Below are 203,157 nucleotides of genomic sequence, written 5' to 3' on the forward strand. Positions count from 1 at the left end.
ATCCTCACCTGGAAAACCTATCTTTCGACAGGGTCTGGACAAGATAAAGCCAATCCTGGCTAGTGCCAGATTTCCAAACTCCTCATTTCTTCCTGTGGCAGCCAGACCTTTGATTCTGAAATAACACAGGTGATGCAATGCTTTGCATTCCCTCAAATGCTCTGGGGAAGCATTTGAGGGAAGTGGGGGACAAGAATGTGACATCCTTGTAACCTTGTTGATACCTGGTAGCTTCCTTGCAGCTACCAGAGTCTACATGTCTATAATCTGGAAAACGTGTGTGTGGTGTGTGTCCAGACACTACTATTCAGGAGTTTGGTTGATTCTGTATTTTAGTTTTCAATTTCTTGCCTCTATCTTCTGATAAATGGTACTTTGAGGGTGGGGGGGGCAAGCTTTTCTTAGGTAATATCCTGGTTCTGCTTTCATAAGGCCAATTTCCCAGTGCCTTCTAGAAATTAGTCAAACTTCTCTAGAACAGACCACTGCTTTTCTTTTTCCTTTCCTTTAACCAGAATAATAAAAGGGATATTGATTTTTATCTTGGCTTTGGGGGTTTACTAATAACTGTTCTAAACTTTGTGGTATCTTAAAATTGGCAGACTTAAAAGTGGTCTCTTAAAAGTGGAGATTTATAGATGAAACCACGTGTCTCCGGAATCCTGGAAGGGCACTCTGCGCATCACATATGGCATTGCTTTTCCTAGTGAGAGAAGAAATGGGACAGAAATTGTGTGGTTAGATCTTATTACTGGCTTAGGAGTTTTGTGGCGTTATTTAGCCTGGGCCATTGAGAAATGTCCTGTCATCTCCATCCATGGTCAGTAACTTCATACACTTAGTCACCTAATTCAATATATATGGATCAATATATTGTTCCCCAAGCTAATTTAACAAAGCTTACTTCTTGTCGTTTATATTATATGGCTTTCACTTAAAAAATCTAAGATTACACGGGAGGGAGGTATATTTCCCACCACAGGGGATATTCAAAAGCCCCATGAGAGGCCCAGAACAAAGTCCCAGAATGGGGAGAACAGCCACACAAAATTTACCGGCCAAGACTGTGGAAGTGAACTTCAGTTGTACTCTTCATTTCAGCATCCAAAGAGGTGCCACATGATTGTGCATCTCGGCCTGACATATGCAGCCTGATGTCAAACCCCTATGTCTCAAGACACAGAAGAAAGGCAGCGAACACTTTTGTTTAGTCCCCCTGTGATATTTTACAGGAGAAAATATTCTAAGTCTTACACTAACTAAATGAAATTTTCGTGGAATGGGAGTTAATGTATTAAGTCTCACTGTTTGCTCTAAGAACTCAGCTGATACCAAGTGATGACAGCTACGATCCTTAATTATATCAGTGACAAAGGTCCTAAAACACTGAATAGCAACTCAGTTGCATCTCTATGGATTACCCATGTAAATGGGGGTTGAGGGTGTAGGGCCATTAGCATGTATCAAACATATTATGTGACAGAGTCTCTGCTAAATGCATCATATACATTTTCTCATTTAATATTTACAGCAATCTCAAGGGGTAAGATTTATCACCATTTCACAGAAGATTAAACCAGGGCCTAGATTACTGGCAAGGGTCACAAAGCTGGTAAGAGACCAGAGCTGTGTGTGTTTAGGTGTGTGGTAAGAGACCATTCACTTAAATACCCGCAAAGGGAAGATTCTAATACACCTGCAAAGGTTGCTGGTCCACTGCCAGAGTATAAGCCAACCCCGTTTCCTCACACTGTTTTGAAGAATGGGATGGGTTTTAAATAGAAGGCCTTGTATCCAGGGGGCTCACCAGAATTTGTTCAAAAACAGTCATTTTCCAGAGCTGATAACACCATTCCTCTGTACATGAGTATACTTGGGGCAAGATAAAAAACATGTGGGGGCCCCTATTCAGGGGGCACTAACTCTTCCAAACAAATCTCTCTTTTTCTAAGGAGTGGTGTGGTTAGGTATTTTTTTTTAGAGAGGATCTGATCTCTTTATTTGGCAAAATACATCAAACCACAAATATCACTTAGTGTAAAATAGTTTGGCCCCAAAATAACATGTAGACTCCATGTGTGATACTTTTAATCATCTCTTAAATGCTTCCAACAAAAGGGGCATTCAACAGCCATTTAATGACAAATTATTATTCTGGAGTTTGAAAAAGAAAGGCACTGTAAAATTCAGGGAGAAAAAAATGCTGCTAGAGCGGAAGTGATTAATGGTTAGGTATTTTTATCCCATGTTGCCAGAGGAGAAAACTCTTCTGAATTAGTTTGGCCAGGTATGAGAAACATTTAAAAAAAATTTATTGGGGTGACAGTGGTTCGTAAAATTATAGGTTTCAGGTGTACAATTCTGTAACACATCATCTATACATCACATTGTGTGCTCACTATCCAGAGTCAGTTCTCCTTCCATCACCATATATTTGACCCCATTTACCCTCAACGACCACCCCCCACCCCCCTTACCCTCTGGTAACCACTAAACTGTTGTCTGTGTCTAGGAGTTTTTATTTTTCCTTCTTGTTCCTGTGTTGCTTTCAGTTTTATAAGCATTTTGATGAGATACTGTCTCAGCGGGACGGAGGGAGCTGCCCGTTCCTTTGTTGTCTATCACACACTAGTGGTTCCACCAGCAGACGCCTGTCATGGCTCAGGTTCCACGCAGCACTGTGCCAACCCTTTAACGAGCTCTGAATACAGCCATTTACAGTTTATAGGCACATTTCAGAGGGCAGATTGGTCCTTCAATGAAGCGAAGTCACCGTCGGCTTGTGATAAGACTATCTCCCATTACAGCAATTTCTACCAAATTCTACCTTCCCTTTCATCTCACTCATCACATATGGGTACACTATTCATAATGACAGTGAATTTCAGCCTTATCATCCCTACTGATTACCATGAAGAATTAGGTTACTTTTCCTCAAGCCCTGCTTTTTCAATCTGGGATCTAAACACAGTTTTGGAAACAATAATCTGTGTACAATCTGAATCAACCGACCACATCTCCACCTACCCACACCCATCCCAGCAAGTGAGACAAAAGAACAGATAAAGAAAAAGGCGGGGAAGAAAGAATGATGGAAATGTTTATTGAGACTGAAATGGAACCTTATTCTCTTCCATGAGTTAACAGCACAGTGTGTTAAGAGGCTGGTTACAAACTGACTCCAAAATCAGGATGACCTACAGTTCATGTACAGATCTGCCAATGCTCGTGCCTCAAATCAGAGAAACCTGCCGAGGGGGACAACCATTCAGCCCAAGACACATTTCTTGATTCAACTGCCTTTATACTTAGATTTACTTCCTATAAACAACACCATTATTTGCATTTTACAACATTGAATTACTGGTCCATATTAATGATGTTTACATGCCAATTCAGTATCATTCTCTTGTAGATTTCAGGTGCAGGTTGTCAATACTGAGCATTTATTTACTTTTCCATGATCTTTGGCACAATTTCTGGTTTTTTAAATAGAAAAGCACAGGCTTAAATTGGCTACTCAAAACGGCAGAAACGTGAGTATTCTGGATCTCAATGCCAACACAAATTTATGTTAAGCGTTATTTACAAGATGTGAGCTGAAGCACAAATTTAATAAGCTATCTTCATAAATTAGGAGAATGACAAGCAATGGATTTCAATGAGCAGGGCCAAGATGACTGACTTAATCGTTGGAACAATCCTCTTTGGAGGAGGAGACAGTGCCATACAATGGAATTTGCCAAGCCCACTGATACCAGTGTCTCATGTGGGGCAATTTACTCTGCAAGAATCCAGGGTAAGGATAGCGTTTTTCTGGTCAGTGTGGCTGGCTTGTTCAACCCATCAACTCTGTATTAAAATACAACCGTTGTACTCTGATGGGTACAAAAAGGCAACGTATTGTCATTTTTAAGTGGGTATAACTAACCTTGGAAGGATGAAGCTTTCCAGTTGGATAAAAACACATAGAGCCTTATGTGAGTGACCCCTTCGTATATAATCTTATATAGAGCTAATATGGATTCCCTCCCAGCAGTAGAATCTGGAAGTTGTAATGAATGACAACGCCACCTCGGGATATCACCATAATGTATCTCTGCTTTGGGGCTGATACAGACATGAGATGATTGAACAACATGATTTCTCATTCCAGTGCTCCTGAGTGAGTTCTTATAAGCCCCAAAGCAGATCTGGATTGGAATCATAGTTATTATTCAAGTATAAGGAGAGCTTTTTATTTCACATTGACAGTTCAATTCTGTTCTCTATCTGGCAAGTTATATGAAGATAACACACACACACACACACACACACACACACACACACTCACACACACACACACACACACACACACACACCCTAACTCTATACTGAACACTGAGTTAATAGTTACCAGTGTCCCAGTACAGTACAATGAAAAGAGAACACTTCTCCTTTTCCCCCAAACCTGACATCCATCTTAAAATTGTTATTGCAGAACTGTGTAGTCTGTTTTCTTTCAAAGACATTTCTTTGAAATTGGCTGGAGATGAGTTCAAAATAGACAATTTGGCACATTAACTGGGGGAGGAGGGTGGTTTAGATGCATTACAATCTATAAAAACATGAGACATCAAAGGAAATCCACGCCAATAGAAATCCTGAGTAAAAATTTGTAGTCAGTGACAGAATATTTTTTTAAAAAACCCCAAACATGGGTCTGTGCATGAGAGAGCAACTTCTCTTTCACCTCTGTTACCTATTTCCAACAGTTGCTACTTGATACTTTCAAACTTTGTCTCTCATAGAATTTTAAAACTCCAGATAATACAGCTTTCATTTTAATCAATTTCCTTTTATCTTACCCCCACCCCAAATCCCAGAACTTGGAGAGTGAAAGCTGTGAATCCAAATATAGAAAATAATCTGGAGGTCTGTATATGAGGTCAAATGTACAATTGGCCGTTAGTGTTTTTCTTTCCCATAATGTTTGAATAAACGCTAAGTGATGTACTTCATCACTCCCAGGCACCTGTAGTCAGCAGCTCTAGAACTGTGAGGTCTGGGTGAACGAGATGCTGTCAGATTTGTCGACGGCAAAGCCTCCGTTGACATAGGACTTCTTGGAGTCTGAGTCTTCGTTATCAAGTATCGTGGATTCCACAGCAAAGGGGTTTACGAAGTTGACTTCAGATGAAACATGCATCTGCTCCAGCTCCTTCTTAGAGAGCTTCTCCACAATACCTGTTCCATATGCATCACCCAGCACGTTCACCATGGTCCTGAATCGGTCCCTGGGGAAGGGAGAAGCTAGTCAGACAGGAGGCCCAGATTTCATTTTCCTTTGCCATTGGAGCGAGAAAAGGACCTGAAGCGTTCAGTTATAAGTTTAGCAAATGCAGCAAGTGCTGTCCTCCTGGCTGGCTGAGCAGAAGCTCCTCTCGTCACAGGCCTGGGGCAGGAGGCGGTGCATAAAGGGACAGAATGGGCAAACAGGCTCCCAATAGGTCACAATGACTCCCCTAAATTCAGCACCAGTCTCCCTAAACTCCCTCGTTTCCTCCCAAAGAAATGTGAAGTCTTCAAAGATATTTTTGGGGAGCTGAGGGTCAAAATTCAGCAAGTCTTTCACCCCTAACCTCTGTCTGGTGTGGGCATTTCCAGGCTATCTTTTGGCTAAAGTGTGAGAACTTGGATGTTGTGTGGTTGGTGTATGTGCCGTGTGTGTGTGTGTGTGTGTGTGTGTGTGTGTGTGTGTGTGTGTGTATCCCTGGTGTACTGGTTTCTTTACTACTAGGTCACCCTATGAGCAAGCCAGCAGGGACGTCGCAGAGCACAGGGTCAGAAAACACGTCTGCCTGGGAATGGCTTTCTCCTTCGGGCACCCCCCACCAGTCTTAACTCCCAGACAGCTTGAAGAAGAGGCTGGAGGCAGGAAGATGTGTAGGTAGAGAAGGCATCCTGGAGAGAGGACGCTGGGGCGTTGCTGGTAGGAACCATGTACATGAATATTCTTGTGCAAACTACACCTGCAGGACAGAAAAGGTGGACAACGCTTACACATGTCCATTCTGGATGCCCCTGTATTTAGCACAAGGCTATGGATTGAACTGGACCTTAGTATGAACCAGCTAGTGTCCTTATCCCATGGAACAGACTGGGCCTTTGATTTCTGTGGTTATCTTGGAAGTGAAGGTCACTGATTCCAGGACGCACGAGAGAAAGGAGAGAAGTGCAAATCCACCACCACCACTAGGAAGAACATTTGAAGCACTTTGCCTCAATGGTTGGGTAACTTTGCAAGAAAGGTGTCCCCTTGGTTGGGCCTTGTAGAACCAGCTCGCTACTGAGGGGCCCCAGGTATGGGAGCTTCTGCCTTCTGGGAATGGCTGTATCTTCAAACCCACAAGCAATGTTTCTGCTTCCCTTCCATCCATCTCAGGTGCCACTTACAAACTACATAGCAATGGACTCCCCAGTAAGCCTGGGCTGCTTCTGAGTGCAGGCTCACTATGGAGCTACACTCACCCCTGATGGCCAGGGGACAGGGCCAGACCTAGATGCGGGAAGACCAGTGCACAAACAGTATCAATCAAGGACAGAGCTGGGAACCAGGCTCGTTCTAGCTTTAACCTTGGGGGTCCCCAAAGGCACGTTCTTACCCTTACCCAGAATATACCACAGATGTTCTGCTGTGTTCCTTAGCTGCGTGTATGTGTGCGTGAGAGCGAGAAGTAGACTTGATGGTTGAGGCCTGAATGGTCCCCCTCATTCTAGTTATAATAAAACTTGCCTTTAATTGAACAATACTGCCTGCCAGCCACCCTCCCATATTAGCTCACTCAGTCCTCACACCAATCTATTGAGATAGACAGAATCTTTCCACCTCACAGATAATGCAACCGGATCTCAGAGAGTTAGGAACTTACTCAAGGTCAAAAGCCAGTAAGAGGACACTGAATGGGGATTCACACCCAAGTCAGTCTTAAGCAAAGCCTTTGCTCCGGCAACTGCCCCGATGGTCTGATGTTTGGGAGGACAGGCTGGTTGGGAACCAGGTGGTTCTGCACCCAGGCTGCTGCTCCAGCGCTGGGACAGGCTCGGGCGGCTTGTGGGGTCGGGAGTGTCTGGGGCCTTGCCTGGCTTCTTCACCGTATGATTTTATGTTTATCTTGTCCCTTACCCAGTTCCTAACCTTGAGCGTTACCAGGAGTCTAATGAGCTGACAGAGATCACTTGCTTTTTAAAATCACTGCTCGAAGTTACGAGGAGTTAATTTTTAAGCACGTTATCAGATGGGCTGGCCAGAGGGAAATTAAAGCAGCAACAGATGGCTCATGAGGCAGTATGAGGAGAGAATGATGACAGACTGCAGAGCATGGCTGGGAAGCCCGCCTTCCCATTGGGCCGAGGCAGCGCGATTATTCCAACTCACAGGAGCCAGTCCACGGCGATGATCAGGGTGACATCCTCAGTGGGCAGGCCCACGGCACTCAGCACGATCACCATGGTCACCAGGCCGGCCTGGGGCACCCCGGCAGCTCCGATGCTGGCGGCTGTGGCCGTGACACTGTAGCCAAAACATACCAGTGCGAAAGGACTTAAATACCCTTTCTTCCTTCAAGGCCCCTGGCCTGAAACGGTTAGTCCCGATGGCTGTTACTACTGTGTCCCCCAGTCGGCCAGTCAGAATCTGTTATCTGCCGAGCACCAGCTCCGCCTCATGAGAGGGCTGTGGGAGACTGGGGGCGGAGTGTGATCTCCTTACAGGGGCAGATATGGCAAATCACTCTAATGCAAGGAAGCACTGCACGAGTGGCACACAGAAAATGAGCAAGAGAGATGTTCAAGAGGCATGGAGGAGTTTTATCACCTGTGGTGTTTATGGAAGGCTTTATCTACCCACACATCCTAAACAAGTGCCAAATACTTCTCCACCTGTTTTATTCCTTCCTTCTTCCATCTGCTCACCCAGCCAATCATTTACTGAACATCTAATTACGTGCCAGGAATTTATGTTCCCTGGAAGGACGGTTGAGGGATAATGGTAGGGGTGGATGGGCAAAGGTATTTCAGGGAAAGACAAACCTTGCAGGGTTCAAGCAGGTTTTATTCACCTTCTTGACATCACAAGACTCTGGATCTCTCTCGGAGCTGCCCTTTAGGGCACTGAATTGAGAAATAGCTCTGACTCCTGTCCAAGGTACAAGCATTTATTCCTGACTGCTCCTTTTTGCCAGTTAATGCACTTTGTGCAAAAGGAATGAGATCTGGAGTCCAGGAGAGGCAGCCAAGTGTACTTCATTACTATGTATTTCAAAAGATCCCTCTTGGGCAGATAAAACGTAGCAGTAGGGATTTTTCTCTTTGGAATGTGCAGGTTTTCATCAGCATTCCCCTTACTTAAATCTGGTCATTTTGGAGGAAACAAGGACTCTCCATGTCCTGAAAAGTTCCCTGATTTGAGTCAGCTTGAGGGGACAGCCACCATATTTTCTGGACACATGTCCTCACCCTGGGCCAAGGCCTGAACTGCCTCCAGGATGCCACCGAGTTCAAAGGTGAAGATGTAGAAACTGCCAATTCCAAATAGAAGAAACCCTGATTCTATCCACAAATCCATGTTCCCAGGGGCTCCTAAAGCCTCAGAGATCTTCGGAAGCTGGTTCTAGTGCCCAGTCATCTGCCTAGTGACGTGTCCCAGATGGTGTTCGAGGGATAGTGAAACTCAGGCCGGAGAAGACAAGTATGTCTTCTTCTTCACTAGCTGTGGCCACCAAATCACAGTAAATGAGAGATTTCTCGGGCTGTCCCAATTCCTCTCAAAGTTTTAGATCTGTTCTGACTTAAGCACTCTGGAAAACCCAAGTTTATTTCAATGCTGATTGAAACTGAAGGCACTGATGGGTTTTCTTTGTCAGAAGTGATTTGTGCCCCTGCCCCCTGATCTCTCTTGGAACCCCCAACACATCACTGTTAAACACCTGGTCCCTATAGCCTGAGGCTGGGCTGGAAACTCAAAATCAATTTAGTGAAAAAACCTCTGCCCTTGATCTTGACCTTGCTTACCAAACTTCAGCCATCTGACTGGCTTATGTCTGAAGTATAAATCTTCAGATAGGGGAAAAATTTTACTAACAGCCTGTCCTTACGCAAGTTACCTCTCTGAAATCTCAATTTCTCGCCTCTGAGATGGCAAGTGTTTGCTTTGCAGGGCTGCTGTGAAGATTAAATGAGGTAATATACCACATGTAAGGCATCCAGTGTAGCACCTGGATATAGTAGATGCTTAAAAAAATCATGCCATTTCTGCTCCTTCGGCAGCTGCTACCACTATTGCTAGTATTACTACTACTAGCAAAATGACAACTACTATTTCTATTATGGCTACTTTATTCCTCCAAGCTCTTTCTAGGTCCCCAATCCTATAATTACCTTCCATTATAAGAAAACGTATCCTATTTTTTTTTCAATCAATTGTAACCCCTAGTAAGTGAATGCTATGGAAAAAAACACAAAAAGGTATATTTTGGGTGGATGGTGCCTACATTTCTTTGATGTCCAGTCCAAAGGACCACAGAAAGAGATGTACTATATGTCCAAAAATCTCTTTAACCATTAACCGCATGAGCCACAACTGTAAGTTGTCAATTTAAAAATAACTTTTATTATTTCATTCTTTTCCGGGTAGAGTCAGAGGGGATTTTTTATTTTAAGTCAATGATTACTCCAGGCCTGGAAATTGTTATTGGCTCCGGACCAGTAGTTATCAGCCAAGTCTGATACAAGAATACATGAAAGAAGGTGAGAGATTTTTATGTACAATGGTTGTTTAGCCTCAAGGCCCAAAGTTTACTCCTTCCAACAGTCAAGTTAAAAAAAAAAAAAAAATGGTTAGAAAGATCTAGGAAACTTATGACTGAGGAAGAGGTAAGGAGAGAATTCATCACCACGTGGCAAATATCCGAAACAAGTGGCCCCTCATATAACCCCTGAAAGCAGTTCAGTGCAGACAGGGTTCCACCACCTGAGGTGAGGAAGGTGGGAAAAGGCACTTGGGAGTATGAAAATATAATACGGGGAACTTCCTCAGCCATGATTCAAGGTTTCAATTTTAACATACTTGCTTCTGTTCAAAGTACAGGATTCTACTCAAGCTCTTTTGGCACAGGCTTCTTTAGCCACTAACACTTTTTACAGATCATGCAGCACCAGTATAGTTTCCCAGCTGATGGGCCAAATGGTCTAGTTTTCACCTGTCTTCAGTTAATTTCAAGCAAACTGCAATAAATACTTTATGACTTAGCGTTGGAGAAGACTTACAAAAAATGTACTGTGTGAGGACCCTGTTAGAACTTACTTTCTGTGTGTGCCAAGTGCTGGGGATGTAACAGTGAATTAACTCTGAAAGGTTCAGATTCAACCTGGTGTAAGCTCAGGGGTCCAGTTTTGGGGATGCACTTCCACTCTAAACTGAACTACAGTCTCTGATCAACTCTAATCACAATCCACTCTTTAAATCACTGTCCAGTAGAACTTCCTATAATGACAGAACTTATGACAGCACCTATTTCTAGAATGATAGAACCTTGTATGTCTGTCTCTGTCCAATTTGTGTGTTGGCTAATGGCTACCATATTGAACAGTGCTGTTCCAGAGAAACAGTTTTGGCAAAATGCACTGTTGACATTTTTACCATCTACTTGAACAGACAATTTCAGTCTTCCCTTGACTAGGATTCTCTGTAGTATTTGACTTCATTGACCACTTCATCCTTGAAAATCTCTTGTCTAGGTTTCCATGACACCAAGTTTTCAAAGGTCTCTTCCCACCTTTCTTTTCTCCTCATTCTTCCTCTTGGGTTCACCCCTCTCAGCCTTCCTCTAACATTAGGATTTTCTAGGGCTCAGTCCTTCATCCTTTTCACTACAAACTCTCCCCATGTGATGTCATCCACTCCCAATATTAACTGAGTGCTCACTGTGCAGTCATGATCCTAAACATTTTATATGCATCATCTGACTTAATCATCACTACTTGCATAAAATGTAGATACTATTATTATCCTCCTTTTACAGGTAAGAAAACCGAAGTTTAGAAAATTCAAGTAACTTGGCCAAGATCACTGCTAATTATGGTGAAGCTCAGATTCAAACACAGATAACTGACTCACCATCAAGTTGATGACCCTGACTTCTGTACCTGCAGTCGAGACCAATTTCTCACTGTTATTTCCACCGGGATGTCTTAAAGGCATTTCGAATTCAATGTGTCAAAAAGTATAAACTCTTTATCCTCCTACCTATATGTGCTTCTCTTACACTAGGCCCTGTTCTGGTAAGTACCGTCCACCAATCCAGAACCATTCACCAACCTGGGAGTCATGCTAGCCTTTCTCCGTTCCTCACTCTGAATCTAATTGATGCCTCTTGAATGCATTAGCTCTTCTCCATTCCCTGTGTCAGTGCCTTGATGTAGGCCTTTTCGTACCTTACCTGGACTTTTGCAATAGTCTCCTAACTGGTCTTCTATCTTATGGTTTCCGCCCGCATCAAGTCCACTCACCATGTTGCCAGTTACCTTTCTAAAATAAAAATCTGTCCATAATAGGAAAGATTGTCTAAGACTCTTCCATGAGCTCCCCATACAAAGCCTTTTATGATACAATCCCTGAATTCATTTCTTTATGCCAGCCATACCAAATAATCTGTACTCTGTAACTAGGCCATGGTTACGTCGTAAGTTTCCATACATGCTATTCCTTTTATCTAAAATGATCTTAGCTTCCTTCTTCTCCCATGAAATTCTTATTCGTCTTCTAAAACTTAGCTCAAATTGCCCCTCCTCAAGGAAGACTTTCCTCACCTTCCCAGGTAGAGCCAACCCTTCCTTCCCTGGCACCCTCTGTGCCTCCCATTCAAACTTCTATTATAACCCTCATCATACCAGTCAGCATCTATCCAGGTATCTGTGTTACCTACCTACCTACTGGGAACCCCTTGAAAGTAGGGCCTGGCCCTCATTCAACCTTGAGTCCTTGGTACCTACTCTGTGCCTAGCACCCAGTGGGTGCACTGAACTAAGAACAGAGTGATGCTTTTGGCTATCTAGACCCTGAAGTGGAGTCTTGTGTACCATGAGTCTACTACTTAGTCTTGGGAAGGACCTTCGTAGACCAAGAAAATCAGTCTACTACTGGACCGTTCTTCCTTTGCAGATGATTTTCACTAGAGTCCATTCTAATAACGGAGATGAAAATGAATGTGGCACCATGCCCCACCTGATAGTGATGATCTGCCCAATGCCCAATTCCAAGCCATTCAACTGGGCAATAAACACAGCTGCCACGGCTTCGTAGAGTGCGGTTCCGTCCATGTTGATTGTAGCACCCACGGGTAAAACAAATCTAGTGATCCTTTTGTCCACCTGGTTCTTTTCTTCAGCACAGCGGAAAGTGACAGGCAGTGTGGCTGAACTGTGTGATAAAGAGAGAAAGGAACTTATGGTCTAGGAATGCGGGTCCCTAGTCCCTGCCTGACGAGACACCTCTATTCCAAAAACTAAAACAAGAGCCCAAAGTATGCTGGCACTTTTGTCAGGTGCAGGAATCAGAAGGTGCTGTGCTTGCCACTGCTCCAAGTTACACCATAACCCCTTTCTGGGCTGCAGGCCATGCCAAGAGAGGAGGGAATATCTAATAGGCTGAAAAACTATGTTCAAGGACATAGGCAGAGAATATGGAGATTATTTCCTGAATTAAAGGCAGCTACAAAACCCACAACCTGCAGCCAGTGCTTCATAAAGTGAGATGAGGGTTGATAAGACTTGGCTCCGAGACTTCCCCTAGGTGGCCCTCTTCTATTTACCTGGAAGAGATCATGAGAGCGGTCAGGAGAGCCTGGGCCATTCCCATGGCGAATCGGAAAGGGTTCTTCCGTACAACTATGAAATATATCAGCGGGAGAATTACAATGGAGTGGATTGCAAGCCTGTAAATAAGAGAAACAGGTTCATAGATGATAACACCGCTTTATATTAAGCTGTTTTTTCAAATAGCTGTTTTATTCATAATATCATTCAACTTTCATACTGACCCAATGAGAAAATGAGAAGTAGGGTGAGAATATATCTCCATTCCACATATGAGGATATGACTCACTCAGCAAATGAAGTACGTATCTTGTCAAAGTTAGTGGCAAAGCCAGTAGCTGAAGCCACATTTCATAGCTCAAAAAACAGCTCTATCACGCTGCCAAGCCCTATACGTGCTATTCATGCTACACGCACAAAAATGCTTTCACTGCCTTCTGCTGCCTTTCACTGGATTCTTGTTCCTCCACTAAGACTCTGTGAAACTTCCCCTTTCTCCGGGAAGTCTGCCTTCACCTTCCCAGGTCGAGCTGACCCTTCTCTCCTTGGTGACTCTGGCCCCATTACAAACCACTCTCACAGCCCCCAGCCCTTTGTTCCCTGGACCACAGGCCACTATCTTGCTGGGTGGCGCCCACCATCTTAGAGGGGAGTCAGGATTGAAGGAGGAGGAAGTCCCCGCTCTCCTAAAGTCATACTTCAGGACTGACCCTCTTTTCTTTATTATGCCTGCCTTCCAAAGTGATTCCTTGTTTCCCATGGAAATATACAGGTTACACAAAACAGGGGCTTAACAAATGAGACCGCGTCAGCAGATGCCATGTAAGTGGTGACTGAAGAGTTTACAGATCAGTTATGCGAAACTGAAATAATAAGAAATGGTCATTGAAAATACAGATCCTGGGGGTCTAGAAAGAGAGTTTTCTAGATAGAGTGCCTAGCTTGTGTGTAACAACTCTGAGGAACTAACTTTTAGTTTTCCGTTAGAAACCTAGACAGGGAGAGAGAAGAGATACCAGCAGAAGCCCGTTACGAAATGGCTCAGCATAACGAACGTCAGCCACATCACGGCCTGGACACAGCCCCTGTCCTCTAGTGAGCAGATGGTCCCACCTTCCTTACTGGGGCTCTGGGAGTTTACCAGCCGTCATACTGTAGGAACCCAGGCTTCTCCTCCCTTGGCTGTCAGGACTGTGCTTTTGGTAAACACCGTGCAGCGGAAACTCCGCAATGCAGTCAGTGTTTGGGGGCACTGATCCATAGGAATCAATTTGCTGATGCTTACTCATTCTCTTGGTCCATATTTCTCAGCACATGTGATGGATCCTACCCCCGGCTACATATCCAGGGGCACCATTTATAACCTATCCCACCACATCTCCCTTGAAGGAACCAATAACTGGGCTGTAATAAATATGCAAATGACCTCTCTCCTGCTGCCTGCCTGCTTTACACAATTTCTACCAGCCTGATTTTCCTAGCATGCTCTCTGGCCCTCTGATGATGCATGGGTGACCGTGGTCACCAGCCCCACCAACATGGTTAGAGCGAACCAGCCATGACGTTCCTACTTGCTCTAGTCTGATTTCATTTAGGCCCTGACTAATTTCTTTCAGACTCTGGGTCCATGGGGGTTATTCTTACTTGCTTGGTTAATTTCTATCCTTAAGGAAGTGAAGGCCAGGAAAAAGCCAAGAGAGGATACCAGTGGGTTTTGCTCTTCTTTTAAAAAAATTTTTGAACACAACTAATAAAGGCAGTGACAAAGCCTGGTCCAGGCTGTTCTGCCAAGATCTGGCAATTAACACAGTGTGATCCACCTCCAGTACAGCTGGTAAAGGGCAGCCCTCCTCCCACTCCCCACACCCCCCTCTCTTGTTGCTGAACCCCATCTTTCCCTGCGCGTAGGAGAGAAGCCGATTTTCACCAACTGAAATCCAGCCTCTCAGCAGCAATCCATTGGCTCAAATGAGGTTTCTCTTTCTTGAGTGTGACATACCCAATCAGGACAGTGGCCATGTAAAGGCCTAGCTTGCGGAATATTTCCCAGTCTTCAACTTCTATGATCTTCCCGGCAATCAGGAACAAAATACCGAGTGGCATGTAACTAGAAAGTAAGCACAACGACGTCAGCAGGTGTTTTCTCAGGGTGGGAATGCTGGGGAAGAGACAAGCTGGGGCATGTACCGTGGCTTGGCACTCACTTGCAGCTGGAGGAGCCCAGGGTCCGTGTGAAGTGAAGGCCTCGGCGTCAGGCCCTGCTGGACCACCTGGCTCTGTGTGCACTCTCAGTTCTACCCACCTAAGCTACCACAATGGGACAGACTTGGCAGGAAGTTGTGGTTAAACCGGTGACATACTCCTCGACATACAGGCGTTCTGCTGATTGTCACATGTGGGATCTCACTGTAGCCTGCTCCAAATATGGTCCCGAAGCTCTTCCCAGCCCCGGTCATCTTGTTTCCCAGGTAGTGGGATCAAAAACAGTTAGCAGTGCAAATGGTCCTCACAGTCTGTCTGTGAAGCTCTCAGTACATTTGTTTGTGGAGACTTGTGTTGGGTTAAGTATTTTACAGGCATCAGTTTACTTAGTGCGTTTCTTCCAACCTTACGAGTAGATTTTATGCTTTTTCATAGATGATGAAGCTGAGGGTCAGTGGGATTAAGTGACTAAAATAACTGAATCATTCATGTCACCTTTGATGTCTACACTTTGGAATAAATAATGGTAAAACAACTCAATAGGAGATAAGCGGGGCAGAGGTCTCCTAGGAAAGGTGGACTTTTTGGTATCTCCAGGGACAAGGCAGATACGTAAGTGATACCACTGCCATGCTCACCCAACGGCAGCTTTCATATGGATGCGTTAGCGATCAGGCGATGTATCAGTTATAAGTATTTTGAATATCACTTCTGCCTGGGGCCTAATAAGGAAAGCACTGTGTATTCTGATGTGCAGGGAACAGCTTCACACTATTCCTCCAATAGTTACTTCTTACATGAATGCTGGCTGCGTACGAGATGATCAAGGGCTTCGGTAGAAAAGACAATGGCTGATAGGTAGACCTTTGGGAAAGTGAGTGAACCAGAGGAGGATGTGGAATGATTTAATACTCTAGTGTCCTGATAGTCAGCGTGTACCCTCTCGAGGGTGAGCCGGTGGAAAAACTCAGGACTCTTGGTTCTAACTTTGAGGGGACAGTTGGCAGGGGAAGCAAGCTGGCATTAACGGGTGTCTGCTTACCACATAATGATCTGAACGATTTTCATGGTTGCGTCACTCAGAGCACTGAAGAAATCCACCAGAATCTGTCCCCTTTCTCCCATTTTCCCAATGACAAGTCCAAAGACGAGGCAAAAGACAATCAAGCCCAGGACATTTATGCCATCTAAATACATGCCAACGACTTTGTACTCCTTTGTTTCGTTCTGTGGATCAAAAATCAAGAAAATATATTGATGCGTGATTATCATCTTGTTAGGATACATAGGCATTGAAATGAAAAGATACAATAACCAAACATAATAAACCAGTGATCTACCAGAGTCAACTTGGGGAAATAGAAAAAAACCAAAACAAAACCCACCTACACATGTAACACATTTTTACTGCGCCCACCCTCTGCCATTAAAGTTTAAAGTGTTTTTTTTTGCTTTTTCTCTCTCAATAAATCAATATTTGAACATTTCTTTTGAAGATTTCTTATTCTGGGATGTTTTACATTTTTAATAAACAGTTTAAGATTGCCATGGGGATACAAAAGACAGTTTGAGGAATATAATCAATAATGCTGTAAAGATTTTGTAGGGTACAGAGGGACACTTGTCTTATTAGGGAGACCACTTGATGTAGATGCCTCATCGCTGTGCTGTACACTGAAGCTGAAGCTGAATAATACTGAATGTCAACTGTAATTTAATATATATATAGTCACAGGACGTGGAGTACAGCGTAGGGAATAGAGTCAATGGAATTGTAACAGCTGTATACGATGTCAGAGGGGTAGCAGCTTGGAGGAGGGGAGTTATCACTTTGTGAGGGGTATTAATCAGATACTAATATAATAAGTGTTTTATTTAATGTTTTATTAACTAGTATTTAACTAGTACATTGTTTTGTACACCTGAAACTAATAAAAAAAAATAATAAAAACTTTAGAATCAAGGAAATTTTCAAGGTTATTTTAACTATATTTGGAGGCTGTGTAAAAAAGACAGGAATTAACAATACAGGAAACACAAAATATTTACCAGTGTGGACATTTTTACTGTTTTATCCTGACAATGAAGCACAGGAACATTCTTTACTGCCTATGATCTTGAATGACCAACAGGATTTTGGAGACACGAAGTTAATCAGATTCCTATTACTGTGAACCATTTCTTTGCTTTATCCTGGGTAAGAACAGCATGTGATTTACCGAGCGATTATTTATTCTGAGTAGTGCAGCATGAGACTCACCGAGAGATTTCATAAGGAGATAACGTAACTTGATGAACCCCTGGGGTACGAGTCATTTAATTATGATCTGATATGGTCAAAAAAATATTTACCAAGCAGCTGTAGCCAACTGCTCTGGCTACAGCATAAGGTCTTAAAGTGCAGCCGAAAGACAAAACTAACTATGAGAAACGCGAGCCAAGATGGTGTGTAATTAACTGCACAGGCAAGCTATGGTTTATAGGCATCATATGGAGACTGGGGACACGACTGAGGGCCGTGAGGTTAGGAAAAGCTAGACCTGAGGAGTAGGCAGCCAGGAGATGCAAACATACTCCCCCCAAAATGGTAAGCAAAGGCAAAAGTCATCATACTCTGGACCTCCGTACCCTGCTTGGATAATTCTTACCCATCCTTTCTTCCCTATTGTAATATGCAACACTCTTCACAGGAGGGCATCTGTCTTTTCACTATTGTAACCCCAATGCTCAGCAGGGCCTCGCTTAGGGAGGTGCTCAGAAAATCTTTATGAAACCACATCAAAAGGCAGGAATAAGGAGTAATGGCGGAGGCGGGTCTGGATAGAATAGAGGGGGCCACTGGGAAGTGAGCATGGAAACTAGGGAGGAGCCAGGGCATGGAGGGCCACTGGACCTGTCAGGGGAGGTAGGCTCTCTGCAGGAGGCAGCAGGGGGCCACCTGTGGCCTATGTAATTTGAATTCTTAATTCTACTGAATATTGCTCTTTTCCTTCAATCTTTCCTTCCTGTGAAGGTTAGGAGACAGAGAACACTCAGGAGAAATCTACTACAGGACTACAGATGTCTTACTTAAGAACCATACACTCTAGTCTTCAATGCTGAAATCCCCAAAGCTCTCAAAACCCATTGATTTTATCAATGAATTTATGGGAAACTCTTGGTGGCAAAACCTATCCTGAACTGAGACGAGACTACTTGTTGTCTACTTCTCTTACTTGGCAGAATATTCGTAAGTTTGTTGCAGAAATACTGATGTGCTTAGTTCCTAAGTGTTGTTGCCAAGCCCACTTATGGATGGTGTGTAACATGAATACACACCTCCTGGCCCATCGAAAACTCTGGACTCTGAACCACATCTGGGCAGAGTTGTTTTCTTTTTTTATAGTTTCAGGTGTACAAAACAATGCAATAGTTAGACATTTCACCCCACACAAAGTGTAACTCCCCACCCCCAATCTATTATCCTTATGACATCGTATATGTCTATTACGATTCCATTGGCTCTATTCCCTATGCTGTACTCCACATCCCGTGACTATACATATATTAAATTATAGTTGACATACAATATTAGTCAGCTTCAGCCTCAGGTGTACAGCGCAGTGGTCAGGCATCTACACCGTCCATGAAGTGGTCTCCCTAATAAGACATTTGCCCATCTGACACCCTACAGATGTTGTAAATAACATTTACAACATTATTAATTATATTCCCCAAACTGTCTTTCATATCCCCGTGGCAATATTGTAGTCACCAATTTATGCTGTCTAATCCCTTTGGGCAGAGAGTTTTGAATAAGAAATTGTGGGCCTGCATTCTGTGTTCATGTAATCCTACAAATCTAAAGCAGTTCCTGGGGTGCCCAACTCAACTCTCAGGGGTGGCAGAGCTATACAGGCAACAGGGCTCCTTCTTTTCTCTACGTGGTTCAGTTGCTTCTCATTATTCTCGGTAGTTATGTTATTTAGTGTTTAGTGGACACCAACACTAAATTAGCGAATATTGAATCATTGTTTCTAGGGCAAGTGTATGATTAAATACCTGGGAACCATTGTTCACAACATTTTTGTCAATATAACCTGCTTTATGCATGTTTCTGTTCAAAGACACCTTGTTTAATATATATTGTTGTGTCATTAACACTGAACTCACAACCAACATACTATATAACTCATGCCTGAATGAAGCTTATGTAACAAACATATATTCTCCTTAAGGCACATCACAGTCTTCTTGCACTTAGGAACCACAGATGTAGTACTGAAGTCCGTGCCAGAGCAATCAGGCAAGAGAAGAAAGAAAAGCCATCCAAATTGGGAATGAAGAAGTTCAACTGTCACTTTTTGCATATAACATGATTCTTTATATACAAGACCCTAAAGACTCTGCCAAAAAGCTATTAGAAACATTAAACAAATACAGTAAAGTTATAGGATACAAAATCAATGTACAAAAATCCATTGTGTTCCTATATACTAACACAGGAATTTCAGAAAAAGAAATGAAAAAAAACAATTCCTTTTGCAATCGCAACAAAAAGAATAAAATAGGAATAAACTTAACAAAGGAAGTGAAGGACCTATACATTGAAAACTATAAGACATTATTAAAAGAAATTGAAGAAGACACAAAGAATGGAAAGATAGTCTGTGTTCATGGATTGGAAAAATCAACATAGTTAAAATGACCATGTTACGCAAAGCAATATACAAATTTAATACAATCCTCATCAAAATCCCAATGGCATTTTTCAAAGAAATAGAACAACAACAACAAAAAATCATCAGATTTGTGTGGAATCACAAAAGACCCTGAATACCCAAAGCAATTCTAAGAGGAAAGAACAAAGCTAGAGGTATCACACTCCCTGACTTCAATTTATAGTACAAAGCGACAGTAATCAAAACAGCAGGGTATTGGCAGAAAAACAGACACATACACCAATGGAACTGAATTGAGAACTCAGAAATAAACTGACACATATATGGGCAGATAATTTTCAACAAAGGAGCCAGAAACATACAACAAAGAAAAGACAGCCTCTTCAATAAATGATGCTGGGAAAACTGGAAAGACACATGCAAAAGAATGAAACTAGACTGCTATCTGTCACCATGTACTAAAATTAACTTAAAGACCTAAACATAAGACCTGAAACAATAAATTGTGTAGAAGAAAACATAGGTACTAAACTTATGGACCTTGGTTGGGTTCAGAGAGGATTTTATGAATTTGACCTCAAAGGCAAGGGAAGTAAAAGCAAAAATAAATGAATGGGGACTATATCAAACTAAAAAGCTTATGCACAGCAAAAGAAACCATCAACAAAACAAAGGCAGCCAACCAAATGGGAAAAGATATTTGTGAACAACAATTGTGATAAGGGGCTAATATCCAAAATATATAATGAACTCATAAAACTCAACAACAAAAAACAAACAATCCAATTAAAATATGGGCAGAGGACCTGAACAGACACTTCTCCCAAGAAGACTTACAAATGGCCAACAGATATATGAAAAAATGCTCAACTTCACTAGCTATTAGGGAAATGCAAATTAAAACCATAATGAGATACCACCTCATACCTGTTAGAATGGCTATTATCAATAAGACAAGTAATAAGTGTTGGAGAGGCTCTGGAGAAAAAGGAACCCTCATACACCGCTGGTGGGAATGTAAATTGGTGCAGCCACTATGGAAAACAGTATGGAGATTCCTCACAAACTTAAGAATAGAATTACCATATGACCCAGCAATCCCTCTTCTGGGTATCTACCCAAAAAATCTGAAAACATTTATCCATAAAGATAAATGTACCCCTATGTTCATTGCAGCATTATTCATGGTGGCCAGGACATGGAAACAACCAAAGTGTCCTTCGATAGATGATTGGAGAAAGAAGATGTGGTACCTATATATAATGGAATACTACTCAGCCATAAGACTATTTCTCCAATAGTGCCATTTGCAACAACATGGATGGATCTTGAGATTATCATGCTAAGAGAAATAAGTCAGATAGAAAAAGTCGAGAACCATATGACTTCACTCATATGTGGGACACAAAACTAAAAGCAACAAAGGAACAAGACAAACAAAGAAACAAAATCTCATCGACAGAGACAACAATTTAGTGGTTACCAGAGAGTAAGGAACAGGGGAGGTAGAAGAGGGTATAGGCGATCAAATATATGGTGATAGAAAGAAATTTGACTTTGGGTGCTAAAACACACAATGCAATATACAGATGATGTATTAGAGAATTGTACACTTGAAAAGAAAGAAATCTGACTGTGGGTGGTAAACACACAATGCAATATATAGATGATGTATTAGAGAATTGTACACTTGAAACCTATATATATATTTTTTTTAGGGGGGGGTGCAACCCACTATCCCATGCAGGAGTCGAACCGGCAACCTTGTTGTTAAGAGCACGTGTTGTATAATCAACTGAGCCATCCAGCCGCCCTCCGGGGGCTGAGCAGCAGCTCATTGTCTTCAATCTAGTTGCAGAGGGCACAGCTCACTGGCCCCTGTGGGAATCGAACCGGCAACCCTGTTTTCAGAGCTTGCGCTCTAACCAACTGAGTCATCTGGCTGCCCGAAACCTATAATTTTACTAACTAATATCACCCTAATAAATTTAATAAAAATTAAAAAAATATAAACAGCAAAATCACCATGAAAAAGCACAAAAATGTGAAAACTGTGGCATAAACACACAACAAAAAGGATATTTGTATATAGTATGAGAGCTGAAGCAAGAAGGCAGAGCTCTGCTTTGTTCAGCCTCAGCTGGGAACATGTGCACGGGCTGACTTAACATTTTCACTGCTCTTTGCGTGTCTACAAAGGACACAAACGGGCCTTGCGTGTTGACTCTAAGGTTGCCAATACATTTTAGCGTGTAGGTGAATTCACAAATGTGGAACACACGAGTGATGAGGGCTGACTGTACTCCAACTCCTGCTCACGACTCACGACTCAGCCTCTGCCGACTGGGGAAGGAGCATGGATGAGAAGGAAGGAAATGGTACCTTGGAAATAGCAGTTGTCATGGCAGGAGTGACAGATGCTTCTGTTATGTTCATCCCTGGCTCACTGGGAGGCTTCACTTCTTCACGCCTGGTTTTATACTGCAAGTTGGAGGGGGAAAAAAAGGACAAAGAAATAAACGAAGGAAGAGTTTGCTGAGCACCTGAGGCTAACCCACAGGAATACGTTACTTGGACCAAACAAGGGCCCCTGCAGGGTTCTACTTCAGAGGGCTCTGTTGGCTCCAGGTTTTGACAGTACCTTTTATGAGGCTTTGGAACCAAAAGTGGAATTGAGAAATCCAAACCGCTTACTCCCACAGCCACCATTTAATGATGTCAAAATGTCCTCTCACGTCCATAATAAAGGACACATGAATGGAGCAATAATGTGAAAAGAAAGTATAGGTTTTATTTGTAGGTGCGTCAACAGACAGACTCTACAGGGATCCTGTCAATCATTTTTTTGTTTCTATTTATTTATTCATTTACTATTTGTAGTCTGGAAGAAACACCTCATCACTTTGATAAATGTAGTCACTGTGACTTTAATAAACATCAACAACCATATGGTTATTCCAAAATCAACATTCCCTTTAGGGCTATTCCATGAGATTTCTGTTGAATCCCCTTCCTTCAGCCCTTTCTGGTTCTGCACAGATTCAGTCGAGAGATTAAGAAAGAGCTAGTATACATGACTCCAGGCATAAATGTCATTCCTACGAGGCTCTGCCAACACCAAGAACCTGACAAGTGACCACTGTGGCTGAAATGCAAAGGCACCCCTGAAATAGAGGTGGTTCTGTGCTGCTTGGAGGTCGGCAGGGAGCCGTTTAATTGCCATTTTGTTGGTACACACAGAGGTCTCTGTTCATGTAATTTATGTAAATGAATTCAGCAGTGTGTGATAGACTCAGCTGTCTGAGTGCATAGATAAATGAGAGAAAAAGGCTTGAAGGAAATGGAGGGAAGAGATTGTTAAATCTTCCTAGAGAAAAAATCACGGCTTTGTTACATTACTCTGTAGAGTGCCAGCAATGGGGAGAGAATGATGAAGGAAAAGACCAAATCCCAGGAACACTAACCACGCATGCGAGTCAGACACTGATTTCCCCACAAGGGAAAGGAAAGAGAAGATGGAGGACTACTTTTATTTTTTAACTGCATGGCACCTGCAGACAGTCTAAGTTTCTTCACAAATATAATGTGGTTCTCCAAAGATCGGTACTAGGAACCACATTTTAAAACACTCATTTGTTTGACAAGTTCCTTACTTGCTCCATTTGAGCTCTTTGGGGGGAAAAACAGCTTAATGAAAAAGGGAGCAGGACAAGTTACAACAGGGACTTCACTGTGGCTGGAATGACCAGGGATATGGAACAGAGGAGTCACCCGAAATCCCTCCACTCACAGGTGCATTTCCTGCCATTTTTGATGGGCTAATTCCATTCATTGGGTCAGACCAGGAAAAGAAAATCTTAATTGGTCATGGGAAGAGGGGAGCAATTTGCGGGCAAAAGTCAGAATTACCTGCTGAAAACAGGCTTGGATAAGGTTCTCAGGGAACATGTTCCTGTTGGAGACATGAAAAGCAGTGTTATGTGAAGGCAAAAGTGTTTTGTTTGTCATAACCAACACATTGGTACAATGGTGGAAATAAGTGTAATACAGAATTAGTTCTCCGGTTTCTCTTCTGGCTTCTCCTTTGCATAATACTTCTTGGTATTAAGATTTATTTTTCCCAGTTAAGTTTCAACCAAGTATAGAACGCTCAGCAACATCACTTAACTGATTCACTGAGTAACCGATACGCTTGCTGTCCTTGGTGAAACACTGTACTGGCAGGTGGACACTCACAGTTAGAGACCACTTTCAGATTCTGCATATTTCTATTTTCATTGACGAGAATGTATGCTTACCAAGAGTCCATTACATTTCTTGCCAAATTCTTTATGCCAATTGCAATTATCATCGTAATTATGGAATTGAAAATTATATAAATCAATGAAATGTAAGTGTGAAATGGAAGGTATGGTTTCTATAAAAACTAAGCTGAGTGCCTGGAAACTCAATCAAGACAAATGACTAACATTTCTGTGGTTAAATTAGGTGTGGGAAGACAACTGAAATAAAAACTGGAAGGATTCAGCAGTCAGCTTTCTTTGCAAGTTGCCTGCTCTATTTCATGGAAACTGAATCTGGAAATTGTAGATGATGCATTTATAAGGGAAGCATATGCAACAGAAATATTATAAAATTACAATCAACTGACACACTCAAAAAACTTGACCCTACATTAAAAAATTGGCAAATAAATGCCTTTAAGTTTTAAGTGTAAACAAAATATGTAATGCATATCTGTCATTATTTTGTGATTCTCTGCTTTAATTGCTATCTATTAACTTAACCAATTTCCAGCTTCGAATGCTTCAGATAAGAGGGTTTTTCCTGTACAATTAAAACATTTATTTCTTCAAGTGTGCTTCAGAACTGACCGTGCAACCCAACCTAACATCTTAATGCAACAAGTATACTTTCTGCATCTCTGTCCATCCTGAATCCTGAGAGAGGAGCCTGTTCCTTCTGTTCCCTGTTGGAACCACAACCTGGCAAGTAGGACTGACTCTGTAATTTGCAGGGTCCAGGGCAAAATGAAAATGCACAATTAAAAATTATTAAAAATTTCAAGACAATGACAGCTGAGCATTAAACCAAACACGGGGGCCTGTGTGACCACACAGGTCACATGCCTATGAAGCCACCCTGCTGGCAAGACACTCACCTGATCAGGTCTAACATGGCATCCACTGTGCTGACATCAGGGCTGCTGCCTGTCCTGTCAATTTCATCCACTTTCTGGGTGACGCCAGGCTGGATGGTCACCACCAGCACAATACCTGTGACCAAGGACAGCACCCACAAGCATTAAGACCCTTCCAGGGCACCTGGCACCCCTAGTGCATCCTTCTTAGAACCAGTGGGCACAGTGGTACCAGGCAATCCTGGGATGGGGACCCGGAGGGCCAACCAAAATGCTCAGTCTCAGCTGGGACCTCAGCCGCAGCCTTACTTTTCCATTTAAATGAAGCAGAAGAACTCTTCCTGTGTTTTTCTTTAAAAAGGAAGGGGTTACATTCCAGAATTGGTTCTGGAAACACCTGCTGATGAAAATTTTCTTTTTTTCTTTAGCTTTAGCCTAGGCTATGACGTCAGCCTAGGCAGGGGGTGAGGGTGATTTATTTTCCAACTCGAGGCACTCGTTCAATATCTTTCTGCAACTCTTACCCACAGATGCTGGTTATTTTCCTGAGGGTCACACAGATCAAGCCTTCTTTTCCTTCCATACCACAAGCCTTCAAATATCCAGAAAGCTGTTGTGTAACTCAAAACAGGTTAGGATTGGGAAAAGTTGTTGTTCCGTGTGACTTTCAGGGGGTGGAACGAAGAAAAAAAATAGGAGTTACGGGGACATAGTTCTTACTGTAAGGAAGAACTGTCCAAATGGAGAGCACCTGAAAGTGCCATTTTGGCCTTTGACGTAATGGGTTGTGGTCACTTGAGGTGTCTGAGCAGAGGTGGGAGGTTGTAGGAGATCAAGGCTTCGGAGGTTGTTACGAGAGGAATGAAGAAGACAAAAGTCCCCATGCCCTTTATTGCGCTTCCTAAGGGGGAAAGCCAATCCAAGCGGGTAGCACTTCCAGGATGCTGAATGGGTCAGTTTTGCTAGTAGGAGTCGTCACTGGGCCGTGGAAGGGCCATGAGTGGACGTGGTCCGCTCTTCTTTCTCAGGGTTACAGAAAGTATATATACCCAGCTTTTTCCTTTGTGTTGGCCTCCCTCAGGAACCTTGTGAGGAGATATGGCTTTAGTTTAAGGCAGGATCCAGGCCTTCCTAGGTCCCCTGGCCTAGTAACTCTAAAACCTCCCCGCGTCTTCTCAGTTCCTTAAAGCAGAGCTGAGAGGGTTAAGCTGGCTGCATCTGAGTACATTTCGCTCTTCTCACTGTGGGCGTCCTTCTTAAAATGTCACACTAGGTCACAAAGGATGGACCATACGTTCTTCACAAAAGAATGCCAAAGGTATCAGAGCAGCTATATTCCCTTTTCAGAACTTCCTCCCTTTCTTCATATGGAATTTACACTCGGCGAGACTCGGTTAGCCATTAGCTTTCAGTACTATGTGAAATTTGAAATGAACTCAAATGCCATCTTTCTGGAAATCTTGTATAATGACTCAATTCCACTATTATTGACTAACAAGTTTAAAGACTGTATAAGCTCTCAGCTTCACTTCCCTCTACCCCGGGATCCTGATAAGGCATACACCGTCACGCTCATTCTGTTTCTTACTGGAGACATTAGTGAAAAGTATTGTGGCTGAAATTCAGTCAGTATTCTGTTTTCTTCATATAAAAGGGGCTGTGTAGACTTCAAGCCAAAAAGCTTCATGATCGGGTGACAATACTACTTTCTGATTTTTAAAAAATTGTACATTTAAAAAAGTCCAACTACTTTTAAATGAAAAGTCACAATTATGCAGAGGAAAAGGGATTCAGAAATAAACTTTACCTAGAATTACAGCAATGATAGTGGTACAGAAATAATATACGACAGCACGCAGACCAATTTTTCCAGATACGTTGGAATCCAGTGCAGCAACACCTAAAAGGGGGAAGAGGGGAGATGTCAAATTACATTGCTTTGGAAGAGACTGATTTCCAGGACTGGTGGTGATTCGATCCTTCAGGTGTGAAATACAGAGCTGAGAGCTATCTCTGGATCTGCTAGGCTTATCTCACACATTTGTTTGGGTAAGATGCGAAGGGCAAAAGAAGCACTTCAAAAATTCCAAACAGTTCTCCTTCCATCACCATATATTTCTGGGTGATGAACACACAACATGATATATAGATGATGTACTATAGACTTGTACACTTGAAATCTATGTAACTTTACTAATAATTGTCACCCCAATAAACTTTAATTAAAAAAGAATTCCAAACAGCATTGAGAGATGGGAGCCTAGTGAGTGACCATTCCCCATCTGGTGAACCCTCACTGCCTCAACCCATAGCGAGCGCCACGCCTTTGGCTCCTCTGGGGGGGAGTCATAAGACATAGTCAGAAGGAGCCCTCCTCCATCTACATTTGCTCTAAGAACTTGATCAAGATTTGTACAGCGCTCAACATCCTTTTGGAATTCAGTATGAAGGAAAAGTTTATCCTGAAGAACTGAGAAATTATTTCATCACACAATGAAAACTGTGTAACTCATGATTGTTTCCCCTTCTGCCTTTTCTGTCAGGAAGCTCAGAGTCAACTTAAAAGATAACTTTACATGTGATTATAAAAGTAACATATGTTCATTATAATTATCTGAAAAACGAATAAAAGAAAACAAAAATCAAGAAAAGAAAAAAATCAGGAAACAAAATCACTTCACCTCATCAGACATACTTATGCTAATATCTGGTGAATTTTCTTCCAGTATTTTTTCTCAACATTTTGTAAACAGAGCTGAGATGGTATAGTTTTTAATCCTTTTTCTCTTTTTAATACTATATTATATAAGCATTTTTTATTATTATTATAAATTCACCCTGATGGTAATTTTAAAGGCTACGTAATCTTCTGTCATGTGGCTGTACCATATCGTATTTAATCACCCACTTATTGCTGGATCTTTAGATAGTCTCAGGGCCAAATTCAATAATAAATCACAGTAATTTCATCAACCATTCTGGCGAGCATGTTTCCTTCTTCTTTTCATGATTTTCAAATTGCTTCTGTGTTAACAATTTTACTGTGTATTGCTCTGACGGTGACATACCTTAAAATTTCCATTTTAAAGAGGCAGGATATAAATAAAAAGTTCTGAGGGCACAGGTGACTTAAGAGATTTATGGCCACATTATTAGATCTAGTTTCAAATGGTCTTTGGCTGCCATAAAATGAATATTGCCCGGACTTGCAAGAGTTATGCCAAGGATAGCTGTAGAGGTGGAAGGCATACATCCCTCCTTGCTAGAAAGCCTTGCCTTTCATCAAAGATGCTTGTAGAAGTGGAGTTAATGATGCAGCTTTCTCTAAATGGGCTATTTCTATGTGGGACACGGGGCAAGCTGAGAAGCCACCAAACCATCTTTCAGCAAGCTGTCATTTGGAGGTTTCAGACTACCCTGCCTGATTTCCAAAAAGAGAATTACATTCTAAATCAAATAATCACCGAAAATGATTTTTTGAGTCTGCAGCACACGTGAGTTGTCCCATAACTATTTGCAAAAACCTGAAATACAAGGTAGTAGGAAAAATGAACAGGTTGTCATGAAGCAACCCCAAGAAAAAGGCAGTAAACCTGTAGTCTCGAGTAGCTTTTATATTCGCTCCTCACACTATAAAAGGCCTACCTATTTTTTTAAGTGAAGGGAGGATTATGCTCCTCACATATAATGAAACAGCTTATGTATGAGAAAAATCTATAAGGAAGCTCTCATCATGATGATGACAGAACAAGTCATCTCTCAGTCTAAACACATCATCCCTCTGGCTGTTGATTGCTCCTTTGGAAGTTAATGTTTTGAGAGAAGGGCCTCTGGCCTCTAGCAGCCACCCGGGGATGTTATTCAGGGCCCATTCACCAACCTGCTGGACAAGACTGTGCAATTACCATATACAGAGGGCGCCAAAAAATGTATACACATTTTAAGAAAGGAAAAAACTGTTTTAAAATTGTAATACTCAATATATACCGATAACAAAAGATGAATACAAGTCACGTGTATACATTGTTTTGGCACCCCCAGTATATATATGATGGGTATATTGCAACAGTCACATCCTTCAGTAACCTTGATGATAGATTCTATTCTCTTCCTTTGGGAAAAATACAGTTTGCTGAAAAGGCTTTCTTTTCCTAATGGGAAGACAATTAAAAATAAAAATTCTGCAACAAACAATAACAACAACAACAACAAAATCAAGAGACACTGAAAGCCGTAATTCAGAAACAAATGGAGTATCTCATATTCGATTTTGGTCTCTTAAAAAAAAGCTAACAATAATGCATATTTATAAGTTTTCTAAGCATATTATATGATTATAAAATGTGTCTATTCCATTTTAGAGCTCTGTGCATTATTTTGATAAACAATTATAATCATTATTTATAACAATATGCTAGTTTAAAAGAAAAACAAGGAAATGAAGAGAACTCTTGAGTAACTGTCTAAGCACCTGTGTCCCTGACCTAGTAGAGGATGTATTTTCAGATATACAAGTCTTTGGTAGATAGATGTCCAATTTAAGCAGCTCCCTGTCCCTAGGTGCTGATAAGTGACAGGCTCACAGGGTGGCTGCAGAACTGGTCTCCGGTATGTGTTTTATGTCCTCTCAGGGTTTTCTTCCAGCAGTGAAACAAATTAAATCTATGTGGGTAATTGTTTCCAGCATATGTTAACATGTCTTAATTTGTCTGAATGATTTCGCCATGGGCACTTTCTATTCCAGGACCCAGCTTCCAATAAAAGTCTTCATAATAATAAGATTCTTGGTGGAAATATCTTCAACAAATACATGTGTCAGAGTCTAGAAACTCATCAGGTAGTCTCCTTAGAAACCACGTGTACAGGGCAGTTTGGTTCGGTTTCCAGGGTGACCACCCATGACAGACCTCCACGTGAGAACACATTTACTATCTTAGTGTCTCTCTACCATTTTTTTCCCATTAGTATGTACTCCACTCCATGACTACCCCCAGCCTTTTTTCCCTAATGGCCACTCCCATGAAATTTTAATGTCATAGACAAACTTTATATCTGTTTATGTACTAACTGTATACATGTGCTTTTCACATAAAAAGCGTAAGTTTCTCTCCCTTACTCCCCAAAACCAGCTTTTGTTGCCTTGGGGTCGCTATTTCTCCTGTGGAGAATGTGTGCTTTAGCTCAATGGATATGTCGTGTGAATGGTACCTTAGTCTAGATGTTGGACTCTGAAGAGCGTGCCTCTCCATCAGTTTCTCAGTCACACTAGGCACATGCAGCTTGCGGCTACTGCAATGGACAGCACCAATAAAGAACATTTCCATCATCACAGGAAGTTCCATTGGGTAGTGCAGGTCTAGACTGTATAGCATGTGGATAGAGCCAGTATGACACAGTGCTTAAAAATATGACCCCATCCCTTACTGGGGGAGGACACATGACACACCCATTTTTGTCCTAAAAACAGGTGAAATATCACCGTGCTTTATCCTGGAGCTTTACTCTCAATAGCCACCTGGCTTCCTTGCTTTCAGGCCATGGCTTGTGTCCTGTGAAGTCTAGAGGACAATCTCTCTTTACAGTCCACTCCCAGAAGTCACTTCTTCTGGGACTGGATACCTCCCCTCTGGGAGTTGAAGGAGAAGGGACTGTGCACGGATACATTACAGAGCAGGTGTGACGAGATCTCCACAGAAATCAAAGGTGTTTAAAATCATTTATGGCAATTGGACAATGCTTTTTATATCTGTTGACTGTAATAACCAAAAATACGGCTAGCATTTTGTATGTCTTTGTTTTGTATATCTTTTTCCAGTAATTCATTTTATTATAGTTTACAAAGATTATTGATCTGCGACAGATTGGAAACTTAAAAAAACGGCATCTTTTCCATCCAGTCTAAAAACTGGATGCTTTGCAAAGCACAGGTGCTGCGAGCTCTCAGAGGAGCCAGAGGTGCCACCTGGCTGAGGTGACCAGGAGCAGCTTGCAGCAGGTAGCACTTGCATTGGCCAGAAAAAGAGGAGCAGGATTCTGACAAACGTTCTTTGCTTGACCACACATTAGTCTGTCTTATGGACCTTCTCTGAGGCCCATCTGTGTACTTCCTTACAAACTCCAGTTCTGGCAAGAAACCTGCTGAGTCAGTTTAACCAGAAGCCCCCACCCTGATATCTGATCACCCTTGGTATCTGATCACTCTGGGTATCTGATCAGCTTATCAGATGTTGTCCTCCATGACCCCCCCAGGTGATGTCTGATCACACTGGCCTATCTTCAACAAGAAGCAGGTTAGGTCAGTTTAGCCAAAATCCCCCTTACCCAGGATGTTTCCTCTAGTAATTTTCCATCCCCTGACCCACGACCCTGCTCTTGGCCATCAGTTCCCACTTGCCCATGCTATAATCCGAGTTGAGCCCAATCTCTCTCCTCCACTGCAAAATCCCATTGTCACGGGCCCTACTTGTATCTTGATGGTCCTGAATGAAGTCTGCTTTATTATCTTTAACAAGTGTCACTGGCTTTTTTTTTTTCTTTATCAAATCCAGTTACCAGTGAGCCCAAGGTTGTGCTTTAAAACCAGGGACAATTCTGAGGCTGGGCTGTGACCTAGAAACAGCGATACAAACCAAAGTTGTCCTTAGAAGTTAGGGGCACCTGCTACTTCTTTGTGTTAAGAAACCACACTTGGTTTTTCACCTCATCAGAAGAGGCTCTGATGAGCTGGGGTGCTGGCTCATGGCCAACACAGTAATAATCTATTTGAACTTTTTATAAAAACACTACAAAGGAAGCCGTTGCCGTTTGCTAAACAATAGCATGTTTTAAAAATAAACACCCGAGAGCAAAAGACTCCTTTTGAGAGCTCTCTGATGAAGCTGCCACCCCCTGGAAAATAAAGTTTGTGTGACCATCTCTCCACCTAGTGATTAAGGTGTCAGAATTAACTTCGTTATTGGAAGTTTTTGTTTAGTCTGGCATTTGATGGTGCATCACAATTGTGAATGTACACCACATCCAAGGAACACACTGTTGCACCTGGGTATTGGGATGATTCTGTCTTTCTGTCAGCAGCAGAGAAGCCATCGGCATGGAGAGAGAAAAGCACGGGCTCTGAGGGGACAGACTGGGCCCAAGTCCCAGCTTTCTCCTCCCAGATTTAGTTTCCCTATCTATCAGATGAAGGTTTTAAAAATGCCTCTACCTCTTACAGGGTAATTGTGAGGAGTACACAGCTTGCACAGCTGTTAGGAGGATGAGACATATCTAACACACACCTAGTCCAGTGCCTAGAACTTAATTTGTACTTAGCACGCAGCCTCCATTATTATTGAATGAAATGCTCAATGTGAAGTATGTCACCGAACAAACGGAAGGCGCTTAAGTGTTAACTCATTCATTCCCTCACTCCTTCTTCCACAATCCCTCTGTATTTCTTCATCGCATGGTCCCTAAAGAGATCTTCTAAAAACATAAATCAGGCCATTTCACATGCAGGTATAAGCCTCCGATGGCACTTCAGGTAACACAGAAAATCCTTGCTCCAGCTAACGAGACTCTGCAGGAAGGGTGCTTGCCTGCCTCCCAGTCCCAATTTGTGCCACCTTCCCTTGGCCTCACCCTCCTCCCGCCCTCTTCTGGAGCAGACCAAGCGCCTGCCCATTTCAAGGATGTACAAAGACTCTTCCCTCTAGTGGACCACTTTTCCCTACCCTTGGCTACTTTCGAGTTCTTTCCTCAGAGTCCTTCCCCGAGTCGCCATGCTGAATCAGGCTCTCCAGTTGTCCTCACTTGGCATCCTGTTCATGTCATGTTTCATATTTTTTTATCAACGGGTACATTGAACATCTGTCTTTCTCACTAGACTATCAGCTCCTTGATGGCAGACCTAGAATCTGCCTGTTCACAGTACGTCCTCAGTGCCCAGCACATAACAGGAGCTCTGTAAATGTGTGGATTGAAGGAACAACCTAGTTATTTATGTACGGCTGTCTTCCTCAGGCCATTCTTTCCAGGCTCTGGTCCCTGGGCACAGTCCCTGGAACAGAATATTCCAGAAACCTGACACTCTGTGTCAGTCCCAGGTGCTACCCTTAGGAGCTGTGTGATCTTGGAAAAGCGGCTTAATCTCTCTTCAACTTCCTGTTTCCTCATCTCTAAAGATAGAGGTAAGGTCCCACCTACTGTACTCCTTTTATCGGGTTGCTATGAGGATTAAATTCACAAATTCATTCCCAGGGAAAACAAGGCTAGATACCATCTCACTTTGTTCACCCAGGGCACAGAAAAATCTCTGCAGCTTGGATTAATGCCCCTCGTACGTTAAAAGGGAAGAGGAAAGGCAGAGGGGGGAACATGCAAAATACATTTCTGTGCACGTGTCAACCAGGACATCTATTTTTCTTAGAGATTTTAATACAAAGAACTCCCTTAAAATAGGTTCTATCACCACTGTAGACTATTCTGTGAAGTTAACGAAATAACCTGGTTCTCAGGCAGAACCAACTAAAGGTCACTTTGCAGCCTCTGTCAGCAGGTTCACATTTGATGTTCAAAAAGTGTCAAGAAGCAGTGGGCTGGTCTCCTGCTTCCTCAGCAGTCCGGAAAGCTGTTTTAACACATTTTTTATACCACAAAGGGTGGTGGTATTTGTACTGGGACCAATTTCTTAGAAGACCCCATGAGCTTTCCTAGGAGGCTTATTGTCTAATAAAAGCATTAAACACACCTCAGAGGATCTGAGGCCTCATCCATTCCCTTCAAAGCCCGCATCAGCGCTTCGACCTCAGGAGAGCTAAGAGCTCAGTGAAACTTTTCTGGTTTTCTACCACAGCCTGATTGTTACCGGGCTCTGTCTTTGCTTCTCCTTATCCTATAAAGTTGGCAGCTCCAGCTTCTGGGTAGAAGCTACTGGTACGCTGGTGAACTTCATACACCAGGGGCAGAGCAAGTCTTTTTATATTGTTTTCCTTTCTAGAATGAATGCATTGTATGTACTCCCATGTGTGTGGCTCAATTCTCACAGTGGCCCTGCAGGTTCTGATGCCAATGCAGGCTTTCTAGACATTTCTGTGAATGAAAAAGGGGTTCTACAGAAAGTACCCTCACAGGGTGATCTGATCATAAATTCCTCACTGGGCAGGTCATGGGGGATAGTCAGGCCCCAGGCCTATAACTTCTTAGTAAAAGGCTCATCTTTGCCGTAAGCAAGCCCTGTCCATTGTTTCTGCGCATCTAGGGTAATACACCTTGGAAATAAGCATAACTATCCACAGGAGAGAAACTGCCCAACTGTCACTCCCTGAAGCATTTGAGACCTTGCTTCCTGGCATATGTTGTCAGTTTTGGCTCCAATAAGCTCTTAAAGAAATTCTCTACAGGTTTGGATGTTTCTTAACATCGACACTTCTGACAATATTAGACAAAAGAATAAATGAAACAAATGACCTAGCACTTTAAATGCACCATGAACAGGATTATTATTTCCCTATGTTACAGTTGAGGACAAGTTAAATCACTTGTTCAAAGTGTCACAGCTAGTAAATAGCAAAGCCAGGACTCAAACCTGCGCAGGCTGATTCCTGCATCTGTGCTTTTCACCACTAGACTCTTGTCCCTCTCTATCTAGTGACACTAACGAAGATTTTTTGCTTGACCAAACTTTAGTCCGGCTCCTGCAACTTCTCCTAGGCCCACGTATATACTTCCTTGTAAAATCTAGTTTTAGCACGAACCGTGCTAAGTGAATTTAACCAGAAACCCACCCCCACCCTGTATCCATATTAATATCTAATTAGGTTGCTTATCCTCCACCATCCACCTTGAAGTCTGATTACCCTGGCCCACCTACACCAATAATCCCCTGTACCCCTGATGTTTCCTCTTAGTCATTTTCCATCCACTGACCGCCCCCCCAACCCTGCTCCTCGCCATCAGTTCCCACTTGCTCCTGTTGTACTCATTCAGAGTTCAGCCCAATCTGTATCCCCCATGGCAAAAATCGCACTACAGGGGGTCCTACCCGTCACAATGCGCCTGGATAAAGCCCGCCTTACCATCTTTAACAAGTGTTATTGAGTTTTTTTCTTGTACAATACTTGCCCACCTGAATTTCGTTCAGGGTGGCCCTTCGGGGAGAAGGTGCAGGGAGGAGTCACTGCTGTAACTTGCTTCCCCAGGCTCACAGGCTCAATCCAGAGCCCTCAGGAAGGCACACGACCCCAGGACGCCACATGCTCCCCCTTGCATTCCCATTCCTTGTCCCTAGGTCTCTAGCATTCCAAAGTCTCACTGTCCTCCAAGATGCCACGCCTTCTGCTACTTCCTTCTGCCTACAACGCCCACCCGACTTCATCTGATTGCTATCTTTTCCTTAAAACTCCACCCCGGTGTCCCCTCCGCTGTCCTCATTCCCACAAAGCACTTATCACACAGCATTGCAATGTTCTCTCTTTCTTGCGGGATAGGGCTTCTTTTTGTATCTGAGTGCTCACCAAGAGCCTGAGACATTGAAGATGGAATCAATGAGTGAATGAATAAATGGTGCCTACATTCAACACATAAGAGGTTCCTTAGAATCCCCCCGTGGTTTCGCACTGCTTTTTTTTTTTCTTTTTTAGGAGACAAAACCAAGTTAACTCATAGTGAAATAGAGCCATGAACCTGTCTTGTACCAGTTTAGGCAGAAGGAAAGCTCATTCTCCAGGCTTCAGTAGCTGTGTTCTAACTCAACACAAATTTCCTGATGGTCTTAGGGAAATGTTTATAGTTCATTTGTGCAAAACTGCTACGCCATCTTATATTCTTGGTTCCCATACAAGGCTGCGGAAAGAGAAAGGAGGTAGGTACTCCTTGAAATGCAGGCAAAGCCCAGTGGTTTCAGATGCTGCAAATGAGGCAAGACGTTCATTCTCAGCTTGTATAATCTTATGCTCCAGCATGGAGTTTTAAGTTTGTAAATCACTTTGAAATGGCAATCTTCATAGAGACGTAACTATATAAAATCACCAATGTTTCAAGAAAAGCATGCATACTTCCCCCCACAGCTGAAGTGGACACTGAATGCTCTTAGCTACCTAACAGTGAGCCGTACAACCAACTGACATGTGTATCATGAACTCTTATGCCTTCTTGTCAACAAGGGACCTCGTGCACCTGACTATCAGAAAACCTGGGGCCTATGATTAGGTGAGTGGTAGGAACCCCACCCTCTTAATAGGTGCTTTTCTGTTAAGTGTTTTCACACAGTTGGGGTTAAAAATGTTTGTTGAATTAAACTGAACCCCATTGTAGGGAGACGCATGGCACAGTTCTTTCCATTGGGGGAATGTGGGATAGTTTCCTGGCACACAGCTGCTTATGAGTAAATGAATACTTATCCTTAAAAAAAATTCCTTCCCAAGCTCAAATGATCCAAGTGTGTCACGCCTGCAAAGCTTGCATTTAAAAATAGAAGTCTCCCAAAACCTTGACTGACTTCACTGTATCCTGCTCCATCCTCCACTTTTCAGGGTCTCTTCAGGGCCTTTACACTCATTGTTTGGTAGGAGTGTGTTTGGTATGTTGGTTTATTTTGTCACCTGGATTCCACCATAACTAGACTGTATCTTGAGAGTCAGAATCTAATCTTTCATCTCAGAAGGAGTCACCTGCCAGCTGGCCTCCTGTTTTTTGTAAATAAATATTTTATTGGCACACGGCCAAGCCCAACATTTACATATTGTCTACGGCTGCTTTTCTGTGACAACTAGTTGGGTAGTTGGAGAGACTCCACAGGCTGAAAGGCCTAAAATATTCACTATCTGGCTCTTTACAAAAAAAGCTTACAGACCCCTGCTTGAAAAGAAACTGACTCACGTATATATTCTACACCTGGCTGTTTAATTGTTTGTATCTAAGCCTTTGTTAAAAAGTAGTGGAAAACTTATGCCCTAAGAGGTGAGATCGAGACCTAAGAAATGTGAAATCCTGATGTAGAAGTTGGAGTAAGAACCATGTAAAGTTTGGAACAATTTTTTTTTTTTTTTAAATCTTCCAAGGGTGGAGTCTTAAATTTATCTTTGGAGAAGCTCCCCACATATATAAATCCATTACCCAGCCAGTGCTCTTGTGGAAACTGGAAAGTCTTCCACAAACAGATCACAAAGGTTTTCCACTGAAGTCTTCAGTACTAGGACCCAGGGACTCTGTGGCTTGGGGTGGAGGGAAAGGAGGGAATTTTCTTGGCTTGGTATAAACTTGGAGTGCATGGAGCTGCAAACGGGTGTTGCTTCTTGAGGAGCCAGCATTTGTAGGAAATCCTAAGTAAGGTGCCACAGGAGTGGGTAGGAATGGACATGTTGCTCTGGAGAGGGAACTGCATGGGAGCTGGCATGGACTTGGCATCGTCCAACCTGGACAGACTCTGAGTCCTGCAAGCTGGGTGGTCATGCCACCACCCAGCAGGTACTAATGGTATCCTTTGTAGTGCGAGCCTGTAGTGTGTGGGGGGGTTTCCTCTGACGTGGGTATTCCACAGTGGCAAGCATCCCAGGAGGCGGTTGCTCTGGGGCCAGGACAGGAGGACCTGTGTGATAAACTTCTTAGAATAGTGTCGGGTGGTGAGGTGCAGGGTGCGGCAATGCCTGGAACATCTTCATATGGAGGGATAAAGCAGCCCCAGCTTCCTGGAGGCAGGATGGCAGCTAAGCAGAGGGACAGTTCTCTTATGGGACCCTGGGCTCTCAGAAGAGCCCCTTCAGGGAGCAGCTAGATGTCACCATTGGTGTTCCATTTGCTTTGATCCCCCAGCCTTTCATAAAACTTTGTCCCAAGGAGCCTGCTCTCAGGTGCGCTATGAAGAATTAAGTTCTCATTCCTATCTTAGGAGGGAGGAACAAAGGGGGAAGCTCCCTAGGATCAGAGGGGTGGCAGCAGCCAGAGGAGACACCAGGGTTGGCAGCTGTGCCCAGCAGAGCACTTCTGGCCCAGGTGGTCGTGGCAAAGAGGCAGGAGCGGAAGAGGTGGGGACTGCCTCCTGAGCACAACTGAGACAGTGTCCTGGAAAGACGCTCAGGGAACCTCTGGGAGCGGGAGCCCAGGGGCTGTTCCATTTCTGTGCTGCTCCTATGGAGGAGGCTCACATCATCACAATTTGTGTATGAAAGAAAATGTGACCCCAATTTAAACTCACTGGCTAGTGAGACCTGGGCCAGGATTTTGCAGAGCTACCATTTTCAGGCAGGCTCAGAAGCCATTGATTTCCCTTGTTATTTCTCTCATGGTCTGATATAAATACAGCTTTCAGACCTAAATGTTAACAGGGCTCAAGCAGAGACATTCTGTCTATGGCACAAGTGTGACCCTCAGGATGCGAATTATGGGTAGAATTCTGTTAGTGCCTACAGCCTCTGAAAATGCCTGGAGATCATGTCTCTGTGCCTTCTCTTTCTCTCTCTTTTTGGTTTTAAAGCAAATTCCAGACATTGTCATTTCATCCCTACATAAACCCATTAAATCCCTACATTAATCCCTATATTAAAAGATAAGAATATTTTCTTATGTAACTAAATGCCATTTGCACCACTAACAAAATTATCAACAATTTCTTGATACCATCTAATAGGCAGTCAATATTTAAATTTCTCTGATTAATATGACATCTTACCCTCACCATCACACGAAGAGGGATTCTTCCTGGTTTTTTCTTTCTTTTTTTTTTTTTTAAATATCTATACAAGTAAGTATTTTTATGTCAGCAGAGGCTTTGACGGCAGAGGGTTTTTTCCCTACTTGTTAATCTGGCAAGAGAGTTTCCTTTATGCCGAAGCACCGATTATTAGTCTTCTTCGGTCTCAGTTTTTGCAGTGTCTTTATCTCTAATTTATGTATCTTTCAGGCTCATTCAATCCTGCGCAGCCTCCAATATGCATCCTCCATTGGCCTAAGTCTTGGATAAAATAAGCTATTGATCTGCTGGCGTTTAAAATGGGAGAGCTCCTGGGGGTTCCTGAGCATTTTCTAACTTCTGCTTTAGCCTCCTGCCTGCAGTTGGGTGGGGGAGGCTGAGCGCCACTGCAGGGGGGTGGGTGGGTGAAAGGCGGGGCTGAGCTGCACGGACACCTAGCAGGGCTGGGGAGGAGAAAAGTGGGGACCCCCAGAAGCAAGGCTGGAGGAACACAGGGCACAATCCATTCCACTTTTTTCTTTTTTTAAACAAACAAACATAAAGATTTTAAAAAAAGAAAGAAAATACAAAATAGAAACAAATAAAAGTAACGTGTTTTCCTTAAAAATGTAAAGAAAACCCAAGGAATCACATTTTCTTACTATCCAGATCTAACCATTGTTAACCATTTGGTTTTGGTCCCAACTTTTAAAATGTACATAAATTCTAATAAAATGTGGATTGCAAATAACATCCTGTTATATAATGGAACGCTCTTACTTTATACCATAATAGGAACATTTCCACATGTTATTAAATGTTTCCAAAACACGGTTTTTAATAGTTGCATGGAATCCTAATTTATGCATAAAATACACATTTAGATGGCTCATAATTTATCACCATTATAAAAAAAATCCTATCATGAACATTCTTGTACCTAAGTCTTTGAACATATCTCTGATTGCTTCTTTATGACAAATTCTAAGAAGCAGTATTACTAAACGGGTAGATCCGAGCATTTTCCAAACTGCCCCCCAGAAAGTTTATTACAATTTATACAGTAACCAACAATGTATGATTGAGCCCATTTCCCCACAGCCTTGCCAAAACTAGTTATTACTTTTTCCTTTTTATCTGACAATTTAAAACATGAATATGGAATCACTGTCCCCATCCTGCTTTGTTCATGTCCCTTAAATCTTTGACCGATTTTTTTGTTCTATGTCAAAAGCATGGGTAGTTGTTCTGCTCTGTAACTCCTATTAATAGTAGGGGTTTGGTGAAGGAAAAATGTAGCAATTTCCAGACCTGTGCTACAGCTTCAAAAAACAGCTGGGTCACGCAAGTGGAATGCTGAGGGTTGCAAATTATTTTCCTAGATTAAGTGCAAGGCTGAAATAGCACCCAAAACAGCCAGACTGCAAAAATCTCACCAGTTATAGACTGCCAAGAGCTGTACATATTTCCAAACGTCGAATATCATACAACTAGTATACTGAGGCATGCATTTACCTTTTCTTCTAAAACCTGGCTTACTGCACGAGTTTTGAATTTGCTGCCTAATTTGGATCAACCTTCCATACCTTTCTCCATAGATACAAGATTTAAATAGCATCGGTCACCAGGTGGTTTATGAACCTGTGCAACTGCATGCAAAATACAGTATATACTCTGTGCACCTGTGAACATTTTTCTCGGGAGAGAGTCCAAAGCTTCCATTACGTTCTCAAAGGAGCCTAAGCAAAGATTAAGAATCTTTGATATGGAGAAAATTCTACGGGGTTGTAGCGGTAATGCCTGCAGTGGCCAGTAGGTAAGGTAAATCAATGAAGTGGATGAGGTATTAGGCAACAGGCATTTGGGGGGACAGCGGTGCCCTCAAATGCACTGGCCCTAACTAAACAGAGTAGCTGTCTCTCGGCTCCAGACCACAGTTGGTGTGTGGGTAAATGGGTTCATATTTCTTGATCTTTATTGTTTTCAGAGAAAGCCAGAAATCTATACACTTACATAAAATCTTCCAAATTTTAAATGCTTACAATAACGTCAAGCTAAAGAAACAAACATTCTATGGTACAAACAACTAGTCTGCTGATTTAGCCCTCAGGCTGCAGGGAGTAAAAGAAGCCAGGCACTTCAAAACATAATTAAATTCATAAATAAAAGTAATTAAATGCTCTCTTTAAGTTTGTAATAAGCCCAGAACACCAAGGCCAGTTAAGAACAAGGCTCCTAAGGGATTCTAGTCAGACTGGTTTGGCATTTGAAAAGTTCAATGGCTAAATCTACAGCCCTTCAAGCAACGCCACTGCTGAATGCAGCAGATCCTGACATCCCTCTCCCTTCCCCAGCCAATGTCCACTATTCTACGTAGATCAGTCCCAGGTCTCTTTAGCGGCAGTGGAGAGAAAAATGTTCTAGAAGAGGATATGAAGATTGGACCATTAAGTTCATCTAAGTGCACAGTGGCAAGTTAGCGAGCTTTATTGTCTGACCTTTTCGTATGTCAATAATCTTAATTGCATGGCCATATAAAACCCTGATTTTCAAGCTGGCAACACTAGTGACTGTCATGCCACAATTTTGCCTATTGCCAGAATTAAGGTAAGTACAAGAAACTAAGAAATGCACAGAGAAGCTTGCCATACCCAGACAAATGATAATTTTGTAAACCAAATTAATCTCCATGTACGTACGGGAGCTTGCCCTTTAAAGGGAACCTGCAATATAATGATCAATAAGGGAAAAATCATTTCTGAAATCAACTGTGTCACAGGTTCAGATTTAAAAATACTAGGCATTTAAAATATGGTGCAAACCTATAATTAAACCTTTCCCACAGGATGTGGCTGCTGGTCCCATGGGCAAAGTTCCAGGGCAGGTTTATAACCAGTTCTGAGTTCTGTGGAGGAGTGAAGTGGGTGAAGAGAATGGGACAGGACCCAAAGGCAGCTGCTGAGAGGGCAGGAGGCAGGACAGCTGCAGCTGGGAAACAGATGAGTGAACTACTGAAAATGTGATCAAAACTGACAACCACATTTTCCCAGAGAATACTGGCTGACATTTCAGTGACCAGAGTGGCTTTTTTATTTTTTTATTTTTTTTAAATTCTGTGCCCTGGAAAGTTTTATTTATAATATGTTTGAAAATGGCATCTTCCTCACAGGATATCATATTCTGGTCAAAATGAAGACTTGAGCTGTGGTGGACAGTACTGTAGGCAGAGAAATGCCACTTTGTGAATTATGAAATATTTCCACTCAAGCAAATACACACTTTCCAAGTAAGGAATGTGTGTATATGAGTGTGTGTGTGTGTGTTGGATACACTAAATACATTCTTCTGATTTTTTCCATAATTAGAAAAGAACAATTTAAGTGGTAACTCCTTAAAAAAATCATAGAGAACATCAGTTTTCTCAAGGTACCTGTAATCATGCTCGATACAATTAATGGCAAAATGATGAGTTTCAGCATCCTCATTAGGATTTCTCCAGGAAAGGCAAAGTAGAACTTCTCCAGATTAGACAGCTTGGTGTACTCTCGAACCAAGACTCCTATGGCAATCCCTAAGAAACAGGATTGGAAAGAAGAAAAGAACACTGTTGAGTTCTCCTGTAATAAATTTCTATGGAAAAATTCCCCCCAAAGCACAAACTTTAATGGCAAAAAAACCAGTTTAGATAATCTCCTATATGAGTCTGTAAATTTTAGGCTTCAAAAACAAATCACATTTTAATGAGGAGAAAGTGAAATTTGGTAAATCTGTAAAAAATATTGTTCATGTGAAAAATTTATTTTCATTTCTTCTCCTTCAATATTTACGATGACAAAACATCACAAAATACTGTGAGAAAGAAAAGAAATTAGTTCTCTGGTCAACCCAATATAACTATTCTGTTTTTACATACCACCCTTATTCTTTGTCTAGCTTAGATATCTTACGTATTTTATAGTTTACATGTAAGTTTTAATTTTTCTCATATTTTTATCATAAATACTCTGTTTACACAACTTTTATAATTTTAATAGAACATGAGATTCTGTTGGTTTGATACATTTACCACATTGTTGAACAATTATGTTCTCTAATGCTCTGCATTCTTTTCAGTTCTTTGTAAATAATGATGTGTTCAAGTTTGTTTGATCTAGAGGCTTTTTACAAAGTTTCTGATCCTGAATACCTTAGACATTTAGGCGTATAATTATGTGAGTAGGGAAATAGTCAATATCAAGAAATGTTACACATTCTCTGAAAGCTTGCCTTAATAAGAGATCTTTATGAAATCTACCTGTTGTGATAACTAAAAATCACAAATTTTAAATATTTTTTCTTTATCCTCTTCCAAATGGTTCTAGTAATATCTAACTGTCCTATGCCATCCCACTCTCCATTTACCCCCTTCACACCCGTCCATTTTTTAACTAAGAAATAAAATGAGCTGGGATTACTCCCACATCTTTTTTCCTTCATCAACCTCTGAGGATGACATGTTAATTAGAAGTAACATGATTAAAGGGCGGGAATATTCAAGGAGGGCATCACTGGATATGCTAAATCACAAATGTGAAAATTTAGAGTTGTTTGGGCACAGTTAAGAAGTCTAGGACAATGAAAAGAAGTGTGCATTATGCTCAATACTAGAATTTTTATTTAAATTTAGGCATACTTCCTGTGTCCACTAGTAGACCAAATAGATGAATCTCACAGGATACATCTGTGTCGTAACTTATTCTTAGCTTAATTTTATTTTCCTATATATTTTACTTTTGCCTTGATCTCTTTGTTTTGTGCATACATTACTGTATTTCTGATCACCCATTTTAAATTATATTTGGAACAAACATATACACATAAATGTTTTTCAAATTGTACCATGACAGTGAAAAAACCCCTCTACTATCAATTCTGTTTGGTTCATATTTCAAAACCTAGTGTTAAGAGACTCCTGAATGGTTACGAACACCAAGGATTCAAAATATTTGAAGTGAATTTAAAAAGTATGTTGTGCTTACTCCCTACTTATGGAATTGCCTACATTCAGGTGTTCTATATGGAACATACTCATATGACGCGGTAAGGATACTCTGTAATGCTCAATGTTTTTTAAAAAAATAACTCAACCCAACAGACATTCTCTCTCATGCTATTTAGGTTGCTTCAAGCAAATTTTGGGTTTGTATGTCAAAGAAAGCTCTGTATGTAAAAATAAAGGAGATGCGTCTGCGCTCAACAACCAGCCACAGAAGCACTCTGTTGAGTAGCAAAATAACCCTAAGTGCTCTGGTCTTAGGGTTTATATTACTAACAATTAACTGCGCTTCTAAGCACCTCCATTCCAAATGAATGCAGGGCATTTAGAAAGAAACGTACTTGCTCTTTTTCAGCGTTTAGCCACATGATATGGGTTTTCGTGGGACAGATAAGCGTCATCACCAGGAGTCGTTTGAAAGCAATCAAAGGTGGCAAGCATTATAAATAGGTTACTGTATTTAGTAATGAAAGCCTTCTCTCAAGCTTGTTCTTGGAGTATCACAAATTATATTGTAGTATGTCTTTTGTTACTAGAAAGAAGAATATAATATAAATAGAAACCAAGGCCTGGAAAAGCAGTTGGGGGGTTCACCCTGGGTCAGAGATGTCATCCTGAGACACTTAAGTACAAATGGCTGGTGAATGACCTCAGCCAGGAGTTCCACCTTGGAAATGGGTGTACTTTATCTTGGCCTCAAACAAGTTCGGAAAAATTAGATGCAGGGTAAGAAAAATCACTAGAAGATTTTCCAGGTTCCAATATAAGGTGAGGATTTCACAGGGCACAATCCCTCCTTTATCCTTTTCTAGAGACAGAACCTTGGACTGGATTCAAGAGAGGATGGAGAGAGCTCCAAAGCCACAGGCTGCTGGGAGTAAGTGCCCACCTGGGGGTACACAGGTCAGACCCACCTGTTAAGGCGACTCCCAAAACTAGGGAAGAAGATAAAGCACCTCCCTGGAAGGTAGCTGTAAGAAGGCCTTCACAGTAGGGCCAACAAGAAGTCCAAAGGAAAAATTGTTTCCTGGACCTCTGTAGCCCCAGAAATGACCAGGAACTGATTGCTGGGCTGCCTTCCCCCCACGGGCAAGTGGATCTCAAGCAGGTACTGAGGCAGCTTGGGAAGAAGACAGTGACAGGAAAGCAGGCTCAAGTTCTGGTTCCACCACTTACAGTAGGGTGTGACTTGGGCCATAACTTTAACCTCTCCCATTGTCAAGGGGTGGGATTAGAGGTAGGGGCAAAAGGGTTGGATTAGATTAGACCTTCAAAGGTCCCTCCTAATGCCCACGATGCTCTGATCATCTCTGAGCCTTGGTGTCCTCATCTTTAAAATGGGATCATATGACCAGCTCATTAGCTCCTAGAGAGCTAGCAGGCATTCTCCAGTTTCTATGCTAGATGTTAACTATATTGGTAAAACAGGAAAAGGGGAAACTAGGGAGGAAATCAATGAACTCAGCTAGAGATTTCCTCTTCAAGTTCATGTACAAAAATTTAAACTTAAAGAGGAGAGAGATGTCACCTCTTCATGTCCATGCAGTCTCAAACAACAATTGCCAGTCCAATAGCCCTATCTTGAAGGTAATGGGGTGATTTTTCCCCCCATTAAGTTTACAAAGAATTCTTGTTCAAGAAATAATTCTGAAAATCAAAGTAAAGAAAAAGGGCCCATGTAAGTAATTACACAAACCTATCCACTCCTTTATCCTCCATTTCCCACGCCCTACCTGGCCTTTGTTTTCAGTATGTGTGTTTTTTATAGTTATAAAAATTTAATCTGGGGATAGTTGTTAAAACTGCATTTGATTTAGATTTATAAAAAACAGCATTGTTCCTGCTTTAGGATATTTGCAGAAAAGAGATTAAAATCTAATGTGGTTTTTAATCAAAGCCCCAGAATAGTCCTCTGATGCACAGATTGACTTTGGCTTGATTAAATAAGAATTATTGGCAGAGGAAAATATATTTTTAATTATCACTGAAATAGTTATCTAGCCATGCCATCATGCTAGGCACTATATTAAACATTAATAATATTCCTTTTTACCCTCTGGAGCTAATCTAATAGAATGAATTGTTATTAATAAATGACTATGTGCATATATGCTGAATAGGTGGGAGGATGGTTTCTCTGTCCTGTCCTTCCACTGAAATACACCTACCCCCTTTTTTCATCTTTTCCTTTAGAGCTGAGTAGCTCCACTAATGCAAGCTCTTACATGAACTTTGGCTCAAAAACACATGTCTCTGAGTCAGCACAGCTTTTATTTTTAAACCCCTAAAAACATATTTACTGCACAGGCAATATTATCACAGCCCTACTGGATATAATAATTGCAAAAATTCACCCACAACCTTACCAACTCAAATATACGCAAAGTGAAATTGTTTCATTTTTCCATATACTGTTGCAGTTAATCATAATAAAATGGTTCACAATTACTGAGTATATACGGTGTCAGATTGTGCTAAGCACTTCAAATGAATTTTTTCTTGTATATTATCTCTTGTTATTTTTAATGGCTATATAATTATAGGATTTTTTGGGGCAATTATTCATTGTGATAAAATTGACATAACATAAAACTTACCATTTTTAAAGTGTACAATCAGTGGTTTTTAGTATATTCACAATGTTGTACAACCATCACCACTATGTAATTCCAGAACATTTCCATCACCTCAAAAGAAATGATCTGTTATCAGTCACTCCCCTTTTCTTCCTCTCCTCAGCTTCCGGCAACCAATAATCTGCTTTCTGTCCCTATGGATTTGCCTATTCTGGACATTTCATCTAAATGGAATCATACAATAATGAGGCTGTGATGGTTAGTCTCGTGTGTCAATTTGGCTAGGCTACAGTACCAGTTATTCAATAAAATACTTTTTGAGATGTTTTTCATTATGTCTTTGGGATTTATTCATATTAATTCAGGTAGATCCATTCTAAATGCTGTTCAGTATTCTATACCATAGTCTTGATATTGTTTTTGTTTTCTATATAATTAAATTCTGCCCTTATCTAATGATTTTTCCTTTTTTTATATTTTTAAGATTTGCCCTTTTTCTAATTTTGAATTGATTGCCTAGCACATTAGCTTGTTTTTTTTCAATATATTTACTTAAGAGAATACATTGCCTTCTGAGTTCTGTGTTTGTGTCTTATAAATTATTAGTATTTTCACTGTTTAGTTCTAAATTGTCTTATAATTTCTACTTTGAACTGTAAATTCTTTAAAAATATGCATTTCAGTACCTAAATATATGGAGATTTGTGGTCCTTTTATATTCCTTATTTTTATTTCTCTGTGATGCATTTTCTCAGAACTGCCTTCCAATGTACCAATACTTACTTCAGTTTTATTTATTAGATATTGAATTCATCCCTTGAGTTTTAAATTCCACTGTCTTGAACTTTCATTTCTGGAAGTTCTAGTAGCCTTTTCCCTCTATCATTTTTCTATTTTTATTCCATATGTTTTTCTTTAATCATTTAAAACATATTTAGTATGTATTCTTTCAGATTGTTATATCGTCTTCAGTTTTGGGAACATGTATTTTCTTGCCTGTGTCATTTCCTTGTGTTGTTGTTTTTTTTGTTTGTTTGTTTTTTACTGTTATCTCGTCGTTTGGGGAGAAATGGCTTTTTTTTCTGCGAGTTGTGAAACTCTCCCTATAGGATACTTGTTTTTCTTGGGGATTTAGGAGTTTCAAGGCATCCAAAACTGTTTTTATATTAAGTTTTTCAGTTTACAAAGTCTCAACATTATGTGGTGGTGTAAGTTTATATCAAACACCCAGGTATGTATAAGTCTGGGTTGTAATTTTCTCATAGTTGCCCTCTTTCCCTCTTACTCTTAGCTATGGTCAGGTGGAAAGCTTTCTCAAGGTTTTCCCAAGTCACTGACTGGGTAGAACTTTTCTGGTCTTCTTTTCCAAGGATTGGGCCAAAATTTGAGGTTCTAGCCTTTATGCAGAGGTCTGATTCTAGCTCCTTCACTCATATGGGCCAAGATTATATCTTGTCTCCCCATGTGGATATTAAAACCCCTGTCTCCCATTATTAAGGCCTATAATTTGGTCTAGAACTTAGCATCAGCTTTGGTTTACACTCTGGCTTTGAGTTTCCTTTTTATTTCTTGTACATGGGGATTTTTATTTCTTCTGAGTTTGGGTCTGGCAATGTATTAATTCACAGCGGGCTGTTCTATTTCTATGTACTTGAGATGGCAGGGAAACCCATCCGTGTTAGCTCAACTACTGTATTACTGGATGTTACAGCATCATCAGTTATCTAGTCCTTACTGTTTCCAGTATGTCCATTTTAAGTTGGTTAAGGGAGTCAGTATATATTAAAGTTGAGAACCCAAAAATATATAGGAAAGATCTTGCTTTACTAAGGACTTGCTATATTAAAATAATCACTGCTTTTTCAAGTACTCCCAAGTAATCTCATGGAATCAATTAGCCAATGCTCATTTACAGACCACCTAATTCTTGCAACACATTGGCCAATGAGGCAATATAGATAGAACTAATATTAATACATAATCAAGGGGCCTTAAATCTACATGATGGAATAGGCGTATTAAATCACATGAGACATTTTGAGGGAAGAAACTAATTCATCACCAGTTCTTCAGGAGGCAGGCTCTATAGTCAGACTGTGTTCAAATCCTTGCTTCACCATTTTATTAGCTGGGCAAAATAGTTATCCTGCTGTCTGTGCTTCAGTTTCCTCATCTGTAACAATGGGCATACTAAAATATCAACCTCATAGAGTCATTGGGAGATTTAAAAATGAGACTGTACATGAAGAAAATGAGACTATACATGAAGAGTGGAAAGTACCTAGCTCACATAATAAGTAGGTACTAAATAAATGTTAGCTATTAGTACATGCGATATACTCTTCATAAATTTTTCTCATGAAATCCTCAATACAGTTGTGACTCTTACAGGTGAGTTATGGTCACAGAGCTCAAAAGCAATAGAATCAGGAGTTGAGGGGGAAAGTTCAAGTAAATTATTTTCAGTGTAACTAAATTTACAAAATTATTCCTTTAGTCATCTATATTTATTTTGGTAGAGAAATATTTCCTTTCATCCTATAAATGAAAAAATAATTCAGGGTTAAAATGATGACACATACAGGACCCATGAAATGTAAAGAATGTAATGTTTGTTAATCTCTATACTACTTGATATCACTGAAATAAAGGCCTCAGAATCTTAATGGTATCAGAAGAAAAGGCATTAGAAATATTTTGGTGTCTTTTAAAATTTTTCATTGTGATTCAATAATCTAATTCAAAACACAAGTAGATAACTACTGCAGGATTTCTTCAGGGAAATGCCAATTGTTTTTCCTCATCCAGTAATGAGAGGATATTGCAGCCAGTACTAGCTGTCATCAACACCACACCAGGCCAAATCCATGGAGGCCAGGAAAAGAAAGCGGAAGATTGTTCAGACAGATATAAACAAACATAAAATAACATGTATTGACAAAGATTTGGAGAAACTGGAACCCTCATGCACTGTATGTGTGTAAAATGGTGCATCCCTTGTAGAAAACTATTTGGCAGTTCCTCAAAAACTTAAACATGGAGTTGCCATATGACCTAGCAATCCCACTCCTTCTTAAAATTTTTATTTCATTTTATTTTTTATTATATTAGTTTCAAAACAACATAATGATAAGACATTTACACCCCTCACAGAGTGATAACTCCCCCAAGTCTGTTACCCCTCTGATATCGTATGTAGCTGTTACAATACCATTGGCTATATTCCCTATGCTGTACTTTATATCCCATGACTATATATGTAACACACACACACACACACACACACACACACACACACACATTTATAGTTGACATTCAACATTATTCTACTTCAGCTTCAGGTGTACAGCACAGTGGTCAGGCATCTACACAGTCTATGAAGTGATGCCCAATAAGTCCAGTGCCCATCTGGTACCCTACATGACCTCTCCAACATTATTGATTATATTCCCTGTACTGTATTTCACATTCCCATAACTATTCTGACTACCAATTTGTACTTTCTAATCCCTTCCCATTCCTTCTCGTATTCTCAAGGGAATTGAAGGTATATCGTGACACACAAATTTGTACAAGAATGTGCATAGCAACACCGATCATAACAGCCAGGGAGTGAAACACAATAAATGTCTATTAACTTATTATCGGATGAACAAAATATGGTCTATCCATACGATGGAACATTATCCGGCTACAAAAAAGAATGAAGCACTGATACATGCTACAGCATGGATAAACCTTGAAAACTTTATGCTTAGTGAAAGAAGCCAGATGCAAAATGCCGTCTATTACATGATTCCACTCTTACGAAATGTCCAGAATAGGCAAACCATAGAGACAGAAAGTAGATTAGTGGCTGCCACAAGATGGAGGACTGAGCACTGACAGGTTTCTGTTAGGGGCATGAGTGGAAATGTTCTGAAATTAGATAGTGGTGATGGTTACACAACACAGTGAATATACTAAAAACCACGAAATCGTACATCTTAACATAGTGAATTTTATGTTGTGTGAATTGTATCTTAACTTTAGGAAGCCCATACATACTCTCAAATAAACTAAACTGATTTATAAAACAGAAAAAGAGTAACGCAGATTAATAATAATAATAATAATGATAATATTTAATGTGATTAATTTTTATTTGATTGGTTGTCAGTTTGAGAACTTTTTCCTGGGTGGGAGAGAAGACAAAAATATAGGGAAACTTTTCTTTTTTCTTTTAATTATACCAGCAGCCCAAAGATTGCCAAAGATGAGGCATTTTGTTCAAGCTTCCACTTAGTAGGATAGGTATGAGCTTATCAGATCTGAAAGCCTCGCCATCTGAAAATAACAATTTGAAAATCCAAGTGAAGCCAGACATGTTTATTAAAAACTCAAAAGAAGATGATCAAGCAGATGTTTGAGAGCTTAATTTTCAATTACAGGATATACAAACCAATCAAAACAACCTACAAAAAAACCAGATTATTCTGAGAATAGTATGACCTGAAAATCCCTGCAGGAAAAGAAAAATCAAACTGAAAAAATCAGCTGTCATTAATGAATGACTTGCATCCTTGCTGCATTTTTGCTAAGCTCTATGGAGGATATACTCATTGTTCTGGTCCTCATGCGGCTGACAGTCTAGGTGAAGATAAAAGCCATATCTGAAATTCCATGTGTCACCCAGATCTGGAGTTGAGTCAGTTCTAACAGTTACTAGTGGTGTGACCCTGTGTAAGCTACTTAACCCAGTTAAGTTGCAGTATCCTTATCAAAGAAGGATCATAACAGTAGCTATGCCAAGTAGCTATGTGATTTAGTGTCAAGGAGAATAATGAATGCAAAGGATTCAGCCCCATCCCTGGCCCACTTTACAATAAGTGTTAGCTACGACTAAATAACAATGGATGAAAATAGCAGCAGCAAAAGTGGAGAGAACACAGCTTCCAAAATTAACGTACACCCTACTGATAGTAAACACCAAGCAAGAGCGTGTCCTGGAAAGAGGAGCCAGGCATCTAGATTCTACCACATAACTTAGCTGCCACTCATGCCTTTGCTTTTTGGTGGCTTCATCTAAAAACTTCGATAAAGGTACCTCAGAAATGTTGTGAGATGCCAATGAGAAAATGCATCTAAGAAGCACTTTGTGATCTAACCAATGTCATGTACTGTTCTTATTTTACAATGTATTTATTTATTATTCTTATTTGTTTCTATTTTCATGAAGACCGTTCAAAATATTGACTGGTTAATGGTGGAAAATTTGGAGGCCTTAAGACACATTCCCAGTGGAGGGATCAACAGGAACTTCTATTTTTTTTTATTTTTTATTTTTTTTAGTTTCAGGTGTATAAAACAATGTAATAGTTAGACATTTATCATATATACCCCTCACACAGTGGTAACTCCCCTCCCCCAATCTACTGCCCCTCTGACATCGCATACAGCCGTTTCATTTCCACTGTCTCTTTTTCTAATGCTGTACTCCGCTTCTTGTGACTGTATACATATGTGTGTGTGTGTATATATATATATACATATATGTATATATGTAAAATTATAGTTGACATGCATTATTATTCAGCTTCAGCTTTAGGTGTACAGTGCAGTGATCAGGCATCTACACCATCCCTGAAGTGGTCTCCCTAATAAGACAAGTGCCCCTCTGACACTCTACAAAATCTTTACAACATTATTGATTATATTCCCCAAACTGACTTTTGAAACTTCTATTTAAAGTAAGTAGAAGCTCAAGTGAACTGTCTTCAAACGAATAAACACTTATACACACACCAGTCTTAGAAATATGGTGGGAAGGGGCTGAATCCTAAGCAGACAGAATAGGGAGAACATGACCAAGTTGGATACAGTTGGGCCCTTAACTGTGCTCCTCTGTCTTAACTCTGGGACAGACGGTCAACAATAGCCTACGGTACCTTTGTCACCAGTCAAGAAGGAATGTTACCTAACTCAGAGACTTGGCGTAAAGATCAATGTGATAAAGTATAAAGGACGAAAATTCTCTTCCTCATCCTCCTTCTCCCTTCAGGGAGGGTGGACCTTCCCAGTCACTTCTGCTTTTCCCTTCGGGGAGGGGAGCAGAATTACTAGTGTTGAAAGGTGACTGTGGAAGCACAGTAATCTGACATTTTTTACTCTTCCCTGAGGGGCGGAATGGGACTGATGGCTCCTCCATCTGCAAGAAGCCACAGACACTGCATTGACAGGTGGTTGGCACTGGAACAGGGTTTAGGGCCTCCATCACCAGATTCTAAACAAAAGAAAGAAGTCTGCAGACGGAGAGCACAAAGACATTTAAAAAACATACAGAACAGAAGAAAAACCTTTTCACCACTGGGTATAACAACTCCTTGGTCACCTATCCTAAAATCAAAAGGAGGAACTACTCTGATCCTAAATATGAATTCTAAATACATTATAATGATTTTCACAGTTTACATCAAAGATTGCAAACATCCAAGGCTAAGGGTCAGAGTGGAAGTGAGAGAACCCGGCCTGTGGGGTCTGTACTGGTCCTTGCTGTTCCAGCCAAGCACTGTCACATGGACATGAGGGTCAAAGGTGGCCTCATTGTCTGAATTTTTTAAAGATAAACTAAAAATCTGGGTCTTTGGGTGAAATCACTCAATTTTTAAATATTAAAAGCTTAAAAAACCATTATTAAACTATGTGCAGTCATACCAAATGCCTCTGCGAAGTTAACTTCCTTTTGAGCTGTCATCTTTTATTCTGATTTTCACACTGAAGATGGTACAGGAACATGATAAATCAAGAGGGAAGGCCGCCATGTTCAAACGAAAGCACGTCTCACAGCGATCGGGAAATGAGTCCAATGGCCTCATGAAGCCCCGTGGGGTCTTGCGTAAATCCTACAAGTGTTCTCTGTTGAACTCATCTGCACAGCACCCCAGGAAACACTACCGTGTTTTCCCGAAAAAAAGACCTAATTGGAAAAGAAGCCCTAGCGTGATTTTTCAGGACAACATCCCCTGCGCATAAGCCTTACTGTGTCTTTTGGAGCACATCTTAATATAAGACCCGGTCTTATTTTCAGGGAAACACGGTATGTGCTGAGACCAAAGAGAGGCTGCTTGCTCCTGCCACTCAAAACGTACACAAAGATATGAGACGAGAGATGTTGCTAGTATACAGGAAAGGGCACCCCAAAGTTGTAGGAACTCGAGGCTACCTTGAAATTCCCATTCGGTTACATTTAGAAAGGCAGAAATTTAGATGTCCCTTGCCTGTAAGAATAGGAATTCAACAGTTGGGGACTAGTGAGGAGGAAGGAGAATGGGGGCAAAAAACCCAACACAAAGGGGTTTGGGGGAAGAAGAAACTAACCTTCATCAAGTGACTCTGTCCTAAGCAATTTTATAATATATTACTTTATTTAATCGTCTAATCTAACAAACCTGTACTTTACATATGAAACAGGTAACAAAGTAAGGTTAGGAAACCTGCCCAAGGTCACATGACCAGCCTCAAGAACCAGGTCTGCCTGACTCCAAAGTGCTGTTCCTTTCATAATGAGGTGACAGTAGCGTGTTTAGTCACAGGTTTGGCTGGTGCTTGAGGGTTAGTTTAGAGAGTTAAGACTGGAAATATAAATTGGAGCATACCATGAAAGAGGAAAATTTATACTTCTCTGACCCTCAGGTCTCTTCCTATAAGTTGGGTCACCGTGTATACTGTATCCAAACGTCCGGGCGAGAGTTTACACTGGCATTTCTGGAGGGGTGCCTGGGGTGAAGGGCCCTGCTCTGAAGTCAGACACACCTGATTTGGAAGCTGGCTTTTCCAGACTTGAGGTCACTTTCTCTTTCCCTGTGGCTACTTACAAAAGAGGAACCAGGCCAGTTCTAGTATCAGTGCCGATCTCTGAAAAGATCTGGAACTAAAGGCAAATTACAAGGAAGTGGCTTAAATTCAGGACATTTTGAGGTGGTTGAAAGAAGGAACTGTCCTAACAACTTATTCAGGTATTCCGTTTTCTTCAGAAAACACCTGCCTGGGAGGAAGGTGGAGGATCTGATTCCTTGTCCCACACTGGACACGTACAGGACAGAAGCAATCAGAACCCAGGGTTCCCTGCATGGCCTGCAGAGAGGGCAGGGCTCTCTGACAATCAGCAGCCTTGGGGGAGATGTGGGAGGAGATGCCCAAAAGGGCCACCGAGGGTCCAGTCTGGCTTGAAAGATAACTCTTCTGCCAAGAGTATGCTGGGACCCAGAGAAAGAATTCTCAGACTGCAACGTCCTAGGGGTAAAACCAGATGACTGTCTGGAGGAACCCAGTCAGGCTGAGGAAGCTCTCCATCTTCCCACCTCTGGATGTTCCCTTCCTCATTGATGTTGGTATTTCCCAGGGAGTCTGTACTCCAACCTCTTCTTAGGCTGCACTCTCCCAGCGTGATCCTGTCTGCTCTTACAGATTCAATTTCCACTTCTATGTCTTGCCTCATTCTACTCAATATACAACTGCCTTCAGGGAATCTCTACCTGGATATGTACCTCAAAATGGGACCCAACGTGGGAAAAAAAACACCTTGCTTTCCTTTTCCCAGAAAACCTGACTTTTCCTCCTGAGTTACTCTGGTGGTTTTAAAACAGGTCCACAAATTATGTAACACTCCTCGGATCAGGCGATGAAGCCTCTGTCCCTTCCCCTTACACCTGGGTAGGCCTTTGCGACGGCCTTGACAAAGAGAATGCAACGTAAGTGAGGTTGAGTGGAGTCCAAGGCTAGGTTACAAAGGGCCATCTTCTGATGGTTTCTCTTCTTGGGACACTCACTTTGAAGCCCTGAAGTAGCATGTAATGAGTCCAGCTACCCTGAAGCTGCCATACTGGAGAGACCACATAGGAAAATCAGAGAGTCCTAATTGTTTGAATCTTCCAGGTAGTAGACAGCCTTTGCTTATTTTCAATTTTTATTAAATTTCTTGAGGTGACATTGATTAGTAAAATTATATAGGTTTCAAGTGTACGATTCTGTAATACATCATTTACATATTGCATTGTGTGTTCAAATCTTCCATCACCACATATTTAACCCCCTTTACCATCTCCTACCATCCCCCTGCCCCTTACTCTCTGGTAACCACTAAACTGTTATCTGTGTCTGTGAGTTTTTGTTTCTCTTGTTTGTTTGTTGCTTTTAGTTTTATGTCCCACATATGAGTGAAGTCATATGGTTCTCGACTTTTTCTGTATGACTTATTTCGTTTAACATGATAATTTCAAGATCCATCCATGTTGTCACAAATGACAGTATTTCATCTTTTCTTACAGCAGAGTAGTATTCCATTGTGTATATGTACCATATTTTCTTTCTCCAATCATCTGTTGAAGGACACTTTGGTTGTTTCTATGTCTTGGCCACCATAAATGCTGCTGCAATGAACAAAGGGGTACATATATCTTTATGGATGTTTTCAGATTTTTTTTTGGTAGATACCCAGAAGAGGGATTGCTGGGTCATATGGTAATTCTATTCTTAAGTTTTTGAGGAACTTCCATATTGTTTTCCATAGTGGTTGTACCAATTTACAGTCCCACCAAAAGTGTATGAGGGTTCCTCTTTCTCCACAGCCTCTCCAACACTTATGACTTGTCTTGCTGATAATAGCCATTCTAACAGGTGTGAAGTGGTATCTCATTGTGGTTTTGATTTGCATTTCCCTAATATCGTGTTTCCCTGAAAATAAGACCTAATCGGGAAATAAGCACTAGCGTGATTTTTCAGGATACTCATAATATAAAATAAGCCCTAATGTGTCTTTTGGAGCAAAAATTAATATAAGACCTAGTCTTATTTTGGGGAAAATAAGGTAGGGCTTATTTTATATTACGAGCATCCTGAAAAATCATGCTAGGGTTTATTTTCCAGTTAGGTCTTATTTTCGGGGAAACATGGTAGCTAGTGAAGTTGAGCATTTTTTCATGTATCTGTTAGCCATTTATGTTCTTGGGAGAAGTGTCTGCTCAGGTCCTCTGCCCATTTTCCAATTGGATTGTTTGGTTTTTTATTGAGTTATATGAGTTCTTTATATATTTTGGATATTTGCCCTTATCGAAGGTGTTGTTTGCAAACATCTTCCTACCATTTGGTTGGCTGCTTCTTTGTTTTGTTGATGGTTTCTTTTGCTGTGCAGAAGCTTTTCAATTTGTTATTGTCCCATTCATTTATTTATGCTTTTACTTCCCTTGCCTTTGAGGTCAAATTCATAAAATCCTTTCTAAGACCAATGTGGATAAGTTTAGTATCTATGTTATCTTCTATGCAATTTGTTGTTTCAGGTCTTATGTTTAGGTCTTTGATCCATTTTGAGTTAATTTTGGTACTTGATGACAGCATTCTAGTTTCACTCTTCTGCACATGACTTTCCAATTTTCCCAGCACCATTTGTTGAAGAGGTTTTCTTTTCTTCATTGTGTGTTTTTGACTCCTTTGTTGAAAATTATCTGCCCATATACATGTGAGTTTCTTTCTTGGTTCCCAATTCTATTCCATTGGTCTGTGTGTCCATCACCACTCACAGACCAATGGTAATGAGCCTTAGTTGATTCCAGCCCCAGCAGCCATCTCGCTGCAATCGCAAAAGGAAACCCAAGGGAGAATTGCCTAGCTGAGCCAGTCAACTCTCAGAACCCAAGGGAAAGTAATATGATCGTTCTTATTTTAAGCCACTAAGCTTGACAGTGATTAGTTATACAGAAATAGATATCTGGCAGAGTTCCTTATCTCCCTAAATTGTGTGTTGTAAACGTTTTTTGAGGGCTGTTTGTGTCAGGTACTGATCTAAGCACAGTTAACTCTGATTTTCACAACTCTATGCAGTAACTTCATTTTCTGGTAAGAAACTCAGGTACAAGGAAGTGAGGTAACTTGCCTGAGAGCCCACAGGAAACAAGTTACACAGCAGTCTACGTACAAAGTGGTACATTTGGGAACATTTTAAATGACTCCATGTCCTGTCCCAGGTCCACAACTTTGAACAATCACCACATCCCACTGAGTCTACTGATTCAACAACTCTCAAAGCTGTCTCTCTCCCTTCCATCCTATTGACACTGCCTTTTTTCAGGTCGATCTCGTTTCTCACCAAGACTATTTCATCAACTTCCTAATGCTCTTCCTGCTTCCAGTCTTGTCTCCTCCGATTCATCCTCACAACCAAAGCCAGCACAATCTTTCCAAGATGCAAATCTGCTCGAATCACTTTCCTGCTTAAATGCTTCTCAGTGCTTCCCCATCACAGGGTGGCACCTAAGCTCCTTGGACTAACCCCACCCTGCCACACTGTTTCAATTCTGCCCAGAACCCAGGTCTCTGAGCCTCTGCACATTGCTCCCTCTGCTTTCCCACTTTACGTGCTTACCACTTTAACAACTTTAAAACTCAGCTTAAGGGTGTTTGGAAAGCCTTCCCAACCTCCTCCATGATTCATGTGAAACATGTGCATCCCTGGGCCAGATAAACAAGGCAGGCCCTGGCTGGCCCTGCAGATGTGGAGTTAAGGAACTTCCCTTACCTTCCATGCCCAACAGTACTAAAAGATTAGGTCATATAGATTCGATATCCTCTGTGGGACCTGGGGCAACGTCAGGCCACTGGAGGTTTTGCTCTTCACAGGGAAGAGAACACATCAGAGCGCAGAAATTCCTCACCATTAAACATAGACCATCTCTTGGAAATGCTAGATGTGTCTGCACCATCCTAATTCTTTAGGTGTGTGTGTGTGTGTGTGTGTGTGTGTGTGTGTAAGTGTATTTGTCATATAGTAAAACTGACTTTTTTAGTGTACAATCTTATGACTTTTACCATGTGTTAAAATTCTTACAACTACCATCACAATTAGGGTATAGATATAGAACCGTTCCATCATCCCAAAGAACTCCCTAATGCTATAACTTTATAGACCCACACATACCCACACATACCCCTTCCCCCACCCTGGTCCCTAACCTCTGGCAAACACTCATTTCTTCTCTATCACTATGGTTTTACCTTTTTGAGAATTTCACGTAAACAGAATCATATTCTATGGAATCTTTAAGACTGCCTGCTTTCACTGAGTATAATGCTTTTTCCATTTCCAATTGTACATTGTTAGTGTACAGAAAGAACAAATAACTTATTGTGTGTGCTAATCTTGTATCTTGCAACCTTGCTAAATCATTTATTAGTCTTAGGAGTTAGTTTGTAAATTCCTGGGGATCTCCTACGTAGAAAACCATGTCAACTGTAAATAAGGACACTTTTTTCTTTCCAATCTACGCCCTTTATTTCTTTTTCTTGCCCTGTTGCCCTGGCTCAGGCTTCCACTGAGATACTGAATACAAATGGTGACAGTGGACATCACTGCCTTATTCCTGACTTTAGGTGGAAAGCATTCAGACTTTCACCATTAACTATGATATTAACTGTAGGGTTTTTTGGTAGAATTCTTAAGAGTTTAAAGCAAAAACTCAATTGTGGTCCTTTTTAAATTATTCTTCCCCTCTTTCAGGATTCAAAGTGGTTTCTGTCTAAATTGAATCAATTTCAAAGTATCTGGTTAATATCTAAACAACTTCAAATGTTTCTACAGCACTATGGATTCAGTGAATATGTATGGATCATATTCAGGAAATAGGTCAGGAAAACAGACAAAAGCAGGACATTTGTTATACTTGCCACCCATTATCCATTGTTTCTGCTGTAACAGCACACCTTTCAACTAACTCTCAATCTGTCTCAGGTAGAGCTGAACCTCTAATTAGTTCAGAAGTTGTGGAAGCAGGGTGGGATGAGAGAATGGCTTTGGCCTCGCCCATCAGATAATCACATTCCCTTAGTCCTAAAACTGATTAAGGAATGGGTATGTGACCCAACTAGGGCTGAGTGAGGCTCAAGCTAAGGCCCAGGAGTCTTTGAATCTATAGGGATCAGAAACATACTCTTTTCTGCTGGTTGTGGTCCAGGGAAATGGAAACTTTGAGCTGTGCTGGCAGCTATCTCACCACCAACGGGAGTTTTGTCTGAGAGTACAAACAACACAGGAATGCAGAGCCTTTCTGGAAAGCAAGAAAAGGTCAGGATGCTATTGTTTGAACCCCTGAATCCAGCTATACCTGAAGCTGGTTACTATTTTTGAGCTCTTAAGCTATCTGAGCCATCAAGGGTATGCCTCATCCCCCCATTTTTCCGGCTTAAGCCTTTTTGACCTGGATTTTCTGTCACTTCCAATGAGAAGAGTCCTACATGATAGGTGGGGAGAGAGGGGTCACTGGTATTCCGTTGCCTCCTCCATCAACCACACCAGCTCTCTCTGCATGGAAGAAAGGCTGGCAGGTGTTGAGCAGGGCCCTCTAGATGTGGAGGCCACGGGGGCAGGCCTGTGGGACAGGGCAGTGTCATGCTGGTATATAGTTACAGAGGTGGCAGGAGCCATCACATTATTTGCCATCATGCCCATAAGCAGCAGCCACCAGTACCACCAGACATCACACTAACTTCTGGGCCGTCACTCATAGAACTTGTATCTTTCCAACACTTCTTTTTGATAATAGTGTCCCAAGAAAATCTTTTAACATGGCGTTCAATGGCCATGGTTAGTCTCCATCTGCCCTTCAGCTTTCCCTCTTGTCCTTTGCCCTGTTTTGTGTCCCGGGAGGCTGAGCTCTACAAAGTATGTAACCCAGGGTTCTGCGCTTTCTGACTTTGGCTGGCTTTAGCCAAGGACAGGCACTAGCAGGAGATCTTACAGACGGAAAGAGAGAGACGTTGGGGTATTTACTGCCTGTACATCCTCCCTGACTTGCCCCTGTCCTCGCAGTGGCTGCATTCCTCTGTGGCCATAAACGTCCTGTCACGTGGCCCCCAACACAGCCCTACCCCTCACTGGACTACGGGAATACTGTCCGCCTCCTCTAGCTTGTTCAGGCACAGGTGAGCTAAGAACTTCTCACAGTTATTACGTAGTTCTGGGTGCTTGAGCACCCTTCGTTGGTTTCCTTAATTCTGCCTAACTCTGTAATTAGTCCCTTGAGTGGATTCTGTTCAGTTAAACACTTGTAAGCGAGTGGATCGTATTTCCTGCCAGGTACATAACTGATGCAGGCCTGCACGACCTCACCACTCTCAGCTCATCACATCCAGTCACAACCAAACTCCTTGTTATGTCTGAAATATGCTCCCTGCTTCTGTGCCCTTGTTCACACAGACGCCCTTTAGAAGAAAAACCCTTTGCCACTATCTTTGCCTAGTGAACTCCTACTCACCCCTCACAGCCTAGTTAAAATGTCACCTTCTCCAGAAAGCCTTTCCCAGGCTCTCTTCACAGGTGAAGTCTCTTTTCTGGGTCCTGCTGACCTTCCTCTGCATTTATTATCTTCTCTTATAGACCTCTGTCTCTATGTTCCTTCACCCCCCAACTCAAGCTCCTGAGCATAAGCATTGTATGCTCACTTCTGTACCCCTCATGGTCCCAGGCACTGAGCCTCACATTCTATAGGTATTTGATTAATACCTGCTGCATTCAACTGACCAACGAATGCCTCATAATTGCTATTTAAGTCATGTACCCAGGAAGCCACTGCATTGTCTACATTTCCTCTTTTGTAATCATCAGACCTGATTACACAAGGCAGGAGAAAATAGCTGAAAAATGATGCCATTAGCAGAGCGTGAAAAGTGGGCCGTAAGAATGTGAGTACAAATTCTGCCACATTGTCCCATGGCCATCAAACTCAGAGGGGCATCGTAACTACGGCCTCTCCAGTGACTCCTGACTCCTGAACTTATCCTCCTTTGACAGTGGCTATGGTAATGAGCCCATGAGAAGTTGGGTGCCTGGTTCCTATGCCTTAGGACTTCTCCCTGGTTTCTGGGGCTCCTGAAGTCCAAAGAGCCCCTTGGGTTCAAGTGCGGATGAGGTAAGACCAGCCCACAGGAATCCAGTCTCTCCAACAAGCATCAAACGGGCTTAGAGGCCCAGCATGTGAGTGAACCCTTCAATTTAGAACAACCAGACTCTTCCTCTCCCCCAAAGGTGTGTTAGCCCCACACATGTGTGGTTGGGTTATTTCCTGAGATACATATCTGTGATGTGGCTCGTGGGTTCTAAAATCTCCTATTTTTCTACCCCTGGTCTATTTATTTTACTTCTTTCTTTCCCCTCTTAAAATAGTTCATATCTGATAATCTCATGGGTGATTCTACCTATCAGTTTGCTTCATGCATTCTTGTGAAAGACCTTTACCTACTTTGTGGTCGCACTCTACTCTCTTTCCTCTTTGTTTGGTCTCCAAGTCACTGAAGGAATTATAAGTCCCCTCACCCAGACATATACGGTTTAGAGAAGCTCTGGAATCCTTTGCTTTCTGAGGGACACACCTTTTCCTCAGGTTGAACACCAGATGTCTGAGAACACTGTGTCTTTATAATAACCAGTTTTACAACTCCTGTAAACACCTTGGTTGATTACACAATCTAAAGAAGCCTTCTCCCTACCTAGAAATGAAATCTTACCATCTCCTCCCCAGTGGGTTTTAGTCAGGAGCAATTTGGGAGCAGAGAAACAAATCCACCTCTGGGAGAAAGAAGGTAGCCAGTCATCCTTCTTGTCCCACTTGTCACAAGCCTGGAATTCCCAGTTTGATGAACCCTGCATTCAGAATGCTAAATCTAAGTCACAGGTACTCCCTGACTTTCCTCAGCCTATTCCTCACCTCTGCTTCAAAAACTTGTGTCACCTTGAACTCTATTCTCTGTGATTCCTAGCCATGCAGCCTGCCTGCCTGCCAACTGTTTCCCTTTCTGTCCTAACTTCTGTGGAGCTATAACTCTGACCTCTCCTTCCACAATCCAAGAAGGACTACAGAAATGTTTACCCCTCTCTTCAAATAGTTAAGACATATTAGAAGAATTTCATGATATTTCTGAAATTAAAATGAAACGGGTCTCCAGTGTCGAAAGGCTGGGTCAGGAATCTCTGTCTGCAAATACCTTGGATGCTTCTCTTAATCCTCACTGGAAGAACAAAGGCAAAGACAGCTCAGCATGTCTGATGATTATTTGTGGAAAGAAAGAACACTCATGTATAGAATGTTAAAAATGTCATATAGTCTCCAAAAGGGGCGCATGTGTCTTTTCACATAGGATGAGAATAGGGCCCCAGAAAACACACAAAGATGACATTGTATAGTTAAGGTCTTCAAACATAGTAAGTACAATCTTTTCACAGTAACACTTAACGATTTTTTATTCTTAGAATCTCAGAAGGTTTTGTTTAGGAGGATCTTCAGCCCCCTTTCTCAGCATTGCCCTCCCAGACAACAGATGTTCCCTGGGGCATGAGCAGAGGCTGTGGAGCGGAGAGAATCAGTCTAGAGAAAGAGTGGGAGAGAGGGAGAAAAAGAGAGAGGGAGGGAATCTAAGCAAAAAGTCACAGCCTCAAACTTCACCTACTGCCATTTGCCAACCCTTTTCCCTGGAGCACTGAGCACTGAGCAGGATTCCCAGAGCCTATAAAGCTCAGTGATGAGCACTTCAGGTCATTTCAAGGTTCTAGGTCTTAGATTCAGTAAGTCCGATCTTCTATGTTATTCACTTGAGGTTAAAAAAGTAATCAAACCTTACTCGGTCATTTCCACTTCAACAACAGTAGATGCAAACTTTAATTTTTTTCCCCAAAATAAACAAGCCAGTTGGGAGATTACTGGAAAATACTTATATTCAAGGCAGGTGGCTGACCAGTTTCAGAGGAGGTCTGGGTATGTTTCACAGGATCTGTGGCTTCTGAACTGGCAACAAGATCACAATCTTCATTACTCTGTGAAACTCAGGGTCTCCACGCAATGACACCTCAGGATATCCTTCAGGTGTAAGAAAGGAATCAATGAAGAGGAAGCAGAAATGGGGCAAACCTGTTATGGCTACTGGTTGACAATTCACTTTTGCTACTAAAAAGGTAAAAACCCATCTTCAGACTCTTGAATGACCAAATGTGGTGTTTATCCAAGCAGTTCAAGCTCAAGGTCTATTGAAACAGGCCGCACAGACAGGCTAATTACTGATCATAGAAATAACCTCCAGACAGGGAGAAAAATGGGCAGAATTTGGACAAGGATGTGAAAGGATGAGTGGAGGGGGAAAACCTAAAAATAAATTCACTAAAAGACATGGGAGTTGCTCACAGGGATATAGAGTCCAGTACAGGGAATACAGTCAATAATATCATAGTACCTATTCACGGTGTCCGATGGGCACCAGACTTATTGGGGTGACACTTTGGAAGTTATATAAATGTCTCATCACTATGTTGTACACCTGAAATGTAATATTGTATGTCAGCTGGAACTGAAGAAAAAGACAATAGGAGTCGCTAAATACCACAACCAAAAAGACTCTACCACCCAAGGCTGTTTCAGCTCCAGGTTATGGCCCAACTTGAGGAAACCAGATAAATCTTCCATTTTTTTCTAGTCCAGTGAAGACTCTCAAGATCAGCCTGGTTCTGGTGCTGGTTTCCTGAGAAGGTCAGATCTTCCTCAGGGTAGAGAGATGCCCTCCAGGCAGGGAGTTTGAGGGCCATGCTAAGCTCAGATTAAAATGGCGGGGACCTCCCATACTAGGAGTAAAATATATTTGGGATGACTTGGCTTAGATAAGAGTTCCCCAGGGTCTTCATTCAAAAAAACATACAAATGAGTGGGGAACTAGCAGATTAATTGGATAGGCTCAGAAAGGATTTACCTCTTCTTCAATGAAGAGGGTTTTGTAATCAGTCAAACTTATCTTGGGGCATCTCCTATCAAGGAGGTGCAATGCTAGATGCTATGAATGTGACAGACGCATGTAAGACAGCATTTTTTATCCTCAGGAAATTGAGGTAAGAAATAGAAAACATAAGAATACGTGTATTAATTAGTAGTTTCATACAATACTGAAATTGGACATACGAATAAGATAGGATAAAGGACTCTGTACTTGTATCATGATCTCTACCTGGGCTTGTAATCGTTTCAATCTTCTGCTCAAGGACGTTCCTGGTCTCCTCTAGGGCTCTTTCTCAATTCCACCTCTCTTCGGTGAAGGCCCTACTAGGTACCTTATAACTTCTTTGCAGCACTTAACACTTAGGCTCACAGTTAGTGATATCTGTGCATGTACTGCCTCCGACAGACTAACACAAGAGACAGACTTCAACTCTGCATCTCTTACCAGTAACATCAGTATTTGTTCAATTTAATTTGAATTCCTCATTGATTGCTAAATGAATAGATTTTCTCAGCAACTGATCACAATTTCCATCCATCTTACATGCTAATTCCCTTTGATTAACAGTGGCTGCCTGAAGGATAGTTATGGGGATTCTGAGGCCATAACAAAGCTTGAGGTAAAGAGGACTGCAATCGATTCGTGATGTCTGCCACCGGGTAGGATTGGCAGTGGTGGTGCAAATGCAGTAGTGTAATTTGGGAATATAAATTAAGGATTTTAAGAGCACAGTGAAGGAAGGTTATCTCTGACGGAGCAGTCAGAGAAGTCTACATGATAAAAGTGGGAATTAGACCCATCTTCAAGGATGGGTGGAATATCAGTGGGTAAAAACACAGGAGAAGAAATTTTAGGGTAGGAAAGTACAAGACATCCTGAGAAAGCAACTATGAGACAAGTTCAAATAGAAAGTTTACAAGATGTGATCACCAAATACAGTGAATGTTTAAATTAAAAATAAAATGTATTACGATAAAAAACATTTTGCCATTAATCCCCCTCAAAATACTCCCTCTCACTTCAAACACACTTATCCCATCATTCTTGCCACTTTCTGAAGCAGTTCTGGAAGTCCTCTTTCATGGGTGTCTTTAGTTGCACCATTGCTTTTGCTTCGATGTTCTGAATTGATTCAAAACATTACCTATCATGGTCATTTTGACTTTGGGGAAGAGCCAGAACTTACACGGTGCCAGATCTGGTGAATAAGGTGAATGAGGATATGCCATGTTTTATCTGACAGAAATTGCCGTATACCAGAAGTGATGTGTGACATGGAGTGTTGTCATGATGGAGGATGAAGACACTCACAAAACAGGACTTCTAGGCTGCTTCAGAAAGTGGCAAGAACAATGGGAGAAGGGAGAGGGAATATTGAAGTGAGAGGGAATATTGTGAAGAGGATTAATGACACTGTCTTTTACTATAATAAATATTTTTAAATTTAAACATTGACTGTATTGTTTGCTCACACCTCATATGTAGGAGAATAGGGGAAAGGGCTAAACACTGTCGAATGCTCCAAGTTAAGGGACAAAATAAAGAAGAGACAAGAGACAGAGGGAATGGAGCAAAAGGAAAGATAATAAGCTTTATTTAGCTACTGTCCAAGAGTGAAGTCTGCAATGATTTAAACTATTATTAGGTGTACGGAGGTGCTAGGAAGGAAGTAGCCTTGCCTAACGGTTAATAACCACAGTTTTGGAGTTGCCCAGTCTGGGTAACTTTGGTTTCGGAGTCCCAGCTCTAACTGAACTCAGCCCCTGACCTAAGCCTTGTAAATTTCAGTCCTCTCATTTGTAAAATGAGTCAACTTCCTACCTCATTGTGCTAAGGGTCAAATGGGAAAGAAATGTGCATAAAACTCACAGTAAGCCCTCAATAAATATTAGCTATCAGGTTTGGTTAACCAAGAGGTAGAATTTTTCGAAAAAGAAAATTTGTCTCCCTCATCATCTCATAATTTGGGGAATCTCATATGAAACCTATAAAGTGGTTAAGTGGCTCGGAAAACAATTAAGTGTACGAAATATGCAGAGAAAATCCATTCATTTTCCAGTAATGAGAAGAGGCTTAGAGATTAGGCTTTCTGAAGTTAGGCATTTCTGGAGATAGTGCATTTTTTTTGTTGATTTAATTCTTTACTGAATTATATAAGTAACCCAGTAACTCGTAAGCAATAGAACAGAAGGGGAAAAATAATTTTACCATCTCACTCAACACTGTCTCCTCCAGAGGTTTCCCCCTTAGTCGAGTAACTAAATGTAGTTTTAACCATGTGAGAGCACTGAACCCAAACAGTTGTCTCAAGCGCAGTTATAAGAATAAACACACAGTGCAGAGGCCCTTTGAGGTGCTTTCTGAATTGAAGTTCTGGTACCAAAGGTCACCTCTATGCTTCAACATGCAGACCTAGCTAAGTCACATGATGCTGGTTTCAGGACCCTTCCTGGACACGTGAAGATCTGCTGTGACAACTGTTCTATCTGTGGACACAGTTAGGGACTCTGCAACTAAGAAGGGCCCTGGGAACAGAGCCGTTAGCCTGAGCGTGGAGCGATGGGTGGTAGGGTCTCATCGCCTTAGTCGGTTCTCGGTCTTGAGGTGGAAAAGGAGGCACTGCGTGCTCCCCGTCCTGACTGAGTGGGGAACCACTGCCCTGAGCTCACACAGCTGGGGTTGGGCCTGGGAGAGGGATGAACCAGGACACACAGCGTGAAGTGTCTGCGAGCCGACACAGGGTCCATCCATCCCGGAAAGTGCAGGAGTGTTTGCTGGAAAGGAAATATTCTACCTCTGGTAATGGAACATGCAGTCCAAAGGTAGGGTAGTAACATTTCTGACAACCAGTGAGTCACCAAAACACTTCCCTTCCATTAACAGAGGTGTTACTGTGGAACTTACTAATTGCAACAGAGCACACTTTGTTGCAATGTAGGGCTGTTTCCTCAGCAAGTATAATGAATTAGCTCCTTCTCAATCTAGCCATGAGCTCGGAAGTGAATTACTAGATTAATAGTAAGTGTCTCCAACATTGTCTTCTTCTAGATGTATGTTTAACATTCAAAATAGGAAAGGCCACTGAAAACACTTGATACTTTCATAGACATGGCTGCAGGGGGAGTTTAAAGGCACCACTCACTCCATGTCATCTAAAATGTGTTCATTTTCTAGGAGTGCTTGAGTCCCCACTGTATCCGTGACCGCAGATCCCCCAGCGCCAGGGAGATCTGCAATTACTCCGGAGAACAAATCTTCCCTGGCACCAGGCCAGTGTGTCACTGACTCCCTACAGGACAGTCATTTTCAGTCTCAGCTCTGTGAAAGGTAATCACAATTTCTCACAAGTAATTAATGTGGAAAGCTTTCTCTTTACAAGCAAGTGCTCACACAAGCATTAAGTATGCTCTCCAATAGCTAATTCCTAATCCCATTTGTTTACATCCTCTCTGATGAGCCCAGGGTTTTTACCCACCCCAGGTACTACATGAGCTCTACCACATCCTGATTTAGCACACAATAATTTTCTACATCTTGTGTCTTCATTTGAAGCTTCCTTGATTTCTTATGCCCACTGCTCAAATGTTTGATAGGTGGATAAATTGGATTCTGTGGTTTTATTGTACTGAATAAAACAGTATATCTCAGATTAAGCAACGCTTAACAAGATATTGAATATTTATCGATCATTTTCTCCTTCCTGAGAATTAAAGCTGAACAGACAGAGACATATATATACACACCCTTTTCCTCTTCTCTGTACTTTAGGAATTTACATTAAAAGTCCTCCCAATAGGGGGCCGGCCCAGTGGCTCAGGCGGTTAGAAATTCATGCTCCTAACTCCTAAGGTTGCCGGTTCGATTCCCACATGGGCCAGTAGGCTCTCAACCACAAGGCTGCCAGTTCAATTCCTCGAGTCCCGCAAGGGATGGTGGGCTGCACCCCCTACAACTAGCAACAGCAACTTAACCTGGAGCTGAGCTGCTCCCTCCACAACTAAGATTGAAAGGACAACTTGACTTGGAAAAAAGTCCTGGAAGTACACACTGTTCCCCAATAAAGTCCTGTTCCCCTTGCCCAATAAAATCTTTAAAAAAAAAATAGTCCTCCCAATAAATGGCATTAAGAATGCATATACCAACTCTGGTGTACAGAGTCTGACACTTAGAAATAATTATTTTAAGATTAATTTTATAATTTTGTGTTTGGATAATTTTGTGTGAAGTTTTGAGGTTGCATAGAGCAACCAAGTATCAGAATCTTTTCAGTGGTTTTTCTAAAACTGGTGTGTTGATTTGGTTTCAAAAATGAAAGCACCAGGCAGGCATAGGCATTCAAAGCCCAAAATTCTTTGCCTGATTCTTCTATATGTGGAACTGGAGCCAAGTCAGCTAAAGGACCTCTTTTTCTAAGGTACTTCAGCAGATACATGCAAGATACACACACACACACACACACACACACACACACAGGGAAGCAGGCACGCGTGAGCACACGTGCGCACACACAGAAACATTGTTTGTTGGAACTCATAATACTGCTGTAATGAATAATCTAATACTGACATAGAACATAATCTCGGTAACAGCCCCATACACAATATACATTTTTGTCCTCAAGTCACTGATCAAGCAGTTCAAATGCAGAACAACTCACTCAACATTAAGGTCATTTGTCCTCCAGTAATGACCTTTAACCCTCCAAGTTCTCTATGGAAGAGTTCCTCTGGCTCCTAGCAATGAACTGAGGAATGACTATACGTACAATCACAGAGCTAAAGGATCTTAGAGCTAAAAGGAACCTCGAGACTTTCTAACCCTGGGTCAGTAAGTATGCAGCACACATGCCACTGCTCCTTATTCCTCAGCCTTTGGCAGACATCAGCAATTGATTTCAGAACTTTTGTTTCCAATCCTTTCTCAACGAACATATCACTCCAAATAGTCCACTATGTTTAAGTGGGAGTTGGCACATGAATGGAATCCTCTTTGCTCTTCCAGCTAATCCAAACCCCTCTTCTTTCTGGTAAGAAATAAAAGCCCAGAGAGTTTAAGTATCTGATACATTTTATTACATAGCTTTTAGGAGCCTCATTACTTTAAGGTTTCATTTCATTTTCCAGTGCCTGCTATGGGTAACAGGAGTACTTTTGCCCTCAAGGGGTCTATATTCTTGTTCTGAGGAAGAAAAGATTAACATGCTTGATATGCAGAATGTCAGACAATTAAGTTCCGATCTTTCGTATATGTAGATTAAGTGTCAATCTGTCTTAATGACGCAGATCAGAGGAGGCTGAAATGAATTTATGGTGGAAATGGAGAAGAACTTATGGCAGAAATAGAGGTGGAGCTAAGCTTTGGACTCATTTATTCACTGAACAAACAAGGACAGGATTTCACTAACGCTCTGGGTTATAAATGACTCAACAAGAGCAAATGTATGGAGCCTATCAGGCATTGTGACAGTACTGTGGGTACAGAGAGGGGCAACACAGAATATCTTCCCTCAAGTGCTTATGGCTCAGTGCGAGAGGCAGAAAAATTGTAGAATACCGTGTTTCCCTGAACATAAGACCGGATCTTATATTAATTTTTGCTCCATTAGGGCTTATTTTCAGGGGATGTCTTAACAACAATCTACATTTATTCAAATACAGTCATGTCATCTTCTGGAACATTGTCATAATGTACTAAATGTGTCCATCTGGATGACGATCTTAACTGGGGCTTATTTTCGGGGTAGGTCTTATTTTCAGGGGAAACACGGTATATTCTAACTATAGAGCAATAACTGCTAAGTAGATATTGGTTCTGTACAGTGGGAGAGCAAAATAGTTCTTTTTAAGCTGGTGCCCCTTCCAGGACTCGATCTTCTGCCAGAAATCACCACCTCCGTCTCCTGGGGACCAAACCCAGTCAAGCTTCATCAGTTTAACCCATTGCAGACTTCGCACAGCTGTCCTTTCCTTTCCACTCCACTGCTGCTGCCCAGCCAGGCCTCGATCTCTTCCTGCCTAGACCCTGACAGTAATCCCTGGGTGGTCCGCCCGCCTGCAAGTTTGCGCTTCTTGGATCCATGTCCCACATCCATTCACCTCAATGATAGTTTCTAAGCACAGGTCTCACCACGTCACTGCCCTATTTAATCCTCGGTATACCGAGTGTGAACTCATCAGCACGGCTTTCCAGGTCCTCCAGCAACCGACCCCTGGCCACTTCTGCTGCCTAGCTTTTTTGTGTTTTTCCTGTCCCTCAATCACACCCTCTGTTCATCATACAAAGCCACTTAGTGAGAAGGTAGGAAGGGCAGCCACTGAAGGTGGAAAGAATAGTGGGGCACCTCATGGGCACAAGTGTAAGGGTAGGTTTGAGCCCAGAGTGGAGACCAGTCTGGCTGGTCAGTCTGGCAAATCCCCCTGGAACAGTGTTCCTTCACTGCACACACTGCCATTCTGAGAGTCCTGTGGAGGCACATTTCTGTGCCTTCTCAGTCTTGGAGGAGAAGGGCAACTATAGACCACAGTGCATGGTACAGAATCCCTCTTCCCTACCCGAACACAGCACACAGCCAGATGGCCACGGTTCCCAGGTGGCTCAGCAAGGACCAAAATATGAAGGGAGATGGGAAGCAAGATGGAAGAAGAGAGGAGGGGAAGGGAAGGAATAAGGAAGACCTGGTGTTGCCAGTTATTATTTGGATCTCCGTTTTCTCATCCACTTAATGGCAACAATGCCTACTTTATAGTTGCAAATTTTTATTTCATGGATTTTTCATAAGCATTTCCTAAGATTTCACTAGCCATAATGGAAATGAGATTTAGAAGAGTGCAGTAAGTAAAATATATACCGTGTTTCCCCGAAAATAAGCCGAGTCTTATATTAATTTTTGCTCCAAAAGACACATTAGAGCCGATGGTCTGGCTAGGTCTTGTTTTCGGGGAAACACGGTAGTAGGTTAACTGCACTAGCCTCTGCACCCCATATCTGTTTCCACCCTTGCCTCTGCAGTCTGTGGTCAAAAGAGCAGCCAGGGAGAGCTGATTAAAATACAACCAGACCATGTCACGGCTCTGCTCAAAATCTTTCAATGGTTTCCTACCTCCCAGTAAAAGTTAACATCCTTGTAAGAGCTTACACCATTCTAGTGCCGTCCTCCTCCCAGCCTTCTGCTTCATGCCCCCTTCCTCACTCCACCCCATGCACTTTCTCGAACAAGCCAGGATGCTCTCCAAATATCTGTGCATGTGTTCCCTCACCTCGTTCCAGTGTTGATTCAATTGTCACCTCCTCAGCAGGGCCTTCCTCTTACCCTGCTTCAAACTTCAACTCCCTCAGCCCCCTCCCTACCTGTTCCTCTAGAGCACTCTCACCATCTAACAGACTCTACTGTATTTTACCCACTTACTGTGTTTACTGCCTCCTGCTCTCCACTTGAACATAAGTTCCATGAGGACAGGGGTTTCTGCTGTTTCGTTTACTGCTGTGTGTCCGTGCTCTAGCACAGACCCTGGCACACAGTAGGTACCCAATATCTATTTGTTGAATGAAGGAATGATTTAATTGGTCACTGCAGGTATATTCCAAGGCTGAGCGGATCCGAGGCCCGGCAGTACTAGGCCTGGGACCCGCCAGAGCAAAGGAGCTCATGGATAACGAAACACATTTTGAACGCTGCGGTACGCAAGGCTCCATGCAGGTGAGGTGCTGGCGCTGCAACCAGGCTTAGCTGCAGCCGGCTGGCCGGCCCCTGTCCTCAGAGCAGTCACAGACCATAAAAACAGACAGAGCAAGACAGCATATCCCATGACTCAAATGAGCACTACAAGAGGTCCAGCGCAGGAGATGCAAGGCTGGGGCAAGGGTTCTACTAAGCACGTGAAGGAACTGTTTTCCATATTACACAATGGAATCTGAACCTAGAAACGATTGCTTCCTTAGTGCTCCAAAGAAAATTATTCCGAAGGAAGAAGCCTACCAGCTTTGTCATGTAAATAACAACATCCATTTCCTTTCTTGAAAATCCATAAGCTAGAAATCAGATGCTTCAAATGACTCAAATAAAGCACAACCCGTCTGGATAGAAAGATCAGGCTTTATGCTGTGAACCGTGAGGAGTCCTTGAGTGCTTTCTGAATGTACACACGATATCTCATTCTTGGGTGACTTGAATCGAATGTTCTGGCACAGAATTACCACACAGCTTGTGCTTAGACAGAATCCCCACTTGGGGCACAAAACGTCTTCCCTCAGAATTTCCGCCTGTTAAATGAATTGAGAATCAGGCTGTGGGGCACAAGACAAAATGATTAATCCTTTCCATATCCTTTAAAAAAAAATGAATAATGCTCTGGAGGCTGGTATTCGCCTAGACAGAGCATGTCATCAAAACAAGTGAATCACCTTGGACTCTATATTATGGGCCAGTCACTAAGCAGAACACAGAAGGACCATTAGACACTGGATTTCATAAGAAAATACTAACTTCTTCAAAATCAGATTATTCAGATTTACCTTAAAATAACATTTATTGAGTGCTTGTTATGTGCTAGCCACACAACTGTGTATTTTCACATTGTCTTAACCAGCTCTAATGACAAATGGCATAATGAGTAATACCCTTTTCCAGATGAGGAAATTGAAGGATCCCAGAGAATAAGAGATTTGTCTAAACGGTAAAGCCCGGTAGTGCCAGAACTCAAATCCAGCACTCCTGACTCCAAGCTTTGTGCTCATTCTGCTATAATACAGAAGTAGGTAAAACCTATTAGAATTGTAATGAAAGCAATGAAAATTGTTCCCATGGTTATTTTAGTAAAGGGCTCTCATCTGAAAATCCAAGATATTATTTCTAGGACCTTGTAGGCTTTCACAGAAATTAACAAATATTCAATCCCTTTATCTAATCCCTCAAGTATTCACTTAACTATTCAATTCCTTTATCTAATGAATAAGAGTTTGAGAAAATGTTTAGTTCTTAGCAACTCTTTGTCCATAAAAAGAATTAACTTTCATATCTAATTATCGACCTTTAATTGCACTTCCCCTCACATACTATGTCTTAAATAAGGGGTGTCCAAACTTTTTTCAACGTTTTTCACCAAGGGCCACATGCGGTAAAATACACAAACAGCCGGGCCACTCATTTGAGGTGAAGTACGTATTGCCTCACCTGGTTTATTTAAGTAAACTAAGTATATTTTTGGAATTTGCTGTGGGCCAATTAACAATGGATCGCGGGCCGCAGTTGGCCCGCGGGCCGCAGTTGGGACACCCCTGTCTTAAATAATCAAAGGCTTTAAGCTGGTTCATACTTTTGCCCCTCGTTTTAATAATCAAAATATTTTAAAGTATCAGGGCTGCTGAATTACAGCAGGGACCATACATTTAAATGGCTATAATCAGAAGAGAACATTCTGTCACAGTAGTTAATAAATTTAAGAGTTTTTACTTTTTTAGGATCTACACGCTGAAAGGTCCAGATGGGAAGCTGCATGTGAGTGCTTGTGATTTTCTTTATCAATTAAGACTATCAGACAATGTCTAATTTCATATGACTATTATAAAATTAGCAGTGTCACTGTTATAAGTTGGCTGGAATTTCGGTTCTGGTTAAACAACAGAGATCGTGCCGACTACAGAAACAGAAGTACAATTTCCACTCAGGCCCAGTGCTCCGAAGAAAGGACTAGAGGAGGACCCCAGGAAGTGCCTGTGATGGGCACACTGGGGGTGGCCTAGGCTTGACACTTCTCAGAGCAGGAGCAGAAACACTCGGGGACTGTGCCCTGTATTGTTCCTAGAGGGGCAAATGTGCAGGAAGACTTCAGTTGGGCACTTACAATTTTTAGATGGTGGTTTTCCTTTCTGAAGAAAAGTATCTGAATCAAGCTCCTGGGTTCACTCACATTAAAAAATGGAGGAAAATGCCCACCTGACACCAAATGCCATGTCTGCAAAATGGGCATGTAATCAACCCCTCTTGACCTCGAAGATGTATTTATGCAACAAGTTCCAAAGGCCAGGGAACAACCTCTTAAAATCCTTTCCAAACCAGTCTCCAGTGAATTGGTAGACTCAAGGCTGGTGTGCAACACTTGGTTAACAGGTTGAGTAACACTGGAGAACCCCCTGGCTGAAAAGGCAGGATTCTTTTTCCATAAGGAACTGGGAGGGAAATACCAGCCTAGGTACCAGCCCAAAAACTGTCCTTAAAAAGGGATTTAACAATTAATTCTGAACTCTTACCACTGGAAATCACTAGGAAAACAATCAAAGCCATCTCATCTATTTCGCTGCAGGAAAATCAAATCACTCTCTTCGTGGTATCTGTTACTTAAATGAAGTGGGGCATGATAAATCTTCCCTAAAAATCTCACTAAGCCACTGGTCTCTTCTAGGGGGAAACAGAGTAGAAGTAAGGAGTCAAGACTTAGTTCTCTACTTCTTTCCTCTCACAAATGGCCTCTTTAAGGTAATTTTAAAATGTTATTTACCAGAAACCTGACTTTACTTTGCTCAAGGTTCTGGTGGAATAAATCTGGGGGGCCCAAAAGGGGAGCAGGCAACATCAAACATTCTGAGATGCAGAAGCAATAGCTGAAGAGGAAGATGCATGAGGTTGGGGGAAGAGACAGCCTGCCCTCCCTGCAACCCCAGCAAACCCAGCTTCTGTTTCCACAGGTAAGGCAGGACTTTGTGAAGAAGTCTCACCTGCTGAGCGTCCTCACTTGAGGAGAGCTCATAGAGGAGAGGAGACAGACATAGCTCCAAACTCAAAGAGGAGCATCCTGGAGCCCAAGTTGTAAAACAGACAACCTGGCAGAAATCCACAATTTAACTAAACTGGAACAACTCATACTTCTGAGCAATGATTCAGACATCCACCTAGGCCAGTGATCTGTCAGGAGTGAATCACTTAAATACATCTTTGTTGAAAAACAAGCCAATATGACTTAAGAGTTATTTTCAATAGAAAAACAATGTGGAGAGCAAGGAAGTCCAGGGAGGTTTTCTCTGCACATTAGCAGGGTAGCAAAGGGAGGAAAACTGAGTTTTCTTAGCTCTCTTTTCCCCCCCGCACCCCCTCAGGCCATGAGCTTCTGCGGGCCATAACTGCATACGCCCGAATTCAGCACGAATCTGGCAGGTTTTCAGAGCCTGGGTGCGGACAGTCGGTGCTAGCTGCCTGGGAAGACACGTTTCCAGGCACTGCCCCAGGTGAGCGACGGCTACACTGCCATCCTCCCTCCTTCGCCCCGTCATCCCTGAGACTAAGGTTCCTGCCTCTTCCAGTCCGACTGAGAACCAAATCCAAACTCAATCTGTCTGGACAGCGTGGTTTAGGCAAAAAAAAAAAAAAAAAAAAAAAAGCGGGGGGGGGGGAAGCAGACAGGACTAAAAAAAAAAAATTAAATAAAAAAAAATACAACCATGTTTGCTTCCATACGGCAGAACCGGGAGCTACCTGCTTCCCTGTCTCCCTTCCAAGCCCTTTTGATCATTTTGGGTAAAGCAGGACCCGGCAGCTCGTAGAGCACCCATATGGGAATCCCCAAGGAGCTTTATTCTTCGCACGGAGAAAACAACATCCTCGAGGGGGAATCCCCACGTAGGGTCCGAAGCCGGGGAGGTGCGGTAGGACCCAGGCAGCCGGTGCGCGAGCGCCTAGCCCACCCTCGCACCCGCCCGCCCCGCACGCGGCCTGGGCGCTGGGAGCGCGTGAGGGTGCGCGCGTCGCCCCTCCGCCGCGCCGCTCACCTAGCACCACCGCGGCGACGGTGGAGAGCAGCAGCCAGTTATTCCTCAGGAAGCGCTTGTAGTCGCATCCCTTCCTCGCCAGCTTCCTCATGGCGGGCGCTTGGGCTTGGAGCCGCCGCGGCGGCGGCCGCTATTGTGCGCGGGATTTGGCCGTGCGTGCCGGGGCCGGGGGCCGGGGACCGGGGGACCGAGGGACCGCCGGCGGCTCCGCAGCGCAGTGGATGCGGGATGCGGGTGTGAAGGAGAGAGGGTGCGCGCTGGCTGTTGCGGCTGCCGCTGTCACTGCTGCTGTCGCTGTCACCGCCGCCGCTGCTGCCGCCACCTGAGATCGCGCGCGGCGCCTGCAGCTCGGTGGATATGCGTGGCGGACGCGCCTGGCTCCTCCTGCTGCCGCGGAGGTCTGCGGAGCGCCGGCCAACCAGCGAGAAAGGGGGGAGGAGCGGCGGGCTCAGGGAGGTGGGTAGGTGCGTGTGCCGGGTGTCCTAGGATCCGGTGGGGCAGGCGTGCAGCGCTGACGGTGGAGTGGGAGCAGCTACTCCGGGAACCCTGTGCCCCGCCCCAGCCTTCAGCTGGAGTTTCTCGTTTTTTGTTTTTTTTGTTTTGTTTTGTTTTTTTAAATCAGTTTAGGATTTCGGATTTAAGGTTTCCTCCCTACCGTAATTCAGGGAGGCGGAGCCACTGGCCCTTTTGGCTTGGCTCTCGCCCTGCACACCTCCTCCCCTCCGCGTTCTCCACACTAGCCATTCCCAGTGCAGCACTGGAGAACGTGGTGCCCTTTCGAGTGGGGAGAGTTGGGGAAAATTGAGTTCTGTCTCGGGTCGCCTTTGCTGTCCCATGCAGCCTCGGATTTGCCAGCAGCCTAGAAAGCCTGAAGCCTGTAGGAGGAGGGAAAGAAGGGGGAAGAGAGGGCAGTACAGGACTTTGTGAACGTTCTCAGGAGGCCTCTAACTCCCTTACCCCCTCAGGTATTATTAACTCCCCTCTTTGAGGCTGGAGGTGAAGCTCCAACAAGATTGTGGACACAGGACCTGGAATGGGCCCTCTTAGAAACCTCACTTCCACTCCTTGCGACTGGGCTGTGTGGCTGCCAAAGGTCCCAAAGCTGTGAGATTTGGCAGATTAATTAGGACTGAGATCCAGACCAAGCAGTTCTGAGGAGAAGGTGGGCGGGTCCATCTCTAAGGCCAAATACATTGGAAAGGCAAACACAGGCGAGTTGGACAACCTAGGTAAGTGGTACCAAATGTACTCTGTGTTGCTGAGTGAATTTTCCAATTCTCTTCCATGCCTCTACCCAATTTTCTCACCGTTGTTTATGAGGTCTGACAATTACATTCTGCAACTTGTTGCAACAATGTTGCTAACCCTTTTTGATATCAGAGGGATTATTCATTATGAATTTGTACCAACTGGACAAACAGTTAACCAAGTTTACTATTTGGAAGTGCTGAAAAGGCAGCATGAAAAAGTTAGACGACCTGAACTTTTCACCAACAATTCATGGCTCTTGCATCACGAGGATGCACCAGCTCACACAGCACTGCGTGTGAGGGAGTTTTTAGGCAGTAGACAAACAACTGTATTGGAACACCCTCCCTGCTCACCCGATCTGGCCCCCAATGACTTCTTTCTTTACCCAAAGATAAAGGAAATATTGAAAGGAAGACATATCGATGACATTCAGGACATCAAGCTCTGATGGCCATTCCAAAAAAAGAGTTCCAAAATTGTTTGCAGGGTGGACTAGGCGCTGGCATTGGTGCATAGCTTCCCAAGTGGAGTACTTTGGAGGTGACCATAGTGATATTCAGCAATGAGGTATGTAGCAGTTTTTCTAGGATGAGTTCAAGAACTTAATTGTCTGACCTCATATACAAACTCTTTCCCTCTTTTTATCACATCACCATCTTTGCAGCTGTAGGCTGCATTCTCATCAGATTTGCTAACATTAAGTAAGCTCTGAACCTTTTTGCTATTGTGGATTCTCCTCTGTGATCGGGGAGGATAGAAGATCTCCCCAACTAGATTTTCTGATGACCAAAACCCCACAATTAGAACTTCATTCCTTTGGCTTAAGTTGATACAAGTATCCTTGAAGAGATAATAAATTAAGCTTTATGAGCCATGTACACTTTAGTATGAATGAGTTTATCAGCTCCTTTCCAGAAAGTAAATTTTGAGAAAAGGAAGCGTAGGGAGATATCAAGTTGATTGTGTGCTGAGGAAGTTAGGAAGAAATGTCAAAAGAAGGGAAACTATCAAGAAAGAGGGAACAGAGATATTCATCCCATGGTAAAAAAAAAAAGCGCTGGAACTACTCAGATGTCCAACATGAAAGGAAAAGTAAATATATTATGGAACTGCCATGCAATGGTATATTATGCAACCGATATAAAGGATATTTATGAAATTTCTAATAGAATGGGATAACACGTTGTAATGTGAGGGGGGAAAAGGAAGATTAAAATTGTACATACAATTTGATCACAACTGTGTAAAACAAACATGTAAAACAAAACAATGTACTTAAAAAAGAAGTACACCAAAATTTTACCATGGTCATCTTCGGGTGATAATATAATGTTTGAATCTTTTTGCTTTCTGTCTTTCAGTAGTGTTCATAGTGCTTACCATAAGCATACTCATGCTCATTATAGCTGTGGGTAGGGCTGTATTTAACAAATAGACTGGCCCTGAAGAGAGAAAAAAGTGGAAGAACCTAAAATGAACTTGGTATATCACAATTTTTTGAGGTGTAGTAAGACAATTGTACCGGGGTTTTGGGGGTAGGATATTTAGGTTTAAATGCCAGCGCTAGCACTTACCAGCAGCTGTTGATCATGAGCAAGTTGCTTCATTTTTTTAAATCTCACTTTCTATACCAGTAAAATGGGGGCAATACTAGCCTTTATCTCATGGGGGTATTGTAAGAATTGAATACAATGTGTATAAAAGACTTCCACCAGTGAGTGGCACATAAGAAGTATCATCACTAGTTTACGTGGAGTCAACCTGGGCAGTGAGTCATCTTCGAACTCTCTCTTTTGTTGCCTGTCTGTTGTGAACACACCCTGAACCACTTCAGACTCACAAGAACACTTGCATATTGATCAATAATGTTTGCCCTTTGGAATTGCAACGGACCCTAAATTCATTGAACTTTCACACTTAAAGCCCATGTACTCGTAGTGCATACTCATTTTATGCTTAAATTATGCAAATTTAAAATAGTGCAATATAAAAAGGTAAATAAAGTCTAAATATATACACTCATTTTGAAATAATGAAGATCTCCTAAGTTAAAAATCAAAGTCAGGAATCTCAAAAGTTCAAAGCAGGTAGGCCAAGTGAATTATAAGCTGCTTTTATGCTATTGCTACATGGCCGTTCCACTTTGTCTGGCAATAAAAATAATTAATAAGCAAACACTTCCAATGCACGTATCATGTGCTAGGCACATTTTTAACCACTCTACACATATTAACTCATTTAGTCCCTACAACAACTTAATGAGGTAGGGCCTATTGTAACTGCATGGGAGTATTGGAAGAATCAAATGAGATACTGTGTACTGTAATCATCTTCATTTCACAGCTGAGGGATCTGAGGCAAAAAGAGGTTAAGTAAGTAAACTTGCTTAAGTTCCTTCCGTTAGTAAGAGGAAGAGCAAGGATTGAACTAGGTAGTCTTAAGCTAACTGCACAAATCTGTGCCTTAAACTACCACCTCTTTTATAAGATACAGAATTGTTATAGGAAAATTGCTCTCGAGTTACGTGAATTTAACTTTATGCAAGATCTTCAAGAATCCATCCATATGCAGGAGATACTATGGTGTCCTAACATGCTGTGCTACAGTGGAAACTGCATACATTTTATGGGGCGATGATTGAACTCTCAAATTCTCTGTCCGTTGCTGCTACTGGTACCTAACTCTGTGATTTCTCTGCCTAAGACAAGAAATGATATCGGAAGCATTATTTTGGTGAAGGGGGTATTGGAAACCCATCCTCCTTAAATTCTATTCTTTTTTACTTGCTTGGCCTGGGATGGTCATGAACACAAATGATCTCAACTTGGACATGTGTTTAGAAGCATTTCCATCTACCTGAGGGGAACTTGAGCACTCAGTTCCTGGAACAAAAATTTCACTCTTTTGGGATAAGACCTTAAAGCAAAGTAGAAAGAATTGTTAGGATTTTCCCCTCCAATAGATGTTAACATCTCCCTTTTTCCAGGTCCCTCAACTTCCTTCATCCTGCTAAAATAGACCTTTGGACAGATTACATTTGGCCAGGTTGTGTGTGTGTGTGTGTGTGTGTGTGTGTGTGTGTGTGTGTGTGTTTTAAACATTTCAGAAACATTGGCATTTCCTTTGTTGTTATTTTTTTTTAATTGTTGACCCATGGACTCTTGTTAGTTATTAAAGAAAGGATTGATTTTGCCACACAAGGTTAAACCAGCAGATGACAGCCTGGCCTTATATATTAATTGGGATAGATAAGAAAAATGGCATTCAGAAACAAAAAGTAAGGCACCAGCTTCTGAGAATCTAGAAATGGTTTCCTGGTTGCAATCTACAGTCATAAAACATATTCACTTGGTTGTTTTGTCCTCATGCTGTGGTAATGGAGAGAAGGAGGTCATCTATAGCTGTGCTGCCATTCATGACCAATGGATAGGAAAAAGGATGTTGTAAGCGTATTTAGAAACTGTTTTTAACAATCTCTTTATCTTCCAATCTTGATCTGGATTTAATTCTTCTCAGACTTATAAATTAAAGAGTAAAAGAACTATAATTCATTAAATCATCATAATAATTCTCCAAGCATAAAGATGATCTGACCCAAAGAGACTTACCATTATGTAATAGTTAGATGTCCTTGAACTCCTGGATTCATCAGAACTTGCCCTGTGGGCTTTATTGCGCATTCTGACTGGAGAACAACCCCATTTCATTGAAGAATATGAAAAAAACCCCAGTTATCTACTTCATAGAAGCAGTGTGTCCTTGAACAAGTCATTTAACATCTCTGAACCTCAAGTTCCTCATCTGAAGATACTATTTAAAGTAATAAACCCAAATGATCAATATATATCTGAAATACATAAAAAAATTAAATCTCACTAGTACTAAGGAAATGAAAATTTAAACCACTACTTGTTTACCAGCTGAATAAAGATATTTTAATATGAAATATTTTAAAATTCATAATTATAAAATTTATAATTTTAACATTACAAATTGTAAATTTAGAAAAGGCATGGAGAAATAGGCAGTATCATACATTACTGGTGTACATTGAAAATGCTATGACTTTTCTGAGGATAATTAAGCAATTTGTAACATTTTTCATCAAAAGTATTTGCATCCTTTAACTCAGGGGTGTCCAAACTGCGGTCCGCGGGCCAACTGCGGTCCGCAATCCATTGTTAATTGGCCCGCAGCAAATTCCAAAAATATATTTAGTTTACTTAAATAAACCAGGTGAGGCAATACATACTTCACCTCGAGTGAGTGGCCCGGCTGTTTGTGTATTTTACCGTATATGGCCCTTGATGAAAAACGTTGAAAAAAGTTTGGGCACCCCTGCAGTTTAACTTAACCATTCTCCCTTTAGAAATTTATACCAAAAAACCCCAAAGGGCTGTTTATGACAGCTCAGTTGGAAACAACGTAACTGTCTAGTAAAGTGGATTGGCTAAAGATTGATTAAGTAGGTAAAAATACATTGGACAATGGAATAGCATTCAGGGACTAAAAAGCATATTTTAATAGAATACCAAATTACATGGGAAAAGGGTAAACACACACACAAAACTGTGTTTGAAATGGCAAAAATAAGTTACAAAACCGTGGGTTGGTTTTTATAATGAGAATGTAGTCATTTATTATTTGTATACCTAAACATATAAAACTTTAAATATACATATTATAATTCTAATTGTGTGTGTGCATGTGTGTAAGTGATAGGAAAGTTAATGCACTTTTTCCCCTTTGCCTTTCTGAGCACCTGTTCTTTGCCCTACTAGGCCAAGGTGTTCATATGCTTGGGAGATTAGGATTTGTTACAGAAGGAATTTAAAGAAAAAAAAAAGTACTAACATTCCACTTCTGCATGCTATATAGGATTATGTAGCAGGAAAGACTATTATCGTGAGAAAGAATGTTCCATATTCCTTCAACTCCCCGTTAGAATATCAAAATCCCAGCATGGAAGACTCATCTCACACATTCTCCTATGGGGTAGGAAAGACACCCCTCTACCTGTAGCAGCTGTCACTCTGTTGCAGCAGGAGGTTAAGACAGGACATTAGAAGTAAAAGTCACCACTTTCTGGTCAAGGAAATAGTGGGAAGAAGAAAGGGAGAGGAGGGGAGACAGGGTCCTGTTTGCTCTCTCTAAGCTTCTTCCAGGAAGGGGTGTATATTAGAGAAAAGAGGAGGGCAGCTGTGTCCCCTACTTCCCATTAGGAGGCTGCCCCCCAGGCCGTGCCTTACCAACCTGGGGTGCAACCACATCAGTGCAAATGTGGCAGGACAGTGTGGTCAGGCAGAGAGAGGCTCTGAGATTTCACTTCCCAACCACCCTCAGTTCCTGGTGGCAGGGATGCTGAGCTGAGAGCCATGGGAAGGTCATGGTAAGGTGAGGTGACTCTCCTTAGAGTCTGGGCGGATCCCGGGTGAACTGGCCTGATGCAGAGACTCACTTCTTTGTTACTAGCTGTAGCTGAGGCGAGACTGAGGATGTGGGTAAATGCCCCTCAACTCTAACAAAGCCAAGAGAAAGGCTAGAATACATCTTCACAGCTGTAGATTTCAACCATAAAGGCCTGAGAGCAAGTTGCAGCGGCAGACACAGTGGGCAATGCTCTGGACACCAGGATCCCAATGAGTCCACATTACATTGGGTTGTTAATTTAAAACCTCTCTTATTTTACTACAGATCCCCTTCATTTCGTTTGTTTGTGAAAGGGACTTGGTCATTTTTCCTACATAATTCCATGCATTCTGGATCTGGCGGATTGCTTCTTCATGGTGGCAATTAATTAGTTTCTGCTCATGGTTACAGCTAGAGGTTTGATATTTAGCAATGCTAAGATCGAACAGTGGATTGTGATGTTGTCAGCCTGATTCATCGGTGATAAATCCACCTTAAACTTTTTGAATGTGGTTTTGGCATCTGTTGGTGATGGTTGCTTAAGACCATTCTATTTAATTCATTCTAATTCTATCATTCCTTCTGAACACATTTGCTGGAATTCTTCTATAAAAAGAATTTTTTTACCTCATCAACTATTTGGTTACACTGAAATAGAATTTATACAGAAAAGGCAAGATCCATGCTTAATTTTCCCCCTTTTTTGGTTTTCTTAATAATGAATTAGAAACATATTAGCAACCTCCAATACTGACTGATGAGGTTTTTAATTTTTTTTATAAACCCATATTGACACATGGGTTTATATGTGTTTTGATTGGCTTACTTTCAGTAAATTATAATCATGGTTCTTTTCGTTGCTTAAATTGCCCCATCTTTGGCTAGTGGAAGCCCCTTATTTTGGCTCCTACGTTCTTTTGACAGAACTATTTGTCTTCAATAGTGTCCTTATTTTCTGGCTCAGCAAGATGTCCCAAGATCATCTCATACATTTCTTGCCCTGGAACAGTAATCAGCCACTTCTCCAAAGGGTCCAGGTTCCTTTTAGAAACTACAGGCTTGCTGACGATGGGACTCATTGCTGCTAGGCTGTCAATGCTGTTAGGCCTTTTTAGTGGATAGCACTCAGAAACACATATATCATGGTAAGAGACAAAGAAATCATGAGTTCATAGTAATGTTTCCTAGTCAAGTTTTTTTATTAGGGTAAAATATTTATAATAAATTCTACCATTTTAACAATTTTTAAATGTGTGGTTTTGTGTCATTTACTACATTCACATTGTTCAGCAACCATCACCACATCCACCTCCAGGACTTTTTCATCTTCCTACACTGAAACCCTCTACCTATTAAACACTAACTCTCTAATCCCTTTTTCCTTCAGCTCCTGGCAACCACCATTCTACTTTGTGTATCTGTGAATGTTTGTCCTTTTGTGACAGGATTTTTTTCACTTAGCATAACATCCTCAAAGCTCATCTATGTTGTGACATATATCAGAATTCCTTTCTTTTAAAGGCTGAGTGATATTCTGTTGTATGTATATACCACATTTTGTTTATCCACTTATCCATTGATGAACCCTAGGGTTGTTTCCATCTTTTGGCTATTGTGTATAATGCTGCTGTGAAAATGGGTGTATAAGTATCTGTTTAAGTCCCTACCTTAATTTCTTTTGTATATATACCCGGAAGTGGAATTGCTGAATCATAAGGTAATTCTATGTTTAATACTTTGAGGAACTGCCATACTGTTTTCAACATAGACTGCACTATTTTACATTCCCATCAGAGATGCATAAGGTTCCAAGTTCTCCAAATCCTTACCGACACTTGTTATTTTTCTCTTTGTTTTAATAATAGCTGTCCTAATGGGTGTGAACTAACTCAAATTTGAGATTCAGAGGATTTTTGTGTTTTTTTCTTTTTTATTTTATTAATATTTTTTTATTTTTCAATTACAGTTAACATACAATATTATATGTATTAGTTTCAGGTGTTCAACATAGTGATTAGACATTTATATAACTTATGAAGTGATCACCCCAATAAATCTAGTACCTTTCTGACACCACATAGTTATTATAATATTATTGACCAAATTCCTTACGCAATACTTTACATCTCCATGACTATTTTGTAGCTACCAAGTTGTACTTCTTAATTCCTCCTCTTTTTTCACATATCTCCCCCAAACCCCTCCCATCTGGCAGCCATCAAAATGTTCTCTGTATCTATGAGTTTGTTTGTTTTGTTTGTTCATTTATTTTGTTCTTTAGATTCTACATATAAGTGAAATCATATGAAATTTGTCTTTCTCTGTCTGACTACTCCACTGAGCACAACACCCTCCAGGTCCATTCATGCTGCTGTAGATGGCAAGAACCCATTCTCTTTCCTGGCCAAACAATATTCCACTGTATGTATGTACTACCTACTCTTTATCTATCCATCCATTGACAGACACCCAGGCTGCCTCCACATCTTGGCCATTGTAAACAATACTGCAATGAACATATGGATGCACACGTTCCTTCAAAGTAGCCTTTTGGGTTCCGTCGGATAAATAACCTGAAGTGAGATTACTGGGTTCTTCATTTTCTCTTTATATAGCCCTTGTTTTAAAATCTATTTTGTATGGTATAAGTATTGCTACTCCAACTTTTTTGTTTTTTTCATTTCCATCTTCATGAAATATGTTTTTCCATCCCTTCTCTTTGTGTTTCTGTGTTGTGTCTTTCAATTTGAAGTGAGTCTCTTGTAGGCAGCACATGTAAGGGTTTTGTTTTCTTATCCATTCATACCTCCTATGTCTTTTAATTGAAACATGTAATCCATTTACACTGAAAGTAATTGTTAGTAGATATGCAGCTATTGCCATTTTATTATTCCTATTATTATTATTATTTTTATGTCTCAAAGAAGTCCCTCTAACATTCCTTTTAATACTGGGTTGGTGGTGATGAACTCCTTTAGCTTTTTCTTGTCTGGGAAGCTCTTATCTTTAAGTTATAGTGTTGCTGGGTAGAGTAATCTTGGTTGTAGTTCCATGCTTTACATCACATTGAGTATTTCATGCCAATCTCTTCTGGCCTGCAAAGTTTCTGTTGAGAAATCAGCTGACAGTCTCATGGGAGCTCTCTTACAAGTTACTAGTTGCCTTTCTCTAGGTACTTGTAGGATTCTCTCTTTGTCTTTAATGTTTGCTATTTTAATTATAGTATGTCTAGGTATAGGCCTATTTGGGTTCATCTTGTTTGGGACTCTCTGTGCTTTCTGAGCTTGCACAGTATGTCTATTTCCTTCTCCAGGTTAAGAAAATTTTCAGTCATTATTTCTTCAAATAGGTTTTAAATTCCTTGCTTTATCTCTTCTTCTAGTACCCCTATGATGCAGATGTTGTTATGCTTAATGTTGTCCCAGAAGTCTCTTAAACTATCCTCATTTTATTGGAATTTTTTTTTTCTTTTTGCTGCTCTGATTGGGAGTTTTCTGCTACCTTGTCTTGCAAATTGCTGATTTGATCCTCTGCTTCATCTAGTCTGGTGATTTCTTCTAGTGCATTCTTCATTTCAGTTATTGTATTCTTCACTTCTGACTGGTTCTTTTTTATGGTTTCTATGTCCTTTTTTATGCTTGCATCTCTTTGTAGAAGTTCTCATGAAGTTCTTTGAATATTCTTATAACCATTGTTTTGAACTCTGTCTCTGGTAATTGCTTGCCTCCATTTTGTTTAATTCTTTTTCTGGATTTTTCTCCTGTTCTTTCATTTGGGATTCATTTCTTTGTTTCCTCATTTTGGCTGCCTTTCTGTGTTTGTTTCTATGCATTAGGTAGATCTGCTATGTCTCCCAGTCTTGGCCAGGTGGCCTTATGTAGTAGGTGCCTTGTGGGGCCCTGGCACAGTCTACCTGGTCACATGCACGGGGTGTTCCAGGAACATACCTTGTGTGGGTTGTGTATGCCCTCCTGTTATAGTTGAGCCTTGATTGCTCGTGGCATGTAAGTGGGTGGGATTGATACTTAGGCTGACTGGCTGTGGGGTTTGGCCCCATCCACAGCTTAAAGCTGCTGTGCAGGAGGCTTACCCCACTGAGTGGGATTCGTCCCAGTGGGCTCTGGTGTCTTTTGAGACTGCCCTTTGTGTGAGCTATGTGGGGATAATTGGGTGGTGCTTTGCTATGGTCTAAACCAACCTCCAAATATGTTGGTTCTGGAGCCTCTTAGGAGGAGCTCCAGGGCAAGTCCAGGTCAACCACTGACTGTTACCATCTGGGAGCTACCTAGTAGGAGCTACAAAGTGATCTGCAGTTGTTCACTGCCTATGCTGAACCTGAAGGCACGTGGGAGAGGCCATGCTGCGAAACGAGGATGTCTGCCACCAGTACCAGGCCTGGGGTAACTACTCAAAAAGCCAGGACACCCGGGGGCCGGCTGCCACCTGCCAGCTTTCTTAAGCCGCTGATAAAGCACTGTGCCATACACAAGTTGGATGAAGCAGCGTCTCAGGGAGTCAATAGAATGCGAAGAGCTGTGGTCACCAGGTTAATGTAAATTTTGGTTTGGTGTCAGTGCTGAGCCTGGAGTGACTCAGCAAAAGTCTCAGAGCACACTGAGGCCTGTTGCTGCCTACCTGGAGCTTGCTGCACTCCGATAGTTTTCCAAGAAAGAGTGCAATGCGGGCAGGGCTGGCTGCTTGCTGAGAAAGTGCCTCCAGGGTAAGTGAGTTAGGGGGGCGGGATCCCAGCTGAGTCAGCAGAGTGGAGCAGCGGAGCTGGTCAGGCCAGTCAGGTTCAGATTTGGCCTGTGGGGGAAGGCTCAACACAGGAAAGATGGTGCTCACCTGCGGGCTGCATAGGAAGAGGACTCCTCACAAGGAAAATGCTGATGGTCCTCCAGTCCTCCTCCTGTAGCCACATACCTCAGTCTGCCCCCCCCATGTCTGTTGTGCGGGGCGGCCTGCGGGGCCTCTGGTCCCGCTCCCGACATAAGAACGCAGGATGTGGCTAGGCCAAAAAAGGAACACCCATGGAGCCATAGGTAGGGGAGTCATATCACTATAGTCTCACTGGAGGCAGGATTCATCCGACGTGCGACCTGCTGTCCGCTTTCTGCCAACTGACCAACTCTCTCCTCAACTTCCTCTCGACTCTCCTCGACTCCCCAACTAGCACAGCCTCAGCAGCTATATCAGGGGCCAATTGTCTAACTGGCTACAGCTGACGGCCAACTAGCCACAACCAGTGGCCATCTACTGCCCGAGTCAGCACCCCTCCACGTGAGGCCGAGAGCCTGGAAACTACTCTCTGGGGCTCTGCCCCCATAGTCTCATATGTCTCTGAGGCCCCCTGAGTCACCGTCCCACCATTGGAGCTCAAGGTGAGTGCCTTCTAGCGAGTGAAACTGTTTGTGGGCCATTTGAGAGGATGTCTGGGTTTCCCTCAGCCTTCCATCCCACCTGAACGGTCGGAATCCCCACTGTTTTTCACAGCCAGATGTTGTGGGGGCTCCTCTTCTGGGCGCCAGTACTCTGGACTGGGGAGCCTTGTGTCCCTCGCTCCTCTGGGGGGAACCAGTGTGGCCAAAATATCCCTCTTGATTCTCAACTGCCACACGCAGGTGTAGGGCCTATTCTGTGTCTCTGCCCCTCCGACCAGTCTTGACGTGGCTTCTTTTTAAAATTTTTACTTATAGGACTTATGTTCTATAACTAGATTACAGATGGTTCACCAGCTTGACTGTTCTATAATTCAGTTGTAATTTTAATGTGTTCACAGAAGGTCACAAGCACAATGTTTATCTACTCTGCCATCTTGGATCTCTCCCACGATTACAGAATTTTGATTAAATTTCTTTTACTTTTGTATTGTTTTTCTCTTTACTTTGAAAATCTTGGTTCTTAATGAGATTTATTCAAGTACTTATTTCCTAATCCTATAATTTATATATAATAGTTTAAAAAGCAATATCAATATTACTTCTAATAATAAGACCATTCAAAGCAGCTTAAAATTTCTTTGTGGTTCTTTTGTCCCCAAGATATATCCCACAAGGAATATATAGTCAAATTACTGTGTTTAAAAGTCACTTGAAATAATTCTTTTCCCAGTGTGGTTGTGCTATCAATTTGATATACAGTTAAAATTTGTTTTCAAATTTTCAAAATTGGTTTTTAAAAATTCAGTAATTTTTAAAATATGTAAAACATTTACATAGTTCAGTTAAAACTATAAAATAACACAATCAGAAAATTCTCATTTTAATCTCCATCTCCTCTCTTCTTTTACTCCCCTCTCTACCACCATATCTAATAATTTGTAGATATCTATTAGTGCTTGGTTTATCCTTTTTAGGAAATATGTTTCAAGCTACCAACATAGATTGTGGAGTTAGAAAGAGATGTATAGTAACACATCTTTAGGAAGTATTTCTACCACATAGTTAGATCGAGGGCATAGATAATACTAAAAAGCCACAAAAATAGTTAGTTAGGAAATAGTTTTTGAATATTTGTTACCTTTGTTTTTGATATAATTTTAGTTTTACATTTATTTTTTAAAATGGAAGTGTTTAACAACTAGCTCACAGAGATTTCTGAAAATTAAACAATTGGCTCTTGTGAGCTGGTACGAGTTCAGCACACCACTGAATATATACCTTGATTTAATACCTGAATAGAAACTTTTTATCTGCCTAAGCTAGCTAGCTCGAGGATCATCTACATCCATATTATGCTATGCATAGGGTCAGTTTTCTCTCTCAGGAAACGAAGTTCAAAGACAGGCATCCTAGTGTTTGTGTGGAAGCTCCATGGTCATTAGTGTCCCAGGCTCCTTCCCCTGTGCTCTGCTATTTTAGTGAACAATCTCATAGTCCAAAGTGGATATTGAAGTCCCAGATAGGTCTATATTCCAGAGAGAGAAGAAGGAAGTGGGGAAAGGCAGGATGGGTACACTGCTTGGTTGAGTCACTTACCTTTTAGGACATTTCCTGGAGTTCCATATAGCACTTCTGCTTATAATTTGCCATATAGCACTTAGCTACCTGGTCATGCATAGCTGTCAGGCTGGAAAATGGAGACAACTTTGCAGATTGCTGCTGCAAATAAAATTAGTTTAGTTTTTTTTTTTTTTAACTTACTAAGAAATGGAAAATGAATATTGTGTAGACAACTAACAGTCTATACCCTCTGTCTACCTAAATCTTTCGAGCTCACCCCCTCCAAAAAGCTACCTCTGAGTACATCCTCTCTCTATCTTTTCTCTAAACTACAGTGTTTATGGTCCTGTGATTATTTTGGGTACAGTATCCCATACTTTCTTATACCATTGTTTTAGTGTTTTATGTTAGGCTCCCACTTCCTACTCCACTTATGCTTATATACAATTATAAATTCATATGGGTAAGATCTGTATTTTACATTTCTTTTTGTTTTCACAGCTTAAAAAGGATTTTTAAGGTGTAAAATGAAGTCAGTAATATCTACAGTTTTATTGGGAGAAGCGAAAAAACAATACATTAGAAAGACAAAAAAATACAGTGTTATATACATGTTCTTTTCTCTCTCCCTCCCCCCTTCCTTCCTTCTGTTATTCCTTTCTTCTTCCAGTTTAATATAAAGGGGAACCTAGAGAAGATGGAAGGTAAATATTTTATTTTGGCTGGGGGAATGTCATGTACAATTTACTGATAATTTTTAGAAACTGGAGTTAGAGATGTCAACTTAAGTTGAGTCAGATTTCTTCTGTTCTGGGCACGTCATGTTGATGACTCTTTAATTAGACACTTGTTGTCCTACCTACTATTAACATTATTAATTTTCCATGTCTTTGAATTTTGTAAATATAAAATCACACATCAAACTTGATTGATTTTTGGCTTTTTTCATTCCACTTTACATTTATTAAATAGTTCAATTTATTAAAATTTTCTGTTAAGTTGGGTTCATTTAGGATATTGTCTAAGAAATACTTGTGTACCCCAAGAGTATGAAGATATTATTTTTTATTCTTGAACCTTTGTTGTTTTATTTCTCTCATTTGATCTACGCATAAAATCCATCTGCAGTTCATTACTTTAAATGGTGGGGGGTAGAGATCAAGATCATTTTTCTCTATGTGGATATCCTATTAAACCAGCAATATTTATTGAAAAGATCGTCCTTCCTCCAGTGTACTCTAATGTCACTTTTGTGTTTGTATATGTGTGAATCCGTTTCTGGACTCTCTAGTTTGTTCCATTGATCTATTTGTCTATCTTTCCACTAGTTTCCACTCTGTCTTAACTCTGTCTTGTACCTGTGTGATGAGCTTGGATATTTAGTATTGTAAGTCCTGGAACTTTTTCTTCTTTAAAATTGTCTTACCTATGAATGATTCTTTAGCTTTCCATGTAAAGTTTAGACAGTTTGTGAATATGCACAGCAGAACTTTCTGGAATTTTGTTTGCCTATAAATCAATTTGGGTGAGAATTGGCATCTTTACAGTATACCAGACTCATATGGATTTTGAGTCTTTTGGTACATGAAACCTTCATTTACTTAGGTCTTCCTTCATTTTTCTAAGTGATGTTTTGTAGTTTTTTGTGTAGAAGTCTTGTACATCTTTCACTAGGTTTTTGCTATTGTATATGGTCTTTTTAAAAATCGTATTTTCCAGTTTGTTAATGAACTTAAAAATAAATTAATTTTTATATTAAGCTTCTTTATAGCAATCTTGCTAAATTCATTGATTAATTCTAATAATTGTATGTACATATTTTATTTTCTATATAAACAGACATGTTCTCTGTAAATAATTACAATTTTAGGCCTTTCCTTTCCATCCTTTCCCTTCCCTTTTTTGTTCTGGGTAGAAGGTTGAATAGATAACAGATATCCATGTCTTCTTCCCTATCTTGGGAGGAAAGCTTTCAATATTTCATCTTAAATAATATGAAAGAAGTGGAGCTTTTCATTATCAGATTATGAGTTCCTTGTAGTTAGCTAGGGATTTTCGTAATACATGGGTATTGAGTTAGATCAAATGCTTTTCTTTTGCGTCTACAGAGATAATTCTATGATTTCCCCCTCTTTTTCTGTCAATGTGGTGAATTGTAATTAAATTGTGGATGTTAAACCCTTGCATTCCTGAATAAGCTCAACTTGGTCATGATGTATTATCCTTTTTATGTTTTTTTTCTAGATTACGTTTGCTAATTTCAATATTTTTGCTTCTATGTTCATGAGCCATATTACCATATTATTTTACTCTCTTAAAATGACCTTATTAGATTTTGGTATAAAGGTTTGTAGGCTTCATATCTTCCCAACAAGAGATCTCTATCAAATGGTTCAAGAAATAAAAGGGAAATTCAAACCTAGACTAGGAATACTGAGCAGCCAACAGGTAACACATTATCTGACCAGGAGAAAACAAAGCGAAGGTGGAGAAACAGTGTACTGAAATTCTATACAGGAAAAAAACAAAGGATGACAGGTACCTTTGGAAAACATTCCTATGGGGAAGAACCTGTAATTCTAGAAAGTGAAGTGAAAGTTGTCCTGAAGGTATTGGCAAGATATAAATCACCAGGGGTAGATGAGATACTGATAGAATTATTTCAAGCTACAGAGACCGAATCTGTTAAAATCCTAACAAAAGTATGTCAACAAATATGGAAGACAAAAGAATGGCCTGCAGACTGGAAGCATTCAGCATACATCTCAATTTTCAAGAAAGGAGATGCCTACAAGTGCAGTAACAAGTGCAGGACCGTGACTCTCAAGGCAATTTAACAAAGGCTTCTACCTTCTATCTTATATGGGGCAAGAAATGCCAGATGTTCAAGCTGGATGCAGAAAAGGAAGAGGCACTCAACATCTAATTGTGAACATTTGTGGGATAGTGGAGTGCTCCAAAGAATTTTGGAAGAAAATTAGTCTGTGTTTTATAGACCACAATAAAGCCTTTGACCGTGTGGATCATGAAAAGCTGTGGGTTGCTCTAAAAGAGATATGGGTGTGTTTCAACACTTGATTGTCCTGATTCTTAACCTGTACTGTGGATAGGTTTTGTCCTGACCTGTACTGTGTCAGGACAAAATATGCAGACAGAATGGTTTCCTATAGGCACAGGAAAGGTATCAGACAAGGATGTATTTTATCTTCCTATTTGTTTAATCTGTATACAGAACATATGAAACACTGGGCTAGACTCGGAAGGAGGAGGAGTGAAAATTGGTGGAAGAAATACCAATGACTTAAGAAATGCAGATGACACTATCTTATTGGCAGAAAGTAGCAACGATTTGAAATGACTTCTGATGAAAGTGAAAGAAGAAAGTTCCAAAGCAGGACATGAAGAAGACAAAAATCATGACTACAAGAGCAATACACGACTTTAGCATAGGCAATGAAGATAGCAAAATTTTTAAAGATTTTCCTTAACCTTGGGTCACTCACCAATTCAAATGAAGCCTGCCCCCAAGAAATCAAGAGAAGAAGGCTGAGAATTGGAAGGGCAGCAATGGAAGAATTAGGAAAGATCACTAAGAACAAAGAGAAATGTCATAAAGGCCAAAGCTGAGATCATCCACACCCTCATACTCCCTGTTACTACGTACGGATACAAAAATTGGACAATGAAGAAGGTTGATAGGAAAAAAATTGATTCATTTGAAATACTGTGTTGGAGGAGAGCTCTGCAGAAAGATGAACAAGTGGGTCCTAGAGCAAGTGAAGCCTGAGACATTGCTGGAGGCAAAAATGACAAAACTGAAGTTGTCCTAGTTAGGACACACGAGAAGGCAGAATTCTTTGGACATGGTAACGATGCTGGGAAAAATAGAAAGCAACAGGTAAAGAGGAAGACAAAATATGAGGTGAATTGACTCCACAAAAGAAGCCATAGGCATGAGTCTGCAGGAGCTGAGCAGGGTTGTTGAGGACAGGGCGTTGTGGACCTCACTCATTCATGGGGTTGTCAGGAGTTGGAGCCAACCCAAAGGCATTATACATACATAGCCTTCAGGACTTGGCTAAGATGTACACTGTATACATTCTTTTTCCTTCTCTGGAAAAATTTGTGTAAGATTTGTTCTATTTTTTCCCCCTTTAAATGTTTGGAAGAATTCACTAGATTTCTGTTTTGTTCTGTTCTAGCTCAGTTCCACAAGATTCATAAACCTGATCTGAATGATTTTAATACGGGATATTTGTTGATGCTTGTTTTATGGCCTACCACGTTGTACAGTGTAGTAAATGTTCTTTATGCCTTAAAAATAAAACTATTCTGCCATTGTTTGGTTCTGTGTTTTATATATATTAATTATATCAAGTTTGTTAATCAGATTATCCAGATCTTCTCTATAGTTACTGATTTTTTTCCTTGCTTATTCTTTTAAGTTACTAAGAGATGTAAGTTAAAATCTATTGTAACTGTAGATCTGTTTATTTTTTCTTTTAGTGCTGTCAATTTTTGCTTTATGCATTTCAAAGCCTTATTGTTAGGTGCATCAAACTTTAAAGTAGGTATATTTGTGATATATTGAATTTTTATTTCTGTGAAATATTATTCTTAATCTTTAGTAATGCTTTCTATCTAAAAGAGTTCTTTTTCTAATACTGTATAGTCTTATCTACTTTATTTTAATTAGTGTTTTCATGATATATAAATTTCTATTTTTTTTCACGCTCGCTTTGGCAGCACATATAATAAATTTCTACACTTTTTAAAACTTCTATGTTCTTATTATTTAAAGTGTGTCTCTTGAAAGCAGGAAACAGCTGGCTTTGATTTGATTTTCAGTCTGAAAAATCTTAGTTTTTACATTGAATTTAATTCATTTATGCTTAATACAAATTAATATATTGAGTTCTAGCAACTTAATATTTGTCCCACCTATTTTATGCTCCTTTTTCCTCTTACTACTTTCATCCTTTTGGCTGAATCAACTATTTTTTATCATTCCAATCAACTAGTTGGTTATACATTCTTTAACTAGTCCTGTAGTGGTTACACTGGCGATTACTACATTCATTCTTGAGTTATTAGTGTCTAATGTAAATTAGTACTTCTCACATAATGATAGGACCTTAGAACATACGAACACTATTTATCTTTGATGTTTATGTTGTCATGCATTTTAATTTTACATAAATATAAAACATCACAAGATAGAATTAGTAGAAGAAATATTAGTATTATTTTCATGTAGTCAATATTCATTTAGGTTTACTCATATATTTACCCTTTCTGGTTTTCTTAATTTCTTCCTATATTCTGTATTTATGCCTGGGATCATTTTTCTTTTTCCCAAAGAATTCCCTTTAATAGTTCTTGCTGTGTTGGTCTCATAACAAGGAATTATCTTTGTTTTTGTTTGTCTGGAAATGGCTTTATTTCACTTTTACTTTCAAAGAATGTGTTTGTTCTGTTCTTAGCCCTTGCTATGGCCTGGTGCAGACACTTCATGCCCCAGGCTTTGTGCTGCCCTGCTCGGAACTGGGCTCCTGACGCCTGCCTTCCTCTCTCTTCATATCCACACACTAGCTGTGGCCCACCTGAACCTTGGGAGGGTGTTTCTTGCTTGCCTGGTAACTGTGGACCTGGTTTTCTCGGCAACCCAGAAAACATTTTTACCATCCAGTGGGCTAAAACCACATCTTTTCCAGTTAGGTCTGTATCCCGGCCTTGGGGAGAGGGCCCGCTTCTAAGTTTATTCATCCTTGGGTACTTTCCTTAGGGCTAGTGTATTCTTTAGCATTTTCTTTAAACCTTTATAGTTTCTTCTCTGTTGGAATTAGTAATTCTTTATATCAAACTTACCCTGTTTAAATTACTGTGTAATTTCACTCTGTTGCCCCTGAATGATACATCAACCTGCACCCCCAGAATAAATTCCATTGGTCATGATGCATTATATTTATTGCATATTAATAATATGCAATATTAATATTATCCAGTATATTAGATATATATTTTTGGATAAAATTTATTAACATTTTGTTAAGTTTTGCATGTATGTTATGAGGGATAATGGTCTGTAATTCTGTTTCAATGTCTGTCTTTGGAATCAGGGCAATATTAGCCTCATAAAATGATTTGGTGTTTCCGCCTTTATCTTCTGAAAAACATATGTAGGACTGGTATTATTTCTTTGTTAAGTGTTGGGTGGAATTTACCAGTGAAGTGATGTTGGCCTGAAGTTTCTTTGTGGAAGTTGTTAAATATGAATTCAGTTTCTTTCATTGATAATGGGATGTTCAAGTTTTCTATTTCTTCTTAGGTCAATTTTTGATAATTTGTGTCTTTCAGTAAATGTGTCTATTTCATCTAAGTTGTCCAATTTATTAGTGTAAAGTTGTCCATTATACACCCTATATCCTTAATGTCTTTTAGGTCTGTATTGATGTCCTCTCTTTCTCTCTTGGTATTGGTATTTTGTGTCTTCTCTTCATATTTTTCTTGATTAGTCTAGTCTGGGTAGGAGCTTGTGAATTTTATAAAAAATTTCCCCCATGGAACTAGCTTTTGTATTCATTGATTTTCTGCATTGTTTTTCTGTTTGCTAGGCCACATTTTTGAGGTTGTCTCATCTCTGTGATCTTGTACTTTAAAATCCTGGCTGCTAAGGCAATTTTCTAATGATGTCAAATAGATTTAATGCCTTCAAATAGATTTTACTTTTGTATGTTCTCTGGCTATTCAAGTTGTTCTCAGTAGGAGTGCATATTATTTAATTACAGCCAGAAGCAGAAATCTGAGAGGAATAATTTTGGGTGGCTGGTATTGCAAGCAGAGCACTGATGTGGAGGCAGGATTCCTGGATTCAGATTTTTCTCTGTTGCTTGCTAATAGTGCTATTAATAATCTTGGGCGAGTCAACTTGACTAAGTTCAGCTTCCTTGTGCATAACATGGGGATAATCATAATATCTTACATCACAATGTTTCTGCAAGTATTAAGTAAAGTGATTCAACGTGAAACTGCTTTATGAACTATGACAAATTTCATAAATATGGCATGGCTCATGTTTCATTTGTACAACTGTGGGTGCCTTGAAGGTTGGGGCTGAGTCTTTTGGCTCGCGATTCCTCAACACCTAGTACAATTCCTGGAACATATTTTGGTGTTTAATAAACATTTGTTGAGCTCAACCAAAGCTATTTTACGTTAATGGTTAAAATTCTCACATACTGACTCAGAGTAAGTGCATACTGTATATTTATAGTTTTGGACAGTATATGGATCATGCTGAATTATTTATTATCATTATTTAGACTAAAAAAGTGTGCTATTCTATATGTAAATTTCCTGTATTATTCTTATAAGATTATTATCTTTCTGGTCACAAGCAGAAAAATGTGCTGAAGTATTTATAAATGGTGGGAAATCGCTAAAGATTGTCTCATAGGAGGAAGTGCTAGAAAATTGCCCTGATTCTGGTAATGCTGTAGGTTAACTGTATAAATATAAGCAGAGGTTCCTTATGATGTGTCACTGAAGCTGGTAAGCTCTGATCTTGTGACAGTATCTCTTTACAGTATGCAAATTAGTCTGTTCAGAGGAATTAACTACTTTGCTTACAGGTGACAGATTTGTGTTTTCACCTTAACACCATTTCCTTATCCCCTTTTCCACCCCCCATATGCATGAGTATTTCTCTCATCAGTTTTAAATTCAAGTATGAAGCTCATTCAGGCTAGGTCAGTTTCCTCAGATTCAATATTCTGCTTACCACCTTCATAATTCTTTTCCATGTCTATGTACCACTTATACTATTTTCCTAAGATTTTCTTTGAACTCGTTTTTCTCCCTAAATGAATGTATTTTAAAGTAACTTAACATCACATCACAAATTGAAAATCAATACTGCATTCCAAGATTATGGTAAAAATAAACAATAGTGGAAACAAAATTTTATTAAATGATATAAAGAGACCACTGCCTATTGGAGATTCTGAGCCCCAGGCTTGCTGTCTTTATTAAAATAAGCAACGGTCAGACTTGTTGTTGTGGTTGTTGTAAGTTGAGTTGTTATACTTACAACTCAACAATAAAAATAAATAATAATAAAAATAAAACTGAAAAAGAATTGAAAGGGGGTGATTTCTTCACTGTGTGATTCCATTTAATTTAATGATTTGCCAGTATACCTACCACTTAAAGGCATTTCACATACCACTCTTTGGGATATATGGGGTTAGGTCATCTCCAACTTTCAAGAGTGTTTCCAATATTTTCTTTTCCATTATTTGTGTATTTCCTCCCTCAGTCCTCACTCATGCAAACTTTCCTTGACTTATACCTCATGTACAAGTAATTTTTTTGTTTTTACCATTGACCACCTCCACTCTTAGTGCCAAGAGTCACTATGAAAAATACTTGGGAATTTTACGTAAGAAATAGTAAGAGGGGAGAAACTGAAAATCAGGAAGAGATTGGGAGAAGCTGACTCAGACAAAAATCATCATGTCTTCTTGTCCTAGGATAGTTTCATCTATTTTTCCAAACATTTTCATTTCCTTGTACTTTCCTTTGAGGTTTATTGGACTTAAAGTAAGCATAGTCTCCAAAAAAAACAGATGCCTCTAAGAGGATTAAGAGGTCGTTAGTCATCCACACCTTAGTATAAATGAATCCAATCAACTTACTTCCTTTATACCTGAGATTACCTACATTGAAGAAAAGGGAATGAAATAACTTGGATGAGTAGTGTATTTTGGGAGACTATGATAGCATATGAGGAAAGAGGGTTGGCTGAGAAGTTATAGAGAGGTAGAAGAGAAATAAAGGAAGGTGAGAGAGTCTCAAAGAAAAGTGTAGTGTAGTTTAACATTTTGTTTCTTCTCCTTCTCATTCTGTCACATTAATTTCTGTTCTGGAGACCCAGAAATCAGGTTAGAATACAAAATTATACAGTTCAACTACTGCTTCTAAGGAAAATGTATTCTATGTCCTGTGACACGGTACTTGGTAACCTGAGAAAAGTCTGTACAGCACTCTACACACAATGGGTAATTAAGAGGTATTATTACTTCCGTCTGCCTTTGCAAATCTCCAATGGGATAGAAAATGTCAGGAAAATTGTAAGTAGAAGCATAGATTTTCCCCAAGAGAACAGTTCAATTTTACATGTAGTGTTCCTGTGTGTCGTAGGTCCTGTATTAGGTTTCCCATCATGCTAAGTGCGATGGTTCTTCTGATGACTTCCAAGCAGGTTCTAGATCAGTGCTTTTCAAACTGTGGTGAAGGACCACCAGTTTTTTTTTGTTTGTTTGTTTTTTATTTTTAAATCTCTGATCTGTGGCAGACCAATCCTAGTATTCAGCTTGTGCAACATGTGACTCACCACGACATTCTGACAATTACAAAGGGCTGTCACCTCGCTCAACTAGACTGTTTGGCCAGTTTGAAGCTTGGATATTTTGGTAATGTCAAATCGCAGTAAGGGCTTCTAAACACATACTCATAATTTCTGGGTTTATCTCAGTGAAGACTGGTGAAAAAAGTTCACTGACCACACTTTGAGTAGACTTGGTCTAGTAAGTATGTTCTGAGAGTTCCTCTTATAAAATGAAAGAGTCCTTTTATTGACCTAAAATCAATGTAATGTAGCTGGGTTCCTTGGACAAAAATAATCTGAGCGCTATTTGCTTGTAATACAAATTTTCCAACTCACTTGTCATACTCCTGTTGTTATTGTCATTCTTTTGAACTCTACCAGAAAATTAGGAGCCCAGAAAATCTGGAGATCTTACTATAATGTTTTACCAACTATTATAATATTTGTATTTATAAACATGTAAAATAACTTATAAAGCTCTTTCTGTCAGATTAAATTATGCTGCAGTAACAGATGATCCCTGAAACCTCAGAGCTTTATATCAATGAACATTTCTTTCTTGTTGATGCTGTATGTCCATCATGGGTCTGTTTCAGCTCATCTCCAATATATCTTCATTTTAGGATCCATGTTCAGAGACTAGTCCTATTTGGGACACTGCTGGTCTTGTGCTTAGGGAAGAGAAGATGGTGTCCGTATGATGGCTCTTAAAGCTCTACCCGAAAGTGTATACATTACTTTCTTTCATATTTCAATGGCCAACAAGTCACATGACCAAATCTGAAGTTAGTGAGTTAGGGATGTGTAACCATCCAGAAGGAGGGGCCTGGAAGGAGGGACAGCAAATAATTCAAACACTAATAACACCTATGACACTCACTGTTAAAATTTGAGTGAAACTTGGGGAAGAGTAGAGAGGCATTTCAAAGTGGGAGGAATTTATTCCATAATCACGAAAGATAAAATTACTTTTATGAATTTCAATAAGAGGAAAAAAGGAGCATAAAACAGGTGGAACAAATATTAAGTTGCTAGAACTCAATATACTAATTTGCATTAAGCAATTCAAGTTGAGAACATTTTACTCTTTTTTGCAGCTTTACTGAGATATAATTGACATAACATTGTGTAATTTTAACATATACATCATAATGACATATGTACATGTTGTGAAATGATTACCATAATAAGGTTAGTTAACACATCCATTACCTCATATAGTTATAATTTTTGTGAAAACTTTTAAGAACTACTCTCTAAACAACTTTTTAAAAAGACTTTCATTAAAAATATGCTAACATACAATATTATATTAGTTTCACATGTACACCATAGTTATTCAAGTGATCACCATGATGAGTCGAGCAACTATCTGACACTGTACCATGCTATCACAATATTATTGACTATATTCCCTATGCTACATCCCCGTGATTTATATGTTTTATACTTGAAACTTTGGACCTCTTATTCCCCTTCACCTTTCCCACCCCTGTTTAATTTTTCAATTACAGTTGACATTTAATATTATTTTATATTAATTTCAGGTGTATAGCATAGTAGTTAAACATTTATATAATTTAAGAAGTGATCCCCCCGACTAGTCTAGTACCTGTCTGTCACTATACATAGTTATTACCAGATCACTGACTATATTCCCTATGCTTTACTTTACATTCCCATGACTATTTTGTAACTACCAATTTGTACTTCTTAATCCCTTCACCTTTTTCACCCTGCCCCCAACCGCCTCCCATCTATCACCCCAACAAATCTAGTCCCCATCTGACTCCATATAGTTATTACAATATTATTGACTGTATTCCTTATGCTATACCTACATCCCCATGACTACTTTGTAACAACCAATTAGTATTCCTTAATCCCTCGACATTTTTCACCCACCCCTTCCACCCCCCTCCCATCTGGCAACTATCAAAATGTTCTTTGTATCCATTAGTGTGTTTCTGTTTTGTGTGTTCATTTTGTTCTTTAGATTCCACGTATAAGTGAAATCACATCACATCTGTCTTTCTCTATCTGATGAAGTTCACTCAGCACAAAACCCTTCAGATTCATCCATATCAACATAGATGGCAAGAACCCTTTCCCTTCAATGGTCAAGCAGTATTCCACTGTATGTATGTACCACCTCCTCTTTATCCATTCTTCCATCCACAGACACTCAGGCTGCCTCCACATCTTGGCCATTATAAACAATGAACATATGGAAGCACACGTCCCCTCGAAGAAGCCTTCTTTGTCTCTTGTTATACCCTTTGTTTTAAAGTCTGTTTTGTCTAGTGTAAGTATTGCTACTCCAGCTTTTTTTTTCCATTTCCACCTTTTGTGAAATAACTTTCCAACTCTTTACTTTTAGTCTGTGTGTGTGTCCTTCAATCTGAAGTGAGTCTCTTGTAGTCAGCATATATAAGGGTTTTGTTTTCTTATCCATTCAGCCACCCTATGTTTTTGATTGAAACATTTAATCCATTTACATTGAAAGTAATTGTTGATATACTTGTAATTACTGCCATTTTATTATTTATATTTTTTTATTTCTCCCCCGCCCCCATCTTAAAGAAGTCACACTAACATTCCTTGTAATACGGGTTTGATGGTGAGGAACTCCTTTAGCTTTTTCTTGTCTGGGAAGCTCTTATCTTTAAGTTATAGTGTTGCTGGGTAGAGTAATCTTGGTTGTAGATCCTTGCTTTTCATCACTTGGAATATTTTGTGCCAATCCCTCCTGGCCTGTAAAGTTTCTGTTGAGAAATCAGCTGACAGTCTCATGGCTCTCTCTTGTAAGTTACTAGTTGCCTTTCTCTTGCTGCTTTTAGGATGCTGTCTTTGTCTTTAACATTTGCCATTTTAATTATAATGTGTCTTGGTGTGGGCCTATATGGGTTCATCTTGTTTGGGACTCTCTGTGCTTTCTGAGCGTGGTTAGGAAAGTTTTCCATCATTATTTTTTCAAATAGGTTCCCTATCCCTTGCTTTCGCTCTTCTTTTGGTACCCCTATAATGTGAATGGTGTTACACTTGATGTTGTCCCAGAGGTCTCTTAAACCATCCTTATTTTCTTATTCTTTTTTCCTTTTGCTGTTCCAATTGGGTGTTTTCTGCTACCTTGTGTTCCAAATCACTGATTTGATCCTCTGCTTCATCTAGTCTGCTGATGAGTCCTTCTATTGCATTCTTTATTTTAGGTATTGTATTCTTCACTTCTGATTGGTTCTTTTTTATGGTTTCTGTCTTTTTTTTTTTTAATGCTTGCTGTCTCTTCGCTGAAGTTCTCACTAAGTTCCTTGAGCATCCTTGTAACCATTGTTTTAAACTCTGTCTCTGGTAGGTTGCTTGCCTCCATTTTGTTTAGTTCATTTTCTGGAGTTTTCTCCTGTTTTTTCACTTGGGATGTATTTATTCCTTTCCTCATTTTGGCTGCCTCTCTGTGTTTGTTTCTATGTATCAGGTAGATCTTCTACATCTCCCAGACTTGCTAAGTGACTCTGTGTAACAGGTGCTCTGTGGGGCCCAGTGGCACAGTCTCCCTGGTCCCCTACTCTGCGTGCTCCAGGAGTGTCCCTTGTGTGGATTGTTTGTGTCATCCTGTTATATTTGAGCCTTGATTGCAATAGACACATCAGTGGGTGGGATTGATCCTCAGGTTGATTGGCTTTGGGGTTTGGCCACATCCACAGCTTATGGGCTCTGTGTGGGGGAGCTTATCACACAGAGTAGGATTTGCCCCAGTGGGCTCTGGTGCCTGTTGAAACTGCCCTTTGGGTGTGGCAATTGTGGGGTTAATTGGGTGGTGCTCTGCTGTGGTCTAAAGTCAACCTCCAAGTATATTGGATCTGGGCCCTCTTGGGAGGGGCTCTGGTGCAGGCCCAGGTCACCCACTGCCTGGACCGGTCAGGGACTACCTGACAGGAGCTACACAGTGATCCACGGTTGGTCGCTGCCTCCCCTGTGTCTACTGGACATGGAGGCACAGGGGAGAGACCATGCTGTGAACTGAGGACAGCTGCCACCATTACTGGGTCTGGGGTAGCTCTGCAAAATCCAGGACACGTGGAGGCCTGCTGCCACCTGCCAGCTCCCATATGGTTCAACCACTAATAAAGCCTTGGTGGTTTGGCAGGGTCTCAATGAGTCACCAGGGTGGAGTAGGGGAGCTCACCAGGCCAATCCGATTCAGATTTGGCCTTTGGAGGAGGACTCAGCACAAGAAAGTGCCACCTGCTTGCAGGCTGCGTGGGAGGAGAACCTCACAAGGGAAAATGGCCATTAGCTTCTATCTCTCACCTTGAAGCCACATACTTCAGTCTGCCCCCCTGTATCTGATGCCCCTCGAGTCCCTCCACCAGAGCCAGGGTGAGTACCTGCGAGCATGTCTGTGTGGGCCCTTTAAGAGGATGTCTGGGTTTTCCATAGCCTTTTGTCCCACCCAGACCATCAGAATCCCCACTGTTTTTCACAGCCAGATGTTGTGGGGGCTCCTCTTCTGGGTACCAGTACTTCTGGCTGGGGAGCCTGGTGTAAGGCTGGGGTTTCTGGCTTTTCTGTGGGGGATCTCTGTGGCCGAGATATTTCTCCCGACTTTCACCTACCCCACCTGGGTGTGGGACCAGCTCGTTTCTACCCCTCTTAGCACTCTTGATATGACTTCTGCTTTATGTCCTTGTTATCAGACTCAGTCTGACATTGCTTGCTGCCTGGGGCCCAAGGACTCTAGTAACAAGGGTTGGTGAAGAGAAAAGCATTCTTTATTCTAGATTCTGGCAGCTAGGGAAGATGACAGACTAAGGTCTAGAAAAGGCCACCTTCCTCGAACTGAGAAAAATTAAGAAGTTTTATAGTCAGGCAGGCAAGTGGGGAAAAGAACAAAGAAAAATGGGAGTTGGTCTTGTAAGTTTCAGAGCTGACAGTTGAGAAATTTCCTCCTATGGCCCGGTCTGAGCAATCGCCTACTGTAGCCTGGTCTGCTTCTTATCGTTATCTCAAAATCCGCAGCCATGGCATGAGTGTTTCATGCATCATCAGCAAAAACTGCAAGGAAGTTGCAACGATGGACCCCGGTGTCTGGGTGCCAGAGAATTGAGAAATTATTCTTTCCAGCTTAGTACTCTGCTGATTATTTAGATCAACAAGGTATGTATAGTCTTAAGAAAGGGAACAAAGCAGAGTCAGTAAATCAAGTAGTGACAGGAAAAACAAAGAGAAAACAGCTGAGTATCAGGTGGCTAAATAGCGAGCTATGAGATGAATCAGAGTGCAAACTATCAGTCTAACTATGTTATTGATTCCCCAAGTTTCACCTTTACATCCTTGGTTATTAAACTTCTGTTCAGCTAGACTTCAGATGTTTCTCCAGGTTGATTGTTCTGTAATTTAGTTGTAATTTTGATGTGTTCATGGGATCAGGCAAGCACCACATTTAACTACTCCGTCATCTTGGGTCTCTCTAAGCAACTTTCAAATATACGATATAGCATTGTTAACTGTAGTCACCATGCTATACCTTACATCCCCAGAAATTATTTATCTTAAAACTGGAAGTTTGTACCCTTTAACCACGTCCCCCTCTCCCCCTGCCATGCCTGGCAGCCATCAGTCTGCTCTCTGTTTCTATGAGTTCATTTTTTTTTTTTAGATTACGCATACAAGTGAGATCATACAGCATTTGTCTTTTCCAGCTGACTTATTTCACTTAGCATAATGCCCTCAAGATTCATCCATGTTGTTGCAAATGGCAGGATTTCCTTCTTTCTCGTGACTGTATAATATTGCAGTGTGTGTGTATCACCGTTTTTTAAACCATTCACCCACCAATGGACACTCAAGTTGTTTTCATGTTTTGGCTATCGTAAATAATGCTGCAGTTAACACGAGGGTACACATATCTCTTCCCAATAGTGATTTCATTTCCTTTGGATATATACCTAGAAGTTGGATTGCTGGGCCATATGTTAGTTCCATTTTTAATTTTTTGAAAAAAATCCATACTGTTTTCTGTAGGTTTTCATTGCCTATTCATTTTGTCTATTTCCTTTGCTGTGCATCTTTTTAGTTTGCTGTAGTCCCAGTTGTTTATTTTTGTTTTTGTTGCTTGTGCTTTTGGTGTTATATCCATAAAAATTATTGCCAACACCAGTATCAAGGAGTTTTTCCTCTGTGTTCTCTTACAGGAATTTTATGATTTCAGATCTTACATTTAAGTCTTTAACCTGTTTTGAGTTAATTTTTATGTATGGTGTAAGACAGTCCAGTTTCATTTGTTTCCATATGGCTGATTAGTTTTCCCAACACCATTTATTGAAGAGACCATCTTTTCTACACTGAGTATTCTTGGCTCCCTTGTCGAATATTAGATGATTCTTTATGCGTGGGTTTATTTCTGGGCACTTTATCTGTGTGTCTGTTTTATGCCAATACCATACTGTTTTGATTACTTTGGCTTTGTAATATAGTTTGAAATCAGGAAGTGTGAAGTCTCCAACTTTGTTATTTATCAGGATTTCTTTGGCCATTCAGGGTTGTTTGTGGTTTCATATGAATTTTAGGATATTTTTTTTTCTATTTCTATAGATGATTTTGGGTAGTATGGACATTTTAACAATATTAAGTCTTCATTTTACTCTGTCTTAAAGGGTCCATAAGATTTGTTCTTTAAGTATCATAAATGGAAAAGGTATCCCCTATGTTAATTATAGATGATTTATATTAAAAAGAGAAGCACTGTTTATTTATGCATTTCTCTAGGTATTTAAGGATGATACATAAATAAACATGATGATAAACACAAAAGAGAATAAAGTCCAATCTGATAACTCAAATTATGCCTGAAGTTTCCAAAACTCATCTGTTATCTCTATTTGCATGGTTCATTTTAGAAGATGAGGATATCACAGAAAAAGAGTAACATATTCATGTTCTGAGACTTGTCAGAGAATTCCTGATTTGATAAAATAAGACAGGACATCTGCAATTCCTAGAGAGGTCAGAGTGGTTTTAGTAGTACTTAAAAATTCTTAATTCTCTGAGGATAGGAACAACATTTTCTCAAACCTTTCTTCATATTGGTTCCATTTCATATCAAAGAATTAATAAACCTCCTTAAGTACCTAACATACAGCCATGGACTAATTGGGCTCATTTGGGGTTAGGGCTCCTCAAGAGCTCTTTTATTTTTTAAACCCTTCAGATTGGAAATGCCTTGTCAGAACTAGAAAGAAAGAACAAGGACAAATCCCCATGCATGCAGATATGTAGGGAAAAAAAAAAAAGGGAAATATCTTTATTTGCCTCTTTCCTTTCACTCCTTGCCAATGATTTCTTATTTTCCTTTTGAGCCGTGGGTTACTTCTTTAAACTACTTGGAATGGCTATTTTTACTTTCTGTTTTGAGAGAGATGAAGAGTGCATTTTCCTAAGAGCTCCCAATGTTTAAACTTGGGAAAAAGAATTGTGTTGTTCTAGCTAGAATATACAGCTACACTTGTTTTAAACATACGTGCCTACAGCTTCTTCATGGGGCACAGTGAGGCCAGGGAGTGTGGCCTGGAGAAGTGCCACCTAGGTGGGTGTGCATGTGCATTTTGGCAACATGATGGTAACCCATTATGTTTGTTTGAGTAACCCATCCTGTTTGTATAGAAGTTATAGTATGTGCAGAATTCCTTCACTACATTCTCTTATTTGATCTAATTTTGACACCATTTCTGTGAAACTGGGACTTTCAACCCCATTTTATAATTGAAGGTTAAGTTACAGACCCAATGTTGGGGAGAGCCATGGTGTCCTCCCCCTCTTCTACCTCCTTGTCTCCTTTCTCTCTCCATCCACACATATGTTTAAGGAGTGCCCATGTTTTACCTGATAGCTGGAGATCCCCCACTGTTGATCAGTCTACCCCTCATACATCAAATTACCCTTCCCCATGGTCACAGTTTATTGATCTAAAGATGAGGACGTGGCCTGAACTAAGTTAGTGAGGGTCTATCCTTGGGATTTAAAAAACCGAAACGGAGAATTCACCTCTTTGCTGGCACAAGATTATAGACCATTTGTCTCCATCATTCAATTGAAAACAGCTCTTGTTATTGTCACCTATGACACCCCTGTGGTCATATCCAGTAGTCAATTCTCATGCGTCATTCAGCAGCATTTAGCATGGCTGATCACTTTCTCCTCTTCCATTTTCTCCAGGTGGCTTTTGGGATACCACTCTCTCTTGCTTCTCCTACATTGCTGGCGATTCCTTCTCAGCCTTCTTTGCAGGTTTGTTCTCAACTCCCAATCCTTAAAGGTTGGAGAGCTCAGGGATCAGTCTTCAGACCTCTTCTGTTCTCTACTTTGGTCTATCTTTGGTTCTTTCCTTCTCTTTTACCTCCAACTACAATACTTCAGCATATAATGTTGACCACCTTCAAAATATAATCAGCGTATGACCGCTTCTTACCAACTCTACCACATAGTCTCTTGCTTAGGTTATTGAAATAACCGTCTAAATCGTCTCCTTGCCTCCACTTTGCCCCATCTACAGTTTAATTTCCACACAGCAGCCAGAGTGGTTCTACTAAAACATAAAGCAGATCCTGTCACTTCTCAGCTCAATATTTTCCAATGACTTTCTATCCCAGATTAAAAGCCCAAATCCTTATAATTATCTTGAGTCTATACGGTCTGGCCATAGCAACCTTTCTGATCTCGTCACTATGCACTCTCCTTTCCCCCACTTCTGCTCTAGCCTACTGGCCCCTTGCTTGTCCTTGAACATGTCAAGAGTATGTTCTACCTCAGGAGTCTTTATGTTTGCTGTTTCACCAAATAGTCTTAACTACTTTCTTCCAAACTATATCTTTTGTTCAAATATTACCAAATATTAGAGGAGTTTGCATGGCCACTTCTATAAAATACCAAACAACACCGCTGCCCTTTGGCACTCCCTAAACCCTTATATTAGCTATTTTTCTCCATAGCAGTTACCACTACCTGCTATATTATCTGTGCTTTTGTTTATTGTGTGGCTTTCTCCACTCCATGAAAACGTGGGTTCCACAAGGGCAGACATTTTCCTTGTTACTGCTGTATTCGTAGTGCTTAGAATAGTGCTGGCCATGTAGTCAGGCTCAAAAGCAATAGCAGATTGAGTGAATAAATTCATAGAACAGTCTAGAGCTGTGGAAGGCCGTGTTTCCTAGTGAGTAGAAACAGGCAGTCTTCAATAAAAGAGAACAAAGCCAGCCTGTCAGGAGGAGCAGAGACCAAGGGAAAGGTGAGTCCTGACTGAGCTTGAGTCCCTGATTGTTCCTGGTGCTCCAGTGCATTCCTGATCTGCAGCTTGGTGGTTCAGTCCTTTGTGTTCAAGTGGCTTTGAGTTGGGTTTTTATATTTACCAGGGTCCTAATAAGTACACCAAGGACATATACACAGATGGAGCTTTGTCAGGGCCAGAACCCAGGTCTTTGATTTTTAATTCAACATCATACCAGGTGTTTCTGCAGTTGAATGACCTATGTGATTACAGGGCCTGAAGATGTGCCCACATCCACTTGAAGCAAGGTTACAGAGGGTATGAAAGGTGAATGATGTCCTGCTGTACTTGCTAAATATCTGCTTTCCTCCTGCCAGAGGGTGTAATCAATTTCTTTTAATTTAAAAATTTTTATATTTTTAGGATCTGGAAAGGAACAAGCAACACATGACCTTTGCGTGCCCCACTTTTTGATGATATTAAGAATAGAGTTTTAAAGGAAATTATTACATAAAGGATGGGAGAAATATGACAATGTCAGGTTGGAAGGAATGTTAGAGGCAACTTTATCCACCCAGAGAAATGATATAATCAACCCAAGGTAACGTGGTTAATGACAGAGCTAGAACTAGAACCCTAGTATCCCAGGTCTGTCTGACCCTTAGTCCAGGCTCTTTTTACTACACGAGATGTCTACTTCTTCCTTTCTTCCGTGCCCTTTCACTCCCATTCTGTTCTCTTAGGTTATATACAGCTACATAAACTCTATTCATAATCTCTCCATCAATGAATTGTGGATAATGCTATTTAGTTGTCTACAATGAGTATGCAGATACATTTTAAATGAACTCAGGGTAACCAAAGACTATAAGGCAGAAGGCAATCGCACACAAGCTGTGAATGACATATAAATCAATCCAAACTCAGCAATTTATGGGCTCACCTGTATGAAAGAATAATGACTTTAGGATATGCCACAAAGGCAGGTTTGAGCTCATCATTAGTAGACTTTTTTTATATTTCCGAATGAGAAATTGATTATTATTTCAGACTAAATGTTACTTTGTATTATTTGTCCAGGACTCTGGAAAAAGGTATCAAGTACCCAGTGAAGAGCAAAAACACTACATACTTCTTAATTCTTGATAGTTTTGGAGAGGTGAACCATATAAGAGTAAGGAAGATCTATAACAAAAATTAAGGATAATAAAATAAAAAATGTATATCTTTACACATGCACAATTCTAGGTTATATGAAATCCAAGTTTCTTCAAATTTGGAAGATGCGCTTCAGGATACCAGCAAGGAAATGTATCATCTCCAAGTAGATGTCCTTTTTTTGAGTCAGCCCACTCATGTTGAAATCATGAGAGAGAAAACCTAATTGGCCCGTTCTGGGATACATCACACACAACAGAGGAGAGCAGGGTATATTCCCTGCAATAGCGGAAAGATAGTTCCCCAAAACATAAATGGAGATATATATTTACCAAAATAAGAGGAGATGCATGCTGGAAAGGGAGAAATAACAGGTGTCCACTACTCTCCCTTAGATTTGTCCTTTTGCTTTCCCCCCACATTGTACTGTGTGGAGAAACAGCAAGGGATAGCACAAAGGGGCCTGGACTTATATTTTAAGACTTGGATTTGAACTTCAGCTCTCTATAATCTTGGACAACTCATATATAACCTTGTGGGCCTTAGTTTACTTATCTGTAAAATTAGAGGCTTTAACATGGCGTTGCAACGATTTCTTCCTGCTTCAAATGGTAAGAATTTATGGTGCAAACTTGGGTGCTGTCCGTAGTTCCACAATTTAAAGTGAAATCACTATGACTTGATTTCAAAGGCTTTGTTATGATAAATAACCCAATTAGAGTTTATTCTCATTAAACACCACGATTCTGAAGGCAGGGACTCGAGTCATCACTCAGATAGGAGTGATAGGGCGCTGTGGAAGAAATCTTGGACTGGGAATTAAGAGATACAGTGTAATGTGGCATTCATTTACTCTTTGTCAATTAAGAGCACCACAATTTTCCTTTGGCCAATTAGTCATCCGCCACCAGCTCATATGACTCAGGTAGGGTTGACTTCACTGTCCACCTTCTTACTCCCTTTACCCCTCATTGTCTCAGTGAGGGATTGTAGTTCTATATGAGATCCCAAACTGAGCTGAATCAAAGGAGAGCTCTAACAAATTGGCTTTAGTGTACTGTACCAGTTAGAGAAAGCTTAGTTCCTTTGGAACACAAATATGACAGAAACAAACAATGAAAAATAACTTAAAAGGGAGCCAGGAAAAGCAGGACCAGTACATGGAATAGGCTGGTCTCAGGTGCGGAATATTTTAATCTCTTTAATTGGGTAACACTTCTTCCTTTTGATTCTTCTCACTATCCTGAAGAATCCTGAATCTTCATTGTTTATTTTTCTGGTAATCAACTTCTAACTCATCATGATTGAGAATTTCCTTTTATGGGAGAGAGAAACTTCTGGTCAAATTGAAAAGGTAAACAATCATTTCAGCTTATAAGATTTCTTATAATACTGGCTTGATGATAATGAATTCTTTTAGTTTTTGCTTGTCTGGGAAGCTCTTCATCTCTCCTTCCATTTTAAGAGTAGTCTTACCTTTCATCACTTTGAATATTTTGTGCCACTCCCTTCTGGCCTGCAAAGTTTCTCTTGAGAAATCAGCTGACAATCTTATGGGAGCTCCCTTACAAGTTACTAGTTGCCTTTCTCTTGCTGCTTTTAGGATCCTCTCTTTGTCTTTAACATTTGACATTTTAGCTATGATGTTTCTTGGTGTGGGCCTTTTTGGGTTCATCTTTTTTTGGGAACTCTCTGCCCTTCCTGGGCTTGTATGTCTATTTCCTTGGCCAGGTTATGGAAGTTTTCAGTCATTGTCTCTTCAAATAGATTCTTGATCCCTTGCTCCCTCTCTTCTCCTTCTGGTGCTCCTATGATGTGAATATTGATACACTTGATATTGTCCCACATGTCCCTTAAACTATCTTCATTTTTTAAAATTCTTTTTTCTTTTTGTTGTTCTGATTGGGTGTTTTCTGCTACCTTGTCTTCTAAATCACTGGTTCGATCCTCTGCTTCATCTAATCTGCTGTTGATTCCTTCTAGCATAGTCTTCATTTCAGCTATTATATTCTTTATTTCTGACTGGTTTTTATGACCTTCTTTATGTTTACTATGTCTTTGTTGAAGTTCTCACTAAGTTCCTTGAGCATCCTTATAACTAGTGTTTTGAACTCTGTCTCTGGTCGATTGGTTGCCTTCATTTCATGTAGTCCTTTTTCTGGAGTTTTCTCCTGTTCTTTTATTTGGGACATGTTTCTTTGTTTCCTCATTCTGGCTGCCTCTCTGTGTTTGCTTCTATGTATTAGATATATCTCCTATGTCTCTCAGTCTTTGCTGGGTGGCCTCATATTGTAAGTGTTCTTTAAACATTATATAGCTAAAGAAAGTATGGCAAGACATTAAGATTTATTAGGATGGTACAATGGTGATCTAAGCATTCTCCTCATTTTAGTCTCATTATCATACTTCATTGTAGAATGGAACTATTTCATTTGAAAATAAATTTATGAAATAAAAAAAAATAAGAAGCCACGTAGTTAACCTCAGTGTTTGGGGCACTGGTCCTGGAGTCAGATTACTTGGGATCACTCCCTAAACTCCTCATCAACTAGCTGTGTGACTTTGAGAAAGTTGCTAAACCTATATCTTCAGTTTCCTCATCTGTAAAATGGGTTTCATCAGCGTGCCTACTTCATGGAGATACTTGAGGATTAAATGCAAGCAATTGTTTATGCAGATACACAAAGCTAGAAAATTTAGAAAATATAGATATGTAAAAAGACTAAAACAATCCTATCAAAATTGCATTAGTATCTTGGTGGGTAAACCTGCAATCTTCTTTTCTTTGTGGATGAGCCTATAAATACAACCCTAACAAATGCAAGCCCCTCAAGCCCCTTTTGGGTCCAGCAAGCAAAATTAATATTTTAAAAACTCAAATTCTTTATTTGCCACTTCTACAAAACTATTAAGGGGTTCATATACATTTCTACAGCAAGTTTTCACAACTCTCTTTCCTCTTCTATCCCATCTCCTCGCTCCCTGATGCTGTTCCACACCCGGGGGATATTCTCACGTCCTCCAGAAAACACTTCCTCTTCCCAAGCTCAAGATACCTTTTTTCTATATTTCAGCTCTTTATCGTGTAGGTTCAGTTGCCCTGTAGTTGGAAGAACTCCTTTTTCTTCTTTTTTAGTTCCATCTCTCTCCCCTATTCTGATTACACATGACAAAACCCAAAGAATTTGTCTGAGAAAAATAGAACTCTTCTTAAGACAAGATCTCATTGATGGGGATAGTATAGGTAACTTGAGAGTCGTGGCAGCAGCGGTATTGAGAACATGGGCAGGCAAAGACTGAATTTGCTTTGGAGGTGGAGGGAAGAAGAATATGAATATTACGATGTTACAATTTTTATTATATTTTCAATTAACAAGAGATCATATGGTTTGTCCTAATTTGAAATCAACTTTTTAACTTAATATGTTATGAATATCTCTCCCTTATCTTTAATATTTTTCTATAGCCCCATTTTCCTTGCATAGTATCTCGTAATATAGATTAAATATTTCTCTGTGGTTATCTACTACAAAGAAAGCTTTGATGAGTCGCCTCATAGCTTTGTCTGTGTTTATACCTGAATTCTTAGAAGACACATTGTTGGCTCCAAGTATATACTAAACGTCTAAGGCTTTTTTCTATACAGACCATCCCTGACTTGCGATGGTTCAACTTAGGAGTTTTTGACGTTATGATGCTGTGAAAGCAGTATGCTTACTGAATTAGATGAGATATTCAACACATTATAAAATAGATTTTGTGTTAGATGTTTTTGCCCAACTGTATTCTCAGTGTGTGAAAAGTAGGCTGATCTAAATTATGATGCTCAGTAGTTTAGGTTTATTAACAGCATTTTTGACTTATGATATTTTCAGCTTAAAATGGGTTTATTAGGATATAACCCCATTGTAAGTCAAGGAGCGTCTGTAGTAAAAAAATTTAGCACCAGTGTTGTGAGCCACAAATAAGCTTTTTTCAAGTATCCACATTTACACTGAATATTCTTAAGATAGCTATAGTCCACAGAAACTTTGGGGGGAGATTTTTGTTACAGGCTATTGTCTCAGCTTTCTTTTCAGAGATTTAAATATAAGAGCCTTTCAGTGTCATGGCAAATCTGTCTTTAAATCCTAGGCAGGTCCAGGATCATATCAAATCAATATCGAAGGACCTTTTTAAGAGGATGTCTTTGAGGGTCTTGTGAAGGGTCAGGGGACACAAAGAGGGCAAAGAGACATTTGTGTGGCAGGCTGAGGCATGCTTTTCACGCTTAAGTGAAGAAATGAGAATCTGCTCAGCTCCTGGAAACTCGACTGTTTGATTTGTCACTCTGGGTTTTTACCCAGCATCCCTCGGGTTTGTCTCCTGCCATTGAGTTTCATAATCTCATTCAATTTACATTATCAGTTGAAATTTTGAGTATGAAACAGGCAATGAGGAGAGGGGAAATGAATGGGATTGGGAAAGGAGAAGAAGGGAAGAAGCAGGCAAAGAAAGTGTCTGCCAGGCCAGGCCTACTCTCATCGAAAGGAGGAAACTTCAGAAATTCTTTAGGTTGGCCACGTTCAAACCCTGTCGACCGGCTCCTAGAAGCTTACAGAGTGTTTCAGAGAATTGTCTGTGAACTCTGAACTTAAGCTGTATTAATGATTGTGAGCAACCCAACTTCTTGTCTAACTTTGAGTCCAAATCATACAATTTGGTACTTGCTGGCATTGTTTTGATTTATTTCTTGAAAACAAATCTTGATTCTCCAGTGAGATTAGAATTTATTGGTGGTCCAGATTGCGTCTCCTTTGGCATCTCTCCCCAGTTCACAGCTTAGCACTGGGCTCACAGTGGGTATGGGGTTCTATTCACCATCCCATTTGCTTAAACTGTGCATTAGGATGAAAACCCCTCATAGTCAAGATTTTTTATTTTTAAGTTTATGGAATGAGAAAAGCTAGCATGTCTTCTGGGAAGCCGGAGATAGATTTGGAATTAAACTTAAAGCCACACTGGATATCTGTAAGGAAGAAGGACTGACTGTCTCACCTCTGAATAGAGGACAAAATAGAGCTTCCAAAGAAGGTTTCTTTCGATCCACCTACCCATCCACCCATCCCCTTAGTAAATACTTGTTGAATGTGCACAATACTCTTTATTTAATCAAATGCTTTTGGTATTTGCTGGTTTCTCTACTTGAGATGATGGCTTCCTATTCTCTCTAAAGCTTCCATTTATTTTTTTAACATTTTAGGTCAGATATTATCTGTTTGGAAAAGTTTTATCTGACCCCACAGAGAATTTTAGATGTTTCTTCTCTTATATATCACTTTGACCTAGACACACCACCATAAGATACATTATAACATTGCAGTGTAAATACTTGTTTCAGGTGGACTGTCTCTACAGCCCCTGGTACCAATGCAGTCAGTATCTGGCACACATCAGATACTCATAAATATTTGTGGAATAAATAAGTGAATACATGACTATTAATATTAAATGTCAGAATGAGGCACTGGCCTCGGGTCCTCCCAATTTTGAGGCTTCCACTCAATTGCAGTTTAGGTAGACCTTACTTGAATATCAGAACAGATTTCTCCAGCAGCAGGTGGAAGAAGGGATTCCTGCAGAGAAGGCAGTTAAAGTAAATGCTTTCAACACAGATGGGTTCTGGCAAACAAGCCCAACAGGTTTGCATCAATTACGGGTAAGTAGTTCTTTTTAGGGATCTAGAAATGAAGGCCCTGTTAAACATTCTTCTGACTTCTTGGTTCCACGTTTATGCAAATCATTTCTCACTATCCAAATGAGTTGGCAAAAATTTGAGTCAAATTCCTGGCATACCCTTCCAGGAATTTCAAGAGTTGGCTCTAAATCTCTGAGGTAATCTTAACTGAGGACCTTTTCCTATGAAAGCTAATTTTAGCTTAAGATGATAATTAGAGCAACATTTGTATAGTTCTATAGCTGAATAATTTTCTGGGCATGTTAGTTGGGTAAAACAATTCTCCTTCACAGATACTTACAGATTATAAACATCTGAGAAACAAGCTTCTGTAGACTAATCTGGGACTCTAACTCCCATTGCTTATGCTATGTTTTGAAACACAAAAACATAGTCTGTGTTTCACACATCAAATTTACAAACAGATTTTTGGAACACAAAACTTGCGTGTATACTTCTCAACAATTTTTAATGGCTCTATTTCCACTGAACTTTAAGCCTGGTATTCAAAGCATTACCTTCCCAGACTTATGTCCCACGATTCCTCCATATAACCCTGTGTTGTCAGAGCCCAACTGAACTACACACACTAAACCTGCAGTGCTTCCAGCTTCTATACATTTGCTCAAACTGTTCCCCTTATTTTGTTTGTTAAAATCCTATCCTCCCTCTGAAAATCAACTGTAACCTTTTCTGATGTCCCTCAATTAAGTATGACCACTTCCTCTTGTAAATACCAAAGGTATTTTATTTCTGTAGTTCAAAAAAAAGATGACAGTGCCATATATTGACCAACTCCTATATACTGACCTTTGTATTAACCACTTTACAAACATTATTTAATATAATCCTCATGACAGTTATATGGGGATAAGCATTAATTTTACATGTGCCACTTCCATGGCACTCACTCTTTTTCTATCCACTGTCTGAATGCAGAGAGGAACAAGGTCCCAGAGAAAGGCTGGCAAACGACAGGTCACTGCCTGTTTTTGTGAATAAAGTTTTATTGGAACACAGCCATGCCCATTCATTTGCATATTATCTATGCCTGTTTTTATGCTACAGTGGCAGAGTTGAATAGTTGTGACAGAGACCATATGGCCCACAAATTCTCAAATATTTACTATATGGTCTTTTGCAGAAAAAGTCTTCCAACCCTTGGACGAAGGGGATGGTGAAACCACATGATAGAAGGATATTGAGTCCTTGAAACAAAGCAGAATTCTTTGTTTCCCCACCTCGCTAACCTGTAGTGAACTCTGATGGGAGTAAGAAATAAATTTTTATTCTGTTAATACATAAAAACTTCTGGGTTATCTGTTGCAGGAGTTAGCCTTGCTTCACTAATACAAGAGTTAATATGCTAACTATTCAGGACAGCAACCCAATGATTTCTCTTTCAATAAACCAGGAATATGTGAATGTTGTTGTTAAGTTCTCCTATTGGCTTCTGATACCTTTTAAAAATTAAAGATGAGGAGGTCTTGGTCAAGATTGGGGAGTAGGTAAACACTGCACTTGCCTCCTCTCATGACCACATCAAAATTATAACTAAACTACAGAACAGCCATCATTGAGAATCATTGGAAGTATAGCTGAATAGAAGTCCTATAATGAAGGAAACATAGATGAAGTCACCTCAAGACTAGTAGGAGGGACAGAGACACAGAACAGGCTGGCCCCATAACCACATGTGGTGGTTAAAAATTGGAATGGATATCTCAGTGGTGGAGGTCTCCCCTGAGGAGCTAAGGGTCCCAGCCCCACACCAGGCTTCCCAGCCCAGAGCTCCAGTGCCAGGAAGTTTCACAACTTCTGGCTGTGAAAACCAGTAGAGACTATGGTTGAGTAAAACAGGGCTGTTGGAGTCCCAGGCATTTTTCTTAAAGGGTGCACACTTGAATTTACTGCTGATGGATTCACTTGCTCTGAGCTCCAGCTCTGGGGCAGCAGTATGAAAGGCACTAGAGACATACGGGGAGGACCTGAATTGTCTGGCTTGAGAGTGAGGGATGGAGGGGCAGCTTTCTCACAGATAGAAATGCTGGCAGAACCCATTATTCATTTGTTGAGACCTCCACACTCCAAGTGTGCAGACATAGGTGAGTGCCATATCTGAGTCTCCATCAACCTAGCTAACACTGTTCACCCCACCCTGCCCCACCCTACTTGCAGGCCCACCTGAGCCCCTTCCAGTGGCTCTTCCATACAAATGGCCTGTCTTGGCTCATGCTGTGGACTTTCCTAAAGTCTCTCAAATGTTCACAAACCCCATAAAGCAGCCTCTGGCCTTGGTGTGCCCTGCACCTTTTGCTAAGCAGCCTCAAGCCTGGCATTCGCAGCAGCTGGTCTCAGTTTGCAGCTTAGCCTCTCCCAGGCATCTCCAAGCCCAGCACAAGTGGCAATCATCTGCAGATCACTTTGCAGCTCATACCAAGTGGCCCAGGCAGGGCACAGGCAACAGCTGCCCTTGGCCTGCCCCAGAGCCCTTCTCAGGAGGCCCAAGAACCAACACACATGGTGGCCACCTTCAGACTACACCAGAGCATCACCAACCACCTCCATCAAAGACACACCCAAAGGGCAGACTGGGCAGACACCAGAGTCTCGCTAAAATGAATCCTGCTCCGTAGGATCAGCCCCTGCACAACAGCTCCTCCACTGTAGTCATCACCAGTCCTCACAACCAGTGACTCTGAGGGTCAATCTCTCCCATTGATGTGCAAAGAGAAACTAAGGTTCAACTACAATAGGAGGGCACACACAACCCACATAAGGGACACACCTCAAGCACCTGACTCAGGTGACCAGGGAGACTGCACCACTCAGCCCCACAGCACACCTACTACATAAGGCCACTCTACCAAGACCGGGAGACTTAGCAGCTCTACCTGATACATAGAAACAAACACAAGGAGGCAATGAAAATGAGAACAGAACAAAGCTTCAGAAAAAAGAACTAAACAAAATGGAGATAAGCAATCTACCAGATGCAGAGTTCAAAACACTGGTTATAAGGATGCTCAATGATCTGACTGAGAACTTCAAAAAAGGGATAGGGAACATAAAAATGGAGATAGAAAACATAAAAAAAAAAAACTAGTGAGAAATGAAGAATATAATAACTGAAATAAAGAATACCTTAGAGGAAATCAACAGTAGATTAGATGAAGCAGAGGATCAAATCATAGATTTAAAAGATAAGATAGCAGAAAACATCCAATCAGAATAGCAAAAAGAATAATAATAATAAAAAAAAGGGATAGTTTAAGGGGCCTCTGGCACAACACCAAGTGTGTCAACATTCACCTGATAGGGGTACCAGAAGGAGAAGAGAGAGAGAGCAAGAAATTGAAAACCTGTGTGAGGAAATAATGATGGAAAACTACCCTAACCTGGCAAAGGAAACAGACATACAATCCCAGGAAGCACAGAGAGTTCCAAAAAAGATGAACCCAAAGAGGCCCACACTACGACACATCATAATTAACACTCCAAAGGTTAAAGACAAAGAGAGAATCTTAAACACAGTGAGAAAAGCAGTTAGTTACTTCCAATAGAACTCCAGTAAGACTACCAGCTGATTTCTCAACAGACACTTTGCAGGCCAGAAGGGATTGGCACAAAATATTTAAAGTGATGAAAAACAAGGACCTACAACCAAGATTACTCTACCAGCAAAGCTATCATTTAGAATCGAAGGACAGATAAAGAGCTTCCCAGACAAGAAAAGCTAAAGGAGTTAATCACCACCAACCCAGTGTTACAAGAAATATTAAAGGGATTTTTTTAAGAAGAAGAAAAAAATAGATTAAAAAATATGAATAATAAAATGACAATAACTATATATCTATCAACAATTATTTTAAATGTAAATGGATTAAATGTTCCAATCAAAAGACAAAGGGTGGCTGAATGGATAAGAAAACAAGACCCTTACATATGCTTCCTACAAGAAACTCACTTCAGATCGAAAGACACACAGAGACATGGTAAAGGGATGGAAAAGGATATTTCATGAAAATGAACCCCCACCCCCCAAAAAAAGAGCTGGGGTAACAATATTTATATCAGACAAAATAAACTTTAAAACAAAGGCTATAACAAGAGACAAAGAAGGACCCAGTAATCCTATTTTTGAGTATTTATCTGAAGAAACCCGAAAACATTACTTTGAAGGGACATATGCATCCATATGTTCATTGCAGCATTATTTAAAATAGCCCAAAATGGAGGCAACCTAGGTGTATATTAATGGATGAATAGATAAAGAAGAGGTGGTATATATATTCAGTGAAATATTATTCAACCATAAAAAGGAATGAAATCTTGCCATCTGCAACAACATGGATGGACCTAGAGGGTATTGTGCTGAGTGGAGTAAGTCAGTCAGAGAAAGACAAGTGTCATATGATCTCACTTATATGTGGAATCTAAAGAACAAAATAAAGGAACAAACAAAACAGAAACAAACTCATAGATGCAGAGAACATTTTTATGGTTGTCAGATTGGGGGTAGGGGTTGAGAAGATGGTTGAGGGGGGAGGGAATTAAGGGGCACAAATAGGTAGTTACAAAATAGCCATGGGGATGTAGAGTATAGCATGGGGGATATAGTCAATAATATGGTAATATAACTGTATGTTGTCAGACGGGTACTAGATTTATTGGGGGGTTCACTTTGTAAGTTATATAAATGTTTCATCACTGTGTTGCATACCTGAAACTAATATAATATTGTATGTCAACTGTAATTGAAAAATTAAAAAAATAATGAAAAATAAAAATTACAGATGAGTCTAAGAGAATTTCTAGGACCCCAAATCAGGAATATGCTTCACAAATAATTTTTATGAAGGCCATGGCCGCTGAGTGGCTAGTGATATAATTGAGTAAATAAACACCATGGGAAAAAAGGTCTTAGCAATTTCTGAGGCATGTGCTTAGTTGATATTCAGGTAAGCAAGGTCAAATTGAGAAATTCTGTGAAGCTCTTCTGCATGCCAGACACCTCCAGAGTTAGAGGAACTGAAACGGAAAAGCAGATACTTATTTGATGACAGCTTCTTTCTTGGAAGAGCAGTTTGTGACAGCCTTTTATTCCTTCAAAAAACTCTAGGGAAAGGAACCCAGAAAGATATAAAGATGAACTTTCCCTTGATTGCTGGCGATATATTGAAAGTGACTACGGTGTTTTAATGGGAACTTGAATTAAGTTAAGCTTATCCCTGGGCTGTGTTTTCTTTGGAAGGGGAACAGGTTAGTTAGTAATCTACACATTCTCCATTTGGGTTCCTTGTTCATTGTCTTCCTCAGGGATCACAGAATGAAGATGTTTATCCTCCTGCACTTGTTTCTTTGCTTTAACAGAACATAGTGATCTTGTAAAAAACAAAACCAGTTATAAATTAACTGATCCTTACTCCTCAGCTTCATGGAACCATCAAAGTTCACATTGGGTAACAATTGCTAAAATTACTTATGAGGGCCCTACCCAAGTATTTTCTATGGAAAGTACAAAGCATAGGTCTGTGCTGACCACAGTGCATCTTTCCTGCTGCTCTCACATTCATCCAAACTGGGGAGTGCAAATTGGCAGCAACAGCCCACATGCCTCCTGTAGACATGTTCTCTTTCATCTGCCTGGTGTTTTAAAATCAGAATGATTTCGTACAAAAGTCCAGGTTTGAACGTTTCTTCAAAATTAGGCCCTACACTCTCACGTACCAACAATAATTTAGAGCTAAAATTAGGTGGCACGCACCTTCCAGATGAATGTGGTGCCCAACACTCCGTCTTATCTTAGCTCTGACCTGCCTCAGTCTTTACATTATCTGCTGGGCTTCTGTAGGAGTTGGAATTCCTGGCTTAGACTCCAGGGCTTCTTGTTGTCTCCTCTGCTTATCTCTCTCTCTTTTTTTTTTAAATAGAAAGAGGACTGGATTTGGAGTCAGATAATCTTATAGGCATCTTAGAGCGACCATTTTGTGACCCTGGGCAAGTCATGTGATATCTTTAGTTTCCTTGTTCATTAAATAGCCTAAAGCAAAAGATGGACTATTCTAATGATTAGACAAGGTAATGCATGAAAAACAGGCCTTAGGTTAGGTCCTCGCCTTCTCCTGCAGGATCTCTGCATCATTCTCCACCTTAGCCACCCTGCATCCAGTCTCTTCACTCCTTCATTCTATAGATTTTAATGCTACGTTTACTCAAAAACATGTTAGCACCTACTCTGTTCCTGGCATTGGGCTGGGGATTCGTTAGTCAGTAAGAACAGACTCAGTCTCTATCCTCATGAAACGTAACAGTTGTAATGTGGGAGGCAGACATAAATCAGACAATCACACAAATAAATGTAAAATTGTCATTGGGACAACTGCCATGAAGCAGATGACCTTCATATTAAGAGAACATGTGAAGGAGCTCTTGGCAAGGCCAGAAAGGTCAGACAAAGCTCTTAAGATCTCAAGGATAAGGAGTTTTACAATTGAAGAGGGATTAGAAGAATATTCTAAGCAGTGGAAACAGCATGTGTAAGCTTTGCAGGGAAAGGAAACACGGAGTGGATGAGGCACTAGAAGAAAGCCAGTGGGTGCCGAGGAAATGAAGAGTGGGGGATCTGTGGCTGGAGAGGGAGGTAGGGATCAAATGGCATTGTAGGCCAAGTTTTGGAGCTTTGTCTTTCTCTTAAGAGCAGTGGGAAAGCCATGGAAGGTTTAAGCAGGGGGCAGTTGCAACATATCAAATTTGCTTTATGAAAAAGTAACTCTTTGTGTAGTGTGGAAATCAGATGGGAAGAAGTGTAAGGTTGAATCCCATGAAATTGCCACTTCCATACTTTTTGTCCTACAAGATGACAATTTTCTATGGTTCCACCCAATAGACTAGATGCAGAGTAAACACCAGTTAGGAGGCTGGTGAGAGATGACAGTGGGTTGGATTAGGATGGGCTATTGGAAATGGAGAGAAATGGAAAGACTCGATAGGTATTGAGAAGGTAAAAATCAATGAGCCTTATAATAAACTGGTGTGGGTATCAAGGGCTACGCCTAGACTTGAGAGCATTAGTGGGGAATGGTGTCATTCCTGAAAGGGTGCATTGGCAGATGACCAGGTTTGGTAATCAGGGATGATTCCACATGGGGTTCAAAGTGCCTTTGTAACAACCAAGAAGGGATGACCTTTGAAAGGTGATGACCTTCTACAGAAATACCTTGCCTTGGCTTTAGCTGCATTCCTGGGGGTTGGGGGTTGAATGACCCTAGACTACTTTAAATTACCAGCTACAGGTTCCACATCATGAAAGTATTATAAGTCAGGGCCCCACAACTGTGTGGTGTAGGCTAAGAGTTTTGGTTTTCATAGGAGACTTTTTTTTTAACCCCTCTCAAAACCCCCTGCAGATGGTGTGTTTAAGCAGGGAGTTCAGTTCCATTCTTTCCACCTTAAGGCCTGAACTCACATTTTCATTTTTTTTTAAATTTTGTTTTGTTTTCTGTCGGCTTTAGAAACCTAGCTCCCTTGCTGTAGGGGGTCTATAACTCCATATGAAACTCCTGTGGCTTCCTCCTGGCATCAGCTCATATTTATTCCTCTGTCTTGATTTCGTGCCATTCTTGGCACTTGGAGGATCCTTTATTTTTTCTTATCAAAATTGGTTATATGGGAATATTTTCGTTACACTGTATTTAGAATTTCTATGTGGCAAGGGGTCTGTTACGGTCAGCTCAGTGGGCTGGATGGTCAGAAGTGGTCCAGTAAATTTTCTATGCATATTATTAGAAATGTTTTATAATGAAGTATGACATATTATTCTGTCATTTGACATAAGTATATACCTCTTATCAATATCTGTATAATTGAACACGGATTGAAAAAAGTTATGATTGGAGAAGACGGGGATTCTTGGCATATCCTTCATGGTAGAACAAAAGCTCTGGGATTAGGACACAGAGTTGCAATCAGGATGTTTGTTTCAAGACTCAGAATGATTTGTAGTCTCAATGGAGCATCCATCTTACTGTGCCATGATCTCTAATCTATTCATAAAATATAGAAGACCATCTTGTCTGAAGTTCTTAGATAACATTTTTATGAATGATTCATTTTCATTCAAATATCATATACTGAGTATTTACTATGTAAAGTATTTTTTCAAGATTCTGTGAGGTATAAAGTGATGACCAAGGCCCAGACTCTGCCCTCAACTACTTGATCGCTTAATGGTAGGAGGTGGGGACAAAAAGTATCCAATTAACTAAAATAAAAATAAGTACTCCTTATCAAATGCTTTCAATGTGCCAGGCACTGCACTAAGAATTTGACACAGATTGGCTCATTTAACTCTATGTAGTAGGAACTGTTATTCGGTCCATTTTATCAGTGAGCGAACTGATGCACAGAAAGGTTAAGAAAGGTACACAAGGTCACACAGCAAGAAAGAGATAGAGTCAGGATTGAAACCCAATCATTCTGATTCCAGACCTCAAGAATTCAAATATTCTGCTGTATGGAGGACCACATAATCCATTATAGAAGGTGATATGTTCCATAAAAGATGTTCAAGACTGAGAGCACATAGGAAGGGTTCAGGAAAAGTCTTATAGAGAAGTAAGGCTCTTTTTTTTTCAGAGTCTTGAAGAAGGAGTGGTACTTTGATAGACAATGATGAGTCAAGAGGTGTTAGAGGTAGGAAATTGTCTGAGCAAAGGCAGAGAGCAGAATAAGGCACCTTGGCATGCTTGGGAAACTGCAAGTAAACAGTGCTATGTGGCTGGCTGAGTGGGGGTTGTTTGTGAGAGATAAGGCAGCAACGGAAAGATAGTTGGGACTTAAATTTCAAATAAAGGACTTTGGAGCAGGAAAAGGGGCGGGGGTGGCATTTCTCTCACTGTTTGTCGTAAGTAACAGTAAAGCCGTGAATAGTGGAAGCCTCTAGAATTGATTTGGTCTACTCTGTTTAGGAGCCATGGTGGGAAATCTATCTCAAAGGGGAAATTCGATGACTTCAGAGGCTATTTAATCTGCTCTGGTGGTGAAAGGCAAGACTTTTTAAGCTGGGGATTCTGGACTCGTGGGTGGGCTTCAGGGGTCCTAGAATCTCAGGAAATTGTGGGCAAAGTTTGGTGTTAAAAGAACTGAATGCTTCTTGTCTCGGAAGAGGGTCCATAAAATGCATCACTTTCTCTAAGTGTTCACGGTCCAAAAAATGCTGTAAACCACCTCTCTAAGGAGAAAAAGTCAGCCATGATCTCCAGGGCCTTCCCTGGAGCCAGGAACTGGAACCAGTGTATGTACTATTGAGTGTTCTGAAGCTGCGGAAGTCAAAACTGAGAATTTGAGTTCCCGCTGACAAGCACAGCTTTCCACAGAAACGTTATCACCACACATCAGCAGAGGCCTGCCTCGGGTCATCCTCCACCGCAGAATTTCAGGAATCTTGGTTAGCAGTACCAACTGGGAAGGTATTAGGTAAGGCAGATCTCAGTGTAAAAGTGTCAGTAGGAACTGGGTCACTTTTGACATTCTGTCCCTAAAGGTCCAAGGGTAATAGGAAGCTCCAGTTTCCAGACAGATGACAGCTGTCTGGAAGGATTTCTTCCATTGTATTTTTAGCCCAAACCACCAGAATCACTCAGCTGTAAAACTGGTTTGACAGTGAGGCAACTTGTGGGCAAGGCCTGTGAGAAAACCCTTCATTTCTTTCAGCTTGTCACGTCATTTCAAAGCTTTCCCAACAGGCCCTGCCATCCGTGATGCCACCTGAGGTGGCTGAGAGTGGGAAGGCAGAAACGCCAGTGAGGAAAACGAGGTTTCCAGGCAAATCCTTTAATTTGCAGAAATAGTTGTGGTGGAGGCTGTTTTGGTTATTAGTGGCATGTTTTGCATCTTTGATAAAGAGAACAGAGAGTCCTGTGTGTATTAGTCAGGATCAGGACTGTCTGCAGGTCAGAGAAAACTGAAGACAACAGTGGCTTAAACATGATAGAAATTCATCTCTCTCTCATGTGGACCAAATCTGGAGTGGGGCAGTCTGGGATTGGTTTGGCAACCCCATGAGCAGCAGAGACCGAGGCTCTCTTAGCCTGTTACTCCACCAAATCTATGGATCAACTTCATAATCCAAGATGGCTCCTCAACCTCCAGCCTGGAGGAAGGAGGAAGAAGGGAAGAAAGGAGCCCCTTTGCTTTAAGGCACTTCATCAGAAGCCTCGTGTTGCAGTTCTGTTTACATTCCATTGTCCAGGACACATTGGCTACAACTAGTGTTGAAGAGGATTGAAATATAGTCTTCCATGGCTGTGTAAGTATCCAGTGAAACCTTGGCGGTCTTATCACATACACAACTGAGTGTCTGTATACTGTGTCCTCAGTAAAGGTGGAATGTTTTGATGCTATTTTGATAACTCTAGAGATCTTAGCAAGTCTGGATCCTCCTTTATTTATTTAGGTGATTTAGTTAGTTCTCTTCCTGCCAGGTGGGAACCTTTATACAGATAGTATACTTTATTTTTGTTTGTAGGAGCAAGATTCTTTCTTTCCTTCCTTCTTTCCTTCTTCCTCCCTTTCCTTCCTCCCTCCCTCCCTCCCTCCCTCTCTCCGTCCCTCCCTCCCTCCCTCTCTCCCTCCCTCCCTCCCTCTCTCCCTCCTTCCTTCCTTCCTTCCTTCCTTCCTTCCTTCCTTCCTTCCTTCCTTCCTTCCTTCCTTCCTTCCTTCCTGTATCAGTATTGTCATGGCAGAGATGGTCAGCTGTTCAGTACATTTATACTTCCCAAAGTATAGAGTTGTTCCTGGGAGGTGGTTATCCAGATTGCTCAGCCTCCAGCATCAAGGTGGGCACGTATGACCAGCTTTTGCCAGTGGAATGTGAGCAGAGGAGATGCATCCATTCTGGAAGGAGGTGGTTAAAAAACAGGCATGTCCTCTTCATCCCCTATTTTCCTATCTGCCTGTAAGCAAGGGACCCTGAGGCCTAGGGTCCTGGGGCCTAGGCTCTGCAGATGACAGAGCCCCATGAGGAAGGAGCCTTGGCTCCACAATCTCCCCAGGGAAATCTGCCCACCAAATATCCACCTTGGACTGTTGTTACATGAACAAGAAATAAGCTATCACCTTAAGCTTGTGGTCTGAGGGTGTTCATCAGTTCGTCTGCTCTAACATAACACTAGGCTGAGAGCACAGATCTTACATCAGAACTAGATTCAAATGTCAGTTGCAGAACTTAATAGCTGTGAGATTTCAGGTAATTTCTCTTAGTAACTCTGAATAATAATCTCTTTCCTCATTTATAGAATTGGCTTACTAATAATACATACCACATACAATTTTGTGTGTGTGTGAGAGAGAGAGAGAAGGTGGCACCTAGTAAATGCTTCATACACGTTAGTTGTTATTATTATAATCACATATTATTGGGCTCTTCCTCTTCTATTGTAATAGAGTAGCTTTTGCTAATTTAGGGAGCAATCAAAAAGTTTGGGTTCTCTCACAATTCTTCTCTTGTGCCCCCAAGGTTGTGGGTCTCTCCACTGATGGTCAGAGTGATTCTGTACAGCAGATGTCACCTCCAGCCACTCTGTGTCGATAGAATAATGGCCCCCAAAAGTGTCCATGTCCTCATCCCTGGAACCTGTGAATATGTTGCTTCACATGGCAGAAGATATTTTGCTGATGTGATTAATTTAAGGACCTATATGTGGAGGAGATTATTGTGGATTACCAAAGTGGGCCCAATGTAACACAAGGGTCCTTAAAAGATGGGATAGGGAGACAGAGATTCAGAGAAGGAGATTCGATGATGGAAGAGATGTTGGAGTAATGTGATTGCTGGCATGAAAGATAAGACCATGAGCCAATGAATGCGGGCAGCCTCTAGAAGCTGGGAAAGGCAAGCAGTGGAGTCTCCTAGAGCCTTTAGAAAGAACAGCCCTGCCAAACCCTTGATTTCAGCCCAGCAAGACACACATTAGACTATCCTTCAGAGCGTTAAATACTAAATTTACATTGTTTGTCATTAAGTTGGTGTGAATTTGTTACCGCAGCAGTAGGAAGCTAATACCCCCTTTCTCTAACATGCTGTGTTGCAATGTGCATGTGAAGTTCTTTACTGAAGCGGGAGGGAAAATCGCAGAAAGGAATCACAGTGTGGGCAGAAGTAAGGCAGAGGCACCGGCTAACATGAACTTTCCCTTGCACCACACGAGGAAAGGTATTTCAAGACTTGGGCTTTCACAAGGGAGGTGTCCCCACCCTCCAGGGCTGTTCCTCCACTCCCGGCCAGGCTCTCCATCTCTGTTTTGTGTCATGGCTACTTCTTTGTCCACCCCTGCCCCAGCCCTGCCACTGCAAGCTGTGAGCCTGCTAAATGCCATAGTAGGTACGAAGATGGCTCTGGTTTTGAACCTGAGCAATAATGGACCCCATACTTACACGAGCGCCCTGGGATGTTCCTGCCCCTCCCACCCCCCAGAGCAGGCAGCAATACAATAAGGTCACACTGGCTGGGTTTTTTTGTTTTTTCGTTTTTTGAGGTGAAATTCACATAGCATAAAATTAACCATTTAAAAGTATACAATCTAGTGGCATTTAGTACATTCACAATTTTGTACAACCATCACCTCTTATCTAGTTCCAAAACATTTTCTTCACTCCAAAAAGAGACCTTATTCCTATTAAGTAGTCATTCCGCTTTTGCCCCTTCACACAGGCCCTGGCAACCACCCTCTGCTTTCTGTTTCTTATTTATTCTGAAGAGTTCATATAAATTGAATAATATAACATATCGCCTTCTGTGTTTGTCTTTTTTCATTTAGCATAATGTTTTCAAAGTTATACATTGCTCAATTCCTTTTCATGGCCAAATAATATTCTATTGTATGGCTCTCCCACATTGGTTTATCCATCCATTCATCCATGTTTCTCCCTTTTGGCTGTTGTGAATAATGCTGCTATGAACATTTGTGTATGAGTGGTTGTTTGAAGGACTCTTTCAGTTCTGCGTGGACCTGTGTTTTCATATCTCTTGGGTATATTCCTAGGAGTGGAATTACTGTGTCACTCTGGCTTTTGCTCGCTGCTAACTTTAAGATAAATGTCGCTAGTTCCACTAAATTATTTATTTTCGGGATCTTCTCCAGGTGGGAAGTGTTTGTGGGAGGTGCTGATGCCACCACCACATTGCTGTTATCAGGCACGTTATCCCATGCCATCTTTGTGGCCAACACCATTGGGTGACAAGAAGTGAGGGCTATAGGCTGTGTCAGAACCCAAGACACCTTCCATCACCCTGTGACGCACTAAATGGGTTCCTTATGTGTTCCATATCTAATTCCCTCAGTGACTATGTGAGTCCCACAAGGGCAGGGGTTTGATAGTTTTGTTCACTTCTGTCTTCCTAAGGCCTATCCCAGTGCCTGGAGCATTTACATGGTGAATGAATGCATGCACATTTGGGAGGGCTGACCCGCAGTGTCCTCTGCTTCCGTGTCCTGTCTCTCCTTGAGGTCCTAACCCTAGTCACAGAGCCTGATCCCCAGATGGAGGGTGCCAGTTTCACATCCATGAACTCTTTAGTTAAATGGCACCTTTGTATCCATTTTTCCTTCTAAGACTCAAAAATACCCTGGAGATGTACAGAGTAGATATTCTTTCCTCACTTTGAAGAGGAAGAAAATCATGATCAGAGGCATTAATTTGTGCCAAATGACTCAGCTAGTAGGTGATGATGAAGGGAAGGGTATTAATTGTATTAGTGTCCAAGGAATGCTGTAACAAGTCACCACAGACTGGGTGGGTTAAAACAACAGAAATTTATTCTTGAACATTCTAGAGGCCAGAAGTCTGAAATTAAAGTGTCAGCAGGGCCGTACTCCCTCTCAAGCCTCTAGGGGAGAATCCTTCCTTTTCTCTTCCAGTTTCTGGCGGCTCCAAGCTTCCTTGGATGTGGCAGCATAGCTCCAATTACTGTCTCTGTTTTCACATTTTCTCCTTCTCTCTGTCTCTGTGTGTCCTTTCTGTCACTTACAAAAACACTAATCATTGAATTTAGACCTAACCTTAATCCAGGATGATTTTATCTGGAGATCCTAACCTTAATTCATCTGCAAAGACCCTTGTTCCAAATAAGGTCACATTCTGAGGTTCAGGTGGAAACATCTTTTGGAGGCCACCCTTCAGCCCACTACAGGGGGACATCCCAGTGAAAATGTCTCCTGATGGAGCTCTTACTTCTTGGGCCCCTGATGTTTACTCCAGCCTTCCCAAAATGTGTCCACGTAACACTGGTGGCGTGAGATGGTTGCGGTTGGTAGGAAAAAGGAGATAGCAGGTAAATGAGTTTGGGAAACTGAGTTAAACAAAGCTAGGCAGAATTTTTTACTGTAGGACTTGTCATACTCTTTTATGTGCTAGCATACATCGTAAATATTCATGAGAGAAAAAATTATGGCACGCTACCCAAATTCTTTTGATCTGGAAATCCTTTAAAAAAAAAAAGTTTAATGGAGAACAATGGAGCTTTCACAGGAGGAGGCTGCCTGGGATCCACATGGAAAGGGTTGCGCCCCTTTTTCTCTTCCTTTGGGGGAGGACCCATTCCTAGGAGCTGTTCCATCAGAAATGGTACACGTCACCCTAGAGAGAGGCTAAGTCAAATGGCATGGCAAAGATCGAAAATATAATTCCGAGTATTCTTTAATCAGTACATCTCTAAAAAAAAACACCAAAACTCCACCAATTGCCTAAATATGCCATATCATTGCCATAGTTATCATGTATCGTTATCAGACTATCTTGGAAGTGTCAAGATATTTGCTGGGACCATGTCCTCTTAGGAATTTATTGCGTAATGCACATGGGTCTATTCTAATTCGAGAGGCAGAGGTTTATAGTTTTAGAGCTGCAAGAGATTTTAGAAATACCTCTTCTACCCCAGTAATTTTATAGATAAGGAAACAGAGGCCCAGAGAGACAAAATAGTACAGAGTAAAATTTGCTCAGAGTCACACAGAAGTGGCAGAACTAGTTCTGGAAGCTACTTCAACTAATTGCAAGTCCAAGGATCTTTCTGCTACTCCAGGCTTCTTTTTATAATAAATGTCACTTTAAAAGGAAAAATTTTTACCTTGATGATGCACTAGAAATTCAAGGATATTAGGGATTTTCTTGTAAGTGAACTTTCTGCCAAAAGTCCTTTTGCCTCACCTATTGACTTTGGAAAATATTTCTAACATTTACTAATCCACTTTCCTGTCTTCATTCAAGTGGCGTGCAATAGATGGAATTTTGTTCTTTGTGCAAAATTTTGCAGTGGGTTAGGTCTGTGGTGTGACTGTCAGCCCTCATCTCATGTCTGACCACAGACTAATTGTAAATACAGACTATATAGCAAAGAGATTAGCAACATTTTATAAAAGATGTCAAACCTTCACTGATTTTTCTCCTGACACTTTAAGTGTGTGCGTGGGGGTGCTATGAACAAGTTAAAACAACTGAAGATTTAGAACTATCAGGAAAGATAGTATGATAGAAGCATTTGGTCTACTTTTCAATAAAAATGGTTCTGTATGCCCTTTTATCACATTTGTGCAATAATTTAGCCAATATTTGTATAGGACAATGGGCTGAACGTTCAGGGACCTTGTGATATGTCCTGGAAATGATTGTTTTTTTAAAAAATAAATCATCTATATGAGCTTGTGTAATAACCACTGGGTTATATTAATAAGGTAAAGGTGATGTCATAGAAGCTGCTATCAGATAGGAGCTTTGGTGTCTTTTTTCATTAGGAAAGAGTGACCTCCTAGGTCAAAGGCATGGGGGCAAATGCGTAGCTTTCCTGGGGTGAAGCTGGGAAAAGCTGGGTTGAGCGGAATGCTTATGCCCACGAGGGGGCCTTGGAAGGTAAGACTGGAGTGCAATTTAGAGACAAATAGCTACCACTCTTTAATCCCTATAGTAGAGAGGCCATTTCATTACAGGATTCTCCAAAAATCAGGGGTTTAGGGTCCGTGATACCAGGTGATAAATATGTGTGGATACTCTCCAGGAACAAGGAGGGACCTCTGATTATAGCACCTGATTGTCTGAAAGGCAGACAGTGACTAATTTGGTCTAGGAAAGGTTCAGGGTGGCCCAGAGGTAGGGAGTTGCCCCTGACCTTCAGGATATACCACACAGGGAAGGTCTGTACCTGGCATATACAGGGCAGGCCCTCAGTCCACATACCTGCTGCTTCCTTGGGCCACCTGTGGCCATCGGACCTTCAGACCACCTCCCATTTCCTCTCCTGACTCCTGTGATTTATTTCTTTCTCCAAAAGCAGGGCATGGCAGGGAAACAATTACCACTAATTAAGAGGTCTGGGTCCTTGGATTCAAGGGATCTGAGGGTTTATTTATTTCTATCTCAGGGCCTGCCTGTTATATTCTTCCTCCAAGTCTCAGCATGAATGTCCGTTCCTCAAAGAGATCCATCCTGAACCTCTCGATGTCCCATAGCACCTCCTGGCATTCACTCTTTATCTCATTCCCCTCGTTCATTTCTTCAGGCGCTGATCTCTAACTGAATTCATCTTGGTTATATATTTCCTTATGTGTGGTTGGCTTTGACTGCTCCCACTAGACTGACAGGCACAGATGCTGTATCCCCAGTGCCCACACAGGGCCTGGCACAGGAGAGATGAAAGCAGAATCTGGGTAGATCCCACTAGACTAGATACTGGAGGACGATGTCTTCTTTTGGAATCTCACACTCCTGGACTTTTCCCCTAGAAGCTTTTAAAACTATTTGTAATTACGTACTGGTGGGATTATTTCTTTAAGGCCTGTCTCTCTTGCTAGGGCCAGTATTCAAAACCATTTTGTGTCAAGGTTCACGTTGTTATCTGGTGAAGCCTATGGACCCCTTGTTAGGATAATGTTTTTAAATGCAAAAAGTAAAATATATATGATTATAAAGAAAACCAATTCTATTGGAACAAAATCATCAAAATGTTAACATACAAATTTGTGATATAGTTACATGTGTTTCTCCATTCACACATTAAGGAACAAAACCCGTAATTTCCAAGTGGTGATGAGCATAATTGCTCTTTTGAGATGTCTGCAAAAACTGTAATGTGAGATTAAAGTGTTGGTGATTTTTATTGGTGACAGAGGCACAGGTACTTTTAATACCGCTGTGGTTTGTTGTCTACATTCATGATTGAATCAAACACTAAACCTCATTAGAGATTAGTGAAAATGAAGATGTAATTTTCTTCCATCAAAGTTAACTGACTCCTGAAGTCTCTCCACACATTCTAGGGACACGTCTCTGGACCCCAGATTAAGAATTCCTGTACTAGAATATATCACTTAAGTTTGGCTCACCATTTTAACTCTAGCACCTAAGACATAGTAAGTACCCCTTACATATAGAAGGAAAGAAGGGAGCGAGGGAGGGAAGGGGGGAGTGGGTAGAGACATTCTTTGTGTCTGACACATTCTTTGTGTTTATTCTTAGAACAAACTTCCCGAATAAATGAATGAATGGATCCTACTGGCAGAGCTGTGAGTTAGTCACTAATAAATGAAAGTAGCCCCTTCCTCCACCATTTCTAACAACGACTGATTGTATCTCGGTCCTTTGTATACTAATAACACCCGTTGAGTCCCTCACCCATAGCTGACACAAAATGTGTACTTGAATGATGAAATGCCTCTTTGGCTGAAAGAGAAAACCCTCAAGCTATAATTTATCAGGTATGATAGATAGGTGCTTTGAGACTCTATCAGACCAATCTGTTTTCTCCTTTGGCTGCCTTGAGCTCCCTTTCTCGTCATCAAGATCAGAGCTGCTGTGAGTCACTGCGCTTTGTCATAGCAGCACCTCTCTTTTGGAAGCAGCCTCACCGTCACCACCTGCCCTCGGCAGATCGTATGTAAGACACCGAAGGGACGGGCCCCTTTTCCTGTTCCACGGAAAGAGAAGGTCCCTGGGACAGTGGGCTCACTAAGAATCTGGCTTTATTATGACAGAGATTATTTCAGGCTCTTATGCATATCAACTGGAAAGATCAGCACTATGTGGATTCCTGCTTTCATGGTGCTTTATAAGTCAGCAATCACTGACTGGACTTAAATGAAAACTCAGTGCTAGGAGAGACAAAATCTAATTCATTATTAAATCAATGCTTAAAAAAAAATCCTAATATATCAGCAGTGCAGATGCCAACATGCGTCTCTTGGAAGCAGACAGTTAAAATGTTGGGAGTGCTTTCTAAGACATTTAAGGATAAATGAATATTCATGATAGAGCTATAAAAATGAAGGATCTATTTCTGACTAGGGGAGAGAGAAATAGCTTGGGGAAATAAACAGCAACTACAGGTGGCTGTAAAAACTAGATATTATGCATAGGCCTGCTTTATTGTAATTGTACAGTGGACTCTATCTTTCCACGTTATCATGCAGATCAAATAGTAAATACTCTCTGGTGGTCCCCACCCACCTTTCCCCTAAGCTGATCGACTTGGGTCATGTGATTCCAGGTGCTAACTAATTATACCTTCTTTGGATCACAACGCCCTGCAAGTAATGGTCTGGGGCCGGACATGCCTGCTCAGCTGTGTAATCATCTAAGTATTTTTCCTCTCTTTAGGTTTGTGAGATATGTGCTTTATCAGGTAAGATAGTCAAGGTAATGGAATGTGGATTAAATGAGATGGAAGAAAATGATGTCTCCTCTTTTTTTTTTTTTAATGTTTATGGGGGTGACAATTGTTAGTAAAGTTCCATCGATTTCAGGTGTACAATTCTGTAATACATCATCTGTATATTGTGTTCACCACCCAGAAGCAGTTCTCCTTCCACCTACCACCCTTTTTCCCCCTTTCTGGTAACCACTAAACTATTGTCTGTGTCTATGAGTTTTTATTTTTTCATTTGTTTGTCTTGTTCTTTTGTTGTTTCCAGTTTTGTATACCACATATCAGTGGAATCATATGGTTCTCGACTTTTTCTGTCTGACTTATTTCATTTAGCATTATAATCTCAAGGTCCATCCATGTGTCGCAAATGGTACTACTTCATCTTTTCTTATGGCAGAGTAGTATTCTATGTTGTCTGCTCTTTTTGAACTTCATAAAATTCCGGGCCTATTCTGAAAATGTGGCATTCAGTGGTCTTTTGGATTCAGGATTCTCTAATTGCTTCTCCCCTTCCATGTTGGGTCAATGGACTCCTGTTAATTATTTCTCTAAATCTGTGGTTTTCCATCTTGGTTACTCATTAGAATCACCTGGGAATTACTTTTTTTTTTTTTTAAAAAACCACATGTGCCTCCAGGGGTTTATAAAGTCTGCCCAGGTGATTGCATTGAGCGGCCAGGGTTTAGAACCACTGCTCTAAATCCCCATCAACTACTCTCTATGACTTCTGTTCAGATCCCTATAGATGGTTCTCCGTCTACTCTCCTTGTTTAAAAGAGATTAGCAGCAGTTCAAACCATGTGAGCACCAAACAGAGCCTTTCTCTTTGATGTAATCAGAATGATTAAACTTTTGGGAGACAAAGTGAGTATAAGTCTCCCATATTTGAGGTCAGAAAGCTATACTCAGGGACTAATTCTTTCTAAGAGATTTAAAAATTCTAGCTCTCGGCAATGGTGAGGTTATTTTGTAACTTACTATAGTCTAATTGCTTAATGACAGATTGCAAGGCCTATGTCATTCCCAAAAGATTTCAGCAATTTGGTCTCCTGACTCCCTAGCCTTGTCTTGACTGTGCTCCACACCCTACCTTTCCACCACACAGGGCAAGCTACCTGTTCCCTGAAGAAGTCCTGAACATTTCTACCCCTTGCTCTGGCTCACGTAACTTTTCCTCCAGGTACTGTCTTTCTCCTCATTTCCAGCATCAGAAATATTACTCTTCCTTAAAGACCCAACTCACATACTACCCATGAAAGCCTTTCTCCAACACCTGAATCAGGATCTTTTGCCAGTGTTTTTACCTCACATTGTATTTCTATTTTACTCTTTTCCAAATTCTTATATAATCCTTTTCAATAATTAGTTCAAAAAGTTTTACAGATACAGCAAACCCTATGATATCCTCATTTGGGCAGCACTGAGACTCGTGTAATATTATCATCTACATGTCTATCTCCCCGATCTGAGTGCAGTGACTTCAATAGGTAAAGCCCAGTTTCTTTTCTACAATAATTATTTGTGGTATTAAAAAAAATGCTTCAGTGTTCTCTAGCACAGTCTAAGGTTCAGGGTAGCTTACTCAAAGGACATCTGGCTCTACCCAGTCCATTTGTTCAAAATGGCATAAAATATTTAAAAAACAAAACGAAAGCAAACCAATTTGGTTTGGAGAAAAGAGGCAAGCTCCTAAAACACCCTTTGAAAGCACATGCAAAATGTCTTGGGTGTGTTATCAGATAGGCAAAGCTGACAAAGTTGGATGATACCTGGTTGGTGAAACAGGAGTTCTCATATTATGTAGGTGAGAATATAACATGATATAACCTTTTTGAGGACAATACTAATCAGTATTTAAAATGCACATTCCTTTTGACCTAGCAGTTTCACTGCTAGAAATTTATCCTGTGGATATATTTACACAAAGACTCAAAGTTGCATGAGCAGGAAAGTTCATTACAATGTTGGTTGCCATCACAAAAAGTAAGAAAAATCCATATGTCCATCAATAGGAGAATGGTTAAATAAGCATTGGTGCATCCATGTGATAGTATGTGACCATGTGGAATGAGCACTAAAATATATTAAGTAGAAAAAAGTAAAACATGGTATGCATGATGTGATCCATTTTTCTTTAGTGTATAAATTGTACATGTATACACACACGAGCAATCCTCACTTTGCGTGGTTCTGATATAAACAAATTTCAGTTACCATGAGTTAGTTAAGTAACACCAGCCCCAAATCAACATGATTCCAATTTCCGTTACCACAGAATATTAATTGTCATTGGATAAAGTACAAACGTCATTGCTACCTCTTTAGTCCCAAAATCACTAGGTAAATAATAGATGCACCACAATCAGTGACTACGCACTAAGACCTCCTTCAGTGTCTGTTGGTGATTGGTCACTGTACACTTGTTCTTTGCATGTAGTTATTTGCACATAGTGTTTTGCCTCTTAGTCTCCCGGTAGTAGAGTCTTGTGACATTTTACAAAAATGAATGACCAAAAGAGGGAATTAGCTGCAGCAAAGAAAAGGATAGTGATAACACTGGAAGACAAGTTCAAATTGCATGAAATGGAAGTAGAGAAGAAACAGCTGGCCATGGGAATGTTGACACTGCCACCATTTAAGAGACTCAAGATGTGCAGCAGGAGGAACTTAACGCAGGCCCACTTACCAACAAAAGCAAAAATAGTGATTGTGAGAAAAAAGATGAAGGTGTCTGAGAGGAAGTAACACCAGGAAAAAAAAAATTAAAGGAACTCTCGGAATTATTTCATGACACTGTTGGAAATGGATCCAAATTTAGGAAGGAATAAGTACGACAATTTGACAAGGTGTAGAAGAGACACTCTCAATATCATCAAGTTATATTACAAAAAGGAAGGCAAACATTCTTGCTAAATTTTCCCAAAGAAATACAATATTTTAATTCTCAATGTTTGTTTCTAAATAATTTTACTTTTTTTCCCTCCCTACATTAATTACCAACTGTAAGAGACTTTTCAATAAAAAATGTTAAGGATAATGCCGTGTTTCCCCGAAAATAAGACCAGGTCTTACATTAAGTTTTGCTTATGTTCAGGGGATGTCATCCTGAAAAACCTGTTAGGGCTTATTTTCCAGTTAGGTCTTATTTTGGGGGAAACACGGTGAAACAGTTGTAATTTTTCTCATTATTTTTAAGATCGCTTTGCATGATTTCAGTTTGCCGTTATTTTTATGGTCCAGCACTACTGTGCAAAGCAAGGACCACCTGTATATATAAAATACAAATGAAAAAATATATATATATATACACATATATGTGTGTGTGTGTGTGTGTATATATATATATATATATATACCTATATGTGTGTGTATATATATATATATATATACACACACACACATAAGGAATTGTTAATAGTGGTTACTTCTGTGGAGAGATGCTGATGGAGAGTGGTAGCAAAGGGAAATTTTATTTTCATTTTACAAACTTCTGAACTGTTTGACTATTTTTCCTTTAGTATGTATTACTTTTTGATAAAAAAACCTAATTAATAATATATATATTATAATATATATGAGTATATAATATAGTATACAATATATATTATATATACAGACAAAGAAAAGTTAATAAAACATTAAAAATGTTTGTGTATATTTTTTGTGCTTTTATTTATCTCCCCCAAGGGGAGATAGCCCAGAGCTTTCACCGAGAGAATTCATGACGCTAAAAAAGTTCAAATCCATTGCTAGAAGGTCACATTTATCCTATTCTCAAGCAGAAAGATTGAAAAATCTGTAGTTTTTTTCAAACATGAGTATGATCTGAGTTATTGCTTTCATTTGTCTGTAGGGAGAATTGGCCTGAAAACAAGTCCAGCTGATGGTGCTTTCAAGTGCAATTTGCAAACAGATGCCCTAAACAAAATGCTTCCTCAGCGTCTGGTGGCTGAACATGCATCTGTTTAGATGGCAGCAGTGTTGAAACAAAGTATGACCTTGTGCACAACCTTGAAAGTTTATTGGCTACCAAACAAAGTGCCAAATACAGGGCAAGGAGCATTTGGGGAAATAATATTCAGGTTACCAGTATATTTACCCTGCCAAGACCTAGATGCTCAGAGAATGAAGGATCCTACCAAGAATAGGCTAAGGATTTAACTACTGATGAAGGATGATGGGCAACCAGGATTTGGTCTGAGGAAGTCCATGGAGTGGAAAGATCCCGACAGATGCCTAAGGCCATTTAAGGAGGCTCTGAGTCCTCCTGGATAGATGAAGAGGTCCATCAGAAAATGTAAGCTTATTCTAACCAGAAAAGGCTCTTGAAATCCTAGAGAGGTGGCAGGAATAACCACATAATCCTGAAGCATGCAGGATGCAAGCCACCAATCAGTATTTTACATGCATTCTCTTATTTAACCACTAAAATCATCATCCTATGATTGTTTTGACCACCCCGATATCCTTGTTGAGACAACTGAGGTTCAACTGAGTTCAAGAAGATTCAGTAACTTGCCCCTTACCATAGAGCTGAACTGCACATTTCCAAAGTGCTTGAAACGCTTCTGGACTCTACAGTAGTCCTCCCTTCCTTATCCACGGGAGATAGGTTCCAAGATCCCCAGTGGATGCCTGAAACTGTGGATAGTACCGAACCCTGTATATACTGTTTTTTCCAAACATACATATCTATGATAAAGTTTCATTTATAAATTAGGCACAGTAAGAGATTAACACCAATAACAACTAGTAATAAAATGGAACAATTATAACAATATACGGTAATAAAAGTTATAGGAATATGGTTTCTTTCAGAATATCTTGTACTCTACTCACCTTTTCACTCAAAGGAAGCACTTTACAGCTTCTCTTTGGCATACCCTAATTGCCAGCGTCACTTCTCTTGTACTTTGAGGCCATTATTAAGTAAAATAAGGGTCACTTGAACATAAGCACTGTGATACTGTGACAGTTGATCTGAAGACCTTCAAGGCTACTAAGTGATTAACGGGCGGGGAGTGTAGACAGTGTAGATACACTGGGCAAAGGGATGATTCACGTCCCAGGCGGGACAGAGCAGGACGGTGTGAGATTTCATCACGCTACTCAGAATGGTGTGCAATAGAATACATAGGAATTTTTTATTTCTGGAATTTTCAGTTTAATATTGTTGGACCAAGTCGACCAGGGGTAACGGAAACCATGGAAAGTGAAACAGTGGATGAGGGGAGACTACTGCACGTGTTTTGCTGCATCTTCCTTTGACCAGAAATCTTGCTAACCCCAGATTATCTCACCTAAAATCTGCTCAGCCCTGCTATGCTGTTCTGAGCTCTGTTGACTTGGTACTTGCCATTACGGGCATGTAAGCCTTTTGACCCTGCTTTCTACCCTGCTGGGTTTCTTTCCTATTTGTATGGCCTCTGTGGCTGGGGAGCATCTTGCTTTCACTAAGTTCACATGCCAATCGGTTCAGAGGAAATGTACATGAGCCTTGGGGTTTCCCCTTAAAGGATGGCATGGTTTAGGCTTTCACTCTATGTCTGCAAATAAGAAACATCTGACCACAGGTCTATGAATGAAAATAATGTGAAGTTGGGCAGAGTGGAAATCTATAATCTGGCATAGTTGAGCCCTATTTGGATAGCCAGAGCTTCAGTTAGCAAAATACAAGCTTTCAGTTGGATTAAATCTTATAGGGTCTCAATTAATAATTTGAAACGTGAAATTGTGTTCTTTTAGGGGTATTTTAAGTAGTGGTTAAAATGGGCAGTGGAAAACATCCCTTACCTTCCACAAGACTCAGGCAATATGGAGTCTTTTCCTTCATCTAAGGTCAGCTAGGTCTGGGTGGCAATATTCAGGATGCCTTCCTAAACAAGTAGAGTCGTACCTGGGCCTTTTACAGAATTTTGCTGTCAGAGCATGGATGAGTTTGACAATCAAGTGTCCACAAACATGACCCATTGAAAAGGATGATGTGTGTGTGTGTGTGTGTGTGTGTGTGTGTGTGTGTGTGTGTGTGTGTGAAAAGGATGATTCTTTAGGGGTGGAAACTGGACGTTGCACAGTCTTTGAGATAACTTGTAGCTGAAAATCAGAGTTCAAACTGTGCAGGCTCAGAAGACATGTCTAAGTCTGATGGAAACTCCTTTGATGATTAGAAAAGGAATTCGGAGTGAGATCATGAGATTGGAAGAGACCAAGAAGGAATCAGTCAGGTAGAGAGGACTGTACTTCCTATAGCCATGTAGTCACAATAATGGTGTGGTTCAACGTGCCAGGAGCTGTACTCAGGGATAACCATGCCAGAGCTTATTGAATCCTCTCCCGATGTGGAACCATGGTGTTAAATGTGTATTCAAGGTCTCTGAGTTAGTGGGCGTCAAATCCAGAGCTCAAAGCCAGGTCTGACTACATAGCATCCTTAACCTTACGATTCCTGGCCTTTAATAATGCCAATAGAGCATCATCTATTCAATGTGTGGTGTTAGGATAGCGTTAGCTGCTGAAATAGAGAAGCCATAAATCTCAGGGGCTAACAAAACAGAATTTTATTTCTTATTCATGTTAAGTCTATTTGGCAGCATGGGGATGGCAAAAGAGGCTGTGCTCTACACGGTCGTTCAGGGATCCCCGCTGACATAAGCTGTGCCATCTTTGACACTTGCTTCCAAGGTCACTCTGGGTGCCAGCATCCAGAGGCAAATGGAGGAGAGATAGTGGGGGATCATATGGTAAGTTTTATTGGGTCAGGCCTGGAAGTGGCACATCCATGTTTGCTCGTAATTTACTATGATGACACTTATCAATAAGGGAGGCTGGAAAATATAGGCTAGTTGTGGGCTCAGGAGGAAAGGAAAAAGGAATTGGTGAATAGCCTACCACTCTCTACTATTCTTGTGTTTTTATATATTTATCTGAATTTAAGTACAGCACAGGGAGTATAGTTAATATTATAATAACTATGGTGACCGATGGTTACTAGACTTATTGTGGTGATCACATTATAAGATATATAAATGTCAAGTTACTATGTTGTACACCTAAAACTAATGTATTATAATATCGTATGTCAACTATAATTTAAAAAAAGAATTTCAGTATAATAAATAAATGTGTTTACCTGCTAAGTGCCAAATACCATGCTAGGTTCTGAGGATTTAAAAATGAATCCATGTCCCCAAATCTAATGGAGAATAGACAGATACACACAACTAAAGTGACATGCGTGGCCTTCTTACTTAGATAACTATTCTAGGGCATTTAGCTCTTAGGTTTGCGGAATAGTTTTTAGTTCATCAATATTGATTTGGCTGTCTTGGAGTCCCTAGGTTTGTCTGCTGCAGGGTCTGACTCTAGGTGCCAGTCTAGCAGTAGGTTTTTTCCTCCCTTAAAAAGCTTTGATTAATCCATCTGCAGGGTCCCCAACACAACACAAAAGCCGAATTGTTCACCTTCTGCAGCTCCCTTTTACATTATCAAGCTCACATAGTAGGATCTGCATTCCATCTTGCTAGGCCTGAAGGATTGCTTCTTGGAAAGCATCACCTAAACTCTGGACCAGCCCCTGTGTGGGTGGTATGAAGAGCAAGATATTCTCAGAAAGTCACTGAGGACGGGGGTGCTGTTTAGAGACTTAGGCAGTTTTGTTAGAGGATTTGACAACCTTCTCTCTTAATACTCATATTAAGATTTTGTGCCATCTCTTAAAATAAATATTTTCTATGTTTAAAGCTCATTTGGTATTTTATCTATACTTGTTAGAACCATAAATAAGCCAAGATGTTGGCATTTTTAACAGAAAATATTTAAAAAATTATTTCATTAGCTTTCTATGACTTTGAGAATGGACATTGAAAGCTCACAGGAGAGGAGGATTGCAGATAACAAGCAAATATTTCAGCACAGAACTGTGGCTGATGGTGTTTTAAGCCAATTGACTACAGGTTATTTCTTTGGGAGCATCGGCTAGTGTTTTTATTCTGTTCTGCTTCAGAGGGAGAGTTTAGGTATTTTACAATAGAGCACACAGAACCTAAATAAAAAATATGGATAGTCTAAAAATAAGGTCAAGTAGAAAATAAAAGTAGACTGGAAAGATGGGACCAAAAAGAAAATTGATGTGTCACTAACCCCTAAATCAGTGGTTTTCAACTGCAATATACCAGATATATTCTCAGAGTATGTTAGTTTTCTAAGAGCATTTAATACTTTTGTGTATTGCTTTTTATGGCAATTTAGAAAATACTATAAGAACATTCTGGGTCTTCTGTGTGACCACTCAGTACTGCTATGAGATTTTCATCCTTGGGACTGTGTTTATGTTTACAGTTGGATGGTCATGGGGACTAATGAGAAAAGCACAGCAATGGACCTAAACATCTAAATGATATGTTTGCATCAAACAAAGCCAAGTGTCCTTATAATACACCACATGAATGAAAGTTTCACAGTAATTTAAACAGAGCTCATCAGCGAGAGAATTGAGTCATCACACCATACGTCATTGTAATAGACATGGGGTTCAAGAGCTCACTATGGATGGTGGTCAGTTTTGACATTATAGCTTCATTCGTCATGTTTACTAATGCCATGAAAATGAATTACACTAGTGTTACCATTTTGCTCGCATTAAATTTTGTATGCTTGTTTTGGTTCTTATAATTGTATAAGGGCTATAAACATAAGGAATTTATAACTCTTTTTGGCTCATACGCAATTTAAGTAAAAAACTGAAGTGTTCGTGAGACTTATGCCCCACCCAATGACTACTGCTAGGCCACAGAAGTCTGCATCGACCTTCCTGGTGGCTTAAACTAAAAGAAAGAGAAACTTGGTCAGCTAAAGATTTATCTACACGATAAAAAATACCATGTGTACTCAGGAGAAGTTTTGCAGGCAGCTAACCATACGCAAAATTTCCCCAAGGCGTGCCTATAAAAGTGATACTAAGCAGTGGACAGTCAGTATTCTTAACAACATCCCATGATCCCCGAAACAGCGAGTTTAACCCCGATATTTCTATAGCATGCTTCGAGGCAAGACAAAGAAGAATACATGCCAATTGAAAAGATTTTCTGGTGGACGAAAGCAAAAAAGGCAACTAATTCAAACAAAATTATAACTGATTCATGTCAAATCCCTATGAATTTGTTCCAATCATAGTTTCAATATATTTATAAATTCCTATCCAAATTTGAAATCCTATTTTTTATTTTCAGAATTCACTTTTACATTTTGGCCCACAATGGTAACTGAAAAAATAAGGTTGCCTTTTCTCTCTCTCTGTGCTAAAGAAAAAAAAGCAACCGCTTCTCTGTTGTTCTCTCTTCCTCTTAATATTAAAAAAACAAAAAATGAATAATTAACTTATGTAGAATCTAGTCCTTCAGAATTAAAATACATGGGGTTTGCAAGAAAGTATTCCTGTTTTTAATGTGTACTGTCAAAAAAGATACTGAAAATCATTGACAGGCATTTGGGGAGGAAGGAACTTCCAGGAGTCAGGCCTGAAATGAGAACCAGCCCATAACAAGCATGCTCCTGTGTAGGCTTCTAGGTTTGTTTTATTTTCTGAGGCCAGTGTTTTTTTCTTTGACATTCTTTATGTTTTATGACTATTTCCCTTTTTTCATATCTATAGTTTGCAGCTTATTTTTTATACCTCTCTTGTTTTAACCTAGGTTTAATAATTCCCCAACCAAATGACTGTTTGCAGCTAGAAGCATGATTGTGTCCAATTACTAAAGCGTCAGTGTTTCTCCTGTCTAATGATCTTTCTTTAGGGCATCATGCTGTGATAATAATTCTCAGTGTGTATGCCCCGTAATGATCCCGTTACACAAGTAAATGTGTTACTAATGATAAATGACTGAGGAGACTTCCTGTTACCATGAGAAAAGCAAATTGAGCCGTAAGTATCTTGGAAGATAAACTGGTGTTCACATTTTAATTTGGAGATAATTTGTAAGAATGGTTTTTGGTAACATACCCAAATATATGGTGCTAATATCTACACCCCTGCCTAAGCCAACAATTGGGGACATCATCTCTGTCACACTCACATCCCATCGATCAAGGCCGACTGAAGTTAACCCCCTAAATAGCTCTACCCTTTGATTTTCTGTCTTTCCTGACATTACCCTAATTCGGGGCCCATCATCTTTCATCCATGTTATTTAAACTGCTGTCTAACTCCTCTCCATCATTTTTCTCCTGCCCTCTCTTCAATCCATCACTACACAGAAGAGCCATCTTTCTCAAGCACAAGGTGATCATGTCCCTCCTATGCTTAAAAACTTCAGGGACACTTCTTGTCCTCAAACTCTTTCTATGGCTTCTCAGGTTCTTCATCACAGAAATCCTGCTTGTTTCTCGGCCTTTTCTCATCCCGCTGCCCAGCCTTCCTTCCCCCACTCTACTTCAGCCTCCCCCATTCTGCCCCAGCCATACTGTATTTCCTCCTGTTCCTTGAACCAGCCGCAGAGTCTCTCACTTCTGATCTTGACACTCTCTGTTTCTTCTGCTTAAGTGCTCTTCTCTCCATCTTTTCCTTTAGGTTTCAGCCAGGGTGTCTTACCTCAAACCTCATACCCAACAGTGAGTTGGATGGCCTCCTGTGGGTGCTCATTGCACCCTGTACTTAGCACCTTTCTTGCACATATCGTAGTACATTGTCAATTTACTTGTCAGTGACAACCTCCAAATGTGGGCTGCTTGAGGATAGGGACAATGTTTTGAGAAAAAGAAATTCTTGCTGATATGTATGTATAGGCTAGATAGATCCTGAGTACCAGGTAACTAAGTACACATGGCACTGTGGTTATAAAAGAAAGGCAGCACGGTACATGGGAAGGGCCAGGCATGGGCTTCATCCTGCCTCTGCCTCCTGACGAGCTATGAGAATTTAGACAAGTTGTTTGCTCTTCCTGAGCCTTAGTTTCCTCATCTGTAAATGGAACAAGACTATCTAGTTTCAGGGTTGTTATAAGAGGTTCAGTGAACTGATACCCATAAAAGATGTGTAATGCCCGGCACGTATTAGACTACTTAGAAGAGGTGGTTAATATTGTATTATCTGTATTATCTGATCTCTACTGCTACCCCACCAGCTCCCCAAAGCATGAGATATATGGAGGTGGGAACAGACGACAATTCAAGGAATCTAAGAGCTTGAACAACCATACTCAAAGTCCAGAGGATGGTAGTAGGTGTGGGGAAGGGCCAGGAGGTGGGTAAGGAAGCACGTTAAACTAGAGGGAGATCTGCTGACCTGTCTCTTAGATGGAACCACTCTGTAGTCTGAACTCAGTGTGTAGGAGGAAGGAGGCAGTGCTCTTCAGGACCCCAACACAATGCTCAGCGCCCCAAGGCAATCTCAGCATAGGTTGTAAGGATGTCAAGATGGTGGTGGAGGGCGCTTCAGTGTGCACATGAGTCTCCTGGAGATGTTGTTAAAATGCAGATTCTGATTCAGCAGACCTGGAGTGGAGCCTGAGATTTTGCATTTCTAACAAACTCCCAGGTACTGTTTATGCTGCTGATCCAGGGAGCATCCTTTGAGCAGCAAGGATGTAGAAAATAGCGATGTATGCTAGCCCTTATTGGTGTAATGACGTGGAAAAAGTATTAGTCTCTTAGCATGTGGTATGAGAATTCCTTTGGGGAAGAATACTCTGTGTGTTTGGAAGAAATAGTCTGATAAATCACTGCGACTTGGGGTGGAGGGGTGACTCACCAAGCACAAATTGAAGTAGTAATTGATGGTCTTAAGCTGCTTTCTCGGGAGCGGGTCCCCCATTAATTTCAAGGCCATTTTGTCTGTGTAAAAGGATGAATGGGCATCTGGATTTGAGGGCAGAACATAATCGTTCTGCATAGGAGGTGAGGAGAGCTAAGGGGAAGAGAGGTTACATGGGGGAACTGGAGAAATAGGGACCCACATTGAAGAAATGTCTATATAGACATACGTATAGAACTTGTTTGACAATATACGTCTTTTCCTTCATCTCTTCTAAGCAGTCCTTTGGATTGCTTGCCGATGCTTTTGTGCATATGATTTTCTCTCTCTCTCTCTCTCTCTCTCTCTCTCTCTCTTTCTCTGTGTGTTTTTCTTTTCAGGGGGAGAAGGCTGGAAGAAGCGAGTGAGGGGATACCTCACAGCAGGGTTAAACTAGCCTCAGAGGTTCTCTTCAGCAGCTGCTGGGTGGTGGGGAGGCAGGAGTAAGGGTGGGACACATCCCATCTTCTCTTGTCAAGTAATATGACTCTATGCTATCAAAGTCAGTAATTAAAGCAAAGAGCAATAATGGGTTGGCAAAAACACCGGGGCAGCAATGACAGGGGAGAAAACAGAATAGGGTGCTTGGGGAAAGGTTGACAGTGTCTGGAGTGTTTACCTAGAAAAGAGCAAATTTTATCAGCCATTTTCAGGCTTGCTTTATTTCATAATCTCACAAAACTATAACTCAAGGAACTGGCACTAGTTTTAAAACATAGAAGTTTAACCTGGGGTCCAGGAAAGGGCATGGAGAGGTAGTAGCTTTGAATCTCCTAAAATTTTATGTATAATATGTGGATATGCATATCTTTCTAAGGAAAGGCGACCTAGCTTTCACTGAATTGCATATCACAGGGTCGTAGGAAAATGGTTGTGAATCACTGACTTCAAAATTAAAGTGAAAAAAATTGAAAGAAAAGGAAACTATGAATCTTGTCAATAAGAAACTGGAATAATCAGTCCAGTGTTACAATGTTATTGTTCACTTAAAAATAATGAAATCTATTCAGAGGAAGATGAAGTTTTTATATCAATTTAGAAAAGTAAAAATAGCTTTTCTCGATATTATTCAATAAAAAATGGTGACCAATTATTCTCTATCTCCATGGTAAACAAACACCTGACATTAAACTGTAAAGGAACAAATTCACGTTAGACTAGTAGTTGTATCCCCCAGGGAATATTTGGCAATGTCTGGAGATATTTTTTGGTTGTCTTGACCAGAGGGGTTCGTAATGGTATATATAGCATGTAGAGGTCTGGGAAGCTGCTAAACATCCTACAAAGCACAGGACTGGTTGCGCAATAAAGAATTATCTAGTCCAAACTGTCAATAATGCTGAAGTTGAGAAACCCCGAGTTAGAATAAATGAAAACGCCCTGGCTACAAATAATTGAAGCGTACAAATAATTGAAATAGATATCTTGGAGATTGCAAAATTTCTTCCTATGAGGTTTTAATGTTTAAGAACTCTTCATCTCTGCCTAGCAAAGCACCATCATTTTCTTCGGAGGTAAAAGTGCAATCTCTGGAGATGAAGCTGACATAAGAAAGGAGCTTACATCTTTTTCAATTTCATGTCCTTGCAGTTCTTAGTGTGGGTGTACAGGAGACATTTAGTGTTTGCAGAATGAATAAATATTTCTATTGATCTTCTTATTACAAATGACCTGCCACTAATTCAACTGCCTTTCTCAATAGGAAGGATGATCATATTTTATGAAATTGAAATTGTAGGGAAATTTAGATAGGAATACAATCACCTGGTCTGAAATTTAGCCAGACTAGTGTCAAGAGCCTGCTGGAAAGTGGCAGCAATCTCTAATAATGTATCTTCTATATAATCCTCTCCAAGTACCAGTTTGGAGTGGGCTCAGGCCCTTGTCAGAGAAGAGGTGTCACCTTTCTGGGCACTAATACCAAAGTGAGTCATGGGTTGTGTGGGGATCCTTTTCCTTTAGCTGGAATATCAGATATGGACTTGAGTAGCAGACATCACCGCGTATCTCAGGCTGCCTCTTGGAACATAGGAAGGAAAGTGGACTTAAATTTCTCTAACAGTCACACATTCACACTGGAATATTGTAGTGAGAAGAGGGAAATAGAAAATCATGTCACCACCTACCAAATTAATCAATCTACACATTCAACTCACCTTGTTTTGGAAGTTGTGTAAGTAATTACAAGTCAATGAATACATTTATATTCTACTGATAAAATGCTGCCTTTTAAGGGAGAAGATGTGATTAGAGTTTAATAAGCTGAATTACTAGGTTTTAAATTCATGGGCACAATTTGTAAATTTATAAATATGGTCTGCATAAAACCCTCAACATTAACCTTCCGTAAGTTGGAGACATACAATAGATGCCCATTTTATTCTTAATGAATAATTAGAAAGCATTTTACACATTCTACAGAGTCATGCGTCCCAATTTTTAAATCAGCAATTAGTCAAGCTACTGGATATTCAGTGCAAGAATAGTACTCAGTGGTGTGTTTTCTCAAGCCAGACTGATTAAGCAGCTAATTATAGAGCTAGCTATTGCAGCTATGGTTCGCAAGCTTAAAGATATTCATAATAGTTAGACACGGCTATATTTGGCAGTGTTTTGCTATTGCTGCGATTCAGGGAGAGCTGTATGAGTTATAATCTTTTCTCATTAGTGGTGAAAGGAATGCAAAGTGTGCTTCCATTAGTCTGTACTCTGTAAAAACAAATGTAGAGTCAAATGTGCAAAATCAGGTTTTCTTCAGGAAAATCAAATGAATGCAGTGGGCTAGCATTTCTGAAAAATTTTGCATTAGATACAAAGCTGACCTTTTGAATGGATGTGAATTATTTTTCAGATGTATTTCATCTGAACTAAAGGTAAATCTTCTTCACACCCACTCAGTGATACACAGCGTCACCAAATTAAAGCTTAAAGGTTATGGTTTCCCTTTGCTTGTTTTTCAAGAGCTGTGACCATAAAGAATTCTTCTATATTTGAAGCACAGATTTTAAAGCCTAACTCCATGTTCCTTCAGAAATGGAAGGCTAAGAACAGCTCTAGATCACTCCTTTAGTCCTTGAGTTAGGGGCTCTGAAATAATAATAATAATAATAATAATGATGATGATGATGATAATAAAATTAATTGAATTGAGCTCCCCTCAAAGAAAGATATGACAATCTCAAACCGCATCTCAAACAGTTCTGTGCTTTATGCATCCCCTGAGAAGACTCCTGAGTTGTCAGGGGGAGCAGAGGACGGCAGTCACAATAGATTCAGAAATAAATTCAATCAAAAATAAACACAGAGTATGGAAGGAAAGTTTTTTTTAAAAAATGGAGAGCTATTTTCCTGGAATTGGGCCTTTAATGGAACCAGGCCCAGCAAGTCCAAGTTCTACCTCCTACTGGTTCACCCAGAAGGACTATTTTGTGTTCCAGTGTGTGTGCTCTGTGATTAGGGTGAAAAATACAACTTCAGGTGCACTGATCCATGAAGGTTACAAGAATGATCATGATTTTATTGGCTATAAAAAGAGAATAGTATTAAAAACAGAGCCCCTCTTACATTTTTAATAATAACGATAAAAAAGACTGTCTTCTATTAACTAAGTGATCAGTTAATTGCTAAAAACAGACAAATGAACATCATGTGCCTCCTGATACAATGTACCAAAACAATGCAACATTACTTCTTTTGTTTTCCTGACAAAAATGAATAACCTGAATTAATTATGAAGAAACATCAGGCAAACCCAATCTGTAAGACACATTTTACAAAATATAATAACTGGCTTGTATGTTTTATAAATATCAAGGCCAACTAACACAATGAAAGGCTAAGAAACTGTTCCAGATTAAGGAAGAATGTGAAGAAACATGAAAACTGATGCAACACAGTGTAATATAGGATTAGATCCTGGAGTGGGAAACATCAAATAGTTAGAAAAGATATTAGTATTAGTAGACAATTGATGAAAAGTGTATATGGAAGATACTCCACATAGGTCATCAGGGAAATGCAAATTAAGGCCATGAGATACTACTACGTACCTATTAGAATAGCCAAAATCCAGAACACTGACAACACTAAATGCTGACGAGGATGTGGAGCAACAGGAATTCCCATACATTGTTGATGGGAACGCAAAATGGTGCAGCCATTTTGGAAGGCAATTTGGTGGTTTCTTACAAAACTAAACGTACCCTTACCATACAATCCGGCAATCATACTCCTTTGTATGTACGAGTGTCCAGTGGAGATGAAAACTTATGTCTACACAAAACCTGCAAAAGGATATTTCTAGCAGCTTTGTTCATAATCGCCAAAATTTAGACGCAACCAAGATGTCGTTCAGTAGATGAATGCATAAATAAACTGTGATACATCCAGAAAACAGAATATTATTCAGCACTAACAAGAAATGAGCAATCAAGTCATGAAAAGACATGAAGAAACCTTAAATGGATATTGCATATTCTTTCACTTGTGAAAGAAGCTATTCTGGAAAGGCTACATATGGTATGATTCCAATTACTGTTATTTGGAAAAGGAATAACCATGGAGACAATAAAATGATCAGTGGTTGCCAGGAGTGGAGGTGGGGAGAGATGAATAGTCATAGCACAGAGGATTTTAGGACAGTGAAAATATTCTGCATAACATTTTAATGATGGATATATGTAATTACACAGTTTTCAAACCCATAGAAAGTACACCAAGGGTGAAACTTAAGGTAAACTATGGACTTCGGGTGATTATCGTGTGTCAATGCAGGTTCATTCTTGGTTTAAAAAAATTGTGCCATTCTGGTGAGCGACATCGAGAAAGGTGGAGGCTCTGAATGTGTGGGGACAGAGGGCACATGGGAAACCTCAGTACTGTCCTCTCAATTTTGTTGTAAACCTAAAACTGCTCTAAAAAATAAAGTATTTGTGGTGGTCTAAATATGATACATCTTCATTGAAATTACATAACTGCTCTGTGTCAATGCCATTATCAGGATCTAAATAATGTGATTATCTTTATAATATTTTCTAAGAAATTAGAGAGAGACTGTAAATGCATGTAAAATGGTTAAATAAAATGAAAACAAATGAAGTATTTAAAAAAATATTCTCCATAAGATTCTCCATAAGAGGCATATTTTTATACTGATGCATGTTAGTTATCACCCAGCCCTTTCCAAAGCAAGTTCCTCTGGGAATTCTAAGCTGGTTCTAATACACTCTTCCTCCTTCAATGCAAAAGCAGCCAAGTGCACTATGTAAACACTGGAGTTACTTCTGGGGCCTGAGGACAGCTGATTCCCGGGGCACAGATCTCCAGCCTCCTCAGTTAATAGCCCATCCGTAAAGCCCCCTGACCAGCCATCCCCTTTGATGCTCTTATTCTCATCTTCTTGGTACTCTCCTTAGTCCTGCACTTCTTCCTGATGCTCACTAGAACCGCCACTGATGTCCTTCTTTTTCATTGAAGTGAACGTGGCTTCTAACTTCAGCAGGCTGGTGCCCTTGTGTCCCCCCTGACAAAGGTATTTATCATTCTGTTACTCTTGTGACACATAGTCTTGTGATAGGATTGACCTTTTCCAATCGCCCAAGTGTTATGGGTTGAAGAATGTTCCTGCAAAAGATGCCTATGTTGGAGTCCTAACCCACCAGTACCTCAGAATGTGACCTTATTTGGAAACAGGGTCTTTGCGTTAATTAAGATAAGATTAGGTCATACTGTAGGAGGGTGGGTCCGGAATCCAAAAGGTCTGGTGTCCTTATAAGAAGATGATGTGAAGATAAAAGAAGAGAGAACAGCATGGTTGAAACTGAATAATATTTGAATGTCAACTATAATTTTATATATATATATATATATATAGTCACAAGATGTAGAGTACAGCATAGGGAATAGAGTCAATGGAATTCTAACAGACGATGTCAGACGGGTAGTAGACTGAGGGAGGGAGGTTATCACTTTGTGAGGGGTATAAATTTCTAACTATTACATTGTTTTGTACACCTGAAACTAATTAAAAAAACAAACAGAAGAAGGAATATGAGTAGACTTCTGTCTACATAAGTAATTCAAAGAGATTGGAAGATTTTTGTGTGTTTTTTCGATTTGGAATGTAAGGAAAAAATTAAAACTACCTTCATGTACATTCACAAAAATAAAAGAAAAAAAGAAAAAAGAGAGAGAACAGCATGGCTGATGGAGGCAGAAACTGGATACATCCGTAAGCCAAGAAGTGCCAAGGATTACCAGTGACAACCAGAAGCTAGGAGAGCAGTATGGAACAGATAACCCCTCAGAGCCTCCAGAAAGAGCCAACTCTGTTGACACCTGGCTTTTGGACTTCTAACTTCCAGACCTGTGAGAGAACGTTTCTGTTGTTTTAAGCCACCCAGTTTGTGGTACTTTGTTATGGCAGCGCTAGGAAACTAATACAGCAAGGCTGCTTCAAATTCCTCCTACATCAATGGATTAAAAAAGAAAAAAAAAAAGCCCTTGTTCTTTTAAGATGATGAGTTAGGAAGCGAGTGATCCTTCATGAAAATACTTTTTAAAAGCCCCCAAACATGGATGACTTGTTCTCCCTCTGAGACATAAGAAGAATATTTTTTAAAAAGGCACAATTTCTGTTTCCGCTCCTAACTCTCTACTGCTTTGGGTCGTACGTGAGTTTTTCAGGAAAAGAATGATCTAAATCTTCTCCCAGTGGAGTCCAGGGGAGGCGGGAAAATTAGTATAAGGAGGGGCCATGCTATATCTGACGGTACCAGTCTTGTCCCTTGGGGAATTGCTGGGTGGGGAAGAACCACCATCAGCAGAGGGTCCCCCAGCCTGAGAAGAAAGTGATTCCCTGATACTCTCAAGCGGGTCACAGGCTGAGGCTGGAAATATCAGGCACTCCCATGGGTATAAGCATGTAAATCCTACTAGCAGTTTAAAACTTTTATGAAGCATCTAATATATATAAACACCGTCTGGGGTTTGAATCTCCACAAAAATTACTTATGCTGTTTCCTGCACATAGTATGAATTATTGCACCTTATACATATTATGAATTATTGTGCTCAATACATAGTATGAGTTACTGCAGGCTTCAGCCACACCTGCTGCTTTTCTCCTTTATACTTTATACTCCACCATTTGGTGTCTTGTAGTTCTTCAAACACAACAAGATGTTTCAGGCATCCTCTGCCTAAAATGTCTCCCTTTTCCTCTTTGCTGTAAAATGTATTTGTCCAGGTTTTGGCCCATTGAAGCACATAGTATGTGTTCAGGAAATGTTTATGGAATCAATGAATTATTCTTTCATCCCCACATTGAGTTAACCACTCCCTTCTCTGTGCTTAGAACCTTCTGTATCAGTCCTTTCACTTATGCTACGTTGCCTGTTTACTTACCCCCTTCAGATTTTTTTTGTCACCATCATATCATATTTATTATTCCAATGGCACTAATACAGGTGGAGGTGCTTATGGTGACACCGCACAAGATTTCCTGCCTTCTAGTTTCTGTTCAAAAAGAAATGTCTACTTGGTTGTTCTCCCCATTTTCTGGGAGAAAATCCACCATGGGCCATTTACCCCAATAAACCTCTTAACATGTTTATTATTAGCAGCCAAGGCTAATAAGTCCCTGCTGCAAGGGCATTTTGATTGCCTCTGAAATCTTGAAATATCAATGGAAAACAATGGCACAAGTGTTCATGTTGGGTGCCGGCACAGAGTGGGCCCCAGAAACCTGTCAGGCACAGCATCGCTCTGCCTGGACAGTCTTGATGTCTTGAGGGGAATGTGAAGGCTTGTTGCTATGGTGGATTGTGGGCTTCGCACCAGTGCGGCCCCGAGTCCCGCCCAGGGCAGGGGCACTGGGGGAGAGCTGCCTACCATCTGTCCAGGAAGATAGCTGGGGCTGGGATGTCCTCCTTCAGGCCTTTGTGACCAGGCTGGGGTGGCTGGTGGTGTTGAAGGGTCTCAGACAGGATCTCCCAGTGGCCAGACACACACTGGGGAAGATCTGGCACCTGTGTGGGGCCTCGGCTTGGGGGTGAAGCCAGAGGACTCGCTGACTGACAGGTAGGCCTTCACCACAAACATGGGGGTGCCAGCCACCAGGGACTCCTCCAAGACGAGGTCCTGCTTCCTGTTCAGGACTTCATGGATGCCACCGACCTCTTGTTTCAGATGCTGGGTCTCCACGAGGTGGGTGGGCTGGCTGTCAGCCCACTGGCTAGAGGATGACGGGCCTCGCGTCAACCTGCAGCCTCACATCAGACATCAAAGTGCACGACCTGCATGTTCTCCTCGCCCAGCACCCTCTCATTGGTGGCCCACTGGAAGCCAGCCAACATGCGGTCCTTGATCTCGCTGAGGTACGGCCACCCTTGGTGATGGCGGTGAGGATGGTGGGGTTGGTGCTGGTGAGCCCAAAGCTCCAGATCTTGTGGGCCTCGGCCAATTAGCAGGTCCCTGCTGGAGCTCCTGGAGGGGGGGCACCTCACCCTTGTTGATGGACTAGACCAGGCTGTTGAGGAAGGGCGGCGCCTTCATGTTCAATTGGGGGTACTTGTGGGGGGACTTGGACAGGCGCACACAGCATGATGGACTCCTGCCGTAGCGGACACATCTCGCAGTACGACACCACCAGGATGGAGTTCTGGATGAGTATGCAGGTGTGGTCTCCCTCTAGGTCCTCCAGGTAGATCTCCACGTACATCTCACCGGTCCCCGCAAGGAGTGCTCCCTGGACTCCTCAGTATGCACTACACCATGGGGTGCCACTTGGCCAGCCGCTTCCGACCCTCCACCAGCTTGGGAAGCTGCCCGGGGTTTTTGGCCTCCATGATGACCCTAAGGATGGGGCTCATGCTGAACACCATGGGGTGATGTTGTGAGTGTGCTCGAAGGTGGTGATGCAGTCTGTCTTCATCAGGACTGGTCCACGTCCACCAGGCCCACGAGGTTCCCACAAGGCAGGTCCTCTATGGACTCTAGTTTCTAAACACCACATAGTTCCTTGGTGGCTGGCTCTGTTTCTGTTCCTCCTGGCAGGATAAACAGAACTGTTTCTGAAAAATGGTAGATGCTCAACGAATTCTTGTTGAATTGATTTGAACCTTTATTCAGTCTTGGGCATCTCCTTATCCACTGTACCTAGGAATTAGTGCAGCCTGTGGACTGTCTTCAAATGTAGGCATATTTTTGATGTGGTTTTCTGGCTTCACATGACATGGTTGTTCGAGGCAGAAGTCAGCATATCACCAGTGTCCAGGACCAAGAAGTATACTTAGCTGGTTATTTTGGATTTAGATCCTTGTCTTGAGCTCTAAAGTTTTAATGAGTTCAAGATGCAAAGAGACTTTGGATGTAGACTCTAAAGGACCATATTTCACAGATGGGTTTTTTGAGTTTCGGCAGTCTTTGTAAGTCCTGAGTGACCCTGTGCACTGTGGGATTTCCAGACAAGGTAAGTCCTCTTCCCTCACAGCCTATGGGTTCTGGGCTATGGACCACACCACCCCCAGCTTTTGTGTGAGGAGAGTTCAGGGCTTCCTTGAAAGGGAAGATCCATCACCAAAGAGAAACCTAGAGGGAGGCAGGATATCATAGTTGTTAGGAGAATAGATTTTGGAATCAGCACTGTGTTTGAATCTCAATTCCACCCCTTATTAGATGTGCAGCTTTGGACAAGCTACTGAACCTTACCTAGCCTCAGTGATGTTATCTGGAAAATGGGGGATAATAAATAATACCTATGTATTATATTACATAGGTATATAATAAATAGTATAATAAATAATACCCGGTAATATATTATATTATATTATATTATATTATATTACATTACATTATATTATACTATATTAAAGACTCAGCCTTATAGTAAAATAAGACCAGGTCTTATATTAATTTTTGCTTCAAAAGATGCATTAGAGCTGATTGTCCGGCTAGGTCTTATTTTCAGGGAAACACGGTAGAGTTTTCATAATGATTAAGTGAGTGAATGCATATAAAAATCCAGCTCAGAGTACGTGTCAGTAGCTGTTGCATCATTCTGTCAAAGTTCAGGCAGATTGAGGCTTTGGCACCTCAGCTAGCTTAAGTGCTTTTTCTTTGATTTTGTATATATAAGTCCTTTTCATCAACAACTGATGGTACCCTCCCACCCCTTTTTCTCCCACCTGCTACCTCCTTGAAAAATCCAGAGACTTAGCTTTTCCAAATGTGTGCCCTGAGTGAGGTATGTCTTCCATTCTAAGAGCAACTCATAACTCCAAAGCTCTCTAATGACATTTGGGACGTTTTTATCTATTATTCCTTCAAATACTTTTCCTGCCTTATTCTCACTCTCTATTCCTTCTGGGACTCTAATTACACATACATTAGACAATTTCCTACCATCCCGCAGGTCCTGGAGTCTCTTTTATTTTTTGCCAATTTTTTCTCTCTCTGTTCCTAAGATAGTTTTTATTGATCTGTCTCTTAGGTCACTGATTTTTCTGCCATATCCAATCTGCTGTGAAGTCCCTCCAGTGAATTTTTAGTTGTTGTTGTCCTTATGCATTATTAGAGAAGATCTATAGAAATCCCAGGGTGTTTCCCAAGCCCCTTTAATTTGGCAAGACTCACCTATTTTTTTTAAATTTGTTTTTAATTAAGGTATAATTAACATATAGCGTTATATTGGTTTCAAGTGTACAACACAATAATTCGATATTTGTATACATTGTGAAATGATCACCACAATAAATCTAGTTACCATCTGTCACCATATATAGTTATAAATTTTTTTCTTGTGATGAGGTCTTTTAAGATTTACTGTCTGAGCAACTTTCAAATATGCAATACAGTATTATTTTCTGTAGTCACCATGCGGTACATCACATCCTCATGACTTATTTATTTTATAAATTCAAGTTTGTATCTTTTGACTCTTTTCACCCACGCCCCCTCTTCTGGCAACCACCAATCTGTCCTCTGTATCTATGAGTTTGGTTTTTTTCTTTTGTTTTTTTTGGGGATTCCACATATAGGTGAAATAATATAGTATTTGTTTTTCTCTATCTAAATTATTTCACTTAGTATATATGTCCTTAAGGTCCATCCATGTTGTTGCAAATGGCAAGATTCCATTTTTTTTTTATTACTGAATAATATTCCTCTGTGTGTGTGTGTGTGTGTGTGTGTGTGTGTGTGTGTGTGTTTGTGTGTGTGTGTGTGTTCTCATCCATCAATGGACACTTAGGTTGTTTTCATATCTTGGCTATTATAAATAAGCTGCAGTGAACGTGGGGGTGCATATATCTTTTCAAATTAGTGTTTTCACTTTCTTCAGATGTACTCAGGAGGGGAATTGCTGAATCATCTAGTGGTTTTATTTTTAATTTTTTTCAGGAATGTCCATACTGGTTTTTATTTTTTTCGCTCTTAAATTTTTGTTTCAATTTGACATTCAGTATATTTTTTAATTTTATTTTTTTCAATTACAGTTGACATTCAATATTATTTTATATTAGTTTCAGGTGTACAGCATAATGGTTAGTAATTTTTATAATTTACGAAGTGATTCCCCCCTGATTTCTTAATATCAAGAGATATTCAATATTATATTAATTTCAGGTGCACACTGTTTTCCATAGCGGCTGCACCAATCTGCAATCGCACCAACAGTGCACAAGCGTTCCCTTTTCTCCACCATCTGCGCCAGCACTTGTTGTTTGTTGATTTATTGATGATAGCCATTTTGACAGGGGTGAAGTGGTATCTCATTGTGGTTTTTATTTGCATTTCTCTGATGGTTAATGAGGTTGAGCATTTCTTCATAAGTCTGTTTGCCATCTGTATGTCCTTTTTAGAAAAATGTATCTTCATGTCCTCTGCCCATTTTTTAATTGGGTTGTTTGTTTTTTTGGAGTTGAGTTGAGTGAGTTTTTTATAAATTTGTGATATTAACCCCTTATCAGATATATATCATTGGCAAATATCTTTTCCCATTCAGTAGGATCCCTTTTTGTTTTATTGATGGTTTCCTTTGCTGTGAAAAAACTTTTTAGTTTGATGTAATCCCACGTTTATTTTTTCTCTTACTTCCTTTGCGTGAGGGGATATATCAGTAAAAGTCTTACTCCGGGTAATGTCTGTGAAGTTTCTTCCTATATTTTCTTCTAGGAATTTTATGGTTTCAGATCTTACATTTAAGTCTTTAAGCCATTTTGAATTTATTTTTGTATATGGTGTAAGGAGGTGGTCCAGCTTCATTTTTTTGCATGTGTCTTTCCAGGTCTCCCAGCACCATTTATTGAATAGACTGTCTTTACCCCACTGTACATTCTTGCTTCCATTGTCGTAGATTAAATGGCCATATAGGCATGGATTTATTTCTGGACTCTCTATTCTGTTCCGTTGATCTATGTGTCTGTTTTTATGCCAGTACCATGCTGTTTTGATTACTGTAGCCTTATAGTATAATTTGATGTCAGGTATTGTTATACCTCCCACTTTGTTCTTATTTCTCAAGATTGCTGAGGCTATCCAGGGTCTTTTATGGTCCCATATAAATTTTAGGATTATATGTTCTATTTATGTGAAAAACGTCATTGGTAGTTTGATAGGAATTGCGTTGAATATGTATATTGCCTTAGGCAGTATGGACATTTTAACTATATTAATTCTTCCTATCCAAGAACATGGTATGTGTTTCCATCTATTTGTATCTTCTTTCATTTCTTTCTTCAGTGTCTTAAAATTTTCTGAGTACAGATCTTTAACTTCTTTGGTTAAATTTATTCCCAGGTATTTTATAGTCTTTGGAGCAATTGTAAATGGGATTCTTTTCTTAATTTCTCCTTCTGGTGTTTTATTATTGGTATATACAAATGCAACTGATTTCTGAATATTAATTTTGTATCCTGCTACTTTACTAAATTCATCTATCAGCTCTAATAGTTTCTTGGTGGAGTCTTTAGGGTTCTCTATATATAGTATCATGTCATCTGCATATAATGACAATTTTACTTCCTCCTTACTGATTTGGATGCATTTTATTTCTTTTTCTTGTCTGATTGCTGTGGCTAGAACTTCCAGCACTACGTTGAATAGAAGTGGAGAAAGTGGGCAACCTCGCCTTGTTCCCTATCTTAAGGGGAATGGTTTTAGCTTTTCCGCATTGAGTATGATGTTAGCTGTGGGTTTATCATATATGACCTTTATTATGTTGAGATATGATCCCTCTATTCCCACTTTCTTAAGGGTTTTTATCATAAATGGCTGCTGGATTTTATCAAATGCTTTTTCTGCATCTATTGATATGATCATGTGATTTTTATTTTTCATTTTGTTAATGTGGTGTATCACATTAATTGATTTGCGGATGTTGAACCACCCTTGCATACCAGGGATGAATCCCACTTGATTATGGTGTATGATCTTTTTAATGTATTGCTGAATTCTGTTCGCTAATATTTTGTTGAGGATTTTTGCATCTATATTCATTAGAGATATCGGCCTGTAGTTTTCTTTCTTTGTGGTGTCTTTTCTGATTTTGGGATCAGGGTGATAGTGGCTTTGTAAAAAGTGTTTGGGAGTCTTCCCTCCTTCTGGATTTTTTTGGAAGAGCTTGAGGAGAATAGGTGATAATTCTTTTTTGAACGTTTTGTAAAATTCACCTGTAAAGCCATCTGGTCCAGGGCTTTTGTTTGTTGGGAGATTGTTGATTACCGATTCAATTTCCCTGGTGGTAATCAGTCTATTCAGGTTTTCTGTTTCTTCTTGAGTTAGCCTTGGAAGGTTGTACGCCTCTAGAAAATTGTCCATTTCTTCCAGATTGTCAAATTTGTTGGCATATAGTTGCTCATAGTAATTTCTTAAAACTTTTTGTATTTCTCTGTTGTCTATTGTCACTTCTCCTCTTTCATTTCTGATTTTATTAATTTGGTCCTCTCTCTCTCTTTTTTAATGAGTCTGGCTAAAGGTTTGTCAATTTTGTTTATCTCCTCTAAGAACCAACTCTTGGATTCATTGATCTTTTGTGTTGTTTTTCTGGTTTCTATTTCATTTATTTCCGCTCTGATCTTTATTATCTCCTTCCTTGTACTCCTTTTGTGCTTATTTTGCTGTTCTTTTTCTAGATCCCTTAAGTGTGAAGATAAACTGTTGATTAGTGATGTTTCTTGTTTCTTTAGGTAGGCCTGCAATGCTATGAATTTCCCTCTTAGGACTGCTTTCGCGGCATCCCGTAGATTTTGGGTCGTCGTGTTTTCATTTTCGTTTGTCTCAAGATATCTTTTGATTTCTTCCTTGATCTCCTGGTTGACCCATTCATTATTTATTAACGTGTTATTCAGCCTTCATGAATTGGTGTGTCTTCCAGTTTTTTTTCCTGTAGTTCATTTCTAATTTCATAGCACTGTGGTCAGAGAAGACGATTGGTATGGTTTCAATTTTCTTAAATTTATCAAGACTTGTTTTGTGGTCTAACATATGGTCTATCTTGGAAAATGTTCCATGTGCGCTTGAGAAGAATGTGTATTCTGCAGCTTTGGGGTGAAATGCTCTGAAAATATCAATTAAATCCAAGTGGTCCAATGTGTCATTTAAGGCTGTTGTTTCCATATTGATTTTCTGTCTGGAAGACCTGTCCCTTGTTGTCAGAGGTGTGTTGAAGTCCCTTAGTATGATAGTGTTACTGTTGATCTCTGTCTTTATGTCAGTCAATATCTGTTTTATATATTTAGGTGCTCCTATGTTGGGTACATAGATGTTTACTAGGGTTATGTCCTCTTGTCGGATCGATCCCTTTATTATTATATAGTGCCCATCTTTGTCTTTTAATATGTTCTTCATTTTAAAGTCTGTTTTGTCAGATATAAGTATTCAACTCCAGCTTTTTTCTCATTTCCATTTGCATGAAATATCTTACTCCAACCCTTCACTTTCAGCCTGTGTGTGTCTTTTGATCTGAGGTGAGTCTCTTGTATACAGCATATACAAGGGTCTTGCTTTCTTTTCCACTCAGCCACCCTATGTCTTTTTATTGGAGCATTTAATCTGTTTACATTTAAAGTGATTATTGATAGGTACATAGTTATTGCCATTTTTAAATTTGTTAAAACAATTAGTTAGATTGTTTTCATCTTTTTTCTATTTACAGAAGTCCTTTTAGTATTTCTTGCAATGCTGGCTTGGTGGTAATAAATTCCTTTAGCTTATTCTTTTCTGGGAAGCTCTTTATCTCTCCATCAACTTTAAATGATAGCCTTGCTGGATAAAGCAATCTAGGTTGTAGGCCTTTGTTTTCCATCACTTTGAGTATCTCCTGCCACTCCCTCCTGGCCTTCAATGTTTCTGTAGAAAAGTCATTTGATAGTCTTATGGGAATTCCCTTGTATGTAACCCTCTGTCTTTCTCTTGCTGCTTTTAGGATTCTCTCTTTGCCTTTAACCTTTGCCATTTTAACTATAATGTGTCTTTGTGTGGGCCTGTTTGGGTTTATCCTGGTTGGAACTCTCTGCACTTCCTGGGCTTGTATGTTGTTTTCCTTTATCAGGTTAGGGAAGTTTTTGGACATTATTACTTCAAATATGTTCTCAATCCCTTGCTTCCTCTCTTCACCTTCTGGTATTCCTATGACGCGCATGTTGTTGCACTTGATGTTATCCCAGAGGTCTCTTAAATTATCTTCATTGTTTTTTATTCTTTTTTCTTTCTGTTGTTCTGTTTGGGTGATCGCTGCTAACTTGTCTTGTAAGTTGCTGATTCGATCCTTCTAACCTGCTGTTAATTCCTTCAAGTGAGTTCTTTATTTCAGTAATTGTGTTCTTTAGTTCTAACTGGTTGTTCATTATGATTTCTACATCCTTCTTTATGTCGTCTCTAAGCTCCTTAAACATTCTTATCATCAGTGTTCTGAACTCTGTCTCTGATAGGTTGGTTACCTCTGTTTCATTTGGTTCTATTTCTGGAGGTTTCTTCTGTTCCTTTATTTGGGACATGTTTCTTTGTTTCCCCATTCTGGCTGACTCTCTGTGTTTGCTTCGATGTATTAGGTAGATCCCCTAGAGTTCTTAGTTCTTGCTGGCTTATCTTATGTAGTATGTGTCCTTTATATTTGACTTGCACTACTTCGTTCTTCTTCTCTGCGTGTGCTCCAAAGGTGACTCTTGTGTTGTGTATATTGTCCTGTTAACGAAGATATTTAATTGCTTTTTGCTTGTGAGTAGGTGGGGTTAACTCCTAGGCTGACTAGTTGTGAGATTTGGCTCTGCCCACCACAGGGTGTTCTGCTGCGTGAGGGTTGACCACTTAAATGTGGTTTGGCCTCTATGGGCTCTTGTGCCTGTAGAGAATTCCCTCTGGGTGTATCACTTGTAGGTCAAACCCGGTAGTACTCTGGTTTGGTCTGGAGTTGGCCTCTGGGAGTGTTGAATCTTGTGCCTCTTAAGCTGGGCCCAAAGGCCTTCGAGCACCAGGGGCACTCCAAGGGCCTCTTGCTCCAGTGCACGCTCAAGGTGCTGGTCCAGGTAGGGGCGCTGAGCGAAGGCCTTCCTGCACAAGGGGCGTCCAAGGGCCTCTCGCCTGCTGTGGTGCTGCAGCAGCCAGGCTACTGCTACTCATGCACCTTCAGGTAGGCGCCAGGTGCCGAAAACATGCTATTCTTAACCTGTTAGTAATTAGAATGACAAAACAGCTTCTGTCATAGGTGAGGGGTTCTATATTGCCTTAGAAGTCACATAACAAATAGCTCATGGTAAAGCTAGATTGGTTTGCACATCCAGGAATCAGGGATAGTTTAACTCAGTTATGTTAAAATGGTTGACATAAAAGGAAAGTTAAATTTTCAAGTTAACAAATGTAAATGTTACTGAAAACTAATGGATTGCAAAAGGTGAATAAAAATGCAGTCTGTTTGGAGTTTATTTTTTCTTGCAGGCTTGTTAAGCATTTGTTTCTTAAGCTTTCTCTTTGGAATGCTAACACCAAGAACAGAATGCAATGAAATCTCAGGCCTTGGGCCAAGGAGAGGCTTACCTCTGCCCTTTTTAACCTCTGCTCTTTGTAGTTCTTGCTTCCTCACACGCAGCATGGCAGCCTCAGGGCATGCCTCATGTGCTTTCAGAGAACCCAGGTTATTTGCACTGTTTAGGTTTTGCTATCTATTTTCTTGGTGAGGTTTATGCAATTCTCGTAGGAAAGAAAACTGATGGAAAGATGGATTTAAGTATAGCAGGGTAGGTCGAATTTTGCTAAGTGAGATGCTTTTTATTGGGCCAGAAATATTAATTAGGCAGTAGTGACACCACCTGGTCTTCTTGGGAATTTTTACTCAATCAATTCATTGGAAAAATGGGCAGATTTTTATTGTGTCTGCTTAAACTGTGTTAGGCACAGTAAAAGCTACACAAGAAATGGGAGAGCCCTGATCTTGAGGGGTTTATTAACTGAGGAATATAAAAAACATATATATGCCTTCTCTACTCCACCTTCCCCACCTCTCACTCCAGAAATTCTGATTCAGGAAGTTAAGAGTGGGAGAAGGATCCTGGCATCTGTATGTATATTTTTTTTTTTCTGAGAAATTTGATGGTCACTTGGATTTAGGGGGAGATTCAGGGGAAGACTGATTGATAACACACCTGGAGAAATACCCAAGAAATGAGAGAACCAAAAGAATTCAGAGTAAGTAATATCAAGGTTAGCTGGGGTGATCAGAGAGGCTTCCACAAGAAGAAGATTCTTGTAGCTCTGTGTAAAAAAAAAAGCAGAGAAGTTAAAAAATAACAATAATAAGGTAATATAAGCAAGGAGATATTCCAGGATGGGGGGAAGGCATTTTATTCCCTACATATGCTATTGAATAATAATTTAGTTCTCCAATTTTACTTCAGTTTCCATTCTGGATTCTTAAGGAACAAACGAAATATTCTCTAACCTATGCTTTCAATACCTAGTGTAATCATACTTCCCCAGAATTTACCAAGTGTGTCAAGAGTATGGTCAGAAAAAGAAACCACTTCTGTTTCCAATAGCATTTCAAATAGAGGGAATTGAATACAAATCGTGGTCTTATGGGTGTTGGAAGGGATTGAAGAAGTAAAGAGAAAAAGCAAGGAAACTTGAGAAGCAAAAAAGAGAAAGAGTGACACTTGGAGGAAGCAGCTACTAGCTCCAGGCATTAGGGGAATAAAAGTGAAGAGGGGTTCTTATCAGAGCCCAAGAGCAGGATTCTAGAGGTTCTACCTAACCAATGCTAGGATGACAGAGGATGGTCTGGTCTCCCTGGCCAGCACTGGGACAACCAAAGAAGGGCAGTTATAGCGAAAGCTTGGATCACTGACAGGACACAGCTACTCCCAGGAACACGAGCAGAAGCAAGAGTATGAGAAAGAAGAATTTAACAAAAAGTCAACTAGTGAGGGAGTCTGGGAAATGTAGTTTGTAAATTTTAAAAAATTTTTCAATTACAGTTGAAATATAGTACATTAGTTTCAAGTGTACAACATAGTGATTACTAGACATTTATATAACTTATGAAGTGATCACCTCGATAAATCTAGTACCCATCTGACACCACACATAGTTCTTACAATATTATTGACTATATTCCTTATTGTATACTTTAAATCTCCATGACTATTTTGTAACTACCAATTTTACTTCTTAATCTCTTCCCCTTTTTCATCCCTGCCCCCAAACCGCTTCCTATCTGGCAAGCATCAAAATATTCTCTGTATCGATGAGTTTGTTTCTGTTTTGTTTGTTCATTTGCTCTTTCGGTTCCACAAATAAGTGAAATCATATGGCATTTCTGGAATAAGTCTGACTGACTTACTCCACTCAGCACAGTACCCTCTAGGTCCATCCATGTTGTCGCAGATGGCAAAATTTCATTCTTTTTTATGGATGAGTATATATCCATTGTATATATGTACCACCTCTTCTTTATTAATTCATCCATTCAGAGACACCCAGCTTGCATATCTTGGCTCTTGTAACTGATGCTGCAATGAATGTATAAATGCACATGTCCTTTCAAAATAGTGTTTTGAGCTTCTTCAGGTAAATACCCAGAAGTGGTATTACTGAATCCTTCTTTGTCTCTAATAGCCTTTGTTTTAAATTCTACTTTTTCTATTATAATTATTGCTACCCTGCTTTTTGATTTTTCATTTCCATTTTCATGAAATATCTTTTTCATCCCTTTACTTTCAGTCTGTGTATGTCTTTCAATCTGAAGTGAGTTTCTTGTAGGCAGCATATGTAAGGGTCTTGTTTTCTTATCCATTCAGCCACCTTTTGTCTTCTGATTGGAACATGTAATCCATTTACATTTAAAGTAATTGTTGATAGATAGATAGATATTGCTATGTTATTATTCTTATTTTTGATCTGTTTTTTCTTCTTAGAGAAGTCCCTTTAATATTGCTTATAATACTGGTTTGGTGGCGATGAACTCCTTTAACTTTTTCTAAAGGGAAGCTCTTTATCTGACCTTTGATTCTAAATGATAGCTTTGCTGGGTAGAGTAATCTTGGTTGTAGGTCCTGGCTTTTTCACACTTTGAATATTTTCTGCCAGTCCCTTCTGATATGCAAAGTTTCTGGTGAGAAATAAGCTGGCAGTCTTATTGGAGCTCCCTTGTAGGTAACTAACTGCTTTTCTCTTGTTTCTTTATGATTTTCTCTTTGTCTTTAACCTTTGGCATTTTAATTATGATATATCTAAGTGTGGGCCTTTTTGAATTCATCTTGCTTGGGACTCTCTGCACTTCCTGGGCTTGTATGTCCATTTCCTTTGCCAGATTAGGGAAGTTTTCCATCATTACTTCTTCAAATAGATTTTCAATTCCTTGCTCTCTCTCTTCTCTTTCTGGTACCCCTATGATGTGAATATTGGTATGCTTGATGTTGTCCCAAAGGCCCCTTAAACTATCCTAATTTTTTTGGATTACTTTTTCAATTTGCTCTTCTAATTGGGTGTTTTCTGCTTCCTTACCTTCTAAATCACTGATTCAGTCCTCTGCTTCATCTAATCTACTATTGATTCCCTCTAAGGTATTCGTTATTTTAGTTATTGTATTCTTCATTTCTGACTGGTTCTTTTTTATGTTTTCTATCTCCATTTTTATGTTTCCTATCTCTTTGTTGAAGTTCTCATTCAGGTCATTGATCATCCCAATAACTAGTGTTTTGAGCTCTGCATCTGGTAGATGGCTTGTCTCCATTTTGCTTAGTTCTACTTCTTTTTCTGGAGCTTTCTTCTGTTTTTTTGATTTAGGGTATATTTCTTTGTGTCCTAATTTTGGCTGCCTTCTCTCCCCATGTTTGTTTGTATGTATTAGGTAGGGCTGCTATGCCTCCTGGCCTTAGTAGAGTGGCCTTATGGAGTAGGTGTCCTAGGGGACCCATTGGCACAGTCTCCCTAGTCACCTGAGCTGGCTGCTCCGGGGATGTCCCTTGTGTGGGCTGTGTGGGCCCTGCTGTTGTAGTTGATCCTTGGTTGCTGCTTGCACATCAGTGGGAGGGATTGACCCTCAGGGTAATTGATTGTGAGGACTGGCTGTGACTATAGTAGAGGAGTTATGGTGCAGGGGCTGACCCTCTGGAGCAGGATTTGCTTTAGCAGGGCTCTGGTACCTCCTAGTCTGCCCTGTAGGTGGCTGGGTGGTTCTCTGGCTTAGTATGAAGCCAGCCACCAGGTGTGCTGGCCCTGGAGCCTCCTGGGAGGGGCCCAGCCATAGGCCAAGGTCAGCTGTAGCCTATGTCCTGCCCGGGACCACCTGGCATGAGCCGTAAAATGATCTGCAAATAGCCACCACCTGCGCTGGGCTTTGAGGTGTCTGGGAGAGGCTAAGCCTCGAACTGAGGCTGGCTGCTATGAATGCTAGGCTTGAGGCTGCTCAGCAAAAGGTCTGAAGCATGCTGAGACCAGATGCTGCTTGTTCGAGTTTTGTGATCCTTTGAGAGGTTTTAGGAAAGTCCCAGTATGAGCCAAAACAGTCTATTTGTATGGAAAAGCCACTGGAAGCGGCTTGGGTGGGTCCAAAAGTTGGGTAGAGTGGGGTGTCAGATAATCTTTAGGGCAAGGCAAGTGGTATTAGCTAGGTTGATGGAAACACACATGGCAGCTCCTTGCGTTTGCAAGCCAGGAGCAAGGAGGGCTCAACAGAGAAACAATGATTTCTGCCATCCCTTCTATCTAGGAGAACACTGCCCCTCAAGCACTCATCCCCAACAAGACAATTCAATTCCTCCCCTGGCGCCTTTCAAACTGCTGCCCCAGCGCTGGAGCTCAGAGCGAGTGAGTAAGTCTGTGTGTGGGCCCTTTTTTCCCCTAATTTAATTTATTGAGGTGACAGTGGTATAAATTGGTACAGCTGCTATGGAAAACAGTATGGAGGTTCCTCAAAAAGTTAAGAATGGAATTACCCATTCTTAATTGCCCATTCTATGACCCAGCAATCTCTCTTCTGGGTATCTACCCAAAAAAATCTGAAAACATTTATCTGTGAAGATATATGTACCCCGTGTTCATTGCAGCATTATTTACGGTGGCCAAGACATGGAAACAACCAAAGCGTTCTTTGATAGATGATTGGATAAATAAGATGTGGTATATATACACAATGGAATATTACTCAGCTATAAGAAAAGATGAAATACTGCCATTTGGGTGAGCCCTTTAAGAGAAACTCCTGGGACTCCCGCAGCCCTCAGTCTCACTTAGTCACAATCTTGGAGGAGAGCAGATATTGATGTCAGGGTACAGATGGTGAAAATGAGGCTCAGAAAGAGTAACGGATTAGTGGAAGGTCACAAAGCTATTTAATTGTAGAGCTGAGATTGGAAAGGCTTCTTGGTATCCTTTCACTGTGTCTTTTCCCAATTCAGACCTCCTTTTTGGGGTTGGCATCTGTGCTAAAAGACACACACATGCACACACTTGCTTCTACCCTTTGTAATACACTGTGACATATATTGAATATTAAATATTGGTCTTTTTTTTGTACCCACCTTTTGCAAATATAAAGTGACCTCTTTTCTCCAAGAGCAAAAAGATGCTTGAAAATACCTCTCTCCTCACCAGGGCCACTGTGAGCTAACAGTTTATTCCCTGAGTGGTGCTGATTGCAAATGGGTAGGGATGGTGTACGCTGAAGTGAAGCAAACAGTCATGATAATTTCAAGGTCCACTGAAATAGCAGAAAACAATCCAATGGAAATGAAAGAACACGAGGTTTAGCTCCCAGACCCTAAAAATCTCATCAACTCAAAACAGCTTATAAGCATTTACATGTTTACTCTCCCATCTCTAGATAATTTGCACTAAAAGAAGGGCCCAATGTTGTCAGTCTTCCAAAATGTCTGATGATTCCAAAGTCATTTAGATTTGGTTTTGCAACATGTTTTTATCTTTAGTGTTTGAATTTGGGCTTAATGTATACTGAGAAATTATAACATTTTAAATAGCAACACAGCCGTGAGAACCTGGGAATAATGTCTGGCTTTCTCATTTTGCCTCTTGATCTAAAACTTCCCTCTTTTATGGTCCATAGTAGGAGTGGTGGGTGATTTCCCACTGCACCAACTAAAACTGAATGCCTGTCTGTCTGTCTCTATCTCTCACATATATAATATTGTATCTATTTCATAGGACTGATGTAGGGTTGCCAGATAAAATATAGGATTTTAATGTAAATTAATTTAATTTAAATTTTAATTTAAAATAAACAAAATTTCAGTATAAGTACCTTTTAAATGTTTTTGATAAATAATGAATAATTGAATTTCAGACATCCTTATACTAAAAAGTGACTCATTGTTTATTTGAAATTCAAATTTAACTGGCATTGTGTATTTTTATTTTCTAAACCTGACAACTCTGATTGGGAATTAAATGAGGTGTACAGTATCTGGCACATAGTAAATGTCCATTAAAATTATTTTTATAGAGCTTCTACAGACCCTAACAAGTAATAATAATAATAGCACTTCTTTATTACTTCACTATTTCTAAAGCCTTCTGATATTCATGACTCTTCTCATCCTCTTAATGATTCTGTGGTATCCCCATTTCCCAGATGAAGAAATTAAGTCTCATAAACTTAAGTTTTATTAACTGTAGAGTAATCCACAGATTGCTGTATTTATAGACATGTATTTTTGAATATTGGTGTCATTTCTAATCATTGCTACTATAAATATTATTGAAATGAACATCTAAGGACACATTTTTTATAACTACGTATGAGCCCCTTAATTCAGAGAACATGACTGTTTTGTTTTCCATTGCCCAACCAAAAATACTGTTCAATACATATTTCCTAAACAAATGCAACTTCCACATTATTGCTAGATTCTTCTAATAATGAAAATTATGATAATACCATTTTATGATTAACCAGGCATATTCTAGATGGCTTTCATTTACTGATTCTTCACACTACTTCGTGAAATAGGTAACATTATTATTCCACTTTACAGATGACAAATCTGAGGCACGAATTGGTTAGGCAATTTCCTGCCCACTTGTTTACCACCAGTACGTGGTAGAGCTGGGAGACAATTGTAGGGGACCTGTGAGAGCCTGCATTCTTATCCATTGCACTATTCAGCTTCCAGAAATGGCACCAATGGATCAAAGAACATGCACAGTTGTAAGCATCGTGATGCACATCACCAAATTGCTTTCCAGAAAGATTGTACCTATATACTCTTCTACCAAGAATTCAAGAGTGTATCAACACAGCTTTTCCAACACTGAGTATTCTCATTAAAACTTTTTTTCATATCTGATAAATTTTTTTTTCAGAAATAGTATCTATTAGTTTTTAGGTTGTATTTAATTACAGAAGGTTGAGCTTTCTCTTTCATATGGCTCACAGATTATACTTCTTCTTTTGTAAGGTATATATGTACATCCCTGCTCTTTGGCATATTAGGACTAAACAAACCAATTACATGAGTCCTCTTGTCATTTTTTCAGGTGGCTTGCAAAAATCAAGTTTGCTTGTCTTGCAGATTTGTGTTTGGACCTTTGGCTTATGAAGTTTAATTATGAAGAGATAGAAATATGTCAGTCTTTTCTTTTGTGAATTCTTCTGCTGACCATTTGCTTAGAAAGAGAGCATAGAGGTCCAACATTTTTAACTGGACATTGTGACCTATTGCTTTTTCAAAGGCTTTACTTGGAAAAAGTATCTTCAGCCTCTGAAAGTTCTTCTTGGATTGTCCTGATGTTTTAGGTGCTTGACACCTAAAAAGATGGATTAATTTTTCGTTCTGAACTTTCCCTGCTAACCCCTTCCCTCCTAACATCTTCCCCTGAGAGGAAACCTTTGCTCCTTCTCAGGGACAGTCTCTCCTCCACTAGGATCATGTCTGAGAATATTTAAGGAGCAAAGCTAAACTATTTTTTTAAAATCCACATTGCTAATTCAACTGTTCTGAACAACAATAACAAGGCTTTATGTTCTGTCTGGTGTTTTAGCATATTTCAGCACCTTTCCCATATGTGACTTCAGCATCCCTGTGAAGCCCACAGCTCAGGTACTCTCTTCCTTTTCCAGATGAAGAATCAGAGACTGAGATGTTAAGTGGCCCAAGTGAAACTCACGTAGCTGGGACTGGAACCTGGTTATTCTAACACTTAATGCTTGTGATCTTTTCACTTCCCAAGAGTTTCTTATGAATGACTTACTGTCACAACAGCAGAGCTAAATACTCACAAAGTCATTTTCTCTCTCTCAAGTATTAGTGTTTTAGAAGGTTCTGCAACTGTTCCACTCATATTATCAGTTGGAGACAGGAAACTCTCTGAGCATTTGTGTTATGTGTACACATTTTTTTTTAAAAAGCCAATAAACAATGATGTACATATTCTACGGTAGAAGCAAACATTTCCTTAAAGAGGGGCTTACAGCCTTACTTAGTTGGTGTTTCTCATACCCTCACACACTAGAAAGCCATGTATCTTCTGATTATCTTTTGTGTCAGCCACAAGGTGGTAGCCTTGTACAACCTAGAGAGACCATGTGTCAGATGCAGGAGAATTTGGAGAATTCAACAGAAAGGAGATTAAGCTTAGGTGAAATGTATGTTGCTCAAACATAGAAGAAGACTTGCCTTTATATTCCACAATAGCCAAAGTTGTTGTTCTCCATTAAAGGTAAAAAGGAAATGTATATATACTGTAATTTGATATACCATCAACTTTCTTTACACCCACACTTGCTCTCACCCTAAAAAAAGCCAAGGTTCTGTTTGTTCTACAAGAACATTACGATCTCCTTCACTTCTGCTGTAAATTTGGGAATCAGTTAGGCTTGATTGAAATTCCCCTTTCCTTCAAACGTGGGAGGATTGATTCCGTCTCCTTTGGAGAGGGTTGATTATGGTGGTCAGCTTTCCAGAAAAGATTTGAAATTCAGTTTTGTAAAATGGTAAATGACCAACAATAGTGTCTCATGTCAGGATAAGGCAGGGTTTGCACTGAAGATCAAGCAGAGAGAGCAATCAGAGCATTGTTTATGGTAGTGAAAAGTTAGAAACCATGCAAATATCCAACGATAGGGAATGGTGTGAAACAACTATATAAAGGCATACTGTTGCAGATAGTAAATAAAAAGTTGCAGAAGAATATTGCCACACATGGGAACATGCTCAAGGTTATTGTTATGTGAAAAAAATGGATTACAGGACGGTATATTCAAGTGTGTGCATGTGTGTGTGCATCCGTGTATGTGTGCATGCACGTGTGTGTTGAGAGGGCTGAACGATAAATGAATGACTGTGGTTCTCTCTGAAAAGTGCAGCTAATTTATTTTTTTTAACCTTTGAGTATACTTTACATTTCCTACACTAACCTGCTTTGTGTACGTCATCACTCATCCAGGAGATGGAAAGGCTCTGCTGCCAACAGAGCTCTCATTCCCATCCTGAGTTTGGGGAGAAGATCTGCTCCAACTGACAGCCAGGATCACACAGAGGAGGGAGGGGGGATAGTTCTCCAAGAAAAGGATGCCAGGGAGCAGATGCCATGTGTGAGCCTAGGTGTCTTTAGGGCCTCAGACGGGTCCTGTGTGAACTGTTCCTCTAGGGACTGGTCAATAATTGTTTGGAAGTCCTTCCTGTGCAATCTCTAATATTGGTTCTTTTAAAATATACTATAAAGTCAGACAATGAAGTTTGCAGACTTGTTGCTAACCCTTTTTTGATATCAGAGGGATTATTCATTATGAATTTGTACCAATTGGACAAGCAGTTAACCAAATTTACTATTTGGAAGTGCTGAAAAGGCTGCGTGAAAAAGTTAGACAACCTGAACTTTTCGCCAACAATTCATGGCTCTTGCATCATGACAATGCACCAGCTCACACGGCACTGTCTGTGAGGGAGTTTTTAGCCAGTAAACAAATAACTGTATTGGAACACCCTCCCTACTCACCTGATCTGGCCCCCAATGACTTCTTTCTTTACCCAAAGATAAAGGAAATATTGAAAGGAAGACATTTTGATGACATTCAGGACATAAAGGTAATACAACGACAGCTCTGATGGCCATTCCAGAAAAAGAGTTCCAAAATTGCTTTGAAGGGTGGACTAGGTGCTGGCGTCAGTTCATAGCTTCCCAAGGGGAGTGTTTCGAAGGTGACCATAGTGATATTCAGCAGTGAGGTATGGGGCACTTTTTCGAGGATGAGTTCGCAAACTTAATTGTCTGACTTCTTATGAGGTGGAAGTTTCATGATAGCCAAAGTTGACTACCAGCACCTTCCATCTTTTTGTTTTGGAGGAGTGGGTAGTGTGTGGGACATAGAGGGTTTTGCCCATAATCACCATTGTTTCAGAGGAGGGATTGTTTTAAGTCATTTTATTTCTTGGAGCAGAAATACTTAGCAGTGATGGCATCTAATCAGAAGGTAGTAGCCCTGAGGCAGTTTCAACAGGCAGGTCCTTCTCTGTATTTCAGTAGGAAAATTAAAAAGCAAAGGTATGTATTTGGGCAGAGATTTCTTATTTACTTGCATCCCCACTACCTGTTTCATTCATTGAAAGTTGTGAAATGAGTCTATCAAAAAGATGTACACATATGGTGCAAATTGTTCAATAGTTACTGTTTGAAAATTTCATGTATTTCCCCCAGATAAGGAAAACTCTTTAATTTCACACTAAGTTTTTTTTTTTTCACCCTAGAAAGAGAATTTGGCCAGGGGTTTTGCGTAACATTTATGTAATTCAAATTGATTCTTAGTGCAAATTGAATTGGGTCTCAGAAACATATGCAGCCTTAACAGTTTGTCATCCTATAGCAGAGGTTCCCAAATGCTGGTTTGTGGATCCAGCAATATCAGAATCACGTGGAAGAGCTTTAAAACATGCCCCACCGTACCCAAATTCTGATTCAGTAGGTCTTTGGTGGGTCCTGAGAACCTCCGACCCTCCCCAAGTGACTCTGAAATGCAGTTGGGATGGGAAACCCATGATCCAGACCACAAGGTGTAAAAGCTGTTAACTGCTCATCTTCCATATTTAATGCAATGTGTGACCAGGTATGTCTGAGAACAGTGCTCTGCATTCCCCAGGTCCCATCATGGTACCAGGAAAACCCAGTTTCATGTGAGCAAGCAGCAGTTCAAAATTTGTAAATTACAAAACCCCATATTTTCATGTGCTTGGAACTTAGAGAACACAGAAGCTTCTTTGCTGGGGACAATGACTACTTATGAGATGTGGCATTTAATAATCCAGCTCGTTTTTTTCTTTCTGGTACATTTTTGCCTTCTGCGAACATTTATGTAATGCTACTAGTACTAGTCACTGCGTAAGGCTCTGGCCCTAGGAATTCACTGTCTGTCAGAGGCTGGGGAAGAACAATGGAGTCCTACTCTGACATGGGTGATCTGCCACAGTGGTGGTGGTGGTCGGAAGAACATGGGTGAAATAAGGATAATAGCACAAGATTTCTTCAAGGGTCAGATGGGCTATTATAACTGTAGCATCTGCATCTTTCCCACTCTTGACGCTGGTTTCTGTGGTTCTCTAGCAAAATCATCTATTTTATCAAGTCTGGGACCCTCCAAGCAAATATCACTTGCAACAAGATTTTCTTCTTTTGATTATCTGACAGTCTCCTAAATTAGTTGAAAATAGGAGGCTGTCTTAAAGCAGCTCCCTAAAGCCTAGTAGTAAGTGTAAATGCTGTGTGATTTTTTTTATTTTTTATTATTTTTTTTATTTTTATTGGAGTGTTACTATACATGGATGGAATGCCTGGCTGTTTTCCATGAGTGTTTTGGCTACACCCTTTGGTCCTCTCTCTGGGGCAATCTGCCACAGCGAGATGTGTCCTCTGGCTCTTGTGGTTGGTGATACAGCTGCTGGAGGCTGCTGGTGGATTTGCTGTCTGTATCCCAACCAGAGATGGTGGGCCCATTCCCAAGAAGATGTCCCACCTCCATCAGCATGCACCACCTGGAGCGATGAGGTCTGTAGTCCTTATTTCTCTTGGGCTGGGACATATCTCTCTGTCCCCACCTTGTGTGGGTGACGAAGATGTTGGTTCATTTCTGTCACGGCTGTGTCCCATATTAAAAGGCCTCTGGATTAGAGGGAAAGACGCTGTTTTTAATTCCACCTGTGGAAATGACAATTTAGTCTTTAAGACCCAAACAGAACACACAGTAGGCAATAAGAACTCCTTCCCTCACATCTACCTTTATAAGTGTAATTTGGGGTTTGGTGGTAATCAGGACAGTAATTGGTTCCTTTTCCTCTTTGAAGAGCCAGCTATATAATTTGCAGGGCTCACTGCAAATGAAAGTGCAGGACCCTTGTTTAAAAAGCAGGGGAAAGTGTTTTAAAGGCACTGAAATATAAAGTTTTTTTCTTTTCTTCCTGTAGTCTCTCTTTTGATTTGTCATGGTGTTTTAAATGTGCTATTTAATGTCTTCTAAGTAATGAAAAATTAAAAATATAGATTATTAGCATAAATTTTACCATTCATCTTTACATCATATGATGCCAGTTTAAGTGCAAATACAAGAGCTTTTAACTCCTGTGCAGAATCAATGTAGTTATGATTTGTATTTCATAGCTCATATATGCGTATATATTCTGTTCTTACCAGTACAGTGGATAAAACTAATTCAGCTTTTTAATTTCACTTCTTGATATGTGCATATTCTACCAACACTCTCTACCTGATAAGTAAGGAAGAATTTAAGGGAAAAGAAAGGAAGAATTTAAGGGAAAAGAAGCCAAAAGTTGCCCTGCCTTTACCTGTCCTTCTATGTCATCATTTTCAGAATAAGTGGTTGGCTAATCCAGGGAAGTAACACAAGAAAGAACATGATAGCGTCCTTAGTGGCTCGTATTTCTCACAATGTCATTGTCTTCTTTCTGCATTCAAAGAAAATCCTGGTTCAGATGGAGAGTAGCCTCTCCAAGTTGTCAATTTACTCAACTATAGATGCAGCATGCTCACCTTGTGCTCGCTTTGAGTCTTGCTGAACTTCCATGCACGTAGATTTACCAGAATTCTGTACTCGTAGGACATCACAAATGCTATATGTGAACGCGGCAACAAGAAACCATGGCAGACATGCAGGTTGTGTGTCTCTCTTCTGCTCATGCTCCATTGTTCCATCAGACTTCCATTACATATCAGAAGTTCAAAGATAAAATTAAAAATTTCAAGGAGGCAACAGCAGAGCATTCAACCAAGCACAGGGTCCTGTGCAGCTGCATGGGTGGGATGCCCATGAAACCAGAGCTTTGTGAATTCTTTCTAGACTAATTCCTTCTGCCTCACGACACTCCAGCCACCCTTCTCAGCATAAACGGAGTAGGTTGAAAAGAAGTTATACAGTCATATCTTCAAAATAGCAGGGATCCTACAGGAGGGGAGGAGACAGGACCCAGGATTCTTCTATGGAGGCTGGAATAGAAGGGGACTAAAACAGACCCAAGTGTAGTTTTGGCTAGAAAAGGCACAAGCAGACAGGCAGAGTTGAACATTCAAGGAGACACAGTTCAGTTCTGTCTACATTTATTGTGCAAATTACAGAAGGGCGAAGAGATGGCCTGTACTTTTGAAACAAAGGATCAGGTCCTTGGTCAGACTTGAGGCAGGCAACAGATTGGATATTCATTTGTTAGAAATGGGAAGCCACTGACAAGCGTTAAGAGAGCTCTAATGGGGTGATTTCTATGTTTTGCAAAGATGACTTTCACCACAGTGCAGTCGTGGGTGGTGGGAACAACATAGCAAGGGGTCAGCTGGAAGGCTGTAGCGAAAGTCCAACATCTAGTGGATCCCAACAGAGAGTAGAAAGGAGGGCCATGCTGGGGGTGATGGAGTGTCCCAATGGCAAGTCCAGTCTGGGAAAAGCACCAGACCTGCTCCCACTGGGCTGGAATTTGTGGTAGGACTCCAGCCCTTGGGTCGGGGTTTGTCCAGAGCAACACAGATAGCATACAGAAGCTTGAAGGAAGGAATGAACTTGTAGGCAGGAGGATCCAGGAGGATCTAAGACTGAGGTGGTGTCCTGTAAAAGAAGTGGGGTGGGGCTGGGGGCACAGCTTGTGCCGTGAGAGGGATTGACTCAGCAGTTCCAGGCGGTGCACTAGGGCTAAATGCTCTAGTCAGTCAGGCTTCGTCCTGGGCACGCACTGAATCAACAGGTACATATATTGTGTTTCTTCTTGTGAGGAACAGAGGAGATACCAAGACTGGGAACCAGGCCGAATGCAGTTTATGTATGAATCTTTTTAAAAACCAAAACATTATATTTTTCCTGTCACAAAAATTAGATAATACATATGAGTAACATAAAAAATTGAAGCAAAGCATAGTTCCACCCATCCTGGGTCACCGTTAACATTTGGAGGTATGCACCTTCATTATTTTATCTTTGCAGTTTTCCCCCTTAACTTACAAAAACTTGTCTTTTATGCTGGATCTGGTTTGGAGGAGTTATTTTATCTTTTACCTTTTGAGATTTCACTAATTTTTTTGTTCATGTATATATATATATATATATACATATATATATATATATATATATATACATATATATATAATTATTTTTTTAAATTTGCGTTTATCTGAAGTCCCCCTCTTTGAAAACAGGACAAGATCTGCTGGATACTTGAATTACGCAGAGCATTCTCTTAAAAAATTACGCAGAGCATTCTCTTAAAAAATTCTTTTAAAAAAGTTTTCATGAAATAATAAGTCTTGTTGACTAGAGAATTAGTTACTTCAGGAAATGTACATTGAGTATGGTCAATCTCTATTCCTTAGTTGAAAGAAAGATAATAATATACTAAATTTATTAAGTATAAAATAATATATTTACATTATGTAAAATAAATAATAAATATGTTTATAATGCATAAAATACATACATAAGAAATATAGTATATTTAATATCTAGAAAACCTGACATTATGCAGCTTCCATTCCTCCAGTCCTTCCACGTGAGCTACAGTTTGAGATCCCATCCCCATCCAGAGGAAAAGCGCCTGTAACTAAATCAAAATCCCAAAGATCTTGACAATCTGGAAGAATGAACCAAATGAATCAAATCCAAAGAGGTTTACCTAAGAGATATAAAGTCCCATGTTTACACCCAAAAATCTAACGACCGAAAAATCTAATCTAAGAAGCACAGAACTCTGTAACGGTGATGAGGCGACAAACCGTGGCTCATGGGAAGGGCTGGAAGAACAGGGCTGGTCCTCACAGAGCTGTCTGAGCAAGCGATGCCTCTCACTCGTCTGCAGACTGTCACGTGGAAGAGGACGCTCCTGACTGATACAGAAGCCCATGAAAATTGTAACTTTTGGGTCACCAGTGTACAATTGACTTGTATTTTGCTTCCAGTCTCGAGTTCTTTTCACTGTCTCTCCATTTATATTCTCCTGCAATTGCATAGTTCCTTTTTAAGTTGTTTTCATTTAGGCCATGAACAAAAGACTTTATTAGATAAAATTTTTAGATATCTGGTTCATGGTTCTAACTTGTCAAGATCCTTTGGGATTCTGATTTGGTTAGTGAGCATCTAAGTCAACTCTTCTAGTGCTATGCATATTTGGTCAGCATGCCGTTATTATTTTGTAATAGTCCTTGTACAAGTGAGAAATAGAGCCTTACGCGTGTTTTCCCAAGACCTTACAGCTAGGGTGTATCAGAGCCTGGTCTATATCTGGGTGTTCTGATTCTAAGGCTAGTGTTCTTTCCATGGTATCATACTCTTTCAAGAGAATTTTGAACTAATGGTAGAACTTATGGGCGAAAGCCTTAGAAATAGCATAACAGAGACTTGCCCTTCATTTGTGTTTGCTTTCACAAGCATTTTGCAATCAATTCTTCTAATAACTGTAGTGTTGGTATTGTTGTCATTTTACAGACAAGAGAGAGGCCCAGGAGGATTAAGTTTGTTTATTCAAGGTCAGAGAGCAAACTGGTGCTACATACTAGTCGTTACAGAGAACAGTTAGGTTGGAAAGATGTCTTCCCTCCCTGAGATTCTTAAAATATCGTTGGGAATACTACTTTAGAAGACCTGGAAGGGTAGCTGAATAATACATTAGAAATTATTAAAGTAGGAGGACTTCAAGGTCTAATCAGTTAAAATACTAGAGAATCTTTTTACAATGTGCAAAAATTCCAAGATGAAGCCAGTCTCCAGAGAGAGACATAACAAGAAAGCATGTAAGCACTGTTTGGGATCTGATTACAATTCTGAGTCTACTTCTTCACATTTAGAAACAGAATTTCGACAGAATTTTCAGCAAACTAAACCATTTTGGGAGGCATTATTGGCTCTGTTTAATTAAGTCCTTGGTTAACATAAACAAGATTTTTATTTTTCTAACTGAAGAGCTTTGAAGAGGTCTTTTAACACCAGACAAAATTTACTCCTTGTTTTTAGTATAAAGCAGCAAGTTTGTGGAGATCAGCTCCATTTTGAATTAGAACAATAGAACTTGAGAGCTAGCGGGGGTCCTTAAAATTCCATTCTAGTCCATGCTTCCATCCTCTTCTTTTTAAAGGTGAGGGACCAAAGTTCCAAGACATGAAGTAGATTAGTCGAGGTCATCCATCAGGCTTGGGCCAGTGCTTGCTTTAAAATCCAGGGATGGAGACTCCTTACCCAGTGCTTTTTCTGTTCTCTGCTTTGTGATGCTCTTGCTTTCTGTCTGGGAAAAGCTCACCAGTAAGGGCGTTCCAGGATGACTTAGTTAAATTCTTTGGTGATATTGAGAACATCAAAAGGAATCCCTTAAGATAAAAATAGGGGAGGGGAGAACAAAACATCACCTCAAGCCTGAAGAATGATTTTAGGATTACTCATTATTTGAGAATAAATCATGACATATAATATTTTCACTGGCATGAATAATCAAGAATTGACAGTGGTTAATTTGGGCTGCCTAAGTGGAAGCATCATGAAGTAGAAAGACCAGGGGCTTGGAATTATACTTGGGTGTCAGTTTTAGATTTGACATGTTTTCCCTTAGAGCATTGGCCAAGCTACCTAAATCTCTTTGAGCTTCACTTTCCTCACTAAAAAGTCATGATAATATTTTCCTTGGTTTTAGTAAATGAAGATTAAATGAAATAGCAGATGTGCGAATATGTAGGCTAATGCCTGGCCCATATTGGGCACACAATAAGTTTCACTTCTCTTTTTCCATTCTAGAGTTTGCTTCTTCAGATGCATTCTCTCACTAAATGTCTGTAGTTCCTATGTTGGATGGGAAGGATAAAGAGGTGACGACAGGCACAATATTTGCCCTTGTAGAGAACGTTTTTTAATTGCTTAAATAAGCAATTACAATTGAGTGTCATGAGTGCTTAGGTAAATAAATTCAGGGTAATAAATGCAGACTGAACAGGGAGATGTAGTTTAGTGGATCAAGAAAGGTCTCCCCAAAGAGTTGGTATTTAAGTTAAATCCTAACGGATGCAGAAGATTTAGCCAGATGGGTGAAGTTGTGGAAGGGAAGTCACAGTTATTCCAAGCAGGCAACAATCAAGTGTAAAAATACTGCAAGAAATGTAAAGTGGTGGGAGAGTGACACTTGATACCGCTGGAAAGGTGGGCAGGGGATATATTTCAGAGGCTCACAGCCATGGTAATGATTTTGGAAGTTAATTTTAAGGGCAGTGGAGAATCTTTGAAGAGCTTTATGAGTTTGAGAGAGATGATTTTTGTCATTGCAATTCAAAGACTATAAACATCATCTCTCCTGAAAGGTGTAGTTAAAGGCCCCTATTCAAATGGGCTAATAGGATTGCTTCAGGAAGTGCCTTCATCCTTTGTTCATGGAATGCACAGATGCCTTTCTAAAGGAAAAGTGACAGGTTTTAGCCATTGTGCTCTGCCACCAGAGGGAGCTAGTGGTCTTCCATGGTCATGTACTATTTTGTTGGCCCATTGTCTAACGACAACATGGTGGCACTGGCAGTTGGCTCAACAGTTGGCCATTTTCCAGGGACACGGCCGTTATGGCAGTTGGTGGTTGGTAAATTCAGTCCCTGCTCTCTGTGCCCAAGCATATGTCCAGACCCCACTGGCAGTCCTACTCCTGGAGCCTCCAGCCAGCTCAGAACAAAGACTTGGTTTGAAAAGCCCTCCCCCTGTCACCATCGCAATTACTTGAGCGTTTATGCTCAAAACAGCTCTCTGACAGGAAAACGTTTGTGTTCCTCCAGAATGTGAAGCAAGGTTCATGGTTTTTAAAATTCATGAATTGCGGGGAATGGAACGTTCCTTCTCTGAGTACAGGAAAGAAACAGAGAGGCTGTGTCTTCATGACACCCAAGCTGTGGGTCATCTCAGGCAGGAAAAATTTAGTCAAACCAATTATTTGGCATGGTATAGACCCCTTTCCTTCCCATCTCAAGAAAAGGTTATAAATTTTTTTCACTTTTTAACTCGTTGCCCTGGATTTACTTGAGAGTATTCACGCGTAGGCAACCGACTGAAGAAATTCAGTATTTCTTTTTTCTATTTTAAATTATTTGAAGATGATGATTCAGGCAAAATCCAATTGAAAGGGTCAGGTGACTTAATTTTCTTTGGTTGGTTTAAATACAGCCACGAAGATAGAATAGAGCTTTGGAAAATTGTGGAGTTTGTCTTTAACCATCCTTATCACCCTTTCTGTGTTCTCTTCTGCTTCCTTGGTCTAATTTCTTCCCATCTTCTGGATGCCCAATACACTCATATCCAAGATCAGACTTCAGTTCCCCATCAAAGCATTTCCAAAGACTTCTCTTGCCCTGCCAGTTCTCCCACCTATACTTTTGAATGAAACGTTAAAATCTCTTGAGTTTAAAATAAAGAAATTCAATTAAATCGATTTACTGTAAGATTTTAATAGACTCTGATGTGTGAATATAGGAACACCCAGCATGCTCTCGAGCTCCTTGACCTTTGGGAACAGGATGAGTGTTGCTTTATAAAAGAGGATTTTGATGGCCCAAATGAGTACTTCGTGGTGGCATATTAGGTATTCAAAAAAGGAAAGAAAAAAAAAGCACAAAGTAATTATTTCCCCTATATCGTGGAAAGGAAATACTTTGGCAGTTGGTGGGGGAAGGTAAGTTGGAGCAGGGCTTCTTAGCACTGCAAGTGGATAGTCATCTGTGTTTGATGCTGTTTTTGGAGTCTCAATTTTTGTCTATCCGCATGAGCAAGTCAGGGTGGTAAGATGCAACACAGGTTCTTATTATGCTTGATTTGATATTTCTCACTTGCATATGATCTTTTTCATATGCTGAAGACATCTCTATTTCAACTGCCTTCTTCTCCCCACAACTAACACTTAACAGCATGTCTGTGGAAACTAGAACTACTGTGATGAGAGTGGCTGGGAAAGACCTGCAACAGACACAATCTTCTAAAGAGGGAAATTCCTCTTTCATAAAAAAATCATCTTGAAAGGACATGGAATTTTTTCTAAAGTTAATAATAGCCCATTTCTTTTCATTTCAAAAAAGAAATCACTTTATAGTTTTCTTATTTTAAAAGCAATACATGGGAAAGACAAATGCTGTATGATCTCACTTATATGTGGAATCTGAAAAAAAACATGAAAAAACAGACTCATAGAAACAGATCAGATTTGTGGTTGCCTGAGGTGCAGGTTGGGGAAAGGGGGAATTGGGTGAAAGTGGTCCAAAGGTACAAACTTTCAGTTATAAATAAGTTCTGGACATGTAATGTATGACATCATGACTATAGTTAACAATACTGTATTGTATATTTGAAAATTGCTAAGAAAGTAGGTCTTAAATGTTCCCATCACAAGGGAAAAATTGTAAATATGTGAGGTAATGGGTGTTAAATTTATTGTAGTAATCATTTTACAATATATACTTATATAAAATCATTGTGTTGTACACCTTAAACTTATACAAAGCTATATGTAAATTATATCTCAGTAAAACTGGGGGAAAGTACATGATGGCAGCACCTATTATATATAGATATATATGTATACATATATATAGATATATATGTATACATATATATCTATATTATATATACACACATACATACATATGTAAAGTATAATAGAAAATATAAAGGAAAATAAAAAGATAAGAATGATACCATTTTTAGAAAATAATCACTGTTAAACTATTAACTTTTTGAAATATTTTAAACGTTTCAAGTATTTTTCTATGCACACAGAGACATTTTTTCAAACAGAAATGAGCGAGATTGGATTATTGTTATTTTGTAACCTGATTTTAATTCACCAAATTATATATTGTGAGTGTCATTTATACCATCATTTTAAGTGGGAGCACACAATTCCTTTGCCTGAAAAGACCATCATTGACTGAAGCAATGTAACCAATCTCCTGTTAATGGAACTGTTCACACTTAAAAATGGCCAAATATCATACCCTGAGATTTGTACTGGCTCAGGATATACCCCACACAATTTTGAAGAAGGAATTTGCTAATGTTAACTAAAAACACTGTGGTTCTATCTAGTTTTTTTTTAACATTAACTTCAGAGAGAGAATCAAAGGCCTGCAGTGATTTGGAGAGGGACTGACTCTCGTGGTTGGTAATAGTTCTTCAGCAGAGTCAAGGGTAGCTTAAAATCAAAGGAGAATAGTCAAGTGTTTCCACTCTTACAATGAGAACCTTGAGTATTCCATTGAGTTTTCAGCTGAGGTTTAACCTGAAAGGACAGATTTTATGACTTGACCATGCATTTTGTATCAACAGTATGTGTTTTCAATATTTAATATACAAGTCTGCATAGGAATTCTATCTAGAGTTGCCAAAGAGGAACTTAAAAAGATTAAGGACTATAGAAACCTCTTTTGTAACATTGGACTGGGAGTCCTGCTCTTCTTCCTCATAACTGGGAACACCATTGGAGCCTAGCATGAAGCATTGCCACGAAAAGTTGTAAATCAGTTTATTAACTTCAACAGACATCCAACCCTTGTGAAATTATCTTAGCTGGTACAAAGGCTTGATCAATGGCAGTTATATGTTTATATGTATGCATTTTCACAGCAGAAGAATTAAATGTTTTTATTATGGGTATAGCAAAGATACAAGTGAAAAACCAGTATACTTGGAAATGTTGCTGAGTGCCTGTTTATTGAGGATATGACAGAGGTAGAAAGAATCCAGTCTGGATTAAATAATGCTGGAGATGCAGACCATGAAGGTGCCTTTCAAGACTAATGGCGCAGATACTAGGAAACATCTCTTGGACAGGACTGTTGCTACGACAGTACAGTAGGTCCCTCTCCACCCCCCATCCATGGTTTCACTTTTCTCAGTTTCAGTTACCTGACGTCAACCATGGTCCAAAAATATTAAATGGAAAATTCCAGAAATAAACAATTCATAAGTGTAAACTGCACACCAACCTGAGTAGCCTAGTGAAATCTCGCACCATCCCACTCTGTCCTGCCTGGGATGTGAGTCATTCCTTTCTCTAGCATATCCATGCTGTCTATGCAACCTGCCTGTTGTCACTTAGCAGCCATCTCAGTTATCAGATTGACTGTTGCGGTATTGCAGTATTTGTGTTCAAGTCACTCTTATTTTTCTTAATAATGACCCAAAGCACAAGAATAGTGATGCTGGCAATACAGATATGCCAAAGAGAAGCTGTGGTTACTAGGCTCTCGGCCTCACGTGGAAAGGTGCTGGCTCGGGTAGCAGATGGTCATCAGCTATGACTAGTTGGCCAACAGCTATTACCGGTTAGCTATTAGCCACTGATATAACTGCCGTGGCTACTCTAGGGAGTTGGTTGGTTAGCAGGGAAGCGGACTGCGGATTGTGGCCAGCAAGTACGGTTAACAAGCGGATTGTCCATTGAGGATCGTGTTGATCCTACTTCCTATGTCTCGACTGGCCGCCAGTGAGACTGGGGGTACAGGAAGACCTCTCGTTGGGGTAGCAGCAGATGTTTGTTTTTGTGTCTCGACCAGCTGCCATCGAGAATATAGTGGTATGACTCCCCTATCTATGGCTCCGTTGTTATTTCTTTTTGGCCTCGCCATGTCCTGCGTTCTTGTGCGGGGAGTGGGAGCTGAGTCCCTGCATGACACTCCTTTAAGTGGAAAGGCATGAATTATAAGAAAAAACAGTGTATATAGGGTTCCAGGAATCCACTGGGGGTCTTGGAATGTATCCCTCAAGGATAAAGGGCCCTACTATATGTAAAATTTCTACTCCAAAATTTGTGTTTGACTTCTAAATGCCTTAAATATTTAGGTAGTGTGGGGACAGAGCCAGGAGTGCAATTTCCAGGCTCTCGCCCTCACATGGAAAGGTGCTCCCTTGGGTAGTAAATGGACATCAACTGTGATTGGATGGCCATCAGCTGTGGCTAATTGGCCGTCAGCTGTAACCAGTGAGCCATTGGCCACTAATATAACTGCTGCGGCTATGCGAGCAGCAAAATAGGGGCTAGCAAGGAGATGGTGGCTGAGCTAGCAAGAGAGGATTGCAGTTAGCACGGTGGACTGTGGATTGCGTATTATAGAGAGGCGGATAGCAGTTAGCAAGTGAGGTTGGTTGGCAGAGACAAGTGGACAGTGGGTTGCGGATAGTGTGGCTCCTGCTTCCTGTGTCTCCAACGCAGCCGCGAGCGAGAATATAGTGGTATGACTCTCCTATGTATGGCTCCGTGGGTGTTCCTTTTTGGCTTCACCATATCCTGCGTTCTTATGTGGGGAGCGGGACCAGAGACCCCGCATGTCACCCTGCATGACAAATGGCACAGCGAGCAGGGTACAGTGTCGGCCAAAGCTCTCCGAAGGGCGGTGGAGCAGTTTGTGCGTATGAACACTCAGTCTCAGGAAGACCAGGAGGAGTGGCTGCCGGAGAGCTGGACCCCCGTGGAGGGGTGGGAAGACGTGGAAGGTTCTCCAACCAGCACAGGCTGGAGAAAGCGAAGGTCATTGTGGCCCTGTGGGCTGGGAAGTGCTTGCTGAGGCCCTCACCCCCAGTTTGAGGAGGACTTGGAGCCCTTACCCTGCGGAGAGGGCACACATTGTGAGGCTAACGTGCAGCCCTGGCGAATGACTATGGACTATGGCGAATTGCCTTCCATCCCTAATTTAATGGACAGCTTGACTGTTTGCTTGGGAACGTAACACCATGTAGTGGAACTGGCGGATGTTAGCTTTTGTGTCTTGACCGGCTGCCATCGAGAATATGTAAGCACCTCGACTGTGAGTCGCTGTTGTTCCAGCATGGTACCTGAGAGGCCCAGAGAGAGTGGCAGTGCCCTGAGAACCCTGGCTGAGCCCAGGAAGTCTGGCTGTGCCCAGAGAAAGTGGCAGTGCCCTGAGAGCCCTGACTGAGTCCAGGAGGTCTGGCTGTGCCCAGAGAGAGTGGCAGTGCCTTGAGAGCCCTGGCTGAGTCCAGGAAGTCTGTGCCCAGAGAGAGTGGCAGTGCCTTGAGAGCCCTGGCTGAGTCCAGGAAGTCTGTCTGTGCCCAGATACTGGTGGTGCCCTGAGAAACCCTGGCTGTGTCCAGGATATTGCATTCACCTCCAGGCTCCTCGCACAGGGCCACTCGTGGAAGATGCTTGTCATGTAGATTGTGAGGCGAGACCCTGTAGGGGTGGAGTGTGGGGACAGAGCCAGGAATGCAGTTTCCAGGCTCTCGGCCTCGTGAAAAGGTGCTAGCTCAGGTAGTAAATGGCCATCAGCTGTGGCTAGTTGGCCCTCAGTTGTAACCAGTGAGCCACTGGCCACTAATATAGCTGCTGTGGCTACACTAGCAGAAAATGGGGGCTAGCAAGAAGATGGTGGCTGAGCTAGCAAGAGCGGCTTGCAGTTAGCACGGCGGATTGCAGCTAGCAAGTGGGGTTGGTTGGCAGAGAGAGTGTGGACGACAGGTTGCGGATAGTGTGGCTCCTGCTTCCTGTGTCTCTAACCCAGCCGCCAGTGAGACTATAGTGGTCTGACTCCCCTACCTATGGCTCCGTGGGTGTTCCTTTCTGGCCTCGCCATATCCTGCGTTCTTATGCGGGGAGTGGGACTAGAGACTCCAGAAGAGACCCTGCATGACAGGCAGTTAATCCTTATTTTTTAAAGATGAGTTAATTTTGATCATTTATAACCTAAAGTTCTCCAGTTAGTTGGTGATAAAACAATCAAGTGGTTAAAACTATCTTCGTTTTATTGATTACTTCTATTCTTGGTAGTTTTCTAGATCACAGCTGCCTCTTGGGATTAGTCAAACTGATCTCCAATTTACAGAATAAATAACGCACCAGCGTCCCTGTCTCTCACCTCTTCTCTTTTCTCCTCTCTTCCCCTTTTCTTTTTCTTCTGTCTTCATCATCTCTTTGCATTACCAGTATTTCTCCTTAGCTACTCTCTTCACCTCTCTCCTTCCTTTAATTCCTGAAATTCTACTTCTTTGTGATCCAGTCTTCTCAAAATTAGGCATATTTTATGTGTTCTCATCATTCTTCAGTATAATAGTTGGGGTTTTGGCACGCTCTCTAGATCCTGCAGAGTTTACGTGTCTTGTTTAGTGAGGTGATATATTAAGAGCGGGAGCTCTAGTTTTTCTGTGCTTTCATGCCCATTCACCTCTTTGCTCGAGCATTACCTGGGGGCCCAACAAATGCTTTTGATTACAAGAATAATGTCCAGACATTGCCTCTGTGAGGTAAGATCCCTTTCCCATTGGAGTCCTTGAAGGTGGCAAACACATGACCATGAGCAACTTTAAGGGAAATTCATCATGAAATGCCTTTTTTGAGTGTTGTTTGAAAAATAAGCTGTTGCTATAGGATTTTAATAAAACTGGCTCCATGCCGAAGTGGAAAGCGTGTGGTCATCAACTACAAAGGGAGCTTCAGCTGAGAGGGCTCATTTTGGGATGAAAATTGTCTTCCTGTTTTCTTACTACATCAATGATACAGCAATTTCTTTTATAATTTCCAGTTGTGCACAAGCCAGTCAGCAGAAAAATAAGTTTCCTTCCCCCCCCAGCTGAGAGAATATTCTTTTAAAAGAAAGATAAAAAGAAGGAAGAAGGAAAAAAAGGGAAAAAAAAATCCATGACAAAATCACATTTTAAAAATACTCTCCCTCAACTGGTTTCAGAGAAAAGAGATTAGTTGGATACACAGTGACCTGTCTTAGATCTTGTCTCAATAGTTGCCTTTCCAGGCACACAGGGCTGTGAGGGGGAGTGGATGGGTACTTTTCAGTGATTCAAGATTGTGAAAGTAAATGTATCCTCCTTCACTGACCATTTATCTCTTACTTATTTCTGCTTTACAAGCTAGAAAGAGAATATTAATTTATCACTGGAATTTCACTTAGATTTTTTTCTCATTAAACTGCTCACACATTGTGGGGACAGAGCCAGGAGTGCAGTTTCCACGCTCTTGGCCTCACGTGGAAAGGTGCTCACTCGGGTAGTAAATGGCCATCAACTGTGATCAAATGGCCATCAGCTGTGACTAGTTGGCCGTCAGCTGTAACCAGTGAGCCATTGGCCACGAATAGAACTGCTGTGGCTACACTAGCAGCAAGAATGGGGGCTAGCAAGGAGATGGTGGCTGAGCTAGCGGATTGCAGTTAGGATGGCGGGTTGCGGACAGTGTGGCTCCTGCTTCCTGTGTCTCCAACCCAGCCGCCAGCGAGACTATAGTGGTATGACTCCCCTACGTATGGCTCCATGGGTGTTCCTTTTTGGCCTCACCATGTCTTCCGTTCTTATGTGGAGAGCGGGACTAGGGACCCCACAGGCCGCCCTACACGACACACATATTATTTCTTTTGAATAGGGATAAGAAAGATAACATTCCAAACTTGCAAAAGCAAAATAAAAAGTTCAAAGATGACAAGGTCCTTCCCTTTACCATCAAGGAAGGTGCTTCAAATTAGGCTATAGATTTTCTACTGATGTGTAACCAAATTTAAGGTTTAAGAGGTAATAAAATCATCATGTTACAACAGGTCAGGAAATGTGGTTAGGAGCCTTCGCTGACTTTCAGTGCCAAGCCTTCCCATGATGGGTTTGCCAGGTTGGAACCAGGTCAAGTCAGAACTGCTTATAGAGTGTCTAGGGTCGGGATGTGGGGATCCAGAATCTAGAGCTTCTACCCAGGATCTATCCCAAGACTGATATTGGTCCCTGGGGTGAGTCACCCAGGGAGGAATAGTTCACACACCGCAACATTGTAAATGTAAATCTCCTTGCATATAGAAGCTTGTCGACACTCGAGATGGAAGGGAAAGAGACCAACCATCAAATCAATGTTTTATAAGAAATGTTGTCTTAGACTGGGTTGCCCAGGAGAGGAATCAACTCCTGTAAGAAAGTGAGGGAAGTAAGATTGGGCAGAAGGAAAAGTTGAACTGTGATACAATTGCAATAGAGGTTGCAGCCAATCCCTGGGTTCTTCAGAAGGGTCCCTTCTTGAGACAAGAGAGCCAGGCCTCAGTCCTCCCCTTTGTCACTGGTCATTGCATAAATGCTGCCCAGAGGGAGGGATGTCACTTTGGGTGATGCTGCTCCCTTCTGCAGAGGGTAGTTCCCAAGGAGGGCCCCTGGGAGCTGTCGGCAGCCAGCACTGCCAGCAACAGCACTCTCAGGAATGAATACCTCAGCCCTGAAATAGATGCTCCACAGCACCCAGTAACAGCTGTGTTGAGGTGTTTTTTTTTTCTTTCTTTTGTGTGTGTGTGTGTAACTCTTGATAGGTGTTGCGAAGTGGGCCTCTTTCAGAAAGAAAACATCAAGAGTAGCATAAAGGCGTTGGAACGATGTGGGAATTAGGTCAAGGCACTTTGAATCTGGCTGTTGGGGAAATAAAGCCATCAGAGGTTTCTGATTTCCTCATGCCTCGTGCCTCCCTTAATAATCAGTCAGCTCCTCTGCCCCCACGGCAGCTTTCCCCAAAGCACATGACGAGGAAATGTCTACCGATGAGTTAGAGCTTCTTTGTACAGCCCCCTTCACGGCATCTGTAGCTCACTGCAGTTCTTTCTATGCAAGGCAAAGGCAATATAACACAAATTTAGAACATAGGCTTTGGATTCAACAGGCATTGGTTCAAATCACAACGCTGACAATAGTTGTGTGGCCATGATCAAAGGGCATAACTCTCAGCCTTCGTTTTTTCATTTGGGTCAATTTCATGAGGTTAAGGTAAAGAATAAATGAGATAATTCTCGTAAAAGGCCAAAGATGATATGGTCCATGTCAAGAGTTGAATGCATTTTAGCAGTTATTATTTAAATGGCAGCAATGTGATATTACTAATATTTGTATTAGCATTGTTAGCCATCAGCCACATCTGTCTGAGCTAGTGAGGGTGGAGTTTTCAGGTGCCAGATACACATGGACTTTGGGAGAGTGATAATCTCTCTGAGATAGATCACATTTTTCTTATAACAACCAAATGTAATCAATCATTTGCTCATCTGTGTTCCTCCTCTTCATTTGTGGAAGACATATCGAGACACACAGCCCTTTGATGTCAAACCTTCTAAAATCCAGGCGTGGGTCAGATATCTCTCGTGTTTCTCAGACTGCTGCTTCCTGGAGAGCAAAACAGCACTGTCTGCATAAGGCAAGTGCCTTTGTTTATCATAGGTAGCTTTAATTTTTGTAATTTAAGTTTTTGCAGATTCTGGTATTCCGTTAAAATACCATATATACCAGTATGTATATATGTTCTATATATACACACACATATATATAAAATTTGTCTCAGCATGGATGAAAGTAACAATACATATATTGGTGCTTGCTTTTACTTAACATCAGGATTAATTATTTTTTAGGGTAAATATTGACTGAGGTGGAGATCAGGGCAGCCTGAACCTCTCAGTTCAATAATTCTTGATGCTAACGTCAGCAGAAATCAATGTCTGCTTATTGTACTCTCAAGAGCCAAAGCAGGCAACTGTATCTTTTAAAATACATTTTAGTTCTAAAATTAAATTAAAATCCAGGTCTTGGCATCTCACGGGTACTGTGTACTCTCTAGTTCTTTCTACAAATGTTAAATAAAATATTTATTGGGTCTGTTGCCCCTGTCACCAGTCAGAAGCTATTATTTCTCCACAGATGGGAGGGAATCATTATAAGGTGATAAAAGATGAACACCAGCTACCCAAAGGAGTCAGCGAGAAAGATTGTAGGGCTTAGTCTCATAATCGTAGAAATAACAATCAGCAGCCTGTCCTGATCTTTGCCATGAAGGGCAAGCAGCTGTTTCTGACTGCCTGAGGCTACTGGTTCCAAAAGCAGTCTGGGCGAATGTGCAAGGTCAAAGCAGGAAAGGAAAGAGAAAAGGTCGATGAGCCATATGTCAGTTCCAGCCACTCCAGCATTGGAGCCAGTAAAAGGGTGTGAAGAAGCAGGTGCGTGGGGAGATGCATCTACTGGGGTGCACAGCTATGGGCATCTATGCCAGAGCAACTGTAGCAGTTGACTTGGTTGGAAGGAACCACTTCCGAGCCCCAGAGAGTGGAGGTAGGATGACAGCTCAGAATGAGGTACTTGTAACCTCCTTTTGGTGAACTCTGCAGGCCTGTTTCTGTAAGCTGCCATGGTCTTACCGGATGGAAATGTCAAGGATGGGACCAGTGACAAGTTTTAAGGATTTAGAAACCCAGCCATCTCCTGAACTTCAGGCAGCCTGGAGGATTTTGGAGTGGGGTAGTGGAGGCAGTAGCTGCAGAGATTGCTCCATTAAGTTCTGTTAAGATGACACGGGTTGTTACTGAGATTTTACATGTTACGGGGACCTTTTACACACCTATGTCACCTGCTCTAAATAGAGACATCACTGTATAGGGTTGTCTATGTAAATGTCAGTCACACTGTAACCCAGACACGTGTATATACACACATGGGCACACACATACAGCATGTGCACACCTGTGCGCCCATCGCTCTAGGAGTATTTGTACAATGACTACTTCACTGTGCATCAGGGCTACATGCATGTGATACACAGACTGCAAAATTTCTGATCTAAATAGGTAGGCTGTAAGAACTAGGAGGGCCACTGTTTTTGTTTCTTCATAGTAGGTGCACAATAAATACTTAATGAAATAGGTAGTATTTTACCACCTCTACTAGCAACTTCAACTACACTCCCAAGAACGATCACACCAACAAAATAGAGAATTTCACTGGACAATGAGCACTTCAATTTGGGAAGGTACTTAGCACATTGCTGGGTATATGATCCTTAATTATTAAATGAATGGATGAACTTTTGTATTAGGTTTGTTTTTTTAATTATAAAAGTAATATTTGGCCAAGGTAAAAAAAACCAAAAACTCAAAACATTAGAAAATGGTATACAACGAAAAGTAGAACTCCTTGTCACTCTGGCCACCAGTCTGATTTTCTAGCAGCAACTAGTATTTACAGATTATGTGCCCTTCCAGAAATTTTCTGTGTGTGCATGCGCACATACACATGCATACACACACGGGAACATACTCTACAATTGTTCTGCCGTTGCCCTTGCCTTTCTTGTCTTGGACATTTTTCCTTATCAGATCACATAGACCCACCTCATTTTATTTTACCAACGGCATAATGCTCATAGATGTAACTAACTTACTTAATCATCCTCCAGTGGTAGAAATTTACTTTGTTCTGAGTCATTTGCCATTTCCAACAACGTAACTGTGAATGAACATCTTGGTCATGCTTCAGGGGCACCACTGACATAGCCTCAATGGAAATGGTGCCTCCTGACCTGACATTGTGCAAAGTGGTGACCTTGACCCTCATATTCTATTCTTTGCTCACACATCCAAGTGTTTCTGTAGGATAAATTCCTAGAAAGACAATTGCTGGATCAAAGGCTATTTTTAATGTAAGCTTTGATAGCTAATCCCCCAAAAGTTGAATGATATTATCATGAATCAATTGATGAATCATTTGAGCGGGTCTGTATTAGGGTTCTCCAGAAAAACAGGACACACACATACAAAATCGATTATATGTGTGTGTGTCTGTATGAAGCAATTTGTTATAAGGAATTATCCAACGACTGTGGATAGTGAAAAGTCCTGAGATTTGCAGTTGGCAAGCTGGAGACCCAGGAGAGCTGATGCTATATTTCCAGTTATAGTTCAAGGCCAAATGCCTGAGAACAGGAGAGCTAAAGGTATAAGTTGTAGCCTGAGAGAGTCTGAAGGCAGGAGCTGTATGTCCTTTAAGAAAGTCAGGCAGAGAGAGTAAATTCTTCCCTACTCAGCCCTTTTATCTATATGTGCCTTTCACGGATTGGACGAGGCTACCCACATTGGGGAGCGCAATCTGCTTTGCTCACTCTACCAATTCAAATGTTAACCTTATCCAGACACACCCTCACAGACACACCTAGAATAATGTGTAATCACGTCTGAGCACCCTGTGGCCTGGTCAAGTTGACAGATAAAACTAACTATCACAGGGTCATTTCCCCAAAGATTTAAAATGAGAAACAAATGCTACTCACGTTTTTAATACAACATGAGACTAAAATATGACTTTCATTTCTGTCCTGTTTGTAAAAGTAAATGCACTAATTTTCAATGATTCATCCATGTTAAATTTTGTTTTTAGAGTTTTAGCCTTTGAAACTATAAGATTTAGTGCCAGTGAATATATTCCACGTTTGAAACACTCATTAATATACTGTGTTTCCCTGAAAATAAGACCTAGCTGGACAATCAGCTCTACCATGTTCTTTGGAGCAAAAATTAATATAAGACCTGGTATTAATATTATATTACATTATATTATATTATAATATTAGACCTGGTCTTATGTTATAGTAAAATAAGACTGGGTCACATATTAATTGTTGCTCCAAAAGATGCATTAGAGCTGATTGTCTGGCCAGGTCTTATTTTCAGGGAAAAACTGTAGTAATGCCAGCCCTAGCTCCTGAAATAATGCTCACCTATGAAAGTCCAACTTAACTTTCCTTTTATATATGTAATCTTGCAAACATCTGTGTGCATTTTGCATCCAAAGTGCTTTGGGATCAAACCTTTAGAGATTTCCTTACTGATGTTCCTCAGTTTTTAGTTCATCAGCAAATTCTAAATTCATCCTTGATTTTTATCGCTATAAAATCATTCAGTTTCATTTATAAATGAAACGAGTGGCCTTTGATCACAGACTCTTTGCAAAGCTCGATGCACTCTGTTGAATCTGCCATGTTTCTTTTGTGTTTTAAAAGCAGTAGCTGAGCTAGAGACAGCTTGACCTTACCGTGAGAAATAGCATTTTATCATGAAACTTGGCAGAGCCTTCAGTTTCCTCCTGTTTAATATCTGTCAGTCATTCCCATTGTCCAGGAAACATTCTCTCTGCTCTCCATGTGAAAGTTGTTATCTCTGGTGGCAGATACAACTTCTCTGGGGCCAGATCATCCTCACCCCACAGCTCAATCATGTTGCATTGCTGGATCCCCATGGAAAACCAATTGTGTTCTTTAAACTGTGGCTGGAAAGTTAATGATGTAATAGAAAGACACTGGATCCTCTGTATATACCACTAAGTTATTGCCTACTCCCGCTAAACTGTGTGCCAACATTTCTGACCTTGCTGCTGAGCCCAGTGGGCATAAAATAGAGGCCGAAATGAAAGGAAGAGGTCTTGTTTATCATAGCATCGTTTGAGCTGGAAAGGACTTCAGGCTTTCTCCAATTATAACCCTTCTTTATAAAGACAAAAAAGCTGAGACCCAGGCAGGAGAATTGAGTTGGCCAAGACCACCCAGCTCATTGTTGTCAGAACTGAGGCTGAAAAGCATGTATTTTTATTAACTAATTGAGCTGAGGTCTAATCTGCATACCATAAACTGCAAAGAACTAAAGTGTCCAGTTGATGCATTTTCACAAATGTGCATATCTATGTAAGCATAGTCAACAAACCAATCAAAATATAGAGCATTTTATTACCCTCAGGAATTTCCCACATGCCTCTTTCTAGTTGGAAGGGAGGGTTTTGATTCCTGATCTACAGTGTTTATGCCACCACTGACCTTTTCACTAGTGTATAGGTACGCTCGTAGCTTGGTAAAAAGAGCCTTTGGCTGGAAATAGGGTGTATGGGTTCTCATTTCAGTTCTTGCTCTATTAACTGTGTGGTATATTGCAGCAGTTTCACTAAGTCACTGTCTCTAGCTTTTATAGGATGTGATATGAGTTGGGGGGAGCAGATTATAAAGGTGATAAAACTTGCCTTTGGTTCTTCCTATTGTTTCTGATATCCGTCTTATAGCTCCTGGGCTGTGAAGTGTCACAAGTTTATCTAGCACCCATTTCATTCTGTACTTGGTTTTGACCTAGCTGGATACCATTACAAAGGGAGCTGAGTAGCCCATTTATGTCAAGGTATTAATAACTTTCTTGCTGGAAGTTCTTGTTTTTAATAATCATAGTGACCTCTATAATTTATTGGACTTACACTGTATTTGACATGTGTTTTCTACTCTAAATACGAGTACGTTGCCTAAATGGATGCTTCCTTACAGGAGCCCTGTAAAGTTGTTGGGTTTTCCATAGGCCAGCCTGAGACTCAAGGAGGTTAAGTAAGTCACTTGCCCACAGCTGGAAAGTAGCAGAATTTGCACTGGGGCCTAGGTCTGCCCAATTCCAAAGTCAGGACACTTTCCATTCTTCAACCGTGCCTCAGGGAACTCTTGAAGATGATAATGCCTTCACCCAAAGAAATAACTCCTTTTTTAAAAAGATTTTTTATTAAAGCATAGCTAACATACAATATTATATTAGTTTCAGGTGTAAACAATAATTATTCAACATTTATATACCTAAAGAAGTGATCACCATAATAAGTCCAGCAACCATCTGATACTGTACCACGCTATCATATTACTGACTATATTCCCCATGCTGTATGTTATATCCCCATGACTTATTTGTTGTTTACCTGGAAATTTGAACCTCTTATTCCCCTTCACCTTTACCCCCCTTTTTGAATTTTTCAATTAAAGTTGACATTGAATTTTTTTTATATTTCAGGGGTACAGCATAGTGATTAGACATTTATATAATTTAAGAAGTGATCCCCCTGACTAGTCTAGTATCTACCTGGCACTATACATTGTTATTACCATATTATTGAGTGTATATATTCCCTATGCTGTACTTTACATCCCCATAACTGTTTTGTACTACCAATTTGTAATTCTTAATACCTTCACCTTTTTCATCCTGCCCTCAAACGCTCTTGTCGTGTATCACCCCGATAAATCTAGTACCCTTCTGACACCATGCATAATTATTACAATGTTATTGACTATATTGCTTGTGCTATACCCTACATCCCCATGACTATAGTGTAACAACCAATTTGTACTTCTTAATTCTTCCCCGTTTGCCACCCACTCGCAAACCCCTCCCATCTGGCGATCATCAAAATGTTCTCTGTATCTATGAGTTTATTTATTTTGTTCTTTACATTCCACATATAAACGAAATCACATTGTATCTGTCTTTCTCTGTCTGACACTTCACTCAGCACAATACTTTCCAGGTCCATCCATGCCACCACAGATGGCAAGAACCCATTTCCTTCCCTTGCTGAGCAATATTCCATTGTATATATGTACCATCTTCTCTTTATCCACTAATCTACTGACGGACACCCAAGCTGCCTCCACAGCTTGGCCATTGTAAACAATGCTGCAATGAACATATGGATGCACATGTCCTTTAGAAATAGTGTTGGGTTTCTTTGGATAAATACCCTGAAGTGCGATTATTGGGTCCTTTTTTGTCTCTTGTTATAGCCTTTGTTTTAAAGTCTATTTTGTTTCATATATGTATTGCTACACCAGCACATTTTTTCCTTTCCATTTGCATGAAGTAACCTTTTCTATCTCTTTCCTTTCAATCTGTGCATGTCTTTCAATCTGAAGTGAGTTGTAGGCAGCATATGTAAGGGTCCTGTTTTCTTATCCATGCAGCCACCCTGTCTTTTGATTTGGAGCATTTAATCCATTTACATTGAAAGCAGTTTTCAATAGATATGTAGTTATTACCACTTTATTATTCATATTTTTGACTTTTTTTTCCATCTTAAAAAAAAAATCCCTCAAGATTCCTTGTAATTCTGGTTTGGTGGCGATAAATTCCTTTGGCTTTATCTTGTCTGGGAAGCTCTTTACCTGTCCTTCGATTCTAAATGATAGTTTTGCTGGGTAGAGTAATCTTGGTTATAGGTCCTTGCTTATCATCACTTTGAATATTTCCTGATAATCTCTTCTGGCCTATAAAGTTTTTGTTGAGAAATCAGCTGATAATCTTATCAGCTGATAAGGGAGCATAACTAACTGCTCGTAGATAACCTATTGCTTTTCTCTTGCTGCTTTAATGTTTTTTCTTTGTCTTTAACATTTGGCATTTTAATTATTATGTATCTTGGTGTGGGTCTCTTTGCATTCATCTTGTTTGGGATTCTCTTTACTTCCTGGGCTTGTATATTTATTTCCTTTGCAAGATTAGAAAAGTTTTCTGTTATTATTTCTTCAAACAGGTTTTCAATTCTTTGCTCTCTCTCTTTTCCTTCTGGTACCCCTATGATGCCAATGTTGGTACATGTGATGTTGTCCCAGGGGCCCTTAAGGGCCTCTGTCCTCATTTGTTTGGATTTTTTTTTCTTTTTGCTGTTCTGATTGGATGTTTTCTGCTACCTTATGTTCTAAATCACTGACTCGATCCTCTGCTTCATCGAATCTACTGTTGATTCCCTCTAAGGTAGGTATTCTTCATTTCAGTTATTGTGTTCTTCATTTCTGACTGGTTCTTTTTTATGTTTCTATCTCCATTTTATGTTTCCTGTCTCTTTGTGGAAGTTCTCCCTGAGTTCACTGAGCATCCTTATAACCAGTGTTTTGAACTCTGCCATCTGGTGCATTGCTTGTCTTTATTTTGTTTAGTCTTTTTCTGGAGACTTGTTCTGTTCTTTTATTTGGGACATGTTTCTTTGTGTCTCCATTTTTGCTGCTTTCTTGTGTTTGTTGCTATGTGTTAGGAAGGGCTGCTATGTCTGCCGGTCTTAGTAGTGTGGCCTTATGTAGTATGTGTCTTGTGGGGCCCAGTGGCACAGTCTCCCTGGTCATTTAAGCCAGGTACTACAGGTGTGTCCCTTGTGTGGGCTGTGTGTGCCCTTCTATTGTAGTTGAGCTTGGTTGTCCTTTGCACATCAGTTGGGCGGGTTTTATACTCAGGCTGACTGGTTGTGAAGATTGGCCGTGACTACAGTGGAGGAGCTATTGTGTAGGGGTTGACCCTGCGAAACAGGATTCACTTCATCAGGGCTTTGGTACCTGCCCAGTGTGCCCTTTGGATGTGTCATCTTTGGAGGTAGCTGGGTGATGCTCCAGCTGGGTCCAAGGCTGACCACCAGGTGTGTTTGCCCCAAGGTCTCCTGGGAGGGGCCTCACCTCAGGCCAATGTCAGCCACAGCCTGTGCCCTGCCCAGGGCCACCTGGCATGAGTTACAAGCAATCTGCAGATGACTGCCATCTGTGCTGGTCTTGGAGGTGCCTCGAGAGGCCAAGTCACAGCTTTCTCTAGTGCCAAGTTTAGGGCTGGTCAGCCAGAGGTACAGGACATGCTGAAGCCAGATGGTACTTGTTCAGGTTTTGTGAACCTTTGAGAGGTTTTAGGAAAGTCCGTAGCATGAGCCAAGGCAGGCCATTTATACAGAAGATCCACTGGAAGAGGCTTGGGTGGGCCTGAAAGTTGGGTGGGGCAGGGTTTCAGGGAATCAGGGTGAATGAACGGTCTTAGCCAGGTTGATGGAGACTCAGATATGGCAGCCGCCTGTGTTTGCCCACCTGGAGGTGAGTGGGCTCAACAAAGAGACAATGGCTTCCGCCATCTCATCTGTCTGGGAGAAAGCTGCCCCTTTAGCCCTGTCCCTGAAGCCAGACAATTTAGTTCCTCCTTATATGTCCCCAGTACCTTTTGAGCTGCTGCTCCAGCACAGGAGTGCAGAGTGAGCAAGTCTGTCAGTGAGTACGTCTGTACCTGGGCTACTTAAGAGGAACACCTGGGACTGCAGCTGTCCTAGTCTCTCTCAGCCTCAGTCTCTATTGGTTTTCACAGCTAGAAGTTATGAGGACTTTTCTCCTTGGCACTGAAACCCAGGGCTGGGGAGTCTGGTATGGCCCTGGGACCCCTCGCTCCTCAGGGCACGGGCACCTCCACAGCCAAGCTATCCCTCTCTATTTTTAATGGTCACACACAGGTGTGGGACCAGCCCTTTCCACATCTCTACTCCTCCTACAAATCTCGAGGTAGCTTTTTCTGTGTGTCCTTAGTTGTAGGACTTCATTTCAGCTAGACTTCAGGCAATGTCAATGATGGTTGTTCTATAGTTCAGCTGTAATTTTGATATGGTCGTGAGAGGAGGTAAACACAGCATTTACATATTTTGCCATCTGGACCGGATCAAGAAATGACTCTTTGAAGGTGGAATTTGAGGTAGTATATGATCCTAGAGGAAGAATGACATCTGACCAGAGATCTCATTGACAACTTATGAATTACCCCAGTGCTGCCAATGAGGTGGTTCTTCTGGTCTCAGGAATGCAGTGAGAGAGGCCTAAGAAATCCCTGTGAAAAGTGTACTGCTTTGCATGTGGGTGCTATGGGTAACTGTGTCTGGGACAGTCCCAGGTTCTGGGGTTTTGGCCCTACTAAGGTGGGGCAGGTGGATTCTGGAGGGCAAGCAGAATATATTTATAAGCAATATTGCCTATAAAAAGTGATTCCAGGCAAGTGTGAAAAGGGAAAGGAATCATCACTCAGTCACTCAAGGAAGTGACTGGCTAAGGATCTCATGCCCGCTAAAGGGGTGCTATGTCCATCTCCCCACAGCATAAAGGGAAATGTCCTGGTTTAAGAGTATGAGCTGAATCTTATCCACAAAGAAAATGCTTAGAAAGTTTTGCCTGGAGAATACTGGAGTTTTAGTTAGGGCACCTAGTTTCATTTATATATTTTTGCTTGTCATTGATCGATTTGCAAGTATAACATTATACTCTTTTTTTAAAAAAGCCCTCTTGGCTATTAAAAGTTTTCCTTAAGTAGTACAGAGGAGACTGTGAGAAATAAAAGCAGCTCAACAGCTACAGGCGCCAAATTAAGTACAGTACATGTAATTCAGAACATATTTCTCTGTACAGGGATTAGCAGGCCCCAGGAAAAACAACTGAGAGCTATTTCACTGTACAGTTTATGGGAAAGGGTCTGGGTTTGTCTCAGGAGCATCCCAGCCTCTAGCCTATTCCTGAGTAAGACCCTTTTTTGGTAACTTTTTGACCTTGGACCTGCTGAGAGACACTCTTGGGCAAGAAATCGGAGTGCAGTCTTTAGTTTTGTTGGTAACACACATACATACACACTGCCCTTTGGCCAATGCCCAGAGGCAGTTCTGGAAATGCCTTCTTCTTTGCTGAGCTGGGCTGAGTCCAGAGACAAACCCTGGCCCCTGAACTTTGGAAATGCTGAGGCTCAGTATACTTGATTAGTTTTGGTGCTGGTGAATTCCCATACCTCCTTCTCATCTTTAAAAGAAAACTGCCTGAGGTCAGAGGCCTGAGATTTCACAAAAGCAGATCATAGAGCAAGCCGTTTCATGTGCAACGAGGTAATAGAAGCTTTGAGGGTTGCTTGGCTATCGAAGTCTACGCCCAGCCTGTGGTTTTGCCTGGTAAGTGGGGCATAGGAGTCTGGTTGTCTTTGCCTTACCAGTTTTAGCCTTTAGTGGCACAGGGATATCAAGAGGGCACTTGTCAGAATCAGAGGAACAGAGAGGTTGTGTTTGTTTACTCAGAGATCAAAAATGAAACCCATTGTTGGTTGGTGGCTGCCATACCCCAGGCTGACATAACTTTCCAAAGAGCTAACTGATCACCGGACCAAACCAACAAACCACTAAGGACTGGAGCTCTGAAGGAGTGCAAGAATTGCATGTCTTAGCCTGAAGGCTCACTACTTACACCTGCTAGATGTGTGAAAAACAGGACTTGTTTTGTGCGCCGTGGGATATGTTGTTCTTTTAAAGTTCACAAAATCTTTCTGTGGTTCACCAAACAAAGAATAATGTTTTTGCTCAATTTCTGAGAGTATTTATGACCAATTCATTCTTTTTATGTTATTATTTTTTATTAAGATATAATTGACATATAACATGATATTAATTTTAGGTGTACAACATAATTATTCAATATTTATATATATAGTGAAATGATCAGTACAATAAGTCTAGTTAATAGTGGTGACATAATTACACGTCACCATACAGCTACAAATTTTTTAAAAAATGACTGAATTCATTATAAATTAAATTTATTGGATTAACATTGGTTAATAACATTGTATAATTTTCAGATTTACATTATCATGTGATATCTGTATGCTTTATTGCATGCTTACCACCTAAAGTCTTGTTTCCTTCTGTTACCATATATTTGACCCCCTTACCCATTGCATCTCCCCCCACACACACTTCTTTTCCTTTCTGGTAACCACCATTTTGTTGTCTGTATCTATGAGTTTGGTTTTGTTTGTTTTGTAGGTCATTTGTTACTTTTTGTGTTATATTACACACGAGTGAAATCATACAGTTTTTGTCCTTTTCTGTTTGACTTGTTTCACTTAGCATAAAGCTATCAAGATCCATCCATGTTGTTACAAATGGCAATATTTCATCTTTTTTATGACTGAATACATACATATGTATACATATACATATATATACATACATATACATATACACACGTATATATACATATATATGTATATATGTATATGTGTGTGTGTGTATATATATGTGTATATGTGTGTGTGTGTGTGTGTATATATATATTCATATATATATATATATATATATATATATATATATATATATATATATTCATTCTTTTGATCACTCCATCCAAGTGTTGTTTCCTGGAGTCTGTGGCACAAAGGCACAAAGACAAGCTGAACTCCCAACACCACACCTAGCCCTTCAGTCCTGCTTTGGTCCTGATTATCTTCCCTCCAACTGCCTTTGTCCTGATCATCCTATGCCCATGAAAGCCTGTGGGTGGCCAGTGAAAGAAATCTCCCTACACAGAGACAGCCTAATCCAAGACAGAGTTTACTTTAATGGCCATCTGTAAGAGGCATGGCTATTTGGTTACCATTCAGTGCTCTTTAATACTGGGGATGAGAAAAGGTTCTTGGTTTTACCCAGAATATGCCCCACCATGGTTCAGCCATCCATGTTTCCATGCCCTCACAAGCCAAAAGGACCCAAGGTGACTTGTGAGCTATTTTTAATTTGGAGATCAATGACCGAGGGACCATACACAAAGAGCCTAGTGTAATTTTAGTAGTTACAGGCCAACCTCAGGTTTTCCCCTTGTTCTTTAACCATATCCCCACTTGACCTTGAGAAAATCAGTTAACCACCCAAAAGAGGGAACTACTGGGTATTGCCTGAGCTTTACTGATGTTAGCAAAACTCAATACAAAGGCTGCGTTTTTAATTTAAGGGAGCTATAAGGTGAACCCAGATAAGATTCTATAATGACAAAAGTCTCCTTTGTCATCCTAGTTGTGAGTCTAACTTCATGAACATGATAGTTTGAGCTTACACTGAACATTTTATGAAAAGGAAGATATTTTACAAAATGATCTTGCTTATTTCTCTTTTTTAACCTAGAACAGCATTAACCATCTGGGGTTAAATCAAACTTGTCAGATCCAAAACACAACTCAAATAGAAGCACTACTAATTTTTTTCTCTATATTCAGAATTTTTTTAAAAAAGAGAACTGTGTATTAATTTTCTCTGAAAATGAACTTTTTGTGCTCTAGATTTCTAGTTCAGAGATAAAATTGGATTCTTTGAAGAGGTTCAGAAACTAATTTTAAAAACCTAAGGCTCATCAGTAAGTGACAGTGTCCTTGGGTACCACTTTATGCTCCCTAGTGCAAGGACCACAGCATTTTGTTTAAAACAAAATCATTAATTATCTTTTGATGTCCATCATTAAGCAATCCAGATTGTATACTTTTTGCTCTGTTTGCCTATGAAAACTTTACTAATCTGATCAATTAAATGGATGGTTCATTTCCAATCAGTGTAAAATCTGAATAATAAAAAATTCTTAGAGAAAGATATTTTTGTGTTTTTAAATATATATTCTAATACTTTGTAATAAGCTCAAGCACTAAACAATATTTTCTGAGACATGTAAAAGTTTTCTTCTCACTCCACCCCCCAAATCTTGATAAATACATATAGGTATATTATTTGTTTTTAGCTTTGGAAATTTGAAAAAATACAGAACAGTATGAGAAATAATAAAGAGCCTATATACCCACTACCCATTAATATTTTACTATATTTACTTTTAGTCTTTTTTAATTTAAAAAATAAAACATTGTAGATCAAATTGAAGTTCCTTTGTTTCCCATTCTCTGTCTTATCCCACACCCAGAAACAGTTGATGTTATGAGTCTAAGATGTATTCTTAAAATATTTTAAAATAATTTTATGTGCATACTTATATGTTGAAGTACAATATGTACTAGTGTATGTATATGTTTTTTAAATGTACATGAGGAACAATTTATCCTACATATTTTTTTGTATATATCATATAAATTCCTTTTCTCTTTCAACATTGATTTATTCATGAATATCTCTAATAGTGGATAAGTTTTATTTGTATTATTTATGGTCTGTGACATATTTGGAATTATACCATTTTAGTTTGTTTTTGTTTTTCTATTTTGTTTACCTTTTCCCTTCTCACCTTTTATTGAGTGGTCAGTTTTTATTTATTTCTCCTTCTTTCCTCTACTAGTTTGAAAGTTATACATTCTATGTCTAGTCCTTTGCCTGATACCTTTAAAATTTTGTAATCTACAACTCATGTTACAATAAAATAAATACTAAAGTTAATTTATATTCTCCTTCTAAACAGCAAAGGAATTTAGCACCTTTTCTTTTTACTACAAACATTCTTCTTCAGTATCCTATGCTACTATTGTTTAAAGCTTTAGTTCTACCTTGTTTTTATTTATTCTTTTAATAATTTGTAAAATTTTTCAGTTACAGTTGACATACAATATTATATTAGTTTCAGGCGTACAACATAGTGATTAGACATTTATATAACACAAAGTGATCACCCCAATAAATCTAGTACCCATCTGACACTTTATATAATTATTATAATATTATTGACTATATTCCCCATGCTATACTTTATATCCCCATGACTATTTTGCAACTACCAATTTGTACTTTTTAATCCCTTTCCCCTTTTCACCCATTCCCCCAATCCTTCTCACATCTGGCAACCATCAAAATGTTCTC

The 203,157-nt window shown here is 40.5% G+C and overlaps 1 protein-coding gene and 1 pseudogene across 1 annotated transcript; both read right to left on the reverse strand.

The window, feature by feature from the left end:
- Positions 1–3,082: 3,082 nt before the first annotated feature.
- Positions 3,083–76,182, reverse strand: SLC1A1 (solute carrier family 1 member 1). Its single transcript, XM_033123614.1, has 12 exons — positions 75,647–76,182; positions 41,931–42,071; positions 26,663–26,755; positions 24,877–24,991; positions 23,625–23,667; positions 22,098–22,196; positions 16,097–16,281; positions 14,852–14,959; positions 12,849–12,971; positions 12,263–12,457; positions 7,418–7,552; positions 3,083–5,276 (listed from the first exon to the last, which is right to left on the reverse strand). Exons 1-12 carry the CDS (start codon positions 75,735–75,737, stop codon positions 5,030–5,032), a joined length of 1,575 nt encoding a protein of 524 aa, XP_032979505.1. The 5' UTR covers positions 75,738–76,182; the 3' UTR covers positions 3,083–5,029.
- A 115-nt stretch (positions 76,183–76,297) lies between these two features.
- Positions 76,298–163,217, reverse strand: LOC117031515 (elongation factor 2-like; annotated as a pseudogene).
- Positions 163,218–203,157: the final 39,940 nt, after the last annotated feature.

This window comes from Rhinolophus ferrumequinum, chromosome 12 (assembly GCF_004115265.2).
Source record: "Rhinolophus ferrumequinum isolate MPI-CBG mRhiFer1 chromosome 12, mRhiFer1_v1.p, whole genome shotgun sequence".
Taxonomy (NCBI): domain Eukaryota; kingdom Metazoa; phylum Chordata; class Mammalia; order Chiroptera; family Rhinolophidae; genus Rhinolophus; species Rhinolophus ferrumequinum.

What these genes read in the sequence shown, in the direction of transcription:
- SLC1A1 (XM_033123614.1), bottom strand. Translation starts at nt 75,737, where the DNA reads ATGAGGAAGCTGGCGAGGAAGGGATGCGACTACAAGCGCTTCCTGAGG. An exon ending in ATGGCCACTGTCCTGATTGG is followed by an intron (nt 12,972 to 14,851) that starts GTATGTCACACT and finishes TCTTATTTACAG; the next exon opens with GCTTGCAATCCACTCCATTG. An exon ending in GCTCTCATGATCTCTTCCAG is followed by an intron (nt 12,458 to 12,848) that starts GTAAATAGAAGA and finishes TTTATCACACAG; the next exon opens with TTCAGCCACACTGCCTGTCA.